This window comes from Sprattus sprattus (genome assembly GCF_963457725.1).
Source record: "Sprattus sprattus genome assembly, chromosome: 18".
NCBI lineage: Eukaryota > Metazoa > Chordata > Actinopteri > Clupeiformes > Clupeidae > Sprattus > Sprattus sprattus.
This window is the reverse complement of record NC_137916.1, coordinates 14,876,028-15,164,385: the sequence shown is the minus strand read 5'-3', so window position 1 is coordinate 15,164,385 and position 288,358 is coordinate 14,876,028. Positions and strand designations below refer to the sequence as shown.

At 42.5% G+C, this 288,358-nt stretch overlaps 10 protein-coding genes across 10 annotated transcripts; 6 read left to right on the top strand and 4 right to left on the bottom strand.

The window, feature by feature from the left end:
• Positions 1-2,330: 2,330 nt before the first annotated feature.
• Positions 2,331-7,830, top strand: has2 (hyaluronan synthase 2; the record flags this gene model as incomplete). The annotated part of the gene is made up of 3 exons (XM_080856080.1): positions 2,331-2,957; positions 5,737-5,838; positions 6,901-7,830. The coding sequence occupies 3 exons, from the start codon at positions 2,331-2,333 to the stop codon at positions 7,828-7,830; spliced, it is 1,659 nt and encodes a 552-aa protein (XP_080712206.1).
• A 35,772-nt stretch (positions 7,831-43,602) lies between these two features.
• sntb1 (syntrophin, basic 1) lies at positions 43,603-67,083 on the top strand. Its single transcript, XM_080857133.1, has 7 exons — positions 43,603-44,187; positions 50,637-50,856; positions 53,538-53,745; positions 59,868-60,004; positions 60,225-60,421; positions 66,054-66,244; positions 66,558-67,083. The coding sequence occupies exons 1-7, from the start codon at positions 43,662-43,664 to the stop codon at positions 66,648-66,650; spliced, it is 1,572 nt and encodes a 523-aa protein (XP_080713259.1). The 5' UTR covers positions 43,603-43,661; the 3' UTR covers positions 66,651-67,083.
• A 2,524-nt stretch (positions 67,084-69,607) lies between these two features.
• On the bottom strand, positions 69,608-86,820 carry mtbp (MDM2 binding protein). Its single transcript, XM_080855793.1, has 22 exons — positions 86,692-86,820; positions 86,300-86,383; positions 86,046-86,119; positions 85,687-85,826; positions 85,446-85,504; positions 85,056-85,200; positions 84,442-84,556; positions 82,727-82,834; positions 80,721-80,815; positions 79,488-79,554; positions 79,264-79,381; positions 78,738-78,908; positions 77,677-77,790; positions 76,465-76,737; positions 75,830-75,917; positions 75,420-75,575; positions 73,887-73,982; positions 72,571-72,831; positions 70,938-71,166; positions 70,572-70,685; positions 70,076-70,141; positions 69,608-69,680 (listed from the first exon to the last, which is right to left on the bottom strand). Exons 1-22 carry the CDS (start codon positions 86,756-86,758, stop codon positions 69,642-69,644), a joined length of 2,679 nt encoding a protein of 892 aa, XP_080711919.1. The 5' UTR covers positions 86,759-86,820; the 3' UTR covers positions 69,608-69,641.
• Positions 86,821-87,137: 317 nt separating this feature from the next.
• On the top strand, positions 87,138-99,436 carry mrpl13 (mitochondrial ribosomal protein L13). The gene is made up of 6 exons (XM_080855944.1): positions 87,138-87,204; positions 87,687-87,810; positions 88,728-88,821; positions 89,325-89,385; positions 92,596-92,804; positions 99,176-99,436. The coding sequence occupies exons 1-6, from the start codon at positions 87,178-87,180 to the stop codon at positions 99,198-99,200; spliced, it is 540 nt and encodes a 179-aa protein (XP_080712070.1). The 5' UTR covers positions 87,138-87,177; the 3' UTR covers positions 99,201-99,436.
• A 3,667-nt stretch (positions 99,437-103,103) lies between these two features.
• col14a1a (collagen, type XIV, alpha 1a) lies at positions 103,104-180,226 on the bottom strand (the record flags this gene model as incomplete). Its single annotated transcript, XM_080856173.1, has 47 exons — positions 103,104-103,420; positions 105,795-105,950; positions 107,011-107,088; positions 108,635-108,823; positions 108,997-109,063; positions 109,777-109,812; positions 110,840-110,911; positions 111,018-111,071; positions 114,767-114,820; positions 116,443-116,496; positions 116,765-116,860; positions 118,317-118,370; positions 119,962-120,048; positions 121,070-121,147; positions 122,202-122,360; positions 129,898-130,007; positions 130,145-130,287; positions 131,025-131,163; positions 132,197-132,235; positions 132,481-132,645; positions 133,170-133,313; positions 137,361-137,484; positions 138,536-138,675; positions 139,640-139,714; positions 139,989-140,135; positions 142,642-142,758; positions 145,599-145,748; positions 146,046-146,168; positions 147,274-147,409; positions 150,908-151,050; positions 151,737-151,772; positions 152,172-152,304; positions 153,559-153,698; positions 154,500-154,626; positions 154,936-155,075; positions 155,357-155,486; positions 156,052-156,194; positions 156,378-156,507; positions 157,017-157,177; positions 157,510-157,671; positions 158,330-158,494; positions 159,467-159,586; positions 159,806-159,961; positions 172,752-172,841; positions 173,650-173,793; positions 175,932-176,048; positions 180,136-180,226. The coding sequence occupies 47 exons, from the start codon at positions 180,224-180,226 to the stop codon at positions 103,104-103,106; spliced, it is 5,631 nt and encodes a 1,876-aa protein (XP_080712299.1).
• A 7,040-nt stretch (positions 180,227-187,266) lies between these two features.
• deptor (DEP domain containing MTOR-interacting protein) lies at positions 187,267-219,783 on the bottom strand. Its single transcript, XM_080856503.1, has 11 exons — positions 219,712-219,783; positions 219,462-219,526; positions 219,016-219,103; positions 217,719-217,897; positions 216,389-216,512; positions 212,024-212,202; positions 207,579-207,761; positions 204,710-204,847; positions 200,641-200,711; positions 199,026-199,130; positions 187,267-191,332 (listed from the first exon to the last, which is right to left on the bottom strand). Exons 3-11 carry the CDS (start codon positions 219,099-219,101, stop codon positions 191,204-191,206), a joined length of 1,194 nt encoding a protein of 397 aa, XP_080712629.1. The 5' UTR covers positions 219,102-219,103; positions 219,462-219,526; positions 219,712-219,783; the 3' UTR covers positions 187,267-191,203.
• Positions 219,784-220,393: 610 nt separating this feature from the next.
• Positions 220,394-224,866, top strand: dscc1 (DNA replication and sister chromatid cohesion 1; the record flags this gene model as incomplete). Its single annotated transcript, XM_080857269.1, has 9 exons — positions 220,394-220,563; positions 220,893-221,061; positions 221,150-221,290; positions 221,799-221,889; positions 222,065-222,203; positions 223,751-223,803; positions 224,004-224,161; positions 224,437-224,585; positions 224,755-224,866. 9 exons carry the CDS (start codon positions 220,394-220,396, stop codon positions 224,864-224,866), a joined length of 1,182 nt encoding a protein of 393 aa, XP_080713395.1.
• Positions 224,867-225,309: 443 nt separating this feature from the next.
• On the top strand, positions 225,310-256,245 carry taf2 (TAF2 RNA polymerase II, TATA box binding protein (TBP)-associated factor). Its single transcript, XM_080855766.1, has 26 exons — positions 225,310-225,667; positions 225,862-225,915; positions 226,024-226,184; positions 226,750-226,868; positions 227,013-227,154; positions 227,467-227,698; positions 232,217-232,401; positions 232,873-232,986; positions 234,745-234,844; positions 234,955-235,040; positions 235,725-235,860; positions 236,125-236,279; positions 236,905-237,019; positions 237,129-237,238; positions 237,839-237,904; positions 239,026-239,278; positions 245,519-245,659; positions 245,766-245,876; positions 246,390-246,583; positions 248,121-248,260; positions 248,911-248,980; positions 249,388-249,497; positions 251,847-252,049; positions 252,256-252,414; positions 254,386-254,488; positions 255,128-256,245. Exons 1-26 carry the CDS (start codon positions 225,617-225,619, stop codon positions 255,430-255,432), a joined length of 3,615 nt encoding a protein of 1,204 aa, XP_080711892.1. The 5' UTR covers positions 225,310-225,616; the 3' UTR covers positions 255,433-256,245.
• Positions 256,246-258,338: 2,093 nt separating this feature from the next.
• enpp2 (ectonucleotide pyrophosphatase/phosphodiesterase 2) lies at positions 258,339-275,344 on the top strand. Its single transcript, XM_080857163.1, has 25 exons — positions 258,339-258,427; positions 259,351-259,456; positions 260,563-260,718; positions 260,946-261,071; positions 261,191-261,251; positions 262,110-262,207; positions 262,298-262,377; positions 262,490-262,609; positions 263,673-263,728; positions 266,174-266,239; positions 266,491-266,563; positions 267,607-267,715; positions 267,911-268,036; positions 268,275-268,306; positions 268,448-268,575; positions 270,413-270,488; positions 270,583-270,670; positions 270,918-271,087; positions 271,764-271,809; positions 271,977-272,116; positions 272,668-272,803; positions 272,908-272,985; positions 274,347-274,479; positions 274,736-274,889; positions 275,139-275,344. The coding sequence occupies exons 1-25, from the start codon at positions 258,410-258,412 to the stop codon at positions 275,307-275,309; spliced, it is 2,547 nt and encodes an 848-aa protein (XP_080713289.1). The 5' UTR covers positions 258,339-258,409; the 3' UTR covers positions 275,310-275,344.
• A 2,482-nt stretch (positions 275,345-277,826) lies between these two features.
• Positions 277,827-280,416, bottom strand: LOC308379271 (CCN family member 3-like; the record flags this gene model as incomplete). Its single annotated transcript, XM_080856344.1, has 4 exons — positions 277,827-278,539; positions 278,927-279,141; positions 279,447-279,701; positions 280,251-280,416. The coding sequence occupies 4 exons, from the start codon at positions 280,414-280,416 to the stop codon at positions 278,243-278,245; spliced, it is 933 nt and encodes a 310-aa protein (XP_080712470.1). The 3' UTR covers positions 277,827-278,242.
• Positions 280,417-288,358: the final 7,942 nt, after the last annotated feature.

Here is a 288,358-nt window from a genome sequence, read left to right as displayed (position 1 = left end):
TCCCGAGGCCTGAGAGTTGGTTTTCCCCACTGAGGATGATCCCCCTCTCCAGCTTTCACCCGCGCCCCGCTGCCCCTCCCAGCCGCGCTCTACCATCACTGGCTCCGCTCCAGTGGCTGTGCAGAAATGAGCTCAGCCACATTCAGCTCGGTTCCTGCATGGTTCTTGACAAGGGGCATAAATATTAGGTTCTTATGTAACTGTTACCCCCTCTGTTTCCCTGACACACTGGACAAGCAAGTCCACAGTGACATCAGAGGGCTTTTGACAGGATGTGCAAGACAGCCTTGATATTGAGAGGTTGCCTGAAAGAGAGACACTGTTTGACCAGTTGCTGGTTCCATAAAATAGTTGCTATGCAGCCTCTCTAACTCTAACTGTCATTTGCTATTGTATCATGTTGGTAAATACTGTTGTTCTCTTACTGGTTTCAGATCAGTCCTGGGATGCTACAATCCGGGCTCCAGCACTCTATAACTATTATGCCAACAAGGAGACAGTGAATACACATGATGATGACATATTTTATATTTTCTACAAGCGCAGCTGAAGAAATATACATTATCTTTTTTTCTAGCATCTGTGTCATTAGATAGTTTGTTGTTTCGATGCAGTCTAACTTTACCCCTTACAGACTGAATGAACAAGAGGGATCTCTCTCTCTCAGTGTTAAACTGTACAATTGTCAACAATTCAAATTGTTATCTTAACCAAGGGAGGACACCCTTCCCCCCAAGCAACCCACCTAGAGATGCACCCAACACACACACACACACACACACACACACACACACACACACACACACACACACACACACACACACACACACACACACACACACACACACACACACACACACACACACACACACACACACACACACTCACACACACACACACACACACACAGCACCAATCCACCCAATCACACATGCATCCCTTTATCCCCACCAAGGGCAGACTGCTTTGGATAAACATGAAGCATGACATCATATAAGTCAAACATCCCAAATCTGTGTGCCTTTGCACTTGTCCCTGTGACTGGTCTTTGTGCATAAAACCTCTCAGTATTTCAGGTGATATGTCACATTTTAACCACGACATAGGGTCACCGAGGGTTTTACAGTATGACTTGAAAGGGCAGAACTCCCGTATTGCAGTGTGTGCTTCTTTACTGAATGTCCATGCCATATGTTGTTGATAGGCTTGCACACGTCTGAGCGCACAGGGTGGGGTGCAGTTTGTCTGGCGGACCCGAGTCAGGAGGCTTGTAAATCCACAGCTGACGTTAGAGGCCTCAAACACGTGCCAGTTGCACTCACACACTGATTGCGTCTTTACCATCAGGCTTCCAAAACAATGGCGTCTGTATTGCACCAAGTTTTTTTCTCTATTTATGTTTTGGCAGAAGAGAGTGCAATTTCCGAGCCAAGGTTAAAACCACAGAAAGCGCAAGTGTGCGGTGTAGAAACAGGGAGAGTTTTGCATTTGGTTTGTCTGAAGTTGACTTTGAGCATATGCTCTTACTGTACTAAAAGTAACACTTCACATTTCTTCTGCTGTGGACAGAGCACTTTTAGAGTAACACCCCCCCCCCCCCCCCCAATCTCACTGCTCGTGTCTTCCCACGGAGATATAAAGGGATGATGTCAGAGGGTGGTGCTCCACTGGAGTGTCTGCCTAGCAGATGGGGAACAGCATTAGGAGAGAAGAGAATGCTGGAACAAACGACTACAAACACTGATCAGACCTTAGCAAAGGGAGTGGCATGGGGAGAGAATGCTATCCCTGTGTGAGGCAGGCAGGAAGGCAGGCAGGCTGGTTTCTTCATCAAAGATGTGGCGCCTCCCCATAGGACTAGGCTGGTAGCAAGGGAGTCGCAGTGATATGCATCCCTGTGACTGAGTTCGTTTTTCTGCACATGCTTCTTTCATGCCTCTGCTTCTTCATGTGTTTATCTCTTCATTTGGTTACACTGTAGAAAATGAATAACTGCCCTCACTGTGTCTTGTCTTCCCTGTGATCCAGTCTGTCATTGCACACACATCACCTCTGCAGGTCAGACTGTACTGACAGGCACTACACTAAGAAGTGTCATCACTGTTTGAATGTTCTTATGTTTGACAGTTTCCTAACAATCCTTACCCATGTTCCTTATAGGGCTTGTTTTTAGCACCAAATGTTCTTTAATAGTCCACTTATAGAGTCTGATGTTTGACAGTGTAGCGCAAGGGTTAATACAGTATGAGGTTTCTCAATCTGGAACAAAAAAACAGTGTCTTTTGTGTTTGCTCCCCATCTGAATGTAATTTTTTTGTCTCTCTGTCCAGATGGGATGTGACAACGTCATTACCTACCTAAGGGTCTTTGGGACAACACTGTTTGGAGTCTCACTACTCGTGGGAATCTCTACTGCCTACATCATGGGCTATCAGTTTTTCACCACTGCTGGCAACTATTTGTCATTTGGTCTTTATGGGGCCATACTAGTCATTCACCTCATCATCCAGAGTCTGTTTGCTCTGCTAGAACGCAGGAACATGCGTCGCTCGCTGGAGACGCCCATCAAACTCAACAAGTCCCTGTCCCTCTGCATAGCTGCATACCAAGAGGACCCGGCCTACTTGAGGAAGTGCCTGATGTCAATCAAGCGCCTCACCTACCCTGGCATCAAGGTGATCATGGTCATCGACGGGAACAAAGAGGATGACCTATACATGATGGAGATCTTTCGGGACATCATGGGCCACGACAAAGTGTCCACGTACGTCTGGAAGAGCAACTTCCACTCGCGGGGGCCTGAGGAGACGGACGAGTCGTACGCAGAGAGCCTGAAGCACATCACCCAACTGGTGCTCAGAAGCAAGTGTATGTGCATCATGCAGAAGTGGGGCGGAAAGAGGGAGGTCATGTACACCCCCTTCAAAGCCCTAGGGAGGAGTGTGGACTATGTGCAGGTGAGAGCACAGGGGGGGTGTGACTGGAGGGAATGGGGGTGGTGGTGGTGGTGGTGGGGGGGAGGGGGTTGTCTGGGAGAGGTCATGCCAAACCAAATAAGACCATGGCCAGGGAGAGGTGGTGGGCTACACAAAGACACTTTTGTGCTGGCCTTTAACGGAGGCGGCGTAGTGCTGCAAACAGAGATGATGTTCATGCAGGCCAGCCGGATGGGATGCTCATTCATATGCTTGGGTACAGCACAGCTGAGGGGGAGGTAGAGTACATTTCCAGAGTACATTTTCCTCTTGACAGACCAGCAGTAAGCTAAGTCTGGCATTTAGGGGAAAACCTAATTGAATATATCAAAAGTGCATTCAAATGTTGTGCATTATTCCACAGTCACACCCACTTGGTTTTATATTATTGGTCTTCATACACTGGAAAATATAAAAGATAGAAACAAATCGTACATCGTCCTATCATCAAGCATCCTATTTGTGATGTTTTTTGTAGTTGTCATTCATTCTTACCCTCATAACTTATCCTCTGAATATACAACAGTTGCACTTTAGTCCTATTTTAGATGAATGTATTGCTGAAATATTCTCCACTCACCTAGTCTTTTATTATGCAAACATTATAATCAAATCCGAATGGTCAGAAATGGGCATAACGCATGAATGGCTCTGTACTGGGAAATTTCACTGCCTTCACATGCCGGGTAACAGTGTCAGGCTCGAAAAAGAAACTGTAAATTATGTGTCTTTATCACTGCCTCAGCAAGCACCTGGTTTCAATGAGTTTTCTGACCTCTAGTTCAAGTTCAGGGCTGTAATTGAATTTAGGCCTCAGCCGACTACCAGGTTTTGGTGGTTTCTGTGTCCATGGGGGCGACTCATATATATGGCTGTGAGTGGCACCGCCTTGATTACTTTAGAGAAAGTTAAGACCTTGTTCAGGCCATGTGTTAGAATAGGATCGCAGTAAAAATTAAACAGATATTACAGCACAGATCCTCAGTAGTGTCTCCTTTACACTGACACGAGAAACTGGCAACCATTGGCAAAACACTAAAAGCCCTGATATCATGTTTTGGTTTTGTGCCATGAACCTATTTAGGGCCAAGTGTAAAATACTTTTTTCGTAGACAGAACGCATTCTGTGCCATCGAATGTTCACTTTGTCCACATAACAGTTCTGTTATATTGGGGAAAGTATGATGTTTATGAAAGGTCTTTGGTCCGATACATTCTGGGAATCAGTAAGTTACAGAGTTAATTCCATCCACTAACGCAAAGGCTGCTTGAACTTTTGTAGACATCAGTGTTTTGCTATGGTACTACATCAGTGTTTGCTATGCTACTACAGGAATTATGTTCATAGGCTACATTACTGAAAGTATAAAGTGTATGAAAACATTTTGGTCCATAAATTCCACGAGTACATACAGAATGAATACTTTCCCTCATTTAGCATATCTGTTATGTGGACAAAATTATCTTTCAATGGCTTGGAATGTCATAGTGTTGCGCATTGTGTATTTCCAGCCACAAAAGTATAAACGTTAGCCTTGGATATCTTTTATGTGGACAGAATTTCTTTTGTCTATGAAATAAGTATATTTTCTCCACAAAGTGAAAGGTGTGTTCAGCCTTATCAATATAATCCACCTGCAGAATTTAAAGACGAAGATTATTTAACAAGATTAGCAGTAGACTGCTTTACTACCTTCAACACTTGTGTTTCTAGAACATGAAAAGCATCTCTATCAAAGCAGTCATCGGAATGAGTCATAATTGCTCTCAGTCTTCGCTTTGATCATTCCAAATGTGTCTCATCAGTCTTTCATAACGTACTCATAAAAGTGCGAAGAACACTGTGAAAACCATTCAAGCATTAAGAACAAATGCACAACTTTGAAGGCAGTACATTAATTTAGTTAATTAAGAAATTAGATTAAGAAATTAGGAAATTGACATTCAGTAAATAAATGAGAGTAAACTAAATAAAGCCACACACTTTGGAGTTAACGGAATGAACATATTTAGATATCCCTTCATAAGTGTCTTCATGAATAATATTTACTTTCCTTACCTCATTGTAGAACAGTGGTTCTTACTTATTTTGTGACAAAGGTAAAAACATGTTTTTGACATGAAACACGTTCTTCAGTTCTCAGGGTACATGGGTAATAAGGACAAACACATTCTGTCCAAAATGCCTCTCGTAAAAACGCTTCAGTCAAGTCAGTCTGGGGTGATACCAGGTTTCTGTCCCACTATGTTATGTTGCTGCGATGCCTGGAGTATCTTGATAAAATCAAATCCCATTAAGGAATGAAAAAGACTCTAGTGTCATGACAACAAAGGTCAACTGTGCAAAAATCAATGCCAAAAAACAGTGAAAACAGTGTGCCAGAAGTGATGTAAGAATTGAAAGGGCTGCTAGATTTTAATCTTTCATGTAGCTGCCACATTATAATTTTCACATTCACTGATTGAGGAGGCTTAATGAGACTAAATGAAAGCAAAGGTTTAATGTCACAGCGTAGTATTTGTGAAAACATGTGTCCTATTTAAGTCGAATAGGGCACCATGGTAACCCATCTGTAGTGATAATGCTTGAGTCAAAACAGAACCTTCATGCCCATCATGTGGGGAACATAATTTTGACCTTCCATGAACTTTAACATGACCTCAGAGGCCGTGGACTTTACAAGACTGGGTGTGTGTGGGTATCTGTGAGTATATATTTCAGGCCTTGCATTTTACAAGTGGATGTGTCATGTTTTGTCAGGTGTGTGACTCTGACACCATGCTGGACCCTGCCTCATCAGTGGAGATGGTGAAAGTACTGGAGGAAGACCCCATGGTGGGTGGAGTCGGAGGTGATGTCCAGGTAACCTATCAGCCTTATTATACATGAAAAGCCCACAATATGTCCACAAAAGTGTGTTTACATGTGCCTGAATTTAAAATATACTCTGTTAGCAAATCATGCTAAGAGGCAGCAAATACCATTGGCATTTCAGGGAACCATGTTGGGTAAAATTAGTCTGTTTTGTATGTAATTATTTAAGGAACGGGGAATGTCAGTTGAAACTTTTTCAGGAATGTAAATTATGCTTAAAACCTCAAGGCTTTTGGTTTGTGTTATTTGTTACAGTCTAGGGTGTATCTTTGCGTTGATGCTTCATCTAGTTACTAGTTAAGCTTTGTGTTCACAGTCAAACTGAATGAAGTGGTCAATCCTCATTAGGCACTGAACTCTTAAGTGGTGTAAATTATGTTTTATACTGCCATATAGACATTCCCATGACTCATAATTACCACAGTCATGTTTGCTTCAATGATTATAATATCAGATGTGGAGCACAGAAACATTTTTCATTCAAGCCAATTACCTATAAATTAAGTTTAAAACCCATAATTTGAGATATTTCATCGGGTGAAATTTCCGGTATTCTAATTTGATTGAGTGAATAATGTTCAAGAGATGGAACCCAACCAATCTATCCTAACCAAATTAAGTATTTAACATTAATGTTTTCCAGATTTACCTTGGCTGTGTACTCTAACATTCAGCAGCATAAAACAGAGCTTTTATGGATAGAATATAAATGATTACGTTCGTATTGGTAAAAATATCTTCAATCAAACACTACTTACATTATATTCCTTTAACACTTTATTTTAAGGGTGTCCACCCTTGGTTCTCTTAACTGAATTCTCCTACATCTACAATGAATACGATATCCATTTATAAAAGACTGTAGCTTTTGTAAAAATGTTAACAATGTAAACCTTTATTGATGGATGACCTGAGATATGTATATAGCAGGTAAGCAGCTGGTAGGAGATTCGTCCTATAGTGACTGCACACAGAAATCATCTAGGGTGAGATGTCAATAGATACACTTGTTGCTGTAGACTTAATAAAATGTTGTCCTCCCCTTCCCAGATTCTCAACAAATATGAGTCTTGGATCTCCTTCCTCAGCAGTGTCCGGTACTGGATGGCCTTCAACATTGAGCGAGCGTGCCAGTCCTATTTCGGCTGTGTGCAGTGCATCAGCGGGCCCCTCGGAATGTATCGGAATTCTTTACTGCAGGTGTTCCTCGAGGACTGGTACAACCAGACCTTCATGGGTAGCCACTGCAGCTTCGGTGATGACCGGCACCTCACAAACAGGGTGCTGAGCCTCGGGTATTCCACTAAATACACAGCTCGAGCCAAGTGCCTGACTGAGACGCCAATCACCTACCTGCGCTGGCTCAACCAACAGACTCGATGGAGCAAGTCCTACTTCCGCGAGTGGCTCTACAATTCCATGTGGTTCCACAAGCACCACCTGTGGATGACCTACGAGGCGGTGATCACCGGCTTCTTCCCCTTCTTCCTGATTGCTACCGCCATCCAGCTCTTCTACCAGGGCCGGCTTTGGAACATTCTCCTTTTCTTGCTGATCGTCCAGGCAGTGGCCCTCATCAAGGCATCCTTCGCCAGCTGCCTCCGCGGCAACATCGTCATGGTCTTCATGTCCTTCTATTCAGTCCTGTACATGTCCAGCCTGCTGCCCGCTAAGATGTTTGCCATAGCGACGATCAATAAGTCTGGCTGGGGCACGTCGGGGAGGAAGACCATCGTGGTGAACTTCATCGGGCTGGTGCCCATTTCTGTGTGGTTCACCATCCTGTTCTTTGGCATTATATACACCATCGTCCAAGAAACAAAGAAGCCCTTCCCAGAATCGGAGAAGATCATCTTAATAATCGGTGCAATAGTGTACGCCAGTTATTGGGTGGTGCTTTTGACGTTATACGTGGTCATGATTGCCAAGTGTGGCAAGAGGAAGAGCGAGCAGCAGTACGACATGGTGCTGGACGTGTGAGTGTCTCCCCACGGCCCCTGCTTCTCTCCACTACGTTTACATTGTGAAAGTATTGTAAGACTGACCCTAAGGTGGACTATCAGGTAGGTGATCAAGGTCCTGTGACACCCTCCGCAAGAAAGAGAAATCTTTGCTGCTGTGACTGAAACAAAAAAGCCAAAAAGGTATTGTGTTGTTCAAGAAACAATATTGTCGGTAATAGGCTGTTCCTAAATGTGCACCACCAAAAAATGGGCATCCTGTTCCTGTATTTTTTTGCATTTGTTTTTGTTTCACATATGGAAATATGAATTCCTATGCACTTTTAAATGTTTCACTCTCATTGTATATAGTGCTTGACAGACTAATTCGAAGTACCAAATACCTCAGTGGTTATGTTGTCACAGTGTGAGTGATCGGTATGCAGTCACGCAAGGCTAATTTTTATCTGAAATAATTTATGATAGTTTTTTAACATTATGTGTATGTAAACGGTTTTTAAATGGAAGCCAAAAAACAGAACTTCAAAGCATTTGGTCATGCTGTACTTTTTAATGTGCATATTGTATTTTAATACCTTTTTATATAGACATGTATTTTTGTTTAGCCACCAAAGATTCTTTATTTTCATTATTTTTTGTATGAAATCAATCAATGCATTGTGCCTTAGACTGTTGAGACGATGAATTATGTATCTTACCAAAAATGTGAAATTGAGAAGCTGGGTTTTTGTTTCTGCAATAGTAACAATAAAATGCAAATCTAGGGATAAGTTATTGATCTTCAAGAAGGGTGATTAACCTGTGTTTCATAGTGTTCATGGAAAGAAAACCAGCATATTTATTAGATCATTCTGTGGTTTATAGCTTTTATACCAGATTGAGAGGATTACTTTGATATTTGTTATACTATACTGTAGGCCTACAAAAATGACATTGGAGTATAGTGCCTGTTTTGACGGGAGTTTGTGACGGTGCTCGTGACATATGCATTTACAGCATATGGGTGGACGATAAGAACAGAGTGAAAGAAATATGCAAAATCCTGCACAAAATCAAAGCTGTAACATTTGCACAATAATGTATGCTCTGTGTTGTGGAGTATGTGTTTCTGCTCTGCCTTAATTGTCTCCTGTTCTTGGTGAAACCACAGTGCTGTGTCACTGTTTCAGCCACAGGTTTAGAGACATATATTTATCATTTAATATTCATTAATGGTCAAGCTGAAAGGCAAAATGGAAATAATGTTGTGCCTAAACCAGGTGCCTTAACCAGCAGTCAGTTGGTCTGGTTGACATCCTAGATGCCGAAGTGCTGGATGCAAACTGTTTTGACCCCCCCATACCACTTTACGCAGTCCACAACACAAAGACCAATCAATGTATGTTGAGTAAGAGACAATATCCACAACATTTATTTTTATAGTAAAAGAGTAGCCCCCACAAGAAAGTCATTGTTTTTGAATAGAATTCTGACAATGACAGAGAGAATTTGATCAGAGCATCAAAATGTGTTTTCCTTGATTTTTGTTTTGTGCCGAACATCTTTTGGACAGTGTTGTCAAAAAGCACTTTTCATTTTTGTGCCAAAATAAATGTTTTAAAAAGATGTTGATTTTATTGTTATTTGTTCTCCTTTGTAAACGTTTAATACAAAAGATATGAAGTAGATATTGCCTAAAGTGATTTAACTCATGCAGATGAGTAGTAACAACTGTGTTACTACATGGTTATTGGCACGGTTAAATAAGGCCAGTCTGGTACTGCAGAGTGACGTTACACAGGAGTTGAGCTAGTTGGCCCCTGTGATTCTATTTCACTGGTGACAGATGGAGAGAGAAAAAGAATACAAGGCCTCTTCTGAGAAACTATCAAGGGTTCCCATGGCAGTGGTCTTTGTTTACAGTACACACAATCTGAAGGCTCAAGTGGCCAAAAATCAAGGGTCTAGACTTTTCAGTTTCTGAATAAAAACAAGACAGAAAAGCTGCTAGTCTTTCCACATTACTTAATCGTATAATGGCCACGTCTCTGTTCTCTTACAAAAGACTTAAATCAAGCAAAGGGCCACTGGTTAGAGTGAATAGAGGTGGGCACAGGATATTCTCCTAGTTGTAAGCCATGATCCCGGCTCCTATTTATAGCATACTCGTTGGAGCCTTCTCCAGACTACACAAAATCACGCTTCATGAGTTCCCACAGAGCACAGTATGCTTCAGACACGCTGCAACCAGGAGCGAGTGGCACTCCCAGGAGCTTCCAGGGGCAGAAGTTCAGCATACCATCCCTCGTCTCAGACTATTGAGAACCTTGCTGCTGCTGCTGCTGCTCCTGCTGGTGGTGCTGCTGGTGGTGTTTCTGTGACCCCTCTGTGTGAGCAGGGTAAGGGCGTAGGTGCTCAGCCGTTCAAAGGATCAAATGTGAAGGAATCTCACACCCTGTGTGTGTGTGTGTGTGTGTGTGTGTGTGTGTGTGTGTGTGTGTGTGTGTGTGTGTGTGTGTGTGTGTGTGTGTGCGTGTGTAAGGGGAGTTGCTCTGAGTGGAGAAAGAAAGCCTTTGCATGCTTGTCAGAAAAGGGTTTGGGTGCACAGAATGTTGCGCAGGGTTTGGGTGCAAAATAGAAACACAAAGAGGAACTTCTACAACATTACCATTCTTCTGCAGAAATGTATCGGAACTTCGTCTGTTTTTAGTGTTTTTGTGCAAGGACTACACATCTATAGCTCAAACTTTGCCACGCAGCACCAGGGTTGCAGTGATGTTCTCTGAGATAACAGAGCGCATTTCATCTCTGCGCACTGAGCCCTGAGCCCATGTGTCTGAGAGCCCGCCACCCTGTGGCTCTGCACCACTAGTCTCATGAGCGTCAGCAGCTCACACCATGAGCACGCTCTGCCAAAACATTCAAACATTCTCTTTCCCTCTCTTTGTCTGTGCCACCCTTTTCTCTGTTCATCTCTCCGTTCATCTCCCCCACCTCCTTAACCTCTCCCCCTGCCTCTCTGTCACTCTCTCTCTCTCTCTCTCTCTCTGTCTGGTCTGGACTCTATATTCCCAGCAGTGGAAATGGATTTAACTCATGTTATGTTCTGCTGCCTTCACCCCCATTTTTCTTGGCACGACTTGCACACAGGGGTAGCACCATGGTTAGTATGTGTACCATGAGGATTGGGAAAGGCTTTGTGACGCAATAACAGTTCTGCACTGCTTTTAGTCCATTATATATATGGTCATGGGTTTAAGTGCTGCTTAACTTCTCATGGCAACAGGCCTGTAATAGATACAGAGGCTGCGCTAAGGCGTACTTGTGTCTGACACATTTCATCATGCAAGGGTGGGCACTGTTGGTGTTTGGTCGAAGAGGAAGGTGGAGGGAGGTTTGTTTTGGATGTGGATAATTCTTTACTTGTGATTTCAATTTGTTGAAGACTCAAATCATTACATAATTTTCTTTCCTAAGCCAAGAAAAGGAGATACTCAAAAGATCAAAGGATTAATGGTCCACTGTAAAACTATTTGGAGAGGGATATACTGAAGCATAAAAATCCATGCTACCAATTTCCTGAGGAAATTTAAAGAAGAGAGAAGTGTGGCTATAAAGTATACAGAGCCTTGATTAAAGTGGAGATATGGTGCTAAAACAATTTACATAGAAATGATGCAGATATATAGTTCAATAAACAAAGGTGCTTATAGTATTGTTGACATGTTATTTCCGTTATGTCACTCACATGTCACTCACTCATTCAGTGAGCCATGTTTTGGAAAGAGAACATGCTAGTTTTATCACTGCACTATAAGCATAAATGGTAACCTGCAACATTAAAACATCACTCTATCTTAATGGTGAACAACTTAGCCCAAATGTCTGTGTTTCTGAAGTACATTCCGCCACATAGCCTCACATTAGACAGATTCATGCTTCAGTGTCCTTCCATATGATGTGCCAAAGCTGCCTTGTTCATGCTCATAGCATGTAGGGCGTGGATAGTAAGGTCACTTTAATCTGCTGAGCCATTTGTCAATGTTCCTTCCTTTCATCAGTAAACATGTGTTTGTGTGTGTGTTACGTTAATTGTTTCATGGTTCTGGCCCTGTGGGGGCTAGTCTCACACAGAGACCCATGGTTGCAGACTCCTTCCCTTGAGTTTTGCACTGGCGTCATAACTCTTTCATTGCAGAGCCATTCACAGAAATCATATTTTCTTTGTTAACAAAAAAACACATAAAGAAACCATGCGCTCTCAAAGAAAGTTTGTCCAACTGTACAGCAGTGGTTGAGAAAAGCACAATCCCACATTGAGACAGACTGAGAGAGAGTGAGAGAGAAAGAGAGAGAAGAAAAGGAAACCCCCGCCCATTAACCCTTTTACCCCAGGCTTTTCCAGTTCTGGCCAACAGCTGTGAGTTCCATTTGAGGGAGTTTAAAGCATAAACTCCAAAGAATCTGACACAGCTGAGAGCAAAGCCCCTCCTGCCATCCTCCCTCCAGCACAGACACCTCAGCCCTCTCCGCTGTCTAAACTGCATAGCCACATGACTCAGCCTTCTAACACATGTCTGGGGAATGAATAAGGCACAGAAAAGGTGTTGTGTATTGTATCTTGTGGTAACTTGAGCAGTATGATCCACCAAGAACCAGTAATTCATTTACATCTGTCTTTTTCAGAATAGCTCTGGGATACATTTTGACTGTGACATTGTCATGTAACAGTATGATTTTGTTTCTGTTTGAACTGGATAGACAGTAACATTTTGAATTTGAGTTAGAATTTGACAGAGAGCAAAACTCCACTTTAAAAGCAACTATATTATCTGAGAATTAGAGGTTTGTGTTCATGTTATATTCCATTATATCTAATATAAGTATTCTGAGGAAATTCCAAGATAAGGGACAAGTTGCCTTGCCTGAGCTTGTCATAATTTATTTTAAGAATTCCAAGATTTGGAAATAATTAAAATAAGCTCAAATCACACTAAATTAAAAGAAAAAAAAACATAATAGCAACCATTGTGGTCTGGGTTTAAAAACTTACTAAATCAGCTGGCAAATTGTTTTATTCTATTCATGCTTAAAATAAATAGTGGCATAAATTCTCCACAAACAAGGCTTTGTGAAGTTCCTGCAATACCAGGAAATAGTTCCTTTAATAAGCTGTGTCAATGGACACAATTAAGTAATTAGGGGTTAATTATGGGACTGCACCTTCCCCCACAAAATGACAGTGGGAAAGCAACTGGGAAGGCTAGGAAAGGTAAAATACTCCAGAAACACTCAAAAGAGTTTAGTTCAGCCAGGAGAAACAAGGACGACTAAGGAATCAATCAGTCTATCAAATCCAAAATCCTTAATTCATCAACCAGGCAACAGCTTGTCCAGTTCGCGAGAAATTGTGAAAATGTGTCGCCACTGCCCAGAACACTGAGGTCTGCCAGCAATCACTGTCTCTGCTGGAAGGCAAAGTCACGTTTGTAAAGTCAACATGAAGTCAGAACAGCAGGGACTGGTCAAGTGAGATGTTCTCAATGTCCCATGCAGCAGCATGGGGTTGCTCTCCAGCTGTGGGCAAAACCTTTGGCAATTTGTCAGATGTGGCGCGAATGATCATCTCTGACTGCTCTAACAAGCCTAGATAAGGAACCAGCTAGCAGTTGGGAGAGGCTGTGTCATCTCAGTCCTGACCACAGTGTGTTTGAGATTCTGGACAGATGACGGAAACTGGAGACATTGTCTTTAAAGGGAAAGCTAGATGAAGCCCAACACATGATAGGAATTGTATTCAGCTCATGTATATACTGGTAGTTGACGGTTTGAGTTTGACACCATGACAGTCCCAGTACCCAGTACTTTCGATGACTCAGCCACGCCACATACATACAAGTCATAGCCGATGAAGTATAAGAGTACACGATCATATATAAGGCTGTCTAGTGTGACAACATTTTGGAAATGTGACAATATTTTTCAGTGTTCTTCATATGCTGACGTGGTAAATTCAACTGTAAACATTCAATCTCTTCACTCTTTCACCCTCAAAGCCCTTTCTTTTCAATTGTTCCTTTGTGTTGCTTTTCTGGCACATTCAGTTTATCTTCTGGCACATGTACCTCCTCAAATCTTTAAGTCTGCTCTTGGCAGACAAAGGCAAGCTTTCTTCCCCGAAACAACAAAAGCAGCCCATAAACACTCAGGCCCCCTCTGAGAAGAGGTTGGGGTGCATGGCTCTGGAAGGCAAACCTGACCACCAGTGTTGAGGTTCATCTCAGGCTGCCCAAAACAGCAGGGGCCTACACTGACCAGCGGAAGGCCCTGTACAGAGACCTGTTCCTCAGGGTATCTCTTGTGTTGTGCGGCCAGATATGCGCACAGGCTTCTGGCCTGTGCCAGGCTTACACAGAGGATCATTGATGTAAGGTAGAGTGCTGGAAGCCAGGGGGGGGGATCTGGAAATGGGTTGTTGGATTGGGGATTTACAATCAGAGCCAGGGCAGCTGATGCAATGCAATTTGTAGGCCCCCTTTCCTTAAATATTCTCCCCTTTTTGAACATTCACAAGGCAAGTTTGTATTTGACAAGTTTTGCTGAAGTCAACCAGATACCTTACATTGTGCACTGCAGTGCTCCCAAGTGTGTCTTGGTAGTAGTGACTTGAGACGTAATCTTTTTTGTACTTTTTACTTTGTAATTGTTGGGGACTGTAGACAATTGGATCTGTGGTGAGTGTGAGGGGGACAGGGACAGAGACAATGGGGCATCTGCGGTCTCGTGTGGTGACTCGAGCTATGAACGGAAGGAAGGTTGATAACACCAGAGCATTCTAGGTCACCTCACATTCACAGTACAGGGCGCACACAGCATTTTACAAAAGAAAACAGCTTAAGAGCTTTTGTATTGATGCACTGATTGGAATACTTTGTGAATGATGTGGTGGTGCAATTTGAATGAAAGCTTAGCTTATTGCAATAATCATAAAAATTGTACATACAAAATTATAATTAATATTAAGGGCAAATGGCATGCAGTTTAGGTGTTAAAACCCCAAATGTCCAGCCAAGCACACACCTCCTCACCTTCATTGTGTGGATCAGCAGATCTTGCCAAAAATTAAATGACTGACCTTCTTGTTGTTGTTTAGGACACCAGGACACCATATCATCGCCAAATCTAAGCAAAGGCCTTGGTGACACAGAAGCTGAGAGCTGCCCTTTTTTAGAGGCTTGTCACCTCTGAACAGCTCTCTTTCATCTCTTCCAGTCAAAGTGGGCTGAATCACATCTACTTGTCACAGTGAACTGGTCTGAGAATGCAGATGGTCCCACTGAAAAGTCCTCTTTGGTAGGTGCCTGACTGGATAAAAGCCCTAGCCTACTTGGACCGAAAGATAAGACAAGCTTTCACAGGACAACAGGTCCAGAGTGATTATGTGTTTATCTTTAGCAGTATCTATCTGTTTTGTAAAAGACAGAAGTTTCGTATTCTGACCAGAAGTCATTTAAATGATTGATAAGAAGAGTAATTTGAAACAAGCTAATTTAGCGATAATGAACGAAGCTTAGCTTTCAGGCATCTGGACACAGGCCATGCTGCTCCATGCAAGAACTCATCACACAAGAGATTGATGCGCAGAAAATGAAAGCATCATGTTAAAGACTCTAATCGAATCATTCTAATCTGAATTCAGTTGGGAAACCAAATACTTGAAATGGTAAATAGCAGAAGTGGAATGCCAGTTTGGCAGAAAAAAAACCTGTCTCCTTCCTTCTGAGCGTCAGGAATCAGTTGATTGAATGTGCAACATCCCTCTGGCTGCTTGCAGCCCTTTGATTTAGTGCTGAGCTGGGAGAGTCACTGGGACCTTACCCCACTCCAGATGCTACACAAACAAGGACACTTCCTGCTGCTAGGGTCTGCACACGTCAAACAGCTCTTTGCTGCTGTGTGTGTCTGAGCATGCTCTCCATCCCATGAGGAAGGGTGTGTGCTGGGATGACACTGATTCCATGGCAACATGCTCACTACTGTTGGAATTATTTCATCACAACATCACAACAAACATCTGGATGTGAACTTTGACACCTGACGAAAGGCCACCATATCCACCCTACAACACACATATGCAAACCACCACAGCTGTTTCTTTTACAAATGTATTTAGTGTACAAACAAAAACCCTATGGACATGCAGCAATGATATATTCAATTATGTAGTAGATGTCTACATTAATTAGGTTAACAACTTACCATTTTACATAAAGTAGGTTACTAATGTATACATGCAGTACATTAAATAACATGGAACAAGTGATCAACAGAAGAGTCGTCTGGATCTTGTCAGATCCCAAGCCAGCACTGACACTAAAGTGTCGTTTACATGGAGCCTAGTTTGTCAAACTGATACGGATAGCTAATACAGATAGCCCTATCATCCATACGAACACTCTCTATCCGCACCTCGTTTCTGCAACGATCGCAGTCCGGGGTAGAAAGTGAGTAGATTTGAATCGGTACGGGGGCTGGTGTTCGTCTGCACGGTTTCACGCAACCTGATGACGTCACTGCCCCACGTGATCTTTTCCGCCATCTCCAACCAGTATATAAATAACTTATTCTCCCTCAAAATCTCACTCATGGTAGGCCTCGAATTCACTAACATTAACCCAGTCTTCTGATTTTTGATTAGCCCCCTATCTTGATCTAATTCTTCTTATTCAGACGTAACATAACTTTCATGACCACAAATATAAATTGGCCAGCGATTTAATTTGCTTTTTTATTCATAAATGTATGTAAAATGCTCGGAGCAATGCATCATGGGAGATGGGATGACAGACATGTCATGTTACTGTTCCAAACTCTTTATTATCAATAGAAAAAAGAATTCATTTTCGCATATCCTTTAGTCTGACCACTGATTTTATTAACCATCATAATGTAATGTTGTTAATTGGAGCTTGAATGTCTTGTGTAATTTGTTTATCCGTTTGCTGCTTCCTTTACCTTGTGCTTTTGAGTCTCTTCTTCTAGGTTTTTCACGTTTTTTCAGTTGTGTAAATAAAGCGCTAAAGCGCCACCCACAGGCGTGAGGTATGTACTACAGTCGGTTCACCGCAATCTGCTGCCTCCGTGTTTACGCAAATCTCTCGTTGCCAGCCTCCGTATTTACGAAATTAAAAGATTCGATTGGTGTGAAAAGTAAATCCGATTCGGAGGCCCTAGACTTCGTGTGCATAGCACCTTAGTTGAGTCAGTCCTTAACAGTTCTTTTCATCCTCGCGTGTTGAGGCTTGAAAGGAGAGAGAGAACCTTGGAAGTGCTTTCTCAGATGCCTCTGTGCCGGGGTAGCAGGGACTGGACTGCTCAGAGCATTATTTATGTCATCCACTCGTCACTTTAGGAGTGCGAGGGGACGCACAGCTGCCTCTGAGCGCATCACACACTGCCGACTCACCCCTCACACAGAACTGGTTCTTCACTTACGCTTTCATTGCACAAGGTAAGACGTAGTAAGGTTCCACTAAGCAGCGACTTGGAACAGAAAGAAGGTCATGACGTTAAAAAAGAGCCAGGAGAAGAAACACGGAGAGGAACAGAGCCACAAGGGTTTAGTTGAAAACAATGATCATGTCTGGTCAAACTCCAGACCTTTGAGTTAGTCCAACAACATCACATTGCTTAAAAACACTGGGCTCATGTACACAGCAGAGTGAGACAGTGACGCCACAATGAAAACTGTTGTTTTGAGAAGGTCAGTCTTTACAGCAAGAGATCAAATATATTTTCTGCTACTGATATGTTAAATAACATGGGGTCAATGAAAAACACATAGGAAAAATCCCTTCCTACCAGTCCAACTACTCAAAGGCTTACCTTATCAAACAAACCTTAAATACTCTGTGATTCTGCAGCTTGACAAATTATTAGTGTATAAGCCACTTTAGTGCTGTCTCCACAAGCTAAGACATTAATTCAAATATGGACAGATTGCCTTTCCATTTAGGCAAAAGCAGAAACAGATGTCTGACAGAGCTGCAGATGGAAGATCGCATTTCAGTGGACAGTCCGTCTTTGGGTGCATCCATGTGTGAGTGAGTGTGTAAGTGTGACCACAGACACTAACTTAACCCTCATGCTGGGTCTCCAACATAGTTACACTTGTAGTTCACAGTGAGAATTGACCGACCTGACATAAATGTTAATAATGCTTTTGCTTACTATGTTATTTCAATTTATTTGGATTTAAACCTTTTTGTAATTATAAATTATTTCCTAGTTTAAAAACCTCCTTATATATACCACTCGGTTTCAAAATAAGGGAAATTCACAAAATATTTCAACATACAAACAACTAATCCAAATCTAAATATCAGGATTATAAGTATTTGGTGTATTTAACAATTAACAACAACAAGCATTTTAAATCTGCATACAAATTATTTGAAAATATTAGTAACTAATATACTTACTATCATTTTGTTTTTCCATGCAAGTAGGTATGGTGAAGGATGTCATGAATGAGTTTAACGTTAAAGAAAATATTTAGTGTAAAAGGCTGAAGTCTCAAAAGGGTGATTTTTTGACGTCTCTTCCCCGTAGCATTTGAAGAGAGTCGACCTACATGGTTGTGTTTGGGCTGGGCGTTTACACAGGCCAACAGGAGTTTATGTTACAAAGCTGAGCAAATGAGTAGAAATCAACTGAGGGAAACATGAACACTGATGGCATTCAAACATTGTACTCTATTGCAGAGTTTCAAAGAGACAGAAGGAATCCATTTCGCCCTCCGTTACACATCAGTCATTGTGTCTGGCTGCGTTGGTATTGGCATGTCTGCGACTCACAGACGCATTCCAATAGCTGACCACCACTAATTTTGGCATAAAAACCAGAGCAGGATGAGGATAATTAAGACAAATCTCTGCAATGTCCGCAATATGTCCTCAATAACTTTCAGAAAACAACAATAATCTCAAGGTTTGATTAGAGGGAGGTGAGAGGTGTCTTGTGCTTAAGAGGCATCAAGGCTACTGAGGCACAGCACAGTGCAATTATTGTTAACCTTCACAAACCCATGCATGGGTTCGATACTTTCTCAAGCAAATTTAACATTTTGACATGCTTTTTGAAAGCATTGAACACACAGAAAGACAAAACTGACTGTCACTGTTTTGAGAAAGTCTTTAACCACCTGTGCCAAACATGTTTGTGCAATTTTCATTTTTTTGTTCTTTTGACATCGTTTCACAACTTTGAGAAAAATATGTGGTTATAATTCAATTATCTCACCATATAATTCAATTATCCCACCATGTCATGAATCTCCCTGCATGTGTAATGTCAGTTGGTGGCCATTCCCATTTTGGGTGTTTATTTACTGTAAAGCTCATCAAGGAGGCAGCAGAACATTCTGTTGTTCCTCCTGTGGCCAGCCAGGGGTGGGCTTACCACATATGATTAACAGCTTCCCAATGAAAGTGCTCCACCTGAATTAGAGAAGAAAAGGGTATTTGGGTGAAAGTCTTGAACCCACAAGAATTTTGCCTTGTTGTGATAACCAAGACGTAGCTATGAGGTGAGAGAAGAGAGACCTTGCAAACAACAACAAAAGAGGGCAACACTTCATGTAAGTCATATTAAATCATTGACAGTGAATAGTCGGTTTGGAGTTTGTAGTTTGTACAAAATTTCAAGGAAACAGTAAAGAAAAGTATGTGTAGGCCTCACAATAATGAAGGGGGTGGTGGGGAAGACAATGGCCAGCAAAAGAGAACTTTCATGTGAAACTCGGCAGTCTATCCTTGTTCTTAGAAATTAAGGCTATTTCATGGGAGAAATTGTGAAGAAACTGAGAATTCCCTACAACGGTGTGTACTACTCCCTTCAGAGTAGAGCACAAACGGGCTTTAACCAGAGTAGAAAGAGTAGTGGGAGGCCCCGGTGCACAATTCCGCAAGAAGACAAGTATATTAGAGACTTTAGCTTGAGAAATAGACGTCTCACAGGTCCTCAACTGGCAGCTGCTTTAAATGGTAACCACAAAACGACAGTGTCAACGTCTACAGTGAAGAGGCGACTTTGGGATGCTGGCCTTCTAGGAAGAGTGGCAAAGAAAAAGCCATATCTGAGACTGGCCAATAAAAAGAAAAGATTGATACTGGCAAAAGAACACAGACATTGGACAGAGGAAGATTGAAAAAAAAGTGTTATGGATTGAAAAAAAGAGTGCCTGACGCCATCTATCAAGCATGGTGCAGGTAATGTGACGGTCTTGGGCTGCTTTTGTGCAGGTAAAGTGGGAGATTTGTACCAGGTAAAAGGGACTTTACATTAGGAAGGCTATCACTCCCTTTTGCAAAGCCATACCACACCCTGTGGACCAGGGACGTGCACAGGAATTTTGAAGGGCAGTTGCTCTGCCCTGGAAAAAAGGAGCAACACAATATTTTTTTCACCGCCGCTGCCACGCCCCCGTCATGTAATCACACATTTTCACAATATCATTTTAAATTCTCACTTAATGCGGCTGCCACGCCCCGTCATGTAATCGCAAATTTTCACTTTATAATTTTAAACTCTCACTAACCGCTGCTGGCGCTCCCCCATCATCTGATCGCAATTATATATATTTCCTTCGGAGGGGCAACTTATTTCCTTCCAAGGGGCAACTTCAGTCAAAGAGGGCAAACGGTCCCTCCTGTGCATGTCCCTGCTGTGGACAGCGCTTGATTGGAGCCAATTTCCTCCTACAACAGGACAATGACCCTAAGCACACCTCCAAATTATGCAAGAACTATTTAGGGAAGAAGCAGGCAGCTGGTATGCTGTCTGTAATGGAGTGTCCTGCGCAGTCACCAGACCTCAACCCCATTGAGCTGTTGTAGGAGCAGCTTGATTACCTCAGCATAGAACAGCTAGAATGCCAAAGGTCTGCAATGCTGTAATTGCTGCAAATGGAGAACAAAATTAATATTTCAAATAAAAATCATTATTTCTAACCTTGTCAATGTCTTGGCTATATTTTCTATTCATTTTGCAACTCATTTGATACATAAAAGTGTGAGTTTTCATGGAAAACACAAAATTGTCTGGGTGACCCCAAACTTTTGAACGGTAGTGTATATATTTTTTTGCCTCCCATGCCTACTCTGACCGCACGTCCCTGTTTAATACAATGTTGTGCGAACCAAAGCAATGTTTAAAAATGTGAATTGATGTTCTTCAGTCTTACTTTGTACTTTTGCGGGCATCTGTGTGAGTGAAAGCACTCGATGGTCTCTTCAAAAATCGCCTGATATCCATGGTTAATGAATCCATTCCGAATGGGTAGGCAGGCAGGCTAATCCACTATGTGTATGTGTTTACATACTTACTGGATCTTTATTGGTGTCGCCACCGCAAGGCACTGATTGGAGGGTCACAGACCATAATGCAGTGCAGATGAAAATGATTCAGTCTACACCGTTTATATGTTCAACAATATGAAACTTAATTTTAGGTGATTTAAAATGACACCAAATTTATTTTGGATTATTCCAACAATTATTTATATGCTATTTAGAGGTGCGTAAACGCTATTTGCAAAATTCCAGAGGTGCATAAACGGCGTTTACGTGCTTTTACCCTCCACTACAGCCCGGCTGGTTAGGTCTGCTGAGAGCAGAGGACACCACAGGCTCAGAAGAGTAGGAGACCTATCGTCAGACTGGGGAAAATCCTGATCAAAAACACAGCGGCAATGAGATTTTGGGTAAGGAGTCTCCTATTTACCATCCAGATGTTCAGCAGGTTCAAACCAAAAAAGGTCTATGACGCCATTTTTCACAAGTTAAGCTGATTAGGTCATTTTATTCACAGAGGTTACATCATGGGAAGCAGAACACCACGACAAAGAAAAGGCTGATTGGTGTCATGATGTTCAGTGAAGTGAACACAACCCCCAATTGTCAGGGAGCCTCAAGGGAAAATGTGAAGGTCAGAGGTGGTGGGTGAGGGAAACTTCCTTATGATGGTCTAGTGTGTGTGTGTGTGTGTGTGTGTGTGTGTGTGTGTGTGTGTGTGTGTGTGTGTGTGTGTGTTTGAAGATGATGTTCATGTGTTGCCGGGGTTCACGAAGCGCATGTACTTCACTGAGTTGACGGCTTCCCAGCACTGACCTCAGGGTCTTGCGCCTGCCCTGATCCAATAACACCAATATTGTCTCTGGTGCCTTCAGAGACTCCAACATCATTCATTAGAAGACTCTCAAGCTCAGGGAGAGACCCCAACAGCTGCTTGGAGATCCACACCAGCACATAAAGCAAACCTCTTGACATACATCGCAGTGATTATCAATGTGTTCTTTACAACTTCTTTTTATTGCACATGAGGAAAAGTTTTAGCACTTTAACCCAGGTGACTGAAAATTGTTCATCATCCATTCTTCAAGGCCTCAAAGGCCAGCCTTGAGCTTTGTGATTGAATGTGCAGGCATATGTGCTTGTATCCATGTTTGTGATTGCATATGTGTTAAGATTATCTTTATTAAGCAAAGTAGGTTCAAAATCATGTGGATTAATTACCTGCTAAGAGTTGAGATTACTGCTCATATAATGTTTTCACCATTAAGGCTGTTGTTTTCTAAATTGAATTTCTAATTAATCAAATCAACCCTCCTGACATTTCATCCCATACACTAGAAATCAAATTTGATGTCAGCTCAGCTCCAAGTGTCTTGCCATTTATCATTATTTCCTATTATGACGGGGGAATGCACTATGGTTTATGCAACATGTTGTGCTTCTAGTTCTAACTTTTAAGGGGAACAGTGGAATCATAAATTACAATAATCTGTTACGGGATTTCTGAAATTATGAGTCAATTAGGAGGAATTTTAGTTGTTGACTAAGAACATTTGGAAGAAGAAGAGGAACCAATTACATAGTTAACATACCGTGTCATGAATCTCTCTGCACGCGTCATGTCAGAAGTAAACAAAGAGTGATTAGGCGTTCCAGTGATGGGATGCTGTGGTGCGTGCTTGTCTACGTGAGGCATGTTGACAGCAGTAAATCCTGTTGTTGTTCCTTCTATGGTCAGCCAGGGGTGAGCTTACCACATATGATGAACTTCTCCCTCCCCAGTCGTGGTGGTTCAACCTGAGTTAGACAGGGAAACATGAGAGGCTTTACTTTACTTTACTTTCCATCACAAATCCCCTCTCAGTGTTAAGAGGCGCACCTCACACATCCAATTAAAGAGAACTCGGATTGTCAAGGCCACACAGATACAGTATCAGGGACCCTTATCTCGAGTCCACATCCTCATTCCCTGTAGACACCATCTGAGATGTCAGTGCATTTACACTGAGCCAGAGCCGAGGTCAGGTAACTATTCAATCAAAACGTCATCTGTGTGACTGTCAGGGCCAGAAGTCAGCAAGTGTTTTTTTTCTGCTTTCGTCCCTACAGGCCCAAAGCTCTAACTAGCCCACTGAGCACTGGGAGCTGTTAATTAAAGGTGAGATCCAGCTGCATAAACAACACCCAGGATCCCCTGTCAAGACCTTTGTTATGGATAAACACATGAGGAAGAGCCACTTAATGAAGAGGAAGAGATGTTTCCTTAGCCACGAGTGGCACACTGTAAAAATATAGCATCAGCTGAGTTGCCGATGTACAGTATGGTGGACACCAGATGTCTTTTTTTTAAGGTTAATGATCTAGAGTGTATGCTGGTGGTCAGCATCTCATTTTGGTAAGTCCAGAACACAGAGATGTGTGTTGCATCTATATATTGTACAAATATCCATATCTACTTTATTTCCGAAGGCATGAAGAACTTTCTCTCGTAATACTCCACATGATGTTCTTGTTTGTTAAAGCTTCCAAGCAGAAACACATTGGTGAGTGTACATACGTATTAGCTTTTGCATGTACAGGTGTACATGCTTGTATGCACATGTGTCAGTATGTGTGTGTGTGTGTGTGTTTGAGAAAGTAAAGTGGGTGGGTAACCACAGAGAGGTGAAACTAGAGGTTATCTTATTTCTCCATGAAATTATAACTGATTCTGGTTCGCAGGTCAAATGGTAAACAGTCAGTTAATTCAACCCAGATCATGAGCATTTTGCCACACACAGTATAAATCACATCTGAACACTACGCCCCTTCCCATCCATCTCAATTTTCATCAATGACAGGTGATTGCAGTATGGTTAATGCAAGATGCTGTGCTGCTTCTAGGTCCAACTCTTAGAGGGAACTGTGGGATCATACATTTAGAAATATGTATTAAAAGATTTTTCAGATTAGGAGATGATTAGGCGGTCACTAAAGGACCACAGTCACTGAAGACCTCAACCACTGAAGACCTCTAATGAATGCACCATTCACATAGTTAACATACCATGTAGTGAATCTCTCTGCACGCGCCCTGTCAGAGGAAAACAGCCTGTGATTAGGCGTTCCAGTGGTGTGGTGAAGCCGTAGATGACTTGTGTGTGTGTTTTTTTTATCTGTGTTGTTTACAAACATCCAAATATTCACATAGGTTTTCAGTGGGTGGAGGGTATGAAGAGCTTCACATGTCAACATTTACTAATTTGCACGCTCTGACACACTTCTACCCAAGGTCATGTCCAGTAAATTATGAGATGTTTATTTTTAAAAGTATTTGTGTGTCCTGGGAAGTGAACCCATGATCTTGGAATTGCTATACCATTAACTCCAGGGCCACAAAAAAAGTATACTGAAAATGTTGTTTCAAACATGTTCAAAAGCCACCTGTTGGATGGTCTCAAACCATCTTCTGTTTGCTGCATTGTGGAGGCCGGTTGAACTCTCTATGGGCCTCCTTCTGAACCCCGCTGCTGCTGGACCAGAGCTCTGTCCTTCCTCTTCCAGCGAGCATACCGAGACTGTGACACGACACAAACACATCCTCATCCTGCACTTGTGGTTTGGAAGCCAGGGGAATAACTGAGGGCTAGTGGCCACATTCGATTAGCAGAATTCTGGAGCATTACTGCCACATTAGCAAGGGCAGTGAGCCACACCAGCTCTCACAATGCCAGCTCCACACAGAATGAACAACATTAACACTTGGATAAAGAGTCAGTCACCTCTATTTGAAGGCAATGTCCTTCAGGCAGACTGTGATGTCCTTCAGAGACATGCTTATTGTGAGAGGGAGTCTGCAATCTTCCCACCACTGTCCCAGCTCCTATTTTCAACAGTGTAATTGAAATAGAGCATGTTTGGAAACACACCACAACAGATTTGTCCAGGAGCTTCAGTCTTGCCTCGTATCTGGTGCAGAGATACAATCTCTGTAAGATTCCCCTACCAGGTGTCTCCCCTCATACAGCCTGCCCCGTGAGACATGGTGAGGTAATGTGTGTTTGTAAGTGAGCGTGTGTGTGTGTGTGTGTGTCAATGTACGGGTGGAGTGTGGTCTTAGATCTTGTTTTCTCATACAGCTTTTTAACAATGTCCCTGTTGCAGCATTGTTTGAAAACTGACAAACTTGAAGTGTGTTTGGAACCCACTGGTACAGGATCAGCCAATAACCTATGTCTTAATACATGTAAGATACAAAAAGGTTAGGATACCAAATGAAAGGAGTCTACCAAATGACTGACTGACTGACTAACAGAGTGCTTTATTGATGTCTACCATATATAGATCTAATGGTATATATAGAAAATAAAGATCTAATGGTATATTGTTGTGGTGACTGTGGCTCAATAGTCTGTGAATATGATGCTGGTAGTGAATACACAAAGAATACAGATGCATTTAGACAGAGCTGACCTCGAGGGCTAACAGCTGCTCAAACACAAGTGGAAAGTCCCCAAAAATAAAAAAATAAACGTACAATACAGCATATTGTCGCGTCTGAGTGCGCAGTTTGGCAAGTGATGCCAGTTCCTGATTGGCACGACCATATCAGAACCACTACAGTAGATGGAGATTGTTACTATGATTGAGTGGCGGATAAGGATTTTAGTAAACTCACTTAAACAAGTAGCTTTTTATAAACGGTATACAAGTGGAAGGATTTGTTTGCTGGTTTCTATGGTGATAAACATCAGCGTCAGCGACAGCGTCTGCACATGTTTTGTCCCTGGTCAGCACATGAAGATACTGCGCCCTCTAGTGTAGTCCGGAACTCTTATTCTGAAATGAGCAAACAAGTTTTCATCAGCTGTTTTGGTGCCAGTGTCCAGGACGTTTGTTTCCCATTGGCTTGTCTCAATCACATGCCTGTGTGGCCAATCATTGTAAGGTTTTGGTTACTGTGATCATTGGGCACGTGCTGTTTGTAGGTTAAGTGATTGGCTCTTCAATTTCTGGTCAGTGCAACAAATGGAAGAGGTAATCCATCCAGTTCTTTATGACACATCCATGGTGCAAACATGTGCTTTTGGACTTCACCCTCAGTCATAATTTATCTGTGTGTGTAATCCCCAGGGCTGGCCCATGTCATAAGCAAACTAAGCGGTTGCATAGGGCTACACTTGGAGGCCCCCATGTGCAAGAATGTATTGACATTTTTCTTTTCTGATTTTCTTTGCGTATTGTATGCAATAATGTGTTTTCTATGTGGAAGGTTTTTTTTCTTGTTGTTGGAGAGATGGTCTACTTGGTCGTTTGTGATTAAAGAGAGGATGGTACCAGAGAAATGATACTGGTCCTTTATGAGTGTCAGTCACGTCAAGGTTTAATTGACATAATTCATGTTTCCCACTCATTTTCTTTTTCCTCGCTTAAGAACATGTCCTTTCAATACAACACGTTACCCTTCTCAACCTTTACAGAAAAGCTGATGCAAAGTTGAGACTTCAGATGTGTCAGTGAAAACTTTAAGAAACCAGTTGTCTGTTTTAGATTTTCTTTCGTGTAAAAAATATCTGATCAAGACAGCGCAAACAAGACTAATTGATGGAAGAAGCCAATCCACCCTGTAAATCAGCAGGGATGTTCTTCTCAGGCAAGACTCCCATCCCCATTATCTACTCATTAACGTAGAGCTGGGCTTTTGCAAGAGAGCAAAAGCCCACCACAACGTGCTTACTGGATCTGCATTTCACAAGAAGGATCAACAAATTTGGCATACGTCGACTGCAGTCAACATATTTATTAATGATAAAAGCAGGAATGTACCAGGACCTTTAGGGCTTGTTTTGTGGTGGTTCTTCTCTACCATCTGTGTTTCGCAGTAACAGAAGACATTTTTTCTTGTGTATAGTGTTCAGATGTGTTATTATGGGCCTGGTTCTTCTCCTGCTCTGCTTCAGTGGATCCAGCGTCGAATGGCTGGGCTGAGAACATCCCTGAAAGGCTAGATGGACTGAATTACCCTGTGAGTCAATATATCTTTTAGTGCATAGTTTTTCTGCCACTTCATCTACATGACATGTTTTTTACACTATAAACTGTGTTCAACGAGGGGCTTCATTTTAAAAGGGTTGGTCGTGCACAAAATACTTGGAAATGTACCAGAATAGGAATGCCATAAATCTAGGCTTATTCATTTCAGAGTCTTTATTTTTCAGATAGAGGAACTGTCCGTATCATGATGGTGTCATAGTTTAATGTCTGCTTGTTGACATTTACTTTAATTCTTGAGCATCAATGTCCTAATGCTTCTGTGTTTCCTGGGTCTGTGTGACAAAATCTCACACGCATGCACACACATACACACACACACACACGCACACGCACACACGCACACACGCACTCACACAGGAGCCCACTTTTTCACCATGCTGTAAGAAGGAGCACCTCCCCTAGAGTTGCCACCATGTTCTCATAAATGCCACAAAAGGTATTGACTTCAAACTTTCTGCATAATAACATAAGAGTTGAACTGAAAATGCATATATGCTATATAACTCATCTTCTTCTACCTAAGGCCACGAGCAATCACCCCTCATATATACATATATTCATAAAGATTCTTTCAAACATAGGACACACACATGCTTGTTACGTGATACATGTCCATTCAGACCATGTATGTATGTAGAGAATGTACATCCACAGATTTATAGAACATTTACAGGTAAAGACACACATTTACACCAACAATGTATTGATCCTGTTCCACCGCACAAACATATGCATTAGAATATGAAGTCAGAGGAAATGCCCTCACAGCTGGACAGGTTACCCATGAGCGGTGATTGGATTGCCTGCCAAAGCTTTCGGCTGCTGACATTATGGTAAATATTCCCAGCATTCACCGTGGGAGAGCAGCAAACAACCAAAGCCACCATAACGGTTCCACATGTGCTCCAGCCCCCCACCCCCCATCTGGCCTCAGCACTACACTAAACAACAGTTACAGAGAACAAGTGACACAGAGAAAGTAAGAGTGATGAGAGCCACAGAGGGACAAAGAGAGAAAGACTGAGAGAGATGAGACAATAGGGAGGAAGAGTGAAGAGTGAGAGAGCAAACGAGAGACAGCGCACCAACCTCTGTCAGTGGGTGGGTGTCATTTTTTTGTACTCCGAGCAACACATCCGAGCTTCCCACCACCCCCTCCCACACCCCTGTTTGATTTCACAATCATCCTAATCATTTCATCCTGCCCCTATGACGGAAGCCCCTGCGCCACACTCTCGCTCTCTGCGTACGTGGGCCTGCTTTCAGTTAAGGGGGCCTGGAACCCGTCCAAGGGTTTTAAGGACAGGGTGGCCCTTCTTCAGGCTATGAAGGGCGGAGGCAGGGGAGGCTGCTAGCCGGGGCTAGCTGGGCTCTGCAGGGGCTGCCTGTGATCCGGGCTGTTAATCACTGGTCTCCTCAGGCGGATACTGAGCTCCGGTGGAGCTGTGAAGATGAATCACAAAGGAAATGGGTATTCGCACTGGTAGGAGAGAGGTGATACATAAAGAAACATAGGACAGGGGAGGGGGGAGTGTGTGACCATGAGTTTTTTTTTTCTTTTTTTCAAAAGACAGAAAAAAAGCTCAAATATGCCTAGTAACATGTGGAAGGACACTGTTTAAACTGAGCTAAATGACCCAGAAGAACCTTCTGGAAAGCAACACAATCCTCCTGCACATTTTCACCAGGCCATCCCATGTACAATATAGATATTGTTAACATAGGCTTACGTAATCATCTGCTGGCCCCAGGATTGTTCTGTTTTGCTGACCCATCGCATTTTGCCAAGTAAGGAAATCCTCATGTGACAAAGTTAGATAAATCCTTTTTCTACATTAAACTTGCCCATAAATCTTGATTTAAGGCAACTTTTCTACATCTCATAACTGAATCATTTGAGGAATTGTTTTACTTAATGTACTTAATGAAATGTAATGTACTTAATGAAACTGGTTGATTCTAGTTATAATTGTATAGTTTGTCTTCTGAAAATACTCGCTTTATGCACACTGCATATAAATCCTCAATATCATTTCCATGTTTCCTTAATATCAGCAAGACATTATGAGAGCAGGTAAACTGATTGGAAGAAAAGGAAACCAGAAGGTGAGAAATAATTCTGTGTCAGTGATTGTGCTTAGCCAAGAAACGGTCAAGAAAACACTGACCATACCTCTCCCATAAATCATATTTCACAAATCATTACACTTCATACATACAAATACATTTCATATAGGGGGGCAGTGGGTTGGGTAGAGGGTGTTAAATGTCACCATGGGTGTTCAGCTTGCCAACATGACCCTCTGAACCCCCTTGAAGGAGTTCAGGTCCTGCTACACATCTGGATGTTGGGTACATGTCACTGTGTGCAGCTCTTTCCAGAGCTCCCTGAGTACTCTTGTTCCTCAGGGGAACAGCAGTTACTCTTTGAGACAGAGCAGAGCTGCAGTCATAGTTGCCCCTTTGTTCCTCAACCACACTTGTAATCGGTGGGTAAAAAACCATCACACTGGAGGAGGTTTGCACCCGTGCTAGACCTCCCAGATTGATGTCGGAGCTCAGTCATAGAGGCTTCAATATGAGTATGGAAAGGTACGCAAGTCCTTAATTAATGTAAAAATAGCCAGACAAAGTCAAACCTTTTGACAAGTTAGCATACCCATAAAGTAGGTCAGAAAGTGTATTTTTATTAAAGGCACATTATGCAGGTTTTTTACCATTTTTGCCGTATGTTTTTGAGCGTGACTAGTTTTTATAGCATCCTCAAACCCATTTTGATGGCATCTGATCCCACCTGTTGTTCCCGCTAGCCACATAGGCTATTAACTAGTTTTGTGATCTGGGTCTGAAACACGGCGAAACGTCTCGGTTACTTCCGTAACCTCGGTTCCTTAAGCACGGAACAAGATATAACAACGGGACTTGACCTAGTGTCATGGACTGGTTCGAAGAACTTATTCATTCACGCCGCTAGGCGCCGTGCTCTGGCCCCTCCCCCACCGGAGCCTATAAAAACCACGGCGCGCTCCTCCATCATTCTTGGATAAAAATCTGAGCGTTGAAACACCCACCCAAAAGAAGAAAAAAACACTGTATCACGCAACTATTGTTATATCTTGTTCCGTGCTTAAGGAACCAAGGTTACGTAAGTAACCGAGACGTTCCTTATCGCAGGAAGCTGCGATATAACAACGGGACAGTTTCCATTATCGTGTGTAAATACAGTGATTGCCATATCACCCCAACTTTATTATGCTTTGCCCTCACAGAGGTTCATACAGCAGCTGGTGGTGAACGTTCATAGGGCCTTATTTGTGCTTGTGAACACTTACTAGCACTAGCGAGTATCTTATTCTAATCCTCCTCAGGCTCTGGCGGTACAGCATTGCTGGCCCGCAGAACGCCTTGCAAGAAACTAGGCTGCATCACATCTAACATATAGAACCTAATGAAAGTGTGGCGAAAGCTCCAGCTTGCTGCCTTGCATATATCTTCCACTGACACGTCTTTCAACAAGGCCCAGGAAGAGGAGACCCCCCGCGTCGAATGCGCCCGAAGCTTAGCGGGGGGGTCAAGAGACAAACCTGTATAAGACAACACTATAGCCTCCACTATCCACCGGGATAGGCTGGGTTTAGATAGAGGTCTGCCTTTTGCCTGCCCCCCGAAGCATACAAACAGCTGATCTGACCGTCGGAACGCTTTGGTGCGCTCTACGTAGCCACGAAGGGGGCGCACCAGGCACAATGTATTCAAGCGCTCCTCCTCTGCCGACGCAAACGGGGGAGGCGAGAACACTGCCAGCTCAATCACCTGATTGCGGAACGGGGTTGTTACCACCTTGGGTGTGTATGCAGCATTCGGTCTCATCACTACCTTGTCCCCAGCTATCGAGAACTGAAGGCACGATGGACTGACAGACAGGGCTTGCATGCCACTAACGCGTTTTGCTGACACCAATGCCAACAACAGCGCCGTTTTCAATGAAACATATTTTATGTCCGCTGTCTCCAGGGGCTCAAATGGAGGCTCTGTCAGCGCACGCAATACAATCAGTAAATCCCATGATGATATCAGGTGTCTGTCCGGCACTCTGAGACGTCTCACGCCTGCCATGAAGCGTGACGCTAACTGGTGACAGCCCGGGGATTAATTATTAATTCCTGCGGGGCAGGCGGAGATGGCTGCCAGGTAGACCTTGAGAGTGGAAGCCGCCTTCCCCTCATCAAATAACTGCTGGAGAAATTCTAGAATGACGCCTAGTGCGCAGTTGATAGGGTCCTGTTGACGCTCAACACACCACTGCTCGAACCTTTGCCACTTTCATACAGCGATACAGCGATCGGGTCGAAGCTGCCCGCGCACTCTATATCGTTGCCACCACCGAGTCAGACAAACCTGAGGCTAGGAGCTTGTGCCTTTCAGGTGCCAAACCCTGAGTCACCACAGCTCTGGCTGAGGATGCCAGATCGACCTGTGCGCCTGCGTTAGGAGATCCCTCCACAGAGGTAGTTCCCATGATGGCTGCACAGACATTCTGATTAGGTCCGCCAACCACGGGTGACTGGGCCAGTGGGGGGCCACTAATAATAATTCCTTGCCCTCCACCGATATTCTGCTTAACAGCGGTGGGAGAAGCGGGATCGGGGGAAAAGCATACAGACGCATGTTCGGCCACTGGTGGCTCAGCGCGTCCACGCCCAACGGGGGACTGTCACCCCCCAGTGAGAACCATAGGGGGCAACAGGTGTTCTCTCTGTTGGCAAACAGATCCACCTCCGCTCTGTAAAAGCGTTGCCATATCTGTTCTATTACCTGAGGGTGCAGAGCCCAGTCCGTCGCCCGAGGGTTGCCCCTCGATAGTAGGTCTGCTCCGTAGTTGAGCTTGCCTGGTATGTGTACCGCCCTGACTGAGGGAAAATGCGCCACTGCCCATAAGAGCAGGCGATTCGCCCATTGATACAGTGACTGAGAACGCACACCTCCCTGGCGGTTTATATATGCCATAGCGGAAGTGTTGTCTGTTCTCACTAGTATGTGATGACCATCTAATCTGAACACTGTTTGTAGCTCTAACACATTGATGTGTGACTTGGCTTGCTCTGCGGTCCAGAGGCCGTTCACTGATCTCCCTTAGCAGACCGCCCCCCACCCTGTTGTGGAGGCGTCTGTGGTCACCACAACGCGGTGCGTCACCACGCCCATCGAGCCTGCTGTGGCGAAGAACCGGGGTGATTTCCAGATCGCCAGCACCTTCATGCATCTAGCGTTCACTGTCAGCTTGCGGTACCTGTCTCTGGAGGAGCTGAGCTTCATGGAGAGGTACCATATTTGAAACGGCCGCATGCGTAATAGCCCTTGGGGTAACGCAACCGCGGCTGACGCCATCATCCCTAGTAGCCTTTGACAGCAGAGAGACGTCACCGTCCGCCCCTGCCTGAACTGGCGAGCGCATGATTGAATGGCCCTTATTCTTGCTGGGGACAGAGACACCTTCATTGAGGTGGAATCCAGTACCATGCCTAGAAACGGGGCGCGCTGTTGGGGGACCAACGCACTTTTTGCCCTGTTTATGACAAAGCCTAGTCGATGCAGGTGTGCCACCACTAGATGGCAGTCCTGCTCCACCGCTGACTTTGATCGTGCGCATATCAGCCAGTCATCTAAATAAGTGAGGATACGTATTCCTCGCTGCCTTAACGGAGCGACTGCTGCGTCCACGCATTTCGTGAACACCCTCGGGGCTAAAGACAGGCCGAACGGGAGGGCACGAAATTGGTATGCTGTTCCTTTGAACACGAACCTCAGAAACCTCTGGTGTCTGCGGCAAATCGGTATATGGAAATATGCATCCTTCAGATCTATCGAGACGAACCAATCGTTTGGCTGTATGCACTGAATGAGCTTTCGTGGAGTCAGCATTCTGAACTTCAACCTTTTTAATGCTTTGTTCAATGTGCGTAGATCTAGTATGGGTCGATAATTCCCATCCTTCTTTGGGATAAAAAAAAAAAATGTTTTGCAAACGCTGGGGCTGTGTTGCGGGGGGTTACACAAGCATGCCTTATGACTGGCCCCGAAGGGGCAGGGTGAATGGCATGAACCTTTGAATGTTGTGCTTGTTGGGATACTTTTACTGTGCTTGTCATGATCTGTGCATGAGAGTGACTCAAAGTTTTCCTCGGTGGCCAGGGATCCACCACTCTCCCCTCCGTGGACAAGGACCCTCTCTCAGGACGAAGGATTCTTGTTGTAGCCCCTGCCACGGCCACGCCGCCCCTGGTGGGAAGCGCCCTGTGCAGAGCGCGCTGGCTGTGGCTGTGCTTGCGCTTGCGGCTGCGCCGTGGGGCGGAACTGATGTCTGTTCCACCCTCGAGCTCCGGCTTGTATCTTTGCCGGAGGAGCGGGGGACTTAAACCCGCTCCTCTTCTGCCCAGCACTCGGGGTTCGCTGTCCCGATGCAAACTATGTGTCGGAGCTCCCTGAGCGAGGCATCCACGCCTGGAACGCCTCCTTGCTCTTCTGCTGTTCCACGAACTTAGCAGACATAGTCGCTACAGCCTCACCAAACGCGCCCTGGACACAGACTGGTGCGTCGGGAAGGGGCACCTTCTCACTGTCTGTCATCTTGGACAGAGTCAGCCACAACGACCGGTTGGTTGCCACGCTCGCTCCCATGACTCTCCCCAGAGCCTGGGAAGTGCACCGCGTCAGGCGCAGCGTGAGATCCGTAGCTCACCGGAGCTCTACTATGGTCTCGTTGCCCTCCCCCAGCGATGCTGCGAGCTCTGCCAGGAGATTAGCCTGATAGCGCTGTAACAGCGCGGCCGTGTTCGTAGAACACGCCGCCTGCCCAGCCGCTTAATAGGCTTTCTCCGCCAGCACCGCCTGATGCCTGGCCACCCCAGTAGGCAACTGGGGTCCATGACCGAGGCGCATCGTGGGGGTGGAAGGGGCTAGGTAGCCCGCAACCGCCTCCTCAACCGGAGGGAAAGTGAGGTAGCCAAACTCCTCTGCTTTGTCTACATTCATGTAGCACCCGAAGCCTGGTATTTTCATCTGTAGTAAGTACTGCTTACCATTGGCAACTACTACAGCAATTTTAATGATAAAATGTCTTTTGGTTGATTTTTGGTTAATATTTAAAAAACTAAATTTCATACTGTTTCACTATAATGCCAAATATCAGCCAAATGTCACCTGTAGTAAGTAGCTGCTTACCATTGGCACCCACTACAGCAATCACAATGAAAACATTTATTTTTATAGATTTTTGGTGAATATTTAAAAAACTCAATTTCATACTGTTTCACTATAATGCCAGATATCAGCCAAATGTCACCTGTAGTAATTATCTGCTTTCCATTGGCAACCACTATAGCAACCACAATGAAAAAATGTCTTTTAATTGATTTTTGGTGAATATCTAAAAAACTCAATTTCATTCTGTTTCACTATAATGCCAGATATCAGCAAAATTTCACCTGTAGTAATTATCTGCTTTCCATTGGCAACTACTACAGCAATCAGAATGAGAAAATGTCTTTTGGTTGATTTTTGGTTAAAGGTGCATTAAGGATTAATAGCTATTCGCTAAAGGTATGCTAGCAGCTAAAACTAACGAAATCTCTTGAAATGTGCTGACTTTGACATTATGACAAACTAATTACTCAACGACTGTCCTTACACAGTCAAACATCAATCATGTGCAACACAAGACTAAGCAAGACGGCAAATAAGCTACTTACTAGATCGGCAGAAGGTAATCAAAGTCAGGTCGGCGGGCATCGGCAGGCAAAACTACAGAAGGCAGTTATATGCCTATCGACCCTGCTATGCCATTGGCACGGACGCAATTCTCCATATTAAAAGTCATTGTAGCGCCCCAATTTTTTTTAAGCTGTTATTTTAAGGTTAAACTGCTTATCCTAACCCTAATCCTGAAGCATAATTGTTGCATATTGTGCCTTTAATATTTAAAAAACTCAATTTCATACTGTTTCACTATGATGGCAGATATCAGCCAAATTTCACCTGTAGTAAGTAGCTGCTTACCATTGGCAACTACTACAGCAATTTTAATGATAAAATGTCTTTTGGTTGATTTTTGGTTAATATTTAAAAAACTAAATTTCATACTGTTTCACTATGATGGCATATATCAGCCAAATTTCACCTGTAGTTAGTAGCTGCTTACCATTGGCAACTACTACAGCAATCAGAATGAAGAATATATTTTTATTGATTTTTGGTGAATATTTAAAAAACTAAATTTCATACTGTTTCACTATAATGCCAGATATCAGCCAAATTTCATCATTCAAATTTATATTGTTTCACTACGATGGCGGATATCAATAAAATGTCACCTGTACCCGCCTATTAATGGCAACTACTACATACAGCATTCCGAATGAGAAAATATCTATCGTTTGAGTTTTGGTGCATATTTTAAACATTTAAATGCATGCTGTTTCACTATGATGGCAGATATCAGGAAGATTTCACCTGTAGTATGTAGCTGCCTACCACTGGCAACTACTACAGCAATCAAAATGAGAACATGTATGCAATCAGAATGCAAACACGTCTTTCGAAAACGAATATCTGTCGAATATCGAACATCTGGCATTTACCCACTCACTAAAAAGCCTATGAGACAGGCAGAGTGTTTTCACTTCTTAAGTGCTGTAACCAGTATGTTGTGCACCTAAATACACACTTTCTCCTTCCTTCCCTTTTTTGACTATTTGGACATATACAAACTAAACTAATTATGTCAAATCTTCACATATACAATACCTAATCTTGACTTGACTGTGTAAAGCTGAAAATCTGTATGCATCATACAGAGCAGGATCCATTGTTTAATACATTCCAAACCACAGTATTTAACTACCTGCTTTCAGACACTGGAGCAATATTCTGCATAATAGTGCCACCTACTGACTCACACTTGTCATTGTTCAAGCTGTTAGTGTCTGACTGAAATGTCCATCTCCTCATGAGAGCTGGAATTGTTTTTTTAGGAAGCTACATTGTTGTTTTCCTTGGCTTTAGTTAATGTCAAAAGGTTTCTAATTCACCCAGCCCAGTGGTTTGCCATAACAAATGGAAAAGCAATGCCTGGGCTGAGAGTTACACAACTATGAATCCACTGGGGATGAGGTGTAGTTTGTTTTCACTTTAAACATGCAAAATAAATCAATGATTATGCATGAAGAGAAGAAAAGAGAAGAGAAGACAGATTCTTCTTTTGAAAAAATCTGATTTTCTTCTCCATGTGTATACTGGTTGTAAGGCTGGATTATTGTATAAAAGAAACAGAAAATAATCAGAATGTATTATGCCTGAACATTCAAAACATTTAACACAGAGGGGGTGGAATTGGGAATACTAGTGTCCAGGGGCTTCCTGTGAGGAGTGCTGGGCCTATTACTCTCATTAGACACTCATTACCATCAGCATTCCCCTGCATGTAATGTGTTCACTAATAGAAGTATAGTCCTTTGGGATTGCATATTGCATCCTTGAAAAACACTATACTTAGTTACATTAATCAGTCTTTCATGTGTAGCCTCAGAAATTAGGTGTTGCTAATTAGTATGCTGTGACTGAGAACCAATGTCAAGAGTAACCTTCACCTTCATTAGTTAATAAGTCCGATAGAAAAACAGTGGATGTTGAGATTTTGTGCTTCTATTTCAATACGTTCATGTTGTATACACCTCTGATCAAAGGGTTAACAATATGAGCCAATGGCACACCACAGAGTCATGGTCAATCTTCTTTTGGCTGGAATAGCTCACAACTCAAAGTGCATGCGTGTGTCTCTCTGTGTGTACATATGTTATTCTTTGGCCACAAATCATCACAAAAACATTGTAGTTCTGTCCGAAACCCTAGACCACAAAAACAACAACTTAAATGTTGCATCATTTTAATGTTTGGCTTAAGAAATACAGTGGGGAAAATAAGTATTTGACCCCCCTGCCGATTTTTTAAGTTTGGCCACTTGCAAAGAAAAGCGTGACTTATAATTGTAATAGTAGGTCTATTCTAACAATGAGAGACAGAATATCAACAAAAACATCCAGAAAACATATTGAATCTGCATTTTATAACAGTTATGAATTTATTTTCATTTGATCACGGCAAATAAGTATTTAAATCCCCTACCAAACAGCAAGAATTCTAGCTCCCACAGACCAGTTATGTGCCCACGAGACACACAGATTAGTCCTTATTAGGCATAAAGGCCCTTATACAGTACTCAAAACGGTCGTGTCGGATAGTTGGACAGTGGGCGGGCGGCCGGATAGTACGTACTAGTTAGCATTTGTGTCCCTTTATAGTACTCCAACGGCTGTGGGTGCTGAAAACAATTCTCTTACAGAACAGTAGGGGGAGTAACGGTTTAAGTGCCGAAAGACATTTTCGTGCGATGGAAATCGTTAGTTGGCTTTGCCTCTCCTCCACAACTTTTACTTACTTCCCTCTCACCAGCTGTCGCTACTGAAATGCAACAGGTGTCAGCAGACACACACCTTTCATGCTTTGTCTAATGTTTGATATACACCTGAAAGGGCAAACTTATCTCTTTCATGGTAGGTATTTTTTGTGGGAGAAATAGTTGCAATCTACAACAAAATGATATGCTTATCTTACACTATAGAAACTGTTAAAAAACGATTAAATTAAATGAATACGTTCTTATTTTCCTTGGTATTTTCGTCATATTCAGATTTGCAATGATTTCTGGGTAATTTTTGTAATCTCTATTTGATCATGTGACGAGACGATACGATATAGGCACAACATCTGAAAGACTGACAGTGTTGTACAAGTCCACACCTTTCATGAAATAGTTAAAAGTTCATACAAGTAAACATGAACTATAGTAATTATTTCCCCCAACGGCAGCGTGTCTCGAAGTGTGGTGGAAGCCCAACTTGTGGGTCGCAGAGACGTGACAGGTGGAGCACAATGAGAAGAGATTCAGGAGATTTTCCCGTTGCAATGCCTTCCTTTATATACAGTAGCCTAACTAGAATATCGCACTAAACAACCACACTCAAACAAAAGGAATATTGTAGGCCTATTGTTAGAACAATAGCAGGGCAGAGCACACGGATAATCCATATTCATCATCTTGGCAAATTGAGATACTGCGGCTGGCGCGATAAGCATTGAACATTCCATATTTGAAATATCTTTATAAGTATGCTAGTGAAGTCAACCTGTTGATAGTATTCCCAACTAATTTGTCCTTCGATCTATCACCGTGTTTGAAAGGTATTGGTTAGGTAATAGCCGAGTGACAGCTGTTTTCTTTCTGATTTGACAGTAGCCTATAGGATATACTTGTGTGTTTTAAGCAAATAAAATGTGTAGCAATGTTTACGAAGGGGCAACTGCTATCGTTAATTATACAGTAAATATGTTGTGAAATGAAAGGAAAACACATCACAGCGAGTGCAGTGCATCACAGCGAGTGTGAGCGAGTGCATGTAGTATATTGATGCCGGAGTTAAATAAAGGCAGGCTATTCATAAAATACGTCAATGTGTCAGTAGTATGAACAGTTGAGACATTGACTCCGTGGGGCTCAGGTCGTTTAGACAAATATTTGAATTGCTGTCGCTCGTGCTGGTTCTCTGGCAGTAGGCTACTTACTTTAGTTTCCGGAGTTGAGGTCGTATGGAAATTATGTCGTAGTGGGCCAATCACGGCCAAGGAGTATCCGTCGCCATGAGCGGACCGACATAATTTTTTGCAGGGACACGGAGAGCTGTCCGACGGCTCTGAAGAGCACGGAGAGGGCGTTTCAGCTACCTGAGAAGGCGTTCCAGCTACCTGAAGGCGTTCCTATGTGCCCAAAAACGTGTCGTACGGAGTACCATAAAAAAGCCTTAACAAGGTACACCTGATCTCAACTGCTGACGTGTATAAAAGAAACCTGTCTAAAGAATCATATTACACACCTTTAACCTCACCACCATGGGCAAGACCAAAGAGTTGTCCAAGGATGTCAGAGATAAGATTGTAGACCTGCACAAGGCTGGAAAGGGCTACAAAACCATCGGCAAGCAGCTGGGTGAGAAGCAGACAACTGTTGGTGTGATTATTAGCAAATGGAAACAACACCAAACAACTGTCAATGGCCCTCAGTCTGGGGCTCCATGAAAGATCTCACCTCGTGCAGTATCGGTGATCATCTGAAACGTGCGGTATAACACCAGAAGTACACAGGGGGGAGCTTGTGAATGAACTCAAGGCAGCTGGGACCCTGCAGTCACCAAGAAAACCATTGGCAACACATACGCCGTAATGGTTTGAAGTCCTGCAGTGCTCGCAAGGTCCCCCTGCTCAAGGAAGCACATGTACAGGGCCGTCTGATGTTTGCCAATGAACACTTGAATGATTCTAAGGAGGATTGGGAGAACGTGATGTGGTCAGATGAGACCAAAATCAAGCTCTTTGGCATCAACTCGACTTGCCACTTTGGAGCGTTTGCTGAATATGACCCCAAGAACACAATCCCCACGGTCAAGCATGGAGGTGGAAACATTATGATTTGGGGCTGTTTCTCTGCCAAGGGTATAGGATGACTCCACCGCATCAAGGGGACTATGGATGGGGCCATGTACCGTGGAATATTGGGCGTTCCCTCCCATTGAAAACGCAACCTTAAGGATTTGGAGAGGATCTGCAAAGAGGAGTGGATCAAAATCTCTCCTGAGATGTGTGTAAACCTGGTGACCAACTACAGTCTGTGCTTGCAAACAAGGGTTACTCCACCTCATACTAAGTCATGGGTTGCTAGGGGTTCAAATATTGATTTGCCGTGATCAAATGCAAATTAATTCATAACTGTTATGAAATGCAGTTTTCTGGATGTTTTTGTTGATATTATGTCTCTCACTGTTAAAATAGACCTACCATTACAATTATAGATCAAGCATTTCTTTGCAAGTGGCCAGGGGTTCAAATACTTATTTTCCCCACTGTTTATGGACCTTGCAGTTTATATAACTGATTATCACTACACCACACCCCAGTACTGATTATCCCTACACCACACCACACCACAGCACACCCAAGTACTGATTATCACTACACCACAGCACACCACAGCACACCACACCACACCACACCACAGCACACCCAAGTACTGATTATCACTACACCCCAGTACTGATTATCACTACACCCCAGTACTGATTATCACTACACCACACCCCAGTACTGATTATCACTACACCACACCACACCACACCACACCCAAGTACTGATTATCACCACACCACACCACACCACACCACACCACTCCACATCACACCCCAGTACTGATTATCACTACACCACACCCCAGTACTGATTAACACTACACCACACCACACCACACCCAAGTACTGATTATCACCACACCAAACCCAAGTACTGATTATCACTACACCACACCCCAGTACTGATTAACACTACACCACACCACACCACACAAACCCAAGTACTGATTATCACCACACCACACCACACCACACCACACCACACCCAAGTACTGATTATCACTACACCCCAGTACTGATTATCACTACACCCCAGTACTGATTATCATCGCACCACACCCCAGTACTGATTATCACTACACCCCAGTACTGATTATCATCGCACCACACCCCAGTACTGATTATCACTACACCCCAGTACTGATTATCACTACACCCCAGTACTGATTATCATCGCACCACACCCCAGTACTGATTATCACTACACCCCAGTACTGATTATCACTACACCCCAGTACTGATTATCACTACACCCCAGTACTGATTATCATCGCACCACACCCCAGTACTGATTATCACTACACCCCAGTACTGATTATCACTACACCCCAGTACTGATTATCACTACACCACACCCCAGTACTGATTATCATCGCACCACACCCCAGTACTGATTATCACTACATCTAACCCTAGTGAACGTTTTAGGCAGCTATGGCTCTCACAGCCAGTGCACACACAAAAACAGTCACGTCAAAGGACGCCATTTTATTTCCTCTGTCACAAGCACCAGAAGCCTTTTCACTTTTTTCATTCCATGACTTTTTCCAAAGTGCCAGAAGACATATTGATGTGGACATCAATCCCCCAAAGGCCTCTGTAAGGCAGGCTTGTTGAACTGAGCTAAATCAGAGTCTTGTATTCCTTCATCAGTCTTTTCACTAAGAATTATTCCTGAATGTGGGAGGCATAAAGAAAATAATTAAAGATGTCTATTGGAACCTTAAGTAGATTCAGCATCTCACAATTGTAGGCTTAACTGTCAAGACACTAAAATTAACCACTTGACTCCACAGGATGAATGATGTAAATACAAGTTTGTGGAACATCACACTGAATGTAGTCTAAAATACCTGCTGACTGCTGAACTCACTCTGACCATTTTTGAAGCAGTACTAATTACTAATGTAATTAGATCTGCTGTTTGGTATTTGTTTGCTTTGAAGCAACACTACAAAGAAAATTAGTCTACTAGATTTGACTCTGATCAAATTTACATTTTAAAGCGTAGATCTGTTGGTCTTAGTTTTTTTTACCTTAAAAAAAAAAACATTTTTTTCTAATTCTGTGATGATTAATTAACGGGTATCAGTAACTTAGTGTATGGCTATATAATTCAGCCACTGATTTACTGAGTATTAAGGTGCCCAATAAGAAGTTAGATTATTGATTAAAACAAATATATTTTTTGCAAATAAACTAATTGCAGTCTGTCCTAGATTATCATTTCAAGGCCTTGAAAGTAGTGTTTATAGTAGCTTGAGTAGTTCCAACAAATTGTGGACACTTGCTTTCGTTATGTGCTGCTTATGGGTCAGCTGTGCATCACGGGCCTGTGTACTAACACAACGTAGCATTTAGCACAATTTAGCAACCACATTTTCTTATGTGATACTTTCATATGTTTTTGATATCCTCTGAGGTTTCCTTTTTACACGCATTTCATTTTATTTGTTAATTTAAGGTGGTTCATTTCTGTCTAATGGAAAGAATACGGAGCATTCAGTGCATCGTATGTTTTGGTCAGTAGACACGGTCATGTCTCACTTAACATGTGCCACTTAGCATTCTCCATCTGAATCATATCCTTATACTCTTTAGTTACTGTCCTACATGTGAGGATAGCTGGTCATGTTTCAAATTCAGTTTCATGAATTAACAGTTGCAATTATGCCACTGATGCTGTGTGACTATGTAAGAGTGGCATAACACATTAAACTGTAACTATGACTTATTCATTTTTATGCAGTCACATCAGTCTGGTCTAATTACAACAGAATCGGGAATAATCCACATGTCAATTTGTTTAAAGAAATTACTCTAAAACGCCTTTTACAGTCATTGATGACTCTACACTTATATACTTTTTAAGACTTATTGGATTGTTGACCATTCCACTGTTGTATTGTTTTGTGTTGTGTTGTATATTTGAGTAATATGTGTAAGCACAGTGAGAGCCACTGCACCAAGACAAATTCCTTGTTTGTGCAAACTAACTTGGCCAATAAAAGATGATTCTGATTTAAAGTTAGGTTTAGCTTTTTACAGTCATTGGTTTAAAGTTTATGAAATAAATCATATTATTAGTGGATTTAAAACATATTTCAGGGAACGCTGATTTGCTCTTGCTCACCTTAAAGATAGAGGCAGGGGTTTCCCCAAATGCAAGCATGGAGAGAAAGTCTTGTCTCCATTAATAGGAATGCAAACCTGAGTATTCGGACAGTAGTTCCTGTATTTAATTCAACCAGTAGATGGTAGCAACGTCCCTTTTCTCCAAATTAAAAGGTAGCGAGTCCTCAAGCTGTTCATTTAACTATGAGGACTCGAGGAGTTACATGGGACAACTTATGAAAACACCAGTTACCTGAAACTTGGATGAGTAACTGTAACCTACAACAGTCGCATAGTCAAACATTAATGAAGAGTGTCGTAGGTTAGCTTATTTACCTATTCATGACAATCACACATGAATTATGCCAGCAGAATAAACTATTATTCCGGTAAAATGTTTTATTTTGATAGATACATTTTATCATGATATATTTTACTATGTCTGATTAGATATTTGATTCATGGTAGGAAAGAAACAACCAAAATGCTATGTGTGCTTCTTATATAATACTATAAAATTGGCATATGACATGTACTGTGAAAATTTTTAAGACTGTCCCAAGCAACAAGTTGGCCAGCCGACCGCAGAAGGTAGAAGTCTTCAACACCTTCCGACACTGCTTACTCATATGAGAATTGATTGTTAGGGCTCTCCTCCGTAGTTGCTCCACCCTTAAAAAGAAGATATGGAGTGTAAGAGAGCGTAACTCCTCTGAGAAATTGAGTCATCTGAGCTTTCAAAAGTTTGGGTCGAAAGTCCTGTGCGTGTTAAATCACATGGCATTATAAACTATGCTCCAAAGATGGCGGTAGCATTGCCAGTGTCTGGAAACAGAGTGCAAAAAAGTGGATTTTTGGAGGTATTTGTGCGTGATCGGTGGCACAAAGTGTTGGCCAACTTGAACGAGGAAGCTCTGACTTTGAGTTGCGAAGACCTGGGTGAGAAAATTAACTTGAACGGGATCACTAATGGATCCTACGCGACCACCACCAATTACTCGGACTTAACGAACAGTCCGACAACGGGCGTTCGAACGGCTTTCACGGATTTACCGGAACAAGTGCCAGAGGCGATAGCAAACAGAAAAAGGTGCGTCAAAGTGGTCAAACAAGATGTAGGTGGACTTGGAATAAGTATCAAAGGCGGGAAAGAAAATAAAATGCCGATACTCATTAGTAAGATTTTTAAGGGTCTTGCTGCGGACCAAACCCAAGCACTGTACGTGGGGGACGCGATACTGTCCGTGAATGGGGTGAACCTGCGGGACGCTACTCATGACGAAGCGGTTCAAGTGCTCAAACGCGCAGGGAAAGAGGCAACACTAGAAGGTAAGAACAAGAGAATCCACTTGTAAATACCCTTTGTATATGACGTCAGAATACTGGTGTTCTGACCACCTGTTCATGGTCATTAGCTGTCATTAGTGGAGGTATGTGGATCTTGAGGGTGCATTATCCAACTCCCTTTCACATAGCCTGTAAGCTCGGTAATATGTGCTTGGCGAAATATTTCAGTGTAACACTAGATACGCTTTGAAGGAACATTCTCTCGTTAAACCCTCTCAACATTACACAAACTTTCCCTGTGCGACAGTGGATTAACATTATGTTTCGCACAATCCAGTCAAATATTTTCCGCGTAGGGAGAGCATGTGCGATTCCAGTGATTTCCCCCCGCCTCACGCTGAGAAGCTCATGCTGCCCAGTGCTTTCGCAATCAGGGTTTGTAGCCTGTTACTTGTTGTTCCACAATGCACTACGAGAAATTTAAGTGCAGTCATCTCTTGTCGCCACATTGAATGACTTGTAGCATATGGCCCTAGTAGCCTTTTAAAACGTCATGATAAATCCATGTGTGGCACGAATACGAGAATAGTGCCTTATAGGATACCTTCATAAGTTAACTATTAGGCTCTGGCCATAGGCATAGGACAATGACTGTAATGTGCCCTTGGAGAAGGTTACACGTCTACAGCAGCTATGTTGATTAATTACAGAATTCTCATGCCTCTCCAATCTCCCCTCACCTCCTACTAGGACTTTGTGGGGTGGGAGTGGGGTCACCATCTGTGAAGTAAATCTGACCTCAGATGTCTTGACAGATTTGATACCTCAAGGGACGTCTGAATACTTTATTACAAACCATGTTGCTGAAAACCCCACGAACGGCATTAAGTTCCCTAAAAAATGCATCAGATCTTGAAGAGAAAAAAACAGTGGCATGTCTGGTTAGTCAAATTTTGTGATCTGCAGGAGAGTTGAGCCAACACGCTATTTCATTAGTCTGACATGATGATGAGCTCTCCTCTTATGGATATTCGATAGCTCAGGAGACCTATATGTGATCTCAGGAGACCTACATTTATTAAAAACGATGATGTGTGACCCTGTTGAAACACCATAGGAGAAATGTGGTCCATATAGAAATCTGAGCAGCAGGAAATCTAAGCCTTAATTTCACTTTTAACCTCCTTGTTGTTTAGGATCTAAGGAGACACGTTAGTAGATGTTCTTTTCTTATGGGCTGAGACCACTAGGCCGTCTCTAACTGAGCGCAGGTGTGTTTGCATCAGACTTGTCTCAGGAAGTCCTCTTTTGTGTTTTTACAGCTGTTATCCTCATTTGATCATGGGACCAACCCTAGCCTTGGTATGCTTGAAATAAAATAAAATTGGGTGGTGTGAGGCTTGCTGTCACTCAGATTGAAAACTAAAGAATTTGAGCCGTTATTTATAAAGATATCAATCATCTATCCAGTATGAAGTACTCAGTACCCTCAACTAACGCCACTCTGTCTTTCTGGGTTCATTTGAATAGTTCACTCGCATGTTTCATCGCAGCATTTCCTGCCAGTAATTTTGCACATCCTTTTAACTTTCAAGTGAGATCCACACCCACCAGTTTAAAAGGCAAGAGGCCAGAATTCTTCACCACAATAATCCCTCACATTAATGGCTGCCAAATGAGGTTGCCTAAATAACCACCACAAATATGTAGCAATGCTCCTAGACCATCCAAGAAGTCAGAGTGGCCACAGACTAAGATGGAAAGGAAACAGAACGTCAGATGGTGCTCACTGGTCTTTCAGTAGAGCTGCTCTTATACTGCCTGCATGTCCCAGGTAATTCTGAGGCTCTTTGTTTTTTTAAATTTGATTTACAGGCCATCTGAAGTTCAATGTGTGCATCTTTACTGTGTCATATTCTCATCTGTTGTTAGAGATGAAAAGCACGCTTGGCAGTACCTGTTCTCTGAGGCGGTACTTTTTTCCCCCTGCTCTGTGTTCAAAGCTTACCCTACATTTCCTTAATTAGTGACTTTCCACTTACTTACCAATTACTGTCTTTTTTTCCCTTTAGCAAACAAAACCCACCATTCTCCAGCTTCACTTAATGAAGATAATGCTCTCATTGTTTAAGAGAGGTCCACTGAAGTCTGCTTTTGCTGACATTTAATGGTAGCCACAGATTCAAAACCCAATGTGCTAATAGGGATGCAGTTTCTAACAAGGAACTCCATTGTGCAAGGCAAACGTGCACTAAGTATTAGCACCATCCTTTGGTGAGTTTTATTAAATTAAATCTGGATGGGAAGATAACCTTGACTGGAAACACTGCCATCTTCAAGCAAATATAATTATGAGATGAAGGGGGATGCATGCCTCTCAAGTATGTGGGTAATGAATTATTTGTGTGTAGCCTTTAAAGTGTGTAGCACTCTCTCCAGTGTAGGCTGAATTATTTTCTCATGAGAGGAATGGCAACACACAAATCTACTAAATCAGGGGTTGGCAACCTTTACTATCTAAAGAGCAATTCTTTTCTGTCTGGAACAGCAAAAACATTTTGATCAATTTCTTAAAACCTTTGCTCTGCTTTCCACAGCAGTTCCCGAAACCACTCTCTTTTTTCTTTCATCCCCAGCCCGATGCTTTTTAGCAAATTCAGTGTGCTTGTTCTGGAAATGTCTTTCAGTAATTACATTTTTTGTTGTCTCTCTGTAGATGAAATATTCCGTTAAGCCAGCAGTAATGGCGGTGAAAGCAAACAAACACTATTACATTCTGTTTTCCTCCCCAGATTTATTTTTGGGGGGAGGGATTTTGAATCCATAGCTAGTTTAGGAAAACAGTCACTTAGGCCACGGCTTTTGAGTTTGGCAAAATTGTGCCAGGCTGTGATGTAGCATATGACGCACATTTAAAAAAAAAAAAAAAAAAAAAATGGTGTATATGCTACATATTTTTAGAATTGGATGATGTAAGGATGACTTTAGGCCGACAGCAGTGATGGCAAAATGTAAAAAAAACATTACATCACAATCACTAGGAAACCTGGTACACATGCTTCCATCCTCAGCACAAACAAAATCACACCAAAAGGCACAGTGTGTGTTTGTTTCACGGACAAGACACATGGTAGTTATCTGTCTGCTATCTGCAATGCCTCTAGGGGGAACATACTGATGTCATCTAGGTGCATAATTAATGGGAAGTGTTCCCCAAACCACATCATGACTAGGACAACCAGATGCCACAACACGGAAGTGTCCTGTTTCACTGTTAGCACTGTAAGTGGACCAGCAGCTGTATGTTCTCCATTTCCGTTCAAGTCCCAACTCACTGCATTTACAGATCTGGCTGATGTCATAGACTACTCCCTTGGAGGAAGGAATGAGTTGTATAGAGAAAGACCTTGGGAGAAATAAAGTGAAGCCTCCACCACCTATGGAGTTAGAATAGTTTAAAAATTCACAAATAAATGTCATGCAGTTCACTGATGTAAACGCTGTTACATTTACATTACAGGCTAATGAAGGTGCATTTACAAGCTGCTTTGTATTTGTGAACATCCATGCATTTATTTTGTGGATTTTTGACACTTTCACATAAATGTAAATTCGAGGGTATGATTGAATGTGACCACACTGCGTAACATCTGCACAGTGTCCAGTTATGTGGACCACAAAGAGGAATCTATGATAACTTAAAGAGGAATCTGTGTTTCAAAGGCATCTGGTAGCTGCTCACCAAGTGGGAATATAACGAGTTTAGCTTGTTAAACCCCTTGACATACATGATTTAACATGCTTGAACTATGAATATTTGAAAGAACGGTCAATCATCAAACCTGTCATCTCAAGCATGTTGCTTTACCAAAGTAGAGCAGCTGTAGAGGACACTCTAAAGTGCTAGGGAACCATTGGACTAACCCAGCAAAATTTGTTGCTATTTTAATCCAGCCGCTGGGTAATTACGACCAACCCAATGCTAGGTCAACCTAGCCAATCCAAATGGGTAAACAATGCTATTGTAATCCAGCCTCTGGGTAAATTGGACCATGATGTTCAATGCTGGGTTAACCGAATCGAATTTTATTTAACTCAGTTTATTTCACTCAGTCTCTTCAAACCATATGCTAGATCATGTTTAAACACAGTCTGTACAAACTAAACATTTTCACTAAGTTATGTTAAGTCACTCTCCTACTAGCCCAATTTATATGCTAAGTCACTGGACACTACACAAATGTAGTGCAATGTGGTCACATTCAGTTCATACTCTCGAATTTGCATTCATGTGATGAAATTGAAAAAGACATCTGATAGGCTGGAGAGAATGTCCTTTGTGAGTTTGCGAATCAAGCCCTCTCAGAAAAGTAAAAAAAATCCACAAATAAATGTTGGGATGTTCACAAATTAATTAGACTGTAAATAAATGTAACAGCATTTACATTTGTATATCGTGTGACACGTATATGTGAATCAGGAAACATATTTGTGAATTGCGAGACATTTATAAGTAAATCAACTCCATACACCCCTCCGCCCACCCACACACACACACACACACACACACATATGCATACATGCGCACACACAGACACATACACCATGGTTATGTGATCTCACTCTGAAACTATCCAGCAATCATAGAAGGCAGTGCCATAACAAATACAACATGACTGTGACGGCATGGACAGGGATAATCAGAGGACTTCTTTGATGCTGCCATCTCCACAACTGCTGCTATCTCAACAATTACAGTGTCATCAGTAACAAGCATCATTTTTGCTTAGTGGTGTACGCTTACTAAACAGTACATGTGTATAAGCCACACCCTGGCCTGATGTTTGCCTTACCACATTCTTTCGATTGATCGTGCAACAGTTTTAAGCATAGAAATGTATCAGGGGATGACGTCACTTGTCATTTGAAGGGACCTGTATTGCAGTGCAGGGACGAAAAGAATAGCGAAGCCACCACCATAGCACATCAATCGGTTAGTCTTTTTATGTCATTATGTGCATTATTTAGTGCCTTCTTGCATTATCTAATATGATCGATATAAATAGTTAATTTTCAAAAAAATCTAAGAAGTCAGGCTGTTTCATTTCTAAGAAATTCTTGGGAGAAGATAGGACGCTAAAAAAAACTATGTCTGCCGTATTGCTATGACACTGATGCTTGTAGTAAACAAATATATCTTATTTGTTGAGGACCAAAACAATCGCCACAAACAGGTTTTGCAACTCTAAGTGACACACCGGCATGCATGGCCGTGCATGAGTGCTTGGTTAGCTTGAGGTTAACTTGAGGTTGAGTTTAATGATGATCTGCTGGTATTTAAACCAGGTGTTGGCTGTGTGTTGTGTGAAGGGCGGCTGGGTCTTGGTCTTTGGACAGGACTGACCAGTTTCCTGTTGTCACGTGAACCTGATCTAATCTTACTCAGGCTAAACACACATTTATTACCTGGGGGCATGTAGGTTACCAGATAGCACAATGTCAAGTAAGTCCGGGAGAATGATCCAGGATCCGGGAGAATGGTTCAGATGTTTACGTAAGTTCAGGATAGTCCAGTGTAACAGGAATGAAAGTGGACAACTAAACGGAAGCACCTTTATATGTAACATCAACAATCATAAGCAACAAAAATCCTGTAGGCTTGATCTATTAATAGTTTCAAGAACATTTGGAATGTTTTAACATGAATTAAATCTACTTCACATTCCGATTAAAAACTCATTTCCTTTCAGTCTGTTTTAAGTTAACTTTACCGTCTTTACCAGTCTGTTCCCGATGCAAAGACATCTGTACCAGTTTATCACTTGGAAATGTAGGCATGTTATTAAGACTGAACATTGGGTTTTAACCAGAATGAGGCAACCACAACATGGCTAGGCTAATTGGTCTTACAGCTGTGCACTTTCCTTGATTATGAGCCAGGACTCCTACATGGCTGTTGTGTGAAGCCGTTTGTCAGCTTCTTTGCAGATGGTTGGAAATATCGCATCCAGCTTGATATTGAGTAATGCATGACATTTTTCCCCACGTAACCGGGTTGGGTAGATTCACCGAAACCCTCTCTGTAGAGCTGAAGTATAAAGCTGCTCATAGCATTTGTTTAACAGTTATTTGGGACAGTCCATTGCCAAGGTTCTGTGATTTCAGCTGGTGACCAAGGCCACGGAAGGGGTTGAAATATGGAAATACCTGCATCAAAAGTCACTGAAAAATAGGTTTTAACATTTTTGAACAGTCAAAAAACTCTGCTTGTACAAATTTCTTGTCAAGGAGTATATTTGGATGACAAAGCAGTACATGACACACATGCACACACACACACGCACACACGCACACACCTCTCTACATGCCCATACACATAGAGAGGCATTAACATGTTAGACATAAGTCCCTACTTTCCTTTCTTTTCTTCATAGTAATGTTTACAGAAATCGCAGCATCTTCCCCCATTGTTGTCTTTTGCCTTGTTTCAGTGAAGTACATGAGAGAGGCCACCCCTTACGTGAAGAAGGGCTCCCCGGTCTCTGAGATCGGTTGGGAGACCCCGCCTCCAGAGTCTCCACGACTGGGCAGCCCCCACACAGAGTCGCCCAGCCCCACGCCCAGCCTTTCTCTGCAGGGGGACCGCAGGTGCATCCCGCTAAAGATGTGCTACATCACGCGCAGCATGAGCACAGCTGACCCAGAGAACAGGTATGGCCATCGTTGTCGTCTGTTTAATCGCCATGATCTTTGCTGTGTCACTGTAAAAGCGAAGTGATGGGTTTTTTTCTCGCTTTAGCAGTTTGACAGCATTTAAAAATTACAATCAATGCTGTCAGTATAATCATGGTGTATGTTGCAACTTGCAATAACACCTTTTATCATGAAGGCATAGAAAAAATGGTCTGTGTTGTCCCATAAGGAATCGTTCCTATCTCATGCTTTGAGCTCTGTTATTGATGTTGTGGAGCATCCTAATTTATGAAACCAAAACATAAGAAACTGTATGGTGGCAACTATCAGTGGTGGCTGCAGTGTTCAGCTGGTGTATGCCTGTTGGCCGGTTGTGTTTCTAAAAAGGTCTCAAAGTTCACACCCCAGGCGTCTTCATGAACATCATCTAAAATAGCATTCTGGTTACCTGAAGATGAACCTGTGAGGAACTGAGAGGTCTTGTCCCCATACTTCCCCTTTCCCTTCAGATTTACTTGATTGAACGCAGGTTGCCCTTTGTAGTTTTGAATAATAAATAGACACAGCATGATGGGTTATAGTTTTGCACCTGCTTTCTTTGATATATCATTTCACTATTAGCTGCAGGGGGTTCATTATTCTGAAGGCAAACTTTTTTATAACGAGCCACTTAAAATGACAGTCCCAGTAATACTCAACGATGGGATTGGATGGGCTTTTGTTGCATTGTTTTCTTTTAAAAGTGTTTGAAGTTTCACTTTTCAAGCCAAAATTCACCACATCAAAGCTGAAAGTCGGTCCCTGCTGTCCAAAACTGATGGCAGCATACCCAGAATCTGTTTAGACCTTACTGTATACATGGGTTTCTCGGCTACATCATCACTGGTTGCGTGCGCAATCTCGCGGCAGAAAGAAGCAAGATAACGTTGAAGTGGATGAGAAAGCTGTGGAGGAAGGCAACATGACAGGGAGTTGTTGTGTGGTGAACTGCTCTAACAGAGTTGGTAAGATGTTCAGTATACCTAGGAGGAAGCATCCGTTTGCCAGGAAAAATAAAATATCAAATCAAATCAAATATAGAAAAAGGCTCAAACATGTACAAGGTTACGTTTGGGAATATGTTGAGGGTGTGTGCAAGCATTCATGGCAACAGAATAGGGAACGGTAGGCTAAATAAGTAATAAACAATACATTTAAACTGGGCTTTCTGTATTCATTTGTATTAGGGTAGATGGCTTTCTGCCGCGGAATTGCGCGCGCAGCCTTCAATGTTTGTATACAAGAAACCCATGTATAATGAAACAGATCGGTATCTGAATGGGAGGTTAATGATAATGTTACAAAGCCTCTGACGGGTCATGGAGGGTTGAAAATATGTAGCACCACAATGCTTAACCAAGAATGAAGCTGGAATTGTACCACCACACAGGGAAGAAAGTCAGCGGATTAAATCCTCTTTTCATGATCCTGATCAGATTAGACACTGCCCATCACTCCATGGGAGCTCTCAAGTCTTGAAGTTGAAGCAGAAGAGAAGCAGAAGCAGACTGCTGAGAACCATCCAGTTCCCGCTGCTTGTCTGTAGTACGTGCAGAGGGCTGACCAGCGCCGGCCCTGTATCCACCTCCAGTTCTAGTTATGAGGGATTCCTGCTCTCTGGGAAAATCCTGGCCCAAGGCCCACTTCGGCTATATATAGCCACATAGAATGTCATGATACATGCATGCATACACACACACACACACACACACACACACACACACACATGATCACACGCACACATGCAGACACACAGACTAAATGAGATGCACAGTGCTGTTTAACAGGAGGAAAATGGACAGTGATTTTGATATGTTTGTAACTCTTTATTATAAGCTGTATGTTATACTGTGATTTGTCATCCCAGAATTTAAACCACTTAACTTTTTGACAGAGTCCTGTGCAGTACATAGAGAGGATTGTAATCTTTGCAGATCATATGGATATGGACATTTGGATAAACTACAGGAGTGGCTAAACTCTCAGTAATGTTTACTGGAGTGGCCAGAAGTCTGTTTTTTTTTTACCACAAAAGGCAGGGGGATTAACTTCTATAGAGCAGTTTTTCTAAATTTGGCTCATTTCTAATACTCAGGAGAGTTCCCATGTTGGAGCCGTGGATGTCCTTAAAGGGGAAAACTCTTTGGGTCTTTTCCAGGAAGGCTGTCTGTCCCCCAGGCCCCCCTCCCTTCCTTTTCTCTCTCAGACCCAAGCACACTTCATATGGCATCTGGCTTCTGTCTTCCTCTCAGTCAACTCCATTTTTTTTTTTTGGCGTAGAAGAGTGTCTAAATTTACCAGCGGGGAGCACCTGGAGTTGATGTAGCCGAGTGTTGGGTTTAGTTTCGCACTACAAATGATGAATGGCCAGGAGACTTACGATCATTATCACTCTGGCGAGCAGGAGATTGAGCACTCAGACTCGGCTGTGACGCATTCAAAAGCCATGCGAAATGGAGGGCCTTTTCAATAATATTGTTAGTCTTACTGCAGAGGAAAGCAATTGTAAATGATCACAGCTGACTTAGCGTAAAGTTGAAAATACAGGTTCTGATGGTGTAGTTTATTCAGTCCTCAAGTGCATCTTAACTCACAATATAAACAGGATTATCCTGGCTCTTCCGACGTGTTTTCTAAAGAAGTGTTGTTTTTATTGTCAGGCAGTTTGAGCTGCACTCCCCTGATGCCAAGCACACTGTGGTCCTGAGGTGCAAGGACCCCCAGTCTGCGCAGGCCTGGTTCTCCCTCATGCAGTTGACGGCCACCAGCCTCACCAGCAAGGTCTTAGTAGAGGTGAAGGAGCACGTGGGAAGAAGCGGGATCGCCGGGAGCAGAGAGATTTGCCATCTAGGCTGGCTTGCAAGAAAGGTCAGTAGTCTGGACATGTGCAGTGGAACAATTTTGGCCTTTTTCTTATGGAAATGTTTGCAGTCTTGAGAGACGGCAGCTCCACATTAGAATTTTCAGGTCTGGAGCAACAAAAGAGTCTGGTTCTGTAGAGAAACTTTGGAATTTTATGAACTGAATAAGTGTCTCACTCCTAGGCCTACATGTATTTATTGTGGAAAAACTAGACGTGCCGCATAGCGGTGCACAATATGCCTGCCGCATAAAGTAAGTATTAAGTGAAACTAGAAAAGACACTAGAAAAGTATTGAGTATATTAAAAAGCAGAATAACATATATATATATATATATATATATATATATATATATATATATATATATATATATGTATATATATATATATTAGGGCTGGGCAACGATTACAACTTGTTATCGCGATTTTAATCGCATGATTTCCTTGATTTAAGCACGATTAATCGCATATGTATACGCAAAATCCGATAATAATTTAAAAGTAGTGTATAGCGCACTTTTATTGTAAATGTTCTGCCATATGAACGAAAGTGCCATAACATTTGTTGTGCAAACACTTTAACATCAGCAGGTAAATAAAATATTCAGTGTAAATCTCAACTTAAAAAATGTAATCAAAGCAAATACAAAATTAAAACTCATTGCCACTGCCAGGACATTAATGTTATCCTTTTCGTTATGAAAAAAAAAAAAAAACTGGCCACAAAATCCTGAGCCACAATCATATCATTTAAACAGGCAATTTCTGAGGTAACAGCAGAAACATTTTACTTTGATCAGGGAGCTGCATAACCAGTCTATATCAGCATTTTTATATAGTAGCAGTTACTACTAAAGAAGTATTACTTGTTTAAACTTGTATTATATTAGCAATATTCCTATTATAAAAGTAAACATACATCTCATGTTGCCGTTCTGTATGCTGAGTATATTGATTATATATTGATTTAACATAAATTACATAAATACCTTGTGCATGTGTGTATTTATTTCTCCTATCTGTTCTGTTTAATGTTATTTTCATATGAAATCCCATGTTTATTATCATAATTATTCATTAGTATTCATAAGTATGCAGTGTCATCACTACATCTCTGAGGATTATAACAAGCCAAACCATTCGAAAATCGGTTGAAAATTGAGCAAGTTATGGTTAATTAAAATGTACCACTACCAACACAATGCTTTGGGTGAGCGAGCTGACTGTGGCAAGATGGCTGCCATGTGCGGACGTTCGACTCCGTTGGCCGGCAACGCGGAGAAGACATCTAGTCTTTGGTTAATCCGTTTCTGGTTTTGCAGCAGACTTTTACAAAATAAAAGCCTTGAAGCATATTAATAAAACCTGTGTTAACGTGCGATAAAAAATATTGTATTAATATTCGGCGTTAAATAATGTATAAATTAACGCAATAATAATCCATAATTGCCCATAATTGCCCAGCCCTAATTTATATATACTGTATATATATATATAAATATATATATCTGTTTTCTTATCTGTTTTCTTATATACTCAATACTTTTGAGAATGAGAATACTCTGGTTAACGTTGGATGTGTCAGTCTTAACAGGGTCTAATTACTCGATTATTAAATTACTAACTGCTAAAAAGGAATTGAGTATATTAAAAAACAGAATAACATATATATATATACTGTATATTGGATATGTCAGTCTTTACAGGGTTAAATTACTCGATTATTAAATAAAATAATAAAAAAACAGAATAACATATGATATATATGGAAATATATATATTATATATATGTTGAAATAGTAGTTACAATTTCAATGTTATTTTTACAGTACCTTTTTCAAAATTGGCAAAGTAACCACATGAAGGCAGCCATTTTGGCTATAGCTTTCAAAGGCCCACTACTGCCTACATCGCATCTACATTGCATGGATAATCCGCCAGACGGCAGAACACATCAGATTGCATACAACAGGTTTTTCAGGAAAGTATTGATCATGATGACTTAGACATTTCAAAAACTCATGTATCAAATATGATACAGCAGGCGTTAAAGGGTTAAGTAAAACAAAAATGCTATATGTAGGGTTAACAGAAGAGGGTGCGTTTAAACTAATATTGGTAAAATTTATATGAGGAGGCTTACACCAATATGGGAGTGTCAAATAAAGTCAAAAGTAGCCGCTGTTTTGGCTAAACGGATACATCATATGGCCTCTAGTCCCAAGAACTGATAAATACTCCGACCTTGAGATGTAATGGTTAAGCCATATTTCATCGTTCTGTAAAGACAGTGAATAGTAATGTACTGTTACCTCCCCACATTTTGCAAACTTTTTTCCCCAAGTAGTGAAAGATTGAATGATTTTGTAAATTAAACACATTTTGAAGATGGACCAAACCACGTCAAAGGAATAGATGAAAACCGATGTAACTTTTTGTAGCAACATCTTATGACTGGTTAGTTTGAAACTGGATAAATAGCTTCTGTATGCCATTATTAATGATTCTACAAAATTCCATTAAGATTGGCCATTCACATAAGCATGTAGTATCTGCTGAATTTTGATTGGCCGTTGTTAGTGATGGAAATTGATATAGTCATATAATTACCATTGCATACATGAATGCTCTTGTGTGTGTGGGTGCCATGTGTACTCACAGTCTGTCCCCCACCCTCACCCATGGCCTATGCTAAACGGAACCTCTCTAGACATCCCCTCCCTATTCATGGCCTATGTAATACACATACCAGGACCTTAGGTAAGCATGTTCCGGAACATTCCGTGGGGGGCTGGTGGTCACCTCACCTCCCCTCCCACTCCCACCCCCCATTTGCCCAACTTGGCCTATCACCCAAAGGTATCCCATGATTAACCAGTACCTAAACAGTAACACACACCCCCATTTTGACCTGTGACCTCCCATAGCTGACCTTATAAAAAGTCATACTGTACATCGACATTCAGTCTTTACCCTGTCTACATGATTTGGAATTGACTCCCTGCAGGCGTACGTGAGGAATAAACACCAAGATCTTTGATTCACCTCGTGGTTCCATTGTCTAAAGTTTATTGTTGGATTCAGAGCTATCATTAGCTTTTTTGTTAAGCAGGCCAAATGGAAGTGTAGGAGATGTAGCAAAGTGTATCAAAGTGTATGCAAATACATGTTCCTGAAATATTGAAATGTGTCAGTTGCAGTGGCCTTTTTGGACAAAATAATATCAATAATTGGTGTGCATCCAAAGAATGTAGCCAATTATAAGCATTCCAAATATCAAAACTTAAGTTTTAAGCCATTCTTCAAATTTAACAGTAGCAGGGCCCCCTACAGCCAAATTCCCCCCCCCTACAAACAATTCCAAAAATGTTTGTAGCGATGCATTTGTCAAATTTCAGACAAGACATAAATCACAAGACGTAGTTAAGTGGTAGTTTTACACACTGAATATTATTCACAAAGTGGCGCTATTCCACAAATGAACTGTAGTGAGTTAGAGTAATGCACCTCCTTGAATTACACTTTGTATATTCAGTTTCATTATTATTATTATTATTGACTTGGGGGCGATACTCCACAAATGAGTCATGAAATGTGCTGGGGTCATGCGCTTCCTAGAGGCCAACTGGCTGTAAAGATTTAATCATTTTTGACGAAATGGTTGACGAACTATTGCCCAAAAAGTATTAGCACTAAAACGAAGGGACAAACCCCCTTAGGGAGAGAAACTTATATTCCGTATCAGCCACGTGGGACTACAGTCATGCCAAGTTTGATGTAGATTGGTGAAGTCTAAGTAAATGATATCAACCAAAAAAAGGAAAAAAGACTTTATTACCACCCGGCAGAGCAGTGGCAGTCAGACAGACTTGACTTGCGCACACACACACACACACACACACACACACACACCCTTCACGCACATAGATCTCTGGTAGGCACTCTAATCCTCTGGAGGACTCCATCTTGAATGCCTGTCTTAATGAAAAGTCTTTACTTTGATCTGAAGGACAGGCCCCAGCTGTGTTCAAAAGCAGCCTCTACGGTCACTCAGGAGGTGCATTTGAATATGGGAATGGCTCTTACACATGCTTGTGTGCATGTGTTTGTTTGTGCTTGGCATGTTTGTTTTATTCAGCCTTGTGATGCTAAAAGCTCTGCCTGGGCTTTGAACAATAATCACCCTCTTCACGGAGACCATCTCACTCCTATAAAGACAGAGTTTCCATAGCAGTGTATTTTTCCTCAAAAATTCAGATTTTTTAAATATCCAGCAGCAATCGATGACCATGATGACTCCCTCTCTCGGCCTAACTGTGGTGGATTTTTCCCTGCTCAAGGCAGGCTTTCGTGGGCCTCATTAGGACTCTCTCTGACATGGAGGGCTGGTACATGTGTGGCTGTGGGCAGTTCTGAGTGCACACTGACTTTAATGAAGGCCTCTTTCGCCCCCCCTTTCCCGTCTCTGGTTACCAACTGGCCCAGCTTTCCACCTCCAGCTCTCAGGGCAGGGAAGGGCCAGCAGAATGTGGAGGGCCCCTGGATCAGCAGCCCACCTCCCCATTATGCGCCGGGGCCAAGACCCTTTCAACAAGGCCCTGTTTGTAGCCCAGCCGGGCTATTCTGCCTGCCTCCGGCTCTTGGCCCAGTCTGCAGTCTCCTTTTTTGAGGGGCTTTGATGGCAAACAGACCCTCTCAAGTTCCCAATGGCAATTCGATCAGCTCTCACAGGGCACGAAGGAGAAAAGGCTTCAGTTCATGTGACCGCCAGCTGAAATGTTGTCATTAATGCAGAAGAAAAGAATAGTGAGATCCCTTTTTAGCTCGCATTCAAAAAAGGACTGACAAAGTTGGTATGGGGATGTGATGGGAAGTGGCTGTCCCTGACATTGTGGGAATTCTGAGGCCAGCATGTTTTGGTTGTGGGGATCCGCAACTTAACTGCCATCATCTGAGTTTGTAATTAGGGTTTATGTGCGCAATGTGTTCCGTAAGTTACTCTCGGAAACATAATTTGAAAGCCTGCATACTGTAACGGTGGACTGTACCTAGGGGGGAAATTCATTGTCATAAGTATGCGCTTCAATTACTGAGACGCTCTTGGTTAGATGGATTTGCCTCTCGGGGTCTGGGCGTCATGTTTCCTCGTGTTGTGTTCCTATGTGGTGAGACTTTTGGTCCCGTAGCAGAAATTTGTTGAGTCTGCTTCCAGTGCAGTTTCTAAAAATACGACTTCATAAAAAAGGACCCAGAAGATTGCTCGCAAGGACTACTCCTCCTCAACCCCCAGAAATCTAATGATTTATCTGATGGCAATTCTTACGTAATTTTCTGCATATTATGGTCTATAAAGGGAATAAGAAATGCGTGCATAGCACATTCTGTTCCACTGAATCATACATTGCCTTTAGGAATTAGCATTGACCATGTGTGTTGTATACAGTACAGTGGGTTGCAGGATCACTGTGTATGTGAACTGATGCGTTCAGGATCCCCGTGTTTGTCAAGTTTCATATGCGCCATTATTTCATATGCGCCATTTGAAGCCTGTTCGTTGTGACAGGGAAGTTGGGAGCAATGGAGCCTGCTCTGATGGTGCTGATGATGTGTGTACACATACACTCACACATTCTCCCTTTCTTTCTCTCTCTCTCTCTCTCTCTCACTCACACACACACACACACACACTCACACATTCTCCCTTTCTTTCTTTCTCTTTCTTTCCCTCTTTCTCTCTCACACACACATTCTCTACCTTTCTGTCTCTCTCTCTCTCACACTCACTCACTCACTCACTCACTCACTCACTCACTCCCGTTCTCTCTCTCTGTCTGTCTGTCTGTCTGTCTGTCTGTCTGTCTGTCTCTCTCTCTCTCTCTCTGTCTCTCTGTCTCCCTCTCTTACACTCTCGCAACTCGCATACAGAATATGTACATTCACATGAACACGTACACTGACACTCACTCACCTAGACATACAAACTCTGTATCTAACATGCACATTTACACACACACACACACACACACACACACACACTCACAAATACATGTTTACCCTTACCCTTATACATATACATGTTTACACAAACACTCACACATACTCACAGAAATATGTTTGTATTTGTTTCCAGACAGAGAATGAGAAGCAGCACTGGAAGCCTGTACTAGTGGTTTTAACAGAGAAGGACTTGCTGCTGTATGATACTATGCCACGCATGAAGGACGCCTGGCTCACCCCAGTTCACACTTACCCTCTACTTGCCACACGGTATGTTATTATAAACACACACACACACACACACACACACCTGACTGGGAAATACAAACAAATTGGGTCAATCACACAGTATTCTAAAGATGGAAAATCCAGGAAGTAACTCCTGTGTTGAGAGTTAAAATGATGGATGATTTGGTAGGTGGCAGTCACAGTGGCCTTTGAACCATCTGTAGCTAGGAGTCTGCTTCTGATTGGTCCTGTCTGCCTCTAGGCTGGTGCACTCAGGCCCAGACAAGGGCTCTCCTCAGCAGGGTCTGGAGCTGGCGTTTGCCACGCGCACGGGCACTCGGCTGGGCATCGAGACCCACCTCTTCCGCACAGAGACCTGCAAGGACCTGTCGCTGTGGACACGGCACATCGTTAACGGCTGCCACAGTGCTGCGGAGATGATCAAAGAGGTCTCTACCAGTGAGTGAGAACAAACACACACTCACACACAAATTCACATACATGCATACTAACTTTCTAGTGAATACTGTAAATGTGGTATTTTAGAGATACCATTGGACACCTGGATTAGTTTAAATATTTGTGACTTGCCCAATTTCAAGACATGGTATTTGGACAATTCTGGCATTTTGGACATTTTATGGGCTTGCAGAAGCTGTGCAGAAATGTCTCTAAAGGCAAACTATTTCACTATATCAGGTGCAGTTATATTTCTTTGAAAGAAAAACCCACTCAACAGTTTCCATCTGTGTCTGAAAAAAGGCAATAAAATGTCCTTTAATTTGGCCATTTGGAATTTCTTTGGGCTAAGGTATTACAAGGATAATTAGAAACTGAATGTGTTTTATATGAAGAAAAATGGTTTGCAATTTTTATGTGCTTTTCTAGTGATAGGATCTTTCACCTCTTTAGTGGTTTATGTTGGTGAAAGACAAGCTTTTTCTCATCAGTTAGTTCCGCCCACACCAAAACCCAACAACCCACACACACTTTGTCTTGTGCACTTTGTTGCATTTTACAAAAACATACAACAGAAACTGAAACCTCATAGAAAACTAAAACTCACTGACTAGATGTTTACAACAATTTGAATGGTTTTGCAGACGACAACTGCCGATCTCCCTCCTCTTTGTGTTTGTGTGCGAGTGCATAGTTGGGGACTAAGTCAGATAAATATTTCCAGTTGTTGTTCTCGGACTCCCATCTGGGCCAGATGCTCCTCTGTGGTCCACCAGTGGGCCTCCTGCTCTTTCTGGCAGACGTTGTTCTGTCCAGAAGGACAGTGTTAGCAGCTGGACATCAGGCTAGTACCAACATTTTTCACTAGCCCACTTGGAACGCATAAAACCTGCTGCTGTTTTTGGAGCAACCTTGTGTGGTCTCTTGGCATTAGGCACAGGGGCACGTGTGCAAAAGCACCATGGGAAATCCCCTGCAAGAGCAGCCTGTCAGACGCACTGATAAGCAAATGCTCTGTAATTGCAAAGTATTTTTGAAGTGATCAGAATCACTCCCATTACTCTGGCTTATCACTTCCTCTGGGACGCTCTCAGACTAAATCAAAGTTGAGATTTAAGAGCTGGAAAGGGAAGCAGGCATCATTGTCAAGGTGCAGTCTTTTGAAAGTGCTGAGGTGAATCAGAGGTCACTGGAAAAAAAGACTTGAACAGTTTGAGAATGAGAATGACCATCATTCAGGATAAGCTCAATAGATTATCTGACGTGTTTGGCATCAGTATGACCGTGTGCATAGTGTCCATGTTGAGGTTTTAACCAAGGCATTCAGTGCCAACCAAGGCATGCTGTCTGAGATTTTTAGAACCACATGGTGATAACTATGGTCAACATTAGTGTAGCATTGATGGTGAGTTCATTTTTTAATCACTTAACAAATCATGGCTTTATTTAACTAGACGTAACGCAAAGCATTACAAAATATGACCGCCGAACTGTTCAGTAGGTTTTGGCACAGAATGAGTCATGGTTGTCAGTGTGTTTGTGTGTTTTTATGTGTTTTGTGTGTGTAAATTGGTTTGTGTTTCATTTTTATGTATTAAAGGAATTATTTGTGCATGCGTACATATGTCTACTGTGTGTGTATGTGTGCATACTAATGTCTACTGTGTATCTGTTGCAGTTTTGACCATGCATTAGGGTGCAGTTTTGACCATGTCAGCCAGAGATACCTGCAATTACATCACCTCATGTTTGCTTTTTCATTTTTAAGTAGGTGGCGCTATACATAAAATGAGTGGTTATGGGATGGGTTGACATGGCCCCTTTAGACAAACATACAAAAAACATGTGGCCCTCCTAAGCCCTACAGTTCTCGGGATATTCGTAGAAAACTGTGTCAGGCCACCTACAGGCCAGTTGGTGTACAGTCACATAAAAAAAAATATTGTATGGCCCCCCATGGACAAAATTGCACGAAACTTGGCATGCATTCAGAGGGTCTCATAATGATCCACCACTTTCAATTTCGTGCACTTTCGACAATATATGCATAAGTTATAAGTGACTGGATTTGTGAAGAGTGCATAGTTTGAGGGTCTGCCACGCCCACACCCAAACTTTGTAGAAGACTCTCATAACTTTTAATTCCCGATTGCTGAAGAGTAACCTGACCACGTTTGAAGGCATTACCATTAAATCTGTAGGAGTAGTTCAATCACATGCGAGGTGTGGAAACAAAGTGAAGTTTCCAACCACCAACAGGTGGCGCTAGGTGATATCAGTCAGGCATATGCACGCGTTCGGGCCGGATCCAGCGTCCACCCTAAGACATTGTCTCTGGATCAAACAATGTACGCAACAGTTATAAGAGACTTGTGTTTTGTGGCAAGCACTAACAAGTTGGCAAAGTTTGAGGGTCTGCCACGCCCACACCTTCCGACTAATGAGAAAATCCAATATAACTTTTAGTCGCCCATGGCTGAAGAGTAGCCGGACCACATTTCAAGGCGTTACCATTAAAGCTGTCGGAGGAGTTTGATCAGATGCGAGGTGTGCAAACGCCGTCAAAACGCATCTTCCACTCAAAATGGCCGACTTCCTGTGGACCTGCCACCATGGCGTCGAGATACTTTTTGGTGCGTCCAAGCATGATGAAGACGTGTACTGAATTCAGTAGGTTTTTTTGCAATGTTCTAGGGGCGCTACAGAGCCATTTTGCTCCATCCATGGACAAATTTGGTAATTTTTCGAGCACTTTGACATATATTCAATTAAAACACCTCATTTTTGCTTTTTAATTTTTAACTAGGTGGTGCTATACATGTAACGATTGGTTATGGTATGGGTGGACATGGCCCCTTGACACAAACATACAAGAACAATTTTTACGGTCCTCGGAATATTCGAAAAAAACTGTGTCGCGCCACCTACAGGCCAGTTGGTGTATAATCATATAAATCAATTTATTGCATGCCCCCCCCCCGTGAACGGAATTCAACGAAACTTAACGTGCAGTCAGAAGGTGTCATAATGATCCCACACCTCCGATTTCGTGCAGTTCTGACCTTGTCAACTTACAATTAAAATGTTTTACAACACTCCATTTTTGCTTTTTTATTTGTAACTAGGTGGCGCTATACATGAAATAAGTGGTAGTGGAATGGTTGACGTGGCCTCTAAAGACCAACATACAAAAAAAATGTGGTCCTCCTAAGCCCTACGGTTTTCGACTTATTCACAGAAAACTGAATCGCCCCACCCTCTCTAAAAGGGCTCCAGTCCGACGGGGGTGCAAAGGATCAAAACGAAAATCAATGGTTCCACACTAATCTAGTGGGGCTACATGCCCACCAAATTTCGTGCACCCGGGTGTTTCAGTGTCCCGGGAATCGTTGACAGAAAATCGTCCGGCTGAAAAAAACAAAAACGACTAAACCTATATGACCGCCGCAGCGCTCTCGCGCAGCGGTCATAATTAACGTCATTGTGTGGCATTAGATGTTGGATTGATGTGGTCGTGATGTGAAGGCATCCTCGTGTTCTTTGAGACAAACGTTTTATTAATGGAAGCACAATGTGTTCCTAGAAAATGTTCAAGGTAAAAGCTATGGGCCAGCACCATATATGGGCTCAGTGGGAAAGGGCACATTTGGCACTGGGCTTGTAATTCCATTACCTGTGTTTTGATTTCCTGCGTGAGCTACTGCTATCAGTTAGAACTAGAGCGCTCTGTCTGGCTCTTCCAAAAAAGGACATTTTCAAAACTGGACTCGCTTGGTTACTGCAGTTTTTCCAGGCAAAATCAGTGTTCCTTTGTAATGAATAGTGTTTTGTGTACATTCATATAAACACACAGCATATAGCATATACAGTCAATGTATTCACCAGTTACTGTGAAAGCATTTCTTTGGCATTCTTGGTTGGCATATATGCCATGGACAAACTTAGTGCCATTTAGTGCCTCAGCGGTGGCCCTGGACTCCGAGGATGGCCACCCTGTATCTCTGACAAAAGGGCCTCTTTACCGTGTTTCCTTGGTGCACATACATGCTCTGCAGCAATGCTACTCTGAGGGTTTAGGCATGTACATGAAATGTGGACATAAAATTGGTGGTAACAGACAGGCATGCCGTAAATGTCATTTGGTGTAAATATCCTGGCGTCAGCGCTAGGGAGGGCCAGGGGTCCCAGCGACCAAACCTGATCTGGCCCTTGCCTGTGCAGCTTTCTCCGTCTAGGGTTGAATGGAGGCTCTCTGTGTGTGTAGTGTGTGTGTGTGTGTGTGTGTGTGTGTGTGTCATAAACATAAATACTGTGAGGTTGCAGCTGAAGGGGTGCAGTAGGGTGACAACCCTCCTCAGGCAAAATAGCAACAAGTCTCGCTGTGAATCATAATGCACAGGGTTGGTTAGTTATATTGACTTACAAAGAAGAACAGTGTCATTTTTTATTTGATCATACATTAAAATATGGATTTTTGTGCGACAATCCAAGAACTGTCGTTTGGATGTTTGAATTCTAGTCTTCAAGGGCTGTTTTTTTTATTTCTGGAGTTTGAAGCAGCATTAAACCTCAGCCAGTCATCTGGATTTCCTTTGAAAAGTTTTCTTCACAAAAGAATTTCCCTTTCGACAGCTCACGTCATTATGTATGCATATGACTGTAGATACCAGGGGGACTCTCTACAAAAGCTGACGTGAGCTCACAGAGCTGTGTGATCTGGTGAATAACTGGTGAGGAGAGAGGAGAGAGAGCTGCCGCGGTCCATAATGGGCCGTGCCACCCAAACCATGCAATCAGTGGGTCAGAGAGCAATTGGCAGAGCTTTTCTGGAGCAAACGGTAGCCACAGCAGAAGTGGCTCGCTGGCACCCTCACAATGGAGCCGCTACAACCTGCTCTCAGCACTGAGATCATGTTTGACGCGACACGGAGCTTGGTAATTGATAGCATGGGAATTGGGGGATGTTGGACTCGGTAGCCTGCAGAATTGAACGGGGCCTGTGTCCAGGTGATGGAGCTACAGCTCGTCAGTGAATGGTGGGGATAAATGCCTTTCAATAGATGTTTTCGAGGGGATTCAAAGAATCACTTGTTATAGGATTTGTGATCATTACTTTATCAGTACACAATTGTGGTACTTAACCCTAGGTTCACATCTGATAATATCTCAAGAGTTGATATTGCTGAAGCTGGCTTTTGGAGAGCTGAAGACACCGTGACCTGAACTAGCTGATGTAAGGAAGTGCCCTACTGATAGCGGCAGCGGGCATATGTAGCTGTGTGAGAGACAGCATGCAATGTTACCCACAGTTCCTGGAGATAAACCTGAGCGCTTTAGTTAACGTTTATCAGCGAGGTTTATAATACCTGCAGGGTCTGCTGTGTTCTCAACTCTCGCTTCAAATGTACTTTAAAAGAGTAATATGACCAAAAGCCAGTATTAAAGTTCGTAAAATGTCCAAAATGACCATCTGTGACCAAACCATTTTCCGTGTTAGTTAATTTGATGTTTAAAAAAAAAAAAAAAAAGATCTAAAGGGTTTCTTTTTTTAAGCAGTGTGCATAATTTCAAGAACTCTTGTCATTATACAGAATCAGTGTTTGCGTTAAAGTGCGTTTGTGACCTCACACAGGCTGCCTGTATCAGGGGATGGACTGCAGGCTGATTATCCACTATGAGAAGGGCTTCTCAGTGGTGTCTGAGGCGGAGGACGACTCTGTCCCCAAGCCACTCCTCAGCTACCCCTTCGAGTGTCTCCGAATGTCCTCAGACGACGGGGTGAGGAAGCTCCTGCTGGATTTCGGCGGAAGGGAGGGTGAAGTGGTGAGTGGCTACACATGACTGAGTTCTAATACAGCCTCATAGTAAAACATAACACTATCATTACATACATTCCTCAGACATTGTTTAAACATGGAGGAACAAAACAGGTAGTCCACCGGTTGCTTCATTTGTAGCTTGTCTCCAATTACAATCACAATCCAATCTTGTGGCATCATATTTCATCAGAGAGTGATAAGAGTGTGAGAGCTGTGCTTGGACAAAGATATCACTCCAACAGGTGTTTGTGTTATTTATGTGTCTGTGTTTCTTCTGTGCATGTAACCTTCCTCCATCTGTTTTCTCCTTTCCAAAGCAACTGGACCTGCACTCCTGCCCCAAGCCCATCGTCTTCATCCTGCACTCCTTCCTGTCGGCTAAAATAGCCCGACTGGGCCTGCTGGCCTGACCAGGCGGAGCCTCGCTGCGGCATAGACTCATTCATTCCAAAGGGCACACAGGACAGCCAGGACCAGACAGGACTGAAGCACTGACTCAAACTGAGCGATCACAGACCAGACACACTGACACAGGACTCCAGAGGGTCCAAAGATGAGCCCACTCTGAAATACAAAGGATCAAATCACCTCCGACTGACTGTTGCAATTTTTTTTTTGTGATTCAAAGCTGTGTGATGTTAACTGCAATGAAACACAATGACATGAGAAATGATTATTATTATTATTGAAATGACGCACTGTTTAGAGGAAAACACTAAATTATCATGTCTAACCTAAAAAAATAACTGCTGGAAGTCATTTAGAATCCATTCCAAGCTAAATCCTCTGGCAAACGTCAGTGTATTGGCTCTTGATATTAACCATATTTTAATCGTTGGGAGGGATGTGACACCTGTCAGTAGACAAAGAAGAAATCTTGTCCTTCAGTACATCTTCGGCAGCTAAGGTGAATTGGAGAACATTGTTTTATTGACTGATGATGCACATAAATGACATGTTTTAACAGAGGGCTGTTTTAATGCGTTTGTCTCATTTCACTGTCCTAGAAGGAAGTAGAACACTTGTCCATGTCCAAAATGAACATCAGCCTCTTTTTTCTTTGACTGGTTGTGTTTCCGTCTTACTTTATTGAAATATCAACCTCTGAATTCTTTCTTCTTTCATTTGACATTCTCCTGTGTTCCTGAGTTGTGCCCCAGCTGACTGTTATAGAACCCCCATTGTTCATCTGCTTCAGTGGTCCAGCAGAGTTTAAGTTCTTGGATGGCATACACCTCAATTCCTGTAGAAAACACACTTACTGTTTCACAGCTCACACAGTCTGGCGAAGCACACAACACGCCAATGCACAATATCCACGGTGCCGTACCCCGGTGTGAACGGTTCACATGTTTAGTCTCATGGATATTCATGCCAGCTGAGGCGCATCGAGTCATTGTTTATGGCTAACGGTTCAGTGCTCTTGGTTGTATTTCAGCATAGGTGGCGCACACAAAAAGGGGAATTGATGGACTGAATGTCGACTCCTACATAAAAAAAAGATCCAGAGTTGGAGAGTTGCCAAGTTAAGCAGTAATTAGAGTGTGCGGTTCCCAGGGGAGCCCTCCGCGAAGTTATGTATTTGTGGGGAGACGAGGGGCACTGCTGTGGGCCCGCTGGTCACAGTCTGTCCTGTATGTTTTGCTAACCTCCACTAGACTTTACCAGGCTATGAATCCACCCCCTTCCTTCAGTGTGCATGCACACACATAACTGTAGTAGGGTTAACAGTCAGACGTATCTAACTTTTAGTTGTGACCAGTTCAAAACCTTCCTGAAGATTTGATTAAGTTCCATAACACAACTTAACTTACTTCCCGGAAAACAATTAAGGAATGGAGTATTTTGTATCCAGGCTTCCAGCATAAGAATGAGGGCACAGGAGATTCTGTTCAGATACCCACAGCTGAGCCCCCAAGCATTAGCTGAGGCCACTGCCATCATCGTCATTAGATGCTAAAAGTGTTGTATTCCAAATGAAAAGTGTGACGTTGGTTAAAAACGACATTATAAAACCTGAGGTGCAAGTAGGTGTATTTGTATGTTTACTTCTCCAAGTATTCTGCATGACCGGACATGCCTTTGGAAGGTTGCTAGCAGAGGATTTACATTTACATTTAGCAGATGCTTTTGTCCAAAACAACGTACAAGGGAGAGTACAGTCAAGGATAAACAGATGTCCACAGAAACTACAGAATTTCCATTCTTTGATACTAAAAATAGCCCAGTGTTGGAAAAAAATAGCAATATCTAATGGAGAAAGGAATATGTTCATGATTTTAGTTGGGAATAAATTAAAAAAGTATCAGTTATCAGATTGAAATAAAACAATAGTATCTGGTAAACGGGATAGATATTGTTAGATAAAAACTGTAAATGCTATAGGGGTGTACTAAACAGTTTGTCAAGAACAACATTAAGTCTATGGAGGAAGGTCGGGAGTGTGAACTGCTGGTTCGTCCTGTGATATACACATCTAGCATGCTTCATGGCACCCGTAGTGACTGCCTGTTCCCAGGGAGAAGTGGAGGACAAAGGCCCTGTGTGGGCAGGAATGTGCCCGCCTGGCACTGCCCACTGTGGACATAGAGGATCAGACTCTGGAGCTGCGTGAGGGCTTCCAACCAGCACTGACTTTTTCTCTGCTACAGTAGCAGTTTAACATGAGGGACAACTCTACCAAAGGGACAGTCATTTCCAGAGGCTCTTCCAAGAAAGTGTACACACACACACACACACACACACACACAAATATTACCCTCAACTGAGTCCCCTGTGTATAACAAGATTTATGTCTGCATGAGTAGGGGAAATAGGAAGCCCTCCTTGAGTCCTCTGCCCATATACAGTATGTAGTGTGGGGGGGAAAAAACATGAAGTTCTAGACCTAAAATTATTTTAAAAATACTAATAAAATGATAAACCTCTTTTGTTATTTTGAAAGAAACAGTGGCCATGACACACACATACACAACAACACCCTCCCCCGTGCCTCACACGTACGTGTTGTGATGAACACAGGACCCTCTCAGATGGCCAGACTTCTCCAGACATCACCTCAGCAAGCACATGACTGCATCCACATAAAATGAATTCCTTTAATTCACAGATGACACACAGACACACACATTAGCAACAACAATTATAATAAATACAAAGGCATGTAGACAATAAGGACAGAACAGAACAGAGCACACAGTGTGCATGGCTCTTGGCAATCATAGGTCAATGACACGACTATAGCCTGTCAGAGGGCAGCTCACACTGGCTTGTCCTCACTCCAGGCTAGATGCGGCCAATGCCCCCGGTCCCCATGGCCTTCAGCCAGCCTGCCAGTGCCAGCTGGCCACCCCCAGAGGTCAACCCGGCAGAGGGTCAGGGCAGAATGCAGGGGCTGGGTCTCATTTCTTTGAGGCTTTCTCCAGCACCCAATCAATCACCTGTAAACAAGTGAGAAGATGGAAAACAACACAATGAGTTCTGTTGTGCAGTGCACAGTAACACATGACAAAACGCACAAATACCAAACATGGATTTATCAAGTGAAACACACAATCAAGGCAAGAAATAGTTACAAAGGAACTTTGTGTTTGAAGCTTGTGCTGGTAGCCACAGAAGAATTGACATTTTGAAAAAGAAAAAAACCCTACAAAACACACTCCCCCACAACACCCACAGAACAAATAGAGCTGAGAGAAAGAGAAAGTGAGAGAGTAGAGGGAGAAAGAGAGAGGGGAGAGAGAGAAGAAGAGAGAGAGCACGATCACTCGTTCTAACCACATCTGCCAAGCGGAGCAGGAGCGGTATGGGATGTTGTCCCCAGTGAGTTCCGCACCTGCTTAGCATTGCTACTGGCAGCCTTCTTCATCTCCTCGTGGAGTCCTCTCGACGTCTTCAGATCCTGATCCACACAGAGAGACCATAGTCAAGGTTACAGCTCAGGGGTGTGTGAGGTGTCTGGCTTCACACTAGGTCTCAGGTCTCGTCTGTTCAGTGAACTTTTCTAAAACTCCCGTCAGCTCAACCACTAGTGATGTTGTGTAGTTGGCAGGCATTCAAAAGTGAATGACATACATGTAAATACCATGGCCTGTTTTTCCTGCCTGAAGAACTTGGTTATCCAGAACCTCTAAAGAACAGAACCAGACTCAGATTACCAAGACTACATTTATTGACTGTAAAGAGCCTGGGCATATCCAGTGTGTATACAGAGAATTGTCTTCAGCAGCAGAACTATAAAACCTCTTCCTCTGATAGCTTTTTTTTGGGGACCCTCAAATGTGACCTGCAGATCGCCTTCTCCTTTGCTGCTGTAACGGTCAGTAACGCACCTTGAGGTAGAACTTTGATATCTCAAACAGCCTCTGACTGCAGGCTTCAAAGGCCTGGTGGTGGCCGCTGATCCCGTGCTGCTTCAGAGTCTTCATCACCACCTCTTTCAGCATCTACACACACACACAGACACACACGCACACGCACACGCACACAGACAGAAATACGCTCTTCAATTGCATGGACATCCACTTTCATGACATTATCCATCTGACAGTGTCAAGAAAGTTCTTCAAAAGGGCCAGTGTCTTGTTATTAGTTGGTACAGCTATGCGATTTAGTCCCACATCAGCATGAACTGCTTTGCTAACAAAGACAATATTTCCAATTGTCAGAGATTTGCTTACTCCTGCACAGTTACTTACTCTGTAGTGTTTCTGTGAGCGGGACTCGCCGCGGCCCTCAGTGGGCTTCTGGCTCTGCTGCGGCGCCTCCTGAGTCTCCGTGGCCCCTCGGGCAGTGCTCCTGGAGGCCCCTGAGGTGGACTGGGGCCGTGTCTGCTGTCTGAGGGCCCGTGAGGCCCCCAATGGGACGTAGCCACTGCTGTTGCTACTGTGAGAGCCTGGACCCTCTCCACTTTCTGATTTAGCCAGTCTATGGGGAATACACAGACAAAGCTCCTTAATACTGCATGGGTAAGCCAACTGGTAAAACCACACACATACAGATAATATTGGAGATGCAATGATGCGACACATTTGGAGGACAGGGCAGAGGCCCTGAAATAAGCAGGTTGCCCTAAACCCCAGAAATGTTGCATCATTCGACATGCTGTTGGTATTCAGCCCAGCATCTCCGTCTCGTGGTCAGTTCTGCTCAGGATGCCGTCGGTCCAACTAGGCTTAATTATCTCTCCGGCTGCACTTCACACATCTGTTAGACAGCATCAGCCTCTCAGTGACCGTCTGTTCTTTCACCTCGTGCAGTAGTGTATGTGTGTGTGTGTGTGTGTGTGTGTGTGGTGTGTGTGGTGTGTGGTGTGTGTGTGTGCGTGAATTGTATTGCAATATGGAAGGTGCTCTAAGACCCCTTGTTACGCTCTATTGTGCTTCTGCTTCCACACACAGGGTTTCCTCCTCTTCATGAGCATCTGTGACTTATTCCAGTTCCCACACACTGAGCGTGACGAGGAGGAACTCACATGCCAGACAGAACTCTGCTCGAACCTTAACTTGCCAGAACTGGATCCGTTCAGATAAATAACACCCTTTTTGTCACTAATGTCCAGCTAACATGATCCAGTACCTATGAGTCATACATATGTATGTGATAGTAAGGTTTTCCTGGGCCAAGACCTGTTGTTTCTGTCACAGGAGAACAAAAAACTGCTGAATATGAAGTATGGACGTTCTGCATGGACAGTGAAACACTGAGAGTTCCATCCTGACAGCAAAAGTGTCTGACTGACGCAGCTGGGGACACGACTGATAAGGTATTCACATCAACACCTTAGGTCAGAACAACTTGCTACATTGAATCAGTGCTGCAGATAGCACATTCCTGCCACAAGGTTAACAAACACCAACTCAGGCAGTTATCTCTATGGGTAAACAGTCCTTAGTCCATTACAGTAAAGGAAACAGTATCTGCTGAAGGTCAACATGTTTTCCTGATGAAGCCTTCCTGATGAGGCTTTATTTATTTTTTATTTTTTTAATGGATAGACTGGCAGGGACTTTTACTTTGGGGAACACAGGCGAAGAAACAAATGTGAATGGAGGTGCAGGAAATGCAGGATAACATGAGAATAGGAATAATTTTGTTAAGGATTCCATGGAATAGAAGGATAACCTATTTTGGTACACAGAGATCAAACAAGCCCTTAGTTTGAGATACCAATCAGATCAATACAATAAGTGACAAAACAGGTGGCACTGACAGAAAAACAAGAATAACCATCCACTAGGTAATGTGTTTTAAATAAGACAGACAGAAAAGACAATATACTCAGCGATTTAGTCAGCCACATGACTGCTGTGTGTTTGCCCCAGGACTCACCTCTTGTGTGGGTAGCTGTGGTGGTCTGGGTCGCGGGCGTGGCGTTTGAGGCGGGGCAGCTCGACCTGGGCGAGGCTCTCTCCGTCTGGCACGCTGCCAGGCTCGGATAGGACGGCCGGGGAGGGGGCGGGACTAAGCACGAATGGGATGGGGCAGGGCTCCTTGGAGCAGGTGGTGTGCGTCTCGTAGCGGATGAGACGGGCCTGCAGCCGGACCATGCCACGGTCTCTCTCCAGAGCTCCCAGCTCATCCAGACAGAACCTGAGCCCACACAAACATCACAGCATAAACCCCATGCCCAACACAGAGTGTCCCACATAAACATCACAGCATAAACCCCATGCCCAACACAGAGTGTCCCACATAAAACATCACAGCATAAACCCCATGCCCAACACAGAGTGTCCCACATAAACACCTCAACATAAACCCCATGCCCAACACAGAGTGTCCCACATAAACATCACAGCATAAACCCCATGCCCAACACAGAGTGTCCCACATAAAACATCACAGCATAAACCCCATGCCCAACACAGAGTGTCCCACATAAACATCACAGCATAAACCCCATGCCCAACACAGAGTGTCCCACATAAACATCACAGCATAAACCCCATGCCCAACACAGAGTGTGCCACCTTGGCTTCCTGTGCCCTGTGGCTGGACTGATGCTATAGTTATAATTATACTGGAGCTAGTTACAAAAGATTACATAATTATGTAACTTAATGCTAACAATTCCCAAAAAATCCAAAAAGCACCAAATTCACAGATGTATTCGCACATATAAATAACACACAATTCATAAATGTTAATTTGCAGACTAACTAACGTGCATTCACCAACCGCTCGCCTAGTCGACATAAATAGATACAGCGCAGATGTAATGCAGTGTGGTTGCATTCAATTATACCCTCAAATGTATGTACATATAATTGGCTGAAACTCTAAGAGACATCTGATAGGCTGCAGAAATTGACCTTTTGAAAAAAATCATTGAGATCAAGCCTCGTCAGAAAAGTCTCAAAAATCCAGTTTGTAAATTCTTGTTCGTCAGTCTGTAAATACATGTAACAGGATTTGTGAATGGCATGACATTTATCTGTGAATCATAAAATATATTTGTGAAACGGGTGGTAAGAAACTATTCTGACTCAATCTCTCCATCTCTCTGCCCTAAATCTGTTCTAAAACTGAGAATCAGGGACTCCCAGATGGGTTCCTCACTATAAAACGTGGCTGAGTCACAGAATGTTCTATCCCCTGTCTGACTGGCTGGTTCATGAAGCTTTCCCCAGCCCATGTGTACTCACTCGATGCCATGGTAATGGGAGCGCTCGGCTTTCCTGAAGGGCAGCTGGCTCACCTTCTTGGGGGTGAGGTCTGGAGACAGCAGGAATGCATTCTCCCTGTGACACAAACAAACAAACAAACAAACACAAGCCTCTCCCATCAGAGCTCTGGTGCTTCAAACACAAACCAGTGCTCCTCTGTGTCTGGTGATCAGTGCAGAACAAACCACCATTCACGTCATCAACCAAACTCTTTAACCTGCGAGTAAAGCGGCTACTGGCAAAGACACAATATATCCATTTTTTTTAATACAGACATGGAATACATGACATTTACTCAGCAGTTCACTGGTAGTAGAAGCTCCCACTCTCTGTTATAATCTGCTACCACATCAAGAAACATCACAAATACAAGATGTTTTTCTTTTTTTCTTTTTTTCTTTTTCCAAATGAAGTGTGGGTGGTGTTTCCAAGTTCTCAGCTAGAAACAAATGCTAAATCTTAAAACACCTTTGTTACATGAATAGCAGCTCAAAGACACGTCCACAATTCATTCTATTCTAAAGACTTGTGGTTGGGTCTGACGACAGTAGACCGTCCTGAAATCCCTAAAGGTGAAACAGGGCCCCTGGATGCAATTCAGACAAAATTTCTGTGTAAAATATCAAGTGCTGAGGAAAGAGGGACTGAGCAATGTCCTCACTAAAATGGCATGTTATAAACAGCCTAAAGAGGTATGGCTCATTCAAGTGGCTCTCTCAGACGTTCTGAGCACCTCAGCCATACACAGCCATGAACCATGCGGGGGAAAACTGGGGATTCTCAAAAATGTCCCAATATCAAATATGCAATAGGATATTGTTTGTGTTAAAAGGTCTGTAGGAACGGAATGGTAGTCAATTCAGGCAAGGGTACTTTAAAAAAGAAATGAGGCATGAATGCTTATTCTATTTGAGACAAGTATATTTATATATATATATATATATATATATATATATATATATACACAGTATATATATATATTCAGATATATGCCTTTGTTTATCTTTACATACACTCTCAGCGGATATGAGGATTGTATAAGAACCCAGGATAGGGTTGAGTGAATGTGTGTGTATGTGTGTAGTGCACACGTTCAGAGTGAGTACAGATTGTACAAGAAATTCAATCGGAGTGTGAATATACAGTATGTGCATCATCATTTCTCAGAAGCTGCAGAGAATGTGGCTTAATGTAAGTGAGGTGTGTAGGAGTAGTGTGAGTGGTATATAGCAGTAGTCAGTCGATTCATTACACAATTTGCTGTGATCAATTGCAATTAATTGCTTTTTCTCTTGACCGAAGCTTGTAATAATGGATATTTAAATGTAAAATCACGGACTGTAGAATCAACATAAAGGAAGTATATTCAAATTCCAAGACAATAGGTTAAATATTTCAAATGAATCGCTAAAATGTATGAGTTCATTTTGACAGCCCTATATGTGTTTGTGCGTGCGTGCGTGCGTGTGTGTGTGCGTGCGTATGTGTGCGTGCGTGTGTGTGCACACTCACCCCCTTTGCAGCAGCAGGGGCTGGAGCGGAGCTCTGGGAAGGCCCTCGGGGGTGAAGTGCTTGAGCAGCTCCGTGGCGTCTAGCAGAGAGGAGCTGTCTCTCTGGCCATCCTTAGGACCCATCAGGCTCTCGGAGCTGGAGGCCAGAATACCACTCCTGCAGGAGACAGTGAGAGAGACAGAGCGAGAAAGGAGGGGGAAAACAGACCCACATTTTAGGCATACCTGTCTTTTCAGCAATACTATACTGTGGTAGAGCCATGCACATTTTGAATGGACTTTTGAATCTGAGAGGAAGTGAGAGAGAAAGAGTGATTTGGATGTTGTCTTTCCTAGTTTGAGAGTAAGGTTCTAGGAGCTGAACCAGTGCGGTGAGAGAGGCCTGGTGGGTGATTCTGAGGTGCAGTGTACCTGGACTTCTGCCGTCGACTCCTCAGCTTCCCATAGTTGTGGAGCACACTCCTTTCCGGCCAGGCTGAGGTAGGGCTTCTGCGTGAGTCTGCTCAGGATCATCACAACATATGACAGAGATGAAAGGAAGGCTGTGGCTGGTACTTCAAAACTCCACAATATATCCCACCACAGTACATCACAAAAAACCCACACAGTAATACCACATTCAAATAGGCCTGCCCTTTCATCAAACACCACAACAAGCGGAACCTGGACACAGGAATAACTCCCTGAATGTACACAAGACAGTAATATGCTACAATGTTATGTTAACTTGATATACAGTGCCTTGCATAAGTGTTTTATGGAAGAGAGCCACTGTTGAAAAAAAGCTCAACTTTGGTCTCATCAGACCACAGAACCTTCTTCCACTTGACCGTGGCGTCTCCCACATGCCTTTTGGCAAACTCTAGTTGATATGAGTTTTTTTTTCAACATTGACTCTCTTCCATATAGCTTTGATTGGTGAAGAACCCGGGCAAAAAGTGTTGCAGTGTAACGAGATGCAATGTAAACAGAAGTGAAGAAATCCAGGGGTATGGACATCAATCCATGGACATACTGGGAGTGCTGCATGTCGTTTGGCCTCTCACCCTCAAGGGAGCGGCCCTGCTCCTGCTCCTGCTCCTGCTCCTGGGCCTGCTCCTGGGCCTGCTCCTGGGCCTGCTCCTGGGCCTGCTCCTGGGCCTGCTCCTGGGCCTGCTCCTGGGCCTGCTCCTGGGCCTGCGGCTGGGCCTGAGGGCTGGGGGACCCTTTGGACAGTGCGGTCTGCTCCATGCTGAAGAACTGCTCCCGCGCAAGACTCATCAGCGTCCACAGGTGACTGGCAGGCATCGCAGCAGTCATCTGGGCCTCCTCTCTCCTACCTGGATTTCAAATGAGCATCACATTTCATTTGACGCAAACTCTTCATCTACACAGAGGATAACTGGAGCATGACAGGAGAGAACAGAACAGTTGCATTTGCATTGCTGATTTAAACCTTCCAGGAAAATCTGCAATTCCCTAATAATAAACAATAATTTGAAAGGTGCCTGTATTTGGGTAAGGGTAGAACTATAACGTTATAAGGTCATAAAAAGGACATGGTTGAGCGAGAGGCAAAAACGACTTGTTGCATCTGAATAAGGTAACAATTGTATCAGTAATTCAAACTGAACACCCTCCTTTGGAATATGCGGAATGCAATGAAAATCACAGGCGATCTGCAAACACTGGATCAGGCCCAAGGTCACTTCCAACACTCATTTAAAAAACAGAACAATTCCAACTTCATTCCAATCCTGCTTCCCCATGTGTATCTCCAAAGATAGGTGCACATTCACTCGTTTGACAGCTGTGAAATCATGTTCCCAGGGAAATAAATGCATTTCCCCAAGTTCTGAGGAGGTTCCGCAAGCTTCATTTCAACAGAAATGACCTTCACTGTTTATAATACATATTCATAACAAGCACCAAAGTAGCAAATCTCTGACTGAAGTCTTTATTTACATTTAAATAGTTTCATTTACCCTGGGAATCAAACCAAAGAAGGTGATCGAGGTTTGTGCTATGTATTATACCAGCTGAGCTGTTCCTAGGAACAACGGCCAGAAATTAGAAACATTACATAGGCCAAAGTTCATGAAACAGGTGAATGTTTACAAGAATAGTTGTAAGTGTTTGTCTGTCTGTAGCAGACACTTTGTCTAGACTTTGGGTCTGCATTCGTGTGTGTGTGTGTGTGTGTGTGTGTGTAAAAGCAGCCCTCAGTCTGAGGTCTCCCAGTTACCCGGGCAACTAGTGGGGTGGTGTGTGGTACTTACTGAGACATTCCTTCAGGACAAGAGTCTGCACCTTAGCCAGACACTTCTCCTGCCGCAGGAGCTTGTCACCACGGATACAGGGCAAGGACCGCAGCCAGTCCACTGTGCTTTGACCTGAGTGCATGAGTGAGTGTGTGTTAGAGAGGGGAGGGGTGGGAGCAGGTAAGATAAGTAAGAGCATTGTATAGTATTGTGATCTAAACAAATGAACAGAAAAAGCATGCATGAACAAACTTCATACATTAGCTGAAGCAGGTTGTTCTGCAGCATTTATCCAGGTACAAAAGCAGAGTTACAAGTATGAGAGTGTAAAAGATGTGTAGCCTAAGTTACCCATTAAAAACCTTTCCCAGTTAAAGAGAGGCTTTTTGTGGCCTTTCCTCATTCTTCAGGTCATGATGATGTCTAGCAGCACATTGAGAGTAACTGATAAAAGCCACATTTTTTTTTGCACAGGTCTGTCTGAAGGATGAGGACACAAGCATTTTTCTTGCATTTTGCTCATTTAAAAAAGAAAATGGTGCCCCCTTTTATGTCTGACCACAACCAGTGCTACCCGCACACACACACGCACAGAACAGGATGTGTGGGTGTGTTCACGGATGTATTCACTGATGTGATAATATTCATATATGTTTGAAAGTATTCGATATGTGGGTGAGTGATGTAGTGCTTTGGAAAGTGTGAATACGTGTGTGATCGGTGTCCTCTCGTGGGAGTTTTCCCGCACACGACAGCGGCACACCAGACAGCTCCAGCTGTCAGTGCAGAGGCGGTGGCATGCACCGTCTCTAACGTGCGAAGCTCACGCCCACTCACCATGAGTGTGAGAACTGGCAATGATGTCCTGCACAGCTTCAGTCATGCTTTGCTTCACCACACACACATTCACACACCCACTTCACCACACACACACACACACACACACACACACACACAACCTATTTACCCAGTTATAGAAACCACAATCAGTGACGCTTGCTGCTTTAGCATGACTGAAAAGTAATGAAGTTCAACACACCATCCAGAGACAGCTGGACCACACTACTTTAGACTTCTACCTGACGATGGCGAATCATTTCTCCGCATGAGAGCGTTGACCGTTTCCAGGGCCGCGGCTCCGTTGATTTGATTGGCCGAGTGGATCATTCGTGCTCTGCAGCCACCTTCAGCTTTGCCCTGGACCAGCAGGAAGTAGTGTGCCATCTCGCCTTTGACCTCCACTTCAGGAACTGCAGAGACAGAGGCCATGGTGGGTGTATTGGTTAACCAGTGAACTCAGAAAAAAGGTCACTTAGACTGCTCTGTTTCCAATCCATGAGATGACCAGACTGCCTTCTGGCGAATGCAGGTATGTATGAGAAGAGGAAATGACTTCAGAGCTTATAAATGATTGACCAAAATCAACTAAACAAAGTCGACTATAAATACTCTTTAATTCTATTTAATACATTGCTAACATTAACATACTGGAGTTCTGACAGTATTCTGGGGAGTGTCCCCATCCTATGAGGCCTGTGTGTGTGTGTGTGTGGGGGGTTAGGGTTAGGGTTGGGGGGTTGGGGGTAAGTAGGCAGTATGCAGTACCTGAGATTGCTTTGGGCCGTTTGGCCATGAACTCCTTCCACCTGTGTGTGCTGAGCTGAGAGGCTGAGGGCATCGCCAGGGCGCTGACCACACAGGACAGAGAGAACAGCGCTGCTACCTGCCAGAGAGAAAAAGAACCGGGGTGAGCCTCTGGTGTCTCCCTCAAACACATGGGCCTATAGAAGCATCCAGGAGGCCCCCCGAGTTGGGCAAGACAGTCTCACCTTTCCCCGGAGAGTGGCGAGCTGATCCAGAAGCATCCGGGCCCGTGTCGACTTTGAGGTCAGGCCGCTGGTGCACAAGCAGGTTAAGGTGCGGAAAAGACACAGATGGGTGCTGGTGGATAGGAGATGGCTACTTCTGTTTCAAAGAAGTGTAATGCTACGGATGTGTTTTTAAAAGTGATCATCAGCGATGACTAGGTATTTAAATGTTTCACAGCTACTCTACATGATCACCCATAAGGATGCTGTAGGTTCATGCCTCACTATCTCCACATATCTTAAGACTTACAGGTAACAATGATGTCTTTAGCATGTGATTGGAAAAATGAATAAAAAGAGGTGGGTGTTTCCACAGTCCTACTGGTACAAAGAGGAACATACCTGGACATTTCTCTTATTTTAGGTATATTTCATTTTATTTGGCGTAAGTGTATTAACCAGAGGGAGAAGCCTTTCAGCTTATGGTATGGGATTATGGCAGCGCTATTATTGCGCTGGTCTTATAATGTGGTGCGCAGGCCGGATACAAGCTTCCAGACAAAATGGATCTAATTTTTCTCTGGTTCGGTGACAAGGCAGCGGAGTCCCGGGAGATGATGCATCACTCAAAAACACCATAAAGACTTTGAGACGCTGAAGTGCAAGACGGAGTTTGTTCTGCTGAGTGCTATTCCTTTGGCTCTCATTCCAAATAGGGGGGAGCCCAATGGAATAGAAGCGCCTCAGGACCCCGGCACGGTAGCGGTCCTGTGCTGGATAATTACAGATGGGACCAGATCAAATAGACTTAACACCTTGTGTGTTTGCGAGAGGCCATCGGACAGCGTGCGGCTGTGTGCACTTTAAAAGCCTAGCGCTTCAGGCCAATTATTAGCCCAGAGGCTAAAGTTCTGGAACCCTATCTGAGAGCCAGCAGACATGCAGCCAGACAGAGGAACTTAGGGACACTTAAGGGAAATGATCATCTCTGACTAGCTGAGTTTTTTTCTCTAGCTTTTGGACAAAGAGTGGCACTGGGTAAAGTTTAACGTTTCAAAATAGCCTGTGTTCACTGTAGGGGGTTTAGTCAGTAAACATAGCAAAGCGGTTTATGTGGGAGTGCGTATGTATATCACTACTTTACCCCATCATAATCAATCCAAACGGTATGTTCTTCAGTGATGTTTTCATGCACAAAGCACCACATGAAGGGCTATTGACTTTATACACAACTGAGGGTCGCTGGAAGGATACAGTTCGAACTCTGTGCTGGACCATGAGAACACTGGTAGATCCGAGACCAATACTAGCTGGACCAGGTTTAAGGTTGGCTGGTAGTAGTGGAACACCTGAAGAGAGCCAGTGAGATGAAGAAAGGGAAAACAAAAAACAACTTTCATTCAGTTAATATAGATATATATAACATCACGTAGCACATATGATCACCTATATGGTAGAAAAACCTTTGTAACACTGTTGCATAGTCATTCATTTCATTGTAATATGTCAAATCAACAATTCAACAATTATTTTTTGCATGAACAACAGTATAAAAGTGCAGGGCCATGCACAGACATTTTGGGGGGGCAGGTGCTCAAGCTCACCAACAGTTATAAAACAAAAAATAACCTACAGTAGCACATCTTTAATTAATTAGTTTAATTTACACGTAATAAGTCAGAGGGCAAAGGGACAGGTGCTTGAGGACCACCTGTAGTCTACCTGTGTACATGCCCTGTAATGATGTAATACTGTTCTCTCCCAGGTCCAGGTTCCATCTTGTATTAGTTTACATTGTCCAACAAGAAAATAAAGCTACATGTATTTCATATGCTGTGTTTGACTGTATCCCTCCACAAAAAAAGAAAAACATGGAGAGTGAAGGTGATTCAGTCTGACCTTGACTTGAAAAAGTAACAATTCAGGTCATTGATTACATATAACTTTTACTGAGTATGTGCTAGGACTACTGACAGATTCTTAATCAAAGTCTGCCGCCACGTTGCCGTGGGGACTTTGATCAACTTTCAATCAGCAGATTCTGCCTTGATAGCTCTTAGTAGGAGCACCGATACACCCCGGACTGAAACTGAGAGAAGGACTTCTGCACTCCCCAGCATTGACTCCCCAGCAATGACACAGGCCATTCCCTGCTTAGTGTAAGCTGGTTTCCACACACTGATTGATGAAACCGGGCTCTTGTCTTGACCTAATCGGTCATAGCAAACAGAGGCGCCGTTTGACCCAGCAAGCAAGCCTCCGAGTAGGTCAGCCCTTGAAGAATGGCCTTTCCATGACCAGCTTTTAGAAACATGAAAACACCTGGGGGGAGGGGGGGGGTATTCACTCAGCAGACCGCTAACAGTTAACATACACGGCTGCACACAGGGAATCCCAAACGCATCACATGAACACTTGACACCTCTGACAGGCCATAATCCTGTCTGCAGCGGCCATGGCTGTTGTGACGGCTGCGCTCCACGGAGGAGTCTGCCGCAGGTGGAGAGCCACACGTGCGCAGCAGTGGCAAACACACTCGGCTCCCATCATTAATCTTCAGTGGAAAACTCATTAAGACCATTCTGGACTCTCACTGCTTTCTCCCGCATGACAGCTGGGATGCACCCCCCTCCTCCAAGCCCCCCGCTCCCTACCCCCCACAAAAAGAGAGCAATACAAACACTGACAACGGGAAAGGAAGAAGGGAGGTGGAACTGTACACAGTGGAATGCTGGTGGCTTTGTGTGTGTGTGTTGTCTGCAGGGCCAGGAGCAGCTGTCAAAGGCGTTCTCCACACTGTGCCCATTGCCAGGCCAGATGTAGTCTGACCACAGAACAGCACATGGGCAGAGGAGGTAGGTATGGTCTGCCTTTGAGGGGGCGGCAAAATCATTGGGTGCAGGTGGTAGTGGGAAGCTACAAAGCCATCCATGTTTTTAATAAACATCATTTCCACGTTACAGTCTGGATGTATAAATACCCCTACACAAATAAAAGCCTATTGTTTTCGCCATTTGGGCTTCAATCTTGCATTTCATTAACTCGCTGCAATTGATTTTCCTCCTCACTGAAGTGTAACTAATGGACGCGCTCCGGAACAGCAAGGCCTGTCTGCGAAGTTACGAAAACAATCAAACCCGCACTTCTGATGTCAGAGCCTAATCCAAGTCTAAAAACAGCAAAGCCCTTCTCTTTGAGGAACTATTGTGATTTAAAACAATATTTATCACAGGACTGGGTTTTCTTGCCTCAGGCCTCACCTCGCCTGGGAGCTTATGGTCTGTGTAGCCGTGGGTACCACCACTCCAGGAGCCTCTGGCGTGGATCCTCTTTAGGCAGAACCCCTCGAACCGCACCTCTGAGGCCATCTGCAAACACCACAGGATAGAGGGAGAGAGAGAGAGAGAGAGAGAGAGAGAGAGAGAGAGAGAGAGAGAGAACTGAATGTTAAGACAGAGGGAGAATTTGACCTTAGCTTTAACACCAGGTGCCTGAATAACCAGTTCTAAAACCAGACCAGCACTGAAGTGCCTGTGTGTATTTCTACTTTGGGCCATGTATAGCATGAAAAGGTGGTGAAAGGTGGGAATCCTGCGCTAATCTCTAACTTGCAACAGTGAAGAACAACAAACTCTACTTCATATCAAAATTAGAATCAAATTACAAAAACTATTTTACCGTAAGTAAAGATTTTGATTAGCATGCAGACATACTATTCGATTTATATAGGTCATATCACTAAAACAGGTGCTTAAAATTATCTGCTGGGAGTCATTCAGCAGTAATGTATTGTTCAATGTTTTTGAACATTGTAAAAAAAAAAATCACAATGCAGAGCGCTGTCGTGGAAAACCATGGTGTTATCATGACAAATATCCTTTATTTTGTGTGGTACACTAGTTGTCTTTACTGAATGTTAAATGATGCCTTCATTGATATTTGTGCAGCCTGAACGCCCCCTGGTGGCCAAAAGTAGTCTTTCCTTTTTATTTTATTTTGCAGCACTTTGCTTGGTTGGTGTCCCCACTCTCATTACAGCATCTCTTATGGCCCTGTTAAGCAGCACTAAGGGTTTTTGTCTAAACTAGCAAGCTTTACCCAACTATAAAGGCATGAAACACCCTTCCAAACCACCAACAGCACAGTTGGCACTGATAAAAGTTTGCTAAAATGCTAACTTGTGTTAAGTTCTCTATCAAAAATACAAAGCTCTGAACGGCTTAGCTCCAAATTCTTCAAGTATAAGTTGTCCCCTACTGCCCGCCAAGATCACTTTGTTCTCATAGTGCAGGTAATTCCAAGAATATAAAAAAAGCTCAATAGGAGGCAGAGCTTTCTGCGATCAAGCCCCCTCCTGTTGCGCATGTCTAACTGTGTAAGAGGGCCTTTATGGATCCCGTTCACAGCATGCAGCACAGATTGCGGTCATATCCTGCCAATCTTGCCATCCTTGTATTACTAAAATTCTCAGCCAACCATAACTCAACAAAACTAAACATAATTCCCATACACCATGCCGGGCAGCCTCTCCCTTTTTGTCTCCTTCTAGATCATATCATGCTAAGGCTTAAATAATAGCCATAATACCTGCTTTTAATTGTTTATCTAAATATATCTCTTTATGTGTTCATCAACTAACCAAATTACTCTCCCTCTTATAGCCTGACCTTTGCCCGAAAATGCCAATGGCTGTGAACAACATTGTTCCTCATCATCATAACCATTGAGAACATCTTAGGCAACGAGCTCTGCCGATAGGTGCATCAGATACGTTTAACTGTCCCACCCATGACTATGTACACGATTTACACCTCAAAGTGATAAATTGGGGCGCTTTAAATTCTCTCAACTCAGCGCTTCACTTCCCCCTTCTCTTAAGTGATGGCTCAAGTCTGTCTCAAAGATAGAATCTAGTGTTCTGAGCACTGGGTGTGTTTTTGTGTGTTTATCTGTGAAGAGGGGAGAGGTGAGGCACCTTCTTCTCTCGGATGAGCACAGCTCCTCTCCACACCTCCCTCTCGTCCAGGCAGCTCAGCACGTCGCTGCTGTCACACACTCTCGCCATGAGGTACAGCGCTTCTCTCTGCCACCTGCACACAGCAAGGGGATGGTGAGAACACACTCTCACACACACGCACACATATATAGACAAACACGCACACATACACGTAGTATGGAGTGTACAGGCAATATCTTGCAAATACCTATTGTATCTAACAGAAACAACCACAGGCATTTCAGTTAGTTATATCAAACTATGAGAAATTAAAGATGCAGTCCTCGTTTTGGTTTTCGCAAAAGGTTTTGATATTTGCGCTCAAAAGCCAGTCCAATAACCCCACTACCTTCCGTGCTCCTGAGGCACATGTGTTGATTGGCTCGGTCCTCACCACTATGTTTATTTCCCAGTTATAGAGCTGGGGCTATGTAAGAACAGCATTTTTTTTTTTTTACCACAAATACTAAACGGACAGCTACAGAATCCTGAGGAGCAATTCGCCAAAAATGACAAAAGGACTGCACCTTTAACACTTTAAACAACAATAGCATTTCAACAGCATGTGAAGAAGCAGTTGCTCTGTTTGATACCCCTCTCTGTGCTCTGTGACTATGGTCATCTTGGCGGAGTGCCAGGCCTGCATGTGCTTCAGGGAGCCAACGAGAGGCAGAAAGTGCTTCATGGAAGGAGCCTCCTTATCCACACATAGACAAATTACATCTAAAAGGAACGTCCCTGTGGAGAAATGTAAAGAAAATCATTAGAAATGGACAGATGACATAAACAGATTTACTCAGCTGGTGTATGCTGAGGTGTTCTACAATTCTGGTGAAATTGGCAAAAAGTATATTGGATTAGAGTTCCGTACTCTTCTATTAAGGGACTCTGTTGATGCACACAGAGTTAGAAGCAGACATATTTTTTTGGAAGGCTGGGACATTTTTTATTTGGACTTCACAATAAGCAACTGTAAAACAGACCTGGATGAGGGAGCTTATCTGCTAGCAGGTGGAGACCGTCTGCTGCCTCTTCTAAGAGCCTGGTGGAATAATAAGTCACACTCTTAGGCACTAAGACAGTGCTGACAAGTGAACATCAGCTGAAACTCAATCACTTTTATATAAGGATAGAATGAATGTATGCACATTGCTACAAAATACTTTTGGTTAGGCAGCTTCTATTTGTGTAAGTAGATGAAACTTCAATAGTAGGAGTGCTTACTCTTTGATGGTTGGCTGCTCCGTTTGCTCCTCCTGTTCCTCGACAGCAGTGAGACATGCCTCAAGAGCTGAGGGTCCAACCTCCTCACTGTCGCTCTTCTGAGAGCGCTCAACCAGTTCCTCCCACTCAGAGCTACAAAACTATGTGCGCCAAGTTTGCAGCATCACATTAATTAAGAATACAAGAAGTTTATATTAGTCGTATTACTTAAGATATAATTAATATCACTTTGTTTTTAAACATATACATGAAATCAGTCTTTATTTCTGAAACTGGCTTTAACACCAGACAAGAAGTTCCACACATATTTAAAATACATTTCATATTATTTGCCCTTATCTTATTGATAAGCTGATTACCTGAGTTGACCCACAACAGGCTTGGAGAGAAAAGAACCATTTCTGAGGGACGGGTTTACCACTCAGAGAGCAAGCTGCAAACATCAGAGATTAAGACACATACAGTAGTAGAAAACACCCGCACTGGCAACAATACTGCTACTGTGGTACTGTAATACACTTTTTATAATGGCAGCTTGCTATAAGTACCTCACATCTCTTCTCCCCCTGCGAGTAACATTCAACATGATCCCTCAGATATAAATGGAGCCTACCTGGCATCGGTGATACATCAGTCATGTACTTTGAAGCAGAGATTTCTTTGAGTTTGTCATAAATCTGTTTCGCGGTCTGCAGTCCTAAAATTAGATGTCATTATGAACACACACTTAACCACAAAGAACACACCAAATTCACCCTTAGCTAACCAGTCTTGAAAATATTCGACAAATGGGCCACTCCAAAGCTATAACTTCACACTGTCAACACATGTGAGGATGCAATAATCATGTAACGTGGCTGGCTAGATACGAGGATTTACGTACGTCTGCAAGATGGAAGAAAAAAACATTTACTGCATAATGACAAAGGTTATATTATCACCCTGGCTAGCAATGTGATATAATTTACTTTGGCTAATGCTATTGAATATCTTTAGTTACGTTACCTTTGTAGTCTTTGGAACTTCCATCTGATTCCAGATCAAATGTCACCACAACCACGTATCTGTCCATGTTAATGCATTTATCTAATGTGTTTTTGGAAGTTCAGTTTGTTTTAAGCAATAGCAGAAAAGTCTTCACTGGAGAATAGCGTACTTTGTTGACACATCGCTCCAAATTTCCGCGCGTTTAAATTTCCGCGGAACTTCAACTTCCCCCGGAATTTGCGTACAATTACGCCTAAACCCTTATTCAAAATACTGTCGAAATACAAATATTAAAATAAGGCAACACAAATATACCTGGTCACTAAAAAGTGGTCAATATCACAGTGTACAGGTAATTACATCAGCCATGACCATAAGTAAGGGAACAAGAAACAAAACTTTGTGGACGGAACTAAAGGCATTTCCAAGAATTCCCCCGGTATATTTAAGCTGTTGTACTGACAGTCACATTGTATCCTAGCGGTCAAGCAGTACTCATGTAATATGTCCAGTTTCTCCAGATCAGCTCAGGTAACCCATGCCAAGTTGCAGGTTTATATTTGATTTCATGAGGATTTGACGTAACTGTCGTTGTTGGCATAAACCTTAAAAAAAAGCCAGAGTGAGTATTGCTCAGACTGGTTATCCATGCCAGCTATGTTAGCAGCAAGCTTTTGCTACAGCTACCTGTATAGCTAACTAGCTGTAATTTTTGGGTTCGTCTTACAGAGCTTGCCACAAGTCTATATTATTAATGCTAATGTGAATCTAACTTTAATTATTGTAGCTATCTAACAAGCGTGGTGTTTTAGGTAACGTAGGTCCAGGTCTAGTGTTCGTTGACAGATAGTCTGGCTGTCTAATTTACTTCACCCTTGTTGGTGAATTTTTAATGAGATATCATAAAATGTACCACGGGTAATCTTTCTCCTTTATAATCACAAATGCCATCCCTTTTATAATAATAAGTGAAAATGTACATGTTTGTTTATGCCTTTGTCTATCCCATAAAGCAATGGGCTACTTTCGCAAGATCATGGTTTCTGATCGACGCAAGAATGCAGCCTCCGGGAAAAATTGCCACCATGTGTGCAATCAGGCTACAAGGGAAACATAAACCCATATATCATGCTTTGAGTAAGTGAAAAGAACCAACTTTTTGTGTACTATAATTGCTTAAAGCTACTGTTTCACTAGGCAGTAATTCCCTGGCAATTTTGAAATTGCAAGCGCCATAAGGTGGTGCTATACTCACATATAAAGATTCTGGATACTTAGGTAGCTTGAAAATAATAACCAAGTCTTAAAATATAATCACATTATCATATATTGACGTAGATGTTTAATGTTTCCCTCAATATTTGCTTAGGAATTGCCTACAGCCAACAATCTAGGAAGGTTATATTCATCACTTTTTGTGCTTCAAAATAGGCTATGTACACTAGTACACAAACTAGTGTACACTCTGTACACTAGTTTTGTCCAAATGAATACATTATCCAAGTTTACACAGCTATAAATATTTGGGTAGCTGACATCAGTTATTAGTGTTCCTGCTTGAGTATGTGGGAGCTGCCCTTAATTTGCGTGTCAGTAGTGATTTGTGATGTCTTGTGGAGGTCCACTGCATGAGGTGTGAGTGAAGTAGTCTAAAAACCCAGCCTGCTTCATTCGGTGCACAGTTTGGTATTCAGTCAGTAGTGCATCAGCCAGATGAGTCCACTGGGAGCTCTCTGTGTTTCCTGTGGCCTGCTGGGATCTTTAAATGAAACTCGCTGGCAAATAGATGAGAGCACTGTTGTGGGGAGGATAGGGATTCCAGTCCTTCATGAGGAAGAAGAAGAGCAAGGAGGGAACATAACCCCAGCAGTCTGTGCTCCTAACCTGATGCATATCTCCAAAGTTCTATGAAGTCTCCTGCATTCTAAAGATTAAATTCCATTCCAGTTTTAAGATGTCACATGCAATTATAAAATTGTAAGTGTTTCTGATATCAAACAAGAGTCAACCTTCCTATGTACAAAAGCAGACATTTATATTTGTTTTTCCCTCAGGTGATTGTGGAGATCATGTTGTGGTCATGAACACCAAACACATTGCACTGTCTGGGAACAAATGGGAGCAGAAGATGTATTCATCTCATACTGGGTAAATAAAAATATTTATTTTCATAGATGTGGAGGCATTCAGTTTTCTTATGGCAAAATACCTAGAAACACTCAATGCACATAGTATGCCAAATCTGTATTGCGGTATTCCATGTCAAATCAACAGGTGTTCCCACCTCAATTTTTTTTTCTTTCTGGTAATAGATGAATCAATTTGTTGGAGGAATCCAAGAGCCACCGTGGAATTATTCATTTAATTTAATAACAGGCACTTTTACTGAAAATTGGTATTATTTTTCTGGTGGAAGGTTAATCAATATGGTGGAGAAATCATATCGATTTACCACCAGAAAGAAAAGAAAAACAAATATTTTAAATTGGGAAATAAATGAATAAACTGGTTTATTGACATGGAAAAGCCTTTTTCCAGTTATGTAACTGAAGCTCACATCCACTGTGCTGTTTGTCCAGTTCATTTAACTCTCTTTACCACCTGTGTGAGATGTGTGCTGAAGCTAAAGAAGCTCCTGGTTCTTCCTGCAGGTATCCTGGTGGATTCAAACAAGTTACTGCGGCTCAGCTCCATCTTAAAGATCCTAAAGCTGTAAGTTGGGAAATGAAGCATAAATTCAGTACAGTACCGTGTATGTACAATCTGATATATTGTGTTGGTGTGTCTTTGGAAGAGGGGTTATGTTTGTGATGGTTGTAATTGATATGCATCCAGCAAGTGTAACTGAGCCTGCAGTTCTTCACTGAGCAGTAGGAAGCGCTGTGTGTACACTGCTTTACACATGTGAGGCATGTATTCACACAGTTGATTCTCCTCACAAACCACTTAAGCACATTATTCTGGCTTGGCTGACATCAAGCATATAAATGATCATACATATGATCGCTCTCGTAAATATTGCCATGATATGTCAATTGTCATTTATACTTTGAATTGAAAGCGCTCATGAAATTGTCATTGATTTGCCACAGTTTTCTGTTTTCTCCCTAGCTCCCTGTCCTGTCACACATACAAACTGCATGCTCTTTTTTCTTCAAGTGTCACCTGGCATCTTGTGTCTACCTATCTTTGGTGCAAAAGATGTGAGCAAATCCTAAGGAGTTCGTCTCTCGTAATTTAAATCCCAGCGTCTTCTCCAAAAATAACAGACTCTGTAGAAAGTGGGCAAACTATCAGAAGTGCTTGGGGCCTTTCTCCAGTGTGAGGCTGCTAATGTCTCCCTCCCATCTGCTTTAAGTCTGATCGCTGCTATTCCCATCCTGTCACGACTCATTGTTTTTCCCCTGGATCACTTGCTTAGAACTTGGTCACAGCTGCCAAAGTGAAGCACTGGGTATTGGGAGGAGTCGTCAGAAAATGTAGACAAGACACTGAAGACAATGTAGACCTGCTGCCAGGTGTAGCTCCAGGGGAAGAGCTCTTTCAGCAAACCAGAATTCGCACAGTGTAAGCGGCATCTTCCCATGGCTCTTGAGATGGTGTTTATGCCTGAAGGCTGTAAAACTTTGTGGTTGGCCATCATGCTCTGCAAGAATGTGATTGCAGACTCAAGTCTTTACAGCATCACTTGTCATGAAGCCCATATTAGTAAATCAGCGTGCATCGCTTGTGACATTTCTGCCGTGCTGCATTTCAGTACGAAGATTGAGAAATAATGGACTGATGCCAGACTCCCTTTTTTTATGGTGATCAATATTTATAAGTAATAGTAATTTTTTGGGGTATTTAGGGACAGATTCCCAGCTGAAGGTTTTCATGTCTTTTATATGACTTTAACAGAGGAAATGTGGATGAATGTTTCGTCTTTAGTGTTCTGGATTTTAGAGGTTGACCCCTGACCAGCAGCAGTTTCAGCATCTAGAAGGTTCCCTCCTGCTGCTGTCCTCCAAGTGTGAGGAGTCGTGCCGTACCCTGGCCTTGATCCAGACACCCCCTGGGTCACCTTGCCTGTGCTCTTCACTTTGTCTCTCCCTCCCTGAATGCCCTCATGTCCTTTTCTGTCTCTCTCTTTCTCTCTCCCTCCCTCTCTCCCCCACCCACCCACCCGGTGCTCAGCTACATTAGTGGGCATTAAGGAGACGAACGGCCACATTGGAGATCTATCACAGATAATTGTGTGAAATGATTACTCTCAGGGTGACATCCCCCATTTTTTTCGCTTGAGGTGAAGTGCTATAGTGTGTGCCAGTGTGTCTACAGGTTATGAGTGATGATATCTGCCAGGGTGGAGTCAGGCCATGGGGTTGTGGAAGAATAAAGAGATTAGGGGCGATAGGATTAGACATTTTTGTTCTGTGTAAAGAGCACCAGAAGGACTTCCCAGCATGTAAAGTACACCTGCATTCTACTTCAGGTGAAATGTGCTGGTTTGGTGAGCTACCAGATTGTGTCAGGAGATTGGCAGTATGTTTCTTTCTGAAGACAGATGCCTTACTGACTCCCCTAGTATTTGGCTGATGAAGCTCACATGCCTTATTGTCTATTCTGTGCACAACTGCAGCTCCCTTAAGATTTAGCAAACCAGTGAATAAAAAAAACATCCTGCTGATGTTGGACGTTCAAGGCTGTTTGAGTCTCCACAGATCTATCTTGCATGAATTTTAGTTTGCATTGAGTTCTTTAATTGCTTCCTGCCTGCTTTGAAAGACAGAGTAAATAAAATGGCCGCTCAATTATCAAAGCTTTGTTTATCAGATATTAAACGTGAAACCTTTTAGAGATTCTCTAATTACAGTGCATGAAATGCCCTGTATTGTTATTCCTAGGCTTCTTCTTCTTCTTCTTCTTCTTCTTATTCTTCTCACCTTTTTCTGCGATTAATTCAGCCCGAACCGCTTAACGTAGAAACTTCATTCAAACTTTGTCGCGTAGGTCTTGTAAAGGACACTTATGCTATGTATTTTTCACTTTTCTAAACTTTACACTTTTTAAGATATTAAATAAAAACGAATCTAAATGTTCCCATTGACTTACATTGGGCCATTATGACATCATAATAGGGTCTTTAAACTGGCTTGCACCTGTGCTTCACTGACACCTGCGCCAAATCTAAGGAACCTCTTCTATGTCCCTCTCAATTTAACTGTAACTAGGAACATTAAGACACCTTCCATTCTCTACTTTTTTTTCTCTCCATCTCTCCATCTTTCTCTCTATCCCTCTCAGTCTACTTTCTCTCACACTCAATCTCTCTTCTTCACTCCATTTTTATCTCCTTTTTTCAATATTTTCACTCTCTTTTTCTCTTTCACTCTTGTTCACTCTTCTTTCCTTCTTCCACTCTTCTTTCCTTCTTCCACTCTTCTTTCCTTCTTTCACTTTTCTTTCCTTTCTTCACTCTCCTTTCTTATTTTCCTCTTCTTTCCTTTCTTCTTTCCTTCTTCAACTATTATTTCCTTCTTTCACTCTTCTTTCTTTTCTTCTTCCATTCTTCTTTCCTTTCTTCACTCTTCTTTCCTTCATCCTCTCTTCTCTCCTTTCTTCACTCTTCTTTCCTTTCTTCTTTCCTTCTTTCACTCTTCTTTCTTTTCTTCTTCCTTTCCTAACTTTTGCATTTCATGCACTGGTATTTCCTTCAGGAAATGCATTTTCTAGTTGTTCTTTTGTTGTCTCAAGGCTACCCTGAAGGCTTGCCTTTAATGTACTGTCTTTCCAACAATTTCTTTTATGCATGAATTTTAATGAAGGCAAATATGGTTAAAATGTTTTGTCCTTAGTTGACAAGTTGATTGGTGTTGTTTTCACATTTATGTCTGCTAGCCTGTGGTTTTGATTGTGTGTGTGTGTGTGTGTGTGTTGCAGCTGGTAAAGCTGGCTGTGTACGGGATGCTGCCAAGGAACCTGCAAAGGCGGACCATGATGCAGCGGCTGCACCTGTTTGCGGAGGACGAGGTGCCGGAGGAGATCCTGCAGAACCTGACGGAGGAGCTGGCACAGCCCCGCGACATCCCGCGCACGCTCCGCGAGTACAGCCAGGAGGAGCGCGACGCTTTCCCTAAACTCTGGACACCGTGAGTACCCTCTTCCCGCCCGTCTCCACACACATGCACGCACAGAAATATGTTCTTCAGCTAAGTCACCAATGTATAACAAGATTTATGCCTGTATGAGTAGGGGAAGTCCAATAGAAAGCCCTTCTTGAGGCCTCTGCTCATGTGTGTCGTGTGTGTGAAGAAAAACATGAAGTTCTAGACTGAAATTTGGTTCACAAAATACTAATGAAAATCAATCAATCAATCAAACACACACACACACACACACACATATATATACACACACACACACACACACACACACACCCTTTGTCATTATCCCTCCCTCTTTCATTCTTTTGTCACCAGTGCTCCGCCTACATAGCCTTCTTACATTATCTTAGCTAAGGTGTTGGTCTTTGTTCAGGAGTTCAGTTTGGATTTGTAATGTGGGGGGGCACGTTCTGTGATTTCAGCGTAACCATGGTTGCACATAGGTGTGCACCAGTGGCATGCAAAATATTTTTACATTCACAAATTCTTTCATTTTAAGTACCTTTAAAACTCTGGATGTTATAGAGTAAGCCATATGACTGAAAAAAGAAGGATTTGTTAGATATGCAGAAAGCCATTGACACTACGTAGGGAAACCCTGTGAAACCTCTGATGATGATCACAAGTTGCTCCATAGTATCTACGTACCTGTAGCTGCAATGAATCCAGAATTACCCATAGACTTGAGTGCAGGACTGAAAAGGGGTTTTAGTCATTGTTTGAATTATTAACACCAAGAAGCGTAAATATTAGTGCTGTCAAACGAGTAAAATATTTAATCGCGATTAATCGCATTTTTGTCATAGTTAACTCAAAATGAATCGCGATTAATCGCAAATTAATTAATCGCACATTCCAAATGTCTCTTAAATACTTTTTTTTCCATCATTTTTATTTTATTTTAATGCTCTTATCAACATGGAAGGTGGATTGGCTTGCTTTATGCAATGTTTAATTTGATTGAAAATAGAGCTGCAACGATTAGTCGACGAAATCGACTAAGTCGATTGTGAAAAATGGTCGACGCGGATTTGTATCGTCGACGCCTCATATAATATTAAAAAGACGCTAACAGAGCTACCGGTACTTTTCATTCGGAATTGCATATAGGCGAATTAGTGCGAATTAGCTGCGAAAAGCGAATTATTCTGAGATGGCTCATGTTACCATGGAAACAATAAACAAAGCTTGGTTTAGCAGCTGCTGCATATCAGATATGACTAACAGAAAAGTTGTCATTTTTCTCAATGATGGTCAATTATTAGTAGTTTAAGAAGTACTACTACAGTATTTCAAAGACAATGGGCTGTGGGAGCATAAGAACAGTAAGTGTCTAGCAGCAATTATCATAGACATATATCTATAACTTATTGTAAGGTTTACTCTTAAATGTTTGAAAACAGACCGTCTCATGGAGGATGCTTGCTAACGCTATTTCAGATATGTTAAGTGCAATGTGGTAAATCAGTGAATTATCAGAGTAGCCTGTATTTTCGTTTGTTCTGAATAGATAACCTCCTCCACTTAGCAATCTTCAAACAAAAGACTGTGGATTTTTTTTCCCATATGTTACATTTGAATGTCACCTGCAGCTCAGTTATGTTGCACTTGCAGAGGCTTGATCGCTATTTTGAGTTCCTTTTAAAACTTTCTCTTAACTTTTATAAGCCTATTTGCACTCTTAATTTGTATTACTATTTAATGTATTTATTATGATGATTACATTTGTATTAACTTGTTACTCAAATACATTTGAAATTCAAATTCCAACATTTTGAATCATTTTTTAATTTTATGGAAATATTCGTTAGATTAGTCGATTAATCGAAAAAAAAGTCGATAGATGAATCGATTACCAAAATAATCGTTAGTTGCAGCCCTAATTGAAAAACAGCATTGGCAAACAGGGTGATACAAAATAAAATTATAAAGTGCACATTTCAGATAAACAAGGACTCAGCCTATAGTGCAGTTAAACCATGGCTTAATATTTTCTTTTTTTCAAGTTTGCTGTGAACATAGAAGTCAGGCCTCTTATTTCCAAAACAATGAACCGTAACAGTTAGGTAACCAATAAAAGGTAAGCCTACTACTTCTGTGCTTTCAGCCAGCTGCCTGTTGACATTTTCAGACAACAGTGAAGCTCGCTTCTTTTGCACAACACAACTTTTAAAGGTAAACTTTCTATTCAGAAGCTTTTTATCATCCATTTCGCCGTATCGCGCTCACCATTCACGCAAACATAACGTTAGCCTGCTACACAGTTTGGGAGGGCAAAAAGAACGTTAATCGCGCAAAAAAAAAAATGAACGGCGTTAAAATGGGTTTGCGTTAACGCTGTTAATAACGCGTTAAACTAACAGCACTAGTAAATATACATGGCTGAAGATGGATGTAGTGAGGTTGAGCGTCCCCCGATGACATTGAAGAGCGTATGTTCCAAATTGAAGAGCGTATGTTCCGTGGTCGAGCGCCAGTCCCAATCTAATCCCTGTCTGTTTTTCACCTTCTCTCTCTGTGCAGTGAGATTTATATCTCCAGGCGGTAGCTCAGTGGAGTTGAGGGGTGGAATGGGTCTAGAGCTGCATTGTGACCCTGAGTGATTTACACCTGGGTGATTAACGATCCCAGAGGCCACCGAGTGTAGAGAGGGTCACGTTAGGTCACCCATTTAGAGCCATTACTGGGCCAACGACATCACCCAGTCGTTTTCCCAGCAGAGGGACGTGTGCCAGCGAGGTTCCTAGAGTGTTGAAGCCTCACACAGTCACACATGGTGGAAGGGGAGAGGTAACGGAGATTGTGTGGATGTGGAAAAAGGAGTGCGAAGGGCCAGCTGTGGGAGGTATAGGAGGTGAGTGTGAGGAGGAGAGACCAGCCCTCCTCATGCTGTGTAGCTGCTGATAGTCCAACCCAGCTGTTCTTCCTCATATGACTCAACACCTGTAGACTTTCAGCGCACGCTCTCTCGCTCTCTCTTCCCCCCCCTCTCTCTCCCGCCCTCTCTCTTTCTCCCTATCTCTCTCTCTCTCCGACAGCAACAAGTCGTATAGGTTGGAGGCAGGAGGAGATATCCAGCTGCTCCACTGGGCAACTTGCATAGTCAGTAAATCATGTAGGGGCTGGATTCTTATGTCCTCGTCATATGAAGGATTTCGAATGTATCTTTAATGCATCCTGCAGGGTTGTTCTGCATCTTTTGGGAGAAAGCTTTGCACTGTTTTTGTCCTCTCATTTATTGGAGGACGTCAGACATTCTGGTGTGTTGGTCGTCTATCAAACTTGACTATTCAAGTGTGTTGAAAATGTCCAAACAACAACCTGCGGGGTTCTTCAGGTCCAGATGTTGAATGGAGGGCTCTGGGCATCTTCTCTTCTCTATCCCTCTAAAATGGAGTTTGTCCTCCTCCCTGCTGGTCTCTTCACACTGACCAGAGAAAATGCTATGTTGAAGTAGTGATATTAGTAGCCTTGTATCATTTCATTTGTGTGAAGCTGTATTCTCTAGAAGATGGCCACCCCATGTTTGTCGTTCCCATGGTTCAGCCCATTGTATTTAATATAGAATGATGTGCCCCTCTGGATCACACTCATAGTTTACCCATATCCTATTCCTAATGTCGTAGATACATCCCAAACCCTCTAACAGAACCCTTAGGACAGGTTTTTGTACACCATCACAGCTTTGGCATGAGAAACTGTTCAGGGTTGATTTTGGTGGAAGTGAGCCTTTGATTACGACGGTCCTCTGTATGCAGGTGTTTACATCTGTAGGTCTCCTAGCTTAGTTCGAAAGGTGTAGTTGAGGTAGGCCATCTTGTGATTTTATATTTTCCTCAACAACAACAGTCAAAGTTAATTAAAGATTAATCAATTGAAGCACTTGAGCAGAACCTGTAATATAATAATTAAACCCCTAACATGGTGTTAAATGGATAGGTCTGCTTTTGGAATTAATTAAGTAGCCAGTGGTTCTGTTCCTGACCGACAGCTCTGAAGCCTTCGCTGCTGTTCTTTTAATGAAACCCTTGACTCCTGTCTGTCTGTGTTTTTGTCTCTTTCTCTGTCTGGGTGTGATCCCCCCCCCCCCCCTAAAAGCTAGCTCAAGCTGTGCTCGTAAGACAGTGAGTACAAAAACTAAACTACCATCATACCGACCAGACCGTGTCCAGCATTTACAGGGCGTTAGCTACACAGAAAAAGGGAAGAGAGGAACAAAGTAATTCATTAATGGCACCACAAACGCCTGTGAGTGAAATCAGGATTTTATGCCTGTGTTTTTGTCTTTAGTGAGCAACGTCGCCTCGTTTGGAAAATGCCCACTGTGCTTGCACGGGTTTAACTGCTCTCGCGTTGGTGCTGTCCTCGTAATGGGAACGTCTGGGTGTCAACAGGTAGTGAATGACCCGTGCTCCTGCAGCGTTTCTGTGCTGGGTCATGTTGGATGTCTTACTCTAACTGAAGGGAAAACTCTCTATTTAGGGCTAATGGGAGCCTGCAACAGCATCACTATAAATTTCTTTATACCGGTGCACCAGTGTGTCTATGCAGTGTGTGTGTGTGTGTGTGTGTGTGTGTGTGTGTGTGTGTGTGTGTGTGTGTGTGTGTGTGTGTGTGTGTGTGTGTGTGTGTGTGAGAGAGAGATTGATGGAGCTCTGTAGGGCTGTGTGATTGAGGGGCATTCAGTAGAAAGATTGCTGCGACTGCTTCTGCCAGACGCTCTTTGGTTCTGACGTACAGCTCAATTTGGACTCCACTTCACCGCCTCCTCCTCCTCCCCCTCTCCCCAATCCAGAGCTCAAACGGACGGCCACAGCTAAAGCACATGTCAGCCTGACGGGGGCTTTCCCATGGTAGAGTCCGAGCTGGGCTGCAGAAACCAAACAGATGCTGGCCCCTCTAAACGTGTCTCATCTAGCCACCACAAGGGCGTGTGTGCTTCAGTTTTCACCTCTTAATGGCCAACACATTCTGATCGCTAAACTCCCAGGCTTGAGGATCCTGACTGGGAGACACTCGCCCTTGTGTCAACTGTGTTTGTTTTTTTTGTAATTGAAAAAAAGAAAGCAGAAGCAGCCATGGTGAACCTCCGCCTGTCAGACCTATGAGTGTAGTGTCCTTTTCCCAATCCATACATTTTATTTTCACTGATGTTAGGGCAGCAGGTCATTCTGCAATGGGTTCTAGTATTTATATAGGTAGGCCATCAAAAAGTTCCAAATTATTAACATAGATGTGTAAGTGATAAGGCAGGCATGTCTGCTGGGTTAGGGTGTCCTTTTTCCTGTTTATTGGCCTCTCCCTGGCCATCTTGTTCTGCTTAAGTTTTTCAGTTTGTGTCATTCTTTTAGAAACTAATGATTCCTGGAACCAAAAATAGATCCTGTCCCTATGGGTAGAGCTTCAATGACTTTTATGAGACATGCTGTCCAATGAATGACATTAATGTATGGCATTCACATTATGATGAAACAACAAGTTTTCTTTGAAGGTGTCTCTCAGTGTTTTATGTTGGTTGAGAAAGAACTCATGCTTAAGGAGCATCTCCCTGAGCTGACAGAGGAATGGCATCTAACTCCCTCTGTGAGAACTACAGCCATTATTTTTCTGACAAGCTTTTGGACTGAAGTTGTATGAAAAAAATCAACAATTACACAATTAGTGCAACAAAATGCAGGAAATGACATCCAAGTTGGGCACATCCTGTTTGTCTCATTGCTGTTGTATTTTCTGCTTTCCCACTGTGATATGTTCCAGAGCTGACATGAAGAAGGGAAGATACAGTGATTTTAATCATTAGTCATTCTTTTTCTTTTTAGTCGCGATTTGAAATGAGCTCACGAAAGCATTTTGTTATTGAAATTAAAGCGTACTGCTGTGATTTTCATGTTTTGTCTCATTGCTTGCTATCAGTACCACTGCATTTTAAATAAGCAATTGCAATCTACCAATATTATATATGCTTAAGCGTACAAATGTTGGGATGGAGTGTGTGATTGCTTAAAGTAACAATCACCTGAGATCTGTCCAATGCTTTATCAGTAGTGGGTACTACTGGTACCTTATCAGAATAAAAACCTCATGATTGATGAAGTTTTGTCTTGCTGTAACTAATGACTAAATACATGACACTAGCAAGAGTGTTGAGGGTGTCAGATTTTGAGATCAAGTCACTTTTTCCCCGTCGAGTTAGGGTCTTATAATAAGAAACAGCACGTTGGCCTGTTGATTTGGAGAGTAGGAGTGTGTGCTGAGTTTGCATTTGACAGTGAGTGACCAGCCTCAGTCTTGGGCTGCTCTGTTTCATTTGCGTGTTGCCTAGGTAACATCTCTGCTTTGTGTTTTTGTCTCTCCAGGCCAGAGGACTACAGGATGAAGTAACACCTCATCAGAACACCAAGAGCCTCCCAAAAAAAAACAGTGTCCCCCATATTCCACCATGATGGGCTTGTTCCTGGGCCCCGTCACGGTCACTGAGGATTCTCTTCACAAAAACTACAGCTTAGGCCTGACTCGTCTGAAGTAGTATATTTTCCCCTTCGATCTTTCTGTGTATTTACTTAAGGATTATTGTTCTGGTGTCACAATAATGTAAAATAAACTGTCTTTATTATTTATCCCTTTCTTTGTCATTCTGACTGCCTTGTTGAAAGGTTTTTGAGTGCATCAGGTTGCACCTTGTGCATGAAACCCCAGCTGAGCTGCGCAGATCAGACCGTCTGCATGGTGGCTGCATTAGGCCTGTCAGCCTTCTTAGCGCATGAAAAGAATAGGGCTGCTACCCGACCACAAATGGTTTCTGCAGCCCCTGTTAGAAGTCTGATCGTGCGCTAACTCAACCTGTGGTTCTCTCATAATTGACCTCAGCTGTGCACATGGGCTTGAGCTGCCTTTTGAAGTGTGCTGGCTGCCGAGTGGATGTGAGCGTGTGTGTGGGAAGAAAACAAACCTGTGTGTCAGTCACTGGTTTCTCTGGAGAGAGAGGTAAACACAGCTCAAACATAGGGTGATGAGACGGACACAGGTTGCAGAGCCAAAGATTATAGTGGGTTAAAGGGTTGTTGATAATTAGGAGAATAATTGATTTAACATCAGCTGCATGTGTAAGTGCCAGTAATGTAAACTGTTTCCATGTAACATGGATGCTTGATTAATTACATAAGAGAAAAAGGAGATGACTTCTGAACTGCATGCTTGTCAGCTGGTGTTTGGAAAGGTCTGAGAGGCTTGGTGTGAATTATTGTCATAGATTAAACTAAAAATAGTGGGGTGATTTGGCATAACAATTATGCATTTACTGATAAAACCATCAAATTTGGCAGAAAAACTGACAAAGGGATTCTAATCAGATTAAGAAATCGAGGCGCATCAAATGGGGTCATGGCAGCCAATTTTCAAGATAAGATATCTCATATGGTTATTTAATAATACATAATACCATAAGTATATATTTAAACACATCATAAATAATAAAAAAGTAGTTATCTTGATTTACATTGATAATAAATTCCATCAACCCTTTATTGTACTTGATTCTGTGTTTTTGAAAGAAATTAATGGAAGTCAATGGAGACACTGAAGATGGGAAAATAAATAAAAGAAAGTGAATATTACCCAATTAATTTAGTGTTATCTTGCACGCAATTTGCTCATGGCATAATTATCTATGCTAGTGTGTTGATTTCTCCATTTGTAGGTTGTTTGGACTGGAAAAACTAATGACAATAGAAACAGTCATTTTCTACAGTTTTTATACTTTTATGGAGGTAAACATACACAGGTCTATCTGTAGGGACCCTTTCCATGGTGTCAAACACTTATAATAACATGAACAGGCTGAAACAGGCCTAGAGAACCAATGGCAGTTAAAGGTTCCCGTGTTTCTGGTCTTGTGTGGTGAGGGTCTGTTCATGGTGCTATTCCAACCCATTGCTTTGCAGGTGAAGGGGGTCGTCCTTGTATGACTCAGAAGTTTCTGCCCTGATTCCTGCGAATACCTGCAGGGGTAAAACGAGCACACTTGCCCCATGGAAGGGCATCAGCAACAGTTCCTACCTCCTGGTCAGGCACAGCGTAAGTATCAGGTCACTTTAATAAACTATCAGATATGAGGCTATGTCATTTTGTGATATGCCAAAAACATATCAATTAGCAAGCTAGCTACCTTTTGTGAGTGCTAATTGTGCTGTTGTCTGTTGGCATTTAGCTGGCTAGTTTGCTAGTTTCGACAAAAACTCTTTAATGCTGCTTTAAGGAATGTCTACTATGGCATGAGTAACATATGGGAAAAAATGTGTACATCATTGCCAGTTGTGCCAATTAATGGAAGGGTGACTTAGTCCATCTTAGGTAACTCTCAACTGTGTGCTAGATAACACTTAATTTAAGATTACATTTTATTTGTTTATGTATTTAATGTTTACTTCTTTAGTGTCTCCATTGACTTCTATTAATTTCTTTCAAATACCCATTTAAACAAACAACTAAATAAAATGAAGGGTTGATTTATCATCGATTTTATATTTATGATGTGTTTAAATACAGCCCCACTTGAAAGTATGTGAACCCCTTGAGCACTTAAGAGTTTTCTGTTGTTTTACCATGATTTTTTCTTTTTTTTTTCATCACCAATTTTCCATAGATGAAATGTCAGGTTTATGTTTATCATTTGCATGTACTTGTTTAGAGGCAATTGTTTGGGTTATAGCTGGAATCTTTTGGAGATGGTCTTATAGCTTTCCCAAGACTGATGGCCTGTCAGTACCTTCTTCCTGATGTTCTCGGATATCTTGTTTCCTCTTGGCATTGTTGATCTTGGCACTACAGTAGTTTGGTTGGTTTCCTCTCTCTTTTAAATTTAAATTGCCCTACCCTTTTCCTAAGGATGTCTCAGTTGATTGGTTTGCTTACTTGACTAATTAAGCACCCAAATATGTTTCACCGAATCTGTTACCTGCTTGACTTTACCAATGCAGCTAGGGGTTCACTTACTTTAGAAGAGGCACTAATTCCATGTTTCATGTAGTTTTTTAGCTACTCAAACAATTCCTTCTAAACAAGTACATGCAAATGATAAACATAAAACTGACATTTCATCTATGGAAAATTGGTGATGAAAAAAATGAAAAATCATGGTAAAACAACAGTGAGAACCTCTCAAGTGCTTAAGAGGTTCACATACTTTCAAGTGGCACTGTATATACTTGGAATGACTCCATCTTTAAATCGTATTTAGAATCCCAATGCACAACTGTTACGAGATTTAAGTGTAACTTCCCCACTTAAATCTTTCAAATTCATAAAGAAAAGTCTGACCATTATTCCATAGAAACAATTGTGCTGTCCAGTTGTATTACAGCTTTATTGGTTACAAAACAAATCACAAAAGTAAAAATAAATTACTTTTTTTTTTTTTCAAAGGGTTGGTGGTTAGACTCCACTGGCACCTGCTCTTCTGCAGCTTTCCTATGGAGAGAGGTCTAGACCACAGGCCTAACTATCCACACACTCTCCCCCACAGAGAACAGGTCCCATCGCAAGGAGTACACACAGGTGCTTACCTGACACCGCCACAGGAAACACATGAAGAACACATCTGCTAGAAACTAACACAAAAACTACATGTAATGACAGACCACATGACACTATCCCCATCACTCTAAATTCATGAAAGTTGTCATTGATAAAAACTTGTCATGGTCCCCAAAGAAGTGTGAGGTGGAATGCTGGTGATGCACATGAATTGAGACAGTTTTTTTTTCTTTTGGAAAAGTCATACTTTTGCTACGATTATCTGAATCGCCACAGTGGCATAGAGAAAACATCACTGGAGGTAACATTTCTTACACTAATGTACAAACCAAAGAGATGGCTAAAATATTCACTTGTAAACATTTTGCAATTTTACAACCATGGGAGAGCTGAAATCCCATTCATGTCTGGCCAAGAAACACAACAAAGTTAAAAAAAAAACAAAAAAACAAATGCCATCCATCTGACATACAAAAGCAATGTAACAACAAAGACCAGAGTGACAGCGCCTTCTAAGCTTTCCTTGGCTACATGCAACCATTATATAAAAAAGTATGGAGGCAGTTTCCCACCCCACCCCACTCAACCCCAGCCCTTTGCGTCTCCAGGTCAATGAATCTACTCTGCCCCTTCTTAGAATAGCAACATCAAAAAAAGGATTAAAAAAAAGGATGCATATAACAGGCACTTTCAGGGTTCCACAAGGCATGGACATGAGGCTCTTATGGGTTTGGGTTTATGGTCTTTTCACTCTCATTTCTCCAGTCCTCCATCGCTGGCACGCTCTTCATCTGCACCGCGGGAGTAACGCGGACGAGGCTGATCAGGGTTGCCATGGTGAGGGCCAGGGTAGTAATTTGACTGTTGGTACTGAGGCGGATAAGCACGGTAACCTGCATAAGGGTCCTCCTCCTCCTCGTCATCCTCCTCTCCCTGGTCATAATTGCTGGCGGGAGCTGGAATCCCATAGTTCTGGTATGGATTTGGAGCCGGCCCGCCAGCGTTTTGGTACTGGCTCGGAGCGGGACGACCATGGTTTTGGTAAACGTTGTTGGGTGACAACTGTTGTACTGTTGGGAACAGCTCTTGGTCAGTCTAAGTTTGGTTCAAAATCTCTGATCATCACCACTGTGTTTAGTCGGGCAGGAAGGGGTTAATGGGTCAGAGGAGAGGGGACATGTGGATATGGAAGGCACACCATCATCATGAGAACGGACGGGGGTCAAAGGGCAAGTGTATAAGAGATATAAACAAAGCCAGCGGTTTGGGTTGGTGTCCTGGGAGAGGATCATGAGAACAGAGAAGAAGACAACAGTGGAGTGCAGCCGATCACCAACTCAAAGCACCCATCACCTCAACCCCTTCATGCTTTCAGTCTAAATGCTAACTGGATGGAGGGCAAATACTGTAAGTATCTCAGAGCTATGGGGGTATCCGCACTGTCTGCAGTGGTGGTGAGATTTGAGTAGAGCCGCCCACCAACGGTCTTTCCATGCATCCCCATCTTGGTAGTTGTTTGTGTGTGTGTGTGTATGTGTGTGCCTGTGTGTGTGTGTGTGTGTGTGTGCCTGTGTGTGTGTGTGTGTGTGTGTGTGTGTGTGTGTGTGTGTGTGTGTGTGTGTGTGTGTGTGTGTGTGCCTGTGTGTGTGTATGTGTGTGCGTGTGCGTGTGCCTGTGTGTGTGTGTGTGTGTGTGTGTGTGTGTAAAAGGAGGGAAAAAGTAAGGAAGAGGGAGCAGCTGCAGTTCAGAGAGCTGCTCAGTAGTCATCCTGATATTGTTCTTGACCTTGGGATAGGACCACAGGAGAGCGACAGAGAGAAAGAGAGAAACAACACCATGTCATTAAGAAACAAATAGCCCACATGCTTTCCCAACTGAGAACAACAGAAAGACAATCAGATAAAGCTCTGTAATGTACATGCCACGAGTTTAACACTTGGTAGCAACAATTAATGTGAAAGATTCTGTCACTGCTGGAGGCGTATTGAAAAAGGTGAAATTAGTCGTGAGTAAATCTAATTTAAAGAAGAATAGGGATGTTTAGTCAATGTTTTCTCATTACAGTGCATATTTCTGTGAAAATGACCTAGGTTAAATACTGACTGTGATCTCTGTGAATGGTCTGTGTTTGGATGGCCCTGAGGTGTCATGGCTTGACAACACATTACATACTGGGAAATGTCCAGTCGTGTGAAATTGTAAGACTTGTCTCTGTGTGTTAATATTCACAACTACAACCACATATTAATTGTATTAACAACACAATAGCTTTAATGTATGTCTTCAATGAATCTACTGGGTTATAATTATTTTCAAAAATATAAATTGAATGTTGGATCAGCAAATTGTTAAAGGCACCCAGTGCAACTTTCGAGGCTTAAAAATAAACATTCAATTTCTAGTCTTTTTTACACGTAGTAAAGTTTCAATAACTCCATACCATTACATATCGACATTCAAGGAGCAAAGATGAGACGTCGTTGTGTGGTGAGAACAACAACAATCGCCGCCATTTTCCCCCCAAATCTTTATTTATTGGTGCCACCAATAAATAAAGCAGGATTCCAGTCAATGGAAAAATGGCCCCTCCCCACCGGCGATTGTTGTTGTGTACGATTTTCTATCAGTGCTCACCACACAATGACGTCTCAATTTTGCTCCTTGAATGTCGATATGCAATGGTATGGAGTTATTGAAACTTACTACGTGTAAAAAAGACTAGAAATTGAATGTTTATTTTTCGAGTCTCAAGCCTATAAAGTTGCACTGGGTGCCTTTAACTTTGTTTGAAACACCTGGTGGAAGGCTTTATGTCCAGAGCCTACACTTTTCAAATATGAAGGTTAACTCTTATTTGGTTGTTTTAACAGAATCCTCTCCTTGTGCAGGACTTTTGTAGTCAAACTATGATCCTCTTGGCATGTTGAATTAAACAGCGTCACGCAGAGCAGTCAAATAAAAGACAGAGGCCATGTGTATGGTCACAGAAACGATAGACAGGTTTTCAGAGATTTATGTTGACCAATTGAGTTCTGGTCCCTGTCTGTCTGAGAACCACAGAGGGAAAGGTTTTACAAGCTGGAAAAGTCTGTGACAATAGGGCCAGACAGACACACTAATAAAAACAGCCATAAAATGGTCAGATATAAAGCCAATAATTCCTCCTATGAAAATGTTACCAGCTATTACTCAATCTAGGTCAACTGTCCACAAGTGGATAAGTGACCGACTAAGGAGACTCCGACTGCCAATTTGTTGCTAGTGTACTTCTTTGAGGTTTCCAGTATGCATTTTACAAGGATGTGACACATCCCTTGAGCCAACATGAGTCTATCAGCCACCTCAGTCATGTGTTAGTGGGTGAGTGAGAGGGAACAGACAGAGCCCAGAGAAATACCTGACATATTATAATGAGAGACAGAGAGACACGGATTTAGGGCGTACCTCTGGCGTTGTATCCCATGCAGGCGCTCTGGTCGCAGTATCCTGGAGGGCCGGACGGGCCGGTGCTGCCGGGGGTTCCTGGGCGTCCTGGAGCTCCCTGGCTGCCAGGCCTGCCAGAGGGGCCTTGGCTGCCGGTGCGCCCCTCTCCTGGAGGTCCTGTGTGTGGTCAGGGTGGTGTCATGTTGTTTAAAATCTTTATGACTATGGGTCCTTGTTCAACTTCATCATTGTGACAGTATAACAAGTTAAAGTACTGCATATTTAAGCATTAAGGGAGGAGAAGGTCTATGTGGTGAGAGGCAGAGTTACCAACCATATTACTTATTAATATGTACTGTGAACTTTTAGCCTACAATAACAATTACGAAAGATTACGAAAGATTACGGAACTCCTCTTTGCCACAAAGGCATATGACTATCTACAGTAACATCACTTCACAAATTATATACTGGTGTATTTGCTGTTCCAGCGCATTCACAGTCACTTCAACTGTCAAACAACCCTACTCTGCCATATAAATCTGAAAAAGATTTTTTGTCATCCTCATGGGAATCTCCAGGGAACACAAATATGATTTGTGACTACTTCCTAAATTACCAACAGAAGGTTCATCTCAAGGAATTCCATATCTGCTAGTTTCAGAAAGTTTCACAAAAATATGGATTAAAGTGCAGAGTACTCAGTCTTACACAGACATACACAACCAGCTGCATTACAGCCAAAATAAATACAAAATGATTTCTCTCAGAGTCGAGGTCTATTCCAGGACATGATGGCTATTGAGAACAGGGGCTGAGAAAGCCACATAAAATCAGCAACAGATTCTTAGCCTCAGATGTTTTTAGAACTTCTGTGGAGTCTTTCTGTTTCGTGAACCCGCTTAATGCAGAAAGTGCTGAGGCAGTCCTACATTGTGCCAGTCATTCATTTCACAGATATCTGTGGTGAGAGGGACTTTCATGTGGACAGTTCCTTCATCGTGTACTCAGACAGCTCCCGTGCCAACGTTAAAACGCAAATAACTTTGTGAACATAAAAAGAACAGCTTTTCAGTTTCACATTTCATGTAATTCACGTGTGTCCTATCAAACGCATCAAATTGTTTCAAGTTTTCAACTGAACTTCTGTTCTTGTTTATCTATCCATTGCTGAAATGGAGTGGAACCACGAGCTGGCAGGGTTGAAGAATAATTTTTCACAAGTTACAGAACGTACCTGGAGGGCCAGGGGGTCCTCTAGGACCCTGCAATCCCACTCCTGTGATTCCTCTCTCTCCCTTTTCTCCAGGTAAACCTGAACAGAAAGACAGATATGACAGGTGAGTAAACACATGTACTGTACCTCATAGTGTGCACTTTTGAACAGTTTGAATACTCCAAACACGGAAACAAAACAGCTGAAAAATACATCCTGAATATTCCTCAAGAGGTAGGGTTAAGGCACTATTAAAGGGACATTTATGTTGTGAGAAACTTATGTTGCCTGAAAGCAATTATGCCACTTAAGAAAATATTACTAATTTCTTTTTATTTAGAAGTTTCGAATGTGTTGCTTTGCTGTGAGGCTTTGTTCATAGCCTCAGATCTGTTCATTTACTCTACGGCCTTTTTCAAGACCTTTTTCTGTAGCCTCAATAGCATGTATCAGTTCATGTTAGCCATGTATCAGTTCATGTGGAAAAAATGAAACCAACATAGAAAACTAAAGTCTTCTGCCCAAAAACCCAAATAAAAACAGATCAAAATAAAAAACACTACAGCTCATACAAAACCTACCAGTTCTAGTTGCTGGCCTGACCAAAAAAAGCTGACCTAAAGAGACGAAATTCTGAACTACTTAAGTGTGCTACAATGTTTAAGGGGTTGACCTGACATTCATTTGATGCTACAGGTTCCTTGTTATGGTTTGGGAGGAATTAAAGCAAACACTTTAATCTGATGTCCCTCCAGCAGCATGTCACTAAGCAGCGGTACGTGCAGGAGGGCTCTGCTCTTTGTCTCCTCTGAGTGGCCCTGACCTCCTAATCCAGCCCAGCATCTCTGGAGATGGGCCCTCAAGAGCTGCAGGGACCACCAGTTGGGGTGAAGCCAAATGTAAACAAAGTCTTGCAGATACAAGCACGCTCACGCGGGCACACACACGTGAACACATCCACACACACGCACACACACACACAAAGTTCAACTGCGACTCCTCATTAGTGGGCTGGTGTGTTCCCTAGAGACAGTTAGCGGAGCTGAGTTGTGGTAGTAGCTGACACAGGGGTGATTGGTTGTTAGTGTGTTTAAGTGGGAACAGAGTTGGTGACAGCTCTGCTATATCTCACCCACATTGACAGACACATCATTTTACTATACCTCCAAACTCATGTACGTATCATTAAATAAATTGTTACTTGCGTATCAACTGCATCCACTTGTATGTGGAAAATGCCATTACATTTAGCAGTAGCAGCAGCTCAGGAGAGGAAATGTCATTTTAAAAGTTGAAAGAGAATTATGTCTGTCTGTATGGTCTATGGTGTAACCGATTCAAAAATGGATTTGGCTCTGGAAAAATGCAACTATTCATGGATGACATGCACAAATTGAAGAGGCACAAGATTATCCTTCCCAGTTTAGCATTCTACCATATTTAGCACTCAAAATTAAATATGTGTCCTTACTGAGCATGGAACTTCAAACAAATATGAATACAAACCAACTGTAGTGTACTTTAAAATTTCCATTCTAAATTGACTTAGGCATTCACTTCTCCTATATTCAGGTTTCTAATGATGTTTTTTTGGGGGTACATTTTATTTGTTTTATACTACACTGTGCTTGACCATTCTTCCTACCTCGCTCTCCTGGACGTCCACTCTGTCCATTGCTTCCAGGAAATCCAGGTCTACCAGAGTTGCCCTGTTCTCCTGGGGGACCCCTTGGCCCTGGGCGTCCGGACTCACCGGGAGGCCCGGGCACGGTGCGCACAGATACACTCTGACTGGGGATCTGGTTCAAGATGGTGTTGTACCGAGACAAATGACCTGAGGAGCAGCCACCAAGAGGTAATGAGACACGGAGGCTGCAGTTTTCACTCTACGACTACATCACTGTCCGATCTAATCAATGTGTTCTAACAATGATTTAGACTGTCATAACTAGTGCAAAACACACTCGGACATAGAATACACACATAGACCAATTTGATTTCACTCACTCTGGATCAGCTGTTCACACACTTGGCGAGCGATGGAGCGCACTGCCGCTTGTGACTGAATATCTCCCTTTGAACCAAAGCACACACATTTACACATGTAAGACATATAAGGAACACTCTTCCATAGTACAGCACGACATTCACACACACATTTACACATGTAAGACATTTAAGGAACACTCTTCCATAGTACAGCACGACATTCACACACACATTTACACATGCATGCATAACACGCTGATGATTATTCTCCTAGAAATAGGAATATGAGTTTTCATTATCCCTACGAGACTACTATCATACAGTTGGAGCAGTTTTAAGTCCAGAACGGCATTTGTAGCTCCATGAGGTCAACTCAAAGTATGAATAATGACAGGTCAGACAGGAACTCAAACTTCTCAAAAAATCGAGCAACATTTTCAGTGGTCAGTTTGTGTTATCTTTCCTGTGCAAGAGAACTGAGACCCAACTACGACAGGCAAATAGCATGTCTGTATCCTTAGTGAATCCAAAGAGCACCTAACATTTAGGTCATAAAAATCCTTAAGTCCTTATGTTTCTTTCAAGTGTGGCGTAGTAGATCTATTTGAGAGCAAAATATTGTGGCATATCCATCAGTCCCTGGCCATAAAATCCCCCGGTGTCACGTCATATGACTGACTGAGTACGCATGTGATGTCAATGAGTGAGTGTCTGCTGCTGACAAATGGCAGCTGAAGCAGGAGGCAGCATAAGCATATAAACAGCCTTGACAGTATTTCTGAAAAACACCAGACTTACCCGTTCCCCTCGTTCACCTTTAACACCAGGAGGTCCCTAAACACAAAAACGGTCATGAATAACCAGTCATGGAGAGAGAGACACACACACACACACACACACACACACACACACACACACATACACAATGACAGAAAAGTGAGGGGGGAAAAAATCCTCATTTACATGTTCATATTCTGTTAAATATCTGAATGCGTTGGTTATGATTCATCGGTGTCAGGAGGAGAAACAGAGGAGCAACACGCAGGCAGTTGTTTGGAGAGCAGCTCCATTGCATGAGCACACACAGAGAGGTCGCCATGTTAAGTTTACGACTGACTCCATGGTGACCTTGCCTTCACTTTGCCAAGCGCATAAAGAGGATCCGTTGCCGGGCCAACGCTCTGGACGCCTCACTCAGGGCCCCATCCAGCAGCACTGTGGCCTCTTAACAATGCTGATGTCATCCGGCAGCTGGACAACAGTCACAGAGGACGAGGAATTATGGAGGCGAATAAGGAGATTGTGGACTCACACATCAAACTCACTCTCTCAGAGTGTCTATGTGTGTGTCTATAGAGGAGCGGATGTGCCAAGTATCTGTGCAAAGGGAAACAGTCAGCTCTGTTTGCTGCACACTGTCGTCTTGGGAACAAATAGTTGGGTAGTATGAGTTAATATAATTCTCCTATATTATGATTTTAGTTTTTCAGGTTTCTACTGCTTGATTCCACTAATCTGAAAGCATTCTGGTGTCATGACAACACGGTAGCTCGTACTGTAACCAGTGCAAAACAAGCACTTGTCCTTGCTGCTTTTCTCCACACAAACAAGGACGTTGTCAATATTTGCTGTTGATCTTAGACTAAAGCCCATGCACAGGGTAAGGGAACGGGCTGGAGAGGCAGAGCGTGTCTGCACAGTTCTGATCAGGGAGAAACCGCAGGCTACAGGCTGGCAGGGATCCCCGATTTACAGAGGCCATTAGGGGTCCGCCTGCACGTGTACGCAGGAGGAATCATTTCTGGGCCAAATCTGAATTTTGAGAGGGCATGCCATGCCCGGCAGGAAAGGCTCTACTCACAGCTTGTCCAGAATCTCCAATGGGTCCTGGAGGGCCACTGGACCCTGGGGATCCTGGTGCTCCTGGGGTGCCCTAAGTACAACATAGTCAGAGGAGAAAGTCAGGTACAGTATCATAGTGGAAATTACGGTATTTGTCAAAGGAGTCAAAGGAGAGGCAGAGTACATGGATTACTTACAACAGGTCCACCAGAACCCTGCCTGCCCTGTGGGCCATCCTTCCCTGGCAGACCCTGAGGGGGATATTTAAAGTAAGTTCCATTTAGAAACACAAATAACCACCAATCAATAATCATTATTAGTCTTAAGAGTTTTTCAAAGCTTTTTCAGCCATATGTCATACTTAAAACTGTGCTTAAAACTTATATCACTGTAATCAGCTCATAGCTCTGCAATAACGTTCATAAGTTCAATGTGGCCTGACAGCCAATAGTAGATTCAACCATTTTTGTACACATTTTGTGTGCATGTGATATGAATTATTCAATAAAAGCATTACCAGTCATAGAAAACTATGTTAAATACAGTTACTGTATCAGCACGGGGCTTTATGGAGAAAAAGTGTCCATAAAAAGTGTCCAGGGAGGTTGTTGTGTGAAAGTGTCCTGTGGTTACTCTAGGAGTCCCCCGTGTTGTCCAGTGCATGAGCGGGAGAGTGCCTGAGGAGCATGTGTGTGGCTAGCGTGCTAGCGTGAAAGCACTCCCTTGGCTCGCCGGGGGCCGTGAGAGGGCCCTCTGGCTGACCCCACTGCCTCGGCTGCCTCGTTGACCCACACCACATCCATCAACCCAGCCCGCATCCAAAACCTTATTCATGCGGCTGCTCTGTTGCAAAAACCAAGCCCAGAAAAAGCTGCGCACTCACGGACGCTCCGCGCCGAACAGGAAAGCAGGTGACCGGGCAGGGAAAGAGGGTCACTGCATGGAGGGCGCAGCCTGAGCTACACAGCAGCAGTCGAGTGAGTCATACGTGCTCGACCCCTTCAGACAGTGTGCAATATAAATGGGCTGACAGAGGCTTGATAGAATCCCCCATCGGGGAAAAAGCCGATTTCCAAAACATGTCTTTTTGGTGCGAGGACAGCGGAAACTGGCTATCTGCATTACTGTGCCATGCCTCCACAGTCGTCCAGCACCCTGTAGCAGCATCACAAGGCAGCTGTCAGATGTGCTGTACATGCTTAAAGACAGAGCGCACTCCCTCCGGCTCAGGCAGGAGAATTAGCGTGAGTGTGAGCTGAAGTGCTGAGCTGCTCCTGAAAGCCAGGCTGGCTGAAGCACACTGCAAAGGAAACACTCTAAACCACATAGGCTGAGATTTACCAGAAGTGCCTTCGATTTAATACATGAGAGAGGAGAGAGAGAGATGGAGAGAGAGAGAGAGCGAGAGAGAGAGAGAGAGAAAGGAGAGAAGGGGAGAGAGAGAAAAATCTGAATCTGCGGCTCCACACAACTGGATATGCAAGACTTCCCATCAAATCTTCTCTCCAAATAGAATTTGCCAATACTTTTGAAAACCCCATTCACTTACTGGAAGAGGCTTGTCATATGATTCTATGATATCCAAAACACTACACCAGACCATCACATCACTGTAGTAAGAAATATTGTACCTACGGCTACGATAAATAGCAACTTATCCTAGGTAACAAAACAAACTGTGCTGTCGTTGTTATTATCTGACAGATCTTTAACATAAAAGCATATTTATGTTCACTGTCATTCCAAATCATTTGTGAATGTCTTAGAGAGACATACTCACACAAAAGTAACATGGAGAAAATGTTTTGCCAGTTTAACGTCTTTGAACCTAAATGCTTTGATTTAAGGAGACTATTTTGTAAACACATAATCAAACAGTAATTTCCTAATCCTTTTATTTCCTAAAAATGTGGCATAATGATCAATCAGCATTAGGAATGGTTCGTGTAAAATAGACTAACCCATACATAGTGGAACACTCAGAGCTGGAGTATTCATGCATGTTATAGTTTAGAGGATAGGGGAAGGGCATGAACACGACTTTCTGGCAAAATCGAGGGGAATTCAGCTTATGAGTCCAGGCCTTTCCCCAAGAGTAAGTCCCCTATTTTTTCCAGGTAAGAAAAATGTGGCCTTCAACTGCCCATGTCAAAAAATCATCTTATTTTTTCAGCACATTCACTAAAGGAAGATTGAACACGCTTATAAACCTCTTCATTCTTCATTCAACAACGGTTTGAACGTTGCTGAGGCTGAGTGTGTCTGAGGCTGTGCGTACAATAACAGTCTATAATTTTCATAAAACACTCAAATGGCCACAGCCTTGCTTTATTGTCAAGCTGTGTATGCTATTGGCCAAGAAGGACTAATAAAAGCTATGAGGGAACATTTGGGAAAACATCTTTACGCACTATGCGTGCTTTCTGCACTCAGTGCAAGAACTACAGAACTATGGATCTCATGTAATTTGATGAAGCCAAAAAATACCGGTGTAGGAATGATGTCTGACTTTTACTTTTTTTTAATTACCTGAAATTACAGGTTTGGCATACTGGTAGACAAATGTAGGCTCCATTCCATTCATCAGTTTATAAATAATCAGCATTTCCTTATTCATTCACCACATGTTCCAGATTAAGTCCTATATTTATTTAATTCAAACCTTTGGCTATAGGCAATCAATATTTATAATTATCCAGGAGTTTACGAACTGGTGTTATACTCAAAAAGTTTGTTTTTAATTATTAGTTACTTTTAATTAGTCATCATTTGACTACATTTACTGGTGTGTTACCTTTTATCAGTTACCTTAAATCAGTGTCCCTAGAAGTAGACTACTAGTGGTGCTCATAATACAATCTCAGCAGGCTATCTTACACTTGTGTTTGCCATGACCATTCGGTACAAGGGTATCAATAGCACTCTTCCCATATAGAGGCATATATGATTTGTATTACAGCACAACACATCATGGTTGACATCCCCAGTCATCCTATTGCCTTGGGGAAAAGAAAAAGTGATCACAGATAGTTTGCTCTTCCCTCAGAATCAGATGTGTGTTTAAGTCTCCTGTGAGGGCTGTAACATTTTACTGCTCCAAAATAACATACCAGAAAAATTTCCCAACTTCCTCGATGATTTTTTCTTCAGAAAACAGAGCCAAAGAGTACTAATGCTGGACAGGCCTAATCTCTGAGTTCACAACGAGTATCCAAATCTCCATCCAGGAGACCATGGAACCATCTACAGAACCAACAGGCTCCTTAGTGTTCCTTTAGCTATGATCTTTCAGGACTTTCTTTCGGACTGTCCTAAAAAAACACGTTGCAGCTAAAACCTGCAGGAGGCTTCTGCAAGTCTTTCAAATTAACGTGAAAATCAGGAGTAACATCTGATAAACTGTTTGTATGAAATTAAATTACATGGTTGAAATTCCATCAAATGTTCCATTCCTTCTGGTCCCACATAGATAGTTATACATTCTAATAACAAACTAAATGCTTTTGTCATTTCAACTTTCTACTGTGAAACATTTCAGCGTGTGAGTCAACACATTACCATGGTACAAGAACCAAGGCTCCGAGTCCAAGGTGGAATTTAGTTTCAGCAAATATCAAATCACAAATCAATGGTTCACTGAACACATAAAAACTGAATCTCTTGCATTATACGCAAAGAATATGCAATCACAATCTCGGTTGTGACAAGCATAGTAATGCTATGTGAACTTCTCCCCTATGATTCACCGCTAACTGGCAAAGGACACATTCCTCTGTTTAAGAAAAAAATCACAAGCAGAGAACACAGTGGCAGTGCTTGAGTCAGTGTGAGTTAAAAAAAACACAATAGGTTTTGGGTAGCAGTCAGCAGGACATGAAACTATGAACTGTATGTGTGCCGTTGCCACAGAAAAAAAGAAGGACTGATTGGAAGAGAAGACTCTCACCCTCTGGCCTGGTGGACCGTCGCGGCCCGGAGATCCAGGTGATCCTGGAACACCCTGCAGGGGAAAACAGCCAACACACAAACAAATGAACACCACCGAAGAAGAAAAAACTCCACACAGCATCCACTCTACACTACGAGCTATTTAACAAGCCACCACCACAGCTGCCTCAGCTACTTGAAAATGAATGCAGCAGCTCTCGCCCTGATTTAAAGCCTACAGCTCTCTCCCCTGGCAGATTGCACTGACTTCGGAAATGATCCATCTTTATGGCAGAGTGCTGGAGCGCTGGGAAGGATGGATGTAAAGGAAAAGCACTGAATGTGTTTCATGAGATTAATGTGGAGCTGGGTGCCTAGATTCAACTGTGTTCGTGTTGCGCTGCGGTCTTTTTAGCGTAGCGGCTCGTGGGTAAAGTATAGCCTATGTCCGACCAGACACTGGGCTTTTAGGAGCAGAGCATTTCAACACCCGGTTCCATTTCACTGAAGCAGGACTATGCCAGCAAAACTGATTCCACTTAGAGAGACCCTCACCCCCACCTCATCCGTCTTAAACACATTGCTGCGTTTAAAGGGGAGAGGGTTCACTTTTATGCTGGCACAGCCATGTGTATGTTGGCAAACAGACCAGTTCTCTTTTTCTTTCTTTCTTTCTCGCTTTCTTTTGGATTTCGCTCATCCTTTCTTTTATGTTGAAGGAGGAAACAGCCCCAAGGCTGATCTTTGAACCGTAATCTGGTTTCACATCAGACAACTCACCATTCTCTCTCAAAAACAAAGCTGTCATCCAAGACACATAAAATCATTAGCACAACATCTCTTAAAACTTAATAACAGATTGATGTTAAGTTGGAGGGGAGGGTTTGCTTATCCTTACACGCACCTGAGACATTTTTGAGAGGGGCTGAAGAGACCTGGCTATGGGATTCAGGAAGTTCCGAATTCAATCTTTTATGTCATTTCAAAGTATGACGGTCAAAATTCCTCCCTGTTTTCATATAAATCTGGCAACCGTATTCATTCAATGGTTCCTTACCTCTCAATTACAGTATTTTGTCAGTAAATATTTTTCTTTATCTATATGTCTTTGTCTCTCTTTCTGAAGCAGGCAACCTCAGGATCCTTTCATTATGTACAGACATAAAGTAGACTGAACCTCCAATGCTGCCTAATGACTCTACATGCTGCCATACAAATCCCAGGATGGAATCTGGCTAATCTAGTTTATAGTCAACACACAGTAAGGAGATGTTGTCAATAATCAAGTGACTCAGGAATAGACCTATCTGTTAGCAGCCTCAGGGAACCTTATCTCCCTCCACTAATCACACTGTCTCACCACCAACCACTGAGAGAGAGAATGAGGGAGAGAGGCAGAGAGAGGGGAAGAGAGAGATAAACATAGAGAGGCAAAGAGAGGCAGAGAGAGGCAAAGAGAGACAGAAAGAGGTAGAACTGAAAGAGAGAGGCAAAGAAAGATGCAACAAAGAGAGAGAGAGAGAAAGAAAAAGAGAGAGAGACGCTGCAGCCCTCATGACACGTTTGTAATTATAACTCCAGGATGGTCCAGCAGCACAAAAGCAGATGAAGACTCTAAGAGCCTATGCTAATGAAGGTGCTGGTCCTCTCTCACTAGTGGTATGCATATGATATGCACTCTCTTTGGGCTTTTACCTGAACTCCTGCTGGGCCCAGTTCACCTTTCTCTCCTCTTTCCCCAGCGGGTCCCTGTGTCAGAGAAAGAGAACGAGAGGGCAAGGGATTTGGTTACTCTGCCCTTTCATTTTGTACAAACCTTACGATTTTTGTTTATTCCGGGGTAATTTTTCCAAGTGAAAGGACATTTATAAAGGAAGGAAAAGAAAATATGAGAACATACTTTAATTGCGCAATGAATGTATGAATGAATGAATGAGTGAGTGAATGAGTGAGTGAATGAGTGAGTGAATGAGTGAGTGAATAAGTGAATTAATGAATGAGTGAATGTATTGTATACCAGAGGTCCCTGAATGGACATTCCACTCGGCCCCTGGGGGCCTTGGGGTCCTTGTTGGCCAGCTGGACCCATCTCTCCTGCTGGCCCTTGAGATCCCTGAAAATGAACATTCTTATGCTGTTTAAAAATCCTATTAGCGGTTATAACATCCTCTCACAATGGAAATTTTCTTAGAAACCAGACAATCAAACCTATTTTATAGAACAGTTGCATGCACAGGCTTACTTCTGGAGCTGCCAGTGCATTTTTAAATTAAATTCAAGCTTCAAGTGACAACTGTCCCATGTAAGCTCAGGGCAGTGAATGACAGATTACAAGAGGGTCATGTCAAGCGAATCAACTCAGCTGTCAGTACATTCAGTCATTAGCCAAGACAAGTGACTCCCTTTACTACACTACTAAATAGCAGTCCTAACATGATGCTGAGGGGATGCAAGCCATACGTAATTGTGTCTTGACGACTGACATACTACTGTGCATACACTTTACAAGTGAAGTTCACTCTTTTAATAAGTCGTCTGGAAATAGTGAGGGAAGTAAAATAATGCAAGTTGTATTCATTTATATCCTCTTTACCCCAAATTGGGTAATATGCAACAGCTACTACTACATTTTTGACGTTTCTTGCATTGTATTTCCAAATGGCACAAAAGTTATTTTAAGAATAGCAATGCCACCCTGACTGTACTTATGCTAAAAAAAAAGGAAAAAATCATGGTATTGTTTTGCTGTCACTGGATGACTTGGAAAACAATCCGATGTCTGGATTGCATTTCAGTGTGTTTAATTCCATTTCTTGGTAGCATGTTTTCTGCTCTGTCTTCTGTCCTTTTGTTATTTAAATTGTTTATATAGTGCTTATTGGCTAAAGTTGGCAGACTGTCACCCCAACAAGGATTCTGACATTAGCATTTCTCACACACACAATACACACACAATATTCATAACCATGACGAGAAAAGCACTATGCTAGCATGTGTAACCCGCGTGCTCTGGGGACCCCAGTGGGATTGAGTTTGCCCACTGCCCATGCAATCAAAATGAGATTATGTCTGCAAAGGGGTTTGCTTTTTCTGGAGCAGGGTACTGAGTGTTTCTGAGCATGCATGGGCACATCTGTTGTGACTTTTGTTTTCCAGCGTACGGAAATCAAGATTAAGGATGGAAGACAAGAGCAAAGGCACACAGGCTGACTACAGGAAAACTGGGAAAACAAAGCAAAGGCTTATGGGTAATCCTGTGCAAATAAGCTCGAATGAAACCCATTAAGCATTCAAAGACCCGTTTTGGGCATGATGGTAAGCGCTGGCCAGGCAAGCGAGGCTGAGATTTGCACAGCATATGCAAACAGTTGGAATGTCCAAAAACAACAGAGGTACAAACACATCCATTGTATATACTTGTGAATTTCCCACTTCCGTGGCGGTTGTCTTTGGGCTGTTTTATCGGAAACTCAAACTTGGCCCTGGAGACGAAAGCCCGCTCTCATGGGTGGCCTCTCTAATGTGATGCGGTGTAATGACGTGTGATGAGCATGACAATTTCAACTTACCGTTGAGCCAGCCTCTCCTTGACTACCTCGCATACCTCTGATACCAGGACCACCCTGCAAGGCAGACAAATTCATACACACACATACACATGATCACAGACACACACACACACAGACAAATATATGCTCACACACAAATGCAAGATGGTATGGATGGACTCTGTTAAATGGTACAAATGAATACAAATAATAATGAAAAATACATCATTATTTTATTATTATTATTGACAATCCTTAAAGCAGAAGATACTCTAAGGACAAAAAAGCCTGCACACACCAAAAGGAACACTCTTCACATTGTTGTGCTCATGGGAAGGTCAGTGTTCATGCAACAATGCAAGAGTGATCAGCAGAATTCAGTGCTGACAAGACACGTCAACATTCAGATATATGCTAATGCTACATCATCTGCATCTGTGTTCCACCTGCAGTGGTTTGGGCAAACACAGAGGACACAGTACGGTAGCTCCCTTGGCTGGATGCAGCACTGCGAGGACTGTGTGATTGATGAGATGTACCTCCCAGCTGATCTGTGTGAAATCACTAATCAAAGTCACATTAATAAAAGGGAGATGAGCTGGGTATGGCAATGTGATCAGCATATTTTCTATGGAAAGCAATCTTCACTGAAGAGATTAAAATCCGTATAATGGATGAACCAAATTTAAAATGTGATACAGATGATTCTCCATATGACCTTGACTGTCACCTGAAATATACCTTATGTGAAATACCATATGCCCAAGACTTGCTAGACACGATGTACGTATTCACACAAAAAAACGCTAAATATATTGTTTATCAATACTGCCCTTCATAGTACTGAACAAAACTGCTAGGGACAGTAGTGATTTACTGTTTGTTTACAGAAATAATAAAAAGTAAATCATGAAATATAAGAATTCTAACTCATGGTCAGCTCCTACCTGAGATCTGAGACTGCTGATTGGCTCTGTGAGCCAACAGTGTGAGACAGATTCAGATAAATCAATATCCATTTCATTAACTCCCTGACTACCACCATGGTAAAAAAAAAAACAGAATCCCTTGGGGATACATCTAGGATTACATACCTCTCACACAAACCAAATCCTGACTCTAAAACAGCTCATTTTCCCCGAGAGCCCTATGGAGCTCTGCTTGCAACGTGTTAAGGCAACGGTCCAGACCAGACTTATTCACAGTCCATCTCCACCAACGCACCATCCATCCCTTACTCACAGAGGGGGGCTTTGGAAATGAGAGCTCTCAAATGAGCTCGAGCAGAGTGCCTGTGGGCGCAGACCTGAACTCTCCATTAGACTCAAGAGTAGTGAGCAGAGAAATGACAAAACAACCTTCAGCTAAGCCTCCCTTCTTTGATGGATGGAGTAACTGGGGTTCAGAGCTCATGCTGCTGACATATCTAGTGGTGGGAAAGCCGGCACCATGTAGTGCAACTAGCTACCCCGGCTAATGATATCATGGTGCAAGTGACCAATACTGAACTGCATATATTGCATATATTATTTTCACCTGGTATTGAAATGCTTTCAAAAGGTGAGATTACCCAAGATAAATTAACTGTGCCTTGAATATAAAGACAATTAGTAGATTTCAGTTCCATAGAAGTATAATGGTTAAAGGAGTTGAGTGATAAACCTACCGGTGGACCAGACGGACCAGGGGGACCTTTGCTGTCCTGGGAGCAGGTGCAGGCATGGGGCATTGCTGGGCAGTCTTCCTCTTTTCTCTGGTAAAGTAAATAAAAATACATCAACATCCAAATGCCAGTTCAATCCTCTTCTCACACAAGCTTTTTAACAAGTTGCTCTCTGAATTCACCAACATTAATAAAATTGAGAGAAATCTTGCCATGATCTTGCAGAAATATTCTCAGATTTGCACCTGGCCAATTCAATATTTGTCTTCTTCTGTTTTATTTTGTTTTACAAGGCTGCCTAATTGGATTATTTGTTGAAGAGCTGTCATTCTGCTTTGAAAAATGTCTCTCCTGTTTCATAAAAGGGGTTCGGTTTCACTTTCCCCAACACTGTGGAGAGAGCAGGTGAGGCATAGCTGTGGAAGATCGTTAGGCCCCTGATTCATCTGTCTCACCGCAGGGGCCCGTGCTGGAGCCCTTGCTGGAGCCCCTGAAGCTCACCAGACTGCCCAAGGTGTATAAACATCTTAGCAAATGAAAATACTGCGCAGATGGCCTGTGTTCTGTACCCTATATTTATACTCTTGTATTTGACTCTCAAATAAAAGCAGATTGTGCAGTCAGACTCCAAATGGTCCACAGTCCTTTAAGGCTAAAATGGTTTCCTAAGAAAGATTGTAGAGTTTTCTAACAAAGGTATGTCTAAACATTTGATGTGTGATGATATCATTGATATTGCCAAAAAACGTCTCCCATCTCCCATTTCAGCTAAATGAAATCCAACTATGTCAATCACTTGGCCGCTGAATGTAATTTTCAATGTTCTGCAGTCCCCTGTTGCAGTTCAATGTAGTCGATCACATTGAGAATTTACTCTAATGAAATGCTGAATGACTTTGTATGAAAACAGGGGATACTGGGGAATTCAATGTGAATATATCAACACTTGATTTATTTTAGCAATTTGCTACAGTCCTTGGTGGCAGGTTCAGCCTTAAAGCCAAAACAAAAAAAGGTCCAAACTTAGACCACTCATTGCTAACTAGCATGCCAGTTTGTCTGAAAGGGTTGTCTATAGGTCACTGAATTTTGTTGGGGGGCGGGTTCTTACCAGGCCAGGAAGCTCACAGCATTTGTCCCGGCTAGCCCATGATGTACTGCAGACAATATCAAACATCTGGAGCTGGAACTGATGGATACAAACACATAGACACAGACACAGACACACACACACACACACACACACACACACACACACACACACAAACACACACACAGACACACAGACACACAGACACACACACACACACACACACACACACACACACACACATACACACACACACACACACACACACTTCATGAACTGCACAAATTACTGTCTTTCATGTAAAAGCATGTCCATTTCATCCACTCTTACTCTGTAATGATAATAAGACACACAGTACTGATAATAATAGGACACATTTTAAAGTAAGTGCCACTTTACATACACTGTACATCTGGATTCAATGGCTGTATCCAACAGGTTTGACCTCTTGACTGCTGATCAAATCAAATTCAAGTCTGCTATTATGGCGTCTAATCAACTGATATAGTCTCGTTTAGTGGAAAATGGTGAGTGAAGATTTTTGAGGATCCATTAAGTGCCATAACAATGAGCAATTGGGTAACTGCAGTGATGGCAAATAGAAATGGAACAATCTCCATTCCCAATTTTCCACCATCGCCTCTGACCAAGATACTATTAATTTCATTCCACATCAATTCACATTCAGAGGGAAAATGTGAAATATTTAGTCCTTTGCAAAGGAGCAAGGGATCCATCAGGATGTAATTACTCCACTCAGACAAAGGCCTCTCCTCACAGCCCCCTCCTGCTGTGACCTTTCAGGCTGGATGGGCCTCCTCGGAGGCACAAACCCAGCTCTGTGCTTAGGACGCCAGAGGCCAGCCTGTGGGAGAAGGCCAGGCTGGAGACGAGAAGACACACGTCCTCTCTGCAGGCCCACTGTGTGCCCCTCATTTAAGAACTGAATCTCATTTGGAGGACATTGCCTGCCCTTTTCACAGTGTTAAACCGCACTCAGCTTCCCACTATCCCCGTAACAATGTATAAAACATAGAACACTAGATTCTACTCCCTCTCCCATGCAGCATAGGGATGTTAAGGTCTACTCTGTTTAGGGGACACAAGCCCAAAACTCTACCCGCTCCTCTCCCTCTTTCCCCCTCGGTCTCACCGGTGCTGAGTTGTCTTGTGTTCCGCGAGAGCGCACCATGCGACCCAGCACCTCCACCCCATCTGTGGTGATGTTGCCGGCAGCGTTGATGGGCTTCTCCCCCGCCACTTTGCAGTCGATCACCACTTTGGCGGCAGTCTTGCTGATGGCCACATGTAGCTAAGAAGGGAAAAAAAGTAAGATGGGTTAAATTTGACATGTGGCCAAGCACACTAACATTGCTTAAGTATGTCGAGATGTTGATTTGTATTATATGTTTACACACCTACATAAAATAAGTATTATTTCTTGAAAATTATTATTTTAGAATAATCAAAAACGAATCTTCAACACTGTCCAGGATGACGCACACAAAGAGGTCTACATCTGCTTCACTTCAGTTGAAGTCAAACTCTGCAGAAGCTCTTTAATACTCCTGATGTATCAGTGACAGGATCACCTACTGTGCCGGGGTGAACAAGAAGCTTAACTCAAGTCAGGTGGATGCGTTTGCCAGCCTGGTCAATGCAAAAAAAAAAAAAAACATGCTGACGTGAAAAAACAGCCCAAAGTTCTGCTTTCTGAAATGACTCTGACAGACACGGCTGCTCCTTAATTGCTTTTTTTGCCTCAGACTTCATTTTCTACAGCCCAGTGGGTTCTGATTGTATGTCTGCATGCCGGAGGCGTCAGGGACTTATGGCCGGGCCTGCCATATTTGAGAAGGGAACAATGAGACCAATCTAAACCTCATAACGCAGGCAGGTGTATTACTCTATAAGTATGAGACGGTCAGCAGCTTGGGTGGAATGGCTTTGACTGGTCTGTAAACCACACATCCACTAACACACAACTGTGGTCAAGTCATTAGATGCTGTTTTACATTTTTTGGAGCCACTACCTTTGTGGGGTGTATAAAACCAATAGCACAAAACTCTGCTAACAATCAGAGCTTTTGTAATATAACTGCACAGTGTAAATAGAGATTATATCATGCAAGTGTGTGTGTCAGATTTATGAAACTGCTCATGGGAAAGTGTAGCTTTCCGTCAGCCAACCCACCTGGTTTAATTCAGGTGGGTTGTTTAATTCATCTGTGTCAGAAGACACACTGGTGCTTATACTAACAGGTGATTAATGTATTGGACAATCATTTGATGAGTGTATCAAAAGGCTGTATAGGTGTACCTGTTCAATAATAAACGGTGGAAGCTGAGGAGTGATAAGATAAAATAAAAAAGTGTTAAAGTGTGTAAAGATGTGATGGACACAGAAACTTGAGCAGCAGAAAGTTAGTAAATAAATAAATACACGGCTCTAATTCAAGTGTGCTGATGGCCAGAATGTCAACACACTCAAGGTGGAGCCCAGGGTGTTATTTCCCTAGTCTTCATCCACCTGCCAAAGCACCACCGACGAGAAGCTAGTCTTTGGCTCCATCTTAAACTGTCCCTGTTGAATGTATTCAAATAAAATAAAAAAAGACAGGTCCAGAGCTGCTTCTCTTCTCGGCAACGTCCTAATCAATCTAGAGATAGTTTCATTACCAGCATGATTTGGCCCCGTCGCACACTAAAGTATTGTGCCATTCTCTCTTGCTACACAAGTTCTCACAAGTCTGCTACAGAAAGAAACATTGGTCATCTATTTTACCATGCTGAACGCCTTTGGGCAATTCATCTGTTTGGTAGTTTGTTTGTTTATAAATTGCATGTCCTTGGAGTTCTAACATTTTTCTCTCCTTTCCTCTCTCTGAGTCTACGTAGCTGGCAATGAGGTAGGTTACTGCACCCTATTGCATCCAATTCTTCACCCTGATGCAGTGACAGCCTTTTGTGTCTCTCTGGTCTTTTAATATACGAGAAACAGGCAGTTTATCAAACAGCCCATAGTGTGTGCCACCGTCAACTGGGCTGTCCCAGGATCAGTTTAAAAAGTCCTTTTGCTTGGCAAATCAGTGTAGTTGCGTGACTGTTTAAACATCCAGAAACAAAAGTCTAACAAAATGTCTGACAATGAAGGTCGTTGCAAAGAGAAGGGATTAACTCAGTTTGTGATGACACTGTTTCTTTCTCATAACAGCATAATCTCTGCATACAGAGAAGTTGATACAAGAGCTTGTGTTAGCATGTAATTAACCATTCAATAATACACTTGATGACACTGGAAGTTCCTTGTGCAATGACGGTGGTGGCCGTGCAGAAAGGCCCAATTATTCACCATTAACTTGTCATGGCTCATCACTAATAGGAGTGTGCAAGCGCTTCAGATGACCTCACTAAATGGGGTGCCAAGTGTAACAAACATTCGTTTATGGGCTAAATACCTTCTGGATTACAAAAAGCCCAAGTTCATTATGAAACCAAGTAACTGCTGTGATGCAAAACAAAACAACATTAACATTCAGTCCACTTGTCCATTTGTGGATAGAAGACTGAATGACCCTTCTCACTCACAACTAATTTCGTACTCAAAAGTAATTCTGTCCACATAATAAATGTCCTAAGCCAACATTTATAGTTCTGTGTCACGAAATGCAGAGTTCACTACACTTCTACACTCTGTGTTATGGAATGTTCATTTAGTCCATATAACTGTTCTGCTACATTGGTAAAAGTATGTACAGGCTACTCAAGAAATATTGCCAGGGGGACTATAAGGTTTGGTCCCCCAACCATCCTGCAAGGTACAGATCCTTGTCAGGTCTCAAACTAGTCCTTGCCAAGCACTAGCAGCATTTGAGAATAGATCCTAATATTCAACATTTATCTCATTTTCAATCCTTTGCTGTATATAATTGCCTGACCTCCAGTCCTACCATACCACAAAGGAAATGTTACTTAAAATACCAGGAGGTAGACAGTTAATCTTAGCTTAGTGCAAAACAACACACCAACAACTTCTCCTGTAGCCTTTAGTCAGAACATCTAACACCAGCAAATAATTTACAACTGGCATCTTCACTGGTCCACCGGCTGCACGCCTGAGGGTTTGGAAGGTGGGTCTAATAACTCATTTAATGCAATAATAGCATAAATCATTCTCCAATCATTCTTTCCTTTTTCTCTACAATCTCTCAGTTCATCCAGTCTCTTTCGGTTTGAAAGACAGTGCTACTTATCCAACATCTGACACCCACGCATTAGAATGATGCTCAGACCACTAAACTGTCTGACCCAAATACAGTCAGCAATTTAATAGCATCAGTAAGTATAAACATAGGTGTGTCTGTTACCAAGTACTTAAGTAAGTAGAAAACTGAAGGCGGTATATCGGCATCTCTGGAACCTACATTATTATAAAAGTTTTTGTTCCCCAGGCCCAGGGTTTGTTTAAAAACTGTCATAACAGTGCAGGAGAGCTGCATGGTATTATTGAGGTCAGCAGTGAGCGGGATGGTAAGTATCGCCCTCCAAGTTTACATTGGGAAATGGGTTTCAGCTGCAGTCTGATAAGCTCCAAGTCCAGCCCATCCACGGAGGAGGAGAGGGCAAAAATGCTTCTCATTACTCCCAAGCAAAGACTTGACTTCCATTACAAAGCAATAAGAGCAACACCATTGCAGTTTGTTTCAATTATAAATACAGGACACAAATAAAAGAATACAACGCTTAAAGTGAAGAAATGATTCCAATCAGGGATAGCTTTCCTCACTTCTTTTTTTTGCTCCCAGTGATCATCATGATACGGACATAAGGAATCACTCCCTACTGTATTCCTGGGCAATTATTCAGGCGTCACATGGGAGTTATCATTAGGGGAGCACGTCTCAATCTCTAACACACTCGGCCAACAGCTACAGCACCGTTATCTTTAGACAACACTTTCAGTTCCTCAAGCTGCGATATGAAGTGAAAGCAGATTTGTTCATTTGACATGTCTGGCTGACATTGTATTGTCATAAACAGAAAGATGCCTCATGGCCTCTAGGTCACCCTAGTGTCCTGCTCATTATACGCCTCTCTCATACAATTCCTCTGGCAGCAAGTTCCATGTTCCACAATGACTAAAATATGCGGTGCCAAACTGATGTCTAAATACCTGCCAAGGACTGTACTGTATAAGGGCCATTCTACCGAATTGGTGCAAAGTCAAGTCGGGAATATTTAGATTTTTTTTAATGTTTTATTCCCAAAACTTTGTCCGTATGTATATTGTACCATATCTAAAGTACACATATCAAGTAAAAGAACAATCAATTTTTATATTGTATTTTCAGAATGTGTTGGAATGTTTTTCCTCTTCCAAAAATTGTCACTACCGAAACATCACATTTACTATAGCAAAAAAAGGTTATTATTGACCTGTTCAGATTGTGTTTCCTTCCCTTCTCTGCAGAGTATTTTTACAAATATTTCTTGAAGGTTTTCACAATGAAATCCATAAAAATGAAATTTTTACCAAATTTTCAAGTTCAATTTATCTGTTTCGGTTGTGACTGCACTGTTTCGGTAGTGACTGCACTGTTGGATGGATGTTCATTTCTCTCCCAAAATCTTCCAAAAGGTGGTCTGGGCCGCCCTTTAGTCCAAACAACACATTTATTTAAAAATTATGGGATTGAACTACTTACCATTCATTTTGTCACTACTGAATCATCTGGTCACTACCATATGTTTCGGTAGTGACTGTTTCGGTAGGGACAATTCTAGCTAACTTTAAGGATAAATAAAGAATTCTAGCAAGCACACGGCTTGCAAACAAATCTTTGAAGAGGTGTACACACATACAAACATAAGATTTTGCATGAAACCCCAAAAGGTTTACTTAATTGAAGAAAACATGTGTTCGGTAGTGACAATTCTTAAGGTTACACGTCGATTTTCAGACTTTGGAACACATTTATGTAAAAACTATGGGATTTAGCTACTTACCATTCAACCATGAGGGACAGGGATGCAGTGTCACTGCATGGTAAAAAATGCAGGGTTGTGGCTAAAACACAGGCTCAGCCAATGGACTAAAACTCTTGTGTTTCGGTAGTGACATGAAAACTAGGGACATGATTTTTTGAGTATAGTTAATTGATTTAAAAATTAAACCCACAATAAATCTAAATATTCCATGTTCTGTTCCAACCCAATCAAAAAGATCTTTGAAATTAAATCATTGAAAAAAATCTAAAAAATTTGAAAAGTGTTATTTAAAGGCATTGAAATTTAGATGTCAGGGTTGGGGACAGCTACTTCCCAATAGAAAGTACCCTATAAATGATTATTTTGTATAAAGTTAGCTTATCACTATCTCATTTAATGCATTGGGTTTATATAGACCATAACATTTTCTTAGTAGATATCTATTCCTAAATACCTAATTGTTTTGTAAATAGTTTTTATTGTTGAGGGACTGCATATTACACGAATTCGGTAGAATGGCCCATAAACAAAGGACAGCATACACTCAGTCAAAAGTGAAGCCACTTGAGGACATGTAAAAGTGGCAGAGATTTAACCAAATAAGGCTTTATTTCCTCAGAACGTAAGTGCATGACGCTATGCTGTCCATCTTCTTTACAGCCATTGGTACATGCCATTTGTAGACCTTGACACATTAGCATCTATTAACTAATGTTGTTTCGTCACAAGATACAATGCCACCACTTTTTTAAAGCGTGAAGAGTATAAACTGTGAAGAATATATAAAAAAGGTAAAGGGTGGATTGTCAAATGTACTAAACAGTTACATCATTACAGTGGAATTACACAAACTAGTCTTGTTTGTCTGCTTCAGAGGGGCCTTTCGGACAAAAACAGAAACATAACATATATTGCTCCACTGCAGCAATGTACACCAATGTCTATATACATTTCTTGATCATATTACTATTTGAGAAAACTTCCTCCAACAAGAATTTTAATTCCTTTACCATCATCTGAATTACCATAAATGTAATCAACCTGAGCTGCCCCGTGCAACATAAGTAAGAAATGTAGACGTATGCTACTTTAATTCTTAACCATGGATCAAAGGCTCAGGCTTGAGTTTTTGAAAGATATTGCAAATATCACTAGCACTATATATGAAAAACATATAACAGTGTGTGCTATGTTGGAATATCTTGAAGGTATAGCTCACTCAAAATGACAATTCTGTTTTTAGATTTTCACTTCCGTGGCAGAAGAACCCCAAGGAAACCATCTAAAAAGTTCCTGTTCTGAACTATCAAATAAATACTGCCCTTTCATTTTTTGCTGGATAACTCATTTTTAATTTTCATTTTGGGGTGAACTATCTATTCAAATTGATAAAAGACCAATTTCTATAAACTCCCAAGTCAGAATAATTGCTCGCTATAGAAGGAAAAAGCTGAGGCACATGAGGGATTTTGTAATAACACCCTCACAAGCGGTGTAATAATGTCAAGGTGAGAGCATCCGTTTCCAGACAGCAGTGTGTGACCCTGTGAGGACGCTGGGATTAATCCCGGATGACACCCTGAGCGATGGCAAAAGAACACTGATGTGAGAGCAGCTGCATTACACACAGCCCTGTCGCCTGCGTCTGCTGAGGAGAAACACACTCACTGGGTGACTAGCATTGCAGTCACACACAGAGAGGCTCAGAATAGATTAACACAGAGATGATGTGGAGGTGTGTGTAAGGGGGTGGGGGGGTGGGGGGGGTGAGAGACGGCTTCCTGCTAGAGTCTTAATGGGGGGGTGGGAGAGGGAGACAAAGGGGAGGGGAGGTGAAGTCTGAGGCCAAGTTTACACTGAGCCTAGATTCACTGAATCGTGTTCATTTTTCACACGAATCGAATCTTTTAATTGCGGAAGGATGGCGCCTGGTAACGAGAGATTTGCGTAAACACATACCCACCCGATTGGGATGAACGGGCTGTAGTACATATCCCACGCCTGTTGGTGGCGCTTTAGCGCTGCTACAGACAACGGAAAAAACGTGAAAAAATCTATAGGTTATCTAAAGGTTATGCAAAAATGAATGATATTTTCTATTGTCTGATAATAAAGAGTTTGGAAGAGTGCAACATGACATGTCTGTCATCCCATTTCCCATGAGGCTTTGCTCCGACCATTCTACATTCATTTATGAACAAAAAAGCAAATTAAATCGCTGGTCAATTTATATTTGTGGTCATGAAAGTTATGTAACGTCTGGATAAAAAGAATCAGATCAAGATAATAGGCTAAACAAAAATCAGTAGGCTGGATTAATGAGAGTGAGTTCGAGACACACCATGAGTGTAGAGAGACAACAAGTGTTATATATATTGGTTGGAGGACGTGATACTATCACGTGGGACAATGACATCATCAGGTTGCGTGAATTGGTGCACACGAACACCAGTCCCCGTACCGATTCAAATCTACTCACTTTCTACCCCCGATTCGAATCGTTGCAGATACAGTGTGAATAGAGAGTGTTTGTCTAAATGATAGGGCTATCTGTATTAGTTTCAGCACGGACGCAGACAAACTCGACTCCGTGTTAACTAGGCTTGAAAGCTGTGCCTTGTTTATGAAAGAATCCAGTTGTGTATCCCTGGCTGGCTGTTATATCTATCTGATAATGTAATGATGTAAACTCCACAACAGCCATGCTGTGTCACACCAGCACCCTAACATCAATGAGTATCATGCATCTGTGTTATGTCTTATAAACCAATCTGTTAGTGTTTTGAAAGATTGTGCCGGTCAACTGATACGTCTGGCACCTGTGGTGTTGACATCCTGCTTTTAAGTAGCCCAGCACTAACCTTGTGGAAACTCCCGTGGAAGATCTTTTTAATGTCTGGGCCATCGAAGGTCACTGCCTGGAAGTCTCCCTTGTAGTCATGATTGAAGAAGGTCAGCGTTTTCCCACCATCTGGATTCAGGAGCAAATATGGAAATAATGTGTAAAAGAGATCACCTTCAACTTTGAGCTTTTTAACTTGAGTTTACTGGACATAAGTCAGCTGTATGTTCTGCTAAGCTATAAAAATTTAACATTTATGTACATACTGTCCAGGATCACGCCCACCAAGGGCTCGCTGTCGTTGTTGAGAATCTCCCACACTGCAAAGGGCTCTTGCGGGGTGTCAGGGAGCAGGCGGAACAGGATGGTCAGTGTGTAGTCTGAGGGTAGGCCTTCAGGGTGGAGGTATCTGATGGCGACATAGAAGAGGTAGTCAGCTGCTGCTCAACATTCATTACTCATCACCATGTCAAACCACTTCCGCCCAGAACTACCCCAAGGAAATCACTAAAATAAACACTAAAAGTTTTTGTCATCATCTACTTATAAATTGTTGATCTGAATTACTATCAATGTTGCTCTAAAACAGGACAGTGGCCTATGTCCAAGCAAACATGATGCGCATATTCGTGGTAAGAAAGAGCTGAGGTATCTGGAAGAAGCTATATAAAGCCATTTAGAAGCGCTGAAATAATTCAAGTTTAAAACATCATGTCTCTCATACGCCTGTGAAAGAGGGTCTAAGTTAAATATTATCATGTATGTGACTAGGGGGAAGGAATCTGCCAGCACGAGAGGGAGCTGCCCAGAGCTACCCAGACACTGTTCTGCTGTGGCTGCCAGTGTGTGTGTTTGAACTCAGGAACTGTGTACACTGCACCATTTTCCACTATCGTTTTCCTCTTGTTACAACTAATTCAGTTGCTTGGGTGTTTTCACAGTACACATCTCACAGTTAACCTTAGACCTTTACATTTGAAAGAATAATAACTATAGTAACGATGATGAATCAAAAATTGAAACCAATACATGAGGATCCTTTATAAATACATGTAAGGTGTGTGTGCGTTTGTGTGTGTGTGTGTGTGTGTGTGTGTGTGTGTGTGTTTGTGTGTGTGTGAAAGAAGTGTGTGGCAGGAACGCTACCTGGTTGGCTGAGATATCAGGGCGTCTTTGTGCAGACGGTAGCAGGGAAAGCTGTTGAAGGTTCCCGGCTCCATGGAAACACCGTCCACACTGCTGTAGCTCTTCTCCACCAGGCCGAACATCTCCATCATGCGGAACCCTGAGGGGCAGGTCCGCACAGCTCAGTCACACAGTCAGGCAGACACATCAACACAATGAACACATGGGGCTGCTCATTAGGGGCTGAGCAATGACCCGCCTCTGCTAGCCATCACCCAAACACCCCACAGAAAATGTGGAAAGATCTATAAACAACACGTTCTTTTTTTCCCCAATAAGGATTAGGCACGCATCATTTAAACGCAGTGACATTGAACTCAACATTCTACAACCTTACACTTTTCAAGAAAGTCAGCACACACTTTGTATGCAAGAAAAGAAAATCACTGGATGTGGGATGGAGCGTGATTATCTTTAGCAATCATGTGCGATGTGAGAACTCTCATAACAACAGGAGGGGTCAGCGCGGTTTGTGTTTATCGCCATTACACTCTCATTCATCATTCAGCAGCAGCAGCAGTGCGCTGGCACGGCGCAGGATGGGGAACTTTAGATCAGCCGAGCAGAGCGGAGACCTGGCAGTGTCGGGGCGCCCGGGGCTCTGACGAGATCTGCTGGGGCCACGTCTCCTTAAGAAAAGAAACACTGGGCCGGTTTTAGTCTATCTTCACCCCCAAAGCCCAAACAGCTCACGCCTCCGCACTCGGGGAGATAGAGTCAACATGCAAATGTAGAGATTGGATTGTTTAATATTGACTGTGGAATATTCAGGCTTTAGCCTTCAAACAGGGCTCCGGTTCAAGGGGCCTGTCTCGGGAGGAAGGTGCCGTCTGATTCCAAAGGCTTTCACCCAGCACACAGACCGCCAGAGCTGCTGGAGCCGGAGTGTGGGCGTGAAGCACTTGAGGAAGGGCCAGTAAAAACACTCACTGTGTGGCATCCTATGAATCGATAGGACTTAATGACATCAACTACAGCATCTTAATTTCAGCATTTTCTGTATGCATCTTTGGGGTGTTCATCTGTAATAAAAGTTGTATTTGACGGGTTTCTGCACTCATTGCAGGAAGTTACACCTCATTGCATGGTAAGAAGCGCATGGATGATTTCCTGCTAATTTCCTAGAGGCTTACCTGCTAATGTGTTCCCACTCATCAGAAGGGATGGACAGGCTGAGGGAAGGCAGGAGAATGAGAGAGGGGATTAAAACCAAGCTGAGGCAACCATTTTATTACCTGACCATGTCAGTCGCCTGAGTGCATACTGTACATTTTTCATTGCTTTTACATATGCAGTATAGACGGCATAGATGGTTTTACATACAATACATACTTTTCTTTACATACATACATACTTTTTTTTTTGTTAATCACTATAAGGAACTCGCTGTGTGTTTGCAAGGACAGAGGGCACTTACTGGCAGTAGCAGCCTCGCACACAAACGTAATCAGCTGCTCCTCGATCTTTTTCACCGCGTCAAGATCATCCACGAAGAACACGTGCCTCTCACTGGGCTTGCTGGCCATGTTCACCAGCTCACCATAGTCAGCGTCAGCAAAGCCAATGGCAAAGATGATGTAGCCTGTGGACCATCCACACAGACACAATATCATAGAAATAATCATTCAATTCACACTACAATACATTGAACAAACACTAATTTGGGTTTCCTACAAATGCTTTTTATATAACAAACAGTTTCCAGCAATGAACAACGGCACTGACCCATATTTCATAAGAAATATAACTCTAACAAGTAACTTCACTTCCCGATTAAAGGCTCTGGGTGCTAAGCAGATTGTAAGTTCAATTTCAAGCCATGCCACCCAGCTGTCGGTTTCACTGACATTTTACGAACTTGTCAGTAGGCCAAGTATTTAGAAAAAAACGATTGATGTTAAACTGTTTAAATATATGTCACAACTATGGAACAAAGAGCCGTATTAGAGCCATATTATTACTATTCAAATGCAACACTTAACTTTATATTTTATTATTATTATTTTTATAATTCATAATATATATTCTGAGTGATTTTTTATCGAACACTAGGGCCTGAGTATTGATGGTAAGAAGGTGCTAACAACAAGTCCCTCCTTAGTATACCCTCTAGTTGCATCTCCTTGGAGACTTTGTTGACGTCGTCCTGGGACCGTCCATCAGTAAGTACCACCAACACTTTGGGTATGCCCCTCCTGATGCCGCCCTCCTCAGTGAAGATGGCCTCCTTCACATGCTTCATGGCCCGACCTGAGGGGCAAGAGCAGGGGCAACATTAGGGTGTGGCTCACACACGATACACAGGAGCAGGAGCTCACTGTTACCTTCCAAACCAGGCGTATTAGTATGCACTGTAGGGAGTAAAACCCTTCTGTCAAGATTCTGTAGTCCTGACTCATTTCAAAGTGTTAAGAGCAGAAACAAATAGAACCAATCTGTCAGGCGTCTGGTTTTATGGAGACATTAAACACAAGGTTGCAATTTGTAAACCATAGAACTCCACTTCTACGAGCGACTTAAATAGTCAGGGTGATTACTGTGTGTAGACTTTACTGCTATTTAAATAAGATATGGCGTCATGGTCATGCACCAATTTTCACTCCTTTAACAATTACAACTCTTGCTAAAAGCCTCTGCCTACACACACACACACACACACACACACACACACACACACACACACACACACACACACACACACACACACACACACACACACACACACACACACACACACACACACACACACACACACACACACACACACACACACACACACACACACACACACACACACACACACACAGCTATTCAGCAGTCTCATCATATAAAACAACCCTGTCATGGAGTATTCACTCTGTGTGCTTCCAATTCCACATTTGCATTTTATATTCTCTGTCTAATATGTTGGGCTTCATCTCTCTTTCACATGGAGGTCAATGCACCTTACATACACACACGCATGCACACACACATACACCCCCACTAAACACACCCACACACGCATGCACACACACATACCCCCCACTACACACACACACACATACACCCCCCCCCCCACACACACACACACACTGAATAAAATATGGAGCTGAATGGATCTGTGCGCGGCTAGCTGCACTGCATGCGATGGATTGTCAGTAAATTTAATCTACAGGGCCCCGAAGCACCGCCTCACCAATTCCTCCAGCTGTCTCTGTGCTGCTATTACACTGACTGCCAGGCAAGACAAACGATGAACAGAGCTGTGAAAACACTCACACAAACACACACCATCACAAGTCCCTCGTGTTTGGTTTGGGTTTATATGTGTGTTAAAACTTCATTAGGTTAAGCTGGGGGTCAGCGCTGGAATAAAATGCCATCTGCGTGTGAATGTGAGAGAGTGTGTGTCCTCTATCAGTGGGTGGGGCGGCTGGTGGATGAGGCGAGTGCCACTCACCACAGGACTAAAGGTTGCGGACACACAACGACCAGATCGTAAATCAAGAAACGTCCCAATTCCCACCCACGTGAACTATATTTCAGACCCACAATCCCAAGGTGCCCTTGAGTCAGGTTCAGCTGCCTGAGCCTGCCCAATGGCACGTAAAAAGGGCAGAGTTGTTAAAAGTGCTCCAGAAAACCAGTGAGATGTAACACAGCCCCCAACTGAGCCCAAATGTGCAGAAAAAAAACACAACAAAGAATCTTTTAAAAATGTCTTAAAGATTTCTTCTCTGTTGCCAAGTGAAGCTGGAGAGAACCAGACCCAGTTGCATAAACATAGCCAGACTAACAGTCAGTCAGACTAACTATAGATGCCTAAGCGTAAAACAAGCTCACGGCTGTCTTTAGTGAGACAGGCTAATTCGCACTGCATTGTGGGACAAGTAAGACACTGAGCAAGTCTGAACAACATGGCCAGTGGGCACTCTGCAAAGTTTTCTTTTTCATTTTGGAAGAATATAATGCAGCAAAGTCTATTTGAATGAACAAATTCAGCGATTACAATGCAAATAACAAGGCATATTTCGTCACATTCTGGTTTCTGTCTGTTCCTTGTTTTGGACTTTTATTTTGTATTAGTCATGTGTGTTTCGTTAACTTCTTTGGTTAATCATGTACTCCTCTGTTTACCCTGTCATGTGCCTTTGTCTAAATCTACGCTCCTCACCTGGTTCTTCTTACCTCCTTTGTTAGCCCGTTGCACGTTTGCATTGATTTCACCTGCCCCTCGTTGTTTTCTTCCAATGGTTTGTTTCTCCTGATAAGTTTCTCTGTGTATTTAAACCTTTGTGTTTCTTTAGTTCCTGATCTGTTGATGTTTTTTCTATGTTCACACCCTGTTTGGCTCTTCCCTGAAATCCTGTTTATTTTAAGTAAAGATTCCTTGTTGTGTCTCAAGTTAGCCTATGTATCTTATGTTTGGGTCCAGTCCCTATTTCAGCATTTCATTTAAGCATAAATATCCCACCAAAGGAGGAGGTCCAAAAACAAAAGTGAAGAGAACAACAGAATTGGTTTCTGGAAAGAAAGTGAGGCACAGTGTTACAGTACTTGCATGCATGGCTTAAGAGCCAATTAGCTTATGCTAGCTAAATGGTCTCCCCGTACAGCATTGACTGTAGCAAATCATCTATCTATGTGGCCCTGGTAATTCAATGTCAAGAAGTGTGTTCTTTAATGGCGCAATAATATTATTTAAACACTTTAAATGTTTGTATTATTATGATTATTATTATTATCGATTATTATTTGTATTAATAGTTATAATAATAATACAGGTTTAAGCAGCTGCCACAGCAGCCAAGTACCACCTGTGAGGCCTTTTCTGTGTTGGTCAGGGGTGCTTGAACCCTAATGTGTGTTCCATCAATCACTCCTACGACCTTTGGAAATCCAGCAATGGTAAAAAAATCTATCTTCATTTTATTTTAAATAGAGATGTCTGTTGGATAGTTGTGAGGAAGTCTATAAGTCTCAAGACACTTGATAAATGGTTCTGGACACCGTTGACTTGATAAATGGTTCTGGACGCTGTTGACGCTGCACGCCAATTAAGTATTCAGCTGCATTTATGAAACTTCATGTGGTAAAAAAGCTTGAAACTAGGCAAGCAGTGGAACAACACTACAGTTTCTTGAGATAGCAGGCCTGAAATGCTCCTCAAGGTAAAATGTTCTTTCCAAAATTGTACTGAAATCTTGGCCTCTCCATTACTTATTTATTGGTCACAAAAGACTTCCAGTGGGTTTAAACAGTCTTTTAAGATCCTTTCTCTAAGCCTACGCAATTTAAGCCACTTTTATGCAACTAGCTGAACTGACTAGCTCAGTCGGTTATTTCCATGGCAACATAGTACTCCGATAAAAGTTAGCCTGGGGGATATGGAGTCTTACTTTTAATGTTAAATACATTTTTCAAAGAAGCCAATTAAGAAGAAGACTAAAATTTAAGACTAGTCTAAACCAGTTTTATGCAATCCGCCTCGGGTCTCTCATCCGCAGATCGTAATACACTGACATTTTAATCATTCCCTTACATCGTGGTTTGAAAAGTCTCTGTTTCTCCTTTCTAGTTTAATATAAGCAGGGAAGGAGACCAATCACCCAGAGCTGCTCTTTTCTCCCCTGAGCAGAACTATATGAAACACAGCAGGGATTACATTTTAATACTCTCTGTGCCCACAAATCAATCACTCTCCGTCCCATTTCGGAAAGAAATCAGACAGCAAGCTAAAGCCTTAATGAATAAATGTATGGTGCAGTAGCAGACAAATTGTGTTGTAAATGTGTCTGTGTGTAAGGAGGTGTGTGTGTGTGCACGCAGGTGTATTTGAGTATGCAATGTTATGAGTATGTAATGTTATGTGTATGTGTGCATGTGTGTGCATTTACACACGTAGAATGTCACACCAAAGGCATGTGAAGTCAGGGGATTAAGCGGTTCGTCCAGAGGAGGGGCTGCATGTCAATCTGTTGCCCACAGAAACACAGCGAGGGGTGGCTGCAAGCAATAAGCCTAAGAGGGAGAGACGCTTCTCAGCTATGGGGGGGGGGGGCTATTTTTGTAGTACAAGAACAACACAATTCTCAAGAAATCATGCTTTAAAAGACTAATTTGATTTGTAGGGTTGGAGGTAGTTGGTAATTTCTTCGTTCTTTTTCTGATTCGACTCCGGGCACAGGAGGCTGCCGTTTGAGCAAATGATCCAGGTTTACTTTTTTGGTTTGAGCAAACACACCTGCTCCCAGTAACCCTCCCTGGACCTTTCCCTCAGTGGAAGAGGAGGGAGTCTAGTAAAACGGTACATACCTGTTTTTGTGTTTCCTCCCTTATAGGAAATGCGCTGAACGGCGTCCAGCAAAGACTCTTTATCCCTGTAGGAGTTGAGCTTAAATTCAGTTCTGGCATCATCACTGAACTGTGCGATGGCAACCTATCATAGAGAGCAAGGGTGAGAGACAGAGAGAAGGAAAGAAGAAAGAGTAAGCTAGAGAAAAGAGTCTTCATCACTTTCTATGGTTTGTTCTCCTGTTTCTGGCTAAACCCAGTGTAAATGCATCTCTCCCTGGGAGACTTTTATTCCTCCAGCACTTCTCTGTTCCCTCAGTTCTTCATCCCTCCCCCGGGAGGCTGGTGGTCAGCTGTGGGCTTTCATGCCTATCCATTTACCGTTGTCTCTCTGAGTTACTGCGTCTCTTTGTACTAACTAAGCAATGCTATGTGGCTTAGTTCCATCTTGCCTGAGTCTCATCTAATTAATAGATCTGGACATGTGGCTTTCTTCATTCGAGAGCTCCACTTCTGAATGTCCTGGCCAGTTTGATGGGGACACTTGATGATGATCTATGAGTCCTTTTTCACCGTGTCTAGACAAGAGCTATTTTTTATTTATTTTTCTTAATGGCTTCTCTGGGGACTGGGTTAAATAGTTTGTATTGCAGGAGAGAATCTTAGACCACCACAAGCTCCTCCTGTCTGCCTGAAAATAGGCAATACAATTGAGATGCTTCAACCATGGTCAGAATAATGATGATCATGCAACGTAAATGCTTCATGGTATGGGAATGACATTTTCTTTGTTTTAGTGTCATTTGTTTACAGAGAAGAGGTTGAGAGAAGTTGAGTATCCTACAACTTTGGCAACAGAAATTTCGAATTCCTTACAAATACATAATAAATATACTGTACCATAGCAACATACATTGATCAATATTATCAATAACACAATCAATCTCTTCCCATGACTATCAGTCAGCAGTCCTGTTCGCCTACCGAGCTTAACTTAGATTTTTCTCTACAATTCCTTTTTATTCAGCTGGCATGTTATTAAGAAAAAAAACATAAGAATATAAACATGTCATCTTGACTATAATAAACATTAGTACTGGGAACACAACAATCAGTTTCCCATTTATATAATAGGATGTGGTGTAAAATTGTGAAAGGAGGAAAATAAAAATGAAATGGCATGAATTTCTTTTTACCTGTGTTCCCTCTAAACCAATCCCGTCCAGAGATCCGACCGTGCTGTAGAGGAAACGAATGATCTTCTGGAAGTTGTCATCTCCAATACTCCATGAGCCATCCACCAGGAAGACAAGGTCTGCTTTGGCAGCTCTACAAACTGGGGTGGTGACAGTGATGGAGGGGAGGGAGAAGCAGAAAGTCATTATTCTCCCTGTCTAACTGCTTCGCACAGGCAGCTTCTGATTAATGACAGACTCTCTCACAAGTTCTCCTGGTGCTGTCACACGCAGCCACACACAGCGGAGAGTCCTTCATTAAGGCGGCATGTTTCTCTCCCTCCCCTGTCTTCCTCTGGCAGCACTCAAACAGGTGCTACAGCACAAAGCTCAGTCTGCCTCCAGGTCAATCTAAACCAAGCTGAACAACGGCTAGCAAGCTCTGGGTAAACAAGCTACTGTTTTAAATTAGCCGAACTTGGATGTGTGAGCTGAATATCTCAGGCTTGGGAAATGGTTTGGATGCATTTACCACCAAACGTGCTTTCAGTCTCCCAGAAAGGAGGGACACTGATATCTTTTTATACGTTTACAAATCAATTGTCACTAACAAATTCACAGATGCTAGCAATGTTCCCCTACTGTCAAATGCTGTTTCATTCCAATGGTACTACCATTGAATAGCAATAAACACTTAAAATGAGATAACTGCGCAGGTGGATTTTAGCTTTTTTATTACCTTTTTGAACTAATATCAATGTTCAATTTACATTTGATTATATATTACAATGTCTATATCTACCAATGGTGGATCATATTATTCACTGCATGCATGTTTGATCACTTCTGGAGGGTTTTCGTATGCAATCGAGTACTACATCTCTTATTGCAGTTTGTATTGTGTTTGTATTGATGTTCTATTCAAAAATAGTTTATCCTTGGCCAGTGTGACGATCTACAGTGAGTGATTTTTACACCATTTATGTATGGATTTCTCCACACTGAGAAAGGTCAGCTGTCACCAGAGATCTGCTTTTGGAAAAGGGCACACTTCACCCAGGCCTGTGCTCTAGCTGACCCAGCCCTGTGGGAGAGGCAGCTGGGGCCTCTCTTCCAATCGCTCACCTTCTTTGGCAGGAGGGATGGTGGGCGGGGGGATGGTCGTGGGGGGTGTGGTTGGAGGCTGCGTGGGAGCAGGAACTGCCAGACAGAGAAAAATAAATACATTAAATCAGACAACCATAATGATATCTCACAGACACATACACGCACAAGGATTAAAGCATGCTGCTGAAAACTCCAGGGATTTACTATGATCAATTCAGGAGGTGAAAAATCCCCAAAATGTGCATAAATTATTCGAAGTCATGTATGCTAAAGAGATTTAGGGGCTGTGGATTATTTCTGTGGTTGGGAAAGGGAAGTGAACAGTTTGATGAGTGAGAGTCTGAGAGGGGAGCGTTTTTTTGCGTACGTGTGGTGTCTGTGGTGGTGACCGCAGGCCCCTCCAGGCCCTGCAGCTGGCTGTAGTGGCTGATCTCGTATTGGCTGTTAGGAGAGAGGTCGTAGAAGCACTGTCGAGAGCCGCTCCCTGCCACGTTCACTTCCTGCCCGTGCCCATCTGGAAGAGCATGAGACCAGAGTCAGGAACATTCCAACTCTGTAGTCAAAAATACACTGACAAGGCAAGTAACGCACGTTTTATGTGACATGGGGAAGACGCTGCCAAACCCCTGTACCAACACTTAAATTCACATATCTGTTAAATATTTATTCACATATTTACACATAATATGAGGCTGTGTAGAGATGTAAATTACAATGTGTTGCTGTCTGTATTTTGCTGGTCACCATGTGTGCCAGTCTCAGATGAGAGCAGCATGTGGTTTGCATGGTGGTTCCCAGTGAACAGTAGCTGTAGAGTGGTTCTCGCCCCCCGACACAGAGGGCTATTAGCTGTCATTCATCACCTACATTGATGTAATTCATTTCCAACGGCGTCCTTAATGTGTAACAATGAGCGGCCTGTGGGACGTATCCTTGATTTTGTGTCGTATCTGTCTGGGGTCATCTGTGATCCCAGTGAATGGTGGCAGCCCTTGTGTGAAAGGTTAAGGTTCGCTTTGACTGTCCGTGAGGATTGATTGAGTTTGGTGGGAGCCTCCTACTCACTCATTCCTTCTGTTGCATCTCAGGAATGGAGTTGGATGACTGTAGCATTCATTCTCTGATCCTAGACCAGCGTAAAACCTGCTCATCTACCAAAGCTTTCCAAGAGTGAAAAATATTTTAAAAATGTAATTCCAAAATATTTCCCTTTCTGCACTTGTTTTTCTCGTGATTTACTATCTGCGCCTACAAGGGGAAATTAATGATTTGTATAACAGAAGGAATTCAGAAGCAATATGATAACCAAACTGAAATAATCACCAACAAGTTTCCTGTTTCCTTTTCAAAACGCGTTCCCCAGTCAACTTACTGAACCAAAACTGTGGATGTAAACTCTCAAGCACTTCATAAAAACAGATTTATTATGAGTGATATTCATTTTGCATACTTTCATGTGAGTAGGACAGTAAAAATTGACCTCAAAAATCTCAAATGGTTAATGGGATCTACCCCAAATATCTTGGACAGACTCCATAACTGAGTCAGTCAATGAATAAAAATGGCTGTTGTTTGTTCAGGGTTTTGCAGTGGGGACATCAGCCCACACATTTCAGCAACTGCAGTCTAGCTCAGAAAACAGCCATAGCCAAGACCTCCAGCATTTTCCCATCACATCTGACACAAGCAGGCCATGCCATTGTTTTTCAGGCAAGCTCTTGTAATCCAGTAATATTATTCAATGTCCACTTGAAATGCAGAATATTGAATTAATATTCTGTACCTTCATTTATTCAAAGATTTCAATTAACTTTCTTCGTTGCGTACTGTTTGGGTTTGGGAAAGAAATGTGAGTAAATCCTCGAGATATCCTGGAGATGATTTGTGTTGTTCAGGATAACAGGATTTTTCCGTATCCATGTAAACTAAGGAAGACGAGCAGGTAACATGAGGTCTCTTTGGGCTTCTATGCGGAAGCACCGGGCCAACGGGGCGACCGCTGAGCCAGAATGCCCTGAGGTTGCCGGCAGAGCACTGGCACACAAGCTGGGAAAGGGTCTGCTTTTAATATCATAGAACAGCCCACGATTCCAGTGCTTATAGCACAGAAAGGACTGGTGAGGATTTGGGTGGGATTTCCAGATAAGGCGTGGAAGCTGAGATGAGTGAAAGAACAAGTGCTCAAAGTCTCTGCCACTTTGAAACATCGGCAGACACACTGTCAGCAAACAGCTCCAACTGCACCACTTTAAGCCGGTGATAAGACCTCCTAGCTGATATTGAAATCATCAGAACCCCTTTTATGGGATACACCGGAAGCATTACACACTATGGGCCCTAATTTCATACAGCAACGAGCACCGCAAATGGGCTTAGCGCATCAGAAACCATGCAGTCAGAATAGGGGGGCATACTTATATCTGCTAATTTCATTGACACAAAGCAAGGGGCAGTCAAGCATAAATACGTTGAGTAATTAGTGGACGTGGCAATAAAGTCACTCTTTATCAGTCAATCACAATGATTTGATCATACCTTACTAAAGTTCACACAGAGCTCAGTCATTGTTTTACAATAGAGCAAACAACTCATTTCGGGTTGTGAACGGAGCGGTTTTCACCACAGGAGACAGAGATTCTTGTGAGGGAGGCTTGCCCTAAATTAAATCATTTAGACGTTTCACAGAAAAAAGGTGTTTGCCTCAAAAGAACTAATTTATACATGGAACTCTCATGTCTATGCACTAACACATTCCAGCGTTGCGCTTTAGCCAAGTTATTAAAGTAACTTTAGGTCAAGCGTGATGGGCATAGACTTGCCCATCAATGAAATCAAATTGTGAACACACTGAAAGAGGTTGCAGTTATTGTTATAGTTATAGTTTAGGTATTTAGCAGACACTTTTGTCCAATGCAACTTGCAAAAAGATAAAACAGAGGTTGCAGCTGTAGGCACATATACAAACAGTAGTGGGACTCACTGAGCAGTGAGGCACATATACAGACAGTAGTGGGACTCACTGAGCAGGGACTTGATGGAGACTCTGTAGAGGGAGGCTTGGGCGAGGGGCTGCCACTGGACACACATGCTGGTGCTCTGCACCTGGTACGTACTCAGTTTCTTCACACCCAGATGCACTGAGAGAGAGAGAGAGAGAGAGAGAGAGAGAGAGAGAGAGAGAGAGAGAGAGATAGATAGAGAGAGCGAGAGAGAGAGAGAGAGAGAGAGAGAGAGAAAGAAACATGTAAAAGGATTATGGCCAAAGACACTACACTTTTAACAACTATACTCATTAACTAAAGAAACATCCTGTCTTTAGCATCACAGGGGCCTGTTGTATTTCTAGCTGCCTGCTTTTAAAAGCAAAATGTTAAGATACCAATGGTGGCAGGCAGTGGCTACCCATAGTAAGGTGAGGACAGATACCGAGATCACAGATGTTTTAGAACTTTCCTTGAAGCACTCTCTTCAGAATGCATTTCAGGAGCAGGGCTAAGTGAGCCAGGCCTACAGGCAAGCTGGAATTGGAAATTCACTGAAATAATGTCATGTGGTCAAACGAATGTCTTACTGCCATGGAGAAAAACAGATGCCTGTTTCGATTAGTGTGATTTCAGTGACACAGTATCGAGCCATAGCACATGTTTCACATTAGTTCTTGTGAACCAGTAGTTTCTTTTGCTTTCTAGACCTACAGGAACTCCTCTGGGGCAAACAATCCGCAGGAGGAACACACGAGGAAAAATGGAACTCTCACTAGAATAAACACCTATCACATCAATACATTCTTCATGAATATTTTGATGGGAGTGCAGACAAGGCTTGAATGAACACCAAAACTCCTCTGTGAGCATATGGCCCAATGCACCGGATCTACAGGATGTAAATAATGCATGCAGCCCCTCTATGTTAGGCCATTTTAATGAACCGCCTTCATGAATGGCAAACTTCTGGCTCCGCCATTTAAAACAGAAAAAGCAGGTGAAAGAGTGACCATTGTGTGTTTAATAATTCAAAAGGTCGGGCTGGACACGCATGCCATACTGCAACTACTCACAAGTGATGTATGCAGATCACATCATAAATTGTGCATTAGGCATAGGCCCAGAGAGCCAGAGAGAGGTGAGGTGAAGTGCGGTGAGGTGAGGGGTGGCTATGTCAGGGCGTCAGGTAACACCTGTCCCTGAGAGAGATCCTGCTATTACACTCAAACTGACACCTTCTGACTTCTGATCCATGACAGGTGCTGTTTAGTTTACTGTATGTAAGTATGCCTTTATGGAAGTGCTTCAACAAAAGATTTCAAAATTAAGGAGTGGGTTTAAATGATGACACTCCACAGTTTTGTAATAATCTGTCATATTATTTTTTATCATCAAATTTTTTCATGGAGGTGCATTACCCTACCACCTTGTGAATAATATTCAAACCAAAAATCTAGCACTTCACTAGACAGTATCTTGTCGTGGGGGGGGGGGGGGGGGGGGTTCTACCCCTATACAATTCTATTATCTCTGTGTGTGCTCTTTTGGGTCTTCATGTGTTCCTTTTAAGGATGCTGGACAGAACATGTGAGTTAGGAGTATGACTGTTCCAGGCTGCACTATTCCACTGTGCTGAGAAACAAAGGCCACATACTATGATTGTCTCAGTTGTTGTGTTAAAGGCAACAGTATAAAAATATAATTTCTATACATTTCATATCTGCAAGTTCTAATTCAAATTTTGAATATTGAATAGCCCGTTGCTTGTTCCTTACACTTATGCCATCAAGCCACCAGGCTATATGAGTCACGCATGATTCAAGTCAAAGATGCTTCCCAGAAAAGCTCATTTGGGGTGGGACTACAGCACGACTCCTCTGAGTGCCAGTGCGGATACCGGAGCGCCGAGGAGGCTTGAGTGTAGAGCGGAACGAATGCACACCGAGCAAAACACTGCACCCAGTTTCAGCTCTCCCTGCCTTCTCACGTGGCCCTGATGAGTAGGTTACGCACACGCACTTTTTTAAAACACTTTTTCAGGACATCAATAAACTTCAATCCACCCTTCTTCCATCTAACACATCAAAGGTCTAATCTGTTTTACACATTATCATACTGCTGGCTGTACAGTTTCTTTTTTAAAATGTCATGACTATTTCGCAAGAGCTTTTTTTGCAGACACAGATGGTTATGTTCTTTTATTTATCAAGCAGACTGTGGCTGTATCTGGGTGGCAAAACTTGCATCTTAATAAATAGCTGTGAGCCCTCATAGGAAACCTAATTTATTTGCTGTATTTTGATAAGGCCACTCCAGTCAAATGTGAACCGAAGGTATGTTTATGTGCAGCCGTTATCTGTCTGTGTCTATCTGGCCTCACAGACTCTATCTATCTAATCTGAAAATTGGTATCAGCTCTTGACCATAATTACATGGGTTATTATTGTATGGATGTACACACTCAAATGTGCTATTTATGTGCCAACACCCCTACACACTCTCAACAAATGTGATGTTCTTACAAAATGCCAGAGTCCATTCTGCAATCGGCTTGCACAGACTATTCTGTGATGGGTGAAAAAGCCTAATCTTCGGAAAACATTGCTGGAAGGTAGATTTACTAAATAAAACCACCCATCCAGAAAATACCAAATATACACTCTGCCGCTATTAACAGTTGGCTGATAGCACTGATAAGATGGCCCTGCAATGTGGGCTTAATGGCTGGTGTAGACTGTTAAAAACACCCCTGCCTTCCTTTCAGCCCACCCTGCATAAGAAACTTTTTTATTGTGTCAGTTATAACCCAAACTTCTTGTTAAAGCAACTAAAAGTAAAGAGCAGGAAAGAAGCATCTAGGGTTTTTCAGAGACATGGACAAAGGTCTTGTAGGTGGATGGATGGGTGCGAGGGGGTTCTCCTGTGTTGGTGCAAGTGCAGGGGTGTGGAGGGAAGGCTTAGGGGGGAGGGGGGGGGGGGGGGGGGGGTCTTACATGTCCTGCCAGTGGCCTGCAGGGGCTCACTGGAGCCAGCGGTGTACGAGGCGATGACCTTGATGCTGTACTCGGAGTCAATCAGAAGGTTGGGCAGCAGCAGCGTGTTCACATCATCCCCCACAAACATCTCAAGTGGCGCTGTTGAGCCTACAGAAAACAGAGAGAAAGAGAGAGAGAGAGAGAGACAGAGGTAAGAGAGACAGAGATAGAGAGCGGTAAGCGCATGCACCTTAACAGATAAAAACGTATAACCGTTATAAAAGAGAAACCCTCACATATTGATCCATGCACACACAGGTGAGTTGTGTATGTAGACACAGTGTCCAGCTTCCATTTTTCGTATTTATATACGAATTCACTCTGTATATAGTGCTATTCAGTAACTATCTAGCAGAGTTTGGGCCAAATCCAACTGTGGTGGAGGGGTGCATTCTCTGCTCCTACCTGCGCTGGGCTGGTAGACGATCCTGTAACCCAGAGTGGGGAAGGGTGCTGGGTCCCAGGTGATGCGGAGGCGGTCGTACCATTCCTCTGAAACCCTAAGGTCTCGGGGGGCGGCCAAAGGCACTGCAGACAGAGCAGAGATATACACAGTCAGCATACCTGCCAACATTAGGCTGTTAAAAAGAGGGAGATTTGCAAATGGCTTATCCTCAACGCCCTGCCCCCATACAGATTAATAGAATGTACTGTATACAAGGATGGGAAAGTGAAATTACTTTCAATTACTCTAAAATTCATGCTCTATGCTATAGTCAGCCTGACATAACTTACAAAGCGCATGGCTTATGCTGATGTGGCTAGCGGTTAAAAAGGGGAAGGTCTCACACCAAGTGCACTGAAATTTTGAAGCATATTTTTTTTTTTTTAGGAGCTGTTTTAACCATTTTCAGTAGGTTTGGGGGTTGGGGGTTGGGGAGTACTGTGCACGTCAGGCAGAGTTGTTTGCACATGCTCACCTCTGCCTCTGGGTTGGGTTGCCAGGTGTGACACACATTCCACGACACACATCCCCCACAGAAACTGAGAAACACCCATTTGATTTGTATCACTATTCAATGGGGAGATTAAAATGTCCAATTGGGAGCACAGCGGGAGAAAGACTTAAAAGTCAGGAGACTTCTGCAGAGAGGCAAGTATGAGTCAAACAGGAGACCAGGCTACAGCTCAGGCTCCATATAGTCTCATGGAAATGAGAAACACCCTCATGCAGGATGTAACTTAGCCTGTGCACACCTTAAGGGCAAATACAGGTTAAACCACACGCACACACACACACACACACACACATAGCATCTAGAAATATGGGAAAACCTTTTATTGGTGGGAATAAAATGAGGTGGATGTAAGAGGCAAGTGGAGATGCATGAGGTGTTGGGAGAGTGAGAGTGAGGTGACTTGTGAGTGCTTGAGATGGGGAGTCTGGTGGCCTTCTCAGGGCTAGTGTGTGAGACGGAAGTGACAGAGAATGAAATGCAGCACTATGAAGGTGTGAGAGGGACACTGCGGTCTGTGAGTGGGTGTGACACTCTGCTCTGCCGGAGTGTGTGAGTGGGTGTGACACTCTGCTCTGCCGGAGTGTGTGAGTGTGTGTTCAAGTGTTCAGTGAGTGTGTGTGAGAAAGAAAGAGAGAGATAGAGTGTGTGTGTGTGTGTGTGTGTGTGTCTCTTACAAGTCTTTCCTCTGGATGTGAGAGCGAAAACATGGTTTTCTCCATCCGTGTAGATGGGGGTGACGGTCACACTGTACTCCGTGTCAGAGAGGAGGGGCTGCAGAATCACAGTCCGTTGGGCACCTGGAACCAGTATCTGACAGAAAACACCAAAAAGACATTACACTTGTACTCTGTGTATGTGTGTGTGTGTGTGTGTGTGTGTGTGTGTGTGTGTGTGTGTGTGTGTGTGTGTGTGTGTGTGTGTGTGTGTGTGTGTGTGTGTGTGTGTGTGTGTGTGTGTGTGTGTGTGTGTGTGTCTGTGTGTCTGTGTGTCTGTGATATCTGATATCTGTGATAAGTGAGTCTTGTTCTCATAGTTGAGGGCAGGAAAAGGACCAGACTTTAAAGCAGACACACTTCTCCAGCTAAAGACTGACTAACCACTTCCAACAACAAACTCTCAATATGAAAAAAGACAACGGTTAGTTTTTAGCACGTCACATTTAACATCACATTGCACACTGCACACTGCGTTAAAGAACCATCAATGTCAACAGGCACAACCAACCGAACGCCGTAACTCATTGCACAATTAAATGGACACAGCACAACAAAGTGGAAGTGTAACAGACAACAAGGTTGTAGTCTCTTGGGCATTTTTTTGGGCATGTCTGGCCTTACAGTGTGTGACTGACCAAAGAAAAGCAAGTTACTCCTGAAGTTTAAAGCCCCTGTGCTTCCAGTCCCTATCACATCTCTCCCCAGCTGTGTGGACCCCCGAGTAAGAGGTGGCCTTCAGTTGGAGCTGTCCAGCAGACATGTGGTGCTGAATCCTCCCGTGAGTCTGGGATGGACTCTGCAACAAGGCAGGAGGAACTTTCTCTCAGATGTGTCCTCACGCGATCCTCACCCCCGCCCGCTGCGGCAGAGAGGGGAGCGGAGCTTTATACAGCAGGTGCTGTCTCCCTGACCTAAATGCTACTTGAAAAGATAATGGAATGCCTTTTGTTCCCGGCCCCTCTCTTCTTATCAGCCTGCCGCTTGACCCGCAGCGACTGCAGTTGGAAATTAAAACGGGGATGGGGAGGGGTGTCCCTGTCAGCTCCTCGGTGCGGGCTACGGGTTGCACGCCGAAAGAATGCTGGGATTGAAAAAACGGATTGGGTGGCTGTCACCGAGGGTTAGGTGACTACGCTGAGAGGGCAGATTGGAGAATTACACAATTTCTCTCAGTAAATTAGCCAAGGATCAGTTTCAGCTCGCTCTGGTACTCGTGCCTAACTTAAGAGATTCAATACAGCATGTATTCATAAGGTACAATACATTCATGACTACATTTGAATTATCTTACAAATTTGTATTGGAATGTTATCTTACCCTCAACAAACGGTGTGTACAGTACATATTCAGCAGGTCAAAGATACGCATCTATTGCAAATAATATATATTCATTTAATAATGCAGAATGATGCATTTTGAATTTGTGCTTAAATAATGTAGATAGTGACTTTGTTGAAATGTAAGATAGGACTGGCTGCTTAGCACCAGTTATTGGCATCACTACAAGTCATTGACAGTACATACACAAACACATATGGACCATGCATTATTCAGCCATGCCATTCACACTCTCATACTACAAGGACAAGCTCAATACAGAATTTCCATCTCAAACACAGAAAGCAGAGGACATGAAAGCAAAATGGAAAAACACTGCATTTCCAATTCAAACATGGCGCTGCAACAAAGCACACCTGTGTCTCTGCAGCAGAGCTGAGTTTCTGGGCGGTGTGTGTGGCCCTCAGGGATAACACAAATATGTGTCCCCAAAGGCTTACTTTTAATCACACACACACACACACACACACACACACACAAACAAACACACACACACATACACAAACAGAACTGTTTATGGAAGAGACTCTTGAAGGTGGCAGTGGCAGACATGTAGCTCCCTGTTGACTATAAAGGCAAAGCCCCATGCCTTAGAGAGATGTCTGAGAGAGGAGTTTGATGGGATGTAACAAAACCAAATCAAAACTCAGTCACTGAGAATATATTTTTTTTCCTGCCTGGTGCCACAGTGTTTCATGGGGTAAATATTAGTCTACTGCACAATATTCCTCTACTGAATACAGCCGCGGAAAAAATTAAGAGACCACTTCAAAATGATCAGTTTCTCTGGTTTTACTATTAATTGGTATGTGTTAAAGTAAAATGTACATTTTAGTTTTATTCTATAACCTACTGTCAACATTCCTACCAAATTTCAAATAAAAATATTGTCATTTAGATCATTTATTTGCAGAAAAATGACAATTGGTCAAAATAGCAAAAAAGATGCAGTGTCTTCAGATCTCGAATAATGCAAAGAAAACAAGCTCATATTCATTTTTAAACTACACAATACTAATGCTTTAACTTAGGAAGAGTTCAGAAATCAATATTTGGTGGAACAACCTTGATTTAAAATCACAACTTTCATGTGTCTTGGCATGCTCTCCACCAGTCTTTCACATTGCCGTTGGGTGACTTTATGCTACTCCTGGCGCAAGAATTCTAGCAGCTCGGCTTCTTTTCATGGCTTGTGACCATCCATCTTCCTCTTGATCACGTTTTTTTAATGGGATTCAGGTCTCGAAATTGGGCTCGAAATGGGCTGGCCATGACAGGGTCCTGATCTGGTGATACTCCATCCACACCTTTACTGGCCTGGCTGTGTGGCATGGAGCATTGCCCTGCTGGAAAAAACACTTCTCAGAGTTGGGGAACATTGTCAGATCAAAAGGAAGCAAGTTTTTCTTCCGGGACAACGTTGTACTTTGCCTGGCTGAGGTTTGTAAAAGACCATAAGGATAACTTGCTTCCTTTTGCTCTGACAATGTTCCCCAACTCTGAGAAGTGTTTTTTCCAGCAGGACAATGCCAGTCACAAGCCATGAAAAGAAGCCGAGCTGCTTGAATTCTTGCGCCAGGAGTAGCATAAAGTCACCCAACGGCAATGTGAAAGACTGGTGGAGAGCATGCCAAGACACATGAAAGTTGTGATTTTAAATCAAGGTTATTCCACCAAATATTGATTTCTGAACTCTTCCTAAGTTAAAGCATTAGTATTGTGTAGTTTAAAAATGAATATGAGCTTGTTTTCTTTGCATTATTCGAGATCTGAAGACACTGCATCTTTTTTGCTATTTTGACCAATTGTCATTTTTCTGCAAATAAATGATCTAAATGACAATATTTCTATTTGAAATTTGGTAGGAATGTTGCCAGTAGGTTATAGAATAAAACTAAAATGTACATTTTACTTTAACACATACCAATAAATAGTAAAACCAGAGAAACTGATAATTGTGAAGTGGTCTCTTAATTTTTTCCGCGGCTGTATATGCCCCTGACTTAAAAACAAACAAATAAATGACTATGCTATAACTTTATTTTGCAGTATCCTTTTTAACCTGTCCATTTTGTGTACAATACAGTGAGCAGCCTAGCTAATATTTAGCTGCACAACCTAAGAGTGTAATTCTTCCTTTTTAAGTCAGTCACCTCTTGCATTCCAAGCTGACTGACACCTGAGCCTTAGCCCAGTTGTGTGTTGTGTGGGAGTGTTGTTGAATAACGATGTGAAGAGATATGAACACACTCACCAACTCCTCTCCACGACCTCCCCTCAGGCTACTGTAGGAAACCTTGAACTGCTCCATATCCTTGTCCTCAGTCTCCCAGCTCACCTGCAGGCTGAATGTTGTTTCGTCGTCCACAACAATATTACTTAGCCCAAAATGAGGCACTGAGGGAGAGAGGATCAACACAGCGTTAGAACAAATACTGGGCAGACACACCATCGTGGTCATCAGCTAGACCAAAGTCAATAGCTTGCCAAGGCGTACTGGTAAGTCAAACAAAAGGATTTCTGGCATAGTGTGTGACATAAAAGCAGGGTTCGCCAAAGACAAAAAGCAGAACAAAGTATCAAATGCCATACCATTAGTCATAAACATCTGGATGTTCTGGTCATAAGTCATAAAACTGCTTGTAAAGGTCTGACAGCAAGACCAATGAAAACAATGGTGCGTTTCATAAGGCCATGATGAAACAGATGTAGTGGAAGGATGTCAGTGCTTTAACATGGCAGAAACACCTTTCCTATCACACCAGCCCTTCAACAGACAAGTACATGAAGGTGCAATACCACAATGAAAAACCTAGTCTAGCCTCACAACCACTCAAAGATCGGAACAAAACTGCAGCAATCATTAAGGACACTGGTGACAGAGAATAAGCAGTGTAGGTAGGTGTGTTCGTGTGTGTGTGTTTGTGTGTGTGTGTGTCTTTGTCACAGCTGACAGCATAGGGCCCTCGCAGTGGTGTGCTATGTACATAAACAGTAAGTACACAAGCCAAGAACAAAAGGACAAGCTTTCACAGGTAATGATTCGAGCTATTCTGTGCAAAGGGCTGGAAGTAATTACTTGCCTGCTGTAGTTGTGGCAACCGTTGTAGACCTATCCACTGGATTGTAGAGACATGGGGAGAAAAAAACAGACAAAGAATGAGCGGAAGTATTAAGAGACTGACTCAGAGAAAAAGCAGAAAGGTTTAGGTACCTCTTAGGTAGATACAGTGACTGAACTGAATTGAACAGATAGATGGGTAGATGTCTCCAACATGGATCTTTGCATGAAATACAGGTGGAGTAATTATACAAAGTACAAAAATAAAACTGAATTGATCCAACTTCTTCAGACCCTGTCATCAACTTCAAATTACATCTGAGAACGTGTTGATGTGAATTGTATCAGCAATCTTTAGTAGCATTAGCACAGACTAATGATGATTATTAAATGTTAATTTGACAGAGACTGCTAATGGTGGAGGATCTGTTAATGGGTGTGTGTGTGTTTTTCTCACTTGTGGTTTCCAGGACGGAGGCAGCCTCGCTCTCGGCCTCATCCTTGTAGATGGCCGACAGAAACACCTCATACTCCGTCCGCTCCGTCAGGTCAGTCAGTAGGAATGTGTCTGCGTCACCGGGGACAACCACCTGCCAGAAGGGGATGAGTGTGATTTCAAGACCACCATACTGAATGTAATTCTGATGTGCACCACTTCTAAAGATAATTCACAATACGGAAAGCCAATAATTCTATAATTAAAAACCTTTTAAGTTGATAGCTTTAGGGGAATGCATTCCTATATTTAACTTCATGAGTGAATACCATGACTGAAAGCCTGAAAGGTATTTCTTCCTCCCTCATCCAGCCTTTTAACATACATGGCGTAAACAGCACTCATCCATAATGCAGCAGGAAGCACTGGAGATGAAAGGGGTGTGTCTGTGAGCGTCAGAGTGAAGAGGAGCGGAGGCCCGGCATCCTCCAGCCCACCTCTCTTCTGAGTTATGATTTTCTGCTCCGCTGGCTCTCGGTAAACCTATCGACCAGCAGCGCTATCTCTAAAGAGCAGAGGCTCACAGGCAACCTCGTGAGTCACAGCTCAGGGAGAGCACTGCATCCCTCGCCACCCATACCCCCCCCAGCCCCCATCACCCTCCTCCTCTGGGTCCAAAATACTACATTGAGCAGAGCAATAGGAATCGTCACGGGGCAAAAACTATGACAGAGTTTAGAGATGGTCACTGTCTGATACTGAGATGAATTATCAATCGGTGGTGTTGAAGCTAGTGGAATATGTAACTCACTAAACCACATGCTTTAGTCTTTAGCTTTAGTTATACCTTGAAATGGAATTCAAATACTCTTTCAAAAATGAATGTGTTCATGACCTTTCACTGAATCAACAAAAAAAAAACACCTCAGACACATGGTATGTGTCTTTATTGTTGGCGCAACCAGATGGTCCCTGGACTGTGATTAACTCTGAGTCACTGCTGTAATTTAGTCCATTCTGAAGATGTACTGCTTCATCAGCGCTTTAATTAAAATCTTCACCTCTGGCTGAACCGCATCGCAACTCCGCATGACGTTAGGAGCTGTTAGGAGCCACGAAGAGGGACACATTTTAATAGCTCTGCCTTGTAATTGAAAACCTAATCCAGACCTATTATGAATGCCCTTTATATGGTGAAAAGTGTTGGTACACTTCTAAAACATCACATCTTATCTGTGTGTGATGTGAACATACATGCGTGTACAGTGATGAGGCCAGAACAGAACCTGATACATTCATTTTCCAAGATGGTACAAATGGCCCTCCTGTGACCCATCAAAAGCTTGTATTTAACACTTGCGGTCATTGAGCAGTTAAACCACAGCTCCGACTTGGTGTTCTTACTGACCTCGTTGCTGTCCCCTCCATCCAGCGGGACCCAGGCGAGTTTGTAGAGCAGCACGTCGTGAGCGGGGTGAGTCCAGCTGAGGCGGAAGCTGTCTGGACTCACATCACTGGTCACGGGGTTAAGAGGCTCTGGCACGGCTACTGGGGAGACACACAGACACCTCAGACACACTCAGCTAACTAAGGTAAGATAATATAGGAGGCCGGCAGACTGATTTAGTCATATTGACTAAATACACCTTACTCTTGATGCTCTAGGAAATGCAACCCTTATTTGTTCTCTGGGACTTAGTCTAAAGCTAGCATCGATAAGGAAGTAATATATCACATCACATGTAGTCACAATTAACTGCATAATTGTACATCTAACGATGATTTATTGAAACATCATAATAAATGATGCACAACACATATTATAGCAAGATGCTCTTGATTATTGTCTACTCCATTCTGTGGCTCATGATGTCCAGTGATGCTGAGCTAAACGCTTATCCACAGCTCTTGTAGGCACAGCCTAGTCAGAGCTCAGAGAGGGACAGAGGTTGAGCATGGGGCCAAAGAGACGAGCCGTGAGTGAGAGGAATATCTGAGTGTGGGAATCATGAGGCCTGTGCGCCCCCACGACTCTCATCTGTTTCTGCTAACACTGTGCAGCTTGATCACCGCCGACTGCCTGAGGACCACAGGCCACACCTGCACAGGCAATGGATCCAAGACTGCCTCCATCTATCATTTACTCCAGGTAACAACAGCTCTTAAGAGGTAATACATGTCTGCCCCTGAGAGGAATGTTTCGTTAATGTCCTAGTTGACCCTGGCTAAGGACGGGGGAAAGGAGCGCTAATATGAGTTATGCCGATGAACTCTGACCTCTTGTCTTATTCACAACCATCAGAGTTCAGATATGAGGCTCATAAGCAAGGAACTCAGTAGAGGTCTTACAGGTCACAAAGCTGCCACTCAGGGCTTCTGATTGGCCCTCGTCGTAGACGGCAAAGACGGCCACTGTGTACTCTGTCAAGGAAGCCAGGTCCTTCAGCACCAGGGAGGTGACTGGGCCAGCCTCCACCTAGAACAGAAGACATGATACCCCATGAGGCAGTGGGCCATGTGTCAATCACAGGGAAGAGCACTGTGAAAGAGTAATGGGGCACTGACCTTAGCCTGAACCAAAACACAAGCACAACAATTCTTCATCATGTTAAGCACCCATAACTACTCCTGAACTAAAATCAGGCAAAATCAAACTTTTGGAGAAGCTGAGAAATGCTTTTCTGCATCAGACTGGTGAGATACATTTATATTGTAAAATTCTTGCCAGAAAACATGGGTAACAGAAGACACAGAGGAAAGCCTTAATCAATCCATCTGTCCTCACCTCGTTTGTTTGGATTCCTCCAGTAACGACATATCCAACCCGGTAGCCGTTAACATCTTCAGCTGCCGTGTCCCAGCTCAGCTGGGCAGAACTGTGCTTCACATCAAAGACCCGCAGGTTGCGAGGAGAGGATAAGGGCACTGTGGGTGAATAATAAGAATCAGATGACTAATACCAGCACTATCCAGACAACCACAGTCTCAGTCACATAGTGGGCCAGTGCAGCAAGACAACACTACACATCTCCAAGAACTTTGCGTCTTGAAAAGAGAAAGAATTTGGCCAAAAAGCATTCGTCTAACATCTTCTTTCACTTTGTGGTAAACTTTCATGAGTGAGTTCAGCGGTGTTTTGCCCCTCAGCTGTCAGTGGAGACAGGGACATGAGCTACCTTGAGACGGTAGCTCAAGCGCAGACTCACATGTGGTCCCCTGGGTGGTTGCCGGGTCGCTGGCCTCGTCTCCATACAGGGCATACAATGTCACTGTGTACTCCGTGTCTGGGCTCAGGGCTGTCAGCTGAATATCTGTCACCGACTCTGGTAATCTTAACTGTATTCACACACACACACACACACACACACACACACACACACACACACACACACACACACACACACACACACACACACACACACACACACAAACACACAAAAACACAAACACACACACACAGGTTGCACACTTATGTCATAAATCCCCTGATGGCATCCCCAAGAGACAAATCAAATCATCCAAGAAATAATGACATTGGGAATAACACATGGGTGTCTGCACAAAGGCCTTTAACCTGATAGGATAATTTTTCAGTAAGCTGCATGTTAAACCCATAGGGACCAGAAATCACAGACTGATATGCGATTGGCCGTGATGTCTATCCCATGAGAGAGAGAAGGCCTACACGCATGACAGCCCTAACTATGCTGACCTATGGCAGTGAGCTGATGCATGCTAATGGACATCACAAGTTACCAATTAACTGCAATAAATATTCCCTTTCACTGATAATAATTTTAAGGAATTATGTACTCATAAACATTCATGATTAGCATTTGTACGTAGCAAAGAGGAGTGAGCTGTAGATGCACTGTTGGTAGTTGTGAACAATCTGGCTTACCTCAGTCTCATCTACATCCTCTAGGGTAAGTGGTGTATACAGGATCATGTACCCAGAAGCCCCTTCCACACTGCTCCAGCGCACACGCATGCTGCTGTGGCTCACGTCATACAGCTCCACCCTATCCACGCTGGGCAGGGCCACTGTAAGACACACACACACACACACACACACACACACACACACACACAAAGGTTACTTTTTCAATTGCCTTTGATTTCCATATTTCAAGGAGTACTCTTGTGCTCTCTCACATGGGATTGATACTACTTTCAGAGAGACATTTGCCAGAACGGAACAAAAGAATGGGAAAATAGGAATCTTACGGGTGGTCTGGCTGCCTCGGAGCGCTTCGCTGCTGGCGCTGACATAGACAGCGAATACGGCGATGGCGTACTCAGTCAGGGCGTTGAGGTCGGTCAGGAGCACGGAGCTCTCACTGCCATCCACCACACTCTGCAACAACAACACAAATACATGACCACCCCTGCATACATCTCCATCGCTTCTGACAGACTCTCGGCGGAGAACAGAAGAGAGGAGAAGGGCAGGAAGGCACAGGAAGGGCAGAATAGAGAAAAGAGAAAGAACACTTGGAGGGGATCCAGCTTAAGTGGGCTTCAGTGAAAGTGTCATGCCACTGAAGAATTCTAATAATGAAAGGATTCCTGAAGGTCTGGGAAAGGCTGCTGGATACTCCCACACATCTGGAGAATGTGAGTTCACTCCCACACTGTAAGTGCTCACACCACTGAGGGTGATGAAACCACGGCCAGCACCCCCAGGAGCCCCATCCCCTCCCCCAAACTAAATCTGATGTTGATCCCTGTACACACCATAGCTGTCATGCACACCTAATATTGAGATGAAATGTTAACTGCTGAATGAAGGTGAGGTGGCTACCATCTACCACACAGTCTTGTTGTGTATGTCTGACACTGGGTAGTGTTCATGCAGGCGCTCACCTCCTCTGGATTGGGAGTGCCGCTGGTTGCGTGGTACACCACGCGGTACTTCTGCACACTGCCAGGGGCGGGGGACCAGGACACACGGAAGCTGCGCGGCCTCACCTCGGAGGTCACCAGGTCCTGGGGAAGGCCCTCCGGCTCCGGGGTGGTCAGGTCCCCTACAAACACAGGACTGAACTTAGAGAAAACAACAGCGGGCTACCTTGCCACCATAATGCATACTTTCAGTACCAACAACATATATTAAAATAAAATGCATCATATGTTAAATACAGCTATACAGAACTCTATATGCCTTTGATTATAATATTGATTAAAATAAAAAATAAAAATTTTAAGTAATTGAGGCGAGTTGCCAATTCACATCTCCCTGTTCTCCCTGTTCTAAAAACAAGCTTTACTCAGCTGTCTGGCTGCTCTGTGCTCTTCTTATTTTGACAGCTGTGGCTACACAGCTTCTCGGGCCGTGCTGTGTGTGTGTGTGTCTTACGTTTGATCTCCTTGTCCTGTTCTTCGACACGCTCACACACGATGCGGGTTAGGCCCTCCACAATGGAGCTCATGATGTTGAAGTCGGCCACGTTGTACACGTGTGTGCCTAGAGGCGGAGAGGCGATGGACTGCAGCTCATTCTCATCAGCATTCTTCACACCTGTGCATGCAAACGTATGTCAGTATTCATGACACACAAACACACATTCACACACACACACACACACACAAAGTTTCCATACAGTACATATACAGTCCACACACACACATACTCACAGTATTCATACATTTAAAAAGACACAAAACACACACTTCTGCACACACAAGTAAATCCACAAGTATACACCCACAAAACTGTCAACTTCAGTCTCTTCTGCTGCGTCAGTAGCTTCAGCAGCAGAGGTGTTGGTATTGAAGCCCTGTCTGTCTGACCAGTGAGCTGCAATATCCATTTCCGCCCAGGTGGATCAGAGGCTTACATCAGATTTGTGCCAGTCAATGTGTGTCTTGTATATATGATTCTGCCTGACCGTCTCAAGACTGCTGTAGACTTCAGTCACTGGTGAGCGAGATATACATTTTGCAATTCTTCAGCACCCGTAGTCATAATAGTTCACAGAAAACACATTTTAGAGTAGGGTGATATGATCAAGAGTTTATACTAAGATCAGATTGGCAAGAGTACATAATGCCTATCCACAGTAAACGACTGAGTTTATCCAGTGTGTGCAAATGCTTGCCCTTTTGAAGCAGACCCACTGGGCAACACAAAGAGGCACAGATATGTTTCAGGCAGTGATAATGGCAGCCTTTCATACCAATAGCAAAAAGCTCAATGCCAGCATCCCGGAGGCTCTGGGCCGGAGGAATGACATCATCCTGGGATTTGCCGTCGGTGATGAGGATGCCAATTTTGGGAACGCCATTTCTGGCCCCAGATTCCGTCTTGAAGCTGTTTTCCAGTACGTAGGTGAGGGCGAGACCTGAAGAGGGGACAGAAAGGCATCAGTCTTAGCTCCTCTATCATCCTGCCTTTCATCTCCACCATACACCAGAAAGAGAACACACAGGTCAGCTTACACATACTGTACATTATCATATTAGATGCTAAAACAGTATTAGCTATGACCTCTGCCCTGCACTCAAGTAAGGGCACACAAATACATACAAACTGCTTATCTGCAAGCAGTATTATATCTAGGGGCTGAATATTGGTATCTGAAGCTGCAACAGCCTCTGGTCCCCTGTTTAAACGCTGAACACACAAGTATTGAGAGGCATCTCTCCATCCTGACAGCATAGACATTCCTGATGAAACCTCATACTTCTGTTTCCCTGTGCTGCACTCTACTGTTCAGGTCCCCTGCTGTTGCAGTGTCCTCTCATCCCCAGCTATACAGGCCAAATCATCACAGTGTCCTCCTCTCAACCCCAGCTATACAGGCCAAATCATCACAGTGTCCTCCTCTCAACCCCAGCTATACAGGCCAAATCATCATGGCAGCACTGCTCTGAATATTTACTTTCGATCGCAAAGACTCCTTCTGTGATCTCTCATTGCATACCAGCAACTCAAATACTCAAGTCATATCTCTGCTACTTTTTTCCCAAACAGTGTTCAGTCCAGTGATGGCATACTATACTCATGAATTGTGACTCCCATGGGAAAAACAGTGACATTGATGGGTTAGAGCCATGCTCTGCTAGCCAAGCTGCTGTGGCAGATCACTGCTCTTAGGACTATTTAAGTTGCTTTAACTGCGATGAGCATTCCCACCGATCAATCAGTCAGTGTTTTGCTGGAAATAGCAACACTGAGACACTACGTGAACAAGTTGGTTCTTGTCATTGTTTGTCCTTTTTTAGTTTATACTGGTTAATCAAAGGTCGAAAAACTTGGTTTGGTGTCAGGGGTTCTTCTCCAAAAGATAAGCATAATATTAATGTCAGGGTACCCGTGAGGGTGTTGCCTCCTTTGTAGGGAAGGTTCTTCACAGCATCCATCACTGTTTCTTTGGTTGGAAAGGCGTTGAGGTGCCACTCAATACGGGGGTCTCCACTGTACTGAGCCAAACCTAAAGCATGGAGACATGAAAGAACAATCTCTATCATCTTCTCCATACTGTCAGTTCACTTCAGAGAGAGATGGAGAGAGAGAGAGAGAGAAAGAGAAGAGAGAGAGAGAGAGAGAGAGAGAGAGAGAGAGAGAGAGATGAAGAGATCAGGATAGAGTGAAACCTAAGGCCACATGTCTGTGTTATATTTCACTTTCTGAACAATGGGTGTCTGCCCACCTATCCGTGTCTTGTTGATGTCCACATCAAAGGCAGTTACTAAGCTCTCCAGAAAGTTTCTGACGAGACGGAAGTTGAGTCTGCCGATGCTCCATGAGCCGTCCACCAAGATGACGATATCGGCAACGGATGAAGTTGAGCACACAAACTGGTCAGCTGCGGGTGATGAGGGAAAAGTAACAAAAACGGTGTCAGAACAATGCTGTTTTCAACAAATAATGGACACATACAAAAAAAAAAGTCTTCTGATGTGCAGGTTTAGAGACACAGCATTTCATAGCATCCATCTTCAGGAAATAGATACCACCTGAGCATAACAAACACCTGCTTTGAAGAACACCTACCACCTACCAGCAGACACCTACCACCTAGAGCAAACAAAACAGCTAATATTGAAGTACATATCATTTTACATATTCGTTTGTCTGTGGCAAAATGTAAACCAAAAAAACCCAAAGACAGAATACGTTAGCATTTGGGTTTGGTCGGTGGCTTAGCTTAGGGGACAGGGAGCACAAACTTTTGAGAAGTGACTCCAGCACCACGGATATCCTCCAGAGACTGCAGATCTCCTTGTGGTGTGAGTGTGTGGGAAATATCGACCTACTGTCAGGACAGCACCGCTGAGCGTGCACACACAAACACACACACATACACACACAGACGCCATAGACACACACACACACATTCATTCTCACAGATGCACACACCAGCATAGTGGATAATTGATTGTACCAGTGCAGGTAGTAAATCTAGTCTCCAAAAGCAGAGACTTCAACTGTAGAACATAATGGTTCATTTCCAAACTCACTATGTGTCACAATACAGCGAGAGCGAGAGAACGAGAGAACAAGAGAAGGAGACAAAGCGAGAGAGAGAGAGATTATGGGTGTGTGTAAGTAATTGTGTGTTTATTAGAGAATGTGCTCAGACTTCACAAGGGGAAGGCAGTGCGTGTTTCTGTGACACAAATCAGTAGAACATTTCTGAAAATGAACAAATTTGATGATCCTCCTTCTAAAGCTCCCACTGCTGATATATCACCTCTGTCATGGCCAGAATATCACAACAGAAGCGCTTTAATAGATCTTCAAGGCTTCGGTTGTTTGTGTTGCTGTTATCTAAAATGGAAGTATGTTTATTTTTATATCAGCTTAGAATTGGAACAAGGGCAACTGCTACCGAAGAGCTTATAAATGCTTCCAGAGAAAACACAGAAGACTGTTAGAACGAAGTCCTACACATCTACACACAAATCACATATATCAGAACAGGACATGAATTAACACTGAATAATTTAGACCCAGTCTCAAAGAGATTTTCCTGAAGAAGTCTGACCATTACTTTATATAGCCATTCAGCCATTTAAATGTTTTAATACAAAGAAATGTACAGGACAAAAATAATTTGATGAAACTTCGCATTGCAACGCTAAGCATAATCTAAGTCACACACACACACACACACACACACACACACACACACACACACACACACACACACACACACACACACACTGACAGAAGCATTGCTGTGCTAAGCCACACAGGCATGGCTGTAACCAGCTATGAGGTCACAGAAGTCCGCACCAGATTCAGAAATATAATTTGAAGCTTAATACAGCTGAATGAAAAATCCAGTGGTTGCTCATTTCTATGCATGCATGACTCATAATTTAGTGTCTGCTGCATGTGAGGGCTGTGTGTGAGTGTGGAACCCATTCCCTCCCAATACTTTGTATCGTCAGAACAACATTTTGGGGGCACATAGACAGCAGGTGGTCATGCATAGTGGCTAATGTTTCACACATCATTGGTTAAAAAATGTAAAAAAAAACACAGAGACTTATCCTCTCACTTACACATGCAAGTAGTCATACCCAATAACCTAACCAATATACAGTATAACAACTGCCCAACCATAAACACACACATACAACCCATTATGCAGGGTATCAGTATAGAGTATTTGCAGAACCAAATTTGCAGATGTAACAATGTATTTTTTAGTAATGCCAGCTTGCAATATAATTTGCATAGTTAGCAAACAAATTAGCTTTGTTTTACAACATAGTTAGCTAACAAATATGTACGTACATTAATTATGCTTAATCCTCTCAGATTATATTTTGACATTAGATTATGCCCTTATTACTTATCATTCATGCAGCAATGCTTGCTAATATGCCTTGTACTGTTGCATAATAGTAATAAATACATTCATTCTCCACACCTACCATACAGTTAACTATCAACACACTAATAATAAGGTCCAATGTATGTCAAACCCACAGAAAACAAATAGAACAGAGAAAGAGAGACATGATGCATGACACATTAGGCCTTACCAACTGTACACACATCTTACACATTGCACACACACACACACACACACACACACACACACACACACACACACACACACACACACACACACACACACACACACAGGCGTGTGAGAGTGGATGTGGGGCTCGGGTCAGAGGAGAGGGAATGAGACCCCACTGGGATCTATGCTGCATTGATTTAAATTCAGATTAAAGCCTAGAGATTAACTAGCGGTGGGACTCCTCTCTCCTCTACATCCCACCTCTGAAGTTAGACCAAGCAAGGCAAGGTCAAGACAAGGTCAAATCAATGAGAACCTGAGAGTCATGTCAGAGCCATGGCCCAATGCATTACACATGTGCAGTGAAAATAAGCAGAACCCTGTTACAATTGTGCTGCTCAACCCTTCAAAGAACTGATGAATGGAGTGTATTGACATTTATAGACAGCTGATGGGAAACATATGGAAAACAAATTCAACGCAACATTGGAGGGATTGCAATTTTTTTAGTCAGGCTTAATTAGAATCCCCTGGCTAGCACAGTCTTCCGCTGCGAGGACATGGCCCACAGCTATGGTGCTGCTTGTAAGTCATCTTTCCAGAAGTCACGCGAATCAAACAAGAGACAAACTAAATATAATATAACGGAAATATAAATATAAAGGAAACTCAGGCCAATGCAATTCCTATGGTGTGGTTCAGTTACATCACATAGTGATAGCAAAAACTATGGGATATCTTTCACAAGCTTGTTTCTAAGAAATGTAAGTAATGCCAACTGCAGTGGCATCTGATTCACAGCTGAAAGTTTGTGAGTTTGTGAGTTTCACACACCAAATGTGTCCTCTAAACAGAAAAAAATGGTACTCTCACAAGAAACATTTAGCATTTTTGCTACTGATTGTTGCATATTTTTACCATGGCTCATGTCTCAAAACTGGCATATAGAGACCACTGAGACCATTTGACCCCTGGCTGGAATGCGTGCTCAAATGTACACTAAACAGAACTGTGGGCGAACAATCCTAACTATGAGAGAGAGATTGAGAGAGAAAGGGAATGAGACAGAGAGAGAGACAGAGATTGAGAGAGAGAGAGAGAGAGAAAGAGAGCGTTGAAACACAAGACACTACATTACCGACACACACACACACACACACACACACACACACACAAACACACAATATTCCTAAGTGGTGCTGTCTAAAGGCTAGAGGTCTTGTAAAAACACTATCGTCAGAGATGCTTCTCCTCCTAGCAGTGTTTAAGTTATTGAGCAGAGGGAGAGGGCTGATGTGTCTAGCTTCTTCAAGGCATTATATTACACTGCTACTTCCTGCAGACAACCACAGTGTATGTGTGTGTGTGTGTGTGTGTGTGTGTGTGTGTGTGTGTGTGTGTGTGTGTGTGTGTGTGTGTGAGTGTGAGTGAGTGTGTGTGTGTGTGTGTGTGTGTGTGTGTGTGTGTGTGTGTGTGTGTGTGTCTGTCTGTCTGTCTCACACCACACCATAGCTACTGCTCCTGTTTCTTCCCTACTCAATACCACAGATGCTCAGGACACTGACATCAGTGAGAGCCGCCTCCTTTGGGTAACCGTGCACGAGGACGCAGATAATCAAACATGTACACACGCACACACACACAAACACACATATGCATGCACACACACAGAAAACCCTAAAGAGAAGCCTTCTTTGTTATAGACTCATGGCACAGTATGGGGTGGATATGAACAGGGGTAGACTTCAAGAAAAATAACCATGGAGGGATCACTTTCTCATTCCTGCCCTTTAGAACCTTGGGGACATGCTACATCCTCCGTAAAGGGCATCTTGTGTTTTCAGGTTTGCCTCAATGAGACACAAACAAATAACGACTTGACAGAAGACCAGGAAACTTTGACTTTATCAGTCTCATTGAAGATTCCAGGACAAAGAGCCTTTCTCTCACTCTCAATCTGGCAAAGAGACCCAAATTACCTCACATATGCTCGGCTGAAATCACTTACTGCCGGACGTGTCTGTGGGAGTGCTATGTGCTACAGTATGTGAGTGTGTGTGTGTGTGTGTGTGTGTGTGTGTGTGTGTGTGTGTGTGTGTGTGTGTGTGTGTGTGCGGCTTCTCTCTGCCCCCTACACCCCGTACTCCTCTTCTTTAGCTTGAAGTAATTGTGGTGCAGCCCTGATTACTCTCTAATCCCAGCCTCTGAAGGTCAGCAAAGCCTCTGCCTGAACTCTGATTTCACCCTGTCTGTCCTTGTGGAAAAGACATTAGACTTCCCATCTCCCTCCCCACTGCTGCTAAATGGTGCTGTCAACCCCATCCCCAGTCCTCCCCTGACCCTCCAACCCCCCCCTCCTTACTAATTCGGTGATAGCACATTTGGTCCATTTAATCATTGAAAGTACGCAGAGTCTAACCCCATTTATATGGTCCAGGGCATTCCTGTGCGGGTTTTTCCTTCTCTTTTAGTTTTTTTTTTTCAATCCCCCGTTTCTCCCAGACAGTAGTGATTTACAGTTGAGCTCTCTCTATCTGGGAATGGAATTGAGCGTATTTTAATTTGGGTAACATATTTATTTTATTTTGCAGACTTACTTGTGTTTCTCACACTCAGACCACTGCTTTTTTTGAAGAAGAAGAACAGACTGTTGCTGCCGTGCCACAAGTCAAATGGATGGGATTGTCGAGTGCATGCGCACGCTCGAGCACACACACAGACACACACACACACAGGAGAGAGAGAAATGCAGAGAGAAGGAAAGAGAGAGAGAGCGAGAGAGAGAAAGTCTAGGATTGCGTGGGCTACGGTTCAGTCTCACTATGCCCCAGGACAGTCAGACAGTGTCACCATCAATTTCCCATTCAGCCTTCATGCTCACATATAGACACACACACACACACAGTGCATACACAGTTGCATTACATTCTACTTTCCAAAGCAACCAAGAGACTGATACATGTGCCAATTGCCAAACATGCCAAGCGTTTCCTTGCTTTCTGAGAGTCTTTGTGTCAATATGAGCATATTCATTCTGTAGGACCAGATCTATAGCTAGACTAGCTCTTGAGAAACACTCAATGATATGTCTCAGTGTGTAGGTAGAAATCTTAAGTCAGAGGTTACTCTTTAAACCACTTCACACCCTTTGTACTAGAGGCGTGGGTAAAGGCGTCTACAAAAGACGCACAAATGTCTTTGTTTATTGTAACTTAAACATTTATAGACTGAAGAGGTTCAAACAGTCACACAGTGCAGGCCCCACTAGAAAAGCAGCCATACACCATAGTCAGTCAGCAAACATGCCAAGACCTCAAGGTAAGTCAATATGTCAGCAGAAGCAATTAAATAAAAGGGATTTATTACATAAGAAATCTGAATTTGATAATGCAAGCAGCTATAGGACAGACATAAACAACTCTAAGTTTACTCTATATAGTAATGCCTTGACAGATACAGATCCAATAATTCAATTCAGACCAACTTTAGATATACAGTATGTAGTGCCATCCACACCCAGTATTAATGTGTTCTTCACCAACTGAGACCTTCATTTCCCGAAGAGCAATCAGTGACCACTCAAAATGTGGAATATCAAAGAAAAGAAACATGCAAGGTCTCAGTTCTCCAAATTGCCATTGTCCCACAGATTTTTACATTACTGATGAATCAAACAAATAATGACAAAGGCCATTACTTTGACAACATGCATGTAAATCATTTTGCTGTTTAATAATTCAGTGTCTTGGTGTCAATTTGTCAGAACCTTAAAAAATAAAGAAAAAAGAAAGGCAGCTTCAATTGGAAACATCTTCATCCTTTTAGCCACTGTATCCCCAGGGTACTTCTCACAATATTCTTTGAAATCCTCAAGATACATCTCCTCTTACATGGCTGTAGCAAGGTAATGAATGTAATTGCAGTCCTAATCTGTGGCTCAAGTGGATGACCCAGGAGGGCAGCACAGCTCACTGCCTCAATCAGTCAAAAGTTGTCCCACATATGGAGAAAACTTTGGATGTATATGATATAGACAGTATATTTATATTATATATATATAAAATATATCTGTTCTTCAATGTCTTGTAGGTATTGCCACATGTGGAAGAACGTCCCGACAAGAAGTAATTTCTTCATGACTGTAATGGTCGATTGCACATTCTACCTTTCTGGAAGTTGTGCAACCCGTACTTTGTAGTTATGTGCTACCTGGCGTATCTCTAGGGAGGTCCCCTGAACCAAGTGCAGGTAATGAAGATCACTGATGCGCGGTTTGTGACTACAGAGAAGGACGCAGCACACAATGTACCGTATCAGCAGACACCGCCACCGGTGCCCTCCTCCTCCTCCTCTCTGCCTCTCAGCGTGAAGGGTAGGGGAGAGTGTCCTCTTGATAGAGGGTATCTCATTAACCAACTGGGCATGCTGTGGGCTCAGTCGCCCTCGAGAGCACCCTCTGGAAACACACACACTCCGGAGCACCCTCTGGAAACACACACACTCCGGAGCACCCTCTGGAAACACACACTCCGGAGCACACTCTGGAAACACACACACTCCGGAGCACAGTCTGGAATCACACACTCTGGAAACACACACACTCCGGAGCACCCTCTGGAAACACACACACTCCGGAGCACACTCTGGAATCACACACTCCGGAGCACACTCTGGAATCACACACTAGTCCGGAGCACCCTCTAGAATCACACACACTCCGGAGCACACTCTGGAATCACACACTCCGGAGCACACTCTGGAATCACACACTCTGGAGCACCCTCTGGAAACACACACTCTGGAATCACACACTCCGGAGCACCCTCTAGAAACACACACACTCCGGAGCACACTCTGGAATCACACACACTCCGGAGCACACTCTGGAATCACACACTCCGGAGCACACTCTGGAATCACACACTCCGGAGCACCCTCTGGAAACACACACTCTGGAGCACCCTCTGGAAACACACACTCTGGAATCACACACTCCGGAGCACCCTCTGGAAACACACACTCCGGAGCACACTCTGGAAACACACACTCCGGAGCACACTCGGAGCATCCTGAGCTACTCACACCTGTTCACAAGCTCATCTCAAAGAGGGGTCTTAGAAGTGATACTCTGTTATTTAAGATCTTCACCCCTAATTGGCATGTTATTAATTACCATAAGCCTTCATTCGGTTGCTTTTCACTGTACTTTAACACTACTATGACTGAGTGCAAAGCCGTCGTAGATAAGAAATGTGAAACAAACATATTTGAGTTGACAGCATTGAACATTATTTAGAAGTTTGCAATATTGCAATTATACTGCTAGTTGGAAAAACCCAATTGGAAGAGTTGAAGAATTAGATACAACTTTACTATTTCGTATTTGCAAGATGCCCAGTCTCTTGTTATTCCAGTGTTAATCCTCTAATAAAAATCACGGCTGTGTTCCATGCTATTTTCATGTGAGTAAAGCACAGGTGCAGTCTGGCCTCAGCAGCTCATTAAAGTGACTGTGCTGGAGCACCGAAGCCTCCTCCCCACCTCTGTCCTGTGATAATTTGCAGTGTCAAAATCTCATCTATCATGCCTGACGCAGCAAGGCAGATAACACCTGTACACTTTCAGCATGTCCTTTAAAAGGACCTTCAACTTCTACTTCACTTCTCCCTTTTTCCATTTTTTAAAAAGCTTCTGGTAAAGAAAGCGATGTCTGTGCTGTCATATAGCTCATCATTGCCTGCGAGCTAATGACCACTACAACAGGGACATAGCAATAACGTTTCCCGCAAAACTCCTATCCTTCAAACTGCCGAGCCATTATTTAACAGGTTGTTATACTTTTGGAGTCAGGTCACCGCCGAGCATCTATTTTATTGTGTATGTGTGTGTGCTGTTTGTGCCGCCGCACCAAATAATGCCTTTCATCAGTGTTTTAATAATGTTTCAGCACTTTGACTGTCTGTTTACGCTACCGCGAGTCAAAGCACTATCCATGTTTCTGATCGCTTGACCTGTCTACTTTCCCAATACAATAGCTGAAGTAACTAATTCGACCGTAAAATCCAACACATTGTTGTTAAAATATATATATACGCCAATGGTGTGTCTGCGTGCCTCATGACTAGTTACTAGCTTGCACTATAGGGCCCATCATATCTGGCGACCATTTCAAAAGTGTCGGCGACATAAGTATAAATTAAGCTTCACAGACTGCATTCAAGTGTTTTTAATGCCCTTCAGATCATGAGCCTAAGATGGCAATTTAAAGGGCGGTATTCCTGGTCAATTAAATCATCCCTCTCTGTACCATGAGGTGAGACCTGGGTCATTGCTTTAAGAAATACCCATTTGCAGTCAGGATAGACTCTCTTGGCAGAATCAAACAGCATTTTACCTACATTGCTGGGTTCTGTCACAGAAAACAGCTTCCCAGGATCAACCTTTCCTCTTACAATGTGATCTCATTGGATCAGGGCAAATGGTAATTCATCACAAAACATTTCTGATCTTCCATGGTAAAAAAGTGACTGCAATACACAGTGACTGCAATGTTTCGCCATTTCTTATTAACCAAACAAACCCTTCCACTGATATGATGAAGAAAGTATTTCCACATCTGTATACCCCACCCACCCCGCCACTAAAGACTATAATGGCATCAGTTAGAGCAGGTGATTCATGGCTGCCATATAACATCTACTAATCCCCATGTCAACACCTGTAAAGGGGCTACTCTGTGCTCAAAGAGTCCTCTACAAGGGAAGTGACACGCCTCTGTGTTCCCAGTCCAGAGACATGTTGGGGGTAGGAGAGGGGGAGGAGTCCAACAGGGCCCTACAGCATTTACCACATGACCTCAGGGATGCAGTAACACTGCCCCTATAGTCCTGAGCACACAGACAATAGAGACTAATAGGGGGCAAGTAAAGGCACGCCACACAAGAAACAGAACACGAGAGAGGAAAAGAGTATTCCATGCATCTGTTCCCTCATCCATCCATCCATCCAGTCATGCAGAAAGACATCACTCTATAACAGCTGCATCTGCACTGAAGCAGGCGGGGGCTGAGGCTGCCCCTGTAAGATGATAAATCCACAGTGTGCCACAACTGCCTGCGGGAAAGCTCCCAATGTTTACCACATGGCACGCTTTCTGTTATGACACGGTCACTGGGTCAAATTAATCTAGAAACATTCAATCAAACCCAGATTAAGCAGGAACTCTAGTTTTGAGCCAGAATTCACAGCAGGGCTGTAATCTGAGATAATCCTGTCAGTAAAACTGTGGAGAGTGTTTTTACCCTGCCATAAGACAAAGGGAAGTAAAACATTTGAATAAGCACATTGAATCAATATCCAATTAGAGCCCAACATATGCAAGGTAAAAAATTAACTAATTCGCACACAGCTTATAACAAGTGTCTTTTCTAAGAACATGATAATTGCCAGAGACTTATATAAAACGACAATTCTGACTTGTTGATTCAACGTTTCACAAGTGAAAACGAACATAAATTCTCGTGAGGTTTAAACATGCAATGCAGAAGAGAAGTAGTATCTCTTGCTTTTTTTCTCCTGCTTCACTGAGCTCCAGCCGTGGCTCTGAGTGACAGCACCCAGACAGACGAGAAGACTCGGTGCGAGGGAGCGAAATGTGGGAATATTCTCTGACACCTTATTCAAGAGAGACGGACGTACAACACTTCTTATCGGGCACCTGTTCAGTTGGCTCAAATTAGCATTCTTAGTGATGACTTCCTTTCTTCTCACTCATGCACCTTTGGCAGAGATTTTAAATGTTTGTTCAAAGCTGGAAATTACAAAATGTATTTTTGCTAAGCGAACTTCAAAAGTAGTGAAAAAGATTCAATCTTTCAGTCCAACCATTCCCCCTACATTTACAGCAGGTTTCAGGTGGAGGTGATGGTGTCTATGTGTTTGTGTGTGTGTGTGTGTGTGTGTGTGTGTGTGTGTGTGTGTGTGTATGTGTGTGTGTGCGTGTGTGTGTGTGTGTGTGTGTGTGTGTGTGTGTGTGTGTGTGTGTGTGTGTGTGAGGGGGATCTAACCTGCCTCCACGCCAGGAAGCAAACATTGCACGTCACTACATTCCTCAGTAACAAACCCTACCGCCCTGCAGAAAACTTGCACCCCCCAACAAAGAGGGTAAGTAAAAACCATTATCAGTGCCCCCCTCTGTTCCTCTCTTAACTGGGTTATGTGTTTGATGGACGAGACCTCTGCCCTCTGGCTGCTTGCACTGCAAGCCTGGGCGCAGACAGCCCTCTGGTAAACTTAACAGGATTTTTGGGGAGGATGGGGAGAGGCTAAGGGGTTCAAACAAATTGCCTTTTTTTGTGTGGATATTGCACCTCTCGGACGGAGAGTCAGGTTCCCATCCTTGGCCTCCCACGGGAGTACGGAGTCATTTCACAAGTGAACAACAGAGGAGGGGGCAGGGCTGCTGGCGCGGAATCAGGAATCAGCAGCTGAGCGGGATGTCCTTTAATATAGGAACAGATAGGACAGAATTGCCACCCAGAGTGCTCGGAACAAAACATGTGATAAGTTCGAAATGAAAGCGGACTAAGGAGCCTTTGATTTATGGGTGGGGGGACTTTTTTTCTGCGGATGTCAGACAGAGAGGCAAACATGTTTGAAAGAGTCAATGGTCACTGAGGCGCAGGGGTTTTCAAACAAGGCGCCTCACCTTTGAGGTATTCAAACGAGCATTTCACTGCCCACTGGTCTCAGATCTCCAGATAGCCGTTTGATTTCGGGCTGTCCTCTTGGGTTTCGGCCCAGGGGGAGAAACACACGCACACACACACACACAGACACACACACACACACACACACACACACACACACACACACACACACACACACACACACACACACACACACACACACACACACACACACACACACACACATTGACAAGCCTGATCTTGTGATACAGCATGAGAAGGGCCAGCTCAGACAGTTTGCACTCCAGTGTACGTGCGTCTCAGACGGACTGAAAAGCAGTGAAGGAAATTATCAAATGGCGCTGCGTCTAACTCCCTGTTTATTTTCTATAGCATATTTCATGATGTTGCAAGGACCGCAGCTATTTTTCGCCAGCAGAACCAACAAAAGACACTCTTTCATTTCACACTGTGTTATGTTTGGCAGTAACAAACAATATTCACAGACTATCTTTGGAAAATAGCTGGAAGCTACTTCATATGTTATTGCGTCAAAGTGATTTCTGATGAACTAGACCACTAAACGTTGTTATGGTTAAGGTGGACCATCTTAATTATTTTTGTGAAGTGAATGATGCTACTCCTAGCCTGGGAATGAAATGCCCAGCATATGTCAACCAGGATTAGCCCTGCCCCCTTAAAAGTCGGAGAGCATCAGCCCTCCTCATCTTGCACTGTGATGTACTTACAGAGATCAGCCTCCTGCTGAGGGTGGATGTGCCACATCATTTCATTAATTACTTTGAAGAAAGCCTGGCATAGCTAAGCTTTCCCTCTCTTTCAACTTCTTGGGAAGGAAGATTTTCTTTAAACCCCTGTGATTTGGCAGGCTAACAGAGAGGTATCCCAAAATTTAAGATCTCAAGTAGGTTTTGGAGCCAACTGACTCATAGCAAATGCATGGCCTTGCAACAAAAAGCCCCACAGGCAAGACAAACAACCCATCCAAGGCAAGGGGGAAATATTTGCCTGAGTCCTGGAGCAGCAGAGGATTGCTTTTCCCGGTGTTTAAATAATGAATAGCCACAGATAACCTGCACTGTGTCCCCAGTTCCAAAGCACACAAGTGATTGGGCATTCTTACACTTTCTCATTCTGTTCATGGTCTCTCAGCGACCTCAACGCGCACTCGCTTGATCTGAAATATATGCAGTGACCAAGCTAGACTGTGGCACACACTTTCCAGCACTTTAAAACAAAATGCTAGCGGCAACTGTTATTGTAGCGTTCAAATTCCAGAGCCATATGAATATGATTTAGGACTTAGGATGCATTGCAACACAAATACAGTTTGCATGTGCCAAGACTGTTCTCCTCTCTGATTTGATGTGACAATATTTTTACATGGGTACCCATCCCACAACTATCTGGCAGGAGTATGTTTGCTGACTCTTCCACGTGTTTTTTGTTTTCAAGGCACTGTATAATAATGCAGCACCCATAATGCAGCTCTTGTTGTGCATCATGGCTGCAGTGGGAACTACATCCCCCGGAGTGTCTGTGGTACAGGAAAAACAAACACACTCACACACACACACATACAGCTTGGCCGATGTGGTTACATAGCCGATCCAACAAGGAAATCAACAAATTAAATTTCAGATTAAGCCTCAAGGCCTTTCCCTTAAAAACCTTCCTCTCCGCTGTCTTTTCACGAAACCATGGGCATAACAGCACAGAATGGGAACACAGCGGGGACCAGACAAGAGGAGACAGTGCATCCCAAACCCCCTCATGTCCTTGCATGAGTCATTCGTCTGACCGTTTGCAATAAGAGCTTTGCAGAGTCAGCCCACTCTCACTCTCCCTCTGGACTGGCCTGGCTGCGGTTCTCCACGTGACAGCACAGGGCCTGAAGAGATGCCTCCTACCTCCAGATATCTCATTGAGGTCTTCAACGGGGGCAGACTCCCTGCGGTCCTGGGGCTCAACCCCCCCTCTCTCAGGGTCTCTCTCTTTACCTGGGGTAGGTAGAGACAACATAAAGAAGAGAAAATATCATGTCAATATGTTATCATCATATTATTTATACAGTTAAATATATCACTCCTCAGTTAGTGATACTTTGTTAATCGTGACAAGAGAGAACAAAACAATAAGCCCTTCTATGAACACTTTATAGTTGCATAGCTGTTTATCTGTATGCCTGACAGGTGCATTTACCAGGTTGCCACACTGCAGTGCAATCCATCAAGCGTAAAGTACTAGGGGTTGCTCTACACAAGGAATTAGCTCTGCCAGTGATGTTAAGCTTGACAATCTACTGCAAGGCAAGAGCCAGATCTGTTTGAACAGCAATGTTTTATTCCATCTATGCACTCAGAATATAAGGCACCAAACTGTGTGAAAATAGTGTGCTAACTATTTGTGTTTATGTACGTGTTTATTTACATGACACACATTTAATTCATGAGACAATCTTTCATAAATCTTGTCCGGGGGAACAGGTCATTGTACAACTGTAGTTTCAGTATCCCACCAGGAGAAAAGATTTATACGAAGACTACATAGGCAAGGTGATCTCTTCTCGTGGTAAAAATGAAATCATCGATCAATCTGCACTCTCTTTATGTGTCTACATGTATGTATGTACGTATGTTCTGTTTCCATTGTGTGTGTGTGTGTGTGTGTGTTTGTGTCTGCATAAGTGTGAATTAAGACAACAGTTTGTTTCTAGATTTTACAAGAGAATTGTACAGGGAACTAACTAATAACTTAAATAATTTGGCAGATTTGCATAAAATTGAATAAAAGCATAACCTGGATTACCTGGATATTTCCCTTGAAGTGCTTTACTTTGCTGCCGCCCACTCATCGCAAAAACCTTGAACACATACTGCTTCACAGGAATAATATCAGTCAGCACCACTTTATTCTCTCCTTTTGGTACAAACAGCTCTTGCTCCTCTCCACCTGCAATAGAATAAAGGGTGTGAGATTAGCATGCATACCAATGGCATCTCTCTCCCTTATCTTCAACAAACCTAACAAATCTCCCTCCCTTTCCAACGCTTGCAAGGTCAAGCTCACGGATTATCATTGTGGAAAGAGAGTCTGTGCAGTCTGCACTACCAAATGAAGAAAATGAGAAGAGAATCACACACTTAAAATGTGTCTGACAAGAGACAAGGAGACATGAGGGGATGCCCAAATACAAATGGTAGATCAACAGTAAGTTGGTATATGGTTTATGGTGCTGTCAGTCTTCCATTTTACACTAATCCTGAGGAACACTGATGTTATCAGCAGCTGGATAACATAGTGAGCAAAATGCTCCATGAGAGATAAGCTATACTGTGTCTACAGGTCTTTAGTGGGGGACATTTCCTAATTCTCTGCTTTTGAGCTGTGACCCCCAAATATGCATTTATCTACAGATATGCAATACTGGAGGGGGATATTCACCCACTGTACTTTGTGTAGAGGGGAGATGGCAGAACCACATTCACATATGTTTGGTTTAGGTTTTAGGAGCTCATTTAGTGTGTTTAAGTAGTATTTGGACCTCGCAACAAATTTTCAATTTTCCAGGATGGGTCTGGCTATCCATTCCACATATTTCTACAGTGCAAAGCTGAGTACAAGTTATGGATGGCAAAGCAGAGAGATACATTTCTCTCCTGGGACCCCATCCACACAAGCAGTAGTGTGTAGAAAAATCACCCCGCGAGCATATCGTCTTACATTAGCCGCTTAACAGGCTGCCTGCTCAACTTAACCTCATGCTAATGGTTTATCCCAACACAAAGACAGTATGAGCAGTTCACTCAGCTGAGCCCTCACAGGAACACTTGGCGTCCTTCACCTTTCCGATTATTGACAAATCAGACTCATTTAAATCTGGCAGTGCATGAAGATCAATCAGAGGTTGAGGTGGGGGTGGGAGGAGACGAGGAGAGGATTGCCTTATCAGCAACACTAAGGGGGCTTTGTGTTAGGGAGGTCAGGGAAGAGTAAGAAGTAGACTGTTGAAGTAAGTATCTACATGTAGGGTGATGAGTCTGCAGATTGTGGCACACGGGGAACTGAGGGGGAAAAGTGCTAGGGACAGCAGTGTGCCATACTGGGGCACCAGCAATACAGAAGTATGAAAATGGGCCTGATGTCTCTGAGGCACAGCAGCCCAATGAACATTATCTCAGTGTGTGGGAGCGCCTTTGATCATGAAAAGTATGTTTGGCAGTCATTCATGAAATTGGTCACTTGCTCACTGAAAAAGCTCACTGGGAAAAATATTGAGGCACTGGCTTTAGAGGGCTGGAGAGATTTTTGATAAGCCCTAGACATTGAAGTTTATTTGTGTTTAATGTAATCGGGCACTTTAGCCAAGCATTTTTTCGCTGACGATGGGAGGAGTCCTTCCCTGGACAAGGCTTGCTTGACAAAAAAGTGGGAGAGCAGTGACCTGTCTCGACAAAAACACTCCACAGGATATGATGGGCCTTTTCATTTATGACAACTCTTATCTGCCAGCTCTGTTGCGCATTTTGGCCTGAGCTCAGCGAACACGGAACAGCAAGAGCAGATATCTGACAGCAAAAGCAGGCAGGGTTCTTGAACGCCTCTACTCTAGCCTCTACTCTAGCGGCATGAGAGCAGAAATGATGACTGAGGCCAAAAACTCCCACAAGCACCTGTCCCTCTCCAACCCCCCTGAGATACCCTGTCATAGCTCTTTAAACTCTACATTTAGGAGATCCTTTTATCTAAAGGGGATTTCAGCACAATCGATGAATAAGGTCTAGGGCAGACCACAAGGAACCATGTCGACAGCCTTAGCTTTGCAAAGGGCCTTCTCTATCTAAACCACAGCGTACATGTACAATAGGTTCCTCATATATCTGTTATGGTTCATTTATAATATTCATGGTGCAGTTTTCGTGATTGGTATAAGCTCTTACATCTACAAGACAATAGCTCCCTTTCAATGCTAGGACACTATAACATGAGTACATCAATTGCGAGTCACACGTTGGCGAAATTCAATCAGGGAAAATAACACACATCTAAATGATAGATGACAGTGATACTGCTTACTGCACAGTTCTTACCTTTAACATTGTCATATACAAATCTAAAGCCATCATAATCTCCCTTTGGTTCTTTCCATGTTACGGTTAGTCCTCCAGAAGACAGCAGTTTGAAGCGGAGTTTGCGTGGCGCTGGGACTGCAAGAAATCAAGAGAAATAACTCAATAACAACAGAGATGAATTATCTTCACTATTGATTCCAATAGATATGCTTGAGGAATCAACCTCTTCCAAAAGTCAGTGAAAGTCAATGACAATTTGCAGCTAAAGAGTATGTACACTTTGTAACATGGAGCCATTGCAGCTCATTGCATTTTGTATACTTCCAAAGAGACATTATTTGAATGTCACATTTGAATGTCATTATTTGAATGTCTGTAACTATCAACTTCTAAGTTAATTTAAAGATTATCATATACATATGATACAAGGTTTATGAAAGTGTAATAAGTCAAAGGCCCTTGGTGTTAAGGGGAGAACTAAGGGGAAAGGCTATAGTCATATTCTCTTCTTCCTCTCTGGATTAAAAAAGGAAATTAAAGTAAATGGTGAAATTTAAGTTGATGACTGTCAAAAAAAGCAGGTGCTGCATGTTATGTCTCAGTCAGCATTTGACATTTTAATTATAATATGGCAGAGAGAACGCATCAGATCTACTTGACAGTTTCACCAAACAATGGATATAAGCCAAGACGCACATGAATTGTGGATCTCTGCTGGAAAGAGCCTGCTGAAGAAGAGAATATGATACATTTCCAAACCTTGAGAGATTCCCCATCTAAGCTCCTAACTGCACCCCATCCACAAGTGCTTAAAGTCACCACATTAGTCCCACTATACAGCAAATACCACTAAGAAATTACTTTCTGCCCTGCAAACCCACACTTAGAAATGTCTTCACCTTCTGTCAGGATACATTTTTTGAGAACCATATTTGGCTCTACTGGTTCTTCTGAGTTATTAAAACTCAAATAGTTATCCCAGACTATGGATACCCAATATGGATTAGAAATTGTCAGATGAGTCACTTATGACAACAACATCTAACTCGAATTCTATGTCTGTGTCTTGTGATAACACTGATACTAGATCAGGTAAGTCCAGGGCAGGAAGTAACATCAGAACAGTCACTAGCCAAAATGTGGCCCATGGTGTACAGGTAAAGGCAGTTGCACTAGCTACAATAAAATATCCTGCATATAGCACCATAGGAGAACCTGTTTTTATTCTCAGATTTATGCCATCTAAAATATATTCAGTGGCGAATCCAATCAGAACCATAAGTCTAGAAGTACCCCAAGCTCAAGGTTTACATATAGTGAAAAGAACAGCTCTTAAACTAGAGCATTTTCTTTTTCTCAAGGAGTTTTTTTTAGCAACACAATTTGGTTTTAACCTTAAAGACCAAAATAGGTTCTCCTACATAACAAAATGCAGAATTATTTTCTGGAGTACAAGGAGCAAAACACTGTGTAGGAAAGAAATCCAAGTTATGACCCAAGACCATATCCAGACATGTAACCAGAACAGAAGGAGGCTCAATAAGATGTGAAATTTGTATAAAGAAAGACAACTTCCAAACTGTACCAAGCTCACCAACCTGAAATATGCCTGAAGATTTATATTCTTTGTTGAGTAACACACCTCCCTTCTCCATGGGGAGTCCATTCCAAATTCAGTCAGTGCGTTGAAAAATAGTGTCTGTGATTGTGAGGGACACCTCACGCAACTCCTCTGTACAAACAGGCTTTAGATTCCGTTACATTGTGTCTGGTCAGCTGTAACTTATTACACATAATCCCAGAGGCCCATTTGAATGAGGCTTATGCTCCGTGAGGGTCAATTTAAAAATTAAAAAAAAAGCATTGAGAGTCATTAAAGTGGCGCCATGTAAAGCAGCAGATGTACGAGACCTACTGTAGCGAATCATTCTTCCAAATGTAGTGGGATTTGTTTGTTGATGATAAAAGTGAATTGTGAGTTTATTTAAGAGTTCTAGCTAGCACTACACAACAGCACATCATCAGGACAATGTGTAAACAATCTGAATGGACGAGAGAGGATGTGAAAGCACAGTCGGTGTGCAGAGAGCTGCATTTAACGTTAAGGGTGAGTGTATATCATCAGAGTTGGTGAACTGTGCTTGTTTATTCACTTGAACTATCATTCAAGTCTACTTTGTGCAACGCATAATCCCATTGATGTTGAAAAACCCACATAGTCTGTTCAAAAGTGCCAGAAAAGGGGATTTGTCAATTTGCGCTCAATTCTGAATCCCACAAAAATTCAGTTCATGCCATCTAAAGGATTCCCTAGAAAACTGTCACATTGCATTTTCTTCTACCTTACCTGCCCCTCCCTTTACTGCTCTTGCAATTAACACTGATTTGACATGAAAGCGTGCCACAGTAGTCTGTGTGTGACAAACCCTGACTTGTGCCTTAAAAAGGTAGGTGTTAGCGTGTGGTCGTACGCTATCTCAGCTGTACATTAGTGCTATAGCGGGGGGGAAACCTGTGTACTTTGATGTGGTTAGGCTTCATCCATTTGGACGCACTTGTGTAGTGGCAGATAGCGCTTCCTAAACTCAGCCCTATTATCAGCTCGCTTCCGCTGTCTTGCCTGAAGCCTCCCTCACCTATTCAAATGCTTATCTTTTAAACTGACACAGAAATCCCTGCAAGGGGAATTCAAATATAAATACCGTCTCTGTAGATGAGGGTGAGGAAGAGACATGCGATAGATCCTGACACGCCAACCTTCAAACATCATAGTCCCTAACCCTGATCTGAAATGAAATACCACAAGACCCCCCTCCACACTAATACATTTCACTGCATATGCAGATTTATTCATTTGTGGTCAAACCGTGCCTAATCATACATTAGGCTTAAATGAGAGTGGGGATTGGGACATAACACTTTTTATGTTCAGTACTACTGTGTTCAGGGATATTTGTCTTTTCTCAATTTCGTTGACCTATTTTCTTTGTGCAGTCTGTTTCAAGATGTTATTATTTTTGCCATCTCTCTGAAATTATTTCAGAAATAGCCTCCATCTGAGATACAGCGGCTTGTTCCAGAGCGCTCTGATGGACCCCTAATGCTACCGACAGAAACAGCTCGATGCTTGATCACTTCTGTCAGCAGCGTTATACGACAAATTCCAAAACCTCATCTGAATGCTAAAATGTCATTTTAGGCAGTCACAAACAGTAATTCAGGAGCTTCATTGCAACAAAAGACAGAGAAGCCCTTCACCTGAAAAAAACAGCACCCAGGAATTTCTTTAAAAAATATTTAGCTTATTTTGAATTCAGCCTCGATGTAGTACTGAGTTCTCAGTAAGTGGTTTTCTTAGTCAGGTTATCTGTCACTGTATTGTTTAAACCATTGATAAATGCTGTCATTTTATTCCAGTTCAATTTGGACTTTGGGTTGGCTTTGCAAAAGCAAACTACAAAATCAGAAAAGCAGCTGCCGAGTCAAGACATAAAAGCAAGAGACAGGAAACAGCGCTGAAAAGAAAAAAAAATAATTAACTTTGCTTTAAGTTTACCATTGTGCAAAAACGGGACTACCTGAGGTGGCTGGGTTTAAGTGTAGGGGGCTGAAGGTTAAGTGCTGTGACAGAGAGGCACAGCTCCGCACAGCGTGCACCTGCCCTTGCAAATGAGAGAGCCCATGGCCTCCGTCCAGCCGGCCCTCAGACCCACCCACTCCAGATGCTCCCGTAGCCGCCATCGAGCTCCTTCACTCAGAGGCCTGGAAGGAATGCGGGCGCCGTCCAAGTCGACCAACCAATTAAACGTTTAAGTCTCCCCGAGGGATCTTATCATTTGATCCCATAGGATAACACATTGTGTTGCTTTCCCTTTGAAAGCTGCAGTGCAGATCTTACCAGGGGAGGTTGCATTCCCCTTGCATGCACCAAATGTGAAACAATGTGATTTCTAAACATTGTCCAGACAAAATATTTAACCACAACAAAAAACAAAAACGGACAAAAATACCAACTTCATTAATCAATCAATTAAAGTGCAGATTAACCATAAGACTCAACCCTGGTATGCAAAGAGAATAGTGTCTCTTCCAACCAAACAATTCAACTGCAATGACAAGACAAAGACCACTCCTGTGCTCCTGTGAAACAGAAAAATACCAGTGCAATGCTTGGACGAAACCTGCACATCAGAAGTAGGGGAGAAGTGGAGAGAGTGCCTACCTTGGCCCCGGGCAGGGCTGGGAGCACAAACCAGCAGTGTTAAGAAGACCAGAAGACACCAGCCCTCTCTCCTGAGTCTGACGGCCTGCATCCTGTCCTACGAGTGAGTTCCTGTGTGATGCTGCTGCCGGCACACCTAGAAACAGGAAGCGAGGGAGAAAGGGTGATTTGAATCAGGTTGTGCTAATCCTTGAAGGGTTTGAGGGTATGGAGAAGGGGTGGGTGGGTTTGGGAGGTGGATGGGTAGAGAAAAGAAGAGAGGTAAGTGTTGTTGGGGGAGGGGTATTTCTTGTCAGGAACACACACAGAAATAAGCAAATAGTAAGGGCTTTGTTGCAAGATGATGGGCAGCCGCTGATGAGCACTTCCTCAACTTCATTGTCAGTGTTGAGAATAACCACAAGAGCCTCTCCTGTCACTTCATCCCTATTTTTCCATAGCCCTTCACTGATGGCTATGACAGTTGCTTGCTTGAGTCTAGTTTCTGAATGAGAAGCGGCTTTCTGATCGGAAGTCTCCACTCTGAATGTGAGGGTATGCTGTTATGAGAATGACTGTTGAAAAGTTTATGTGATTGGCAAGAGTTAATTCACTAAGAGGCTGATCTCCAAAATATGGTTAAAGTATTTCATACTGTAAAATTGAGGCTTGGAATCTGTTTGAGCGGTTGGTCTTTTTCTGCTGTGGTAAAGGAACATTTTTTATTGTTACATGAAACTCTTGAAAATTAATCTCGGAATAACACCGAAGTGATTGCTAATCTCTTCCAGGGGAAGTTTAACTTTAAATACTTCTATTATCAATTATAAATCCATTACTCAAAAATTTAAATTATGGCGAAACGGTATTTAATATCAAAATCAAAATTATTCAGATATAGTTTATCCTATCGTTTTTTCTTCAAAAATTACTTTTAAGATAGCTGCTAAGCACATGCATTCACAGTTTCGGACTTCGGACGGTATGTTCATTCAATTCAAACACAAAATGAGACGAGGCTTCTAACGTTGCAGCAAATAATGCCATGTTGATTGCACAGTGGCTTTTGATTATTTTCGATTCCTTTATGTGGTAAATGGGGTATTATATTTCCCCACCATGTCAACACAGTCAGGGTCAAATAATTCAGTTATCTGAGAGTCTGCGTCTGTCATTCAAAATAGTCACCTATTTTATGACTGTGGGATGGCATTGTTGTCTGTTAAGTATTGATGAGTTCGTTATGCCACTTTCAAATCTCTTTCACTTTATAATATCTGACTCTAACAATTTGTAAAAATGAAGAAAAGCTGCACACTACCTGCTCAGTCATTAAATTCAATATGTCCTTGTTTCTCCCAGTGAATAATAACGTCGAGTGCTTCCTCAGGCTGTTGAAGCACGTTCTTCCACTCGCCCTTACTCTGTCCAGTCCTAAGCTCCAAGTGGGTGCTCTGTCCGTCGCTATTCACCCATCCCCTTCAGAGTGCTCAGTTCATCCTAACTACCGGCTAGGAGGAGGGGAAACGCAACCAATTACAGCATAAGGATCAACTCCGAAGAAATTCTAAAACCCCTCAGACATTCCATAACTGGAGACTACAGACCTCCTAACAGTACTTGACAACAACACAAAGGGTATTTCCATTGTGTTCGCTTGTTTTGTTAACGGATTGGCTTTCTTTCCGAACTGACTTCCTGTGAGCGAATGCAGCGCTTCTCTCCATGGCACCTGCATTGGAAGTGCACTTAAAAATTGAGCGCATGCACTCGCACATCTCTTGAAACACCTCGATGCTGTTTGCAAAAGCGCCAGGCGATGCAAAATAGCTACTGGATGTAAAGAAGATCGACAGAAATGTAGAATATGTGATGTCTTTTTTACAATATTGCAATGCTTACCAATGCAAGCAGTTAGGGGAATTAGAGTAATTGCTGCGAATTAGTTCAGTGAAATAATTATCTGATGTTTTTATTGGAACAGGTTTAAAGACAGGTAAATGTGCCTCGGAATTAAACCTTTCAAGGTATAGTGACTACTGGTGGAAAATTGGTTGGTGGGGCTTTGGGTGGGGCATCCATTTATCTAGAAAACTGGCTTTGAACCTCAGCCTGCACTCATGACTAATGTGGTAGTGTGTGACAGTACAGTTCTTTTAACTTTTAGCTCCATTCATTTCTTCAAGACCTGAGTTTCCACCTCCCAGTACCTACAATTACCATCCACCCAAAAGCAGTCTTGCTTTGTCATGAAAATGATTTAATACTGAACATGCATCTAGGACCAGACATCAATCTTGTACATTAAGGTTGTAAAGGTAAAACATCTAAGTATCTTTTATTGTACATAACTTCCTATGAGTTGAGAGAAAGTACTCTAGCCCTGACACCACTGTTTGACAGGGATGCAAGACAGGGGACGTAGGGTGTGACTTCAATCAATGAATATTGTAGTGTGGGGCAACCACTGATCTGATCACCTTAAGACAGAGATGTCACCTATTGGGCTGGACTGCCCAGACTGACACCTCCAAGAACAATTATATTTACCCTTCAGTTTTCTACAAGGGACAGACATAGAGAGTGAGAGAGAGAGGTGAACAAAAACCTATGGCTTATAGTTGAATGACTGTCATGGTACACAATTGAATTTATGTTGTCCTTGATTAACCTTAGAAATTCAAGGATTTGCTAGGAAACAGGTAAAAGCGTGAAATTATTGAAGGTGATACCACCCATACTCAAAGTCTTTGTGCATTTTAACATGTGGCAGGGGCACAAGAAAAGATTTCTTAGCTGTTTTGTCTACATAGATTAACAATGTACAGTTGCCTATTCAGAAAACATCCCGTACAAGAAGCAGTTTGGGAGAATGTTTCTTGAAGTTCTGTGCTTTAGCTCTGGTCCTTGTTCTGTGGTAGTGGGAAGGCAGTGGGCTATTTGCTATGAAATTCTCTCTAGTGACATTTTCTCCATTGTCACAGTTACTTAGTTTAATTATAAGTAGTGTGCAGACACATTGTTTGTATTAAGTATGATAGATCTCTACAGAACATTTGTGTTTATTAATATGGATCAGTGAAGACACAGGGGGGTGAATCCTTAGCACGGAAGACTGAATGCAGTCAGGACTGTTCTGTCCTCATATGTATCATTTAACCTGCTGTCGTTAGAAAACTTCTATATTGAACGTTTTGTAAATACAGCAAGTTAATTTCGCCTAAAGCTTCTTGAGGTACGTTTTTAATGAGAAACTACTTTTGGTATCATCTTCAAATTAGTTTTGATGAAATATGATCATGTGAAGGACAGATAAACCCACCTGTCATTCCCACTAGCTGTCCAGGATATGCACTAAGTCATGCTGTGGTTCGGGTTGGAACACCCCGTAAAAATATAAGACCACATTTCATGTCACAGCACGACATCGGCAAAAGATGCCAGTTAGCATGTTAGTAAGCTTTTATCATGCCAACTGGGCTGATGGTAGTGTTTGAAAGGTTGCGCATTCTTTTTAGGTTGGTAGCTTACTAGTTTTAGATCAAAACTCCATAATGCTTCTTTAAACTGCCTTTAAAATTATTTCTGTGTAATAAAAAGTTTATGGAGAAATGGGCCTCTTCATTTTTTGACAGGTGAGATATGTATTTAAATGCTCAACATAAATGCTGAGAGTGACCAACTGTACCTTGCATCTTAGTGCAACACCCCGTGCCTGCAGAGCTCAAACTCTGGCAGCACAAATACAAATGACCAGTAGAGGTGTCTGAAGCCTCAATTGGGACATTCCCTCTGCAGAGCTGAGTAAAGCTGAGCAACTGGCCCCCTCCTGCCCACAGCCGTGACTCAGCACTTGTGATGGGCAGTTTGCAGTTCCAATAGCCTCATGAATAAATGCATTAATGTCTTTGTGTGACTTTTAGTTGGGTTCTCGCACAGGTATCACCTTCTCTTCTGCAGCCTCTGCAGGATTTGGAAAGGAATCACAAGTGGCTGGGATGCAAATATGGTTTTCACTTAGCCTTTGACTGTTCTGTTTCTGAATGGGCAGAATTTTTATTCTAAAGATCCCCACTAAACAAGCTAGTCAAGCTGCTTGTTCAATTCTTAATTATGGAAAACCATATATCTTTCTTTACTTTCTATAGCAAAATATTTCCTTCTGTGATTGGTAGGAATAAAGGCACTGAAGTCCTGTTTCTTTCGGGGCATTGGCAAGTCCTTCAGGATGTTTTGCATAGGATCTGCTTGACACAGTCTAGTTTGCTGGCTTGATTATTACACCTAGTTTCTCATACGAAGACTTAACAATGTTTCTGGATTTTGCTTCATAGAATTAAAGTCCCATTCAACCTACAGTTCATTCAGACACTCAAAGGGAAAACTATTTTGGCATTATGGCACTAATGTCAGCTTTCCGGAGCTTTCTGCAGTCCTCTCGCAGTCCCTGATTGCTTATTTCATCCTGTGAGAGGGTCACAGAGCTGCTGCTGGAGGCTCCCTGAGTGATCCGCCTCTCTCAGCTTGGCCTCTGAGGTGACACCTGTTTCTGGACAGGAGGTCCTGGGCAGAGCCTCTGAACTCGCCCTTCCCATGCATTACCCTTGGTCCAAATGAAGGATCTTCAGCTAATCACAGTTGACTCTGCACTTCAGACACGGAAGGAACCTTACATTAGGCACAGTCCTCTAATTAGCCAACGCACTCTAGTGGTGGGGGAAACCTACTCATGTCATGTTTTTCCATGTCTTATGGATGGGCTAAATAAACAAACCACTGAAAGACTGAATAAATGATGAAAGATTAAGATGAAAAGACTGAATCAATGAACCACTGCACCAAAACATAAAAATGTAGGCTGCTACTCACACTTGAATCTTGGACAGTGGTATCTAAGTGTATGTGTGCCCCCACCTCTCTACACTCCCCTAGACTGTAATCATGGTAGGGTGTTAAAGAGGGGTCATGTCCGTGACAGGGGTCACCACCTTTAGACCTAATAAATGTGTCCCATTTCACCTCATATAACTCAAGCCTACAAAATGGTGGAACTACAGTGCGCAGAGTGTTTGTTATAAAAACATAAAAATACCCACACATCATATCAGTTTTATTCTGAATGCTTTATTCATTTTAGAGACATGGTTACTCTTCCACAAAGGAAGGTCACCTAATCAAAAAACAATTGGGTACTTCAACATTAATCAATTGCGTAATATTTTCAGGCTAACCTGTCAAATTACCATCTTTTCCACCTCCTGCTTTCTAATCTGCTCAGTTTTGCATTTCTCATCCGTCTGTAATGCAAAATATGTGCAAGCCAAAACAAAATCCTCTCCCTGACAACATCCCCTCATTTCCGGGCTTGTGTGTTTGTCTGCTGAAGGGCATGCTTTGGGGGGCTTGTTGACATCTGATAAGACCAATCCGTCACTTGTCACAGTGTACCTGAGACCCCCTTTGTGCTGTGATATGTCTGCTGTACTGCCTGACAGAACAAAAGCCTGCTGTCTGAGCTGATCGGATCTCTCACGGTATTGTTGAGTTCAACCATCTAGAAATAGTGAGTTTGAATGCTGGTATTTAGGCATAAGCACAGATTGGAATCATTGTGAGAATATCACTTTCATAGCATAGTTTGCTGAAAATGTAATAAGGATGAATAACATAAAGTGTTTTTTTTTAACTTGCCGGGTGACCTTTACTGGAGCTTCTAGGTTTTTCCCCCCTATAGACTTTACACAGCTGTATCAAAAATATGATCGAGCCACTCTGATTCACAGTACTGTCTTGAGAGACATGAATTATGTATGTCACTCCTGATAGAGCCACCTCTGTGTGGGAAGAGCCTATTGAGTGAATGGGATATTCTCCAGCATAAGCTTTTGTGATGAGAGACTGTAAGTATCGGGGTCATGAACCTCCCGCCCACGAGCCCAAAGGGTGACTGCACACCAGCCCCACTACTCATCCATGTAGAACACCTGGCTCCAAAGGCATGTCTCATTTCAACATCCCAACGCAAGCTTCTTAGCACCATCCCAGCAGGTTTGAAATTATACCCACTTATACTGAAATGTACAGGAGCATCTAAACACACACCATTTTCTTTTGTAACACACTAGATGGTGGAGAGACCTTACAGTCCAAATGTCAGATGTTTAATTCATGTAGTACATGAAGTGCATTTGAAGTGTTTTGTTAAAGTTACATAAAATGCTTGTATTTGTGATGTGGACACAAAGAGTGCTTTTAGGTATTGTATTTCTCCATAGGGATGCTCAGGAAAAGTCCAGGAAACCCTTTTACAGAGGCCATTCAAGCATTCAGCAGCACTAGCATATACTGGGTTGCGTAATGACCATAATGCGTTTTTTTACTTTCCCTTTTACTTTATGATGTGTATTTTGAGCATATGCAGTATGTTAGGATAAGTCAATCAATCACATCTGTGAAAAAAGCATTAATGTATAATATACATACTATATGTAGATCATGGGGTTACGCTACTCTGTGATATAATGTGGAAGTCTATACAAAAGTTGAAGTTTCTATCACGTTTTTAAAATGCCAAATTTCACTGCTCTGCCATGAAGGCTATTTCATTCCGGTCTGAAGGGAGCCTGATGTTGGAGCCAGCCTAGCAAAGTGCTGTGCAAGCCTGCCCTCCTGTGGTCATCTTAGGAAATGGAAATGCATCTATAAATTAACAAGCTCTCTTTAGTGAGATCTCTCTATATAGTCAACAAACAATAAGTGAACAACATTTTCTGTATTTTATTTGTGTTTTTGTGTTTTTTTTTTTTTTTTGTGTTCTTCTTTTGCTCTTCCTTTTTGTCTACATGTATTTTTAAGGGATTTCCCTTTCTTATCAACAAATAAAAAGGGAATCATAGTAACTTTAATAGCCTTGGTAAATCAAAGTTACATGTCTGTATTTCTTTCACTTGTCCCCTGGTACCTCATATAAAAGCATATGGCTATAAATGTAAATCTGGCCAGTTACCTAATGCCAAGGTGTTTCATTCGATCAATAAACAAAATCTAAAAACTTTCCTGACTGGAACTCTGTCAGCCAGAGAACGAAGCTCTGGTGTAACTTCAGTTGAATTTACTCACAGGAGAAAAAGAGACAAAAACATAATGAGTCAACAGAGGATGTTTAATAAATCTGTTCATGAACAAACTTTAAACGTGGCAAAGAGTTGCAGCGCAAGACAGATGTGGCACCAGGGAGCGTTCCTACTGCTCTCTGTGTTCTCCCACACCCAAAGCACACTGAGGAGTGCTTTACCTCTCACTACCCCCAACATCTGACAGCTTCGGCAACCCCCTAAAGTAATTTTAAACCAATCAAAGCTGTCTGTGGAAGATTCACAAAGCAAAGTCATCCTTTATCACAGGTGGATCCAACATGGCAGGTTTGTAGCTGTATGATTTACAGAATTACTGTGTGTTGTGTCGATAAAAGCAAACAGTCATTGTCAGATATTGTGAAAACAGAAATACCCGGTTTGAAGATTGGCAAGGTTCCTGCATTCTAACAAGAAAATATTCAAGTGACTCTTTAAGTGAAATTGCTTACCGTTTTTCAGAAACACTGGTACCTTTTTTTGTTGCTCACAGTTCGAATGAGCTAGAAATATGTCATGGCTAATAACCTGATGAAAGAGGAAATTATTGAATGCCTTAAACTGAGAAGAGAGATAAATAAAACGGCAAGAATATGTGGTAATAATGAGAAATACTGTCTTTTTAATGGCGCCTTTCAGATGTAATTGTTGTTGTTTTTATTGGTCTAGAACTGTTTTCTTTAACTGTACTAGGCCATGGGGTTAGCACTTTCACAATCACATTATGTGGATGAAGACTGAATAAAGTCAGCAAAAACATGACATCAGACTAGATCAACTAGGCAACTAGAGAACCTGTGAAAGAATGTCACAGTTCGCTACAAGACACATAGAGCAGCAAACAACATTTACAGGTGATGCTCACAGATTTGTTAGAAGCACAAATTGAACACAGTATTTCTGTATTCCATTCCTTGTATGTGCTAATTATCATGCATACTCAAATATATTTGGACCATATTACACACTGTTCCAAAAACGGTTTAAATGATTTTTAAAAAATGTTTCTAAACAGTTTTTATATATCGTCATGTTGGCAACGAATTGATTTATAAATGAAGTATGAATGCTTTATTTTTTAAATATCTACGGTTTTATATTTTCTGTATCCTGTATTTACTCTACTCTAAATACTATATTAAAATGCACCATTTATGGTGTTGATGTATGGTCTAATGTGACACCTAGTCATAAAGTTCATATATTTTGGCTTATCTAATAACAGCACTCTGCTTTAATATTTGTACCCAAAGGTTACGTAACAGGGACAACATGGATGTTTAGATGTTCACTCACAGTAGACTTATAAATTTAACATCAATCTACAGTATGATTATGAACTGTGTTTCCTTGAATATTGTTTTGGTAAAATGGTGAGGTACAGTACAGGAAAACAATTTGTATGGACCATGAACATAATTTTTAAGCAGTACATTCACAAAAGAGGAATGCTTCTTCACAACAGCAAAAATCACTCAGAAAACAAATGTAACAGTTTTTCTCTACATTCCAGGATCTCTGGTGTGCATCAGGTATCTAATAAAGGGGCCATGATAAACACAGGTACAGCAGGGCTGAGGGTGTTTCCCTGAATCTCCCTACTGTTGGGCTGTGTTTTCTTGCTGAGTTTGTGCAATTCCTATGTGTGTATTTGTATTTTCCCACGCTCCAGTGGGGACCAGGGGGAGTGGCGTGGGTGGAGCATGGCTTTTGTTCCCACATTATGGACTTTAACTGGGGATGTTAGCCCCCCCCCCCCCCTTCACGTTGTTTACCAACCATAACACATCACAACACAACACAAAGCAGAGACAACACACTCCCATTACACAGGCAAATGGGGAACCGCTTCCCACAACAAAGATCTATAGCATTGTGTTAATGGAGTCAGGTGATTTTCCCTTGAGCAACCTCTCGAGGTAAAGGGCCACAGAGATGGTATTAATAACAGAATGGTCCACAATAGTATTGTCATGTAAATAAAACACCATAGGAATTAAAAAAATCTAAATGCAATATTTAGATGAACAGGTAGGTGTAAGCCTGTTATGTTTCACATGCTGGAACACTAATGATTAGAACAAGGTTTTATCTATGGACACTTGAATGCTTTCTGGAGTGTGTCTGCCTTCAGAAGACCCAACAATATTCCCTTTAAAGAGTGACATTTTAGTTGACTGTGATTGGCATGTGTGATTCTAACTTGAATTAGCTATTTTACACTTAGTGATGTGATTATAGGCACAATGACGTTATGCATCCAGTTCAAAACCGTTGGCAAAACCATTGGCAATATGTAGATATTACCCACAGAGAATTTCTCTTTTTATTTGAATGATAGTGTTAACACAACTCTTATAGATACAAAATGGGTTTTTGTACTTTTCTCCTCATCTCCAGGACTGGTTTTCACAACCAGACATGGACGTTGTCACACCAAAATGCTATATCAACATGTGTACACCTGCATTTTCAGCCCCTACAAACAGATGACCAATAGCAGCAATATTTACACAAAATGGTTGAATTTGAAACCTGTTGGCTTTGGCGTTTCTTATTATGAAAGTTGCTTACAGTAAAGCAACAATTTGACAGAATTTTATTAAGCAGATCAAAAGGGGGACCGTTTAAGGGTGGGTTTCAGTTTTGAAAGCGGCACACTGGCATTCTCTGCTCACGGATGGCAGGTTCACAGCCATTTTTTTTTTCTCTCTCTGTGGTCACGCGGCCACTCCTGTCTCATCACGTCCAAAGACCGGAAACACTAAATAGGCCACAGTTGTGAATGTTAAATGTGAATGTGTTGTGCTGTAGGTGCACGTCTGTGTGCTTGACCTGCAATGGGACTAATGCCCAATCCCCAGGCTGTTTTCCTCATAATGTCTGACACAGGCCAGGATAAACTCCCTATCCACCACACGATATCTTGGACTTACTACAATAGGTCATGAACAGATAGATGATAGTTGCACTAAAAAGGCTTTGTAACTGAATTACATTTCAATGTTGTCAATTCTGTAACTGCATATAGTCTAATATGGAACTATAGTGAACTTTCATTAGACAGTTTTGACTGAGAGATTTGTTCCTGCATTGTGATGACACTGATTAGAAAGTACTCAGTGAAAGAGCAGGTAATGACATTAGGGTTATGATCATGCGTCCCAGTCGACTTGTTTGATTGTCACAAAGCAGTGTTCTCAAAGCATTTGCCTTTGGCAATCAATACCCCATGAAAGCGGTAATCCAGTGCCAACAGGGTATCCAAGCCTCTGACAGCCTCCCAGGCACGGTGCACGGTGTCAGCATAGTGCTTTGTTCAATGAACGCTGCACGCATTGTTACAAGACAGACCACAGTTGGTAACAGCGGTGCACCTTCAAAATGGCGGTAATTGTGCTTGCAACATCCTGGCATTGCACACCTGACCCAGCACCATTCTTCTGATCTGCTGTGGTGTTTCCCTAGTAGTTGATTCTACAAACAAAACCAGCAATACCTTTCCAGGTGATGAACTGCTGAAATTGCCTGCTGAAAATGCCTGCTGAAAATGTCTTTTGGTGGTCATGTGGTCTGCACTGTTCCAGACCACACTAATGTCAAAATGTACAAATGGTTGGTGTCCTTCATAAAAGTTAGGTAGCCCCCTGGGACCAAACACTCCTTAGGTATGTGCGTGTCTCAGCAGCAGTGGGGTTTTGATGAGTTAAGCACACAAGGATCGTGTCCTCTCTACACTGATGAGTGACGTCCACTCCTCCACTCCTCCGCTCTCATATCCTCCCCTCAGCCTGGAGAGGAAGGAGCACGGGAGACGAGAGAGAGAAGTAGAGATGGATGAGGAGGATGCCTGTCAAGAAGGGCAGTAGAACACAGACAGACACGAGCCTTGCTTCACTCCGGGGCCGTTTCTTTGGCTAGAGGCCCTGCTGACAAGAGTGAGGGTGGCCAGCCAATCAGAAGTTGAGCTCCTCCATCACCTCCATGACGATGGTCCTGGGCCCAGTCAGAATGAGACTGCTGACGGTCCGGTAGTCCAGGGGGAGGACATTCAGGCCATTCACAGACACAACAAACTGACAGACCTATGGGGGACAGAGATGGATATTCTTATAAATAATACATTCTCCTTTGGCAAAATCATCTAACTGCAAAGGCTGCTTGGCGGTGAGTGGGGGAGGGGCAAGAAATGGGGCGTTGTATAACTAGCCAATGATGTTAGATGGAATTGACCATTTTGTACAAGTCATATGCATGGAACAGCCCATGTCTGGTTCAATCAAATTTTAACCTAGAACAGGGTCAGAGGCTTTGTTTATCTTACGAGCATCCATCTGATGTCTCCTCTCACAAGTCAAGCTCTTTTATATGTGCTTCATATGCACACATGTCATAGATATACAGTACATATATTATGTAACATACATCTAGCACACACTTCACCACGGTTGCAGGTATAATTAATTAAAGAACACTACAATCTGAGTGCCACGAAACCCAACACAAATGATCAACTGAAAAATAATAATATTGAGGTCAAACCTGCGCAACAAAATTTGTCACAACATCAACTTTAATTGTTTTGGTTAATCTACAAAGATATTTTTGTTAAAACTACATCTGGGATAAACAGTTTGCTGCGCATGCCATGGTAAGGCTGTCTAAACTTTTACAGTGTATCATGCCTTCAACAAAATGTTAAGTTTTGTAGAAATAACATTCACTTAATTCATAGGGTGAAACTGAATATATTGCACTGTATGGTAAATCTCATACATCCAACCTGCAAAACAAGTAAAGTCAACAAGGCCTCCACATGTTCAGACCAGGCCCCATAATGCCATATATATGAAGGCCATCTCAAAGCCTCGTGCAGAGAGAATTCTAAACCCTCCTGGTAATTGCATCCAAATTCTTGCCTCCAGCATAAACGCTATTCTTGGCTCGGGTCCAAAGGTCTCAGTAACTTAGGTGATCACACTGACAGAGAGAGAGAGGTTTATTTTCTTCTCCTCTGAACCTGATATCTTCTCTCACTCCCCTCTCCGCCCCGAGACAGTCTAAGACAACACCGGCGGCCTGAGAGCTGGGCTTGTGCTTTAACCTGCGGCCAGGTCTAATTGCTGGGGCGGTTTGTCAGCCAGCAGGACAGAGGCTCAGGATAACATTACAGTACATCCATTTTTGACCTCCTGTACCTGTGAACCACATCCCCGTCTCTTCCATCAGTTAGCAAAGCCTGACTGTGCTGACTGTGTTCAACTGTGTTAAACTGTAAAACCACAGCCTGATTACCCTTACTGTGTTAAACTGTAAAACCACAGACTGATTGCCCTTACTGTGTGAGACTGTAAAACCACAGCTGGTGCTTTCTCACAGCCTCACATTTTTCAAATATTCTGCCAGGACATCACACTCTCACATACTGCTTAACGTTCCAGCTTACATGTTTTAAATGTACTTTACTATTTGTTTCATCTGTCAAATTACATTTAGTAACCAAACTGCTATTATGTAATTTAATTTGTCTGACGATATAGTAAATAATTGCCCCACCCTGCTGCCAGTTGCACCAGCTGACCCTCTGACAGAGAAACCACACAAGCGTGGCTGAGTGGGACAGCTGTGATTAGACTGCTTTAGACTCACATTAGACTGCTTAACACAGTTGCTTAATAAACTCCCTGCAGATACCAGCCTGCTCTATTTCGCTCTTTGGGTATGTCAAATATACCCACCTCAGGACTTTGACACTTTGGCAAGCGTTCATCATCCTTCACAACAGGAGAGCGTTGCACATTGGTCAGATCTATAAAGGCCAGGACACGCTGGACCAGTACAGTGGAAAAATAGGAATAAAGATTTAAAAACATTTAAGAATATTTTACATTATTCTGCAGGATATATGTACATAATTCAAAAATCTCTAAAGCTGCAGCTGCAGTACACTAACAATGAGGGGTCATGAAGAGGAGAGCATTCATTATTGAGCACATGCATCATGCGTGCTGGGCCTGCACAGCAGCTCACTACAGCTGACTGGCAGCAGGTGGAGCACCACGATAGATGCTCGCCCTCTCTCTCCCTCTCTCTCTCCCTCACTCATTCACAAACACATAGACATCATCTAGCCGTCTCTTTAAATAGCAGAAGCATGCTTTTTTCCCTCGGAGCAGAGGAGAGGCAAACTGCTTGAGGGGGAACCATCAGGGGCTTATGTAAGAAGGATTCATAAACAGAGGTGGAGGTGGGGGAGGGGGAGTTGACACCGATGCATAAGACCACTGGTCCGTTATGGTCATCAGCTGTGGGCTTCTCTGTCAAGCTGACACTGACACAAACCAGTCCTGAGAGGGGATGATGACCACACATGAGTTGGGTTTCATCCAACCTTCATTAAGACCAAAAGTCAAATTGGAATCCTGAGTGGCAATGCCAGAAATTCACAAAAAAAATCCCATTATTTGAGATGCATGCAAAACATGCAAATGAGTTGGATGGAAACCCAGCTATAGTCTCTTTCTCCTTTTCCGTAACACTCACACTCTCTCGCTTTCACAGTGAGGCACACAGACACACACAGACACACACAGACACACACACACACACACACACACACACACACACACACACACACACACACACACACACACACACACACACACACCTATACATCAGCCCTGCCAAGAGCCAACACAGATACTGCCACACTACTATGCATTCACACAATTCCACTGAGTCACGCGCCAAGCTTCTAGACTGAAATTAAAGGGCACACTGTCTGCATTAGGGGCAGTCTGCCCACCGTTACTATGAGGAATATCTCTGAATGAACACACACACACAAACAATATCTCTCGCTCTCTCTCTCAATTACACTTCAATTGAATATGCTTTATTGGCATGACTGTGTAGCGTAAAAAGCAGTCTACACAACATGAATTTGTTATAAAATACAAGGATAAATGAACCTGAATGAAATGGAGAATGAAGGCAAAACAAAGACACACAAGTATGGTTGTTATGTTGATACATTATAGGGTTTTTCCTTCCTCTTTCCTCTTCAGGATGCACAGTGGGGTGGCCTCACTGGTTTTAAGATGTCCTTTTTTCTTTTATGGCATGCTGACAACATCTTGCTTCTCCTAGAATATATTTTTAGTTTTCCTCCATTTCTTTCTTGTGTGATCTCTGAGCAAATACCGCTAGCTTTAGTCATAAACTTATATCTGAGGTACGTGTAATGACTTCACTCAGTGAGGAAATCGAGCTCTGTTTCAACCACTCTTATTTCACCGAGAGCACAGCCGGGCCTCTCAAGGCAGCCAGGTCTGTTTCCGCCTTCCACATTCTATGGCCAGACTGTGCTCACTGAGTCTGTACATTGTCAAGCATCTTGAGAGATTTTTGCCTTTTAATATACTTAGATATGGGGCAAATGTATATATTCATGGTTAAGGGCCAAATAAGGGCCAGTTTGTTTTGGGTTTTGGTGACTTATGATGAGGTGAACTGGGGTCACTACTTTTGATGTGTTTCCCAAAAGTTCGTTTTTTTTTATGCCTAATGCCTATAATTAGGGGTACTGGCAGGGTACTGACCTGCATGCATTTTGTGGGTGTTTCTGTGTTTTTTAAAGAATGCTCCTGCTGAATTCTGTATGCAAGGCTTCCTCAGGAAAACCATACATTTAGGGCCCTATCTTGCACCCAGCGCAATTGACATTGTCACCGACGCATGTATAATTCCTATCTTGCACCCGGCGCACAGCGCGATTTTTCCTCCAGAGGCGCGCTTCGAAATGAACTTGCGTCGACATGGGCGGGGGCGGAACAGAGAAGGCGTTTCTCTGGCGCAAGTGGTATTTTGCAGTTTCAAAACAACGCCGTGCGCCGTGCGCCATTGACCAAAAAAAAGCTGGTCTAATGTGAGGCGCAATGTCTTAAGTCTGTAACGCGTATTCAGAACGCTATTTTAAGGGCGCATGTGCTTGCCCGCACAATATAGGACCTATAGGCTACACTTTACTTCTGTCGTCTTCACGAGAGATTTACACCAATTGTTTGGCAAGCCATATATAATTACAAGGAAAATAAAGTATTTACCACATGAGGAAATCATTGTGATATCCGTATCCAAGACATTTTAAAACTAGGCATACATCTAGCGTACACAATTGACCCAAATGATTCAGGTTAATTGAAGCTGCGTGACATTTGATTTATTGTATGGCTTTGTTGCATTTATTTAATGCCAGTATTATTATAAATCTTGTAAACTCATCTCTGTGTATGTGGACTTTATTTATGTACCTTGGGTTTGGTCAGCTGGTGCACTGGCTTGGGTGCCGATTTCCATGCCCCCAAATCCCTGCAGGCTCTCAGGCGTGAGGGTAGACGTGGCGATGTCCTCTGCTGCTGTCAGATCCTGGGTCGAGGCAGATCCACCTCCCGTGAAGGCACGAGAACGTGTGTTACCTTCCAGCTTGGATGTCCCACGTCTCCGGACGTCATTATAGCGTTTTCGGCAACGTTTTCGGGTGCCCCGTTGCAGAAACAATCACGGCAATATCTTGACATGCTTGCTTGACTTTGCTTACTTTTGGAGGGTTTCTCGCATCCCCATATATATCTATCTCCCGGCTTTTTACAAAGCCATACAATAAATCAAATGTCACGCAGCTTCAATTAACCTGAATCATTTGGGCCAATGTGTACGCTACGCTAGATGTATGCCTATTTTTAAAATATCTTGGATATGGGTATCACAATGATTTCCTCAAGTGGTAAATACTTTATTTTCCTTGTAATTATATATGGCTTGCCAAAAAATTGGTGTAAATCTCACGTCGGTCTCCTCGGCTGTGAACTTTTCCGGTCTTCTACCAGGTAATTCCGCCATCAAAATAACAAGCCGCTATGGACTATGCGCTCCTCGCTCTTAAAGGGAATGTGAAATGACGCTCGGATTGGTTTATTGCATATTACGCCCAAACCACACCTATGGCTGAGTAACCTCCTTTGGACCAACCCTTTTGACACCTGCGCTGGACGCAAGTGTGTTTTTTCCGCCGTTAAAATAGCAACTGCGCCATAGAGCCGCCCACACAGCTACTTGCGCTTGGCGCCGTCCTACTTGCGTTTCTGATCGGCAAGATAGGGCCCTTAGTCTTTTTCATGTTGACCTTGATAGCCCATATTTTGCAGAATTCCTCTCAAATACACAGGCTGTTGAAGTCCTTCCTCGGTTGGAGACAGAACAGCTAAGTCATTTGCATATAGGAGGCCTTTGACCTCCGTGTCTCATAAAGTAAGGTTCGGGGAAGAGAGCCAATTCATTGAAGGAAAGGTTCAACAGTGTGGGACTCATTGCACAGCCTTTGACGAACACACTGGCAAAACAGTCTGTTTGCATTTTTCCAATCTTGACTGCGCATTAACTGTTGGAATACATTAGATCATATATTATCCCAAATACTATTATATATTAGCTATATGAGATCATTTCACTCTCTGTCTGAGGAACACACACACACACCCACACACATACAGACAAAAGCTTCTCACAATGAATGCTTGTTCTGCACCAAAGCTAAACATTTCCTGTGAAAAACACAGTAAGTTACTGCCAGCTATTGGCCTGTGACTAGGGATGCACCGATCCGATATTTGTATCGGTATCTGTACCGATATTGAAGACATTTCTAGATCGGGTATCGGTGACAATGGGCCGATACTTGAATCCTATTCCTACTACCTTGCTGCTTTGATAATTCAATTTCCCTCACGGGATTAATACAAGTTTATCTATCTATCTGTCTATTGGCTGATCTATTCAGTGTAATTCTATGCTGTGCGCTGTGAGTGACGTCATACAAAAGCAACACGCCGTGCGGAGCTTAGTGTTTACAAAATGGAGCGAGCGAAAGGATCTGCTATCTGGAGCTATTTATAATTGTATTATTTATTTTGTTTTACATTGTATTTTGAATCCCTAATTGCACTGACTGAACCAGTGACACTATATTTATATGATTAAGATTGTTTTACTGGTGCAAAATTATTAAATAAATAAGTAATTCAGTACATTTATATCTGTTTATTTGTTTTTTTTTAAATAGGAAAGAAATGTTTCAGTCAAGTCTCATGATCCCAGATCTCCCCCAATGAAACATACAGTTTGTTACCATCATTTCGCTTTTTTTTTTATATCGGTATGGGATCGGTATCGGCCGATACTAAACCTCAGAAAGCAGTATCGGTATCGGAGGTGAAAAAAGCGGATCGGTGCATCCCTACCTGTGACATAGTGTAGTACTTTCCTAGTATTTTACCAGCACAGAATTCATAGCAAGAAGATGCCTGCTGTTGTTTTTATAGTCATCTAATGTTTAACATCCTAACATAGCGTAATATACAGAGAGGCTTAATGTGATTGGAGCTCCTACCATTAGTCCTCCTAGTGGTCCTCTCTCAGTGCACTCACATCAGGGTCTTGGTAGTTGCAGTATGGAGGTTATCAATCAATCAATCAATCAATCAATCAATCAATTTTCTGGTTTACAACGCAACTTATGCATCTGGAGTGTGTTTTTACTGTTCAACAAACACCTCAAACCCTATCACTGTGCAGAACTGCTTTGGAGTCGGTCTTCTTAACCATTCAGCCATTTCATTCTATAGTTGGATGGTTTTTGAGTGAGTCTCCAGTCTACCCAAGGCTTTTGTTGAGCTCTTTTTCATGAACTTTTGTAAACATCTTGTGTGCAGTGTGAAGACTTGTTTTTGCTTTGTATTACAAATTCATGAGAAAATATTGGAATTGCACACAGCAAGTGATTCTACAGCTCAAATGCAGTTGCTAAGGGGAGTTGCTAACGCAGAGTGTTAGAGGGCTTGAGGTTAGAAGTCATGGGCTTGATTCTTAAGAGATGCAAAATGATAAAGTCTGTTTGCTACTTTTTACTTTTGTTAAATATAATAGACTGCTAAGTTCATAAATGGAATTATGAGCATTGTAGCTTCTTTGGGATGTAAATTCTACATATCCTACGCCTGTAAACTCACTGGCACCTGATTTATCTCATCGTCATTTTTGCTCTTTCCAACTTTTGAATTTCAGGTCGAAACCCCCCTAGGGCAAGCTTTTCACAATGCATTTCCCCCAATGCAATTGAGGGATACACAGCAGTATGCAGTACATCAGTGTTACAGTAAGATACTCCTTAGTGCATGTCCCATAATGCATTTGCGATTTAAAGTATTGCACTACAAAGCAGTCCTTCAACATTATACTATACAATCACAGAACAAATTTCTATCAGTGTTACTTCAGCTGCATCCTTGAGTGAGGGAGACCACATTCAGGTTTCCAATCCTCAATAAACAAGCAGTCAACACGTGACAGACTGCAACGGCTAACTTACTGACGGCATGAGAAGGACCTCAAAAAGGAGAAATGAAACGTTTCAGTTTCAAGAAAACATCATTTACCAGGACCAATAGCCCACAAGTTCCTCAACTACAACATGTGTTTGGCCTCTGTTGGGCCCCAAACACTTCCATCCACACCACCTCACAGCCACCCTCTTTCAGGGTATCTACATTGATGCTTTTGACATACACTTTTACATCTAAAGGAAGGACAACACCAGCAAATAGCTCATTAGAAGGAAGTGTAACAGTCGTCAGTGTACAGTGTTCTTGTATCTTCATGTCATGTGAATTCAGTGCTTGACTGTGCTGCCTGGGTCAGGCAATGTGTGTAAATTCTTACTACCTTCATGCCTGCAGCAGCTGCCGGCCCACCGGGGTCCACAGCCTGGATGTGACAGGGCTTACTGCCCCGTACCACGAACCCCCAGCCCACTGCATCCCCCACAATCTGCAGGGTAAACAGAACCACACAAAGCTCCAGTTTAATCACACAGAACCACACAAAGCACCATTTTAATCACACAGAACCACACAAAGCACCATTTTAAACACACAGAACCACACAAAGCACCATTTTAATTGTCTGATGATCATGGGGTCAAAAAGAGCACACTGAAGTTACAAAACACTCATTAGAAAAAAACACTCATTGCAACATAACATAGCATACACCAGATAATACAAACAGCAGCTCATAAGAGAAAGTGTTCAAACTGGTAAGTGTCATGGATGGTTATACAACAGTCTATCTCAATATCTCAAACGGCAAGACAGTACCTCCTATCCAGTAGGACTTTAATCTCATTTCAACTGGGTGCTACTTTGAGACAAACATTGTTGCTGAGTTCCCTCCTGTGTGATAACAGTCTTGTTTCCTAATTCACAGCTCTGTAATTAGAGTCCCTTCACCCTACTCTGAGGTATCCTTCTCTCTGCTCAAAGGACTCGGTGACCTGGCCTCCACCCAGCAGCATTACTGTTGACCTCAGCGCTATAATAAGTTACATGCTGGTGGTACGGACACTATAACCCAGGGCTTGTGGCCAACCAGTACACTAGCTGGACGACATCCAGAGTCTGTGATTTCTAGTGCTTCTCTAGTGCAGTCCCCTGCTGCATATCAATTAAATACATTGGGAATAAAAGTGAATGTAACTTAGAAACGGAAAAGTACTGACACCCAGGTCAGCTAAAATTCACATCCATTTAACCACCAACCCACTCTATAGCAATCATGAGATGACACAACACTTTTCACCAGCTTTTCCATTACATTCTCAAACTAGAGCATAAACACTGCTGTGTATGTGCTTGTGATTTACAGACTGCTGTCCAATATGAGAATGTCTGAGGCCACGCTCTAAAAATATGTATTCCTTTCTTGCTCCTGCCTCTCTGCAATCTTTGGGGGTTCAGGGCTCGCCATGAAGAGTCTTTCATATGAAATGTTCCATGAGCAAACTGCATTGAGAAATAATATTCAAGAGGAAGTGGCTGTGGTCTATTTTCAGCTGCAAATCTTTCCTGGCAGCTAAATTATTCACCAGAACCCAGAAAGCTGAGTAACATGGTTAAGAACCATCCATGTATGTGTGTGTATGAATGCACATGTATGTATGGATGTGTATGTATGCATGTGTGTGTGTGTGTCTGTGCGTGAGTTCATGTATGATTTAGAACCCCCAGACCTCGACTGTTGCAGCTATGTGTGCGTGAGATTATTTGTGACACATAGCAGGAGTCATCACACCTTGCTCTACATTGTGTTTGTGGTGTGTGTGTTTAGACAGTGACAGTGTGCAAACTTCTCTATGTGTGTAAAGGAAATTTGTCTTTGTATGTGTAAGTGTGTGCATGTGTGTATATGTTTAAAAGGAAATTAAAGTGTGTGTGTGTGTGAGAGCGAGAGAGAGAAAGAGACAGAGAGAGAAAAAGAGTGGAAAAGAGAGGAGACACACCGTGAATGTCCTCTTTATGTACGGGCCTCCTGGGGATTGCAGTTCCTCCGGGTTCACTTGTCTTTTCAGTACTGCAAGGAAAGAGACATGGGTGTCAGTGACACGCACACAAACACACACACACACACACACACACACACACACACACACATGCAAACACACACACACACACACACACACACACACCCTTTACATCAGCCCTGCCAAGAGCCAACACAGATCCTGCCACACTACTATGCATTCACACAATTCCACTGAGTCACGCGCCAAGCTTCTAGACTGAAACTAAAGGCCACACTGTCTGCATTAGGGGCAGTCTGCCCACCGTTACTATGAGGAATATCTCTGAATGAGTTTTATTTTTTTGCTCCTGACAAACCCCCCTCAGGCCTCACATGCACTATGACATGTGCTCCCTCGACAGGCTGCTCTCCAAACACAGATCCAATCAGCACTAGGCGAGGATCAGCTCACCCAGATGAAAGAAAGAGAGGTATCTCTGTTAAGTGCTAATCTGATCAAGGCACATGTGGCCTGAACTGATATGCTAGAGTGTTAGCAGGTGCTACTACCTAAGACTTGGTGCACAATCAAAATCAAAGTCAAGTGTTTTTTTCCCCAGCACTATAAAGAAAGCAGAACAGAAACAGAACCCAGGCCTTCTTTTCCATTTGTTTTGATAGATGGGTACGAAACCAGATGTTGGTTCTAACTTCTGATTGTGTGGGGACATTTAGTCACCCAAAGCAATAAAACCTAGTGATGTTGATCCGGTTATGTGCACCGTTGACAAATACAGTGTGTGTGTGTGTGTGTGTGTGTGTGTGTGTGTGTGTGGGGGTGTGTGTGGGTGCGTGTTGTTTCCTCTTTGGTATGACTGGTTAACACTGACACACATAACACAACTACATGGTCTACCTTCAACAGTTTACAAGTACCAGTGACACCAGAACAGAAAAACATCCTAAACACCATTGACAGTGTTGTTATCAGATGATCATGATAACATGGAGACTATAAATGAAGGGAGGGAAGACTTCCCTGGAACTTCACTGTGAAAATGATTGCCATTTACACCAGCAGTCAAAGGTCACCGCCACAGTCACCTGCCTGCATTCTTCTTAGCCTGGAATTTGAATTGGCATAACACTGCGGAGAGCAAGGTATAAAAGAAAAAAAGATCCTGATTCTTGTGTCTACTAAACACTGTGCACAAACAGATGTGTGTGCAGATTGGTTTTTAGCACCTACACATCTCTACTTTCCCCATCCAGCATGTATTTCTACATTTACATTACATTTAGTCATTTAACAGACGCTTTTATCCAAAGGGACGCACAAGGGAGAGAACAATCAAGCTACGGGCAATAGAGATCTAAACCTATTTCTGTCCTGTTATACATGTAACTGAAGGCACAGCTCTATCTCCCTCTTGTCAGAGAGAGAAATAGAGAGTGAGAGAGGAGGAAAAGTATAATCTTGGTCATCTTAAGTGGCTACAATAGAGGTCTTATGTTACACCCAGGCATTTAATGTGTGGTTCACTTTCATGAGGGGGTGGGAGTCTTGACTGAGTGTGATGATTGGTGGAATAAAGGACCAATGAAAAGCTCTTCCCCAAAACTAACACATCAACAAGAGAAGAGCTTTTCTTTCCACTCTGAAAACTACTCATCCATAACATTCTCCCACCCCACACAGTGTTCAGAGGAAACAGACTTTCATGCCTTCAACACTTCTCTACAGACCAATACTGAGTGAAAAGCTTGACAAATCGAGGGTTCCCCTAAGACACAGACTCAGATTCACCAACAGCATACATAGTACCTCATTACCACTTCAGTTGCATGTCTTAGAAAAAGCCATTATCATGGCTGCTGCATGCTTTAATTTGTCTGTGGTCCATCTGTGTGTGTGTGTGTGTGTGTGCGTGTGTGTACTGCTCCTCTGTCCCTGTGACAAACTGCTCTCTGGCTCTTCTCCCTTGCCTGACTCGCAGGGGGAACTGAGTGTGCCTGCCAGCTCTCTCCCCCTCTCTCACACACACACACACACACACACTAAGATACACACAGACACTAAGATACACACACACACAGACACAGACACACTCACACACAGTTGATTGGGGTTAGGCCCAGGGTCAGAGAGTTTGCCGCCAGCACACCCCCCCCCCCTCATCCCAGCCCTCACTGGGTCAGGGTGCTGCTAGGCTCTCCTCTTTGCTTTGCTGGATTTTTTTTGTTTCCAGACATGCCAAATTGGAGAGTGAAACCTGCCACATGATGTTCGAAAAGCCTGTTTCTCCTTTGAGAAAGACTTGCTGACTTTGGTCAAAAACTGTAGTGCAAGAGCTTTCTGCAAGGTGGGCTGAACGTGACTGGGATATTTGAACCATCAGGTTTCTTCAAGCGTCCAATGGAGCACATCATCCAACAACTGAACACATGTAGATATCACCTTTAGTACACTAGTTTGAGCTGATGGGGTCTTAAATAGAGATATTAAATATTAGCCTACACTGGGCAGCTACACTGAGGCAGTATCCCTTGTGCATTCTAAATCATAGCAGTAATGATGCACAGGTTTTCATGAGTGTTTATAGCCTACATAGATACATGGCATATGTTTCAAACCTACAGTTCCTTTTCCTTACGGATGTATGCGGTAATGTGGTGCTGAAAGTAGAACACCGGAATGGCTATTAATATTTCATATAGCATTAGGGTTGTTGCAGCCAAGTGTTTCTGTGAGTGAATACCTACAAGAGGGGAAGCACATGTGGGAAAGAGGGAGGGGATTTTGAGAGAAAGATTAAGCCGCAGTGTTTTGGCTGCTCTCGGGGATCCAGAGGGGAGGGCTTTTATGGGAACAGCAATGGCCGTCCCCCGGATGGATTACTGCCAGCAGCGGGAGCGAGAGCAGCCAAGTGGGAGCAGAGGCAAGGGGAGCAGGGAAGAGGGAACACGCCATTAACAGACGGAGCAATTCCTGTCCTTTCCTTTGCACTCCTTTCCGGCAGAGCCGACGACGCATTTATTGTCTCTCTGTCTCCACGACCCTCTCTGTATCTCCCTCACCAGTTGTGCTTTAGTAATGCTTAGAAACCAAACCAAACATGTTTACAGCAACACATGGAGTGGAGGCACACTACTGATAAGGAAGCCAGATGATCAGATAAGAATCTTAATTTCCTCAAAATCCATAAAGGCTTGTATGTAGGCGTGCTTGTTTCTCGCAGAGGCTTCAAATCCACAAGGCAATGTGTTAGACTGAGGTGCATACTATGCTAAACACAACACTCCTGACGGTTAGGCTGAAGAGAGAGTGGGAGGATAAGGCCTCCAGCCTCCCCTAGATGCATAAATCCACCTCTAAATCCAGCACACACACCCCAAAAAAGGCCCTGATATTCCTCTCTCTCTTTCTCTATCTACTAAACTGCTGATAACTGTCTGCACAAGCTTTGGTTCTGACAGTCCTTATGGGTCTGTTTCATGTCTGTAAACTGTGAGTCAGAGAGTCCTTTCAGGAGCTGGCTGCCTGAGCAAATACTAGAGCATGATCGGTGAACTGGAGAGGAGCAGAGCATCAGTCTTGATTGGCTGAAAGAAGGGAGGTATGAGATGTGGTCCTAAAAAATGAGAGACTCCTCTGCTCTCTCTCTCTCTTGCTGGGTGTGTTTTTGTGTGAGGGGTGACTCAGCTTAGCTCATGACACACACTTCCCATTGTGCTTGACCTACCCTGACTGTTTATCTTGAAGATTTTTTTCCGTGTATGAGTGAGTGCGTGTCTGTGCATGAACAAGATTGTGTGTGTGTGTGTTTGTAAATGTGTTATAGTGGGTATTTTTATATATTTGTGTCAGTGTGTATCGCTACGCTAATGAGTAAGTGGATGTGTGTGTGTGTGTGTGTGTGTGTATTTGTATATATGTGTGTGTGTCTGTATGTCTGTGTGTGTGTGTGTTTGTGTGTGGAAATGTGTAATAGGGAGTATTTATTTGTGTCAGTGTGTATCCCAATACTAAAGAGTTTGTGTGAGTGTGTGTGAGTGTGTATGCCTACCAGACTTGGGGTTGCACAGCACCGGCGGGCTGCTGCTGAGGGTGGGGCTGCTGCTGTAGTACCCGCTGCTGCCACAGCTGCTGCTCATGCTGCTGCGCCGCACCGCCGACACCACCCTAATCTCCTTAGTGGGGCTCACTGCAGCCAGAGAGGGGGAGAGAGAGATGGGGAGGATGAAAAGAGAGAGGGAGAGAGGGATGAGATGGGGAGAGAGAGAGAGATGACACCTGCTTCAGAGTCCCATTTCGGCAGGTTTAATACAGTTTAACAGCACCACAAACTAAATCATCCAAAATGATCATTCAGTTAAATCGCCACCTCTCTTAGACTGTTTCAACATAAATTGACAATTATATGGTGTCATGATTATTATAGGACTGTTGCATTAGACAGCATTCGTTTTGGCTAGGTGTATACAATAAACTGGCAACTGAGTGTATAAGGAGCCATACAGTCATAGTGATACTGTAAATAAATGTGTACACTGCTTCAGTCTCCCTGAGGTGTAATACTATACAGCTGCATACAAACTGCCAATTCTATTCCTGTCATCCAAGGTTGCTGTGCATCTCATAAGGGAACCCAAGTCAAAAGTCTACATTCCTGCTGTGCAGAGGGCCCCCATCTGCTCTCTAACTTGCCTTACATCAACAAACACAAGCTGAAGAATGCCACAGCCACCACGGCACTCCGGCTACAAGAATGCAAACAAGCGGCCTGCTCCATCCTGCTGTGGTCGCACGGCACAGAGAGACATAAGATGAGGAGCGGTGGATTCAGAGGATAAGAGGACGAGAGCAGGACTAAGTCAGACTAGATCAGGGGTGGGCAATGAGGGGGCCACATGAGAAATGTAAATGTTAGCTCTTTATAAAATGCATTAAATTGTATGGTTTTGATTTACTGCTACTGGTATGAAAATGTGGTGCAGGCATAGTAAAAACACATATGACATTGCTTATATAATAAATACAGGTATTTACGTTTGATTCCTAATTTACGATTGACCTCCGCGGGCCGCTCAGGGACAGCCAAAGGGCCCAAATGGCCCTGGGGCCGCACTTTGCCCAGGTCTGGACTAGATGCTAGTTACTGCACTGTGAAGGGCTACCATCCACATGCTCCAAATGCTCAAAGGAGCTGGACTGATGAGCAGTGTGCCAAAGGCTCTCTGGTGGTCCATAGGGTACTGGAGATCAACATCTGAACGATGGAAGTTTCCTGTTTCCTGTCACAAGGAATCTCACTACATCGTTTGGTAGATCATGCCTCCTAACAAAAGAGACAAAGTGGCTCCTAACATTTTTTTTTGTGCTGCAGTTGTGCGCTTTAGCCTTGACAAAGGTCACAGTTCTCCGCTGTACAAAGTTCAGCGAGTCAGCCAGCCGCTGTGCTCATTGAGCTATCTGGCACCGTTCTGCTTTGGGACTCTTGGATGCTGACCTCACCGAAAGTAGCGCTCGGCGCTCTCAGAGGCGCCAGATGGCAGGTGTGGGTTCAAGATCTTCTGGAAATGCCAAGCACCTATCCCTCCTTACCACACGTGGTCACAGTGCAGGTTTACACCATCTCCCGTTAACAACTGTCAGTAACTCACTCAGTCTGCCTGACTCTCATTGGCTGGACCCTGCTCTCTGCAGACCATGAAAATAAAATGAGGGAGGCAGCAGCATATTTCATCTCCATGAAAAGGACATTGTGTAACTTAGAGGCTGAAGTTCATCTGAGACAGTCAGAGCTCTCAAGCGTGTTATAAACAAACACTAATCATTTTATGGCTGAGAAGGCATCTTGTATTTTACCAAGTTCTTTAAATCGCCTCCTCAGTACTGAAAGTTTAACATGTGACAGGGGAACAATGCCCATGTAAAGCTTTTGGTTATAACACACTACATAAAAGCTTACTTTATTATAATTATAATTAGGGCACAATCATTGAAGTCATAGATGCAAAGAGCTACTGCAATTTCCTCATAAACAGAAATGACAAAGAGTAAATCGGGCTAGCTTTGTGTGAAGAGGGTAGTTGACAGTCAGCGGGCATGTTACTTAATGTGGGCATGCCCCATGTGTGTGAAGTGCCCCTGCTATAGCGCAGTCAAGACCCAGCTCAGCAGACACTAGTTCTGCTCTGTCACAGTATGTGCTAGTGAGCTAGGCTCAGTTGAGGGGGTGGCTGACTCACCTTGAAACAAGTCCAGGCTCTATACTTGCCGGTGCTTTCAAGGTTTGGCTTATGTACACGATTTAGTAATACTGATCATAAATCAAATCTTGTTCTCTCCTAAACTTTATTTATCTCCATTAGGTGTATTTTTAAGTAGTGCCACTGGCTTAGCCTACATTACAGATGATTATTGAGTATTGCAACTGATTATTAGAATGGATTAATTCTGTTAAGTTGCAGAGGGAGAGGAATAGTCTTCTAGCACTTTAATATTCTGGGCAAGATTCAGACCGCAAAAGAAAATCTTTGGAGTGAAAGAAGGCCATATTTTCTTTTCTTATCACATGGTTTTGGTCATGTATTGCCATTGCAATAATACGCTTTAATAATACAGAACACACCATGAAGAAGGACATGAGTGTAGGACCTGAACACATGACAGGCAAACCAACTCTTGTCCAAAATAACTGAAATGATTATGAGGACACAAACGATTTCATAAATATGTCACAAGGATCATTGTCATATGAAGCCTTTTTAAGTTTCACTTTTTAAGTTTCACTACAACAGTGGTCTAAGCATGCCGTAAGTGAGCAGGTACTTTTCAACTGTTTTGTTGACTGTTGGTCGGGCAACTGTAAAGCTACGCTAATTCTGTGTAGATCCCCGCCCTGTAATTAGGCTTCTTCATGGAGTGTGTACCTGACAGGAAGCTGGTGTTTCCCCCCTCCATGTTCTGCTTGCGGAGGCAGAACGGGCTGTCGTAGCTCTCTGGGATGGACTTGATGCGCTCACTCAGGAGCTCCATCAGGCGCCGCCGCCGCCGGAAGTTCATGCGGAATTGGTAGAGCAGGCCGCCGTCCACAAAGTGGTGCTTATTGGAGACTGTGAGAGAAAAAACAACAAGTCATTGAACTGATCAGGAGGATTGAGAGATGATATGGGGTTGAGGGGATGATATGATAGGGGATGATAATATGAACAGAACACAAATCTTCCGCCTTTAAAGAACTGGATATTGAAGAAGAATGGTTTCCATGGTGATGCTCCCTGACAACTAAAAATAATAACAGGGTGACACAGCCTTTTATTGATAAATATATAAGGATATGTCGCACGTATTTTTATAGACATTTTAAAGCTCAGCTGAACTGTGATGTATGTCCTCATCAACTCTGAAATCAGTTAATCCATTTAGAGGACAAGCAGTGATCCATCAATTTTACCGTGAATAAAGGACCTGTATATCAATATGACATTGGTAAGCCTGAAATCCCCCTGAGCCCTATTTTCCCATCTTTTTGGGTCAAAATGTTTACAAGGGACAAAATTATTTCTTTACACTTATCGTTGTAACTCAATACTGGACTGATTTCTATCGTTATTAGTGGTTAGAAAAATTGTGTACCCAAAAATATCTAAAAATAGGGCCCAGGTTGAAAGATACAGAACATTCCCTTAAAGCACCGGTGAAAAACCTTGGTCTTCTGTTTCCATTACGAGTTGAGATATTGGGGACATTTGCAAACAGAGTACATCAACGCTAGAATCTTTTAAACGGTGCTTTTCTCAAGGGCCGCGTGAGTACACGTGAAAGAAAATATAACATAATTTAAACCTCATGAAATTGTTGGAAGTTTTCATTCTTTTAAAACGTTTTAAATTATCTATATCATTTTTCTTTACAAATAACAGCATTTCCATTGCTAGGCAACCTAAAGTAATGCCCCCGGATATCGCCCTGCCCCACACCAGGACCAAACTAAGGCTGTTTGGGCCAAGGATCCAGCCCAGCCTTAGAGATGGAAACACAAAAATCAGGGTTTCTCCCCATAGTGGAAACGCTCCTCAATACACAGCTGTCTTCTAAGCCCTGAGACCACATTAGCCTCAGTGAAATCACTGTACTCTAGTTAATGCCTGTAATGCCACAATAATACCACAGCTGTCTGCTAAGCCCTGAGGCCTTACTGTGAAATCACTGTACTGTAGTTAGTGCCCTGAGACCACTTTAGCCTGAATTGTGAAATCAGTGCCTGTGATGCCACAATGTCTTACTGTAGAGGTGGGGCAACCTTTGTGGCATATTTATGTGTATTGCAACAACGCAGGCTTCTCAGACACCACTGATAATATCTTAAAAGCTAAATGTAAATAGCAAATACAAAAGCTCAACAACATGCCAACTGTAGTGAGGGACAATTCAATCCTGCGGTGCTTTTGATGGATTAACTCCTGTGAACCTATCAGTCAGTTGGGCTGCATGATAAATCAGTAGGGGTATGTACATCATTTGACAAAGGCTTGTTGTGATGTAGCAGGCTCGTTAACAAAGGCTTTAGAGATGTCATTGGAGGTGTGTGTCAGTGTGTCAATCAGGAGATGCCTACTTGTCAGCAAGAGTTATAAACTGCCCGTGAATGACCTGGTCATTTGTGCAGGAAACATACTCGTGAGATTGTGGGCCATGACTATTCACAATACAGATGTAACCATGTGGGGCGGTCATCTGGCAGAGGCTTTTGTGTGAGTTTCTTAAAAGACAATAGCTCTCTGTCTGTTTTATGTGTTTTTATGAGAGTGTGTGTGTGTGTGTGTGTGTGTGTGTGTGTGTGTGTGTATGTGTGTGTGTTGTGTGCGTATGTGTGTGACTATGTCTGTATGTAAGCTGGCTAGGCCATATTGACTTCAGTTGTGCTGTACATGTGGGTCTGCAAGCATTTGTTTGTTGGTATTTAGGACCTCATGATCAGTGCACTTTAAAAGAGTTACAGACTATAGAAGGATTTCACCCTTGAACATACACAACAAGGAATGTGTGTCTGTGTTGGGGGTGGGGTGGGGGCACTAAACATCCCAATAAAAATGTATATTTGGTGAATGTCTCTACACATAAATATGATAAAAAGTTTTATCGGGTGTTAGGAGAAGTCTGTAGTGTGTAGTTAGGAGAAGTCTACGTGGAAACCGAGAATGAGCAAATTTATGAGGAAATTGAAGCATGGTTATCTAGATCCTTAAATAGCTCATCACAGGAATAGCCTTACCCTCACCCCTAGTTTAAAACCAGGCACTGTCAGAGACCTTACACAGAGGGCCTGTGTCAGTACAGCCTGCGCTATAAAAAGAGGGAAGCATGCAGAGTACCGAATAGCCCCTTCACTTCCTCAAGTATGATGGTGACAACCAAACATAAGTTTTAAGTAGTACGGACCTGCAAAATGCAGTTATTTGTTTACAACCATTTTACACAAAATCATATAAAGTATGAAACGGAACATGGGCAAAGAACACAAGCTGAAAAGGATTGAAGAGGATGTCTTTTTAAAGCAATACTCCCTGACAACTCAGGCATAGTACAACATGGTCTTTTTTGAATGTGAAACAATCTATGACACGCTACCCAATCTGACACCAGCCAATAGCTTCACGCCGTCCCTGAATGGAAAAGGACAGAGGGCTTTCACAGACTGTTTGTATGGAGTTGGTCAGATATGCAGCAAAACAAAGCCTGCTTCATTTCAGCCCACTGCTGTCAGGGCATAATCACAGGAACAGCTCTAGCACCCTCTGCCAGATAGAGAGAGAGAGAAAGAGAGAGAGACAGAGAGAAAGAGAGTTCGGGGGGAGAGCGAGGGGGGGGGGGGAGAGAGAGAAGGGGGGGGGGGGAGAAAAATGAGGTGGACAGTTCTCTGGCAACCTTATTTTGAGTTTAATTCAGTTAGTGTGTGCAGAGAGGGGAAACAGGGTTCCAGAAGCCGAGTGTGTGAGGGGAACTGAGTGAGGGGACCATCTAAGCAACCTGGGGAGGGCAGGGGGGTGTTTGAGTGTGTGAGGGTGAGAGAGAGAGAGAGAGAGAGAGAGAGAGAGAGAGAGAGAGAGAGTGTGTGTGAGAGAGAGAGAGAGAGAGAGAGGGAGTGTGTGTGTGAGTGAGAGAGAGAGGGAGTGTGTGAGTGAGAGAGAGAAAGAAAGAGAGAGGGAGTGTGTGAGTGTGTGTTTGAGAGAGAAAGAGAGAGAGAGAGAGGGAGTGTGTGTAAGAGAGAGGGAGAGAGAGTGAGAGGGAGGGAGGGAGAGAGAAGGAGAGAGAGGGAGAGAGAGAGTGAGAGGGGTCATACGAGGCCCAGGCTCCAGCTCCTGTTGTAACCCTCAAGACAGATGGCCCTCATGATGGAACCATCACAGAAAGAGAAACAGAGAAAGAGAGAGAGAAAGAAAAATGTGTACAGATACATGAATGTTTGTATATGTACATGAGTGTGATTGTGTATGTGTCGTCAGCCAGTGAGAAGTTTCACTAGTCTGTACGAGTATGAGAGTCAGTGGAATGACCATCTGTTGGTGAGGAGGATAGGATCAAATGAAAGTCATATGTTGATAATAATAGGTTTATTAGTTACCAGAACACTAAACTCTAACATGACTGGTACAGTGCTGTACCAGTGAGAGTTCAGAAGAATCTATATTTCTGATAATACGAACATTTGAATTTCTATGGGTTGATGTTTAAAGTTAAAGTGAAGAAAACAACAAAGCAGCTCTTGACCCAAAGTTATGTCTACAAAATAAAATGCACCCAGGACCATAGATATAAAGTATAGATTACACAAGATGCATACTGTATTCATACAGGCAGTTACTCTGCAATTCAACATGGAATAATCTGGTGTGAACATGTGACTGGAACACAGGGAGACAATGGAACTAGTGTTCCAGAGACGAACAATTTAATTTTTGAGACAGCAAAAGGATGCTTCTAATGTATTAAGTTATTATTATTATCTACTCTTCAGGAAGTTCTTTGTACAAGTTGACTGATCTATCCTAAAGCTAGATACAAATACAAAAAGCACACATAGAAGGAAAACACTAAAGAGATACTATGACAGACCACAACATGATGGAACCATGAGTGGCAAGGCAACAAAGAACCTCTAGTTTCTTTGACAAAGCAAATGTACCTGTGAAATATGAATTTACTTTTTTACCTGACAGTGTTGGAATAACAGTGTGTTCGAGAATCATAATGAATGGTTATTTGTCAATCAGCAAACACTATGTTAGAGACACTACACACACGGACACAGACACAGACACAGACACAGACACAGACACAGACACAGACACACACACACACACACACTCCTCACCGTGCTGGATGATGCCATGCTCCAGGAGCCTCCGCCCCAGTTGCTCGGCCTCGTCCCTGGCCGCCATCTCCCCCTCTTGCAGCAGCCAATCCACAAACTCGGAGGCCACCAGGGTGCGCTCGAACGCCACGCCTTCCTCCGCTCGCGTCTGCAGGAAGCCGTTCTCCAGACTCATCAGCCTGGCGGCAGGACAGCACAGTTAGACACCTACCCACCCAGCCATGACTGTGTCCATCACTCACTTAATCTGGGCAGACGGCCATGCTTACATCTCCAGCCCTGTTATCATGCTGGTAACACATTTGTTGTGTTAAACCTCAGGCTGATGTGATGGGTTAAACAGGTATAATTTGTTTTTATGGACAAGATGTTCCATGTGTGGTTAGACATTTATTAACCAAATCTTCAATCATTAGTATAGGGGATTAAGTGTGCAATGCACAGTGGACATCTTCAGCAAAATAAAGCCCTTTGACGTAAAGGGTGTGCTGCTGTGTGATATCTAGTTCTTACGAAATGGATACTTTCCTTTACCCCGTCCTAATGCATTTGCTAAGTGTTTCTTTGTTCAAAGCTACAAACTAAAGAGATGAATGGAATGTTCCCCTCCAAATGGACATTGTGCTTGGCCACAGAAAGTACATGAGGTTATCAGAAGACAAGTGGTAGTCACCTGAAAATGAGCCCTGCCTTTGATATACAGCACCCCTTTGACCGCTACGCACATGCAGGGTAGGATAGAAAGCCACACCAACCACCTTTGGGCTGAGATATATATAAACAAACATTTGCCTGAATCAAACATTTGCTCACGTAATGACCTTTATCTAATCCTATGCCTCTGTCGTTTCCTCTTGCCAGGAATCTAGATTACACTCTGTTGGGCGAGGCCCACCATCTTAATGCCAGGCTTTGCATCTGAATCCTTACTGATAATACGGAGATATTAAATGGAACTGCAGTTGTACAATTGCCGCCTGACCTTGACTGAGGTTAGATAAGCCTCACTAACCTACTTTGTTGGCATCCCATCCCTTTTCTACACACTTACTCACTTGCTCAGTAATATCAGCCCCCCCCCCCCCCCCCCCCCCTCCATGTCCTTAAATGACCCAGGCGTTAACAGACACCCTGGGTTTTGGCAGCACAAATCATATCCCTGACTAGATATTAACATCTGATCGTCCACCTCTTGATCATTTGTGGAACAGATGGGGAAGGTCTACAGGACTCTGTTCCACTGGTTTCTGTAAATCAGTTCCCAAAAATAATGTTGGGACAAACACTTCCCTGCTGATGGGGCTTAGGGCAGCTCCTGCTAGATCCACTCATATCCTTAAAGGATGTTGTGATTCTTATCAAGAGGAAATTATGGCAGGCCACAATTCTTCCTCCTCCTCCTCATCATCATCTGTTTTTTATTCTTCCTCCAAGGCAAGTTGTTGCGCGAACTGTACAAAAACAGTTTTTGTAACCCAACGAGGGCCTGGTAGTGCATCGGCCATGCTGATGTCGTTGCCCTATTGGAGGAGCTGGCCAAAAACACAGGAATGTTATAATTAGCTGCCATTGTGGACTCCCTGCAGCTCTCATTGGGGACAGGGAGGAAAAACAGGCCCCCTCAGCATGGGCAGGAACTTCCTACGGCCATTAACCAGAAAGAGAGGCCACCCTCTTAGGGTGGTGTTTGTTGTTGTTGTTTTCGGCATTTGGGATTTACTTTCGGCCCAGACAGCCACACGGCTGGGAAACGGAGGGTCAGTAGGATGAGGATGTAAGTTCATGGTTCCGCGCCAATTTAAAAGATGACCAGGAGGGTAAAACACTGTCAGACAGGCCACCACTCCCTTCAATGGAACCCCGAAGAGACTGCAGGCCATGTGGTGTGAGATGATGCCAACTCAATCTCCCCTGTCCTATTCGTTTCACTGAGCCAAGCAGAGCCTGCAGAGGGGATTTTGGACTTGCTCCATGTAAGAAGTCACCTGCTTTATCCTCCTAGCAAGCGAGTGAGTGAGCGAGCGAGCCGGACAGTTCTGGTGACAGGAGTAGAGATGGAGGGTGAGAGCTGACCCATATGCAGGCAGGGGCCACGCAGCGCCACATGTGTCTTGTGTCATTACATAACGCAACAGATGTCAATTACGATGGACAGCCTCTTCCTATGATGTGATTAAAAACGCTTTGCAACTACACACATGAACATTTTACACACACACACACACACACACACACACACACACACACACACACACACACACACACACACACACAAGTACGTACACAGACACACACAAACAGACATGTACACACGGAAGCCTTCTAAATTCTACCAGCATCTACCTATTATGCAAGGCTGTACCCACTCAATGGGGAACCTCCTCCATAGCAGATTGGTGTTACTCCTGCTGGCTGTGAGCACTGCAGTCCATCTCTACTAGAACACGCAGTAATTCACCAGGCAAGAATAGACCACCATCTCAGTGACCCAGTCAGTATCCCAATCTGTTACAGCTGGACCTGTCATAACCCGTAATGTGTCATTAGGTCTGGAGTTCAATTGTGAAGGTTAAATATAGACTAACCATCTGTGTCTGTGCGCCACTGCATGAGACGATATGAGGCTTAAGAGATGATTTGCAAGAGGACTAATGCACACACTGCCAGCACGGCCTGCCGTGACCTTTAGGTGAATGTCAAGGGATAGAGTTCCTGGCCTCTTTAAAAAAAAAAAAGGAGCTTGGCTACAGTAGTTTGACCAGGCCATGTCTGTGAGACCTTTTAAGACCCACGCGCTGCATTGCACAACTGTCTATGGCATTTTGAAAAAAGATGGCGTAGCCTATACCATTTTCCACAAGGTACTGTGTTTGCGCAAGAAAAAGCACTGAGACACTCCAATTTCATATATAAAGACTGATGGAGTATCTAACCATGTTCACCCGACTATTGCGTATCCGATTTACACAAAAGAACAATGCTGCATGTCTTAACTTGCTTCTTGCTAGAGGCTGTTCTTAAAATATGTATGTCCTTGCTCAACTCTCATACACCTCTTAGACAAAATATTGCAACACAACAGCATCCATAATCTAAGCCCCAGCATTCATTTCCAAGTAAACACTGACATGAAATGCAAACCCTCCTCCTGTTCTGTTCTGATGCCAACTGGTGAGTGCCTGTAACATGCAGGTGAGAGGAGCTGGCTAAGTGAATCGAGCTGACTGAAGCGCTTCACCAATCTGCTGGAAACCAGGGTTTCTATGGGAACAATTCATTTGCAGAGGAAGTGCAAAAACTAAGTGTACAGACCTGACTGCTGCTGGAAACCAACTCTGTCAGGTACCAGGAAAAACAGACACAGAAGCAGCAACAAGGTCCAAACAACACTGAAGGAGCAGCAGTCCGACGTTTATGAGGAATATAAATAGCTGTGTCAGAAACAGCAGCTGTGAATTTTTATTTTATATATTAATTATATATATATTTATTAACATAATAGACAATGTGCCACTTCAAGTGATTTTCCAAACAGTTTGAAAGATTTTACATTAATAACTGAATGTCTAGTCTCACTTAACCAAACATGAATTATGACTTGACACATTATGAGTATATGCTTGAAGACTCTGGCTTCCAGTCTAAATCCTGCCCGCAAAAGCCTCATTCACCTTTGTGGTTTGCTACTTTGAGCTCCATTGTCATGAGGCACTGGATTGGTCTAGAGGAGTTTCAAACACACAAAACATTCTTATTGTTCCCACCAACAATCAGACCACATTTATACCTTGTCTGGTCATGTGACACTAGACTCCAGATGTTTATTGGAGGTTAATATACTGTATTGAATACCTATATGACTTAAGTAGTCTAAGACAAGGTCTCAAAAACATCATGGTGAGGTAGTGTGACCAGCATCCCTTAGATCCATAAGTGTTCAGTAAAATGTGTCAATGCATTTACATTCCCCTAGTCTGCCTCTAAACCAATAAAGCAGTGGTGTCCAAAGTGTTATCAGTAGTAAACTTTAACCTCCCCACTGAGGAATGCATGTGTAATTCTATGTGAAAGAATACATGAAAAAGCCATTGCTTCTCAACACAGATCAATTCATTGACCAGAGAACTGGGTACCAAGCACCCTCTAATTGGTCAAACCCTAATTGTATCTCTTACATACTAGGCTACATAATGAAGTAATTCTCGCACGCCATGGCTTTATGTCAAAAGTGGGTTAGTGCTACGTCAGTCCCATCCGTTGTTCACACCAAACCTCCGTAAACTTCAAGTGAAAGAGCAGAAAGAAAACATCCATTCTTAAAAGGAAGGAAAAAATGAACAAATGAAAAGTCAAACATAAACATACTTCTCGTATATCCTCTGGCCCCTTATGAAGACCTTGGCTTCATTGTCCAGGGGGAAGGTGCCGTCGTCCTTCCTGAAGCGGTAGAAGAGCTTCATGTCTTTGAACTCCTTGTGTTCATCACAAACTGCAAAATAAGTGTGGGTCATTGTTGTGGCAGGATGACTGTGGACAACAAATACCTACAAATTGTAGGCTACAATAATCTAATTTCTTTCACTATGGTTTCTTATCCATAACATTGTTTACCAAGTTTCAAACTGTTTCTGGAGGCTCATGACTCATTGGAGGAATTGCTCCTGTTCTAACCTGCACCAACACTGACAAGTATCAGGCATCAAGAAATGGGAAATCAACCACTGACTTTTTTCAAAGAACAACATTTAAGTCACACCAAACTAGGTGTGGGAATTGCCACAGAGGCAACGATACGATACCAGTGGCGTCACACCCATTGACTCAGAGGGGGAGCATTTCACATAATGTGACCGTAAATAAATAAATAAAATATTGTAAATATTGGATTGTTGCTATGATGTCCTGATGTTACAATTAATGAAAAGGGATGAGTTTTCATGCATACATCTTGTCCTCTCAGACAGCTGTGCTATACTATACGTTTATAACTATGCAGTTTCCATGTCATTCACGAGTCTCGCATTGGTATAGGCAGCTGTCAGTGACTTCAGCAATGGCATAGCGCAAGTTGTAGCCCAGACATGTAGAGGAGTGGCCAGGTAACAATTAAGTGATAAAGAGATTATGTAGAACAAGATTATGGATAAACTGGGTAATTAACTGTATAATAAACAGCCATTAGTTGACTGCAGATTACTATCTGTTAACATTCAAGGTTAATTAGCCTACATGTGGATGGTCTATGTAGCTACTATCTTAGCCACATGGCATTTTGGCTCACTTAATAGGGAATCTGTTTCAGGAGTAACAATCCACATTATCATTAATAGCAGCCTACATGGTAGCTTGTTAAACTGGTGTGCATTTTTTATTTATGGGTAAAATGGTGCCCAGCCCCCCAGAAAAGGTTTTTCCAGAAAAGGCTCTGTACGATTCTATCACGATATTTGGCCACAATACGATATCATTGTGTTTTTTTTTCACAATCATTATTTAAGCCTTATTTCCATAAATGTGCTTAGAATTGGCGATTCAATAGGATGGAAATCCAGCAATGCACTGGTCTTGTGTTACAGAAATCTGAACTTTGAATATCAAACTTCTTTGAAAAAAAACTATGAATTTTTGCCATTTTCTTTAGTCACGGCCATATTAATGAGAGCAGGCTCGTCAGACTCATACTCTTTGTCAGTACCATGGTGGATGATGCTCTGATCCAACAGCTTCTGCATGATCTTGATGGCAGTGTCCCGGTCAGGGGCCTCCTTGTGCTCCATCAGCCAGTCGATGAGCTCCTTTCCCACAAAGCAGTTGGGGTACGTCCTGAGGTGGTGCCGGCGGTCTTTGATAACTTTACATTCATGGAGCCGGAGCCTGGGACACAGAGCAGGTCATGAGCTCAAACATCTAAGTCATGTTTATCACTGTCTTCCACTCTCAGTCTTTCCCTCTCTCTCTCTCTCTCTCTCTCTCTCTCTCTCTCTCTCTCTCATACAAGCAAACATACTCATATAAACACATACTCATTGTAGTGAGTGTCATCCTACTTGTGTCACAGCCACACCAAAAATTCAACAGGGAATTGCTTGTGGTATGTAAAGGCTGGAATCAGGCAGATTTCACTTTGTGAAGGATGCATGAAACAAGACAAATACAAGATTATCCTGGAAGAAAACATCCTTCTGTTCTGACAGTGTTCCCCAATTCTGGAGATTCTGTTTTTTACAGCAGGGCAATGCACCTTGCCACACGGCCAGGTCAATAAAGGTGTGCATGGAGGACCACTTGATCAAGACCATGTCATGGCCAGCCTACTCTCCAGACTTGAACCCCACTGAAAACCTCTGAAATAAGATCAAGGGGAAGCCGAGCTGCTTGTAAACTTTGCGCCAGGAGTGGGATTAAGTCACCCAACAGCAATGTGGAAGACCAGTTCCAGTTATTTAATTACAGAAAAATTGTATCCAACACATTATGTTTGTGATCTGCTTTATGACATCTCACAATGAAAATGAAACTTATTTCAGAGATACTTTGTAGTTAATTATTTAACACTGGCCTTTGCTCATTAAACCCTCAGGCAATTCGCCAGTTCTCAACATCTCTACTGTGAAGAGGAAGGTCAGTGCCAGGTCCAAAAGCCAAGTCAATACACTGGGCAGCCTAACAACTGGCACAACATACTGGCATGATTGCCACTCTAACTGTCCCTGTCAATAGCTGATTTCAGTCTACAAGGAAACAGGTGCTACTTTGCCATCTGGATGTCCATAAATAGTTAAATTAGGGTAATAAATGAAGGTCACTTGACGACCAGAATTATGCCACTTGGCAACATTTTACAATGCAAACACACCAAGCTCATTGTGCACAAGCCGTCTAGGCGTATTGTTACAGTCCGAAAGGGCGCTCACGCGCCTTTGTTTGCAGAGCTGCAGTGGTCGGCTACATTGCGTTGCATACAGCACAGTTCACACTATCGCCACTCCTACCTCAACTGCTCTCCAGTAACCAGGACCTCCGCCATGCGTTCCAGCTCTGCCGCTTTCTTCTGCATACTGTTCTGGATGCAGTCCATTTCTGAGTTTTGAAGCATACAGTGGAAAAAAATATGACTGCAATGACAGATTACACGAGACTGAAAATTACGATAATATGAGACGTTACGTTACGTGCACGCTCAGTCATTCATTCGCACGTGATCGCTATACAGTGGAGCTTCACTGGCTGCTACAACAAAAAGCCGACTAGCTAACTCAATATTTTAATAAATTCAAAATGAAATTCAAGATTTTAATGAATACAAATGATTGAAGACTGCGATATCACTCAACCTGTCAAAATCAGGGGCGAGACCACACACCTAACGTTAACTTGCTTTACCTATAGGGTCATCCAAGAACTGAATATTAATAAAGGATATAAATAATGAAATTACCTTCGAGCTGTCCACTCACTGGAACCTTTAGTGTGGCTAAGAATTATATCCAATTTTGCGGAGAGCTGGCATTGCAAAAAAGAAAGCGTTTAAAATGAATACAAAAAAGCAAAGCATAACTGTGTCAACAGCACAGCACTTCAGCACTGATGACCCACACTGTAACTGCATAAATATGCCTTCTGTCACATCCAGATCATAGACAGAAACCAACTAGCGACCTACTACATCGAGCAGTCTGTCAATTTACATCAAGTGCTGAGCGATCGTAACCCTTGTCCTCTTTGGTTGTTTACTATTTCACACTAAAAGCACGTTTTGCACAACGGTGCAGCGCGAGCCAACTTGCTCTGACCGCCCTGGCGTCACAGGAGTTACTCCACAGGGCGGGGCTTGAGGTAGCAGTAAATGTCTTTACTCTATCATTTTAATGCAATATTCGAGCACATAGCGTTGTCAAAAATAAAACCATTACTCTTAAACCTGAACAATTATGGTACATTGGCGTGGTAAAAAGACGTTCATTACTCCTGGTTACTGACAGAGTAGAGGTAATAAATACATTAATGAATTTGAACATGTCGCCCGGGTACTTCACTCGCACACTCAAATGACCATTCGCTTTAAATATGAAGCCATTTTCCACCTCCACCTGCATAGCAATGCGGATAGGGAAACAGTGCAAAAAATAGTAATGCTAAAAATGAAACTCTAGCTCCCTCTACAGGAAATAGCCTGTGCTATAAAATAATTATCATCCAATGAGATAATGGTTTACATGTCGGCCATTGGCTGGTGACACAGTCACTCCAAGTTGCTGGAATTTCCGGTAAATATTGCGGGAAAACTGAAGTGTGACAAGAAGTACGGTGTACAAGCACAATCGTTTTGTTATCAAGTGCGGCATTTACAGTCATTCATTCGTAGACGGAATGAGAACTTTAGAGGAGGTTCAGGCAACTCTTGAGATCGCAAAACTCAAAGAGGAAGATTTGCAGTCTGTTACACATTGCTTGTCTTTTGGAGAAAATGTGTCGTCTGGGGACTACTGCCTCATGGAACTGGACGAAACGCTTTGTAAACACATTGAAGCTGGGAAGAGGTACATGTACTTAATCATTCTATGTAATCGTATAATAATTCAATTGAATGCAATTGATTTGCATTTTTAGAAGGAAGTTAATTTGCCTTTGTATTAAATATAGTAACAAATGTAGGTTAGGTTAACCTTTGAGATGACGTCCCAGTATACCAGAAAAAGATTATATGGAACTGTTAGTGTTGTGATGTGGCACTACAGCTTCCTCCTTTGAATCTGACGTCAAATGTCGTTTCCGAAAGTCACTAAGCACAATTCAGGCACATTATTTCAAAGTGAATCTAAAGTTGCAGCAAACTGATCTTCCTCCAATGTTGTCACATTGTTTTAAGCCTTGTCATCAGAGGGGACAAAGATGAGCATACGATTCTATGCAGTGAAAACAAAACATATGACCTCAAGATAGCAGACACATCCAACCTGCTTCTGTTTGTACCGGGATGTAAGACTCCGGATCAGATGAAGGAAGCGTCAACGGATACTCAGCTTGTCCATGCTGAGGTGAGGTGTCCTTTTAATACGCTTGATTGTTTTGTCCCTTTGGTGTAATGCATTAGATTTGGTGTGTGTGTATGGGTGAATGTGTTAGATATGGGGGTTCTCCAACTGCTACTGGGAGCTGAAGCAGCAGCGACCAAAGCTGAAGAAGTTGAAGAAACTTCTAATGGAACGCCCGTATGAGGGCCCAAGTCTGCGCACAGAGGAAGAGGCTGAAGCTCCTGGACAAATGGTAATTACCACCTTACCTCTACTGAATAATACTGTGTGAATACTTCATTGTCTTAAACTCAATTCACTGCTCAATAACAATCACAGAAGTCTGTCAACACTAAACCTTGAGAAGCACTCACCTAATGCAAGCCTTAATGATTGGCGTAAAGCCTTCATATCTGTTTATGTATTATCAAAATCATGGGCATATATGTGACAATAGTGCACAAGATTTTTAAACTAAGAACCACAATCAGTCATTATAGTAAATGCCCGAAATGCCATAATGATGATGTCATATAGTTAAGTTTATGTAGAGTTAATGCACAATGCAGCCATGTTCTCTGGTTTGTGAGCAGTATTTTGCCATCTGAATTACATTATGCCACCCAATGTGGAGCACAATGTTAAGCAAATCATTGGGTTGTTTTGTGTGAATTTGAGATGTCACTCCACCGATGCGGTGGGTTCAGATGAATTCTGGCTATGTCACAACATTTATGAATTGGCCTGTCTCTCCCTCTCAGTTCTCCACAGCTGACCTCCTTGAAACGATCCAAGCAAGTAAAGAGGAGCTTGTTTCCCATCTTAAACAAATTGACGCTTGTGAGATAGATGGTGAGAACGGTTCTCATCTCAATTCTTTCAAACTTCATATTTGCATTATCAGAATAATTCATATACCTATATAATATAAGGTAATTTAATCCTATAATGTGAATAGCCGTATATGTTATATTCCTTCCATTTGGTAATTTACTGTGTGAGATGTAATGCTCACTCTGTTCTGCAGGCTTCTGGAGAATTTTGGATTTTGATTATGAGATGAAGCTGTTGGGCCATGTAACTCAGCTAGTGGACTCTGAGTCTTGGTCATTCAGTGAAGTTCCTCTGACTATTTGTCTTCAGGAACTTGTTGGTCTGGAGCCAAAGTAAGGAATTTGCTTATACACAAATCCCTGATGCGTCCATTCTAATCATCCCCTCACAATAAAATATTTAAAAGATTTTATGTAAACATTTGGTAACAACATTTTTAGTTTGAATTAATGTGTACAGTCGTGGCCAAAAGTTTTGAGAATGACACAAATATTCATTTTCACAAAGTTTGCTGTTTCAGTGTCTTTAGATATTTTTGCCAGATGTTACTATGGAAAACTGAAGTATAATTACAAACATTTAATAAGTGTCACTGGCTTTTGCCTTATGGCAAGGTGCTCCATCCAGTTGGAAAAGGCATTTTTCATCGCCAAACTGTTCCTGGATGGTTGGGAGAAGTTGCTCTCGGAGGATGTTTTGGTACCATTCTTTATTCATGGCTGTGTTCTTAGGCAAAATTGTGAGCGGGCCCACTCCCTTGGCTGAGGAGCAAACCCACACATGAATGGTCTAAGGATGCTTTACTGTTGGCTTGACACAGGACTGATGGTAGCGCTCACCTTGTCTTCTCCGGACAAGCTTATTTGCAGATGTCCCAAACAATCGGAAAGGGGATTCATCAGAGAAAATTACTTTACCCCAGTCCTCAGCAGTCCAATCCCTGTACCTTTTGCAGAATATTAGTCTGTCCCTAATGTTTTTACTGGAGAGAATGGCTTCTTTGCTGCCCTTCTTGACACCAGGCCATCCTTCAAAAGTCTTCGCCTCACTGGGTGCGCAGATGCACTCACACCTGCCTGCTGCCATTCCTGAGCAAGCTCTATGCTGGAGGTGACCCGATCCCGCAGCTGAATCATGTTTAGGAGACGGTCCTGGCGCTTGCTGGACCAACACATCCTCCGAGAGCAACTTCTCCCAACCATCCAGGAACAGTTTGGTGATGAAAATGCCTTTTCCAGCACGATGGAGCACCTTGCCATAAGGCAAAAGTGATAACTAGGTGGCTCGGGGAACAAAACATCAATATTTTGGGTCCATTGGCTAGGAAACTACCCAGACCTGAGAACTTGTGGTCAATCCTCAAGAGGCGGGTGGACAAACAAAAAAACTAAAATTCTGACAAACTCCAAGCATTGATTATGCAAGAATGGGCTGCCATCAGTCAGGATGTGGCCCAGAAGTTAATTGACAGCATGCAAGGGCGGATTGCAAAGGTCTTGAAAAAGAAGGGTCAACACTGCAAATACTGACTTTTTGCATTAACTTCAAGTAATTGTCAATAAAAGCCTTTGACACTTATAAAATGTTTGTATTATACTTCAGTCTTCCAAAGTCACATCTGACAAAAATATCTAAAGACACTGAAGCAGCAAACTTTGTGAAAATGTCAATTTGTGTCATTTCTTTGTGTCATTTGGCCACGACTGTACTGTCTGAAGTGATTTGCTGTTAAGTATGGTGTGATGCTTCAGTGTGTACCTGAACTTTATGAAGTTACTATATTCAGTCAAACAAATGCTGGTAAGTAGTTCAACATAGTTATGGTCATAGTTATGGTCATCTCTCAGTAATAATAACCATTGCCCTCTGTCTGATTCAGAGAAATGATAGAGCACTGCTTGAACTGTTACGGAAGGCGGTACACAGCAGACGGTATGCCATTCATACTTTCTCTTTCCTTGTTTCAAAATCAGTTAAGAACTTTGTGGTCTCTTTGTTTATTCTGTGCATGTTGAGTTGTCTCCATGGAAGGTAAGAAAATAGCCAAAACGCTACCCATGCCATTTTTCATAATTTGTGTTGTTTTCTTTCTTGCCATTGTTTGAGGTGCTGCTGTGCGTTGTTGTGTTCAGATGGCGAGGTGCGTTTTTCTCTGGATGAGGATAAGATCTGCCGGGCCACAGCCCAGCTGCTCTTGCAGAATGCGGTGAAGTTCCACTTGAGGGAGTTCCAGGAGATCTGGCAGCAGAGTGTTCCTGAAGGGATAAGCACAAACCTGGACCAGCTCAGGGTGAGAGAATGCATACGGTCACCCCATGACATTAAAAAGCCTCGACAGAGAGCCCACAATCTAATCAGCCAATGGTCAAAACATAGTTTCCCTATTTCACAGATCCAATCAGGGAGTAATTATGGTACTTAAAAAATTCACAATAACAATTTAATTTCCGTATGAAGTGCTATTTTCAACCAAAGCTAATACATAAGTAATTCAACATTAAGTGAACTGGTAAAAAGACAGGGTCAAACGTGTGTTGTCTCATGATCTGTGTTTTTGTTCTGTAGGGTTTGGCACTGGTAGACCGCAGCACCAGACCGGAAACTATATCTCTTTTGAGGGTGGAGGACCTACCAGAGGACACCCTGGAGCGCTTCAACTGCCTCTTCAGTATGAGAGAGAAGTGGACTGAGAATGACATTGCCCCCTACATTCAGTGAGTCGAGTTGAAAGCCATGGCAGAATTTCCATTGAAAAATAAAAAAAAAAACAAGCTTGTATGTAGTTTATGGCAATGACTGTAGTTAGCACTGATAAAAAACCTGCTGACATTATATCAACACTGGTTGTGTCAATCATTCTAACTGAATACTTTATTGAAACAGGGATCTATGTGGAGAAAAGCAGACAACTGGAGCTCTTCTGACAAAATATGCACGTTGTTCAATGCAAAATGGCTCCAAAGTGTACAACTCTAGAAGACCTGTGGCAACCTGAAGTGGGAAGAATGCCTCTTCACCACTTCACCACTTCACCAAGAGGATACATTTGACATTTTCTATCGCCTTTATGTATATTATTGGTTATGTATATTATCTGTTAATAAAACTTTATTTTTTAAACTTTGTTACTCATTAATACAAGGTCCAAAATGTAATTTTAATGGTATTGTGAGGAATAAATGAAACACAGATGTATTGTACTCAAACACCAGACCAATAGAGGGCGGTATACTTGTGAAGGAGGAAATGTATACCGTAGATGGCATGTGATGATCCCCTTGTTGTTTCGCGCGGGAGGTCATAGGTCATTGGCAAAATGGCTGCCCGCGTTTGGAGGAAGCTTGCAATGTTTCGAGACGTTGATTAGGACATACATCTAGTTCTGCAGAAATGATTGCATGAACATCATAAACATTCGCCGTTTGACAAAAGGAGAGGGACCATTTCATTCATAGGTTTATGAAGAGTTCAGCTTGTCAGACTGCTAACTTTAACTTAACTGCGTTGGCTAGCGATTAAGCATTTGCTAGTCTTCACTCTTAACAACGATTGTGAAGTAGTTTATTTATGGTTGTTGGCTTGCTCTGACTGTTCCATAAATATGCACTACCATTACCCATGTTTGAATGTCTGAGATCGTTAACCTGGACTGAGTGCGAAAGACTCCCGTAGTTGACCGTAGTTGTCGTAATAGCCTGTTTACCTATGCAATAAACGCCGATTTCGGAAAGCTTCACCCTGCAGGATGAACAGAAAGAAAGACAAGGGTTTCGAGAGTCCTCGACCGTACAAATTATAAGTACCAATCGCTTCTCTAATCACAGACAATATCATTCCTTCATTCTGTTATTCACTCCTTATGTAACAAGTTATAACGTTAAGTCAATAAAGTATCATGTCTGTGTTTCACTGACTTGTTATCGAAACTGATGAGAATGTATTCTCTTATTTATTTACTTTAAGTAATTATTGTTCTTTCCCCCTTATACAACCCATCAGGTGGTATGCATAAACAACATCAATTTCCAGAGGAAGTCAGTTATTGTAAGTCTGATTATACATTTTCTGTTATTAAACGAGATAATTCATTTTCCATGTCCAGTGTAACACTGCGGAAGAACTAGAATAATAGTTTTTTCTATTTCCCTACAGGGGTATGTGGAGCTGACTGTCTTTCCCACGGTTGTGAATTTAAACCGCATTAAACTCAACAGCAAGCAGTGCCGCATATACAGAGTACGGGTCAATGACTTGGAGGCTCCGTTCATTTACAATGATCCCACCTTAGAGGTCTGCCATCATGAGTCAAAGCAGTAAGTTACAACCCATCCACAATTATGGTTTGGTCTCTTAAAAGACTACACCTGACAAAAGACACAGAATTGTATACTTATATGTTGGTTAGATCCAGAGCCTCCCTGGTGCTTGTGTTGATGGAGATCAGAAACTGTTGTGATTTCAGTAGCCAAGTTAAATGTCAACATGCAATGACATAGACATACAGTATGTTGTTTACTGGGTTGGCTTTTGTTAAGTCATTACTTAATAGTCGTAGATTCATGTATTTTAGTGTTGGTCCAAAACTAGTGAGCTTCCTACCTAAAAAGCATGCAAACACCACCAACAGTTTAGGAGGCAATGATAAAAGGTTGCCAACTGGCGTCTTTCTGAAGGCTTTTCTTAAAATGGTGTGAGATGTTCCTACCCGAATCACAGAACTAAATAGTTTATAACCTGTATGACTTTCTCAAAAAGTGGCAGTGCTGCATACTGTTGCTTTAATTCCAAATCTACAATGCTATTTGAAATGAACAACATGAGAAGGCTCCTTATTACCTCAGGTTTTTAACACTGGTTTGTGACTGACTGTGTCTGCAGGAGGAACCTGAACTACTTCTCCAGTGCCTACACAGCTGCCGTCACCGCTGTGGACCCAGATGCTGGAAATGGGGAGCTTTGCATTAAGGTCCCATCTGAGCTCTGGAAGCAAGGAGATGGTGAGAAGCCAGTCGTTGAAATGATGTGTATTCGAGTATTTCTCTCTATGTATAGTTTTCTCTATTTATGTGCTATTTTGTTGTTGTTGTTTGTTTGTTCATTTATTTATTTATTTCTTACTGCCTGTCATTTTTCTTTATTAGAGATGAAGGTGTTGAAAGTCTACATTGAGTTCTCCCTGGACCAGCCCAAGGGAGGTCTGCACTTCGTTGTGCCCGATGTAGAGGGAAGCATGGCAGAGAGGGGAGCCCACGTCTTCTCCTTTGGCTACCAGAATTCCACACGGTATAGCATTCTCCAGCACTGCAGTGCATATATATTTCCATCTATATATATATATATATATATACAGTCAGTGTAATTTAGCCTGTGCCTAGCAAGAGAGTAGATTGGCTCAGTGCCACCCTTGCTCAGCAACTTTACCCAAACACAGGCACAATGGCATGGTGCTGATTTGTGGTAAAACCATTTGAGATATCAGTAATAGCATAAATAAAACAAACAAAATAGGCAGACCATATTTGTACAAACTTGGCATTTTCTGAAATTCGAGTTGAGTCTGTATCTCAGTGATCCCTTACTGCTCTCTCTCCCCAGGTTCTGGTTCCCGTGTGTGGACTCTTATTCGGAGCTGTGCACGTGGAAGCTGGAGTTCACAGTGGATGCCTCCATGGTGGCAGTGTCCTGTGGGGACATGCTGGAGACAGTCTATACCCATGACATGCGCAAGAAGACCTTCCATTACATGCTGCCCATCCCCACTGCTGCTCCCAACATCTCCCTGGCCGTGGGACCGTTTGAAATCCTTGTGGATCCCTACATGCATGAGGTGGGTGTGAAAATTCACTCTAACAGGTGCTGGTGTAAGATCTGTCAGTTGATGATTTCCTTCTTCTTTCCTACCATAGCATGCTATGATACTTCCTTATAGAATTATGCTGGAAGTCAGACCAGAAAGGTTACTAAATGCTAGTCGTAATGCTAGTTTGCCCCTCCTGAACTACAATGTAGGCACATGTTTCTAATCTGAATTGAGAGAGCCTTTGGTTGTGCTTTTCACAGGGACATACACTACCGTTCAAAAGTTTGGGGTCACCCAGACAATTTCATGTTTTCCATGAAAACTCACACTTGTATTTATCAAATGAGTTGCAAAATGAATAGAAAATATAGTCAAGACATTGACAAGGTTGGAAATAATGTTTTTTATTTGAAATATTAATTTTGTTCTTTAAACTTTGCTTTCGTCAAAAAAGGCTCAATTTGCAGCAATTACAGCATCGGAGACCTTTGGCATTCTAGCTGTTAATTTGTTGAGGTAATCTGTAGAAATTTCGGCCCATGCTTCCTGAAGCACCTCCCACAAGTTGGATTGGCTTGATGGGCACTTCTTGCGTACCATACGGCCAAGCTGCTCCCACAACAGCTCAATGGGGTTGACATCCGTTGACTGCGCTGGCCACTCCATTACAGACAGCATACGAGCTGCCTTCTTCTTCCCTATATAGTTCTTGCATAATTTGGAGGTGCACTTTGGGCATTGTCCTGTTGTAGGAGGAAATTGGCTCCAATGAAGCGCTGTCCACAAGGTATGGCATGGCCTTGCAAAATGGAGTGATAGCCTTCCCTATTTAAAATCCCTTTTACCTTGTACAAATCTCCAACTTTAACAGCACCAAAACATCCCCAGACCATCATATTACCTCCACCATGCTTGACAGATGGCGTCAGGCACTCTTCCAGCATCTTTTCCCCCGTTTCTGCGTCTCACAAATGTTCTTCTGTATGATCCAAAAAACTCAAACTTTAAATTCGTCCAGAACACTTTTTTCCAATCTTTTTTGCCCATATCAATCTTTTCTTTTTATTGGCCAGTCTCAGATATAGCTTTTTCTTTGCCACTCTGCCTTTGAGGCCAGCATCCCAGTCACCTCTCCACTGTAGAAGGTGACACTGGCGTTTTCGGGTACCATTTAAAAAGCTGCCAGTTGAGGACCTGTGAGGCGTCTTTTTCTTAAACTAGACACTCTAATATACTTGTCTTCTTGCCGAGTTATGCACCGGCCACCGGGGCCTCCCACTTGTCTTTCTACTCTGGTTAGAGCATGTTTCTGCTGTTCTCTGAAGAGAGTAGTACACACCGTTGTAGGAAAAGTTCAGTTTCTTCGCAATTTCTCACATGGAATAGCCTTAATTTCTAAGAACAAGAATAGACTGGTGAGTTTCACATGAAAGTTATCTTTTTCGAGCCATTTTGAGAGTATTACCAAACCCACAAATGTGATGCTCCAGATACTCAACTAGCTCAAAGGAAGGCCAGTTTTATAGCTTCTCTCACCAGCAAAGCAGTTTCCAACTGTGCTAACATAATTGCACAAGGGTTTTCTAGTCATCCATGAGTCTTCTAAGGCGATTAGCAAGCACAATGTACCATTAGAACACCGGAGTGATAGTTGCTGGAAATGGGCCTCTATACACCTATGTAAATATTTAATTAAAAACCATATATTTCCACCTAGAATAGTAATTTGCCACATTAACAATGTATAGAGTGTATTTCTGACTAATTTAATGTCATCTTCTTTGAAAAAAACAGTGCTTTTCTTTGAAAATTAAGGACATTTCTAAGTGACCCCAAACGTTTGAACTGTAGTGTATGTACCTTTTCCTAGCTTTTAGCTACAGTACCAGTGAAAAGTTTGGACACACCTTCTCATTCAATGTTTTTTCTTTATTTGTATTATTTTTTGCATTGTAGTTTAATACTGAAGACATTAAGAGTATGAAAGAACACATATGGAGTTATGCAGTAAAGAAAAATGCAGAATATGTTTTAAATTTTATATTCTTCAAAGTAGCCACAGTTTTAAAGGAGTTCCCAGAAGTGCTGAGCACTTGATTGGCTGCTATTTCTTCACCCTGCGGTCCAACCCATCCCAAACCATCTCAGTTGGGTTTAGGTTGGGTGATTGTGGAGACCAGATCATCAAATCAAATCAAAGGTGTGTTTGGGGTCATTGTTCTGTTGAAAAACAAATGACGGTCCTACATCCCAAATGCAACCAGATGGGATGACATATCGCTGTGGTAGCCATGCTGGTTAAGTGTGCCTTGAATTTTGAATATATCACCAACAGTGTCACCAGCAAAGCCCCCCACACTTCCTCCTCCTTGTAGGAAAAACATCCGCTCACCTTCTCTGCGTCTCATACAGACACGGTGGTTGGAACCAAAACCTCAAATTTGGACTCATCAGACCAAAGTACAGATTTCCGTTGGTCTAATGTTAATTCCTTGAGCCTAAGTATTTCTCTTCTTCTTGTGATTCCTCAGATGTGGCTGCTTTACAGCAATTTGATCATGAAGGCCTGATTCATAGTCTCCTCTGAACAGTTGATGTTGAGATGTCTCTGCTACTTGAACTCTGTGACGCATTTATGTGGGCTGTAATCTGAGGTGCTGTTAATTGACGCTTCTGAGGCTGGTAACTGTAATGGACTTATCCTCTACAGCAGAGGTAACTCTTGGTCTTCCTTTCCTGGGGCAGCTCTCATGAGAGCCAGTTTCATTATAGCGTTTGATGGTTTTTGTGACTGCACTTGAGGATACATTCGAGGTTCTTGAACTTTTCCAGATTGACGGACCTTCATGTCTTAAAGTAATGATGAACTGTCATTTCTCTTTACTTAGTTGAGTGGTTCTTGTCATAATATTGATTAGTACAGAAGCCGTAGCAGTAGTAATAGGGTTATTCACTGTATACCAACCCTACCTCTGCACCACACAACTGATGGTCCCAAACAGGAAAGCAAGAAATGTCACAAGAAAGCAAGAAATTCCCCAAATTTACTGTTATTCATACAAGGTGACTACCTCATGAATTTGTTTGAGAGAATGCCAAGAGTGTGCAAAGCAAAAAGTGGCTCCTTTGAAGAAAATATAAAACAAATTCTGGTTTGTATAACACCTTTTTGTTTACTACATAATTCCATGTGTTCTTTCAAAGATTTAATCTCTTCAGTATTAATTTACAATGTAGAAAATAATTAAAACAAAGAAAAAACATTGAATGAAAAGGTGTGTCCAAACTTTTGGTACTGTATATGTCTTACAACCCAGAATGATGTATTGTGTCATATGCAGGCTGAGATCTGCGTTGGCTAAAATACATTTCTTATACAATACACTTGGAAATTGTCTTAGCAAGTAATATTTAAGGGCAAAGGTGCATACATAACCCTCACATTAACATCAGGGTAAAATCTAAATGGTTGATTGTAACTTGTATATCTGAAGCTGTTAAGCATGCTCATTACAGTGGATGGATTAAATGAAAATTAAAACAAGATGTGAAAATGTGGAATCTAGTCATTGCAAATGTGTTTTTTCCCATAACACTTCTATAGTAATATTTTCGTCTGTCATCCTACTCAATTATTTGTATCTGGTACTGTTGTGAAGACATAATGCATTGTGTAAATGTATGTTTGTGAGAACGACGGCTCTTGATCGTGTAGAAATCTGAGCCTCAAATAATATTATCTTTTTGAAAAGATTTTTAAATTCTAAAATTGTTGTAATTGCGGGGTGTCTGTCAGCAAAAATGAAACGACTCGTTGTTCATGAAAATACTTGCAGAGCTTCCCCTGGACCTGCGTCTGAAAGCATCACACTTCACACAGTCAATAGACACCGATATCTGTTATGGTTGACCTGACAGAAAAGTGGCATGACTTTCTAAGCTTAGTTTAACTTCCCCTGACAAACAATGAATACTGTGTGTTGAACATATCACAGAACATAAGCAGATTTCTTTCTGTTTAGTTAGTTCCTAGAGTACAAAGATGCCTTTCTTTATTTTCATTGCCAAGTTTAGATAGATATGCCACACTCGGAGACAAAGCAAAAGACAATAGGTCTCTCAGTGTGATTACTCAGTGGGAGTGTTCCACGGTTGATAACCACATCTGCACCTCCAACTTCAGCCAGCGCATTTTATTGGATACTGTTACGAAGAAAAAAGGAAAGTACATGAGTCTGTAAACAGTTTAACATATTGGTTTACATTGGGCATGAAACGTGTCCAACGTGAGTAAAATACACGTAATCCTATTGTGAAAGCAAATCGTGTACTGTCACTTGCTGTTGCTGTCTTTCATATACTGCTAAATGTCCGCTTAGCAGGTATCTGTTCGACGAGCCTGGTTATTCTAAACTATAGAACATATTATGATGTAGCAAAGTATCTTGAATTCTTATTAACGCAGACATGCCAGCTGTAAAAACATTGAAGAGATGTGTGTATTGATGCATGAGATGTGCTCTGAAACCTCTCTGTTTGTCTCAGGTGACCCACTTCTGCCTGCCCCAGCTGCTGCCCCTGCTCAAGCACACCATGTCCTACCTCCACGAGATCTTTGAGTTCTACGAGGAGATCCTCACCTGCCGCTACCCCTACTCCTGCTTCAAGACTGTCTTTGTGGACGAGGCCTATGTGCAGGTGTCCTCGTATGCATCCATGAGCATCTTCAGGTAAGCTTGGGAGTGCCTGTGTGTGCAGTAGTTTTCAATCACCTCTGGTTGTAGTTGGAAGTGCATTAAGTGATGTTATGCTTAGTAAGAACAGTCATTATTAATTGATGTGCACGAATCTCAAATGTGGTTAGAGTATTTTTGTAGCAGACAGTTTGACCCTGCTATTAGCCCTTGACCAGTAGAATTGATTCTTTATAAAGGAAAATGAATAGATTGTAGACTATTCTGTGTACAGTTATGGAGGATTACAAGAATCATTTAAAAAAAATATCAAGAATAAAGAACAATCTGAATAGTTGTATACCACTACTTCTACCCTCTCACTCACTCACTCAATCTCCTCTTCTGCTTCCTCTCTCCCCCCTCCCATCCTCCCTGTGCTCTCTCCCCTCCATCCCCCTCTCCTCTTCTCTCTCTCGCTCCCTCTCTCTCTCTTTTATTCCTCTCTCTCCACACTCTCATCTGCAGCACGAACCTGCTGCACAGTACCATGATTATAGACCAGACCCCCCTGACGCGCCGCTGCTTGGCTCAGGCTCTGGCCCAGCAGTTCTTTGGCTGCTTCATCTCGCGTATGTCCTGGTGAGTGGGAGCCCCCTGGCTGCGCCAGCCAGCCCTGTGCTAACACACACACACACTCTCTCGGGCCTGGTGATTGGTGAGCGCCGACCCTGGCAGCACCAAAGCCATGTCCTGGTGATTAGTAACCCCATATGCCGTCTACACGGGCGGGCTTGGCTCCTGGTACGAGACTAAGGGACCTCCAACACACTAATTCAGGCACAGCTTAAGGACTCCCCCCTTTCTCTCTCTCTGTATGACTTCACTCTTTCTCTCACACTCCCTTGTTTTTGTCCCCAAGCTCTTCATTTCAAAGTGTTTGATGTGTTATGGCAGCTCTGGTTGGTTCTGAAGTGACCTGTGGAGACTGGCTGTAGAGTAGAGTAAAGTAAAGTAGAGTGGAGTGATTTTAAAGGTGTTAAACCTGCGACACAGAGCATATCATTTTCTGTCTCTGGCACTGTGTGATCATTTTGTTCTCCAGCTGTGCAGTCTAACAGTATTTGAACGAGTTAGTGCCCTCATCAAGTGAACAGAAAGTGAGGAGAAAAGAAAGAAACCTACCCCAGTCATGCCTTCCCCCCTCTGTCAGTATCATGCTGGTGGCACTACACTAGTTTATGGCTCTTACACTGACTTCTGTCAACTTTCACTCACTCACAGAGATATGGTTCGGAACCCTTTCTGGATGCGTACAATGCATTGATCTCTGTAAAACAAGCCCCCCCCCCCCTCCCCTGCATACTGAAGACTCTCAAACCTAAATCAGATGTGGGAAGCTCAGCTTACATAGTTATTTATTTATTTAACTTATTTAATTTGGGGTGGTGTTATATAAGCCCCAGTTGAGGGAGGGGGAACAGGCCCAAAAAAGAAGGGAAAGGCCTTTGATATGGAAAGCAGTCACCTGCTAGCAATTAATTGTGCGGTTTAATTCAGCTGAAGCTTATAATTGGAGACAGGCTCGACTGATTCAGCGCCCATAAGAAACCGTAAGCATACGTACGCCAACGAGGAGGCAACAGGGTTTTTGTCCTGCCGCCACCTTGGCCCAGTGAATGAGGTCATACCTGCAGCTCTCCCTGTAAATGTTCTGGCTGCAGTAAAAAGCTGTCTATAGGGGGATTAAGTTCTTGAGCCGCCGCGACAGTGGAGCTGTTAAGATGGCGAGGAGAGATGTGTGGTCCTCTGAGGGGCTGTGGTGTTCCCGCCGCCTCCCTTAAAGCAACACACAGGGGCGCAAGCACTCACGCTTAGAGCAGGGTGACGCCTGTTAAACTCGTGGCTTCTGATAGACAGCAGTAATAGGGTTGGGCAGTACAGTTTGTTTGAATGAGCACTCAACCACGACGACCACAAGCTAAAGCATAAATCACAGGTCAGGTCGGGGCCCTCTGGGGGCTTGTATTAATCTCAAAACATTACATCAGTAATGTAATTCACAACGATATTCCCAATTACTCCCCGGTAAAGGGTTAAAGATTCATAAAGAATTTGCTGAAGTTAATTGGCATTCCAAGAGCCATTACAAGTGCCACTACTCGGTGACACTGAGTAATTATTTATAACGAGCATGTCAATGCCTTGTTTTTAGCTGGGTAATGTCATTTATATGTGTTTATTATTCTGACAGCACCTGTATAATTGATGAAATAGAAATTCATGACTTTTGAACTACTAGTAAAACAAAACCATAATTTTCATATTTCTCTGAAACCTCTTTTTGAGATGCAGCGGAGGCGCCATGTTTATGTTGCGATGTTTGTCCCGTTTTGCTAGGGCTGATGAATGGGTTCTGAAGGGGATCTCTGGCTACTGCTATGGACTGTACCTGAAGAAAACCTTTGGCGTGAATGAGTATCGCCACTGGATTAAGGAGGTATGAACATATTGGGGGGAATATTCTTTATACCTTGGAGCTCTTTGTTAGTTTGCTCTCTAAAACTACTCATCCGTGTGTGCTGTGTGTGTTTTGATCGCTACCACTAGGAGATGGACAGTATTACGGATTATGAGCTGAAGATGGGAGGAGTTCTGCTGCACCCCACTTTCGGTGGAGGGAAAGAAAAGGACAAGTAACTAACGACATCTTTCATTTCAACCTTATCAGGGTTTATTTACAATCATCAACAACACTGTACCTTTTCATCAAGCTGTGGATTTCACTGAGATGATTCTATAGGCAGTATTTGGCCCGAGAGGGCCTGGAGTATGAGTGGTTGGATCTGATCGCAATGAGAGTGTGCGTCAAATGATATTACACTTTCATGACTTGGCCTCTGAACCTGTAGTTTAACATGGCTGCTTAGAACAGAGACTTTTCAGTTCGATGAAGGATTTCAAAATCCCCCGACTGCTGGAAAAACAGCCTCTGAGTAGAACTACTTATTGACCTCCCATAAAATGACTTGGCACGGCTGCGCTCATTTGTCATAAATCAGTTCCTCAGTGAAGTGTGTTTTGAGAGCTGTTTGCAAATTATCCCAGTGCTAACTCAAGCGCTGTGAGGCGCCTGTCAGCGACTGGGGTAATAACCACAAATGCCTCACAGAGTTGAAAAAAAAGTATAATATAAAGACTTTCTTTCATTCTTTCTTTTCTGCCTTCTTTTGTTCTGTCCTTCTGTCTGTATTCTTTTCTATTTTTCATGACTATTTGTTTTCTTCCTTGATTGCTTTTATTGCTTTGGTTCTATCCTTCCTGTTTTTCATTGCCATCTTCTTATCTCTTTTTCCGATGTTCCATCTGTTTTTCCTCAGCCCAACCCCCCACCTGCACTTCTCCATCAAACACCCCCACACGCTGTCATGGGAGTACTACAATATGTTCCAGTGCAAAGCTCACCTGGTGATGCGGCTGATCGAGAATAGGATCAGCATGGAGTTCATGCTTCAGGTGACCCTTGGCAGAACAAAGTTATATGTGCACTGGGCCTTCCCTCATCGATCTGCTTTCTGAATTATTTCCTAAAAAGTGCAATGCCCACTGAATCGTCCTTGGATCGGCTTATTTTTTCCAGTCAAGGATTTCAGAATTTGTGTATTACTGGCATAGATCATTGGCTTTGTTTGAATAACTTGTGGAAACTATTTTCTCAGCACTTTGTTCAGGAACCATTAATCTATATTATGTGGTGTGTTTGTGTGTGTGTAACTGCAGGTCTTTAACAAACTGCTGAGCTTGGCCAGCACTGCTTCTTCCCAGAAGTACCAGTCTCACATGTGGAGCCAGATGCTGGTGTCGACCTCCAGTTTCCTCAAGTCCATCTCCAATGTGTCTGGCAAGGACATCGGTCCTCTCATCAAGCAATGGGTGTATCCCTTTACAGCTGTGGAAGCTTTTTTCTCTTGCCAAAGTAGTGGAATTAGATGTGTAAAGCTTACCTACGTGAGCAGGACACTCCATGCATGTTGATAGTGAATTCAAGACAAAGAAAATGTACTAGTAGAACTACAAATACTATCAGAACTACACATACTATTAGAACAACACAAAGTATTAGAACAACACATACTATTAGAACTACATATACTATTAGAACTACACATACTGTTAGAACAACACATACTATTAGAACAACAAATGCTATTAGAACTTCAAATACTATTAGACCAACTAATATTATAAGAACTACAAATACTATTAGAACTTCAAATACTACAATGAAAATTTCAAATTATCAGAATGAAAAAGAAAAGCTATTGTAGACACTGATTTTAGAAAGTTGCCTATGTTTGAAGTGTTGTTCTAGAATTGCACACCGTGCATGAACTGGTTAGCTGATGAATTTTGCCCAGACCGTTAAACCCACATCATCATTTTACCCATGTCTGTTATGCACATGTCCGTGTGGTAAGTGATACCCTCCACGGCTGAAAGCTGCATTTGAGGACGGATCGGCCCAAGGCTTTGAGTTTGTGTCTTGACCTCCTCTCCCAGAGAACAGAGTGGAGTGGTGAAGTTCTTTGGCAGCTTTGCCTTTAACAGGAAGAGGAATGTTCTGGAGCTGGAAATCCGCCAGGATTACACCTCGTCCGGCACACAGAAATATGTGGTAAGAGCTCGCTAGTGTGTGGCAGCCCACTCTTAAGGTGGTCTCAAGGTCAAGAGAGCTGCAGGTATTTTTCTACGGAACCTGAATGTATTTTTTTTGCTTTCCACAGGGCCCCATTAAAGTGACGGTACAGGAACTGGATGGCTCCTTCAACCACACCCTGCAGATTGAGGAGAACAGCCTGAAGCATGATATACCTTGCCACTCCAAGAGCAGAAGGTGAATAAGCCACAACACATAAATATGCTGCCATCATTACAGTAAACACCAAAGGTGCTCTCTATGAGGTCTCATGGCCCTGCTTAACATCTTCCCATCACACTTCATCTGACTTACTACACTTTCAAAAATACTTTTCAGGGTAGGATGCTAGACTAGAAAACTTAGAAAGACATTGTATTATGTACAACATCTGTTATGATAGGATATCAAGAAGTGCAGTCCATGTATGCCCTGTACCTCTCTTAACCTAATGTAGGTGTATGACGTTTATTACAGGAAACCCGGAGAAGGCTTGAATTCTTATAATATAGACCCCATATGGATAATGAGCCTGACTGGCTTATAGAACCTCGTCTATGCAGCATTAATATCCAGTTTAGTTTACTACTACTGTATTTTACCAGCATTTATTAGTGCCCCTTGAGACTCCTTTCAGCCAGTAACACTCCTTTCTCCTTTCAGAAATCAACATCACAGTATGACCAATCTTCTCCATTTCCTCGTGTATCTTTTCTCTGAAGCTATGAACATGCTGTAGGCTACTACTTGATGTTAGTGTCTCCCCTCTCATGGCTATTCCATCTCGTCTGCTCACAGGAACAAGAAGAAGAAGATTCCTCTGATGAATGGAGAGGAAGTGGACATGGACCTATCTGCCATGGAGTAAGACTTTACCTTTCTATCTTTTGTGCTCACTCACAATCTCCAGCTTCCCTTGTTCTTCTCTCAGCAGACTCTGTTGGCCAGTGACCAAAATATATCTTGTAGTCTAAAGGCCCGCTATGTTGTTTTACAACTGCAGAACCAGATGTAACGTGCTGTAAGTACTTCACAGGTACATATTGTGGCATGGTGGCAAAGTGGATGTTGTTTATTGAAGAAAAGTCCACGAACGTCGCATACAGAGAAATCTGTTCCTCCTTCATTGTATTCAATTGTGTGTTTGCGTATTCTTACGTGTAGTTCTGTTCTTCTCCATTCAAATGTGGATTACTGCTGATGTTTCTTCCCCAGACCCGAGGGCAGTAGAGGAAAGGACAGGGCCAGCAACAGCTTTCTGGAGCTAGGGTGAGCTGGAGGACAGAGAGGAGATAAAAAATAAAAGAGAGGAGAGGAGGGGTGATGTGAGGACAACAGCGTGGTTGTCCAGTTTGGTGTTGTGATTTGGCATGGGCTCCTCCATCTTTTTACTATGAATGTGAGGAGGACCGTATCACAGCACTAATCGCTACATCTGGTAAAATAATACCTCCAGTCCAACATCTTAGAAAAGGACTCCACACTAGCAAAGCTTTTTGCGCTTAAAAACCAGCTGCACAAGATGGTGGTTGATGATGATGATATTCAGGGTATGTATTTAAGTAGTGTTTATTTGCTGTAGGAGTGATTAGGGAAGATGTAGGGTACAGTGTAGTGTCTAAGTTTAGGGTAACACTTTCACTGTAAACGGAAGGAGGACATCAGCACCCCCGCCTCTCGCATCTGGATGAATGGCTTTGAGCAGCTCTGTCTCTGCGCCAGCACACGTCTGCCTGACCACAAGTATACGAAAACACAAATAAAACACATGTCCTGTTGCGTGTCTTTGTTGTTGTTGATGTGCCAATGTTTGAAATATGTCTAAATGTGTTCTAACAGGAACTGATTAATGAGTGAATAGCAAGAGCAAACAGTAACTGCATGATGATGGATAGACTTAGGTTTAAATAGGGGTTCCTAGATGTAGAGGGGAAGTTTTAGCAGAGCATTTAGAGTTCTCTTCTCCACCATGCAACCTTCCTCAGTGCCGATTCGCCGTTGCTGTGGATACGGATTGACCCGGACATGTCCATCTTGCGGAAGGTGGAGTTTGAGCAGGCCGACTTCATGTGGCAGTACCAGCTGCGCTACGAGAGGGACGTGGTGGCGCAGGAAGAATCCATTACGGCGCTGGAGAAGTTCCCCACGCCGGCTTCACGCCTCGCCCTCACCGACATCCTGGAGCAGGATCAGTGCTTCTACAAAGTGCGCATGCTGGCCTGTTTCTGCCTTGCCCAGGTATGGAGCCGCGGCATCTTAGTGTTACAGTTTTACACAAACACACAAAATCTGAGATGGATGAGCGGAAGGCATTTGTTGATTTGAGGTGAATGACCCCCCCCCATTCTATCTCAAATCAACAAATGCCTTCTGCCCAACCATCTCTGATTTTCTTGATTTTTGAAAATGTTACCACATAAAGTGTGACCTTCGGAACTAATATTTGTCCAATTTCAGCTCGATATATCAAAATACTGTCTGAGAAAGAAATCTGAACAGAGTGCCCTTTTGCCACTCTTGGCACATTCACAGACTGGGGCAACGTTTGGGAATAATTTTTTAAAGTTTGTCAAATTATGTCATGCTAGAAGCATCTCATTTTGATCAGGGGCCGTATTCACAAAGCCTTTTATCTTACCACTAGGAGTGCTCCTAACTCGCGCTAAAACCTTTTACGTAGGAGTAATTTCTTAAAAGTGATTCACAACGGCTCTGAGACCTACTCATACTAAGGATAATACCAACTCCTAAGCTTAAGATAAAAACTCCGTTGCTATGGATGACGTCGCTTCTCATGCACGAGTTTAGAAGGGGTGAGGACGGTGATTGGTTGTTGACAGGCTCTCTCATTAAAAACTCATTCGTGACGTCTCTCTAACAATCCCACTATATCGACTGAAAATAAGAGAATAACCTAGGCTTCAAATTAAGTCATATTAAATAGTTATGGACAGTGCAGTTAGCAGAATGCACACGCATGATGACAAGTTTGTGCATCCAACGGGAATGACACTTTGCACGTTAAGAGAAATATAAAGCGATCAATATAAAATATGGCAATTGCATGTAATCAAGGCAGTAATAATTAAAGCACCCAGCAAACTGTAAGTCTATTATATTTCCAGCCCTTGACCACTTCAAATATCAGCACATGCGGCCCTTTAAGCCCTCCAATCTTAAGTGATCAAAGCGAAACGAACGTGAAACGTATAGTCCCAGGACCAATAGCCACTGTCACCCCAGCGGCATCCAGCTGGTAAGTTCTCAAAAACCTGCTGCAGACCGCTCTGCGTTGAAATGCACAAGTCATCGGTACATCCAACTGTTGGATGATGTGGGGTCTACAGTGCGTTGATAGTTTGATGAATTAAACGGCTGAATGATGATCCCCAGTGTCGTCATTTGCGTTTTCCGCGAAGCCAAATAGCCTATCTTTATGTTTCCAAACATTTCACTTCGGGACACATCGTTGTTTAAAGGCGTCATTGCATCCCGCGCTAATTCTACGACAATATTAATACCTTCACGGTTTAAGCAATGTCTTTTATCAATTCCAAGTCGGCTGCAGCCATCTTACGATTTTTTGTGAATAGGTCTTAGTGACTTAGGAGTCCTCATGAGGAGTTTTAAGCTGTCCTAGACTTAGGTGCTACTTTTAGGGATAAAATATTTTGTGAATTGCTCTTAGTAAAAAAAATTAGGAGTCCTACATTTAAGACTGACACGCCCATTATTTTTAGGAGTTTCTCCTAAATTCGCCACTTATGAGCTACTTTTAGCCCTAAGATTCTTTGTGAATACGGCCCCAGATAATTACCTCTATATTTAATGTCCTGTTCAAACTCTGCAAGAGGATTGGGTCGATAGTCACAGTGTTATCAACGTGTGAAATCTGGAAAAATTATTCACAGATGTTTTTGAATTTAACTGTCCTATTGCACATCATCCACACAAGCATCTGGCAAATGGCTTTGTTTTCTTACAGATATGTTTATATAGTTTTTCGAAAATCTATTTTTGTAGGACAATTTTGAGCACGAATCTAGAAAACAAAAATATTTAAAATCATATTTTGCCTGCTTACTGAACAAGTAACGAGGTGTTCAAATGAAACATTTCCAGAAAGGTTATTCCAAGGACTATCAGGTTCTGGAATGTTAACTTAGTAATAAGTTTGCAACCATGTTCAGTGTTAAGGTATATGTCGGGTCATCGGTCAGGTCACATCATTTTACGCCAGTCATAACTTGGATCTGTGGACCGAGACCAGTAGTGTTTTATTTCAAGTATTATTGTATTGTGTAAGCGAGTGACTGGCTATTACATTTATTGCTGATGTTGGGGTTTTCAGGAACATTTTAATATTGTTTTGTGACATCTGCTGGTTATCCAAGGTATAACTAGTGCATAAAAGGATGAGTTATGACCCAGTATACCTAAACTCTGAACATAATATCAGCATGGTTGCAGTCCTAGTCCCAAATACAAATACTTTGTCACTATTCGAAATGTCATTATGAATATCCATAAATAGCATAGCGACTAGAGAAAATGCATTTTTAGATATCTGTAATTAGAATTATGACTAGAAGGAATGCAATCGCAGATATCCTCAATACATTTAGATATTTAGAATGTAATGTTACATAGGAGTGTTTGATTAAATGTAAAAATGGCTTGTCATATATCAAACATTGATATATCTGTGTTGAAAAATTCCCACTACACCACTGGTCTTACACAGCACTTGCTTAACTTGACTTATCTTCTGGCTGTCGTAAGTTATTTCCCCCCATAGATTATATATACAGCCGCGGAAAAAATTAAGAGACCACTTCAAAATGATCAGTTTCTCTGGTTTTACTATTTATTGGTATGTGTTAAAGTAAAATGTACATTTTTGTTTTATTCTATAACCTACTGGCAACATTCCTACCAAATTTCAAATAAAAATATTGTCATTTAGATCATTTATTTGCAGAAAAATGACAATTGGTCAAAATAGCAAAAAAGATGCAGTGTCTTCAGATCTCGAATAATGCAAAGAAAACAAGCTCATATTCATTTTTAAACTACACAATACTAATGCTTTAACTTAGGAAGAGTTCAGAAATCAATATTTGGTGGAATAACCTTGATTTAAAATCACAACTGTCATGTGTCTTGGCATGCTCTCCACCAGTCTTTCACTTTGCCGTTGGGTGACTTTATGCTACTCCTGGCGCAAGAATTCAAGCAGCTCGGCTTCTTTTCATGGCTTGTGACCATCCATCTTCCTCTTGATCACATTTCAGAGGTTTTTTATGGGATTCAGGTCTCGAAATTGGGCTGGCCATGACAGGGTCCTGATCTGGTGGTACTCCATCCACACCTTTACTGGCCTGGCTGTGTGGCATGGAGCATTGCCCTGCTGGAAAAAACACTTCTCAGAGTTGGGGAACATTGTCAGAGCAAAAGGAAGCAAGTTTTTCTTCCGGGACAACGTTGTACTTTGCCTGGCTGAGGTTTGTAAAAGACCATAAGGATTGAAAAAAGCGGACTGGAGGGTCTTCTAGTTCGTCTTCTCTGATGAGTCCAATTTTCAGCTTTGCCCAACACATGGTCGTCTGATGGTTAGACGGAGACCTGGAGAGGCCTACAAGCCAGAGAGTCTTGCACCTACTGTGAAATCGGACTCATCAGAGAAGACGAACTTAGAAGAACCTCCAGTCCGCTTTTTTCAATCCTTATGGTCTTTTACAAACCTCAGCCAGGCAAAGTACAACGTTGTCCCGGAAGAAAAACTTGCTTCCTTTTGCTCTGACAACGTTCCCCAACTCTGAGAAGTGTTTTTTCCAGCAGGGCAATGCTCCATGCCACACAGCCAGGCCAGTAAAGGTGTGGACGGAGTACCACCAGATCAGGACCCTGTCATGGCCAGCCCAATTTCGAGACCTGAATCCCATAAAAAACCTCTGAAATGTGATCAAGAGGAAAATGGATGGTCACAAGCCATGAAAAGAAGCCGAGCTGCTTGAATTCTTGCGCCAGGAGTAGCATAAAGTCACCCAACGGCAAAGTGAAAGACTGGTGGAGAGCATGCCAAGACACATGACAGTTGTGATTTTAAATCAAGGTTATTCCACCAAATATTGATTTCTGAACTCTTCCTAAGTTAAAGCATTAGTATTGTGTAGTTTAAAAATGAATATGAGCTTGTTTTCTTTGCATTATTCGAGATCTGAAGACACTGCATCTTTTTTGCTATTTTGACCAATTGTCATTTTTCTGCAAATAAATGATCTAAATGACAATATTTTTATTTGAAATTTGGTAGGAATGTTGCCAGTAGGTTATAGAATAAAACAAAAATGTACATTTTACTTAAACACATACCAATAAATAGTAAAACCAGAGAAACTGATCATTTTGAAGTGGTCTCTTAATTTTTTCCGCGGCTGTATATACAGTCATGGACGAAAATGTTGGCACCCTTGTAATTCTGTCAGATAATGCACCACTACTCCCAGAAAAGAGTTGCAATTACAAATGCTTTTGTATTCACATGTGTATTTACTTAGTTTGCATTGGTAAAACACAAAAAATCTGACAAATAATGCCAAATCTGACTTTATTCCACATAAAACTCAAAAAAGGGCCGGACAAAATTGTTGGCACCCTTAAGAAATAATTGTATTTTAGGCATGTAATTCTCCTTTAATCTTTATTTAAACTCACCTGTGGCGAGCCACAGATGCTGGTAATACAGAAATCACATTTGCAACCAGTTAAAATGGAGCAAAGTTGACTCAACCTTTGTGTTGTGTGTCTGTGTATACCGCGCTGAGCATGGGGAAAATAAAGAAGAGCAAAAAATTGTCTGAGGATTTGAGAACCAAAATTGTAGAAAAGCATGGACAATCTCAAGGCTACAAGTCCATCTCCAGAGATCTTAATGTTCCTGTGTCCACTGTGCGCAGTGTCATCAACAAGTTTACAGCCCATGGCATTGTCACTAACCTCCCTGGATGTGGAAGGAAGAGAAAAATTGATGACAGAATGCAACAAAAGATTGTTTGAATGGTGGATAAATAACCTAGAACAACTTCCAAATAAATTCAAGCTACCCTGCAGACAAAGGGTACAACGGTGTCAGCTTGCACTATCCGTTGCCATTTGAATTAAATGGGATGCTATGGTAGGAGACCCAGAGGACCCCACTGCTGACACAGAGACCTAAAAAAGCCAGACTTGAGTTTGACAAAACTTTCTTGGGGAAGCCAAAATCATTCTGGGAGAACGTCCTGTAGATAGATGAGACCAAAGTAGAACTTTTTGGTAAAGTAGTTTACAGACAACGAAATGAGGCCTTCAAAGAAAAGAACACGGTCCCTACAGGCTAATATGGTGGAGCTGGACCGATGTTTTGGAGTTGCTTTGCTGCTTCTGGAACCTGATGCCTTGACTATGTGCATAGCATCAGGAAATCTGAGGACTACCAAATCATTTTTGGGCGCAATGTAGGGCCCAGTGTCAGAAAGTTGGGTCTCCGTCAGAGGACATGGGTCTTCCAGCAGGACAATGACCCATAGCACACTTCAAAAAGTACCCAGAAATGGTTAAGACAAAGCACTGGAGAGTTCTGAAGTGTCCGAGATGACTCCAGATCTTAATCCCATAGCACAACTGGGGCATGATCTCAAATCAGTAGTCAAATGTGAGAGACCTGGAGCAGTTGGCAAAAGAAGAGTGGTCCGAAATTCCAGTAGAGAGGTGTAAGACACCTCATTAATGGTTACAGGAAGCAATTGATTTCAGATATTTGTATTTCTTTATTTTTAAGGGTGTTCTCCCCATTATAAAGTTGAGGGTGCTAATCATTTTGTCCGGCCCTTTTTTGAGTTTTATGTGGAATAAAGTCAGATTGGGCATTATTTCTCAGATTTTTTGTGTTTTTCCAATGCAAACTAAGTAAATAAACATGTAAATGCAAAAACATTTGTAATTGCAACACTTTTCTGGGAGTAGTGGTGCATTATCTGACAAAAGTGCAAGGGTGCCAACATTTTCGTCCATGACTGTATATATTAAAAAAAATAGCCTTACTAGTTGACCAACAGGCTTTTTGGGTGGGATTTTTGCTTTTTCGGAGGCTTTCAGGGTGCAGCGGAAGCGTACCATTGTTAAGGAAAGGATATGGATTTATAACACAAGACAAAATGAGACCATCATTGCTAAACTAAAGTTCTTGTTTTCATAACCAGGGGAAGCCAAAACCTTAATTGAAAAAACAAATGTATTAATCGTCCAGCCCTAGTGTACATAGTCCATAGATCTCCATAGGTTTCACAGCTTGGAGCCATTACTTCATATGTGGCTTAAAGCCCTCTGTAAAATATACTGTGCTGGTCCACATGATGTAATACCACTTCATTCCTCATGTTTAAGAGTAGTGCTTCCCTGTTCCAGAAAGTTCTTTTTCTTATTCCTGTGCTGCAGATTGCCAACTCCATGATGAGCACATGGACCGGACCACCTGCCATGAAATCTCTTTTCACCCGCATGTTCTGCTGCAAGAGCTGCCCAAACATTGTCAAGACCAACAACTTCATCAACTTCCAGACCTACTTTCTGCAAAAGGCATGGACATGCTGCATGTTTTATGCTTATATCAGTGCTTTTCAGAATGAGAGTGGTGTTGTCAATTTCAAGTAAAACCTGTTTAAACTCTTATCTGTCTGTTTAGACTATGCCGGTTGCCATGGCTTTGCTGAGAGATGTACAAAATCTATGTCCTAAAGACGTTCTTAACTTCATTTTGGACCTCATCAAGTACAATGACAACAGGAAGAATAAGGTGCAGTATATCCAAAGTTATTTAAGCATGTGAAATAATGTATTACAAATTTTTTAATAAATAAAATATTATAAAATTATAGGCAAGTCTCACCACTTGGTAGGTATTTAGGGCAGACATGATCAGACTACTATCTAATCTAAATGAATGGGGAGAGACTCATAACTCATAGAATGGTCAAGCAGACTTAAAAGTACAAAGCTCGAATCACTGTTTAAATCTGATACAAACAGCATAAACAACATTTTAGTAGTAACTAAAATAAAGTTTTAAAAGGTTTTTTTAGGGTGCTTTGCTTATTGAGCATGGGCCATATTTGGCTATTTGGCCTTTGCTATAGTAGTGGTGGAAATAAACTCACAATCTGAAAAGGCGAAATGTCTTCCCCCCCAAAAGAAGCCAAATGCTTATTTTCAGGCATTTAAAGAACAGCTAGAAGAGTTTTTTTATAAGGTGGAGGATAAATATTCCTTATGCATTTGTCAATCTATCTGTTATATTGTCTCTCCGCAGTTCTCTGACAATTACTACAGGGCGGAGTTGATTGATGCCCTCTGCAACTCCCTCACACCTGCTATCAGCATTAGCAACGAGGTCCGAACCGTGGACAACCTGAACGCAGACGTGCGCCTCATCCTGGAGGAAATCACCCGCTTCCTCAACATGGAGAAGCTGCTACCCAGTTACAGGAACATCATCACTGTCAGGTACTATAGAATCACAGCCTGATACAGGAACATAATCACTATTAGGTACTATAGAATCACAGCCTGTTACATGAACATCATCACTGTCAGGTACTATAGAATCACAGCCAGTCACAGGAACATCATCACTGTTAGGTAGGTTCTATAGAATCACAGCACCTGTTTGAGGAACATTATCTCTTAGGTATCGAACACAAACTCTGTGTTCAGTCAGTGTAACTGATCAATTAATTTGTTAGTCATGCAAAGAAAGAACTACTGAAAGGACAGTCCTGCTTCAAGAATACTGTCACTGCTAGGCGCATCATAGCTGGGTTCCATCCAGTGGTAGTGGCAGCCATGCACGAGGCAGTTCGAGATGATAAGTTTGCATTCTGACTACGTCACCAAAGATGTATATGGGCACCACTGCAGAGAGAGAAGAGAAGCCAGGGTCCCTTTCAGACTGATATAATACAGATATGTTTTAAGTGCTATCTAAAGACCTCTGATGGTCCTGATGCATAAACTGGGTCAACACTTACCAACTGTTCATTATATAACTTTATAAAACAATTGGGTTCTATCGTGTTATTTAGCTGTTTCTGATTGGACGAGAGACATTCCATGAGTTGGATTATCCGTCAACATACCAACTCGGACTTTTCACAGCTAATAATAAATCACTCAGTGATGAAACATTCTTTAGCATTGATGATAACCGTTAATTCAAAATTCTAATAATTCTAAACCAAGACGTTGACGATGGAACTATTTTTTGTTGCGGAGAAACAATGGCGAAATAAACCAATTTTAATCAATAACTTTGTGTTGAAATGTTAATTTTTTGACTGTAGAATTGTTTTATAAAAGCAATATAGCACTCGTGGGAGTGGGGTAGGTAGGGGATAATCCCTTACCTACCCCACTCCAACTCGTACTATATTGCTTAAGTATTAACCCTCTCTTGGCTACTACAGTTGTGGCATGGCCACCATGTTTAGACAGGTTTTAAATTGTTAATATATATACATATATATATATATATATATATATATATATATATATATAAATAAATAAAAATTAGAGGATGCAAATTAATAAGATTTATGGAGGCGTGAGTGTGTGAACTTCCTGTTAAATATGTGGGCTCTAGACCAGTAAACTACAGCTCACAGATCAGACCAGTTTACTCCACAATCCTGTTTGTGGGAAATGATTACACTAAATTTCTAACCCCAGATTCTGGACATATTCCAGCATAAGGCTGTATCCAGCTTGTGTTCATGAATTTTATTGCACACAACTCTGTTTACATAAATCTTATATTTGCATAGCCTTTATGCCAAGCTAAACATATCAGCTGTGCTTAAATAAATTGTGCAAAATAAGTTGTGCATATTTTGGATATCGTAGTCGATTCAGCTGAATAGTGTCTTCATGTTACTTGAAGCTCTTGGGAAAACCAATGTGAATTAAAGCTTAGTACTTATTTAGTAAAACAAGTCAATCCAAATAGAGCACTTTGACACTGCTGCTGTGCCTTTGTGATATGTAGCTGCCTGAGAGCCATCCGCACACTTCAGAAGAACGGCCACATTCCCAGCGATCCCAGCCTGTTCAAGTCCTATGCGGAGCACGGCCATTTTGTTGATGTGCGTGTTGCTGCCCTGGAAGCTCTTGTTGATTACACACGAGGTAGGCACCTCTGGTCACGATGTCCCCTTTATCTGAAGACATTTTTAACAAAATCTTCCCCTGTTTTCCTTTTCACCCAAATACTTGTTTTCATTTCACATGTGAACTTACAGATAGACACACATGAATTTGGTGTATCGTGTGTATTGCATATTTGTAGCCGTTGTAATTAAATGTGAGTGTGTAATCTTACTGCCTTTGTAGTCAAATTTGGGAAGTAGTCAAGTTTATGGCAGTTTATTGAAGCGCTTGAAGAGGTTGTTGATTAGTTGCTCTCCCTAAGAGCAAAATAAAACTGGTCATTATTTTTATGTGGAAAAAGTGACTGAGCCAGCTGCACATTGCCATGTATTCACTTCTTATTTTCATCCGTGCTTCTTTTGCGAGACTACTATTGGAAATGAGTCAATTGCAATCACCTCATCACTCTGCATCATCAATGATGTAAAGCCTCACTCTGTTATTGTGTTACCCCCTCCCCCTCTCCCTCTGTCTGGCCCGGCTCATGCCCATCCACCTCCACCATATTGCTCATATTAATGTAATTGAGTGAGCTGGTGGTCTGCTAGAGGCGGGTGGGCTGCTAAAAGGCTGCATTGTGTGAGCCGCAGACGGGGGCATGTGTTTTACCTGCTTGTGTTTATTGGTAGTTGACAGGAGCTCAGAGGAACTGCAGTGGTTGCTTACCATGGTCCAGAATGACCCCATACATTATGTCAGGTCAGTGTTTGTTTGTTTGTTTTTCTCCCGGGGAGACCTGACCTGCCCTTTGACCAGAACCTGTTTTCATTTTGTCCTTACTTATTCTTATTTGTCCTTAAAATTGTTATCTCGAACCCATTTGTTGTAGGGCAACAAAGTTTTGTGTCAACTGACAAACCCTCTAAATGAATGGTCTCAGACTGCACATTTTTTCCCTAAGAATGAAAAAAAGAATAAATGATAATGATTGGCTGCCATTATGGTGTCGCCATGGAAGTAGCAGATGCTAGTGACGACTCATTGATTCTTCATGTAACTAGCTACTGTCGTGAACTTACCTGCCCTACCTGTTACTGCCATTTGAGTTAGTCAGTGTGCACACGACACAAGGTAAACTGCTGTATGTGCTCTGCTTCTTATTCCAGGCATAGAATCCTAAGCATGCTCGGGAATAACCCACCCTTTACCAAAGCAGCTGAGTCCCAACTCTGCACTGAAGCGCTTGTAGACCAACTGTGGAAGCTCATGAACTCAGGTAAGATTAGATTAATTTTGGCCAAACATTAGAAGACTACAACAATAGATTCACACAGAATGCACTCGAGTGATGGTTTTCTGGGGGGGGTCAGTAAAATAAACCAAGGTCAACTGAATAATACATTTAAAACACAATATCCCTGTGATTCTGCCATTAGCTGTAGTATTGACTACATCCAAATGCTTCCTTCCCTTAAGTCCAAAACAAACTAACATTTTCTGTGCTGTAACTTTTGTTCATGGCTTCATGGTTAGGGAAGTTAGTTAGCTGGTTCAGTCCAGGCATCCAGGAAAGCTGCCCAAACCCTGAGACAGAAAACTACCACCCCCCATTTGGTTGTTGTGGCGTGATGTGATTTCAGGAGTCTGCATGCTTTATGGCAGACATAATCAGACTGGTCATCTCAAATGGTTTCACTTTTTGCCCAGTTTCTTCGTCTACTCCAACCTTAGTTCTCTTAGATGGAGGATCTTTTTTTGCCCTTCACATTTGACCATTGCTCCATGAATAATTCATTCAATTTCCAAGTGTTCTTGATTATGTCTCTAACAGTGTTTCATTCACGTCCAACAAATGTGGAAATGTCTTCGTAGCTCTTTCAAACTGAAAGACATTAACATATTTTTCTGTTCTCTTTGATACTTTTCTTTCGAGGGCTAGTTTTATCACGCTAAGCTGCATGCGATCAGTCAGCCAACTCTATGATCCTTTCATTTATGTCTCTGAATCAGCTGTTTTTTTACTTCCCTAAGCTCACTGGGTTTATTTCACTAGTTGGTAGTGTGCATGTATTTTCAGATGACATTGAATGAAGCAGATATGTTGAGACAGGTACTGGCTAAGCCGTTCTAGGGAAAAGGGCGAAGGGCAAAGACTGGCTTCTGTTCCAAGCTTGGGCGTTAGGTCCTTCTCAGCCGTAGAACTGAGACTTGAGCTAAAAAAGTACACACATCTACATGGGGAAGTCCCATCCCCACACCATACATGGTATTGTCGCGGCATATGTGGTGTCCAAATATTACCCCGCTTTATTTACCCACTTCAAGAACACAAATGTGGCTGACAAGTAATGTGAGATTAGGGACTCTGACTAACATCAGCTGACCTGCAGTAACGGTCACACACTTGCTATGCAAGGCAAGATAAGTTGCTGACTGACATCTTGGAAGTATCTATTGTAGCCAAGCAAAACGAGCCGAAACAGTTGCATAACCCCAAAGAATTGTGAAAGCTCTGCGACGCATGAACTAATAAACACATTAGAGACAAAACACACTTTCTCCTGTGGCCCCACATCTGTGTTTCATCATCTGCAAGGTTGGCCAAATCCGATGGGGACTCTTTGGAGAATCACTTCCACATGTGTACAGTACAGGCGTGTATTCATCCAGGCCTGGAGGTGATGACATGGCCCCCACCGCACGCGCCAGCAGCCAGCCTTGGCATCCGTCTTTACGAGCGAGCCGCAGCACTCTGGCCCTTTGAAGTTTCTTAACACAACGCAAGCCTGCCGCGGGACTTCCTCTGGACAACGTTTCAAAACGCGTTTTGACCGAGACACTACTAGAGCTCATTAAAGCCTCCCTTTGGCTTAACACACCACTCTTCAGTGATTGCTACCTTCGGTGTGCTTGACCCATATATGTGCAGCATCTGCTGGCAGGCTGCACTGCATAGTCTAAAGAGTTAAGAAAAAAACTCCACAAGACACTGACACCTGCTTCTGATTAGTGCACACGCGCCTTTCAGACTGAGGGGAAATCGTCTGTTTCACAATGTTGGGCAGAGTTTAAAAGGGTTCTGTGGAGGACTGCAGTCTGCAAGTCTTACTCCCTGATTTGTCCTTACAGGCTGTTCGGTACTTCTGAACCTGTTTTTGGGTTGATGTAGTAAAGATTGTTTATGGGAGCTAAGCTTTTTACATCAAAATAGACCTTATCTTTTGCAGATTTGGCTTTATACCCCCCTGGAAACATCATTTGCTTAAGTTCTCTTGTGTTGTATCAGTATACAAGTCTTCAATTTCATAGTATATTGTATTTACATGTATATCAGTACATTTATACTAGAGATCTTATTGTTTTCTGCCGTATGTTTTCCCTTCTGTCCTTAGATGTCTGTAATTGGTTTAAGGCTCATATCTTCTTGTGTTCATGCCGTTTATATTCATGTCCTCATAAGACCAATCTTTTAAGCCAGGTTATTTTCCTGTCAAAGGGGAGGTTTTTTGTTTTGTACGTCTCCTGTCTTGTCTTGTGCTTCCTTGTGCTTGCTCAAGTCAGTTTAGTCAGCACAATATATGTACTATGTCCTACATACATCCTCTGATATTGTTTTCCTTTGCAGGCACCTCTCATGACTGGCGCCTGCGCTGCGATGCGATGAACCTGTACTACACACTGTTTGGCCTGACACGACCCTCCTGCCTGCCTCTGCCTGAGCTGGGCCTGGTGCTCAACCTGAAGGAGAAGAAGGCCCTGCTGAACCCCACCATCAAACCAGAGCAACCAGTGGCCGCACCAGAGCTCCCTGCACCCATGACTTTCTCAGTCAGTATAAAGGCATGATAGATCCATCCCTCCATCCATCCTAGATCCATCAGTCTTGTTGTTTTTAGTTCATTCATCATTTATTCATCATTTTTGTTTCTCGGTGTCCAGTCTTTGAGTCTGCCCATTCCATTGTTCATGAGCCAACACCACCTCTGTGTCTTTGCTGTGGTCACGTATGTGGATTATGTTCTCCTCACTTTCAGGCGGAGGAGGAGCATTTGGTCATGGATACACCACCAATCCCAGTTCCTCCACCTAGCCAGGCCCTCAAGAGGAAGCTCGACACGCCCCTGGGCTCTCCCCCAGAGCCTGGGCAGGTGCTGCAGGACGAGCCGAGCATTAAAATCCCCATGAAAGGCCGAGTAAGGAGCAGCCCCTGCCAACAACTCATCCTTCTTCTCTCACTCTCACTTGCACATACTTCGCTGCTTATCATTTACTTTTCCACTGGTTGTGCACACACTAGTGCATTGAACACCACCTTGCTGATTATGAAAGAGGCCTTAAACTGCCTGAGTATAGGCTGGTTTTGGGAGAAGATTTTTAATGTTGATGATATGAAGGAGACATACATACTCCTAATCATAATATCCATACATGAACACTACCGTTCAAAAGTTTGGGGTCACCCAGACATTTTCATGTTTTCCATGAAAACTCACACTTGTATTTATCAAATGAGTTGCAAAATGAATAGAAAATATAGTCAAGACATTGCCAAGGTTGGAAATAATGATTTTTATTTGAAATATTAATTTTGTTCTTCAAACTTTGCTTTTGTCAAAAAAAGGCTCCATTTGCAGCCATTACAGCATTGGAGACCTTTGGCATTCTAGCTGTTCATTTTTTGAGGTAATCTGTAGATATTTCACCCCACGCTTCCTGAAGCACCTCCCACAAGTTGAATTGGCTTGATGGGCACTTCTTGCGTAACATACGGCCAAGCTGCTCCCACAACAGCTCAATGGGGTGGAGATCTGGTGAATTCGCTGGCCACTCCATTACAGACAGCATACGAGCTGCCTGCTTCTTCCCTATAAGGTTCTTGCATAATTTGGAGGTGTACTTTGGGTCATTGTCTTGTTGTAGGAGGAAATTGGCTCCAATCAAGCGCTGTCCACAGGGTATGGCATGGCATTGCAAAATGGAGTGATGGCCTTTCCTATTTAAAATCCTTTTTACCTTGTACAAATCTCCCACTTTACCAGCACCAAAGCAGCCCCAGACCATCACATTACCTCCACCATGCTTGACAGATGGCGTCAGGCACTCTTCCAGCATCTTTTCACATGTTCTGCGTCTCACAAATGTTCTTCTGTATGATCCAAACACCTCAAACTTGAAATTCATCCAGAACACTTTTTTCCAATCTTCCTCTGTCCAATGTCTGTGTTCATTTGCCCATATCAATCTTTTCTTTTTATTGGCCAGTCTCAGATATAGCTTTTTCTTTGACACTCTGCCTATAAGGCCAGCATCCAAGAGTCGCCTCTTCACGGTAGAAGGTGACACTGGTGTTTTGCGGGTACCATTTAAAAAGCTGCCAGTTGAGGACCTGTGAGGCGTCTATTTCATAAACTAGACACTCTAATATACTTGTCTTCTTGCTGAGTTGTGCACCGGGGCCTCCCACTTCTCTTTCTACTCTGGTTAGAGCCCGTTTATACTGTTCTCTGAAGAGAGTAGTACACACCTGTGTGGGAAAAGTTCAGTTTCTTCGCAATTTCTCACATGGAATAGCCTTAATTTCTAAGAACAAGAATAGACTGGCGAGTTTCACATGAAAGTTATCTTTTTCGAGCCATTTTGAGAGTATAACCGAACCCGCAGATTTAAAGCTCCAGATACTCAACTAGCTCAAATGAAGGCCAGTTTTATAGCTTCTCTCATCCGCAAAACAGTTTTCATCTGTGCTAACATAATTGCACAAGGGTTTTTAAGGGTATTCTAGTCATCCATGAGTCTTCTAAGGCGATTAGCAAACACAATGTACCATTAGAACACCGGAGTGATAGTTGCTGTAAATGGGCCTCTATACACCTATGTAGATATTTAATTTAAAACCAGATATTTCCACCTAGAATAGTCATTTACCACATTAACAATGTATAAAGTGTATTTCTGATTAATTTAATGTCATCTTATTTGTAAAAAACAGTGGTTTTCTTTGAAAATGAAGGACATTTCTAAGTGACCCCAAACGTTTGAACGGTAGTATACATTTACTAGAGAAACACTTCTTTTTTCATATTTAGAAACGGCGCTGAGGTTAGCTTGTCAGAGTTGCTTATGTGCTAGCATGTGGTTTATTTTGGTGAATTTGTATCATTCAGTTTCCCACCCAAGAAGAGGAGGATATTGACATGGAGACAGTTCATGATAGTCAGGCTTTCATCTATCATCATTTGAACATGCTGGAAAGGCCATCTACACCAGGTAAGAGAGGAGTACTGTGCTAACCAGCTATGCATTGAGGGGAAAAGACAAACTTGTGATTCAGATATAATTATATAACGTGTAAAACATGCAGGAACTTCATAATTACTTCAGATCATGTATGTTTGCATGATTATGAAGTGTAGGCTTCACCCCTGTGACCTCAGCATGTTGTAAGCCACAGACCACAGCTAGCCACCGCTAACGTAAGCTACAACTACCAAACTCTACATATTAGGTGTATGCGTGCAGTCTATGGTCTGTCGATGTCGCTCTGAGACACATGTATGTAGGTTTTTAACCTGTATTGTGGTATGCGTGTCCAAGTCATCGCCAGTGCGTGCAGGGGGATTGGAAAAGGGGGTGGGTTTGGTGGTTGAGTTTCAAAAACAGCTGACTTCCGTCAGGATTGCTCACTCCACCTTGAAGTCTTATAAGGGCATCCTTGAGCAAACAGAATCCCACCTTTTAAATTCAACATTCCCCTTATTGGCACTTTTCTGGAATTAAAAAATAACAGTGTTCTGATAGCCCCTCTCTCTTTCTCTCTTGTGTGCTCTCTCGTGCGCTCTTTCTGTGTGTGTGTGCGTATGTATGTGTGTGCGTGTGTGCATGTGTGTGTGTGTGTGCGCCTTACAGGAAAAGAGCCTCCGTCCGTGGAGCAGAGCCTGCTCTCCATGCCTGCCACACCCATGCCCATGCCCATGCCCATGCCCATGCCTATGCCCATGTTCAGCAAGGAGAGCAGCTCCTCCTCCAAGCACGGCGAGCACCACCACCACCACCACCATCACCACGAGCACAAGAAGAAGAAGAAGAAGCACAAGCACAAACACAAGCACAAACACAAGCACGACAGCAAGGAGAAGGAACGCGACGGGCACGCCTTCAGCAACAGCCCAGCCAGCGGACGCTCCATGCGCTCCCCCTCCCTCTCCGACTGAGGAGATGAGCCAGCACGGGGGGGGAGGTGGGTGCGGAGGCCGAGTCCGAGGGAGGGAGCGGGTTGCTCAAGGAGCTCCACAGAGAGCACTTCTCTTCCCCCTGTGTCTACTCTGCATGTGGGTTCCTGATGTCATCGTCAACCACAAAGAGGCAGTACACTCCGGCCAAGTTCTCGCCCTGCTTTTACAATCCCCCCACCCTCCTTCCAGCCACCCATCATGCCATACCACTCAGCCAGTACACATCCTCTTTCTTCCTTTCTCTCTCCCTCAAACAATGTACCTGCTTCTCTCCCCCGCTCGCTTGCTCACTCACGCACTCTCTCTCTCTGCCCCTCACGGACTCTCTCTCTCCCCCTCAAACAAACACACACACACACACACACACACACACACACACACAGACACGTAGGAGGTGATAAATAACGGCATTCTGTGACTGTTTTACAAAGGAACTTTTCACTTTGTGGCTCCTTCAGGTTTTTGGCTGCCACTGAACTTTCCAGATATTTTTTATACAGCCCTGTAAATTATGGAAAGTTTACCTTGAAAGAGGATTCCCCACCCCCACACAGTGTACCCTCAGTTCAACACACCAAGTCAAACTCAAGAGGGAAAAGGAGATTTGCCATCATAACAAGCCTGGATATTGGGGTGAAAGTTCACCCTTTAGCTCCCCCATGTACGCGTATTACAAACTATCACTAGTTGAGTTTTCCAGATTTCAAGTGAAAATTTCGAGTGAAAATACTTCAGATTAAATACTGGATTTTAAATGTTACAACACCATCATTCTTTTATACTTCAGGTAGACCTCCGGTTTCTTGCACATTCTTGTGTTTTCTACATAAAACCAGTTGTTTTGTTGTCTTTTCAATATTTGTTTCATTGCATTGTCCTTGCTATAGTAATTTTAATCATACACTTGAATTAAAGTTTTCTCTGTTCACCATCTTATGAACAAAACTGAGATGAATGTAAGTAAATTACTGTAGTGTTTATTATTAGTTTAGTATACTAATATGAAATGTATAGTGTAGTATACTAATAATGAGGTAAAGAGGCATGGTCAAGAGGGTAAGTTATCAGTTTAGTAGTAGATATTATTATATGTTACATTGTGTAACGTTAAAATAACAAGAGTGTGGAGGCTAAAGGAGTTCGTAGTGATGCAGAAAGTAACACTTTAGTTAGGGTGTATGAGTCAGGACAGAAAGGGGAGGCAGGACAGCGACACAAACGGCAAAAACCCTGCCAGAGAAGGCGAGACTGAAGCAGACCCACATGAGGTGACTTCACACAGGGGCTATGGGGTCTATAGAACGTATAGAACTCAGTTGTATGCATCATCACCAGCACAGTCATCTCTCTCACATGTGCTGTACAGTTTAACTGCAGGTACAAAACAGACTGACAAAGCAAGCAGTTGATGACCTTGAGGGAAAGTGTGACTGAGCACCCACCTCATAGCAGCAGAATCGGACGGAGTCAGTCTGTTTCCTTTTGTTTTCCGTTAAATAGCCTCTTTCTCTGTCTGGGTCTGGGTCTGGATTTGATGCTGCTGGACATTTTCAATCTGTTAAGACCATGATCATCTGGTATGACTGGAATGTCTGGTGGAAAAATAGGTTACACCTGGTTGTCTCATATAACCTCAAATTCCTTTTGCAGAATTGGGATATGTAAAGCAAGCCATTGACCCCCTTTGGTTGGGCCATAGCAGATTTTCTTTTCTACTTTCAGAGGTCTGTTAAACTTTGCCTCTGCATCACAGGTCTGATGACAGTGATGTTGCAGCCCCATCTAAATCCTCTGCAATCACCAGTTTCTAAAGGTCAAATTGAAATCGTATACAGCTGAATATGTTATTTTCTACAGTGAGTAGAAAATCTTGGCGTTTATCTTCTCACTCCCCTTCAGTTTGTGTGGAGGAAAGCATTCAGTTAATGTTTTCCAGGGCATTTCTCTCAACACACTTACTCTCTATTTTTATTTTTGTCTGTGTCGGTAGCTTTTTAGATGATTGATGATATTGCACCATTGTGTATTGCCTCCAAGTACAGTTAACACCAGTCTTTTAAACACGTGACAAGTTTGTCTCTTGTATTTATAATAAAGCATGTGCAAATGGCCGTGTAAGAGTTGGCAGGATGGATGCTTGTGTTCCAGTCTCACGGGCAGCTGTGCAGTGTCCTTGCCTGCTCCTGTTTACCGTTTCCTCCATAGCCAGTCATCACTTCCAGTGTACTTGACCCTGTTTCCTCAAAGTCAACTGTTTTTCTCTGCGCCTGCCATGGTATTCATCAGCTAACTTCAGCGATTATTGTTCAGCTTCTTAGATGGATACATCTAACATAAAATATTCCATTTATACGAAGTCCAGAGCAGTTACAATTTCAGAATATATATTCACAGAGTATTCTATAAACAGAAGGGAACTTGGTAGACTTGAGGACTTTGGTTTGACGGGAAAGCAGTCAGTAAGACTTTACCAGAAGTCATCACAATAGTTCAGATATGGAACAGGCTAACAGTGTTTTTCATAAATACACGGAAAAGCTGTGAGATTAACACCAGCATGTGATCCGTAGCAAAAGGGCTATGTGTTGTCTTGGTTGTTCTTCAAACTAGACACCAATTCAATGTCAGGGGCAATCAGCAATTAAACCATAAAAGGGCCCACTGAAATGTAGCCGCACAAATGAGCGACGTTCAGAAATGCATGACATGCAGAACATGTTAAATGACATTACAAACTGTAATTTATACTAAATACATAAACGTGCGATCTACCTATTTCGCACTGACAGCGCTGAAACCACACGCGTTCTGATGCTGCCCTGCAGTCATTGGCTGCCTGTAAAATGCTCTAAACACTCTCTCGAATGGTGAGCTGTACTGTAACATGAACATGGTGCGGATGGTTGGCGGCAGTCTGCAGCACTGAACTCACTTTGGTCAAGCTAAATATTTAACCATGTTACCACTCAAATGGGTACGGTAAGATGGACTAAATAGTTCGTTTAAAATATGTAGCCTATTGTATCTACGTCTTTTATTTTTAAATGCAATCGTCATTGTTCTCGGTAGTTTTAAGTAGGCTATAGGATGATATTGATAGTGCACGTTGATGCAACCTATAGTTTGCATCGACTTTTTCTACTATTTTTATGTTCAGTGTTCGATGTTATTTTGCATTCAGGGAAGTTTAGAAGTAGCATAACTTTGTAGCTCATTTGAGTGTTTTTGCGTGTGGGTCCTATTTGGTTTTAGTATAGCCTTACTGGAATTCGCTTTCTTCAGTCTAGGCATTTGCTCAGTATGGATGAAATTATTTTCAGGATCGAAACCTAAATTTGGAATTAAGATTCTTTTGCACTTCAGCTGCATCCAGCTTGTTTTAAAGAAGCACTGTTGAGTTTGTCTGCATCAGTAGGCTATTCATGGTTTGAGAGGGTCACTGACCTGAACTGAATAGATTTGTCAATGCTTGGGAAGACCCATACGGTGATGACAGACTTTCCAGCAGGTGATCTATGCCCAAGCTGCAATTTACTGTCTCCGGGTTAATGTGCAGATGGTCCATTTAAATATAGGCTTCATTGTTGTGTCTAGAATGAACGGACAAATGCTTTGTTTTCTGAAATGACTGGAGTTTAAAGACCTAACAGGCTTGTTCAGCATATCCGCGAGCTCCTCAGCATCATTTTGCTAACCCATCAGCTTCTCTAAAACAAAATTAAGGGAATGTCTATTTTCATGAGCTCAGCTATTTTGTAAGTTTTGTAACTAGGCATAGGCTACCGATATTTCTTCACCAGCATAGCTTTAAATTAAACCACAACCACATACGAATATATATATATATATATATTAAACCTCTCCTCTCTTAATTACGACTATTTTACTCTTTCAAAGGTATTTTACGCCCTGATAGTTCTCTCTGGTCCCCGAGTATACTATGCTCACGTTGTCAAGGGACGCTCAGGGAGGTCCAAAGCATCAGATGACTCTCGTTCGCACAGTAAGTAATTTCAATGTTTGGGTACCTGCAGTACCTTTGTTGTGCAATGTCAAGTTCTGTTTATTATCTTTTTTTTTTCATTTCATTAAGCCCATGCTTGCATTGCAAAATAAACCGAATTCTGTTTCTAAATTGGGAGACGGAAAAAGAAAGCTGTATGTGTGTGAGAGAGGGGAAAGTCATTCCAGTCCCAGACTCACAGTGCAGTGTATCTTGGAAAGCACATGCGGCAGTGTCCGTTAGCGGTTTATGTACATAAAGCCAGACTCACTCATGCCACTCCAAACATGTCAAGAAAGCAGCCTGGCCGCATGTTTTTGAATTTTCTGATTAACTGCCTTTGCCATTTCAGTTTGTCAGATGTTGATGTTTTTTAAGATGATTCCATTAGTGCTCGATATGATAGAATATTTTCCTAGGTTACAGCTTATCAATTAAATGTTTATTTTAAGACCCGTGTCCATCAGATGTGCGTGCCAGTCCCCGAGCATCCCCGAGTTTGAATGAAACAACAGTGCTGTGTTTTTTAGGTTCACCTGTTGATGAAAAATTTGGAAATGTTTGCTCAGCTCTACCTTAAGTCAATATTAAGATGTGCAGTAAGCATTTCACTGCTTTCTGACCCACATTTTCTAGTCTTGTGTCAAAGAAACTCCAATCATGTGCATTTAAATGGCATAAATCAAACATTCGGCCTACATCACAGGTGTGTTTGCATGAATGAGGCCTCAATGTAAACAGGCATTTTAAAATGTTTCTCTTACACACGACTAACAGATGGATGTGTTCAGAGCTCAAAAGAAACATTTAGACTAGGCAGAGGAGGCCCATGGGTCTTTAATAAGTGCAATGTATTCCATTTGATGATTACATATTGCACCTTGCATAGCCCATCCACTGAACTTGTCATATCCCCCCTCTTTTTATGTTTATTTCTTGTCTTTTATGGATACACAAGGAATGCTTTGTTACGTCTGGACTGATTTATGGGATTTTGTTGACCGTCTTTGAAAGGTTATAGGCCTGTGGCCCAATTATCTGGTGTGTATTTTAGAGTCTCCAGCAGATGTTAACAGTTTACCTCCCCCCCTGTCTCTCTCTCGTAGCTCCCTCCAGTTCCCCACTGACCAGCCTGTCAGGCTCTTGCAAAAACAGGTGCTTTGAACTGGTCGAGGCTGAAGCTCCGCTCTGTCGCTGTGACAATCTATGCAAAACATACAACAGCTGCTGCTCCGACTTTGAAGAGCACTGCCTGAAAACAGGTAAGGTGGTCCATGTAGGTGGTCTGCATTTAACACGTGGGGTGTTTGGCACTGCCTTTTTCACAAAGGTATTTCCCCACACATTATAGAGACACCTTTTGCATATCGTAAAATGTATGGCACAGCACATGGGTGTGGAGCATTTGTAATACCTTCCAGTCATCTTGGTTCATTTAAAATGTATTCTCTATGATTTCTAACACGAGTGTCTTAAACATGTGTCTTAGAGGGCAGGTATGAGTGCAGTAAAGAACGCTGTGGGGAGACTCGTAATGATCAGCACGCCTGCCACTGCTCAGAGGACTGCCTGGCTAAAGGAGACTGCTGCACCAACTACAAGAGCCTCTGCAAAGGTTGGGCCCAACTCAGTTGCGCATAACTGTGTTAGTGTCAACCACTGAGCCCATTAATCCCAGCTTCTTTCTCTCTCACTCTCTCACTCACTCTCTCTGTTTATCTTCCTCCATCTCAGGAGATGTTCCATGGCTGACTGAGGAGTGTGAGGAAATTACGAGTCATGAGTGTCCTGCTGGGTGAGTGTTCCTCCCTGACTGATTCCCCCCCCCCCCCCCCCCCCCACTCTCACTGATTCAAATTCGCCCAGTCGGTGGAAGCTGAAACATCACTTGGCCTTCCTGGGTCGCATTGTGTGTTTCGTGGGAGAAACACTTCAGTATGTTGATGGCATTTTGGCACATCAAAGGAGGTCAGCGGTTCACAGAATAGTTTTAAAAAGGCCCAATGAATTAACAGCAGAGGAAATTGAGCCATCAGAATAACCAAAGACATGCAAATGTTTGTTTATTGCATGCTGTGTATGCATGTGAGTGAACATAGAAATAGGTAGGAAGTCGCACTTAAGTCATTATACTGAAAGCTCTCATCTTTATGAATAGAGGTTACTGACTGTTAATAATTACCATGATTTAACCCATGGCATGCAGTAATAAAACATCTGGTATCAAAAGGTGATTCGGCTGAGTTTGCAGTTTGTTTGGTAGTATGCCTGATATTCACTTTAAATGTCATTATAATACTGATTTGTGTTTGTGTGTTTGTGTGTGTGTGTGTGTGTGTGTGTGTGTGTGTGTGTGTGTGTGTGTGTGTGTGTGTGTGTGTGTGTGTGTGTTTGTTTGTTTGTTTGTTTGTTTGTTTGTTTGTTTGTTTGTTTGTTTGTTTGTTTGTTTGTTTGTTTGTTTGTTTGTTTGTTTGTTTGTGTGTGTGTGTGTGTTTGTGTGTTCGTTCGTTCGTTCGTTTGTGTGTCTGTATGTGTGTGTGTGTGAGTGTGAGTGTGTGTGTGTGTGTGTGTGTGTGTGCGTGTGTGTGTGTGTGTGTGTGTGTTTGTTTGTGTGTGTGTGTGTGTGTGTCCACATGTATTACTGTGTGTGAAGGTTTGTCCGTCCCCCTCTCATCCTGCTGTCTGTGGATGGGTTCCGGGCCTCATATATGAAAAGGGGCTCCAATGTGATACCCTACATCGAGAAGCTCAGTAAGCCACTGCACATTAAAACAGACATCTTTAGATATCAAACATGTTTTCAGGGTTAGTGCTAATTATTATTTATTTTTTTACTCACAGGAACGTGTGGAACTCATGCACCCTACATGAGACCAGTATACCCCACCAAAACCTACCCAAATCTCTACTCAATTGCAACAGTATGTATTTACCAATCCACTTACATATATATAAAAAAAATTCTATACCATATAAAACATCAATTGGAACCTTATTCCTACTTGTTGGCCCATGACTATTTTTCATTTGCAGGGTCTATATCCCGAGTCTCATGGAATTGTGGGCAACTCGATGCATGATCCTGTCTTTGAGTCCACTTTCACAATCCGTGGTCGAGAGAAGTTGAAGCACCGATGGTGGGGAGGTCAGCCAGTAAGTCCTCTCTCAAGTCCACAGTTTGGCTGTGCTCGCTTTTCCCTAGAGCTCTACCTGGTCTTTTATTTTGGTCTGGTTGTCCTTCTCTTCCCTGGCTTCATCATGTCAAAGTGAACAGCATTTTTTTTCCCCTACATCTGGCAACCATCAGCTCAACAGCTGGAGAGGCATCTCAACTCACTCTCAGCCCAGAGCAGAGATGCAACCAGTGCTAGACCTATGGAAGTGCAGCTAGCTGAAGGATCACATTCAGGAGACATCAGCATTAGTCTGATAGTTTGTTGATCAAGATCGGATTTCCGCTTGGTTGTTTAAAAATGTCACACCGATAGCACACTCTATGACAGCATGACTCGCAGCCAGCATGAATGATGGTTATATCACATCAGTGCTACAATTATGGGTCTTTGTTCAAAAGACATCTCTCCTGCGATTGTTGTGTTAGGAGACAGGTACCTCATTTGAGGCTCAGGGAATACGTTTACTTTTTTGTACCCTGTTTGACACATTTTTCTCTGTTGATAACTTTCACCAGAAAAACAGTCTACCCAGAGATTAATGAATTTGCAGGTCTGTGAGGTAACATATTGAACAGTTCAATCTCTGCAGTTCCCTACAAGTTTAGTAGTTTGCAGTTTTGACAGTTTGAGCTTTTGTCTGAAGCTTTCCGATTGAAGTTGGAACAAATTAGTCCAGGATGTGGAGATAAGAGCCATCTCAGAGTTGTCTTGAAGGCTAGATTCACTTAGAGGTGTTTCTGACTGTAGCTTAAAATCATTCCTTTTGAGTTGCACCTGTCAGATTGAGCATCACCACTGTCTGCTTGTAATTAACACGCACATGGAGATTTATATGACTGAGGTCAGTATGAGAACATTACATGAATTTAAGTCTGAAACCACCATTATGTATAATTTTGCTAAAGGTAGTTCAGTAGTCGAGTGTTATTAGATGGAAACTTTAGTGAAATTCTAAAAGTTTATGTCTGTGTTTTTGAGTATTTTCACTGTTGTATTAAATCTATGTCTTACATATCCATCTTACTCCTCTCCCTCTCCAGATCTGGATCACAGCAGAGAAACAGGGAGTGAAAGCTGGCACCTTCTTCTGGCCGGTGTAAGTCCACAATATCATGTGCCAAATACAACGGCAAGCAGCTTCATTTGAGAGCCATGTATAACTTTCTCCCCCATTTTATCAGTGGTGGGCTTCGGTCTACATAGCCATAGCCAGGGTCAACTCTCTTTGCCTCTTCAAAGTAGTACTGGCCTGAGACAAAAGAGTAGTTTGTACAATAATTGTGTTTTAATTGCAGTATGGTTGATCTCGTGTGAAGGGGGGGAAATAATATGCATGTTCTTGTTTGGTCATGCCCTTGGGCCAACTCTGGGCTCTATAAACCTCACCTCAAACACAAAGACTCCCACATTCACACACACACAGAGGCCTTTGAGATGGAAGTCTCTCTCTCTCTCTCTCTCTCTCTCTCTCTCTCTCTCTACCTCCCTCTGCACTGCCTCTATCATGACCCTTCTTTGCTGTGATGTAGGGAGACTTGCCCCGGCATGTTTTGCAAGCAATTTGTGAAAATGAGTCCCATATACCAAAAAAATGTGGGATCCAGTGAATGATGTCAATGATGCAAGGTTTGCATTTTAGGTCTCCCTCTGCTAGGTGCGCGGCTTAGGATAGTGGGTAGATGTTTTTACTTAAAATTAGTTAATTTGTCTGAGGTTTTAGTATGGTGGTAATATTTGTATGAGTAAGCTGTTGAGATTTTGGACAGATTAGTTTACCCTCCATTGAATATCAGTTTGCAAGTCTGCAGAAGAAGAGAAGTGTGACACTTTAAAGGGGATTGCCCACTGTTGTTTAAAACTCCATAATAGCTCTAACTCCAGTACTTTTTAATCTTACTTAACATCTATTTATGGTGAGTCAGAACTTTCCACAGTAACAATGAAAATGTTTTTGGACCCTCTGGTGGAACAGGCACTTTCATCAACTCAGCTGTCAACTTATGGTAGCTGAACGTTGTAAATTGCTTTTGCTCTGTATCCCACGCTCATCAGTCAACAGTCATCAGTCATCAGCCCTTGACAGTAATGGTTGGGCTAGGCTGGTGAATTAGTGCCAGAGCTGTCATTAAGGGGAGACGTCTGATCCTCTGATGTTTTTTTATGGTTGCAGTGTGCTCCCTTGATACCTAAGGCAATGTAGCATTTTAGTTTTTTCCATTCAACAGTGTTTGTCAATATAATGCTACATAGCTAGCTAGCTAGCTACTTCCTGTGTTGAGGATTCCTGGTTTCCTGCTTGTTTATTTCTCTGTGAAGTTGTGTAGACAAGCACAGTCCCTCACTGGACACGAACTCGCAACTGGCATGGGAGGTGGGCCTGCTAGTAAGGTGGCTAAAACCCATGGGTGCTCACGTCTGTCGCTAGGACATCTGTTTATGTGTCAGGGAGTGAGGACTGCACAGCACTGTACTCGCTGGGTACTGTTACAGCCTTCAGCGGCCTTCTCTGAGTTGACTTTTTAAACAGAAGATATGAAGTGAAGAGTGGCTATCAATTTGTTAAACTTCAAAAGTGATGATTGTTATATATTCAAATTGCATTCCATTACCTCTAGAAAGTTTTTGAAAAGTCAATTGCTTTGTGCATAGAAGCCATCATCACATGGTCAAGTCTAGAGTGCAATGCTGTGTGGTGCCTGCAGGGGACAGTGCGTGTCTTTGCTCCAGCTCATCCAAGTTAAAATGAACAAGCTGTTCAAATTGATACCAGAGGTATTCCATTTACAAACGGGGCGAACAGATGCACATATGGGCATTGTAATGTGGTGTTTGCACACATAACAGTCTCATTCGCAACCAAAAACTGTCTTCATGCTTGGATTCATACTCACATATGGGATTTCACTGTGTGTGAAGAACTAAATTACCATGACACATTAGTTTGAACAGAAGAGGATTAGCTGCACCAGTAAATCCATTAACAGCAAACCCATTAGCTGTGAAACAATACACATTAGTGCATTCCGGAATTGTGCGAAACATTTTTCTCTCCCCGGACAAATCTTTCAGGTTGCACCTGGGCCTGATTACAGGATTTGTCGAAACTGGACTCACTTTCTGTCAACAATTGATCGACTCTCGTTCCCCCACAGTGCATTGTGTAAGCTGTAATTCAGGGAAACTGCTTGTTACCATTCCTCCTTTAGTGCCTCACAGTTTTATTTAAAGTGTCCAATAGTTTCCTGGGCTTACTAAATATCGACTTAATGAGTTTTATTTAACCTAAAAGACAGGCTTTGACTATTAATGAGCAGAATATGTCAATATTTGCAAGATGATATTTATTTTTTTTGATAGAGAAATCTCTATATGTGCTTATATGTGAAAGTCTCACAGACTCTTAATTTCTTGACTGTGACATAGATATCGCTTTTGCTAAGGTATCCTCACGAATGTTATTACAAAGATGAATATATATACAGCAGAGAATATATCTAATTTAGTGCTAACAGGTTTTTTGCTTGTGTCTTTTCTCCAACAGGTCCATTCCATTGGAAAGGAGGATTTTGACCATTCTACAGTGGCTGAACCTTCCGGATTCAGAGAGGTCTGCACTGCACCCCCCCCCCCCCCCCACCCACACAACCTTCTCCTCATGCACTACTGTGAAGGGTGTTCTATCAGCCATACCTTCTCTAAATATATAGTTTCTGCACTGCTACATTGGCTGTAGAGATCTTTCAGCTACACTACCTTCATGCTTAAACTGAAGTACATATGTCCTTACTTAATTCTGAAAGTGTAGTTCTTGTATGGTTATTACACTGTGTGGTATGATCCTTCTTCCTGTGATTACAGGCCCTATGTGTATGCAATGCACAATGAGCACCCTGACGTCTACGGACATAAACTGGGACCGCTGAGCAATGACGTAAGATGTAGCCTGTCTGTATAACTGAATTGACACTGGTTTATATGCATTTAGCCATATCTCACTGTTAGTGTTTCTAGCCCTGTGTGAATTCTATGCCTAATTTTATACACCTTATTACATGTCCAGGTTCACATGAATCTACATGAATCTATGATCTATTCATTATTTTTCATTCATAAATATAGTAGAGATAAGTAATATTGAAGTATTTCAAAATAACTACAATGCACTGGCAATAGTGCTGTCAGTGAAACGCGTTATTAACGGCGTTAACGCAAACCCATTTTAACGCGTCAAATTTTTTATTGTGCGATTAACGCGTTGTTAAAAAAAAAGACTTAGATTAACGCTCTTTTTGGCCACGCAAACTGTGTAGTAGGCTAACGTTATGGTTTGAGTGAATGGTGAACGTGATATAGCGAAACGGATGATAACAAGCTTCTGAATAGAAAGTTTATCTTTAAAAGTTGTGTTGTGCAAAAGTAGCGAGCTTCAATGTTGTCTGAAAATGTCAACAGGCAGCTGGCTGAAAGCACAGAAGTAGAAGGCTTACCTTTTATTGGTAACCTAACTGTTACCGTTCATTGTTTTTGAAATAAGAGGCCTGACTTCTATGTTCACAGCAAACTTGAAAAAAAGAAAATATTAAGCCATGGTTTAACTGCACTATATATAGGCAGTCCTTGTTTATCTGAAATGTGCACTTTATAATTTTATTTTGTACCGCCCTGTTTGGCAATGTTGTTTTTCAATCAAATAAAACATTGCATAAAGCAAGCCAATCCACTTTTCCATGTTGATAAGAGCATTCAAATAAAATAAAAATGATGGAAAAAAATTATTGAAGGGGCATTTAGAATAGATAAAAAATTGCGATTAATCGCGATTCATTTTGAGTTAACTATGACAAAAATGCAATTTATCGCGATTAAATATTTTAATCGTTTGACAGCACTAACTGGCAACATAAGTTTTTATATTTGCAAATACTGTACTGTTCCGCATATACTGATCTGACCATGAGGTTCTGTGTTCTGCAGATCAGCGTTGCACTGAAAGACTTGGATAAAGTGGTTGGCCACCTGATGGAGGGTTTGAAACAGATGAAACTTCATCGATGTGTTAACGTCATATTAGTGGGAGATCACGGTACTTGAAATTGTCAAGAGATTGTTCAAAGTTGATTCTCATGGCTAGGTTGCAAGAATTGCTGGCTTGTAAATATGGTGACAGAGTAAACAGCACCATCCCCTTTACCAAAGCCATTATGTACCAAAAAGGGATTCTGTGGCAGTCTTTTACACCAGTCTGCATCAGGCTGATATGAGATGTTGTCCTATTCAGGAATGGAAGAGGCACACTGTGACAGAACAGAATTTCTGAACTCCTACATGACGAACGTGGATGACATTTTTCTCATACCAGGATCTTTGGGAAGAATCCGTGCCAGAAACCCAAATAACGCCAAATGTAAGTGATGAAAGAATGTGAGACAAAGGGAGGCAGTGCATTCCATTCATGTCACTTAAGGGAGCGAGATGATTGACTGTCAGTGAATAACACATAAAAGTATCGCTGTAAATATAATGCCAGTAGTGCCCTGTGGAATAGTTTCTTCAAAAAAAGAAATATTCTAGCAAATTGTTTTGTTTTCTATTTTGTAATTTAAGACCTCGCATTGTTATTATTTTGTTTATGTATTCCCTAGATGATGCCAAAGCAGTGGTGGCCAATCTCACAGTAAGTCATATCTGTGCCTCTCCTGGTGGTTTTAATGTGTGTTATTATTGAATACTGTTATTAGGTTTCTTTAATACCCTTAGCACAGAGAGCCCTGCTGAGTTGCATGTAAAACAGCATGTGTGTCCTCACCTCCCTCAGTGCAAGAAGCCAGGCCAGCACTTTAAGCCATACTTGAAGCAACATCTGCCCAAACGGCTGCACTACGCCTACAACCGCCGCATTGAGGACATCCATATTATGGTGGAGAGGAAATGGCATGTTGCAAGGTGAGGTCCCACCTTCTGGCTTTCTTTGCTCACACTAACCCTCAAAACTCTTCATCATTTAAATTATTTTTACACATTTCCAATATATATAGATCAGAAGTTTACACTTGGTACATTCCAAGACTGTGGTTTAGAAAGATGTTGTCTTGCATTCAGTTTCGATTCAGAAAGGTTGGTTCTGGAGACAAAGTTAAGTAAGTCTTGTTTTGAGGAATAACTACCAAAGGCAGGGGATGTAAGAAGAGACCGTACATGTTTTACATGAAGACCAACAAACCCACCACATTCGTTCTGCTTGTGAACCTACCATCGCCTTAAAGTAAATCTATGAGGTCATGCCATCGCCTGACGGGTGAAGCCACTGAAAACAAACTCTCCAGGGAGAGTATTGTGTGTGTGGGTAATATGTGTGTGTGTGTGTGTATTATATGTGTTGTGTGTGTGTTTGTGTGGTGTGAGGGGAGTAGGGAGGGTAAAGAGCGACAGTGCCAGTTTCCTATGCTCCCCCACCCCACTCCCTCATTTGAGTCGACCGCAGAGCTAAATGAAAGAGGTCTTTTAGCTTCACCCTGCCAAGATATAAGACCATCTAATCGCTGGCACCAAGGGAGCTGTGAACTGACTGCTCTCTGAGAGAGAGGGAGAGAGAGAGAGGCTTCACACCCGGCTGACAGTTTCAGTAGGGATCAGTCTTCTTCTTGTTTCGTATCCAATGATGGAATAAAATGAAATAATTGACGGCTCCCCAAGGCCAGATAGGTGATTAGCAGACACCGCATGCTTGTGGAGTTCTCCATCATGAGGGTCACTGAGTGTAGAGACTAATGGGTCCTTCATTAAAAAGCAGACAGAACGCTGGTTCACTGGTTGGATTTTTGAGATGTTTCGGTGTCTGCACAACTGTCTAATGATTAGCTGGTGGTGGCATATCATTGCCGTAAAACCGACTCTGACCAAAAGGCAGTTTAAAAAAGCATTATCTGTAACAAATAAACCAATGTTCATAATTGTTTTGGCTCTGACACTGGAATTGAAATAATTTGCAATTATTGCCAACCACTAAATTGGAGTGGAGATTTGGGGTGGTGGAAGGCAAAGTTCAGAAGTGGTAGATTTTATGAATTAGAAATAAACAAACTATAGGTGAAGCGGCAGCTCTAAGTGGCAGGAAATAAATGTGCTGTAATCGAGCTGTAATAGAGCTGACGCTACATGCTAGCATGCACATAACAAATGTTTGGAACACCTCAATATGGGGGGAAAGCCAATTAGAGAATGTAGAAATATTATGACTGATCAGTAAGGTTTTTATTTAGTTTTAATAAAAAAAGATTTCCAAAGCATTTTCCAAAGCTACCTGGTTAGCAATACTCATTGGAAAATAGGTTGCAATTGGATATTTATAACTGGTTTACCGTTAATAACAGATTTAGCCATTTGGCTCTGAGATAGCACATATAGGATCAAGGTTAGACCTGTTTCATAGTCAGCTTCTGACTGAATTACTACCAAGATTGAGCAGCATTTAGGACTGTTATTTGGGGAACTAATGTAATCAGAAAATTACAGAATGAGAAGAATGGGGGAAGAAGAGCAGTGCTTTAGAGCAGATGTTCTTTGTTGTTTTGGTAATGCATGCATTCCGCTTACCATTGTGGTTTGATGATATAACCCAGAACCTTATTGCCTATGTCCATCAGTGGCATTGGACCAAGGTAAACCATGCCTTCATTAAAAATACCATGTCAGATGTGACTTCTTTTAGTTGTCTCCTATATGGTATTGTGTGATGAGGTGATTTCTACCTTTTTTGTGATTATGTGACTATCTTATGCAGGAAGCCACCTGAGAAGAAGCCCAAATGTATATTTTCTGGTGACCATGGTTACGATAACAAGATCAACAGTATGCAGGTACATGATACGTATTTTCCAGTGTAACCCTAACACACTTAGGCCAAAGATATTCTCCGATTATTGTAATCATGTATGTCTCTTTTTCCCTCAGACTATTTTCTTAGGTTATGGACCATCATTCAATTTTAAGACTAAAGTTCCAGCATTCGAGAACATCGAACTTTACAACATCATGTGTGGTAAGATTAACTTGTTCCAGCATTAAACTGATGGAGGTGATAATCTTGTACATGTATTTTTTCTGTACATTTTAGATTGGTTAGTGCTGTTTGTGGGTGTGAAGAGCAGAACAGCGTGCATCTCATTCTGTCGATCCATCATCGTAAAGATACTGAACACGTCGTGAGCTGGACAGGACAGTGTGAATGCAGGATGGAGTTGATATATTGATATGGAGTTGACTAGATTCTCCTCTCGACTCCACAGATCTGCTGGGCGTGAAGCCTGTCCCAAACAATGGCACCCATGGCAGTCTAAACCACCTGCTGAAGCTCCCCACACACAAACCTGCCATGCCTGAGGAAGTGTCCAAGCCCACCCCATCAGGTCCTGTTGGTGGCGTCACAGACGACTTAGGGTGCAGCTGCGAAGATAAGGTCAGCGCCCTGTCTAATCCACAGAATGCTTTGCAATGTACAGATGGGTTCCTGTTGCAAGCTCATCTCATCTAAGCATTTAGATAAGCAAGGATTTTTTTTGTTTCGTAGAGGATGTTTCCACAAAATATGCCAAGCCATTGCCAATACAAGGTTAATTGATCCCTCCATTGAATGTTTACAGATTTGTAACTCATCGTATTTGCCAAACATACATTTGAGATATTTAACAGTAGAAATAACTGTACAAACACAAACAACCTACACAGTGATATTTTGGAAGGAGTTAGAGTACCATTGAGTATGTTGAATAATTGTTCTTGTCATACAATTATGCATCGAGTAATTTTCAGACAGTTGTACAAAGATGTGTTGTTTCTAACTACCTTGCTATAGTGCAGCTGTAGAATTGAGCTGTACACTGTGCGTACTAAGTTGACCTGCAGTTTTGTTCCAGATGCTGTTTCAAATTCTTGAAATGCTTGATGTGAATGAAGTTTCTCTTTTTTCTTCTTCTTTTAAATGCTCTTGCTTCTGCAGGGATGTAGATTTCTTGCAAGACATTTTCACTTTTAATCTTTTACAGTTGCGTTCAAAATATAGGGGACAGAGAGCTTTGAAACTGGCCATTGTAAGAGGCTATAACCTGGAGTCACTGTGGCTCTGTCTCTTACAGAACAAAGTGGAAGAGCTCAACCAACGAGTGAGGCAAGCTATAGATGGTAAAGATCTCTTTTCAGAAACACCATCATTTAAATTAAGTGAATGAATGAAACATTTTTGAAGGAATGATAACGGACCACAGCAGCTTTGCCACTTAAATGTCATGGTGGGGGTCAGTCACACATTTCATCTATCTGTCTCTTTCTCTTTCTCTTTGGTCATGTAGACAGCAAGAACCTCCCTCATGGTCGACCAGCAGTTATGTTTCAAACGAAATACAGCATCCTCCACCACAGTGACTTTATCAGTGCATACAGTGAAGTCCTTTCCATGCCACTGTGGACCTCCTATACTGTACCCAAACAGGTATCGGTCTCTCCTCACTACCACAGAGAATAGGAAAACAGAATGCCTAAAACTCATTGAAGATGGAACCAAGAGTGGTTTAGTAATGAATTTGATGAGTTTAGCCAGCAGCTTCAATCAAAATATCTGTTTCTATTCAGTAGACCCAACTACAACAGGCCTAATGCATAATCAGTGCATGATGTTGACACACATTTTTCTCAATCCTGAATATGGGTGACAGGCTTGTTTTGTCACTGCATTAATATGGCAGCACCACCTGTAAGCACACTGCAGTACAAAAGATGTCACCCCTTAAACTGATGGCAGAATTCTCCAGTGTAGAGTTTGTTCTCAACTTCCTTAATTTCTTTAATATGTTCCAAGTCATCTACAAAGTAATGAAAGCATGAAAGCATCCTCAATATACTGGCCTTCTGACCAGTTTTGGATTGAGCATCAACGCAAACTCTGCAGTGGTAGAAGGAGGCCTCATAAGGAGGACTATGGATACTTACAAGTAGGCCAATAGTATGTTTTCTCTGATGTGATGGTGTGTCATTTTTGCTCAGGTTGACGTGGCTACTCTAACAGATGCTCTCAGTAACTGCGTGAGGCCAGACGCACGCATCCCACCGGCTTACAGTCAGTCCTGCACCGGCTACAAGGCAGACAAGCAGATCTCCTACGGCTTCCTCTACCCTCCCCGTGAGTCACCGCTCCCATGATCCCCGGCATTTCCTTAGCAGTCATCATAATTCTGCACAGATGGCAGTAATTCTTTAGTCTCATTTCATGAACTTGATTGACAGAGTTGGCCTCAAGCCAGGATGCCAGATATGATGCTGTGCTCATCACCAACACAGTGCCCATGTACCCAGCATTCAAAAGTGAGTCTATTCTGAGTTTTCTATTTTAAAAGTATTTAACTATGTTAAAGTTTTTGGTTTCTTTTTCAATAAAGCTTGTAGCTTTTGGAAAGGTATTCTCTGAGAAATGAAGGATTTAAAATATGTATAAACACATGTACTAGTCAGTGTAGATAGTGGTTTCTGTGGAATTTGTGCAGTGTCACAAAATATCCACAAGCTAAGCATTATTTCAAACATGTGTGCCCTTGAATGTATATAAATACATTTTGGTTTGTTTTTATGCAATTCCAATGGGATTAAAAAATGTAGACTGTACAATTCTGGTAATATTATACTGAGCATAACATGTAGCAAAAATTGCCAACATTAAATTATAGTTTAGTAATGTTAGTTAATAATTGTTTAAAGTTATGTCAGGTTACCTTTGATTTCTGAGAGAAATGCATGTGTGCTTGTGCAGTTATGAATGAGGACATAAGTGTACATTTGCACATACCTGTGTGTGTTCTTCCGTGTGTTTACATATCTGTAAGTCTAAGTATGGTGTTATTTTTACAGCTGTCTTAGTGTCAACATGCATTTACATAGTCCAAAGACCTACAGAGAACATGGCTTCTCTTTAACATTTCCACCCACTTATAGGATAAGTAGGCTGCTCTCTCTGTTCCTCACCAGGCATTATGGCGAGGCCTGTAGAAGGGTCTGAGTATACCAGTGACTGTGTACACCTCCCCAGAGTCTATGTTTCGGGACAATACACCATGCCTAAACATTGTCACAATACATCTTGATCATATCAGCATATTTTGGATTTCTAATCTGGTTATTCTCTGAAAAATGTGTGGAACATGGTTTATTTCAGCATTCAAGTGATGAGTGTTCGGTCCAGTTTTCAGCTAAAAGTGTATATAGCACAGAAAGACAATATGAAATTTGTCTCATGATTTAAACAATATTTCTATGAATTTGTGACTCTGTTTTTTTGCAGCCCTGTTTACCTCATTTTAGTAAGTGGTAGCAGTCATGTGTGGCCTGTGGTATCTCCACATATAGAAAATGGGTCTCTTTTGGTGTTCCCCCCACTGTTTCTCTTGAATGGGTAGAGGAAGTAAATTAGTTAAGTGCACATACGGATTCAAACCCAAGTGCTCTGGTGGTCCGCCTGCTTCTGATCATAGCCCTGGTGGGTGGCCTCAGACACTCAGGGCATCGATGGGAGAGGGGTGGGGGGGGGGGGTGATCCTCTTTCTGGAGCACAGGTCAGGTCCTAGGACCTGCCTAAAAGACATGCGTAACAGAAGATTTATGTTTATTGTTTGTCTGCCATTTTCTTTTACTTTCTATTAGTGATCTCAATTCTTTTTTGTGGTGTTTCTCAGGAATGTGGACGTACTTCCAGAAGGCCCTGGTGAAGAGATATGCCAGTGAACGTAATGGAGTGAATATCATCGCTGGCCCCATCTTTGACTATGACTATGATGGACACAGAGATACAGCGGAGAAGATGAAACAGTGAGTGAGGAGTGAGACCACATGACAAGCTGCAGAGGTTGCTCTTGTTTTTTTGTACCCATGTTATGCCTCTGTCTGGAACTTAATTACTGATGCATTTGTATTATGAGAAGCTTAATGTTTTAGCTGTTGCCATGTTTCTTTTTTTGTATACTCACACATTTATGCATCTACTTATGGCCCTTTCTCTCTCTCTCTCTCACTCTGTGTGTGTGTGTGTGTTTGTGTGTGTGTTTGTGTGTGTGTGTTTGTTCAGGTACGTGAGTGGCTCGATACCAATCCCCACACACTTTTTCGTTGTGGTGACAAGCTGTCTGGACTTCACACACACGGTGGAGTTATGTAGCGGTCCCCTCAGTGTCTTCTCCTTTATCCTGCCTCACCGAGCTGACAACGATGAGAGCTGCAACGTGAGTGTCCTCTCCTGTCACACAAGTAGTACGCCAAAGTAAAACAGATTGTAAGAGGTGCCGGATTGCTTTGTACACACATCATTTACCTTTTCTGCGTCCTTCGAAGGTTTTTTTTGTCTGCCAACTTTGCTTAGTGATCAGATGTCAAAAAAGATTGTTGTCACCCAGTTGTAAGCATGTCTCTATGATAAGCAACTGTAGAGGTAAAACGAAGCTTATGAAATACCACTCGTCCTTCCCCTGCAGAGCGCAGACGAGGAGGCTAAGTGGGTGGAGGAGCTGATGAAGACCCACACGGCCCGTGTGCGCGACGTGGAGATCCTCACAGGCCTGGACTTCTACCGCCGCACCAGCCGCTCCTACCAGGAGATCCTCTCCCTCAAGACCTACCTGCACACGTACGAGAGCGAAATCTAAAAAACCACTGCACCCCTGCACTATTGCTCCCAACACCCCCCCCCCATCCCAAATGGTTAGGTGTATATTTTTATACAAGCTTCCATATTTATTATTCTTTGAATGGCTAACCCCCCTATGTAAACATATCATTTCCCCCCTATCGTGTAATGACCCATAAGCATGAATGGCCTGGTTTGTAGGGCTTCATTAGAGAGTGAGGATGTGGTGCTGGTGCTTGTGTTGTGTCTGTGGTGATGAGGGGTTGAGTGCTCGCTCGGCTGGGGTGGGGAGCTCAGTATTGAACACAGCCGTGATGATGATGATGATGATGATGATGATGGGACAAGCGTTAACATCGACTTTCAGTGAACAGCACCTATGTGATACACTTATTTATGCTCAACATGAAATTCATAACAATAAAAGTTTAAACTCTTTTGTACTTAATTTAAACTGAACTTACTCAAATATAAGAATGAAGATTGTCTTGAATCCATGAGTTCCTGGAGTTTTAGGGATGTTCAATACTGTGCTCTGTCTGTAAACACGAAGAATACCTGCCTATTGATATAATTCAGATGCAGGTCTTTGTTGAGTTTCTTTGTATAAAGTGCATTTAGTTCCAAGCTGATATGAGCAGAGATCAAGACAAGCTGCTCAGCTTGAAAATGTCTTTTGCTTTCAGATGTCAAATTTATTGAGGTCCTCTCACAGTTTGACGACTTCTGCTAGTAGGAGAATAATGGCACTTATGTCCTGTCTGTTACCATCACTGATGAGTCTGATTGAAAACAATGATTTCTTTGGAAAGTCTGTAGAATTTTTGCAGTTTGGGATTTATGTGTTTAGTCCAACTCTTTTTCAAACTAACTAGTTACATTTAAACCAGATGGCTGTTAGTGCAACAGCTAATGGGACTCAGGCGTACTCAGCAGGAAAATGTGATTCCCTCCTTCGCCATCTTGTGGCCATCAGGCAGGAAAAGAAGATCAGAAAGAACAAGATATTCATCAGTGGAGGATATAGTTCATAACCACTGCCTTAAAGGGAAACTTTGGGACTTTTCAACCTGGGCCCCTTTTTTTTTAAAGATCTTTTTTAGATCTTTACTAACAATGAATCTAGATCTAGATTTAGATCTGAACTAACAATTGAAATCAGTCCAGTATTGAGTTAGAATGCTATAACTGGCAACCACAAAAGGATGTACAACGTAATCCTATGGGGCATGCATCCACATCAGTTACATTAAATGTTTTACTTTATTTATTCAAGATTGTAGTAGTTCTACAGAAAGACTACATTTTGTTCTGACTGCCCAAGGAAAATGACCAGAATAACTTTAGGAAGAGCACACACATCAAGAGGCACTGAAGTGTTATATGAAAATCGAGATCACCACCATATTTAGGAAGACCTCAGGAAATCTGTAGGAGTGAGATTCATGCTTATATATAAGTTAAGAGAATTATACATTTATACTTAGCAATTATAACAGCTCCATTAGTACAACTTTAGGAAGGTAGACAGCAATGTTTCTCAAGCAAAAGGAGACTCAATCGCAACACAATGACTTTTATGACTTTCGCCATAGATAATGTTACTTTTTAAATACAGGATGTTTCAATCTCATTCAGGTCATAACAGAAAATAATGTTAACGTAATATTTTTACGTAACACATAGCAGTGTTTCATGTAATTTGTAAAATACTATATACTTCACGGTATTATACTTTTTAATAAGCAATAATTCATGTTGGCTGCACCCATACAGTATTTGGACTCTGTGAAGTTACTGGACTATGCACCTAATTTTTGTCATCCACATGGTGGCACTATTGATTTCTCAAACTCATGTGTGCCTCTTACTGGCAATGCTGGTGTTCAGATAAGTGAACCCTCCTCAGACTGTGCCTCTGCCTACTGAAATTGACTTTCTTCTATTGAACGAAAGAACACATGAGACCTCTGTTTAAAAAAAAATACATATTTATTACCACATTGTGAATCAGTTGAAATACTGACTAATAGGAACACTGGAAAAGCTGAGTCGAAAACAATACATACTGTAAAGCACATATAGAGACAATCAAATACTGTATATTGCTATTTACAATAGTTAATAAAAATAAACATTGTGCATTTCATACATGCAAAAGCTAACTTTAGAGCACTTATAAACATATACTCTGTCTTGTTTTACAAAACCAAATATGAGGTACCTACACACATACATAAATTATAACTGTCAAAGTGGGACACCGTGTCTGGCTTTTAACCCACTTCTTCAGACACCACGACTGCTTGCTAAAGTCCAAGCTCTGCTCCCGGTCACAGGGCCTAAGCACGTCTAGCTGCTGAGATCCCCACGGCAGTGTGAGAGTTACCTTTGCCCTCTCAGTCTCACGGGCCCCTCACAGCTGTGAAGAACAGACATGAACCCAGGGCCTGGGAGAGGTCACCCATGTAAGACACTCTCATGTGAGGAATTCAGCTGAATAGACTGGGCCCTTTTGTTCCCTCACTATTGCACTAATACATAAATTATAATAATAAAAATAAGGCTGAGCAAACCTGGTCATGGAGACACTACCTTGAACACCAAGGTCACTATCTATGATTTGGGATTACCATGAGATAAGGGTAGTGTTACTTAGCCTCTAGAACACTCTGATGCCTACCCCCTTTAGCCCTTAGATACACCACATAGTATATGGCCCTTTGAACACTCAAAGGGTGTCAGAGTAAGCGCAGTACTTAGTACTGATACAGCTCTGAGGATAGCAGCAAACAGATCTTCTCAAACTACTGTTCTAATCAAGTATAATAAACCTTTGGTGTAATTGAGGGTAACACAGAATAAAGCAAGCCTTTTTACTACATAGCAGATCTCTTGGTGAGCACAGGGCTCAGAGATGAATCTCTAAAGCTTTACAAACGTTTCTGAAGCTCAGAGTCTCATGCTGCCGGGGAACATCAGGTCAGTGTTCTGGTAGATGCCGTTGTCGCGGGGACAGTGGTGGTGGCAGGCGCAGGTGTTGATGAACATCACGGGCCTTTTGATCACCCTGTTGTTTGGGCAGGCGAACTTCACCTGTGCCGTCTTGGTGCTGTGAGGGGTGCAGCAGCGGCCGTCATTGCAGAGGCCACAGAAGCGTGGACGGTAGGCCTGGGCGCTGGTGCAGTTCTTGAAGGAGAAGTGGATGGCTTTTGGGCTCCTCTTGGTCTTGAGGCATGTGCCCTCTGTCTGATATCAGAACAGAGGAACTTAGAGAGGAGCCAACAGAGGAACTAACTCAAATATGAACTGCTAACAAAAGCTGGCCCAAGCTGACATTGTCTATCAAAATGAATACTCCATTTCATATCTAATATCTGAATAAATTGTCTGGTGTCATGTTTTCTACTATTTCTGCAATCTATTAGCAATTTTAAATGATAGTAAATACATTTTAGATTGTGTCTCTATGTAAAGCACTTTGGGCTGCATTTTTTTGTATGAAAGGTGCTTTACAAATAAAGCTTTATTATTATTATTATATTTTGGGCTAAGATGGAATGACCCGGGTAGTTTTACATTGGGATTACACTAGGATGAGATCTCATTGAGCTGATAGCTGATTAAGTGTGTTACCTTTGTGTCGGCTGGCTCTTCCTTCATGTCACAGGGTCGGACCATGCACAGCCGGCTCTGCTTGACCATCTCACAGCGCTGGTTCTTGTTGGTGACCCTGGTGGACACACCCATGCCGCAGGTCCGAGAACAGGCTGACCACTCAGTTGTCTGCTCGATGCAGTTCACACTGGGGTCCCAGGCATCAAAGCCCACTGTCTCTTCCTGTCTGTAGGCTACAGTAGACAAAGTACAGGCACACTGGTCAGTGTGATATATTCTCAATGACTTTGCTTTGGCAAACAGAGCTAATACTGTCAGAGATGTGTTCACACCAGTTTTTATGAACAAATTAGGCTCAAAAGGAACTTCAAGAGGTCTGTAAAAGTGTTGACACTATGGACATCCTCTCCATGGTGTACATACTCCACCACAACACACACACACACACACACACACACACACTCTTTCCACAGAGTACACAGTCTCACTCCTGTGATGGTGACAAAGTGAGAAGGAAAAAGAGCGAGGAGGAACTCACCAGCCATGGCAAAGCCCCCGAGAGCACTCGACTCAATTTGGGGGTCACACACCCACTTCTCACAGCACTCTCCCGGCACCTGGACCCGCCGTGGGAACGGGCAGTCGGGACCCGGCAGCATAACGTCCAGGTTGCAGCGCGGCACGCAGGCCATCTGGCCATCCCGGCAGGTGCACTGGTATTTGCAGCTGGGGAAGAAAGTCTCCCCGTTCTGGTAGATAGAGCCATCGAGGACACACAGATCCCCCTTGTAGGCTGTGGGGGAAAGACATATGTCTTACTATAGACATACTAATCTATTCACAGTACGCATAATGCAGACAGGATTTTTTTTAGGTAATGACAGGATGTTATATGCTGGTTTACTGTATGCAAGGTGACAGTCAATATATTATAATATTTGTGAAATAAAATATAATTAAGAATTTGCCTTACTCTCCAGGTAATATGCCATCAGTAAATATGAATAATTATGATAAACAATGATAATGATTAAGATAAAATCATACTTCTTTAGTACCAATTTTAACCATTTAATTGTATATCCTGAAGCATGCACAATCAATACCTTGCCTACAATTACTATCAATTGTGCTTTTATACATTCTGCTCATATATAGTATGTTTCATCTTATTACAATATTCTTTGGAGAACGTTGTCATCAGCAGTGCAAATCATTTGTCGTGAATACAATAATGTTTACACAATATTAGAATTATGTCATATGTTAAAACAATATTAGAATTATGTCATATGATAAAAGTTCTGATGTACAATGATAAAAGTATAAGAAACATCCTTACCTGAACATACACCGGTCCTCTTGTGCGCACCCGCGCCGTAATCGCACCGCAGACCTTTCCGCGTGTCACAAGGATTGAGCTCGGAGCAAATCCCTCCTATCTGTCTTGCACAGACCAGACAGCACGCGCAGTCATCGAGAATCAACGGCACTCCGCGCGCACACATTGGTGGCTCCTCGGGACAACGACACCGGGATGGGCATACCTGCGCCCATGCCAGGACGGCTAATGCCACCTAAAAATACACATACTTTTTATAATACACAATAGTACATTAACGTTCATCCTAATACTAAAAAATAAACACTTTGATATTTTAAACCAACCCGACCCTTTTGAACGTGTGAAGTTTATTTACCTGCCCATACAGGGAGAAAATGACCACTTTGTTCATGTTTCTTGGCATCTTCATTCAGCGCACAGTTTTGATTTGATGTTCCTATTTTTCCTTGTAAATTATCAGCTCATCTGTTGCACGGCAAATCCTTTGGAGAATGGCAAGACTTCCCCAAAAGAATTTATACTGCTGTTCGCCCTACCGAGGAGGTGACGATCCCTTGAAAAAATATTATGCTGTGGAGATGTTCAGGCTGCCCATTGGCCCGTGTTGGTCCCATTTGCCCTGTATTTACCCAGAGTTTCTCTCAGAATGTTCCCACTGCAGTGTGCTAGTAAAAGTGGGCTCACCTTTTCAATAGAGTTTCTAGAGTAATTTCATTTTCCAGAACCGTATCATAAAATGCCTCTTTGTATAGAAAATATTAAATACTACATTATTTATTTTCTTTTCATGATTTTTTTTTTACATATTTTACAGCTGACACTGAAGTGCATATTTTCTTTAGGTGCGATGATTACATGACCCCTTTTCCGATGACTGATTAATACATTTCAGATATTAATGTGTCTCCGGAACATGTTGAACACAGTGATGAATGTTTCACTTTGTTTTTGTGTACTCACACTTGCTTTACATCTAACTTTAATTATATTTGATGATCTAATAATTCTCCGTCATGAGCTCCACCTCTGACTGGAATCATTACATCCTCAGGACAATACGTGGAAGCTTGAAGAACACATCAGCTACAGCCATGAAATAAGGTAATGAAGTGGCCTTGCACAGTTCCCATTAATCATGGATAGTCTAACTGCGCTGGTCTAACTGGCACAGAATCTGGAGTTGACACCCATGCCTCACCCCACTACATTGTTGTCAGTGTCATCAGAGTCCTGTCTTTCACTGCAGCAACTCATTCTCTCATCTTTCCATCAGCTGTACTTACTTGCTGGGATTTTGTGATTAATGTATTGATCCATGTAAAAAATCTGTGCCAAAAATGGATGGTCGTTTTTTTCCCCCACCATTGCTCAGATAACAGTAGCTACGTAGTATCTGTAAGAGGATGCTTGATGTAGTGATGTCATGGCTGGGTGTTTGAAATGCTTGAATACTCCTGGCGCCACGGGGCTGGAGAACAACAGTCCGGCCCCAGAGATGGATGTCTACAGCCGCCCAGACATCTTCAGTAAAATTAACTTAAGAGGAGCCAAGTCTTTCACTCTGTCAGTGTCCCACCTAGACTCCTGAGACATTGTTTCCTGGAGTGTCATTGGGAATTGCAAATAAGGTCAAATAGCATGACATCATGATAACATAATGTTTGGATTTTGTTATTATCTAGAGCTGCTTCAGCATATCAAAATATGCCTTCTGCAACATCTACACATTTTCAGGTAATTTAGGTTAATAATTAGAAATTATATTACTATTACTACTTTCTAACCACAGCTGATCTTTTTCACCCACTGAGTCATATCCTCTGCAGTTTACATATTTCAGTTTCCTGTTTGAATGTCATGTTTCAAGGGTAAGTAATGTTCACATTTATTTTGATGCAAATCAGTGTTTGATCTTTTGTAATTTTAGGATGTCTTTATGCCATTGGGATATGTTCAAGTTTAAGTTGTGGAAAAGTTATGGATCCTGCTAGGTGCTGTGTATAGTTTTATAGGCATGTTTCCTCCATTTTGGCTCTAGTGACTCTCAGTTAATGTGGCTCAAGAGAGCGACAGTTCCTTGTGGATAATAGCACCGGAACTATTCCTCTCATACTTAATTTGATCTGAGTTATCCATTTCAGTCAGCGTCTTCGCTTTCGTCTTCGCCCCACAACGCCTTTGAAATAGCTGGGTAATGAAAGATCTACCGCTCCAGTCCTGCTCTAGGTGTTTTTAAGTCTGTGGTTTCAATCCTAACAGAGGAGCGGCTGATCCGCTGCCATTATCTCACTGGTGCCATGTCCCCATGACATGATTCACAGCTTCTCAAACACTCCCACATCACCAGCTGAAAAATGTGCGGCTCCGCAGGTCTGTGTTTGCTGAAAGTGTCTGCAGTTTTCCCCTGCAATGGCACACGCCGGTCTGGTGCCAAAGCAGCACATGCCAAGGCTCTTCAGGGGCAGGGAGGGCCTGATGAAGGATGCTTTTGTACTTGAACACAATGAGATGAAATCTAAGCACAGTGTCACTTAAAATGTCCACTAAAGCGGTTAAGCCCTGCTTATAATAGGCAGTATCACTACCTGTGTCTAGTTTAATGATAACTGGCTAAGGGTTAAGCTTTTATTTCAAGCTAAATGTTAGCCAATCTATTTGTAGTTTCAAAAATCATTAACCATTAATCAGTAATGGATAGAAACATTTAATTTTGAGAATTGAAAATGAAAAATCATTTTGAAAGGGACATTCATCATTCCTACTGTATACAGACTTTTTGGAATGATTGACACTTGGCCAAGCCAAATCCTCTGGAATGTTTGTTTCAGCTCTTAGGTTCAGGGAATATATGGATTCAATAGAATATATTCTGTGGGTGTGTGGTCGGACGTCTACCTACGCACATTTATGTGACCTGTGAAATATTTCTGAGGGTATATGTGTGGTCAGAGAGTACGAGTGGCCTGGTGAATAATGGTGAACTCGTCTGGGTGCTCTCTCGGTGTTGGAATCTGTTCAGACAGACTGTCTACGCCTCTTACGTTCAGCCAGAGGCACTCCATGTGAAAATATACTGCCCTGGGCAGCAGTGTACATAGCTAGTAAATTAATCTGGGTGCACAATGTATGACTGGTGGATTGGGCATGAAGTATTTATTCTGGAAAATATATTTGAGGTTGATAGGGCGACTCTAGAGACCATTGCATCTGTAGTGTGCTGGTGTTTGCATTTTATTGATATGCCACTATGTCAAGCATTGGCAAGGTTAGGCAGGTTGTCGTCATTCACTTTTATCAAGTCATAATGTATGATCTGTCCCAGTGTGGTTACATGCACATGTTTCATAGTCTTCAAATATGTTTTCTGCACTGTAACCATTTTCCTCAGCCATATTGTGAATGCACTCATACAGTAAATCCCACCATTTGATATCTCTGTAAGCCAGCTCTCTACTCTACCAAAGTCAGCACAGGAGATTGTGGAAGTAGGAATGGCTCAGTGATTAAACTAAACTGACCCGCTCCATTTAGAGTTCTGTGCTCCACAGGCAGTGCTAATCCAGATGAATCGAACCGATTTGCTGGAGGGTAACGAGGCGCAGGAATATACTGCAGCCTACAGTACACACTTAAACTATGTATAGACCTACACGACCCATTATGTCTAAATGAAGGAGAACCTGGACATTTCCCTTTTCAGACTTTGGGCCATTGGTATTTGCAGCGCATGGTAATTTAGTGGTTAATCATATATGTGACAATTAGGCGGGCTAAAGCATTTGTGTGTAGGGGAAATGATGACAAATGGATTTCTTATTTTTATCGCATTTATTATATCTTATTGCTTTGAACTCTTTAAAACAAAATCACACTACCTAATGGTAATGAGGTGTGATGTCTAGCTCATGCCCCTGCAGCTATGCATTTAAATATTTTTGGACTGTTCACCTCGATGTTAGGAGGTAGGACTGCTTGTTGTAATCAGAAATGATTGAAGAATATAATCTGATGCTGCTCAGTAAAATGCATTTTTGTTAGCACTCTGAACAAAACCAATATGAGATCATTATGAATTGCAGTCTAAAGTTCTCAGAAAGAGAACACACAGTATATTTGCAGAATACTTCCCAGAGCTAACCCATTGTATGCCCCTTTCAGTGTGATCAAAACAGCTTGGAATTGACAGGCTTGTCGAACTATAACCAAAAGCAGATTGCTTAATCTTGGGAGGTGTGTGACAACCTCCAGAATTCCAGCATTTTCAGATACCTGTGGCATAATTCAACAGCTCATTTAACTGGAAAAGATAGTGTAACTGGAGAAGGAAGTGTAAATGTTCTACAAGCATGTTTTTGTCCTGGAAAAGGAATGACCATGCAGCGAGGTCATCTTAGGAGATGAGGGCTTACCATTGGGAGTTCAAAGGTCATTAGAAGGAGTCTGTGATACAACATATGCCTTGTAGGAGGAGCAATGATCCAAAGTGTGTGTGTGTGTGTGTGTGTGTGTGTGTGTGTGTGTGTGTGTGTGTGTGTGTGTGTGTGTGTGAGATTGTGTGTGTGTGTGTGTGTGTGTGTGTGTGTGTGTGTGTGTGTGTGTGTGTGTGTGTGTGTGTGTGTGTACATTCATTTATGCATAAAAGGATGTGTCCCTTCTCTGTGTTTAGTCATCCAACTAGGTGCTTCAGTAAATCTCTGAGCAAAGTATGTTATTTGTTCTGAAACTGTCTGCCACATCAACCGCTAAGTTTATTTATTGTCAATCTACAGACTGAGGGATGAGTCAGCACACAGTCTTCCCCTGGAGGTGGCTTTGAAAGGTGGAGGTGGTGAGTGGCGGCCACAGATCACAACAGAGTGAGATGCTATGTGGAATAATAGTGGTGGGTTTATTTATCTGTCTATCTATTTGTTACTGTAAAGTTCTGAGGTTCAGTCTTTATATTTGACTGATTAAGTTTTGAAAAATAAAAAAAATGGATGTGAATGAACACAGTGGTTATCCGCATCCTGGTATTATTTTTTAATGTTAAAGTAAGACTCGGGTTTTTCCACCACATTCCCTGAGGAGAAACATCTCCTTGGCATTTTGGGTTCCTGTTCAGGAGGAATGACCCCTGGTTTGAGGGTTACTATTGCAATTTGTACCAAACTGGATGTCAGTTTTAGGAATCTGGGAAGTGATTTCAAGCATGACATTTGTTTTTACTGCACATGGTGGGGAGCAGTCTTCGCAGGGATCTCAGAACATTTTTGGACAACAAAAACAAGCAAATTTACGAGCTAATTTTACTATTATTTGCAGAGCCACTGGATGGCTTGACAAACAGAGCAGCGTCTGGAGGGAGGGCTGGGTTTTCTCAAGAGTGCTGCTCCAGTGTCTTTGGCCATAACATCAAATACTGCTCTGGATCAATGAGCAAGATGTTCTCCCAATTGCTCTTTTTTGAACTTTAGCTGAGTCAATAATGCCTCACCATCTGTTTATATATTTTTTTTTTGTCTATATGTTTCTATACTTGTGTCCCATATTGTAGTCACTAATAGACAAAAAACATTGGCACTGATTGGTGGTTAACCAATACCTTGCTTTTCTGTCCAGCAAATCTATAAATGGTTTCATACCTAATTATCACTGGTAAAGTGCTCAGAACACAAACCAAGCATCAACATAAACACAAAAACAGTTGTTGACTGTTGACTTTTTGTGAAACAAAATACACATTTTCTAAACAGCTGTTAGTGAGTTAACGCTGGTTTGTGACATATGCAGGCATTACCGAAGTGTTATAACTGAGAGTAGTAAAGAGTGCTCAAAAGATTAATGCTAAACATTCATGTGACATAAAAACGGTGTCTAACATACACTACGCTCTGTGTTTGACTGAGCTCACCATGGGTCAATTCAGGTATTGAAATAAGACTTAGGCCTGAGTCAGGCTCAGACTGAAGGCATGTGGGCTGAACTGGCCACATGGTGCCGCAGACGTTTGTTTTCCGCAACTCTGCATCCTGTTCACCTCAGGAAACGCCGACCACAAGTTCCAGACACACTTCCATGAGATCTGGCACACAGTGTGGAGACAGAAGAAGAGCAAGCTCGGTTTCCGATGGCTTTTACCCCAGCACATCAGGCTGCTGCCAAGCTCCAAGGAATGTCTTTTTGCTCCACAAGAAGTGAAGACGCCTGTGGTCAGTTAATAATTTGACAATCGTGGTCACCACAACAGATAGTCAATTGAAAACAATCAGACAAGCCAACAAAACACACAAGCAAACTAACAAAAAACAAAGAGAAATGTGTGAGTGATAAGGTGTGCATGACCGATTACCCACCCAGACTAGCCTGTAGCAGGCAAATATATAAAACTCTGAAAAGTATGTCTGAAATTATAACTTTGTCCTGATTAAATGCCATTTACAGAGGAGTTTAACTGAATCTGCCAACAGTGTTACATCTGCTGTCATAAATCAGTGTTGACATTTAACGACAGAATGATGGCAGGGCGAACACTTCTCTAGAAGCAAATACAAGATGAAGAGAACCTGATGCTCTTCACGTCCTCCAAAACTCCATTTGACGATGACGAGTGAAGAATGTTGTGATTGAATATGAGATCACAAGATAAGATCATATACAAATGTAAGATTTGATAAGAATTTTGTACTGAACAACTTGTCATCATCAATAGGCCTACTAAAATCAATGTCTGAAATGGGCAACTATAGGAATAACAGTAACTAACTCAGTAAGTAAATCAGAATAACCAACTAAATGAATTTTGCTTTCCTTTTTCAAATGGTTCTACAGTTTAGGATGTTTATGTCTACCTGTAGACTGCAGAGTGTCCGGGCAGTTTTTTGTGATGCAATGGTCCATCTTCATGTAAAAATGGCAAAGGTGAAATGTTAAAACTTGGGACTCAAACTTGTGGCACAGGTCAGTGTGTGACACTGTGACCTCTTCAGAATCCGTTTCTATTTCTGCTCCTTTAGAAGCCCTCCCGCATGACCTTCAAATAAGCAACCTCTGTTTGCAGAGAGTGACTCTGCATGGCACACAGAGTCGGTATGCCATGTTTGACTTTGATAATGCCAGATAAAAGGTCAGAAGCGTTTGATGTGCTAGCCAGGCTCATTAAGTCCCGATTGGAGGAATGTAGCACCTGAACAATGGCGCAGGCCGGAGTTGACCATTAACAAGCTGTCACCCTGTGGACACTGACCTGGAATGCAGAGATCTCCTAGGAGAAAGGGCTGAAATGTGGAGGTGCGTTTTCTGTGCGTCACAATTTACAGCACATTCAGTTGGCTGTTTACTCAGGTCTCGTGAGTAGCATTGAGAAAAAAGATTTACAGGTATGCAGATAGACCATAAGCACTGCTTGCAGAATTCTCAGCCAGGCTTTGGCAAAGGGTATCTCCTATATACCGCAGCTTTAATATTTAAAGACAACAGCTATAACTTTCAGCAATGTTGAGTTTCATAAATTGTAACCTTAAACTGTTCCAACCTTTAGCTGGTTGTTTTTTTTTAACTTTTTTAGGCCGGTGTCTTCATGGCACTGCTTAAGGCTCCGGAGGTTTAGTATTTTGGCCAGTGGAGTGTCTGCACAAACATCCCCTAATGTCTCTCAGTGTGTGTTCCTGTGCTCTTCAGTCGTGGCCTGGGTGCACATCAAATATGTCTGTTGTTGTGGGCCAAAACTCCACAGCTACGCTGGAATGATGTGCACAAACAGAGAAAAGGTCATCTCTGGTGCTGAATAACAGCCCTCTGATACAGGTATTCCAAAAGAAGTGTGTAAGCTGTAAGAGTCAAGTTAATAACTTACAGGGTCTAAATATGATTTACCTCAAAGGGTCATAACATAAAAAGGTTTTTTGTCTTAACAGTTTTCATTTGCGTGATTATCAGATGATGTTATGATGAAGTACAAGCAATTTCCTGACCAGGTACAGTTGTAACACTTTTACAAAACGCTTTTTTGTGTTGTTGCAAAATATCGACAACTTTCATTATTACATATATGCATCATATCCCTCTCATCTCTGTATTGACTTCACTCATTCAAGGACATATGCCTTACTTTTTCTCAAATTTGT

Bases quoted from the DNA above. Each gene is read 5' to 3' on its own strand.
- sntb1 (XM_080857133.1), top strand. From the start codon at position 43,662: ATGGCGGTAGCATTGCCAGTGTCTGGAAACAGAGTGCAAAAAAGTGGA. The intron at 50,857-53,537 runs GTATGGCCATCG...TTTTATTGTCAG, and splicing joins ACAGCTGACCCAGAGAACAG to GCAGTTTGAGCTGCACTCCC. The intron at 66,245-66,557 runs GTGAGTGGCTAC...TCCTTTCCAAAG, and splicing joins GCGGAAGGGAGGGTGAAGTG to CAACTGGACCTGCACTCCTG.
- mtbp (XM_080855793.1), bottom strand. From the start codon at position 86,758: ATGGACAGATACGTGGTTGTGGTGACATTTGATCTGGAATCAGATGGA. The intron at 84,557-85,055 runs GTATCAAACAGA...TGCTGTGTGCAG, and splicing joins GTCACAGAGCACAGAGAGGG to GTGGCAGAGAGAAGCGCTGT. The intron at 75,918-76,464 runs GTGAGAGGCCAA...GATCCTGAGCAG, and splicing joins GCAGGGCCGCTCCCTTGAGG to ACTCACGCAGAAGCCCTACC.
- mrpl13 (XM_080855944.1), top strand. From the start codon at position 87,178: ATGTCCAGTTTCTCCAGATCAGCTCAG. The intron at 89,386-92,595 runs GTAAGTTGGGAA...TGTGTGTTGCAG, and splicing joins ATCTTAAAGATCCTAAAGCT to CTGGTAAAGCTGGCTGTGTA. The intron at 92,805-99,175 runs GTGAGTACCCTC...TTGTCTCTCCAG, and splicing joins TTCCCTAAACTCTGGACACC to GCCAGAGGACTACAGGATGA.
- deptor (XM_080856503.1), bottom strand. From the start codon at position 219,101: ATGGACTGCATCCAGAACAGTATGCAGAAGAAAGCGGCAGAGCTGGAA. The intron at 212,203-216,388 runs GTATGTTTATGT...TCCTGCCGCCAG, and splicing joins GGCCAGAGGATATACGAGAA to GCTGATGAGTCTGGAGAACG. The intron at 191,333-199,025 runs GTAGTAAGAATT...TGTCCCCCATAG, and splicing joins CAGCTGCTGCAGGCATGAAG to GTCTGTCAGTTTGTTGTGTC.
- taf2 (XM_080855766.1), top strand. From the start codon at position 225,617: ATGAACAGAAAGAAAGACAAGGGTTTCGAGAGTCCTCGACCGTACAAA. The intron at 232,402-232,872 runs GTAAGCTTGGGA...TCTCATCTGCAG, and splicing joins GCATCCATGAGCATCTTCAG to CACGAACCTGCTGCACAGTA. The intron at 237,905-239,025 runs GTAAGACTTTAC...AACCTTCCTCAG, and splicing joins ATGGACCTATCTGCCATGGA to TGCCGATTCGCCGTTGCTGT.
- enpp2 (XM_080857163.1), top strand. The intron at 261,072-261,190 runs GTTGGGCCCAAC...CCTCCATCTCAG, and splicing joins CTACAAGAGCCTCTGCAAAG to GAGATGTTCCATGGCTGACT. The intron at 271,810-271,976 runs GTAAAGATCTCT...TTGGTCATGTAG, and splicing joins AGTGAGGCAAGCTATAGATG to ACAGCAAGAACCTCCCTCAT.